This window comes from Dipodomys merriami, unplaced genomic scaffold (assembly GCF_024711535.1).
Source record: "Dipodomys merriami isolate MVZ:Mamm:240054 unplaced genomic scaffold, mDipMer1.0.p SCAF_5, whole genome shotgun sequence".
NCBI lineage: Eukaryota > Metazoa > Chordata > Mammalia > Rodentia > Heteromyidae > Dipodomys > Dipodomys merriami.
In genome coordinates this window covers 37224716-37443101 of record NW_027206068.1, presented here as the reverse complement: position 1 = coordinate 37443101, position 218386 = coordinate 37224716, and the positions used below count along the sequence as shown (strand labels likewise).

General features: G+C 37.7%; 2 protein-coding genes and 3 pseudogenes across 5 annotated transcripts; 4 read left to right on the top strand and 1 right to left on the bottom strand.

The window, feature by feature from the left end:
- Positions 1-17855: 17855 nt before the first annotated feature.
- LOC138809642 (ATP-dependent translocase ABCB1) lies at positions 17856-83585 on the top strand. 2 transcript variants are annotated; one of them, XM_069996397.1, is made up of 28 exons: positions 17856-17937; positions 18512-18576; positions 22473-22515; positions 28508-28664; positions 36905-36962; positions 39718-39909; positions 40458-40629; positions 46332-46456; positions 49956-50127; positions 54560-54673; positions 54825-54935; positions 55194-55319; positions 55421-55624; positions 55943-56113; positions 58907-59068; positions 60075-60254; positions 60785-60931; positions 62947-63054; positions 63399-63476; positions 67305-67388; positions 69908-70111; positions 71172-71272; positions 73526-73666; positions 76499-76655; positions 76965-77159; positions 78917-79123; positions 81829-81975; positions 82634-83585. In XM_069996397.1, the coding sequence occupies exons 2-28, from the start codon at positions 18518-18520 to the stop codon at positions 82838-82840; spliced, it is 3822 nt and encodes a 1273-aa protein (XP_069852498.1). In that variant the 5' UTR covers positions 17856-17937; positions 18512-18517; the 3' UTR covers positions 82841-83585. The 2 variants fall into 2 exon arrangements, with proteins under 2 accessions (XP_069852498.1, XP_069852497.1); XM_069996396.1 differs by having other exon boundaries at positions 76962-77159; positions 82634-83584.
- On the top strand, positions 66075-67056 carry LOC138809995 (CYFIP-related Rac1 interactor B pseudogene; annotated as a pseudogene).
- Positions 83586-110018: 26433 nt separating the features above from the next.
- LOC138810193 (ATP-dependent translocase ABCB1-like) lies at positions 110019-145146 on the top strand (annotated as a pseudogene).
- LOC138809647 (mitochondrial carrier homolog 2 pseudogene) lies at positions 132387-133298 on the bottom strand (annotated as a pseudogene). Its single transcript, XR_011366910.1, has one exon. The product of XR_011366910.1 is annotated as a mitochondrial carrier homolog 2 pseudogene (transcript).
- Positions 145147-163628: 18482 nt separating the features above from the next.
- On the top strand, positions 163629-218065 carry LOC138809641 (ATP-dependent translocase ABCB1-like). 2 transcript variants are annotated; one of them, XM_069996394.1, is made up of 29 exons: positions 163629-163661; positions 163924-163989; positions 164519-164583; positions 168008-168053; positions 171970-172132; positions 172699-172750; positions 175242-175433; positions 176018-176189; positions 179498-179622; positions 183282-183453; positions 186760-186873; positions 187019-187129; positions 187417-187542; positions 187644-187847; positions 188520-188690; positions 190637-190798; positions 191942-192115; positions 192853-192999; positions 193963-194070; positions 196637-196714; positions 197201-197284; positions 200910-201113; positions 202150-202250; positions 203188-203328; positions 205528-205684; positions 206555-206752; positions 213145-213351; positions 215678-215824; positions 216568-218065. In XM_069996394.1, exons 1-29 carry the CDS (start codon positions 163659-163661, stop codon positions 216772-216774), a joined length of 3897 nt encoding a protein of 1298 aa, XP_069852495.1. In that variant the 5' UTR covers positions 163629-163658; the 3' UTR covers positions 216775-218065. The 2 variants fall into 2 exon arrangements, with proteins under 2 accessions (XP_069852495.1, XP_069852496.1); XM_069996395.1 differs by lacking the exons at positions 163629-163661; positions 163924-163989; positions 164519-164583; positions 168008-168053 and adding an exon at positions 171316-171383.
- The last annotated feature ends 321 nt before the right edge of the window (positions 218066-218386 follow it).

Here is a 218386-nt window from a genome sequence, read left to right as displayed (position 1 = left end):
TATAATGAACAAAGAGTTAATTTCTTTATATATTTATTATTTTGTCATTCAATAAGCATTAAATTATTTAGTACAACAATAAAGGTGAAAACAAATTAGAAGTGAGTAAAAAAAATCAGTAGAAAGTGAAAATCGTCACTCTTAAAAAGATTATGAAAGACAAGAAAGACTAATGCTATAGTAGAATATTGCATAGAAGGCTTTTATTGCTGTTGGTTGTTGCTTTCCATGGAAGTAGCTTCTGCATATTTTAAATTCCATTGAATGAATCAACTGAGAGAGGAGGGTAAATAATGTAAAAGAAAAAGGAAAGAATGCTCAGAAACAGTGATGCTTTGTAATGAGTTCAAGGCCCACCTTTTTTAAGATCCTGTCTCAAAAAATTTTAAATAAAAAGACTGTACATATTTGACAGGTGTATGCATCATGCAATGTAAAGTCTAGAGAATTGAGAGCAGTTGACCTCAGTCTTTCTTGTTTTGCCTAGACCTTATGAATTTTATTTAAACTTTTTGTTGCTGTTGTTCTTGGCAGTACTAGAGCTTGAACTCTGGTACTCCAGCTTGCTAAGTAGGTGCTTTTCCTATGGAGCTATACCTATGTTCCTTATTTTTGTTATAGGGTCTCAATTCCTGCCTGGGAGTGATCCTTCTATATTAGGCTTCCCCATAGTTAGGATAACAGACACATAGTCAGCTCTTCATTGAGAAGGTGCATCTGGAGAACTTTTTTCTGCAGGGATTGGCATTGAACTGAAATCCCAACAATCCAGTCTTTCAAATAGCTAGGATTATCTTTTTTTGGGGGGGGGGAGTCCAGTCGTGGGGCCTGAACTCTGGGCCTGGGTGCTGTCACTCAGCTCTTCAGCTCAAGGCTAGCGCTCTACCACTTGAGCCACAGCACCACGTCCAGCTTTTTCCTTTTGGCTTATGTGGTGCTGAAGAATCGAACCCAGGGCCTCATGCATGCAAGGCAATCGCTTTACCACTGAGCCACCTTCCCTGCCCTAGGATTATGTTTTTTAAACATAAGAAGTCGTACCAGTTCCAAATTGGATGGAGCACCTATCTCTCTTATCAGGCATTCCATCTTTACAGTCATAAAAATACTTTATAATTTTTTGAAATTTATCCAATAGTGTGTTTTAAAATTATTTTTGTTACTTTTTTCATACTGCAAAAGTCTTTCAGGGTCTCACAATAAATCAATAATTGCCAGAATATGCTCACATTTAGAAGTATGATAAGTCTGGTGCCAGTGTCTCATGCCTGTAATCCTAGCTACTGGTGGTGGAGGGGGCTATGACCCAGAGGGTTGAGATTTAAAATGAGCCTGGGCAGAAAAATCTGCAGGACTAAACTCTAACTAACCAGCAAAGAGCTGATCTGGAAATACAGCTCAAATTGTAGTGTTCAAAGCACCAAGTTCAACTCTTATCATTCCAAGTAATAACAATACTTGCAGACGATATCAATAATAAACAGCTGCATTATGAGATCCATAGATGCTTATCATTCTACAGCATTACTATGATACCCAACTTAATGTTAAAAATATAATTCTTGTTGTGCTACTTTATATTATGCAAAAACCATAGTGTTCACAAACAGCTTAAATTCTTTAATTTCTAGTTTCATTTACTATGAACACACAGAAACAAAAAGCCAATATGAGAGAGCAGGGATGGTAGGGGAAAAACAAAGGAGGAGGAGGCAACCATGCTTGATAAGAAATGTACTCATTACCTTGCTCATGTAATTGTAACCCCTCTGTACAGTATTTTCACAATTTAAAAAACTTATTAATTAAAAAAAGCCAAATGTAAGTTCAAATTAGGGTCTCTCTCAGTTTTTTTTTTTTTATTATCACCATTAATCAGAAAGGATTTGTGAATCTTTACTTTCTTTTTTTTTGGTCAGTAATAGGGCTTGAACTCTGAGCTTGGGCACTGTCCTATGCTCTTCAGCTCAAGGCAAGCACTCTACCACTTGAGCCACAGTGCCACTTCCGGTTTTCTAGTGGTTTTTTTGGAGATAAGACTCTCACGGACTTTCCTGCCTGGGCTGGCTTTGAACTATGATCCTCAGATCTCAGCCTCTTGAATAGCTAGTATACAGGTATGAGCCACCGGCGCCCGGCTTTTACTTTCTATGGTTTGTATTAATTTTTTAGTTTTTCTGACACTGAATTGAAAGCCTTTTTTACAACTACTTAAAGATAATTTTAAAACGTTTCAGTCTTCCAAACCTTGTAGATGCTCATATAAACTTTGTTCTCTGCCACCCTCCTTTCACCACTTTTAGTTAATAAGACTGTTTTAACAACCTTATTACACATTTTCACAAATTATATTAAATGATTTGTCAGGCCAATTTAGCAATCACTGATAAGATTATGTTACTTCTCTGCTCAAAACCGTCCATAATTCTCTTTACTATTCAGAGTAAAAGTCAAAGTCCTCACAAGGACTTTCCAGGTCATACAGAATCTAGTTAATTATCTCTGTCCTGACATCACCTTCTATTGTGCTTCCTTCTTGGTCACTCTGCTCCAGACACACTGGCTTTCTACTGTTTCTTGGATATGGCATACATAGATGTGTCTGCTTCAGGGTCTTTGCACCGTTCTACCATAGGTATCAAACAGGCTCATTTGCTTATCTCTGTCAGGTCACCTACATATACACCCTATTTAAACTGCATATACCTTTCTTTTCCTCTGAATTATATTCCTTTTCTTCCTTCTCCTCCTTTTTTTTTTTTTCTACCAGGGATTAAACTCAGAGACTTGAGCTTGCCAGACAACTGCACTACAATTTTACAACCCCATTCCTTTTGGTTTCTTTAGCTTATTTTTCAGATAACACCCACTATTTGTTGCTCATGCTGGTCTTTAACTGAAATCCCATGTCTCTACCTGTGGAGTAGCTGGGATTACATATCTGTACTATCATATCAGCAAAATTCTTTCACTGCTTTATCTCAGTAGCACTTATCAACAACTCAATGTTATATATTTCAATTATCTATCATTTTTAATCACTCAGAACCAAGATAGAACTTTATAAGGGAAAATATGTGCTTTGTAGAATTATATTTGACATGTAATTAATAATTCAATTGTTTATTGAAAAATGAACTGAATCCCACCTTTTTTCTCTAATTTTATATTTTTTCACTTATTCATTGTTAATTAAACACACATTCTAAATATTATACTAGGGTTGCAAAAGTGTATAAACCACTTCATCCCTTGAAATGTTCAGGAAATAGTGAAAAACAAACATAGACATTAATACTTAGAACCGTTTGACAAGTATTCTTATGATGTAACCACATCTGTGGAATGTTGGAACATCCAAAGGGGCATGATTAATTTTACCTGGCACCACAGGATGAAAGAAAGCATTTGTGAGTAGGTGTTCACAGAGAAGATTTTGTAAAGAGCACCATTTCAAGCAGTGAGTGTAGCATTAACAATGTGTCAGTCATGAAACCTGGAGCACTTTGGAGCTGCAGTTGGATGGGCAATTAACGGAATCGTGGGTTAGCAATAGAGAAGACTGAAACAGGTAACAAAAAACCATTGTTGTGTAACATGAAAAAGAATTTAGATTGTACTATTTAGGTATATGGGTGTCACTGAGAGGTTTCATGCTCAGGTTTGTCTTTTGAGCATTTAGAAAAGGGATTGGCTGGCAATATGAAACTTTTAAATTTTTTCTTTATTGTTACTGTACAGATGATGTACAGAGGGGTTACAGTTACATAAGTCAGATAAAGAATACATTTTTGAACAATTTAAATGAGAGAAGATTGAGTTCAGATGCAAGAAGCCAAGCAGGTGTGTGGTTTTTAAAAAAAAAAAAAACTTGACATTTTTGCCTTCTTAATTCTTAATGCTGCTTGCTATGCCTCTCACAGTGATCTATACAAACAGGTTAAATCTCATTAATTCACTTCATTCATCCAGCTGGTATTGATGAAACCTCTTCTCTGTACATACAGTGAAAGAATACAGAAGTGGGCCAGTTCAACAGGCCTTCTTCCTCAATGAACCTAAGTAATGTAAAAGGTAAAAAATAATAATTTTTATTAGTACCTAAACTGACCGACTCTTAACACTTCTCAGTCTGCTTTGTTTTAGGTTGCAAAACTCTGCCCACTCAACAAACATTCACACTGAAAAATATCTTTATTTGATCAGTTAGTTCTGATTGAGATTATTTATGAACTTTCAAATATAATAAACTAGGAAATGTTGTAATCTATAATGCATAAATATCAGTCCAGACTTTTTCTTTTTCTTTTCCTTTCTTTTTATTATAAAGGTGATGTACAAAGAGGTTATAAATCAGGTAATGAGTAAATTCTTTTTGGACAGTGTCACCTCCTTCCTCATTTTCTCCCAATTTTGCCTTCTCGAACTCCCTCCTCCCACAACTTGTATAGTTCATTTCTAACATAGTGTCTAGGGTGTGACACTTCATAAAGTAGAAAATAATTGGAATTACTTAGTCAAAGTGAAAACAAAGCAAATAAAGAATATTAAATAGTTTCATGAACCCCAAGAATAATTTAATAGAAGCCAAAATTTTAAGACATTGTAAAAGAATAAAGCTTCTAGTTTGGGTCATTTCCTTTTTTAGATCCCATTGTGATTACAGAAAAAAAACTCAGTTTTATATTTGAAGAAAGAATTTTAATAACATTACTGTAACCTACGTATAGTTGAGGAATAAATTGCAAAAAACCAACATTAAAAATAGAAAAGAGGGGCTGGGAAGGTGGCTCAGTGGTAGAGCGCTTGCCTTGCATGCATGTGGCCCTGGGTTCTATTCCTCAGCACCACATAAGCAAAGAGAAAAAAGCCAGAAGTGGCACTGTGGCTCAAGTGGTAGAGCACTAGCTTTGAGCTGAAGAGCTGAAGGACAGCGCCCAGGCCCAGAGTTCAGGCCCCACGACGAGACCCCCCCAAAAAAATAAAAAGAAAAATAGAAAAGAAAAAAAAGATCTTGGAAATAATATTTGCCTTCTGAGAGTTATATTTTAAAGCCTACATTTAGAAATACTACAAAATATACTTGTAATAAATATAATATATAATATTATAATATATGACAACAATATACTATTAATAACTCTAGGGGGAATATTGAATTAAGTACAAGTCTAAATTGATTATGCACAAAAGCCTAGTTATTTTTCCAAGTGTATATTATTCACCGGAGACCTACTCATTTGAGGGGTACTGGGAATCAAAGTGCCTCTCTGGCCCAAATTGTAGATGATTTTTTTACTGTGTATCTAGATATGAGATATCCAACATAAATGTAATGCTTTCTACATATCTCTACTCATTGCTTCTGTAAGAATTTTCAGGATTTCTTTAAGTACAAAACGCACTCATATTGCTGCAAATTTTATTCTAAACTTAATTCAGAAAATTAAATTATATAGGGTATGCTCTTCTCAAAGACCTTAATCACCTATATTTTCCATACTACACTTCTCCTAAATTTAAGGATAGATGTGTTATTGTGCAATGAACATTTACTTATTCTAGTGGTCATTTTTGTAAAGCCAAGAATGAAGTGTCAGTCTTTATTATCTGTGACAGGACTGGTACCAAATAAAAAAGCTCCTCAACAAACTTACAATTGAATACTTAAATCAGAAAGATGACAATAAAGAATTTTAAATATATAAAATGTTTATTTTACTGATAACCCATTGTAATTAGATAAAATTTTATAAAAATCAGTAGCTAAAAACTTTGTTCAGGTACTGCTTTTGTGGTTCTTTTTAAAATAAGAAATCACAGAAGTCCTACAATGTTTTGGATAAAGATTTATTTAGGAAGGATGATTGATTAATTTTTTGTGATTTATTTTTGATGTAGCTATTAACTTACTTATTTACTCATTTATTTTCTTCCTTTTTATGATCTCCAAATAGTTATAGGAAGGATTTAATTTAGATGTCCATTTATGTGTATAATGCAACTTGATTAGTGTCTCCTCTTTCATATATATTCCTCCCATCTATTCCATTCTGTCTCCTAAATTTTCCTAGTTTCATTTAACATGCATGTACACTGAGTATTATAACTATATTTTCCTCTCCATTCATTGTTTTCCCTCCCCTAAGTACCTTCCCTTCTTCAAGCAAAACATGCTTCACCATCCTTATATTCATTTGATTAAAATGTCTGTTAATTGTTCAAAAGTGTTAAATCATGGAAAACCATCCCTGCAGTAGTGGAGTTTAAGTACATGGACCTTGCCTCTTGCTAGACTGGTGTACTACCACGTTAAATATATTTCCAAACTTGTTTTTGTTGGTTATTTGGAGATGGAGTCTAGCAAACATTTCTGCCAAGGCTAGTCTCAAATCATTATCCTCCAGACCTCAGACTCCTGAGTAGCTGGAATTACAGATGTAAAACAATCAGTTCTTGTTTGGGTATTTAATTTTTTACGTGTTTTTAATTCATATCCTCATTCAGATTCACCAGGAAGTTTTTCACTATTTTAACAGTAAAACTGAGATTCTTGGAGTAAAATATTTTTATCTTCTGATTGGTTAAAAACCTTTTCTCACTTCCTTCTGAATTTTGCCATGGGACTAGCACTAGACTGAAGGATACTAGTCATGAAACCTTGCAAAAACTGGCATTCAAATTTACCAGGTACTAACCATCAAGGATCCTGTTTTGGGCTTGTCTTTCATTCTAAATTGTAGAAGTTCATCCTGAAGCCACTGAAGTAGGATATTGATGCTCTTTCACAATTACAGAATCAACAGAAAAGATAGTCCTATGTTTACATTCCAAAAATGATAAGGAATACATGGTACTATGCGATATACTTAGAAGAAGGTATATGCCCTCATTCCCAAACTAATGGTACCTACACTCTTCCCCCATACACTTTACCCACAACAACTATGGGAATATATTTCTAAATTCCATTCATTATATATCACAAGCCTCTGGGATGTGTCATTCAGGATTTGTTTCTGAAGTCTGCTCATCAAATCATCCAAATACTCTAGCTTATTAATCTAACAACCCAATTTTACATTTTAATTTTTGTAGACAGAGGTCTCATTATGTAGCAAAGACTAGCCTGGAATTCACTTTGTGGCCCAGGCTGGTTTTTGAATTCTCAATCCTTCTTTGTCAGATTTCTAAGAACTCAAGACATGATATTGTTTATGATTTTGCTTAAGGTTATGGTCATTATTGAAAAGAAATGAATTCAAATTGGATATATAGAGTAAAAGAGAAGAGAATGACAAAGATAAGTTCTCTAAGTTTCTAAAACTAAGTTAATTATATATATATATATATATATATATATATATGTAACAAAAGGAAAGACAATTTGTGGACAGGATCAAGAATTCTGTATGGTCAGTGGTGAATGAAGATGTATCAAATCACTTTTATATTTTATTCTCTTAGACAACAACAAGATGATGAGAATGAGAAAAATGTGCCTATAGAGTAGAAGGAATGTTTGCCTTTGCCATGTCATGAAATATTAGTAAGAGTAAGTTGGCGGATGCCAGTGAGAATCATTTGGTAGTAATATAGAGTATTCAAGTAAAATAAAAGGACCGAGCTAAAAATGATAGCAGAATATTAATCCTAAAATAAAGCTAGTTCCTATATAAGAACTCTTATCTGACAGTACAAACATAATAACAACAAAGTCAAGTGTACTATGTCAAGCAATAGGAACAGTACACCAAAATATTTGGCAGGCTTATAGGATAGTCATAAAAACTGAAAATTAAGAATGAGGATTTTATATATGTCTCAAGAAGATAAGTGTAATTGTACATGATTATGGGTAGCATCATCCTCTCTGGTGTATTAATATTATTTCAGCTATATCACAATCTTGTTATTAAGTAGAATAAAAATGCCACTTATCATGAGCCATGTTTCTTTCACCTCCCCCCCACCTCCAACTATTGCACATTAAAATAAACCTCGCCTCAGTTAGCTAGTCTTGGAACCCTCCATAGTTGGTCTGAGGACACTAGTAAAACAAGTAGACAGACTACATATAAGAATCTCTACCTTGTCTACTACTAGATTCTGAAGTATAATGATTGTGTCTGGCTCACTAAGGGCAAAAGTGAAGTCGTGTAAGAGAAAGGATGTGAAGTAGGACAAGCTAGCGAACCAGATTGCCCTTGTGCCTTTAATATATATTCCCCATTAGCCAATGAAATCCCTATCATTGGAATCCTCCTCTCCATATGATAGGGAGAATAGCAAGCTACATGCAGAAATGTGTGCTATTTCTTTGGCCCTTTCTGGACTCATTGAACTGATTTGACCTTGCTCCCAAGAGAGAGTGAAAAAAGTTCATTTGAGATTAGGTAACTTTAAAATCTATGAATCATAAAGCAGTTAAAAAAAACTAAACAGGAAATTACATTTTCCTGTTTATGAGCTCTGCCAAGTCTAAGACCGATTAAGGTAATGTTTATGTTAGGAATTCCCCAGAGCTAATGACTTGAGGGTAAAAGATTGGTCTGTAAAGTAGTAAATAGATACCTATTAAGTTTGTTCCAGACCAATATTTATTGAATAGCAAAGGAATTTCCTTTCAGAAACAAATATACTAACTTCACAAGAAAATAAAAGGCTAATTACATATGTTTAGGTGGAAGAGGGTCTACACAGCCTAAGCAGTCCTTGAATCTCATATTCCTGCCTCCAATTCACAAGTACTAGGGTTACAATTGTAAGCCACAGCTTAGGGTTGATATTTCATGAGTGCAGTACTTTGTATCTCTGTTTTTCTTATCATCAACAACTAGCAAAGTACCTGCTACAGAGTGATCAATAATAATTTTAAGTACTGAAAGAATAAATGATGAAAGACTTCCTCCAAGTAAGTATCCATCTTCCCACACTTAGGCTGAATTCTTGAGGGTAAGTCCTTAGTTGATCTTTTTTTCTTTTTTCTTTTCTTTTTTTCTTTTTTTTCGGTCTGATTGTGGGGCCTGAACTCTGGGCCTGGGTGCTGTGCCTCAGCTCTTCAGCTCAAGGCTAGTGCTCTACCACTTGAGCCACAGCGCCACTTCCAGCTTTTTTCTTTTTTGCTTATATGGTGCTGAGGAATCGAACCCAGGGCCTCAGGCATGCAAGACAAGTGCTCTACCATTGAGCCACCTTCCCAGCCCTAACTGATCTTTTTTATCTTCCTCAAGTAGAAGTCAGTGGTGATTAATCAGGAAAAGCACCTCCAGGTCCTTTGATCTTCTCAGTAACTTTGAAGTTTATATGAAAGTTGCTATTAGAAAAAATATATCCATGTTACATAGGCAATAAAAACAAAATAAAAACAAAAATCCAGCTATCAGTCTACCATGCATTTTCCTAATATTTAAAAATCATCTCTATTTCTATCTTTGCTTTTCCTTTTCTTGCTGCTCACTCTTAGAAATATCATGCAGAAATTTTCAGAACTCAGAAATTTTTGAAGAAATACAGAATACTGAGAATTCTCAAATGTCATTTGTTTTATCACTAAATGTGACTAATTTGCTCTTTCACATTAGCAAATTTCAAGAGAGATAACAATAACCATGGTCCAAGACCTTCTCTCTATCCCTGTAATTAACAATTATTTTCATTTTTTCCAGTATAAAAGTACTTTCTGCTGTGTGTGCTGGTCCTGGAACTTGAACTTAGGGCCTGGGCACTGTCCCTGAACAGTTTTGCTCTAGTAGTCTACCACTTGAGCCACAACTCTACTTCCAGTTTTTTGATAGTTAACTGAGATAAGGGTCTCATGGACTTTTCTGCCTGGGCTGTCTTCAACCTACAATCCTAGGTCTCAGCCTCCTGAGTAACCTAGATTATAGATGTGATCCATTGGCACTTGGCAAAAAACACACTTTTAACATAAGGAACTTGCAAAATAGAGACATTTGACATAAGAAAACTTGTCTAATTCCCATCACGAAAAGATAACAACTCTATAAAATTTTGATGTGTTTCTAATGTTACAGCAATTAACTTGAAATTCACTATTCATTTTTTACTGCTATAAAATAAAACTTTAGTGGACGAATTTGCATCTGAAATTTTAAATGTTTACTTTTAATTATTTCTTTAAGATAGATATCTTAAAATTGATTTGATGGGTGAAAACTACTTAAGTTATATGTGGCTACATGGTTGATTTGTCTTAAATTCAAGTTCAACTTATTTTCCTTTACTCTTGGGAGCAGTTGATATTCTGAATTTCAAAGCATCTTTGCTACTTTACTTTCTATTTTTTGTAGTTATCCTAAAATCTCAGTACATTTCTTTTTGTTTATCAATGTACTATTTCTTCAATTTATACAACAGTGTAAATTGCCTATTTTCCTTTTTTATCCTGTGCTATTTGGGCTTGTAACCTTTTACTTATTCTTTTTACACAACCCCTTTGTATATTAAAAATATAAACATCTCAATATTTTCACTGAATATCTGAGTTCCTTTTGTCTTTAAATTTTAGTTTATTTAGGGTAATTTTATTCTCATTTTTATAGCCTTATTGAAAACAATTACTTGTAATTATTTTCTGAATGTCCCCCAATAGCCCTTTCCAATCATTATATTGTTCCTCTCAAGTTTTTTTTTTTCCAGAGGAGGAATTAGTTTGTGTTTTTTTGTTTTGTTTTGTCTCTTTTCTTTTTTTATAACTGGGGATCAAATCCAGGATGTTGCACTTTCTAGGCAAGCACTTGGCCACTGAGCTATATTCCAGCCTTCCTCTCAGGTATTTATTTTTTGTTCATGTCTTGATATTCCACTGACCAACTTTATTAGCACATTTGAGAAATATAATACTTTTTTTCTTACAGAATACTCTCCAAGTATTACATTATTACATCTTAGAAACATCCTAAGTAGATACTGCTAGTATTTAATAGTGCAGATCTCAAGGCTTTTGGGAGACTGAGTAACTTGTTCAAAATGGTGAGTGATAAACCTAGAGTTAATCACTACAGACACAATACTTTCCCTTGTTTTCTCTCATCATAGTTTTGTTATTCATCTAAAAACCTTTCTTGTGCTCTTAAAAATGGAGGACTTATTTAAATAAATGACAGTGTCTTACTCAGAGTGATGATTCTCTAAAAAAGGAATCTGAAAAGTGGTACTAGAAGATCTTAGCAGAGATGGTTAGTACTAACAGAAAATAACTCAAGCAATAGTCCCTTAGACCAAATTCTATAACCTGTTGCTGATGTCATACTCTCAAAATATCTTAACAATATTTACTGAATCTTTATTAGTATAATGCAAATAACATAAAAGAAATTCTAAGAGGTACAGATAATGAGGAATAGGATTTAAATGGTTAACATTACATCTGCCTAGAATAGATCAATAAGTCACTTGTTTTCAATTGTTATTGTTATCTGACCATCACTTTACCGAAGGAGTGATTGCTGTAGTATTGACTAAATGGTAACAGATAAACAACTTCTTTTAAAATTAAAAAAATCACTTGAGGAATTTGGATTTTTTTCAACAAGGGAATTTTATAGGCATTGTAATGTGATAAATCTAAAGTGAATTTGGATACACTTACTCAAAGTCCCAGTCAACCAGACAGTCATATGTCCTTTATACATAAAAATAAGTTACACATAAATGGGTGGAGATTTTATTATTGGGCATCCTTTATTATTGTCAGCACAAGTGGCTTGTCTTGCTCTTTGCACTATGATTCTTTCTCTGACTTGTGTCAGTGAAGTTCACCAAGGTGAATTTCATTCCTCTCAAATTATGTTTTTTCAGAATATATCCTAATTGGACTCAAAATAGTTAAATGAGTATGTCAGGAAAAATACAGGAAATAAAATATTATCACGATCAGGAAAAGAAACACAAGATATATATCAATATGGTCATGAGAAGAAGAGCCATCTGAAGAATTTAAACTCTTAGGAAAAGCAAGTAAGTCAATTGGCTTGGTTTTATATCTCTGTGACAAAATTACCCAAGAGAAACAATTTAAAGGCAGAGAGATTTAGTTTGACCCATAGTTTCAGTGGCTTCAGTCCATGCTCATTTGACTTCATTGTTTTCTTTGTTTTGTTTTTGTTTTATTTTGGGTCCGGTTGTGGGGCCTGAACTCTGGGTCTGGGTGCTGTCCCTCAGCTCTTCAGAGCCACAGCGCCACTTCCGGCTTTTTTTTTTCTTATGTGGTGCTGAGGAATCGAACCCAGGTCTCATGCATGCAAGGCAAGTGCTCTACCACTGAGCCACCTTCCCAGGCTGACTTCATTGTTTTTAGGCCATGGTGAAGCAGAATATTATTGCTTGGAGTGTGTAGAGAAAAGCTGTTCACCTCCTGGTGGCAAGGAACTAAATACAAGGAGAGAGAGGTGGATAGGAAAGGATCAGAACAAAACATACTCCCAAAGGGCATGTCCCCAAGGACCTATTCTCTTCAACTAAGTCCTACCTGCTGTGTTTAATCTACCTTTCAAAAGTCCATCCAGTATGACTCCATCAAAGGGTTAATTGGTTCATTAGATTAGATCCAGTAACTTTCCTAAAACCATGTTACTTACCACTGCTATATTGAGGACTAAGCCTTCAACACAAAAGTTTCTGGGGGACATTGCAAATCTAAACAATGATCCAAAGTATGATACACAAAAAATTATTTTTCTATAAATATCTTCTTAATATTTATAATAAAAGGTTGAGGAAGTATTTATGTCAACATGCAACCAAAGCCTTTATGTTCTTTACAGAATATTATTAGTCAAACCTTAATGCATAGCAACCAATGTAATAGACTTTTATTAATGACAGAATTTAAAAGTTCTGAAATGTTTACAATGATGAAATTTTTACATTAGGGAAATTTTTATTTGAAAGTTATAGAAATTAAAAATCAAAGATTTGGAATTTTTACACCAGTGATAGACATATAAAGAGGTCAAAGCAGTGAGATCATGAGTTCAAAGCCAGCATGGACAAGATAGCAAAAATAACAGATGCATTATGTGTATTGTTTGAGAGGCTATAAGATAAAGAGGAATAATGAGTACAACAAAAACACTATGGGTCTTCTGACTCTGATAACTAATATCTCAATAACAGAACTGGAAGAACTTCACTGTTGACTTACATGGAAAAAAAACCTCTTTATATTTTGGATCAAGTTGTTTGGTAGAGCTTTGCATATAGTTTTACTCAGGGTAGAGTAGGAAGTGTTTCAGTAGAGGTTAATGTTATTTTGGAAGTCAAATACTTTCAAAGAAAATAAGACAACTGGTCTGACAATATTTATGGAATCTCTACTAATGGAAAGAACTGTAAAAAATTATTATACAAAAGAAAAACAAAACATAATCCTAGCCACCATGACTGTTGGTACAGCAGAATTATTACAAGTAATCTAGAACTCCCCTATGGGCAGAATATAACATCTGAATTACATATCACTATAATTTGGTGTAGTGTACAGCATAAGGCAGGCTCCTAGCAAATGTCGGGATGTTGACTAAACCTTAAACCCAGATGTTTGGAGAGACATACTGATAAGCATAACTTCACTTAAATTAGAAAATTCCACAGCGTAAAAATAAGAAACAGGTTCTTTTAAAACTTAGGTGCCTCTTCATAATTTTACACTTAGCTCACATTTTATTGAGTTAGCCTTTTTCTTCATTTTTCCCATTGTTTTATGTAACATTCATTGAGCACAATCTATGTATAGGACACTGTTTCTAAATGCAATGAATAAGAGAGCAGGACATTTGAATAATGAAGAAATGACTCACACTATTCAGTTCACTTAGGTGGGAGAAGTTTTAATCCAAGTCAGAATAAGAGCCAATGCCTTGAGATGGGAGTACACTGGAAGCATAAAGGACTAGGATACAAAAAAAAGACTGGTGTGACTGGAACATATTAATAAAGGAAACAGTAACCTCAAGTGAGGTGAGAGGTCAGAGACACTGGATCACTCAGGGATTACACACTATGAAGAGGACTTTGGATTTTGCACTGAGTTAGGAAGGAAATCATGGGACAGAGAGTGACATGAGTTCATTTGCTTTACACTGGAGAACATCCTGACAGAAGAACCAGGAAAGCTACTAGAGAGAATAAAGCTAGAATCAGAGAAAAAGTATTGTAATACTCATGGTGACCAATGGTCAGAGAAGTGGCTGCACAAATGTGAAGTGGTACTATGAGTTGTCATTTTCTTGCGTAGTTATGGACTTTATATACTTCTATGATGTTGAAAGTAGATCAGTCTTTCTGAGTTCTATAGTAGTAATCAGAATAATGGGTCAAACATTTAGGGATCAATAAATGTAGCTATGCGAAAGAGTGCTAAAGAATGCCAAGTAAAAACATAAATAGATCTAAAAGGAAGTTTTATTCCTTTCAAAGAGCCATTGTCTCCTGTTTAGTGTGTTTGGGGTACTGAATAAGACTTTTAGATACACATTTCACAGTGTTTTGCAATATCTATATAAGGAACTATTATTATCCATTATTTACTAAAGAGATAGCTGAGGGACAAAAACGTGTTTAACCTCACCCAGAACACTCAAACAGAGCAGAGATAGTTGTCTGGAGCTCACACTGTGTAATGGAGGCTCGAAATTATTTAAAGATGTACATGGGAGGTGTGGGGGAAAAGAGTGGGGGGAAACTCAGTCATCTGAGATGTACAAAGAGTTTGGCTAAAATGAATGAACATGAATGTATTGGAGAGATGGTATAAAGAAGTTAAGCGGTTAGAGAGAAGTAACCTGCTAGAGTTCTTAAAAGCTAAGTGTAAACTCTCAAAGATGATATAGTAAGTGGCAGGAAGCCATATGAGCTTTTCTAAGGGTAGAATCATAACACAACCTCTCATGGGGCTCAAAGAGGCAGTATGGTAGTGCACTACAGTTGTGTACCATAGTGTAGTGTAAGTGGTGAAGAATATAGTTATGATTGGTGTTCTACTTTCAAGTCTGAGTGAAATGCTTACTGACCCTGTGACTTAATTCCAATGGTGTAAAACTTCAGTTTATTCCATTGTAAATTGGAATAACAATAGCAGTAAACACATCTCATAGAGTTCTTATGAGGATTGCATAAGTTGATCCCTTTTAATGATTGGGGCAGTTTCTCTGTCATTTAATAAAAGACACCATCATCATTACATGCATGTTCAAGACAGAATGTAGCAGGAACATAGTCTTTTATGTGGGGAGAGTTTACAAAATTGGTTAAATTACTTCTAAGGGTGAAAGGGAAATAGAAATAGATGTTTAAATGAAGATGTACATGATAATTTGGAAAATGGATGACTGAATTCCATTGTAAACTAAGTTCAAGTAAAAAACAAGTCCAGTTTAGTGGGGATAGAAGGCACTAGTAAAGACTGGTGTCTTTAAATATGTCAAGAACAAGAGATGATCTATTGCTTTCAATCATCAAGTGTTATATCTACATTTTCAATAAAATGAAACTCTCATAGTATCATTAAAAAATGCCTTAGCTGGTTCTTAACCTCACATTCCTCAGGGATGCTTTTCACTTGAAACTTAAGGTAATAGAAAAAATAACCATTGTACTTTTTATGTCTTGTACAATTTTAAGAGGAGTTGAGATCACTTACAAAGATATAAAAGCCTAACAAGAGTGCATACATATATATGAATATATATTCATATATTATGTATGTTATATACACAATACACATACATATATAATGTATAGTATGTACACAACATGTTAATATATATGTATATACTTACATATGTATAATTACATACATAATATATGTATATATGTATATGCATATAAATGTATATACATTTATATATACACATTTATATATATTTACAAAAATACATTTATATATACACATTTATATAAATATATATACATTTATATGTAAATACATATATATACAATATGTGAATATACATATATATTAACATATATTATATATGAACATATATTATGCACAGAATATACATAAATGTATACATAATATAAAAGTAGAAACAGAATAAAAGTAGGAAGAAAAGAGTAAAAATGCATGTGATAGAAGTGAAAGCTTCTATTTGTCCCAGGTAGACCACATAGTTGGTGTTAAACCAGTGAATCAGTGTTATATACATGCATGAATTAGAACAGAGAAAATTTAATATCTCATTAGAAAGACTAATGAACAATTAGTAGCCATCAATGACTCTCTAATCATATTGCCAAGAAAAAAAGCACCAATGTAAAGAAAATTTGTAATGAAGAAAGAAAAAAATTATAGTTTTGAAGTGTGTTATTCTTTAAAGAATAGAGAAAATGTCTTTGCAGTATGCAACAAAATAAAACATAAGGTGTTTTAAATGTTTAGGTAAGGTGAGAGTGTATGTAACTGAGAAGGCTGTGTTCCTAAGAAATGTGAAAAGCTCTGATGTTGAGTTACACAAATTAATGTTGAATCTGAATGGTGAAGATTTCATTTCCTTTTAGTCATTTGAAGACACAGGATGAAAAAAATATTGTTAGCAGTAAACATACAAAAAAGTGTAATTAATATATTATGGTAAACATGTTTAATAATCCATATTGAAATGTAAGAATTTCAGATGCCCTGGGAAAATCATGGGTATTAATTTGACAACTAAAAGTTTAAAGTACTGTAAGGTTTGAAATGGTATTTTTGAGCCAAGTGGATAATATATACCTGTAATCCCAGCACTGTGGAGACTAAGTCATGATAATGAATTTGAAGCCAACCTGGGCTACATAGTAAGTTCAAGGGGGGCTTCAGCTACAATATGAGACCTGCCTCAAAATAAAAAAAACAACAACAAGCAATTAAATAGAAATTTTATAATATAGAAAACCGCATCTACCCTGAAAAGCCCATCTATTAACACATTAACAACGGTCCTTTCTATTTCCATGAATTTATCATTTTGAGAAGGTGAACATAGATAATCTCCAGAAACTGATAAACATACCCAAGAAAGATTGTTGCAGAAACATTTCTCACAGCCTTTTTACAGATACTACAAGTGGAAATATGTTTTTAAACTAAGATGTGAAGCCAGTGAAAGTTTCAGTTAACTGCTATACTTAGGGAGTCAATTGTGTATCTACCTATGCACTATTTGTGGATTTATTTATTTTATTTTATTTTTTTCTTGTGAAAATACTGTACAGAGGGGTTACAATTACATGGGCAAGATAATGAGTACATTTCTTACCAGGCATTGTAGCCTCCTCCTTTGTTTCCCCTTCTCATCCCTTCCCATCCTCCCCTACCCCCCCATCCTCCTCGCTCCCCAGCCACCCCCCCCCCGCACCAAAGTTGTAAAGTTTGTTTTCAACATAGCGACTTGTACATCTCATTGTTGCAATGGGTCCACCTGTATCCCTACTTTAACGATCGGTTTTCCCCTTCCCCTCCACAGATTATACCAACATCAAATACTGTGAAAGCAGGGGTTATACTGTGGGGGAGGGACATACAAAACAACAAAGAAATAGACCTGGAGAGCCCCATCTCTACGAGTAAACTGGTCCCTGATGACTCAGGCAAAATTGCCTTCTTCTATTTGCCCTTTGCAGAGGGACAACGGAAAAAAGGACATTCCTCTTATATCCAACCTATTTCGCAACTTCTCCAGCAATCAGCATTCAGTTCAACAGGGCAATCCCGAATCATCAGGCTGATTGGCTGGACAAGACTTCCCCTGACGGGGGTTGAATGAGTTTCTTTTACCCCTCCCGGTACAGGAAGCTGAGGCGCAATTCAGCAGCAGCTTTCCCAGCTCACAGAAGTGCATCCACCGCTTGTGCCCGTGGGTCTTTCCCACTGAACTCCGAGCCTCTCCCCAAAATCCTCGTCCCGGCGGACATTCCAAAGAAACCCTGGAGGTACGAGCGAACATAAACCAGGGTTCGGGACCGCGCAGTTCTGAAGAAGGGTGAAGCTCTGCAGGGTCCGGGGTGTGATGCCCGTGGGAGGAGGGGTCCTGGGGGAGGGAAGGATCCCTTTTGGCCAGGCCTTGGGGACCAAGGGGCGCGAGGCCTGGTGCCACGCCCCTTGCTCCGGGAGCAGCCTCGAGCCTCCGTGTTCCGCGCTCTCCACGCGCCTGGACTCAGTGCTTGGAGCGCATCCACGGCCTGCCGGGAAGTCAGACCCCAGACAGGAGGGAGGAAACTTCCCGCGGTGAGGGGAACCCCAGCAGCGCAGAGCTGCGGTGCCGGAGACGAGGTCCTGAACTTGACCTACAACCTCCATCACCTTCCAAGCAGATGCGCCTAAGGCGCAGCGCCCAGGAAAGGAAGCCTGTGCTTCTCCCAGGCAGAGCGCATCGCAGACACGTAGCGCCCTGACTCACTCACTGCCCTGGGCGCAGGCGGCAGATGCGTGGAGATCTCTCCCCTGTGGCTGCCTGCTGCCCTGCGGGGCCGGGGATTTCGCTCATGTCTTGTGCTTTCTCCTCAGGTCCTCATGGACTCCACAAAAGACGGCGATGGAGCAGGGAAGAACTCAGAGCTCAACAAAAAGAGGTAGACACTTGTTTCACTTTCACAGTCTCCCTGGCTTGGACACGGTTTTCTGGCTCCAGCTCTGAAATAAAAGTGGGTGGTGGTTGTTATTTTCATCCTCAGAAAAGTAAGCCAGCCACTGGAAACAGTCCCCTGCCCAGAACAGTTTCATTGGCTGCGTTGGGCACAGGCTCTGCACCCTCCTCTGTCTTAATGAGGCTCTTCTGGATCCAGACTTTCTGGCACCCCCGCAGGCCATTGTGCACATCCTTTGCTGTTTTATTATCTTGTGTATTACCAACAATATCTGATTGTCCATACACCAGAGCTATTTGTTGCTAGAGTTCCACTCTGTGTTCCAGTACATACTCCTGAGAAACAGCGACATAAACATTGTACTCTTGTGAAATGGATGAATCAGAGGCTAAGACTACATTTCGGAAGTCTTTCCCCTTTCATACGATGTGGAAATGACATCGTATAAAAATTGGTAGTGTGGATGGGAAGGGGAAACAAAGGAGGAGGCTACAATGCTTGATAAGAAATGTACTCATTATCTTGCCCATGTAATGTTACCCTCTGTATAGTATTTTCACAATTAAAAAAAAAGTGGTAGTGTAACCACAGAGAGAAAAAGAAACTATTTTGTTCATGTTGAGCATAATGCCTGTCCTTTACAGGAAAATTTAAACTTCGCTCAAAATTTTAATATAAGTGTAATTGTGAAACAATATAAATGAACAGATTCATAATTATTGTTAGTAACTAAGTTCTTCGGTGTGTGTGAGAAAAAGAAACCAATGTAGAAATCAAATAAATCCTGTTAAATTTGGATTGGAAACTTCAATATCTACTCTGCTGGTAGGGGAACGTCAACTGCGGTCCTCAAGCTTTTGTCTGTCTTTTTCACTCAAGGCTAGTGCTCTACAGCTGGAACCAAACTCACACTTACAGGTTTTTAGTGGTTAATTGGAGATTAACTTGGATTTGTCTGCCAGGACTGGCTTAGAACCTGGATCTTCAGAACTCAGCCCTCTGAGTAAGCTAGGGTTACAAGTGTGAGTTACCTGTGTCCAGCTCTGGATTTTTGTTTTGTTTTATTTTGTTTTAATACTTTCTTTTCAGTCCACTAAATGGAGAAGTAGATACAAGTATTCTTAGTTGATCTTGGTTTCCAAAGACCTTTTCTCAGGGAAAGGAATAAGCACCCCATAGAAAAATGGTTAATATCAAACAGGTCTGGATCAGGGGAAATAAAAGCCAGCATAGGACATATAAACAGGCTTGAGGGGACTCTGCTGGCCTACTCAGGGACAATTTGAACGTCAGAGAAAACACTTGTAATTAATTTTGAGATACTGAATACAATGCAGTTGATGAATCCTTACTGATATCCATTAAGAAAAGAAAATCAAAGAGGATATAAAAGTTAGAGAAAATAAATATGGATTGTCAATGGACCTTAAAATATTCAGAGAAAAATTGTATTTAATAATTATCTTCAGAGTTCTTAGTGAGAGATTTTGCAGTTGGCATCCTAACCAAATGGTCTGGCTTAGTATTTCATAGATTTTATAATGTTACTCAGCCTGTGAGGGAACTTGAATATACAACATTCATAAAAAGTTTATAAAAAAATCTAGAAAAATAAATCGAATAGTATATCCCAATATAATAATTTCTACATGTAGTCAAAATTATTAAGAATGGAGTCTGCATTCCCATCTTCACACTAATCACTCCATTCTGATGTTTATTTTATATTTACTGTACATTCTATCAGATAATTGGTTTTGTCCCATCAAAAATGTCAATGTCAGAGAAAGAGGAGACTTTCTGAGAGATAGAATCACTAAATGTAATGTGTGAATTTTGACTACATCAGAGTTAAAAAAAAAAAACCCTAACAACTATATAAGGTATTCCGTGGCATACCTAGTTTGGATAATAAAAATGTTAAATAGCTAGGAAGTAATGATGTGATACATGATTTTTATGTTTACAACTTAAATATTGAGCACACAATGAACAATTACACAATGAACATCACACAATGATGAGTCAAGGCAAATTGCATGGTAATCATATTATTGTTTCAGTTTCTGAGTATTTGAAAATTCTCAAATAATAAGTTTTCATATAAACAAAAAGACCACAAAATGGAGGACACTATTTTTAGTTTTAAATTTTTAAAGTAATTTCTGAAATTACTATCTTGAAATTATTATTATATTTGTGTTGAGGCTTTGTAGAGAGAAATGATAAAGAAAATTTTTATCCTAATGATACCTTCATTTTTAAAAATTGATTTTATAATATTCTACAGACTTTTCTTCAAACTACAGATTATTTATTTTATTTATGTACTTTGTTAAAGTGTGCTCATCTTAAAACTTAACAATAAATCAGAAGGAGGCTTATTTGGTTTAGCTCAATGATAATGGGATAATAATACTACCTGGACTATCTGTATTTGTATTCTAAAATAAAATTATTTTTTCAAAGATTCATGGATATAACTTTTTTTTATCTTTATTGTGCTTGGGATTGGACCCAGAATCTCAAGAATACTAAGCAGGTGTCCTATCTCTAAATAATATTCCCAGCCCCTTAGAATTAATTAATCTAGAAATCTGAGGTACTATATTACAGATTGGAGGTTAGGGGAAAAACATTGTCGATGAAACTGTGGCTTTATTCCAGAGATAGAACTTAAGATGTTCCTCAATTTCTCTTGTTCTATTATTTTCTCTAAAAGGACAAAAATGTGCCTTCTTTCGAGCTTTTTACAAATTATTTGTAAGGAGACCTACTTAGTGCCAAGAATATCACAACTTCTCCAAAATAGTGTCATTGTAGAGTACTAGAACATAAAAAGCTCAGAGCTAAAACCAACTATTTATAGTGATTGCTCTCCTCTCTTCCTGATTTCAAGGATATTGAATGAGCCTTTACGAAGAAGAAGGTAGAACCAAACCTGAGAATTTTTAGTTGTGCCTTTTTAACATCACTCCAAAGCCAAATACTAGTCAACTCTGTTTTTTTTTCTTTAAAATCTCCTTACCTCTTTTGACCCATTAAAGTTAAACAAATATTAAATTTGCTTTTTAAATTAAAATATATTCCTATATCAAAGTAATGGTATTTTTTCTAAAGTTTTTCATTCCTTCAAAAAATAAGGCTGGTTTGTTATTGTTAGTTTGCTTTCCCTTTGTAAGTGGCACTTACACATGGAAAACACAGGATACTAAGTTAAACTCAAAATAAGGATTGACCTTTTATGAATCAAGATAGCTTATAGGCAATTTAAAGGACATTTCTTTTTGTACGTAGCTTTTCTAGATTGCATTTATTTCCACAAAGATTCTCCTAGGACAGCAGACTTCTATCCTTTCAGAATTAGATTTGCTCATAGGGTGATTTAATTACTTTGTTTCTTAGGCTACTAATGAGGACGACCTGGTTGTCACTGCTACCTCATTACTAAAGGAAATGTTTTAGAATAATATCTAGCAGTACAAAGAATATCCAATGATCTTAATTCTGGAAAGTATGAATGATTTTCTGAAAGATAAATGTGAAAAGCAATATTTATTAGTTTCTGTTTTTCTCATTTCAAGAGATATATGTGTGTCTGTGTGTATATTGTAGAGACAGAAAGAAAGAGATTTCATCTTGGAACATTAGGAAATACCCAAGTGACAAGGATGAAAATATTAATACAAAAAATCCTAACTCTGGTAAATACATCAATTTGTAAGAGGCGAAAAATCATATTTAACCTTCATAAATCATATCATAATATTGGCTTTCTTTGTCCTGAATAGTATATATATACATATATATGTTTCTTTGTTCTAGTTGTCATTAAATATAAGCTCTATAATCAATTTGGTTTTTGTTACTGTGTTTTTTAGTAAGAAGAAGGAAAAAAAACCAACTGTCAGTACATTTGCAATGGTGAGTTTGAATTCACTTGGTATTCAAAATACTTAGAAAAGCTGACCTTTTCTTCCTAGAAAAGAAAGATTTCATACAGTGTATTATTTTCATTAAGAATATGGTAACAGAGAGGGAGAATTCAGCTTATTTTCAGAGGAAGGCTGATCATAACCTGAAATGTGAATTAAGCCATAACAGCCACCCTTCCTTACCTAGTTTTCATTATTCTCCTAGTCAATTATATTGCCAGTGGTCTGTTCCCTACACAGACATTTCTCCTCATGATGCACTTAGCCATCTGGCTAGAAAGAACCTTCCTCATTGTGTACTGTCCTTAATGGCTCTGCAATCCTGGTTGGCCTGAGGTCGAAGTCCCAAGCACCCATAAAAATAAAAGGCAACAATGGATTATTTATTATTGTGAATTGGCATATGCCATTATTCCTCTTGGTGAAGGGCTGAAAAATAAAAAAAAATTGAATACCTTAACTCTTTATTTCAGTTTCTTCTACCATGGTGATTGTTTTGAATATCTTCTTTAATCCCACCTGGAATAAGACAGGAATTTTATGGGTGCATGGTAGGGACTAAGAGTGTGAAGTTAGATGAATTTAGGTACACTGTTCTAGTGACTGGAACTCAGGAGACTACTGAATCAATAAAATCTTGAGGCACACATTTTAGAATTCCTCATTGTACAATAGATGTTTTTAAAGCAGGGAGAAATGTGTAGATTGCCATTTAAAATAGTTTTATTTTTCTAAATTGAATGTGAAAATGGTTATAGGTAGGAAGACTGCAATGTGAGTTTTATACTGAGAACTCTGCATATCTTGTGCCATCTTTATCTCTTTGTGCTACAGCTTTCCTTTTATTTAATCTCTACGATCTTTTTGTAATTATTGGAGAAAAAGCATAGTAATCATTCACAGGATGACTACTTTGTGCAATGGAGGACTCTGAGCACATGCTCTACCATTTAGCTTCCCTTCCAGCCCTATATTTGTAGGTTAATTTTTTTAGATAACTTAAGGGTTTTTTTTTTTGCTTCATTTTTGGGTTTAGAGTAGAATGATAAATGTATTTTGGATCACATGCATTCATGAAGTTTGTGTGTTAAAATCAATATGCAGTTATCATAGATGCGATATATTTATTTGTTCTATCAGCTATAAGAGAATACTACTTTACTAAATAGAAGGTAGTTGAAACATGTTAACACTTAAGACTACACAGTTATTTTGCATATTATTTTTAGAATTATATTTTTATATTTTATATTTTTATTATTGTTATGTAGTTGTACAAAGGCATTACCCCTCAACAAATCAGTTTATGAGTATAATATATCTTGATGGATGTCACCTTGATCATCAGCCTCCCGGATACCTCTCAACCCAACTCCCCCCTTTCAATTTTCTTAATTTGGAGGATATCCAAATATTATGACTTCATTCTCTCTAGCTTCCTTTTTTCATTCTTCTGCCCTCCTCCCTTTTATCTCCCCCCACTTTCTTGGAATTCATTTTGTTCGACTGTGTGCTGGTTTTTCTATGGAATTACACGTTTGAATTCTTCCCTGAAAATACCATATTTTGGTGAAAAATTTTATGTATACTGCATATAACTTTTGTATACTTATAAAGTAGTTTGGACTTACACATATGAGAAAAAGCATGTATCCTTTGTTTCTTGGTGCCTGACTGATTTCACTTTACATTATTTGGTGGGAGGGCAGGGACTGTACTACTACTTGAATTCAAGACCTTGGCAGGCACTGTACTATTTGAACCATATTCTCAGCCCTTTTCTCTTCAGTTATTTTTTTTATTAGGTGTCAGGATTTTTTTCCCCTGGCCCAACTGTAGTCTTCCTATATAAGCCTCTTGCATAGCTGGTATGATAGGTGTGAGCAACCATACACAACTTTATTAGTAGAGATGGGGGGGGGGTCTTACATTTTGCTTCGGCTGGTGTTGAACCATAATCTTCCTATTCCCTGTATCCTCAGTCACTGTGATTATAACTTCTGACTCTGTCTCAGCCTCTTTAGTACTATGATTTTAGATATGAGAAGCTCCAGTTTTTAAAAATAGTCACTTACTTGAACCATAGTGCTCAACTTAGAATGCAAAATTCTTATATGTTAGGACATGTAACATTACTATTAGTATTGTGGTCAAGGAATAAATGTCTGGATTTAGAATGGACATACACATATATACAAAGACACACACATAAACACATAGTACTGTATGCCAGGCATAGTTGTAAATACTTATATTTCATCTTTAAGCATCTCTTTTAGGTAAAGCCTGCTGTTATATAGAGGCCAGAAATTAACTGGCTCAGGATACATAGCGGGACCATGATAGTAGGACTGTATTATTGGAGTTTTGATCAAGTGGGCTAGTACTCAAATGGCTTTTTCTTATGTCATGTCCATTATATCCCACAGGAAGAAACAGATTCAAAGAAGTTAAGGAACATATTCAAGACGCAGAGACACATAACTATTATGGAGGAAGGCTTAGATTTTGTTAGATATGCCTAATTGTTTTTAAAAACTGATTGTTTGCTAGTTTATAATTAAACTGTTACCAGTCTAGTATTGATAAAGTCTTTAGGTTGTTATCTTCTGGCCATCTGATCTTTGAAGACTTTCCCACCCTTATCAGAACCTGCTTCCCACTTTAAGTTGTCCGGACAAATTCTATGTATGAATGACCATAGGCTCATATATATTAGTTTTCAGCTGATTCTTCATAGCTTTGGCCTTCCTTTGGACATTGTGTGTTCATTTCCGATCAATAATTCAGAAAAATACTAACTTAATTGCTTAAGCAAGTTATATTTATTACCCAGAAAAATACTAACTTAATTGTTTAAACAAGATAAATTTATTACTCTACAGTTATGGAGCGAGTGAGAGGTCTTACTGGGCTGAAATCATCATGCCAGCAGTATTGTATTCTTTCTGGAAGTTCTGAGGGAGAATCTGTTTCCTTCCTTTAACCTGTCAGATGGGAGCTTGCATTTCTAGGCCATCACCAACTCCTTGCATCACTCCACACTTCTATTGCTTATTCTGAGCCCCCTGTTTCCCTCTTGGATACACTCTAACCCATGCGATTACATTGGGTCCACTTGAGTAATCTTTGATTTTTCTTATTCTTTTTTTTAATTGTGAAAATACCGTACAGAGGGGTTACAATTACATGAGCAAGGTAATGAGTACATTTCTTATCAAGTATTGTTGCCTCCTCCTTTATTTCCCCTTCCCATCCCTTCCCAACTCCTCCCCCTCCCTTCCCCATCCCCTCCCCCCACAAAGTTGTAAAGTTCGTTTTTCGACATGATTTTTCTTTCAATCTCTTTCAAGTCCCTTGATTTATACAGGAGAAATGGTAATTGTTTCCCAGGTATGTTGTGAGTCCATTTTAAATAGTTTTTTTTTTTTTATTATCAAGGTGATGTACAGAGGGGTTACATAAGTAAGGTAATAAGTACATTTCTTGTCAAACTTGTTACCCCTTCCCTCATTTTTCTCCTACTTTCCCTCCTTCTCCAATCGCCCCCTCCCCAAGCTGTAAAGATCATTTCCAACATATTGTCTTGTGACTATCGCTGTTGCATTGGTCTCTCCCTTGTCCTTTGTCTCGTCATTTTGTTGTTCCCCTTCCCTTCCCGAATTCAGATAAATGTATATACAATACCAGGGTACCAAAATCAAATACAGTGACAATAGGGGATATACTATAGGGGGAAGAACATACAAAAGAAATAAAAAAATCACATAGTAAATTAAAAACAACCCCAACAAAGAAAAACCTCTTGTGTCCATGTCTTAGAGTTCATTCACTTAGCATCATCTTATATCATCATATGTACATAGCTATTGGACTATTCTGTCACCTGTTAAGATCCTAGACGTATACTAATTATTGCAAATAAGGGAAACCATTGGACCTGTTTCTTTGGGTCTGGCTTGCTTCATTTAATATGGCTTTTCCCTTACAAATGGGACAGTGTCATTCTTTCCGACGGAAACATAGAATTCTACTGAGGGGCATCTGGGTTGGTTCCATATCTTAGCCATGGTGAATAATGCTGTGATAAACATCGTTGTGCTGGTAGCTTTAGTATGACCTTGTTTGTGATCCTTTAGGTAAATGCCCAGAAATGGGATTGCTGGATCATAGGGGATCTCTATGTGGAGTCTTTTGAGGAACCTCCATATTGCTTTCCAGAGTGGTTGAACAAGTTTACACTCCCACCAACAGTGCAGTAGGGTTCCCATTTGGCCAAATCCCCTCCAGCTCTGTTATTAGATTTTTTGATTATAGCCATTCTAACTGGGGTTCGATGGAATCTCAATGTTGTTCTGTATTTCTTTTATGGCCAGAGAAGTTGAGCATTTCTTCATGTGTCTATTGGCCATTCTTATTTCCTCATCAGAGAAATCCCTTTTTAAGTCTTTAGCCGACTTATTTATGGGACAGTTGTATCTTTGAAGATTTGTTTTGGCAGGATTTAATTTTTTGAGTTCTAGGTATATTTTAGATATGAGGCCCTTGTCTATTGTATGGCTAGTGAAGGTCTTCTCCCAATCCATGGGCTTTCTATTGATCTTGCTAGCTATATCCTTTGCCTTGCAGAAGCTCTGCAGTTTCATGCAATCCCATTTGTCCAACCTTTCTTTGATTTGTCGTGCTTCTTGGTCTTTTTAAAGAAAAATTTGGCTTATGCCAAGGAGCCCTAGAGTTTCTCCTATTCCTTCCTGTAATGTTTTCAGGGTGTCTGCTTTTACTTTGAGGTATTTGATCCATTTGGAGTTGATTCTGGTGCAGGGTGATATACAAGGATCTAACTTTAGTTTTCTACAGGTGTTTGACCAATTTTTCCAGTACTATTTACTCAAGCATTTGTCTTTCTTCCATCCTATTATTTTGGGTCCCTTATTGAAGATTAGGTGGCTATAGGTCTGCAGGTTTGTTTCTGGGTCTTCAGTTCTATTCCATTGGTCCTCAGGAATGAATGTTCTTGTGCTAGTACCAAGCTGTTTTGGTTACTATGGCTTTGTAATAGAGTTTGAAGTTTGGTACTGATATTCCTCCAGCACTGTTGTTAGTGCTAAGGATTCTTTTTGCTATTTGCTTTCTTTTATTGTTCCATATGAATTTTTGGATTGCTTCTCCTATTTCATTAAAGAATGAGGTTTGGACATTGATGGGTATTGCATTGAATTTGTAGATAGCCTTTGGCAGTATTGCCATTTTCACGATGTTGATCCTCCCAATCCAGGGGCATGGGAGGATTTTCCACTTATGAGTCCATTTTTCTTACTGTGTCTCCTCCTTTCATTTTTCTAGTCTAGATAAACCTTTTTATCTTCTTATGAGTTGTCTATAATAAGAGGAAATTTGCAGATCTGTGCTGGTCATTCATTAAGATCATGTTTTACTTCTCAGAAAAAAATATTCCTTGAAATGGGATTCATTCTTGTTCTCTGCCTCTTCCATTACTAAAGCTTAATTATGTTAAAAGTGATTTTACATTTATGCTTTGTGCATTTAACCTAAGTGATTTTGTTTTAAGAATGTTTCCACAGTGGTTTCCTCAGAAGAACCTTTGGCATTTCATGTTTTCTTGTGAAATGAAAACTAATCTCTATTCTTAGAAACCAGAACAAAAATACAATGTGTTTCCTGGAGTTTCAGAAAAGACCTATAATTCTCATCAGATCTCACATAATGGACAAATAGAGCCCAATTGGAAGAGTTAGGTCAGAACTCAATCTGATTATATAGTTAACGATTAACAAAGATAGAGGGGTGTTTAATCTAGAATAGTAATAGTAGTGTTGTGAAAATGTTAGGATTTACCAGTGATTTTAAAGGGAGACCAAATCATTCACACACACACACACACACACACACACACACACACACACACACACACACACACACACACACAAATGACCTCTGATGTTCCTTTTTTTCTCTCCTAGTTTCGCTATGCAGGTTGGCTCGACAGGCTGTATATGATCCTGGGAACTTTGGCTGCTGTTATCCATGGAGCTGCACTCCCAATCATGATGCTGGTATTTGGAGACATGACAGATAGCTTTGCAAATGCAGGAAGTAATTTGCCAAATGCTACTCAAAGTAAGTACTGTTTGTGATACAAATGTCCTAGAAACTTGTAGAAACCACTCATTTTAAAGGCTGGTGTAGTCCTCATGCCAATAATCCCAGCTACATAGGTGGTAGAGATTGGGAGATGCATGATTCAGGTCAGCCATTCAATCACACTGAATTATAAAGCTGATTGTCATGTCAAAAACCCCAACTAGGAATACAGGTGGACCCATTGCAACAATGAGATGTACAAGTTGTTATGTCGAAAACGAACTTTACAACTTTGGTGGGGGGGGCGAGAGGGAGGAGGATTGGGTGGCGGGGAGAGGGGAGGAGGATAGGGTGGGGGGGGTGAGGGGAGGATGGCAAGGGATGGGAAGGGGAAACAAAGGAGGAGGGTACAATGCTTGATAAGAAATGTACTCATGTAATTGTAACCCCTCCATGCAGTATTTTCACAATTTAAAAAACCCAGTTTATGGAGGTAGGATGATCACATTCTGAGGAAAAGAAAGACCTTAGCTGAAAAGTAAAAGAATAAAAATAGAGCTAGGTATATGGTTTCAGTATTATACTTCTATGCTCTAAGTTAAAAAAACCCAATATGTAAAAAATATTATAACAATGACATTTGTAAGGGCCTTCCTAAGTAAAAATATAATATTTTTGGCTGATAATAAAGGAGATGTGAACAACTCCCTAAGACAGTGGGAGAATGAATAAATCAGAAATAATTCATAACACACCACACACAGAGTAATTGTGTGGGATGTAGGTCCATATATCTCACTGTCAGTCTTCAAGTCAGCTCTGCTGACTTACAACTCCCTTTGCACTTGAGAGTGAAAATGTTTCAAATGCCTGTTTTAGAAAGCTCTTGAAAATATAGAGTTGCCACTTAGCTTATAAATTATTGGTGCTGCTGATCCATCCCAGGGCCATAGATATCAATAGCTGAAACTTGAAGTCTTGATGCTATGAATATCTCCCCAACGAAATGCACATCAATGCTCATTCAATTTGGGTTCCACCTAGAATTTTAACACTTGTTCACAGACTCTGGAAACCAATATTTTGTGATGCTGAGAATCTGTTGTTCACATTGAAGGAGGATGACTTCAGTTTCATGAAAGGAAGTAGTAAATTGGGCCCCAAAATATATAGTAGGCTTGAGCTATGTAAAAGTCTTATGCATTTGTTACCTTCTTCCAAAGCTTTCCACTAAACTACAAATGGTTTCTCTACCCTGATTTATTTTGGTGCTAGTACCAAGGATTAAACTCAAGGCCTTGCAGTTGCTTGTTGGGCTGGACCTCTACAGATTGAGCCATAACATAACTTTGCAAGTTATTTTGGAGATAGAATACTGAAGGGTTTGGAGGGGGGGGGTCTGGAGGGCTTTGGGCCTTGATGCTCTATATCTTAGCCCCTTGGGTAGCTAGGAATTTAGCCATGGCCAATAGAAACTGGCTGCTATATCACTTTTACCTTGTACCTTTCTATTACATAGTTCATCAAAAGCATGTTCCTTGGATTCACTGGTTCTTCTACACCTAAATGTTGTAACTTTCTGTTCTGTTAGCTCTCTTACTGGTTTACTTCAGAATAATCAGATATTTCAATACTGTCCAGTAGCTGAGTAGACCTACTCTGTGTCTTTTGGCCTATTCTGAACCTACTATTTTTTAATGAAGTCTAAACACAACACTGTTCTAACAGCATGAGTGGTGTTCACTCATTATTCTGTGCTTTTTTGCACAGTACATTTAGGGATGCTGCTGAACTCATCTATCAAGAAGAAATTGTAATAAAAAACCTCTTGACCCATATCTTGGAGTTTATGTTAATATGCTTCATTATATATGGTCTTATGCACAAAGCAATTGGGTTATTGAGATCTCGTTAAGAATGCCATAGACATATATAGTTTTTCTTTCTTTTTTTTCTCATTTCTCTTAGTTTTCTGTACCTCGTGTCTTTTTCTGTACCTTGTGTCTTGTATATAAGTTTATTCGACCTGTGGAAGGGAAAGGGAATCAGAAACAGCAGGATATGAACCTTACAATTGCGGGGAAGGGGAATGGGGAGGAGTAAGCTGAAGAAAATGAGTAATGGGGTAACAGTGTTTAAAAACTCATTTTGTTACTTGTGTAAATGTACCCCCCCCACTCATCACCTTTTCAATTACAAAAAAGAAGGAAATTGTAAGTTATTAATAAACTACTGAAGCTTGGCCTAGCCTTGAAAGAGAAGACCTTCTGAAGTAAACGTTGCTGATCTCTAGTGGGTCAAAATAAACTAACTTTGTGTATTTGTCATTTTTTTTTGTCACTGTGATAAATACTTGGGTGAAAGAATTTGAAAAAAGGAAAAGGGCGAGGTTCACCGGCTCATGCCTCAGATCCTAGCTACTCAGGAGACAGCAGTCAGGAGGGTCATATTTAGAGGCCAGCATGAGCAAAATGTTAGAAAGACCCTATGTTAACAAAGGTCCAACCATTGTTTTTTACTACTATAATCCTAGCTATGTTGAAGGATTAGAAGGAGGGTCATGATTCCTGAAGGCAAAGGTGAGACCAAGTTGGAGATAAAGCCCAAATGGCGGAGCAGAACAATAACAATAATACTAACAACAAAATTATGATTTATTTGTCCCACAGCTTCAGGTGTTTCAATCTAAGATCATTTGGAACCATTGCTTTGGGCTGCAGACAAGGCTGAATATTATAACAGGAACATGTTTTACAGAGGTTGCTCATATTACGGTAGCCAGGAAATAGATTGGAATAGGCCAGGGACAAAATGCCATTAAATGTGTGCCCCTACTGACCTATTTCCTCCAATTAGGTTACACTTCAGAAAATTTCCATCACTTTCCAATAGTACCATTAAATTGTGAATCCATCTGTGATTAATTTGCTGATTGAGTCAGAGCCATTATAATCCAATACTTGACTTTTACATCTGTGAGATGGAAACCTACACTTACATACTTGAGACTTTGGGGACAGACATGTCATACCGAACCTGTAACACTTATGTTTATAACACTTGGTGTTTTCTTTGATCATCATTAACATTTATATTATGTCAGTTGTGGGGCTTGAACTCTTGGCCTGGGCACTGTTCTTCAGCTCTTCAGCTCAAGGCAAGCACTCTACCACTTGAGCCACAGCTCCATTTCCAGTTTTCTGATGGTTAATTGGAGATAAGAATCTCATGGATGTTCCTGCCCAGAGTCCGGACCAGCTAGGATTACAGGTGCAAGCCACTGGTACCTGGCTATATTATGCTTTATCTCCATCTAAAAGAAAGAAACTAGCTAATAGTCTGCATTTGTTTTTAAATTAAGCTAAGTTACAGTTAGCTTTCCTACTTTGGCTACTTCTCCTATATTACCCAAAGAGTTTCTGGCTTTTTCCATTAAAGATTTATTTTAGATTAGTATTGATCTAGTATTGATCTGGTTTGGGAAGTAGCCCTATGATCTACTGCTTCACTTCTGAGTCTCATTGACTTTCCTGTGTGGGCTGGCTTTGAAGCACAATCTTCATATTTCAGCCTGCTGAGTAGCTTGGATTACAGGCATGAGCCACTAGCACCTGGCATACATTACTTTTATAACTAACTTTTTATAAGTTACTGAAATGTGTGTTCTCTAAGGTTATCTTAGCTTGGGAAGTTTGAATTTGTGAAGCCTGTCTCCACATAAACATTATTTTTGGGGGGTGGGGTCTGGTATGGGGCCTGAACTCTGGGCCTGGGCACTGTCCCTCAGCTCTTCAGCTCAAGGCTAGTGCTCTACCACTTGTGCTACAGCACCACTTCCGGCTTTTTTTCTTTTTGCTTATGTGGTGCTGAGGAATCGAACCCAGGGCCTCATGCATGCAAGGCAAGCGCTCTACCACTGAGCCACCTTCCCAGCCCTTCACATAAAGAATTTGTGAAGGCTACATAGTGGAGGGAAATACTGTATGCCTGTGAACTACCAATTAATAGAGGTTGATTGAAAAGAAGTGATGATTAAAGGAGGCCTGAAGAATAGTATATTTTCATTCTGTTTTTTTGTTAGTAGATTATGCCCAAGTTTTATTCTGACTACTGTACTTTGACCCTGCTGAAGCAAAGGAACTTGGTATCAGAGGTGTCATAGTTGTATATACAAACACAGAGGATCAGATTTTGCCCTGAAATATATAGAGATTTACTTTTTGAACCCCATGAAAATAACTCTACTTAGAGGCTCCCATTGCTAAAGACCATTTGTGTCAATCTTCTAGGTCCATTATGTATAGAATTGAGAAAATTAGTATAGGTTAAGCATTGCCAATCTGAAAACCTAAAATGTTCTGCGATCTAAAACTTTGAACATCAAACCTCATTTGGGATTTTGGTCTTGGATTAGAGATGCTCAGGTGATAAAAATCTATGTGAATATTCCAAATTCTGAAAAATCCAAAATTTGAAGTATCTAGTCATAAGAAATTTAAGTAAGTGATATTCAACCTAGCATAGCAAAGGGGAAAAAACATGTATTCTGTTAGATTTGAAAATGGATCTTGATTGGTAGTAAACCATACTTATGACAACTATTGCTATTTATAAATGTTTCCTGAGTAGATAGAGAAGATAAAAAATACAAAATGGATTTTACAAAATTTATTAAGAGAAATATCCTTAACTGGTAATTATATATTTTGTTTTATTTTTGAAAATATGTTTCAGTTGAGGTCTGAATTTATTTAAATAAAAATTTAAGCTCGTACACTTTTTTGATGGTACTCTCATAAAGTGAAGCAATTAATAATCTCCTCCATATGTTGCTAGGCCTCTGTATTTCTTTCATTGCTTTCTTACATTCTGCCTTCTCCTTTAATATCCTTTCCCTGTGGGTTCTGGCTGAGGTTGCTGTTTTCCCTGTATCTGTCACCCTGTACTCACAGGTATAAGGGAAGGTGGAATTTTTCAATCCTGAATTTAGCTCCAGCCTCTGGCCTATGACTTTTAAGTCTTTACATGTAAACTTTCTCTAGAACTGGAGGGCCACACTCTGAGTACTTACTGGAAATTTACGGTTAAAGTCTTAGGCACTATGATATAAAATGTTGAAGACTGAACTAATTAGTATCTTCTCTTGTCTTTCCACCTCTCCTTAGGTAGACATATTTTTGGCCAAGACACCTTCATTTTTCAAGTGCTTAGGCTTGAGGTCTTGATCACTTTTACCTTCTACTTTATTCTATCAGTGGCTAAGTATTGTAGCTTCTTCCTCTTTTTTTTTTTTTTTTTTTGTCAGTTGTGGGGCTTGAACTCTGGGCTTGGGCACTGTCCCTCAGCTCTTCAGCTCAATGTGAGCACTCTACCATTTGAGCCACAGCGCCACTTCCGGTTTTCTAGTCATTTATTGGAGATAAGAGTCTCACAGACTTTCCTGCCCAGGCTGGCTTTGAACCGTGATCCTCAAATCTCAGCCTCCTGAGTAGCTAGGATTACAGGTGTGAGTCACCAGCACCTGGCTTTTGCTTCTTCCTCTTTTAATCTTATATTTCCCTTCTTTTCTTTTCTCATTCAGACTTTCTGTTCCTGTATAATTAAAACAGCAAAATTTCCTTAGTTCCCATTCCTAATAATCTTATATATGGTTGAAAGCTAAATTATCCTCAACCACACTTGTAATTATATCCACTTTAACTCAAAACAAACCACTGAATATTTGCTAATCTATATGCATTTACCATATCTACCCACGTGTCCACTTCACTATATCCATACAATACACCCTATATCACATCCAAATGGGCTTCTTCATTTTCCAAATACACTATAAACCTTTTCTGATAGCATTTCTTACTCTTCTAAAAATATTTTTCTTTTTTTCCCTATCAGACTTCCTGTTAGGATAGACAAGTAGACTTCTCTGAACAAGGCCTTCAATTACTATACTCTAGGTTTTTACACTGGCTGCAAGATTTAAAATGTGCCTCCCCATTGGCCCAGCACTCTTGACTATAATAATTTAGCCTGTAAAATATGCGCCACATGTATCTCTATCTTCACAAGTGTATTATTGTAGCATTGTTTCTAACAGTAAAATGTTGGAAACAAAAATGAAATGAAAAAATTGGTATATTCAAATATTGACATGGGAAATTGGCCATTGGATGTAAAATGACATTACATGTTTTAAAAACTAAATGGAGGGGCTGGGAAGGTGGCTCAGTGGTAGAGCGCTTGCCTTGCATGCATAAGGCCCTGGGTTCGATTCCTTAGCACCACATAAGCAAAAAAAAAGCTGGAAGTGGCACTGTGGCTCAAGTGGTAGAGCGCTAGCCTTGAGCTGAAGAGCTGAGGGACAGCGCCCAGACCCACAGTTCAGGCCCCACAACCGGACCCAAACAACAACAACAACAACAACAACAACAACAACAACAAAAACTAAATGGAAACAGTTTCTGGTTGCTCATGCCTCTGATCCAAGCCACTGAGAAGGCTGAGCTCTAAGGCTGTTGGTCCAAAACCAGCCTAGGAAGAAAAATCGTGTGAAACTCAATTTATCAGCAAAAAGCCAGAAATAGAGCTGTGGCTCAAGTGGTAGGGTGCTAGCCTTTAGCTGAAAAAGCTAAGGAATAGCTCTCAGGTCCTGAGTTTAAGCCCTAGTGCATGCCCATACACACATATACACAAACAGCAAAAAAGCACACACACACACACACAACAAAATTAAGGGGTTAGTGATGTAGCTCAGTGGAAAAGGACTTGTCTGGCAAGTGCAAAGCCTTGAGTTTGGTCCTTAGCTCTGCAAAAATAGCAAAGCAAAACCTGAAACTAGCCTAAATTTGTATTGTATTTGTATTTGTAGTGGCATATACCTATATACATAAAAGAAAAATCTACAAAAATGTTAGAACACTAGTTGTACATATTTATGGGGGGGCACAAGATTATGAGAAATTTGAGTGTGTGTGTATAATTAGATTTTGAACTTCCAGCTTTGATTTTGTTAGGTGGTCTACCAATAGATCCCTTTTGCTCTGATTATTTTTCAAATATGCTGTGTTTTGTTGTGACTTTTTTTTGAGTTTTTTGTTTGTTTTCAAGGAGTGGTCTGGACCACAGTCCTTCTATTTATAGTCCTTGTCAAGGAGGAGATGGTAGAAAAACATCACATCTAGCTGTCAGCTGGGATAGGGTCTTTAGAACCTTTTGCATGAGCTCAAAGAGCCATTCTTGCATTCTCCTCCTCCTAAATAGCAATGATGACAGGCATGATCCACTGGCACCTTTTACTAGAAGGAATTTTTAACATACTTAATTCATAAATGTTAGTATTTGTTAATTTTGGATGACATTCAATTGTTTTTATCATACTATTCTTTGTATATGATAATTTTTAAATTAAAAAATGTAGAGATATAGCCAGGTGCTGGTGGTTTCTGCCTATAATCATAGCTACTCATGATTCCCAGATTGGCGGGTTGCAGTTTTGTCATATTTTAGGTAATGTCTATCTCAACAAAACTGATATCCTGGAAAAACTGGAACAAGACATGACCAAGTAATTAAACATTTTTCTTACTGTTGTTTCATTAAACTTTTCTGCATTCATCTACTGATAACATTACCTGAAATTTTGAGGAAAACAATACTATTCTTTGTTTTCAAGGATGATACAAATGCAGAATGTTTGACAAAAAATGTTCTCATTACATATGTAACTGAAATCCCTCTGTACATCATCTTAACAATAAAAAAGTTATTAAAAATGCTCAGCAATGGGGCTGGGAAGGTGGCTCAGTGGTAGAGCGCATGCCTTGCATGCCAGAGGCCCTGGGTTCGATTCCTCAGCACCACATAAGCAAAAAGAAAAAAGCCGGAAGTAGTGTTGTGGCTCAAGTGGTAGAGTGCTAGCCTTGAGCTGAAGAGCTGAGGGACAGCGCCCAGGCCCAGAGTTCAGGCCCCAAGACAGGACCCCCCAAAAAAAATGCTCAGCAAGAACATGAGGTCCTGACTCATGTATACTTCAATATTCATTTATTAATAAAATTTTCTTTTTGTAGATGAACACAATTCCATTTAATCTGTCCGTAGTTGCACACAGGCAGTTGGGGTGTATTTAAATGGATGCCATAATGCTTAAAAGCAAAGCAATTTGACCTATTTTTTAATCCAAAATATTAATGAAAATGTGTGTGATTCATTTGTATATGCTGAAATTGACTAGAGACAAAGGAGACATAATGGTATATGTTTGTTTTGTCATATTTTAGGTAATCTCTATTTCAACAAAACTGATATCCTGGAAAAATTGGAACAAGACATGACCAAGTAATTAAACATTTTTCTTACTGTTGTTTCATTAAACTCTTCTGCATTCATCTACTGATAGCATTGCCTGAAATTTTGAGGAAAACAATACTATTCTTTGTTTTCAAGGGGAATACAAATGTAGAATGTTTTTAAAGGAAAATGTTTGCTGCAAAAAATGTACTAATGTTAAAGTTTAGCTTAAATTAGGATAATGTGTGCATTCACAAATATAGAAATAAAATATACAAAGAAATTCTAGAACTTCTGTCTTTGAAAATATAGTTGAATTATGAATATCATTTTCAGTTGTTCTGCAATATTAGTTTATGTCATGTTTACTTTTACTCATGATATGATAAGATCAGCCAAGATGACTTTGCTTAACTCAGTATCTACTACTGCATAGTGAGGTAAAACATCCCAGAAGAAAGATAGTCTAAACTCAACTCAAGAAACTTTCATGAATGATTTACACATCATGAAGTTTACTCCTAAAAATAGCTTATAACAGATGTTCAAAGGTAGGTATTAGTGATTCAGATGAGAATGATCTTACGTTATCCAATAGATGATCAGACAGTTTTGAAAAAAAGTGGCGAAAGATAAGGATAAAATACCCCCAATTATTCTTGTAAAAAGGTATTGTTTCTTATGTTGGGAAAATTAGAGTATCTTAGTTGTTCAAAAACTATCATGTTAAAATAAAGTGCTGCTTCTCAAAGCATATTTTTTTCTTAAACAGGATTCCTCTTTATTCTCTCTTACTATATCATATTATAGTATATTACTATATGCTCAGATAATAATTAGTGATAGATAATTATATTAAATATAAATATATTTATTATATAATAAAGTATAAAATATAACATTATAATATGACATATTGCATATTATATAATAATATTATGTATTATAATTATATGTAATATAAGAATATATTATATAACATATAATAGTAAACATACATTTGTTATTTTATATCTGATAACATGCTTTGTATTATACAATATTTTATATTATTCAATATATTTTATATAATATATATTTTATTTTATGGTTATTTATTATATGTTTTTATTATTTTAATATATAAATATATATTAAGTTATTTCAATTTTCTAATTATAGCTCCTGTGATAATTTGTAAATTACAAAATCTAGCTGTAGAAAAGATGCTTAAAAAGTATGATCCGGAAGTGGCGCTGTAGCTCAAGTGGTAGAGCGCTAGCCTTCAGCCGAAGAGAGCTGAGGGGCAGCGCTCAGGCCCAAAGTTCAAGCCCCATGACCGACTTAAAAAAAAAAAAAAAGTATGATCCCTGATGGAATGTACAAAGAATTGTGAGCAATAATATAACAAATTTACAGCTTCTACATGATACACATGTTGTTAGAAGTCAGCAAGAAGAGAATTTGAAAATGTTTTATTATAGAATGTCTGCCTTTATCTAAACAATAACTTCTTAGTGAAACCCAAGAATGATTTCTTTCTAACTGGAACTATACAGCAAGGAAACACTAATTCAACCTTTATAAAAATCAGATTATATTTATCTAAATATCTTTTTGGTTCTGACTTGTTTATGTGTTAAATTGGTAGAGATTTAAAAGGTAAAGTTACATTTTAGTTCAGTCGGTCAGTTTGGAAAACGTACAAATAGCTCTATTTTTCAGTTGTGACAACATCTAAGTTGTACCAGCTCCAAAGACTGGGGGACCATTTGCATCTCTTGGCTCTACTTTCTGACAAATTTTGTTGCTTCTTTACATTACACAATGTGCAGAGCCTACCCCAATAGGGCTGATCTGTCAATGCAGATATAATAAAAGCAGACAAGACTACAGATCTCACCTGATGCCACCCTTCCCATTACATAATCTCTCATAATTGTTGTCGTTCTCTGCATATTTATTGTATGATAGGCACTAGCCTAAATATATTTTTCACATTACTGCCTTACTTTTTTTTTTTTTAGTGCCAGCTATGGAGCTTAAAGTCAGGGACTTAACACTGACCTTGAGCTTTAGTGTTGAGGGTTTGTGCTCTACCACTTGAGCCACAGGTTGACTTATGATATATTTTGGTAGTTAATTGGGGATAAGAGTCTTTCCTTCCTAATCTGGCTTCAAATCTCATATCTCAGCCTTCTGAGTAGCTAGAATTATAGGTGTCAATCACTTGTACCCAGTTGCCTTTTTTCAGCCTCTGTTTTACTAATTAGAAATCTGAGCCTTTAAAAAGGTTAGGCAAACTGTAATCCTAGCTACTCAGGAGGCTGAGGTTTGAGGATCGCCAATCAAAGCAACCCGTGCAGGAAAGACCATGAAACTCTTATCTCCAATAAATTACCAAAAAAAGCAAAAAATAAAAATAAAAAAGAAAAGAAAGACAGAAGCAGCATTGTGGCTCAAGGGCTAGAGTGCTCACTTTAAGCAAAAGAAGCAGAAAGGAAGGAAGGTAGGAAGGTAGGGAAGCAGGCAGGCAGGCAGGTAAGTAGGCAGGCAGGAAGGCAGGAAGGCAGGAAGGAAGGAAAGGCAGCTGTCTTAATATTACACAATAGCTGAGAATTGAGCCAAGCAAAATTCACTGCTCATCATTCCTCCAAGACTGGTGCAAACATAGTGGAATGCTGACCAGCAACTTTTGACAACCCCTTTTTATATGTTAAAGATGAATAGATATCCAGATAACTGAAAAAGAAATACTGGGTGATCTTATTGAGGGCATTAACATTGATTATGATGGAACAATGTGTGTGGTGTCCTTTTTTAGGTATGCCTATTATTACACTGGAATTGGTGCTGGCGTGCTTGTTGCTGCATACATTCAGGTGTCATTTTGGTGCTTGGCAGCTGGAAGACAAATTAATAAAATTAGGAAAGAGTTTTTTCATGCTATAATGAAACAAGAGATAGGCTGGTTTGATGTTCATGACGTGGGAGAGCTTAACACCCGGCTCACAGAGTAAGTACCTAGTTTAACGTTTAACTTCAATCTGGTTCTTGTTCTGCATGAAATGAAATAGGTATCATCAGATCTGTTAGCAATGCCAATGTTTCACACAGAAGTAATTGCAAAAATAAATTTATATGAGCAGCAACCATGTCTCATCTTCCTTCTTTCCCTTTGTACTCTTTCAGGGTATGGGAGTAGATGGTATATGACTGGCAAGCATTGCATTTGTTAAAATCAAGAAAGACTCTGAAAGTGTTAGTATGGCAATGTGCAATAGAAAACAATACAATATATTGGGAAAATTTTCCCAATGATTCAAAATGCCTGCCTTACCTGTTTATACATCAGTGCATCACGCCCAGTTTTAGAGGCTTATTGTAGATTCCTGTTATTAATGACACAACTTCTCACTAGAAACTGATACTCTGCCAGTTAAAACAAGCAACACATAGGTCCTAGCTGTAAACTGATGTATCCAACCTTAAGCAAACGAAACCAAAACTGGAAAATTATGCATTTGTATTTCTAACATGATCTCTTAACACTATCTTTTGTAGTGATGTCTCCAAAATTAATGAAGGAATTGGTGACAAGATTGGATTGTTCTTTCAAGCAATGGCAACATTTTTCACTGGTTTTATAGTAGGATTTACACGTGGCTGGAAGCTAACCCTTGTGATTTTGGCCATCAGCCCTGTTCTTGGACTGTCAGCTGCTCTATGGGCAAAGGTAGGTTGAGCTTGTGAATTCAGATTTAAACCATTACCCCATGAAAACGTGATTTAACTATAAAAAATTTAATTATGTATTCAATACTTGCCTTAAATTTTCTTTAAAAATCAGGACTTTATGTTGTCCTTGCCATTTGATTATTTAGGGATGGGATGAGAAAGAAGAAAGGAGTTCTTAACAAGTTACATTAAAAAATGATATGTGAACTCTGAAGATCTGTGTACTGTGGTAGACAATACCATAGTCATTTATCAAGAAGAGATTCAAATTCAGTGAACAATTCATATACTATTCAATCAACATTTTTTTATTTTTTTATTTTGGGGGTTATATATCTTGTTCACTTTGTAAATTGATTTTACAGTTTATCATAGTTGTAAATGTCTCTGTTGTACATATTTAGACACATCAGTATCCAAGTAATTTATGAAAATAAATTACTCTATTCTTGGACACATGTGAATTCCTACCTTCTAGTTCTTGTTCCCAATCATAATGGGGACAGGAGAAATAGTCGTCCTTCCTCTCTACACAGCTGCTACTAATTTTGTAAAACTTATTTCCCTTTCTACCTAGGCATGTAATCATTTAAAAAAATAATTTAATATATGTATGGGTATTTGATAGGGATGTTATTTATTTATATTGTTTGAGTTCTACATAACTTAGTGGAATCAGAGATTTATGCATGTAGCAAGATAATGTAAGTAAGGGAAAGCTATTCAAAGTCTATCTTAATAAGACATAAGTCAATCCATAAGTTTTAAGAAGTTTTTGAAATTGTCCCCTAAAAGGTGAATGCCAATTTCTTATTTCAAATCAAAGTTTTCCTTTATGAAGCAACTGCTATGGCCAGCAAATACATTTGAGTCTAAGATATAGGTATTGTCTCATTTTACAAAAAAATAAAATGTGTATCTGAGGATTTTGTTAAGGTATTGTTAAGATATTACTCAGAGTAACACTAGTATGAGTATGTACCTGGTGGTTATTTGTTAGCTGAAATATTTGGGGGAAAATTCTTATATTTTTGGTTAGTTGTAGGGCTTGATCTCAGGGTTTCGGTGCTGTCCCTGGGCCCTTTTGCTCAAGGCTAGTGTTCTAGTTCTTTAATTCTTGTTTTCAATTGATTTTTCTCTTTGCAAGAAAATTAATCAAGTTAGGTACAAGCTCTTCATTTTTTGAAAAACTGCATAAAATGAGTTGATACTAATTCTAATTGTTTTAAATACATTTATTTAATTCTCTGATTGCCAGTTATAATGAGAACCTATGTAGCATAATATAGAAAGACTGTTTATCCCTTGAGCTCAAGCTGTCCTGCCCAACTCAGGAACACCAAGACAAGTAGGAAAAACAGGAAGAGACCCAGTCATAGCCAGCAGTGTGCTCTGGGATGTTCCTTTAAACCATGTGACTAAGACTTTCTTCTGTCTAGGAACATAAGTTGTTGTTACTTGTATAATGAAAGGTGCTAGTAGAAGGAACCATTACTCTGCTTTTCTCCTACCAATAGATACCTGACAGTCTAACCTTCAGAAACCATATTCCTCAGGAAGCTGAACTCAGAGGCAGTGAGAACTTTGACAAATCCAGAGAAACCAAGCTAACCAAACAGAAAACACAAGGCTCTGAGTAATAAATGAACACTGGAGCCATAGCTCACCTGAATACCTTGTTAAACCTTAAGAGGTTCATCATTTACTAAAATGAAGCAACATAGTTTATCAACATAATAGATAAAATGTGTAGGATATAATAGAAAGTGATATAAACAGCCAAGAAAATCACAGTGTGAATGGAAAAACACAATCATTTAACTGACCCAAACATTGATATACATCAGATACTGGACTTACTTGATGATGATTTAAAACAGCTATTATTAAAGTGCTTTATTAATTCTTTACCGGAAATGGAAAAAAAATATCCAGGCCAAACATTGCCTTTCCATTAAGATTTAAAATAAGATAAATAGAATTTGTTTTCACTATTTGTTTTCACCAAAGCATTGATACTTATAAATGATACAATAGATGAAATAAGAATAAAGGTATATGAAGTTGAAGAAATAAAACTGTTTATACATTGTTTTATATATATATTAAACATATATCTTGGGAAAGATCTTAAATGTGACATTAAAAGCATGATCTTTAATAAGAAAATTTTTAGACTTCATTAAAATTAATCTTTCATTTTATAAAAGTCAGTGTAAAGAGAATGAAAAACAAAATAATATATAACAAAGAATTACTATTTGAAATAAATAAAGCATGCTAAAAGTCAATAATCAAGAATCAAAACGAAAACCAAGCAGTCGAATTAGAAAAAGGGCAACAGATTTTTACAGGCATTTCTAGGAAGAGGATATACAGATAGAGAGGTCCATGGAAAGTTTTTCAGCATCATTTGCCACCAGCAACATTGCAAACTAAACCACAGTAAGGTGTCATACATTCATCAGAATAGCCAAAGAAAACATACAGTTTTGCCAAATGCAGGAGGAAGTATGGAGAAACTGGATCACTCATAGATAGCTAGTGGGATAGTTTCTTATAAAATTAAACATGTAATTATCATATGACCCAGCAACCACACTTTCTTAGAATTTATCTGCCAAAAAAGACAATTACGTTTATATAAAAACCTATGCACTGACCATGTTCTGGTGGCTCACGCCTATAATCCTAGCTATTGAGGAGGCTGAGATTTGAGGATTGCAGCTTGAAACCAGACCAGGAATCGAAAGCTTGCTAGACTCTTATCTCTAATTACCCCCAAAAAGCCAGAAGTGGAATTGTGGCTCAAGTGGAAGTGTACTGGCCTTTAACAAAAGCTCAGAGACAGTGGCTAACCACCGCCACACACACACAAACACATACACACACATATGACAAATACTTGATAGCAACTTTAAATCTTAATTGCTTGATATGGGATATTATTCTGATACCATTTAGGGACATGATTAAACAAATTTGTATATTCATATTATGGAATACTACGCAATGATAGAAATGGAAACTAGATAAATGCAATAATCTGAATAGATTTCTACATTGTGTTATATATTTTAAAAAGCTTATCCCAAAAGATGCACACTGAATGTTCATTATTTTTACATACATTTGTATATATGAATATGAATACCAATCAATGTTAAATTTGTGATTAGTATTTACTTTGTAATTTTCAAGATGTTTATTATTGGAGGACACTGGATGAGGAGTAAATACCATGCAATTGTATTACTTGCTACAACTATACATAAGTCTGCAATAATATCTAAACAACAAATGAATAATAAAAATTATTAAATGATAACAAAAAACATATTGAAAATGGAATATGGCTTAAAGTTGTGGTGAAAATTCCAGTAGTATTCCAAAATATTGCTTCACAATATATTAATTAGGGCAATACAAAAGTACCTTTACTAGAAGCTTTTAACTTAAGAAATAATGATTCCATGTGTATCAAGCCTATATGATCATTAATAAGAATTATAGGCTCTAGAAAAGACTGGGTCAGTGATCATTTTTATGGGTACTAGAGGTAAATGTGATAATTGAAGTGTTACCTCCTATTCTTTTATATTGGAAGAATAATATAAAGAGTTTTTTTGTACCTAAGGAAAGATTGGAGAGTTCCTTATTTTAACAGACAGGATTGCTTGGAAAAAGAAAGACAGTGAAGAGTATGCAGCATACTCTTCTGCTTAGGATTCTAGAATGTCATGAAAGGAAAAAAGTCAGATTTGTTTAATTCAGTATATCACATGATATATTAACAGTGCATTAACATAGCACTTTGAAATCTTAAATTTAAAGTATTTCTTGGCCATCTCCTGTTCCTGGCCAGCTCTAGTGTGGACAGCTGGGGCATCTCAGCTCCAGAGGAGCAGAAAAGCATTGCTAAAGCAATTACCGTGACCTGACAGTGCTCTGCAGACATGTTTGTTCAAGGATGAAACTGACATCCTAATTCAGACCCAGTGCTGTGTGTGAAACAGAAAATAATGGAGGGGCAGCCCTAGGAAAAAGACTTTCAGAAGCCCAGAAGGTCTAGTGACTCAGTGGTATATTATTTAGTTACCAAAGAGTACAGATATATATCTATAGACCATCATTAATGAATATTCATATTCCGTTATCCACCCATTTTTTGTACTTTTTTAATTGTAAAAATGTTGTACAGAGAGGTTACTGTTACATGAGCAAGGTAATGAGTACATTTCCTAATGAGCATTGTTGCTTCCTCCTTGGTTTTCCCTCTACCATCCTTCCCTCCCACCTCCACAACTACACTCACCCCCCATGCCGAGGTTGTAAAGTTCGTTTTCAACATAGTGTTTTGTAAATCTCATTGTTACAATGGGTCAACCTGTATCCTTTGTATGATTTCTTTTGCTTTCACAGAAGAAAGAAAGAAATGTACTCTTAAAAATCAATATAACTTTGACTTATTTTCATGCCAAGCAGGAATAGTCATATAACTGAGGAGTCCCCTCATCCCTGTAAATTACCTATTGAAAAACTGTGATACTGTTTAAGCAGAATTGTATTATAAACTAGTTACGTGTAATTCTTAATAGTTGGTGGAATACCTTGGCATTCTTGGTACAAGTAATAAGTTTGCTTTGCCCATACCAATTTTGCCCACACAACAGCTTTATAAATAGTTTATCTGTCCATACCTTGTTTCCAAGAGAGATTATTTCCAGAAATTGTTGATTTGTAGCAATATATACTCCTGAAACTGATTGAAACTTAGCAAATTCCTTAACTGCTCTTCCATGTACTTATATATACTACAGTATAAATAACTATTTTACTATGTAAATGAAAAGAAAATATAAGATCTCGTGCACATAAGATAGCCGAGTGAGCGTTCAGGAACCAAGCAGAAGTCTCAAAGAGCTTCTAGGAGAGAAAGACTTCTCTGGTGGCTGAATATGTTGTGCTTATACTGGCATGTGAAAAGTCACATCTTGAAGTCACTTGGTCTCCTACATTCTTCTACACTCTGAGCATAATGCTTCTAGCTCTTCTCAATTAATACTGGTTAATGGAACCAGAATATTGAGAACACGATACATTTCCTTTACATAATATATATAATTATGTATTATGAATATACATATGTTATATACACACATGTATACATATACACAAATACATATAATTAAATATTCTATATATTATGTATATATTTCTATATTTATGATTATGCAGTAGTATATATTCTGTTTTCTAAAATTTAACATTTCCCAAAAGTTTCAGGTGTATTTTTAAAATTTTTTTTATTGTGAACATACTGTACAGAGGGGTTACAATTACATGGGCAAGATAATGAGTACATTTCTTATCAAGCATTGTAGCCTCCTCTTTTGTTTACCCTTCCCATCCCTTCCCATCCTCCCCTCGCCCTCCTACCTCAAGAATATTTATTTAGATAAGAATCCATGAAATATATTAGGTGGAAAAGTCTGAAATTAATCTAAATCATTTTGTAGTATCTCAGTACAAAAAAGAACTTTAAGTAGTTTACAGAATTAAGAGTTATACCAAAATACAGAATATCATAACAAAAGACAGCCCAAGGAAGAATTTGATTCTTTATGCTTTAACATATTAACAGCATCTGTTTTGCTATAACTTAAATTTTTTAATGATACCAATTTGTATTTTAAACAGATATTATCTTCATTTACTGACAAAGAGCTCTTGGCATATGCAAAAGCTGGGGCAGTAGCTGAAGAAGTCTTAGCAGCCATCAGAACTGTGATTGCCTTTGGTGGACAAAGCAAAGAACTTGAAAGGTTTGAGCCTCTTTCTTTAGAGAGTAGAAATGTTAAGTGTGGGTCATCTTATGTGCCCATCTGGATGGCAGAATTAATTTTTAAAATGTTCTCAGTAGCTATGGTAAATAATGCTGTGATAAACATAGTTGTGCTGATAGCTTTAGTATGGCCTTGTTTATGATCGTTCGGGTAAATGCCAAAAGTGGGATTGCTGGGTCATAGAGGAGCTCTATGTGGAGTCTTTTGAGGAACTTCCATACTGCTTTCCGAAGTTGTTGAACAAGTTTAGCCTCCCACCAACAATGCAGTAGGGTTCCCTTTTGGCCACATCCCCTCCAGCATCTGTTGTTAATTAGATTTCTTCATTATAGCCATTCTAACTGGGGTGAGGTGGAATCTCAATGTTGTCTTGATTTGCATTTCCTTTATGGCTACAGAGGTGGAGCATTTCTTCATGCATCTATTGGTCATTCTTATTTCTTCTTCAGAGAAGTTTCTCTTTAAGTCTTCAGCTAACTTATTAATCGGGCAGTTGTTTCTTTGAGGATTTGTTGTTGGGGGATTTAATTTTTTGAGTTCTAAGTATATTTTAGATATGAGACCCTTGTCCGTTGTATGTGAAGATCTTCTCCTAATCCATGGGTTTTCTATTGATCTTGCTAGCTATGTCCTTTGCCATGGAACCAACCCAGATGCCCCTCAGTAGATGAATGGATCAAGAAAATGTGATTTTATATATATATAGATATATATATATAGATATAGATAGATAGATGCATATACAATGGAATTCTATGCCTCTGTCAGAAAGAATGACAACTCCATTGGTTAGGAAATGGAAACACTTGGAAAAATTATATTAAGTCAAGTAAGCAAGGCTCAAAGAAACACAGGTCCCATGGTTTCTCTTATTTGCAAAACTATTATATGTCTAGAATAAGCAAAAAAGGTCAAAAGTTATGTACATATGACCATATATTTTTAATGTATTTATTTAATGTACTATGTGATTTTTTTTGTTTCTTTTGTATGTTCTTCCCTCATGGTATAACACCTGTTTTCACTGTATTTGATTCCAGTACCCTGCATCTTGTATATACATTTTTCTAATTTGGGGAGGGGAATGGAAATAACAAAGAATACAGGTTGACCAATTGTAACAATGAGATGTACAAGACACTATGTTGAAAACAAACTTTACAACATCTAGGGGTGAAGCGGGTGGGGAGGAAAGAGTCAGGGAGGTGGGGACGGAAGGGATGGTAGGGAAAAAACAAAGGAGGAGGTAACAATGCTGGATAGGAAATGTACTCATTACCCTTGCTCATGTAACTGTAACCCCTTGTACAGTATCTTTTCAGTAAAAAATAAATATATAAAAAAATAAAACCAGCATAAAGGAAAGCTAAATAAAAAATAGTCTGAATAGGGTCTGGGAATGTGGCATAGTGGTAGAGTGCTTGCCTAGCAGGCATGAAGCCCTGGGTTCAATTCCTCAGTACCCATAAATAGAAAAAGCCAGAAGTGATGCTATGGCTCAAGTGGTAGAGTCCTTTCTTTGAGCACAGAGAGGCTGAAGGACAGTGCCCAGGCCCTAAGTTCAAGCCCCAGGACTGGCAAAAAAAAATGTAACTAACTTAATGGATGTTTTATTACATTACTAGTATTCTGGAAAATTGCAATTCTAGACCTTATATCTGTGAGTTCAAGGATAGGAAAAAAGATAGAAGTAATAACCTTGCTTATATAGTACATTACATATATATAATTTTTCCTAGCAAGCCAATTGTTATCTAATATTGAATGAATATTTTGCATAAGATCAATGGGGACATTTTAATATGTGTTTTTAATTTTTAATTTAATTTTATTGTAAAAGTGTTGTACAGGGGCTGGGAAGGTGGCTCAGTGGTAGAGTGCTTGCCTTGCATGCATGAGGCCCTGGGTTCGATTCCTCAGCACCACATAAGCAAAAAGAAAAAGAAACTGGAAGTGGTGCTGTGGCTCAAGTGGTAGAGCACTAGCCTTGAGCTGAAGAGCTGAGAGGCAGCGCCCAGGCCCAGAGTTCAGGCCCCACAACTGAATCCCCCCCCAAAATAATAATAAAATAAAAGTGTTGTACAGAGGGGTTACATTTACATGAGTAAGGTAATGAGTACATTTCTTGTTGAACATTGTTACCCACTCCTTCGTTTTTCTACCACTATACCTTCCCCCTAAACTCCTTTCTTTATCTTCTTCAAGTAAACCCCATACTCTTATGAAGCTTAAATTCAAGCAGAATGGAAAAAGTAAATTGTAAATTAGCAAATATCTAATATACCACTTAGAGCATTACTTGGGACACTAAAGTACTTTAGTCATAGATGGAATTATTTAGAAAGGCATGAAATTATATACTTTTAAAAAGTACTTTGAAATAAAATCAGTGAGTGTGCTGATGAACATGAGGAGAAATTAAATATAGTGGATTAGTATATACATCTTTGAGATTTCATATAGGCTGAGAACTAAGATTGGATGGCTGGGAAGAAGAATCTTCCAGATTTCCCGAGTACTTATTCTAAGTACTTCCCTGTGTCCAGGAGAGCCACAAAGCTGATGTGACTAGAACTCACTTGAAAGAGAGGAGATTCAGGTGGCCAAGGACTAGAATGCAAGGGACTTGTGTACCAAAGAGAAAAGTAAGGAATTTATCCCAAGAACACAGAAAAGGGATGAAGGTGTTAAAGGAATGACAGTACATTTAACTTCCTAAGATCGTATCTTCTTAAAGAGCTTGATGAATGGGTGAGTGAAAGCAGTCAAAGGGGTGGAATCTAGGACCAAAAGGAGGATTGATGCCGTGGTCCAGGGGAGAAGGATTATGGAGGTCTGATTTCAGAGCAGGGTGGGAGAAGAATTACAAGTTTATTGAGAGGTAGAAATGATAAGATTTTTTTTTAGTATCATCATCTTCAGTTTTTCTTTTTGCTTCTCAGTTCTTCCCTCTTTTTCCACATAAGCAATCAAGTCTTACTCTGATGTTGTCTTTAATGCCTGGCTGGTCCTTCCAACAGTCCTTGAAGAAGACAGAATAGGAGTAAAACTCTACTACTTCCTAAAGATACAGAGATTTAAATAACTTTCTTGTTTAGTACTTTCTAGCATTATATCACTAGTTAATTAATCAAAGATGAATGCTGATTTTGAAAATAAGACATTTTTCCCATGGCTCCTACTTTGTCTTATGCACAAATAACATGACATATTTTATGCTTGTTGAATATTACTTCACTTATTTCATTATTGCTAGAAGAAAGAACTTTAGAAGTTTCCCTTATAAATACCTCTATAAGTCTAAGACTCAGTTTTCTCTTCTGCAAGAAGTAAATGAAATAATAATAACAATGTCAGAAAGAAGGAGAAAATACACTCACACATCAGGGTTGAGCAAATTCTAACTACTCAATAACCATCATGCAACATATTTCCATACCTTACAAGCATATGAGATAATTTCTTTTCTTTCTCCCAGGTACAACAAGAATCTAGAAGACGCAAAGAGAATTGGGATAAGGAAAGCTATCACAGCCAACATTTCCATCGGTGCTGCTTTCCTACTGATCTATGCATCGTATGCTCTGGCTTTCTGGTATGGGACCTCCTTGGTCCTCTCCAATGAATATTCTATTGGACAAGTGCTCACTGTAAGTTATATATGGGTTATAAAAAGACACCAATGAAACTGAGCAATGTTGGTTTGACTTAAAAAGAATATATTTTGAATATGTATAGAGTGCTACAAGAATCATGGCTTCATAAGTTAAAGAATAGAAGCCTCCAGCAAGTTTTGTTGTCTTCCTTTTGTAGCTCTCCTACAATCTCTCTCTCTCTCTCTCTCTCTCTCTCTCTCTCTCTCTCTCTCTCTCTCTCTCTCTCTCTCTCTCTCTCTCTCTCTCTCTCTTTTTGGGGGGGTTGGGTCATGGGGCCTGAACTCTGGGCCTGGGCACTGTCCCTCAGCTCTTCAGCTCAAGGTAGCACTCTACCACTTGAGCCACAGAGCCACTTCAGGCTTTTTTCTTTTTGCTTATGTGGTGCTGAGGAATCGAACCCAGGGCCTCATGCATGCAAGGCAATCGCTTTACCACTGAGCCACCTTCCCAGCCCCTACAATCTCTTTTGTAGCTCAAATAAAACTAACGTTACTAATCTCACAAACATGAATTTTCATTTGGTGAGATGATTTTCTTATACCAATCATGACACTAATTGTTCCATTTTCATTTTCTGATTCTCAAAGTGGCAAAATGTACATTTCAATCTACTTCCAGTTTTTTGAATGATTCTCATAAATTCATGAAAGTACACACTTTAGTTATACAAAAAGAAAATTCTGTTCCCACCTTTCAACGTTCTTACCCACTCTACCCAATCAACCCCTTCTCTCACTTTCTTTACTTTTGTAGGATATACATTGAATTTTTTTGGGGGAGTCATGGGGCTTGAACACTGGGCTTGCTCACTGTCCTTGCACTCCTCAGCTCAAGGCCAGCGTTCTACTGCTTGAGCTATAGCGCCACATCTGATTTTCTAGTGGTTTATTGGAGATAAGAGTCTCACAGACTTTGGTGCCCAGGCTGGCTTTGAACCGCGGTCCTCAGATCTCAGCCTCCTGAGCAGCTAGGATTACAGGCGGGAGCCGTGGGCGCCCGGCTTATACATTGAATTTTTACTGCATTCTTTCCCCACTACTTTATCTCTTCAACTATTCTATCCTCAGACCCCACCACACCCTTTTCTTTTTTTTTTTATTGTGAAATTACCATTCAGAGGGGTTACAATTACATGAGCAAGGTAATGAGTACATTTCTTATCAAGCATTGTTGCCTCCTCCTTTGTTTCCCTTCCCATCCTTTCCCATCTCCCCCCTCCAAAGTTGTAAAGTTCGTTTTTTGACATAACATTGTGTACATCTCATTGTTCCAATGGCTCCACCTGTATCCCTATTTAAACAGTTTGGTTTTTCCCTTCCCCTCCACAAATTATACCGACATCAAATACAGTGAAAACAAGGGTTATACCATGGGGGAGGAACATACAAAGCAATAAAGAAATACCTTATAAATATGTTAGAAACAATAGCAAGAAAGAAAAACCATTTGAGTCCCTATTTTGCCTAACATCAACTTATCTAACCATTTCTGCTTGTCTCAGACATATACTAGTTATTGCAAATAAGGGAAACCACAGGACCAATGTTTCTTTGGGCCTGGCTTACTTCACTCAATATGATTTTTTTCCAAGTTTTTCCATTTCCCAACAAATGGCGCAATGTCATTCTTTCTGATGGAGGCACAGAATTCCATTCTGCATATATAAACACCTTTTCAAGTACTCATTTCCTGGTGCTTGTTTTCTTTGATTTATTCTTTCTAAGGAGTCACATGGTTTGAGTTCTCCTCAGAATCTACCATATTTCAGTTTATACATTGGTGTACATTGCCTCCGGCCTGAAGTATTTACTTTCTTATTTATAAACTAATCTAGCTTCCAAATATGAGAGAAAACATACAACCTTTGTCTCTCTGGCTCTGACTTACTTTCTTTGCAAATATGCAATAGCATTCTTTCTAATAGATGAGTAAAATTCCAGTGTGTATATGTACTATTTATCCATTGAAGAGCATTTAGGCTACCTTGGCCCTGATGAATAGTGCTGCAATAAACATGATTGTGCTGGTGCCCACTTGCAATTTTATGTTATCATCTTTCATTGAAATAATTCACAACCAACTTAATATGTACCTTATTAGAGAATTTGCTATATTTCTTTTTCTTATGCCAAGAAAAGCATATTGTGCTAATGACTGATCATATTTCCTTGAGTCTCTTAATATGCTCCTTTTTGGTTGATATAGGATCAAATTATGTAGCACAGACAAGTCTAGAACATGTTATGTAGCCAAGGTTGGCATCAAGCTCACCATCTTCCTGCCTTATCTTCTCTAGGGCTAAGATGCAATATATACTGCCATTTGCCTACCAGAACAGCTCCTTTTCTCAGGATTTAGATTTGTAATAAGATTATAATAATTACCTCTGGTTTTTATAAGCTATTACCTCATCCAACATTTGAGGCTGTTTACTTTGCAATCTCTTTTACTAAAGAGTTTTTTTTAGAATAGTGATGTGGTGGGTTAGCCTAACTTTTAACGATATATACATGGTCAATACTGATGTAGATAAACATTTTATTTTATTTACTAGGGAAAATGAATACTTAATAAGAAAATATACCTGAGTGAAGCAAAACCTCCAAGAATTTGTCTTTCAGACCCTTAAATAGATGATATATGGGGATATGCGTGGCAGGGGGGAGTCTTAGCTTGAAAAAGAGCCATGACTTAGTATGTGCTTTATAATGCAACACACACACACACACACACACACACACACACACACACACACACACACACACACACACACACACAGTCAGCTGTGGGGCTTGAACTCTGGGCTTCAGCTCTTCAGCTTAAGGCTTGCACTCTACAACTTGAACCACAGTGCCACTTCTGGTTTTCTGGTGGTTTATTGGAGATAAGAGTCTCACAGACTTTCCTGCCTGGGCTGGCTTTGAATGGGGATCCTCAGATCTCAACCTCCTGAGTATCTAGGATTACAGGTGTGAGCCACCAGCACCTGGCTATAAAAAATATTTTATATATATTTTCCTCTGATACTACACATAGAATGAATAGTCTCTGCCTATTTTAGCACCCAACATTCAAGACCATACATTTTGAACAATCCAGTAAATATTCATCTAGAATTTGGATGTTAATCTTCTGATTTACCTTGTCCTGCTTGTTTCCATTTTATCTCTTGGTAATCTAAATAAAAATTCTTAGTATTTGAAGATAATATAAAAATATGTAGAACTGAAACTCATTTGTCCAACTACTTAAAGATACTAATTTTAAAAGATATATAAAAACATACTAGAGCTGGGTGTGGTGGCACATGTGTATAATCCCAACACTTAGGACACTGAGGTAGAAGGATTTTGTGATAGTCTGAACTATGTGTGGAATTCAAAACCAGCCTAAATGATAGGATCCTATATTGAAAGTAATCACAAAAAAGATGTGTTGTAATATGACTATCCAAGAACTTACATACTCATTTCACTGAGCAAGGAAGAATAATTCTTCATTCTAAACACACTAAATAAAAGTACTTAAACTTAGCCAAGCTTAATGGTTCACACCCTAAACAGTACTACTCAGGAGGTAGAGACTGATTAGATGGTGGTTGAAAGCCAGTCTAGGGGGGAAAATTCTCAGACCTTATCTCAACCAACAGAAATCTGGATGTGGTGGTACACGTATATCATTCCAGCTATGAGGCAAGCATTAATAGAAATGTAGGCTTTAATTGTAGAACATAAACTAAGATTGTAGACCAGCCTAGCCGTAAATGCAAAGCTCGATTAACACAATGAATGCAGAAAAAGCTGATGGTGTGGCTGACAAGGTAGATTTGGAAATCGGAAGGCCTGGTCTTCAAATTCTCTTATTGCCAAATAAAATAGTACTTAAGTCTTAATTTGTATACTCTTAATTGACCAGTCATAATTGCATTACTGTTTTTAGCACTTCAAATAGAACATATTCTGGGAGGTGGGCAGGGGTGACTTAGCCTAAACATGATGTAACCTGAAAACCTCATAACTGACATAATTTGTTGTAATATATCTGGATGTATTCTCCTCTTAACCACAAACATTGAAAACATTTAAATACCCAGTATTCTTTTTTGTATATATTATTATTGTAAAAATACTGTACAGAGAGGTTACAGTTACATGAGTAAGGTAATGAGTACATTTCCTATTAAGCATTGTTGCCCCATCCTTTGTTTTTCCCCTACTATCCCTTCCCTTCCCCTCTCCCCAGCTCCTCCCCCCACAAGTTGTAAAGCTCATTTTCAACATAGTATCTTGTACATCTTATTGTTACAATGAAACACCCAGTTTTCTTATGTTGCCTTTCTAATTTAAAATGGAATTAATAATGTTGGAAAAGAATAAGAGGATTATGGTAAACGAAAGTAAGTAAATTTATGTTTTCCCATTCTCAGGTCTTCTTTTCTGTATTAATTGGGGCATTTAGTATTGGACAGGCAACTCCAAACATTGAAGCATTTGCAAATGCCAGAGGTGCAGCTTATGAAGTCTTCAAGATCATTGATAATGTAAGTCTCACATGGCTATTTGTCCATCTACACAAAAGACTTTCCAGTTGAGAACAAACTTGGTTTTCATTTTATCCAGTTCTGCACATAATATCATTGAAAACTTGTTATTGTAATGTAGTAATCGCCTAATATTTTTTCATTGGTTTAGAAGCCAAGCATCGACAGCTTCTCAACAAGTGGACACAAACCAGATACTATCAAGGGAAATTTGGAATTCAGAAATATTCATTTCAGTTACCCATCTCGAAAGGAAGTTAAGGTACCATGATAAATGATTAAGCTATTTGATAAAGAATTTCTGATACTTTCCTTTTTTTTTTTGCCAGTCATAAGGCCTGAACTCTGGGCCTAGGTGCTGTCCCTGAGCTCTTCAGCTCAAGGCTAGCATTCTACCACTTGAGCCACAGTGCCACTTCCAGGTTTTTCTGCTTATATGGTAATGAGGAATCAACCCCAGGGTCTCATGTGTCTGTATCTCGGAGTTGTCTTAATGCTTACTTCTCACTCAACTTGATAGATCTTGAAGGGACTCAACCTGAAGGTGCAGAGTGGACAGACAGTGGCCCTGGTTGGGAACAGTGGCTGTGGGAAGAGCACGACAGTGCAGCTGATCCAGAGGCTCTATGATCCCACAGAGGGCGTGGTGAGTTAGACCCGCAGCCATCAGCAGTGACCACCGCACCTCACACCGGTGCTAATGTCTGCTAGAAATGAAGGAAAATCACCCTTGTTTTAAAATTCCAGGTCAGTATTGATGGACAGGACATTAGGACCATAAACGTGAAATATCTGCGGGAGATCATTGGTGTGGTGAGTCAGGAACCCGTGTTGTTTGCCACCACAATAGCAGAAAACATTCGCTATGGTCGTGAAAATGTCACCATGGATGAGATTGAGAAAGCTGTTAAGGAAGCCAATGCCTATGACTTCATCATGAAACTGCCCCATGTGAGTCTGCTTGTCCTTGTCCTTGTCATTCAGAGACTCACAGAACAGAGCTCTAGCCTAATGTAGTCCTCACAATTAAGAAATCCTGCAACATTGGAGGACACCCTAGACAGGAAGTCAAGATGTTTGGGGTTTCTTAAGCTCTAGCAGTAGCATCTAGTGGTGGACACATTTTTAAAACTGGGATTTGTTGTTGTAAAGAAGTAGACTGTATGACTGGTAGGACTTGAATAGTTTGAGGAATTACTTTTCAATTTAAAATACGAACTAATATAGCTTATTGTTTTACCAAATCCTCCTGTGATTTTTCTGTTGCAGAAATTTGAGACCCTGGTTGGAGAGAGAGGGGCCCAGCTGAGTGGTGGACAGAAGCAGAGAATCGCCATAGCACGTGCCCTGGTTCGCAACCCTAAGATCCTCCTGCTGGACGAGGCCACATCGGCCTTGGACACAGAAAGTGAAGCTGTGGTTCAGGTGGCTCTGGATAAGGTCTGTAAGCCCAGGTGCAACCAACTCTTTAAGAACAATAGAGGCCTTCCACTGCTCATACTTCTTTACATTAGAAAAGAAAATTTTGATAACTTTTAGGTATTCTTAACATTATAGAATCAGATGATTTATTCTAGCACCTTTGAACATTTACTTTAGAGAGAATATACAAATTATTTATGCACAAGGAAATTTATTTAATGTCATTTTTATTTTAGAAGATGGTTGTGAAATTGTGTACTTTGAATGAATGAACTTTGAAGCCTTAAAATGCTTCAGGTCTCTGAAGTTGGTTTTTTTTTCCTTCTTCTTCTCATAATTCTTCGTTTGTTCAACTTTATTCTCTGATTTTTTTTAAGAAGCAGTAGATATATTTTCATGTAAAGTCTGTAAATCTTTTCAGTTAAACAATGGGAAATATAGACTCAAATGAAACTGAATGCTCATTTTGATCTTGTAAATGTACCTAGAGGGTTAACCTTGTTGGTTAGGTTTTTAAGATTTTATATTATGAACAGAAAATATGATCTGGTCTCTTTTTTCTGTATTAATTGGGGCATTTAGTGTTGGGCAGGTAACTCCAAACGGCTATGGAAGCATTTGCTTTATTTTCCAAGATGCTAAATGACTCTTAAGGCATCTTGGAAATAGTCTCTTGTCCTCAGAACAGGGACAGAAAGCCTATGATACTGAAAACCTACTTGAGTCATGAATCTCTTTCATTTTTTGAATCTATAAAACTTATCAAATAGTACCTAAGAGCTTCCTGTGTGTGAATGCTGCATGATTAGTCTTCCATGTGTGGTGATCACTGGGTGACCTTTGTGAGAACCAAAGGTGTTTTAGACTGATCTATGACTTTAGGTATTAAAGATGAACCTTAGACTATGCTTCTTCCTTAGACTATCTTCTTCCTAATAAAACATTGTATGTTCCTGTAAATATTGTCATTGCGTTTAATAGATCTGAACATTAGAAAAGAAGCTTATTGAACATTTTATGAACTAAAATCAGGATAGATAGAATTGTGGCTGCTTTTTTAACTCTTCATTTTGGTTATGTTTTTGTATTTGCTTATCTGTATTTCCTAATTACATAATAGAACAGCATATCAAATTAGAAATAAAAACAACTTTTTAAAGTTCTCCTTAGAAACATTTTCTTTAAAGTATAAACTTTGGGAGGATATTTCACAGGTTTCCTTTATCTCCAAAATATCCAAAGAATTGGTTCGTCTTTTTCTATACTTCATAATTATTCCTACCAGGTTTTTCTCATCTACTTTTCAAAAACAATCTAAATTAAAGAGAGAGAGGAAAAAAAGAGAAGGAAAGGAAAAAAAGGAAACATGGAGGGAGAGTCAGGGGAAATGGAACGGAGGGAAGAAGGAAAGGAATAAATTTCTCTTCCATGTTAAATTAGTAGTAAGACTGATGAACGGAGTGACATGGATTATGATACATTGCATTTACAAACTGGTTTGTTGAATGGTAATTCCTATGTACAACTACTTAAAGATAATTAGAATAGGTCTGGGAAGGTGGCTCAGTGGTAGAGAGCTTGCCTTGCATGCATGAGGCCCTGGGTTCGATTCCTCAGCACCACATAAGCAGGAAAAAAAAGCCAGAAGTGGCGCTGTGGCTCAAGTGGTAAAGCACTTGCCTTGAGCTCAAGAGCTGAGGGACAGCGTCCAGGCCCAGAGTGTCAGGCCCCATGACCAGATCCCCCATCCCCCCAAAAAAAAGATAATTAAAATATAATTTAAAAATAATATGAGGCATTGAAAGCATCACAGAGCTTTTCATTTTCCCCATAATGCTTGAACTTTGGAACAAAAACATTAATCAAGCACTTTTTGTAGCTATCACAATGCTAAGTTCTTTATGTGTGTTACTTTATTATCACAACTGCCCTAAGAAATTGGTACTATTATTTTATTTTGCATATGAATAAACTGAGCCTACACATCATTTAAAATATATTGATAAAATCCTAAACACCATAGAGGAAGATTTTCTTTTCTTTTTGCCACTTCTGAGGCTTGAACTCAGGGCCTGGGTCCTGTCTCTGAGCTCCTTTTGCCCAAAGCTAGCATTCTACCACTTAAGCCACAATGAGCCATTTCCACCTTTTTCTGAGTACTTTATTGGAGATAAGAATCTCCTGTATGGGTTGGCTTTGAACAGCAATTCTCAGATCTCAGATACCTGATTAGCTAGGATTATAGACATGAGCCACCAATACCTGGCTGGAGGAAGATTTTAATTCAGGATAATATAATGCTGAAGCCTAAACTTTATTAACTCATATTCCTATGTCTTTATTACTGTGAGGCACAGGACATATGGTTCCTATGGATTACTAGATGAAATATACTTTAGGAGCTCTCTAGAGTCATGTTCATTTTGATTGGCTAGTCCTTACACTGTAGTGTTTTGTATAAGGTCATAGTCCATGGCCATATGAGTATGAGGCCATAGTCCATGATAAAAGCACTAGTTAGCTGAGCATTCCTGATGTCCTAAATATAATCGCCTCTAGTTTCACCACCTCAGGGGAAAAAAAAGTTCTATTTATTACTGTAAATTTAAGCTGATAGATATTAACATGTTTACAGGCATAAAATAATACTATGTGATGTTTGTGTTTACATTTACTATGATCAAACAGTATTTTAAAATTATTTAAACACTGTCTTCTATGACTTTGCTCAGTTTGCAAATGTAAATTATATGGGTGAGTTTTGAGATGTAATGATTAATGTCATCAAAAGCTACATCTCTGTCTCTTTAGGCCAGAGAAGGGCGGACCACCATTGTGATAGCTCATCGCTTGTCTACAGTTCGTAATGCTGATGTCATTGCTGGTTTTGATGATGGTGTCATTGTGGAGAAAGGAAATCACGATGAACTCATGAGAGAGAAAGGAGTTTACTACAAACTTGTCACAATGCAGGTATGGCTTAACTCTACAATTGTCCTAAGATATACTTTATTGAAAGCTAGTATGGCCCTTTATAATCCTGAAAGTAAAGTTACTTGACGTATTTTGAAAAGTAAGGGGAAACACTTTGGGGATATAAGGCAGTCAGTATTATTTTATTTTATTGCAAAGAGAGAAAGGAACGTAAAAAGGATATTGAAGGAAAAGTTATGTTAGAGTTCAAGCTAAGTTATTTGGTTTACAAGTTAGCTACCCCCATATAGCTACTGTATGGTACTTAATTTGGAATGTTGAATATGGTAAGAGGAAAATGAACTATAAATTATTATTACTACTACTAAAAGTAACACCTCTCAGTATTTTTATATTGATTTTATATTGAAAATATAGTATCACTGGATATCTTGGGTATATCTGAAAAAAAAATTTAAAGAAATAAAATTGATTTGGGCTGTTTTCACATTTTTTCAATTTAATCATTATAAAATTTTGAGTTTTGGTTTATAATCAGGTTTATATTGATTTTCTGTTGATAGAGCTGATCTAATACCTCAGAAACAATAACTATATTATATTCACAGAAAGAATACCATGTGAATCATCATATCTAGCAGGAATGCTAATTATTTCAGGGTTTTCATTTTTAAATACATCCAGACATCCAGGTGTTTTGTCTCACACCTAAAATCCTAGCTACTCAGGAGGCTGAAATCTGAAGGTTGATTCATATCCAGTCCAGATAAACAAGTTTTATTTACAATTTATTACTAAAATCCTATAAGTAGACGTATGATTCAAGGGTAGAGTACTAGGCAAGAGTAGAGAGTATGAGGTGTAGAGTTTGCACCAAGCACTTGCACACACTACACACACAAAGAAACAGCAGTTTAACTGAATCTCCTTTTATCATTATTTCAATTGAGGTATCATTTTTCTTCTTAATGTTGATGTCTAGTGATTAAGTTTTCATAGATTAAGTGATCCTAACTAGCCTTTCCATATTTCTTGTTTATGTTAGACAGGAGGAAATGAAATTGAATTAGAAAATGACCTTTATGGACCTAATGGTGAAACTCATAACGTTGATATGTCCTCAAAAGACTCACGATCCAGTCTATTAAGAAGAAAATCAAGTCGCAGAAGTATCCACGGTCCACAAGACGAAGAAAGAAAGCCTAGTACAAAAGAGGAGGCCCTGGTATGCATGACAATATACAACTTTATGTCCCAGTGTTTCTCCTAGTTGTGTGGGCTGGAGTTGTGGTAAGAGTAGGAGCAAAAAATATTTTCTAAAATCCTCCTGAACTATTCTCTATAGTGTTCTAGAAGCAAAAGGCCAATATTTTATCATCAGTTTAGAATTTAAGAATAAGGATTAGTGAATATATTTGTAAGATTAGAATTTATAATATATAGTAGTGGGTTGTGATATTAAAATTTCTATTCTGTATATCAGTATTTGTAAAGAGTCTTATCATCTTCTGCGTGTCAGGTCAAGAGTTGAATGTTTATAGAAACACCATGAATCTCTTAAAATGTAAAGAGGTCTGTATTATAACAGAATCTTTCAATCCTTTTTTGAAGCTAAATAACCATTAAAAAATAATGGGGATAAATAATGGGATATATTCATTTTCAAAAGTTGTAACTTGTAGAAAAATGGTATATCATAAAATCAATGAAAAATTATTCTTCAACTAGCTTCTGGTAATATTTTATGTTTTCTAGGATGAAAATGTACCTCCAGTTTCTTTCTGGAGGATTCTAAAACTGAATTTAACTGAGTGGCCATATTTTGTGGTTGGTATTTTTTGTGCTGTTATAAATGGAGGCCTACAACCAGCATTTTCAATAATATTTTCAAAGATTGTAGGGGTAAGTATTGATGTCCTTTTTTATTTTTACTTATTAACTAAAGGATCAATTAAACACAAGCCACAGAAAATATGTCATTTTATGTGAAAGCAGCTGCCTTAATGATCTAAGAGTTCAAGCCTGCTTTGTGATAGGAAAGTTCATTTTGTAAACATTCCTTGCTCCTGGTTTCTATCCAGGGCTCTGATAATTTCTATGTCCTTAGATTTTAATTCCCTGAAATAGCCAATGAAATTGGTAATATAACTTTTCCATACCTATCAAAATCGAGCTCTAAGCAAATCTCATGATCCATCATCTCACCAGAATGCAAGCTGGCTTTCTTATTTCTCTGAACTGAGAATAAGATGTTCTGGAACATAAATGCCTGCCAGGATGTAACCAAGCCTAGTTTATTAGCTATATGAGATGTAAGTTTTGTCTTACTTCCTAAGACTGAAATACAGAGTAACAGTTATGTGTTGGTGAGTGTTTTGTCTCTGTGACAAATACCTGAGTGACACTATTTAGAGGCGGGAAACTTTTTTTGGCTTTAGAGGTTTTTAATAGCTCTATTTGGTTTTAGAGGCTTCAATCCAAGGTGAGCTGGATCCTTTGTTTTAAGCTTGAGACAAGTTATAAAATCATGGCTATGGCTATGGGAGCATGTAGTGGACCCACATGTGGAAGCCTGCTCCACTCATAATAGGAAACAGAGGAGGGACAGGAAAGGGCCAGGTTCAATGCGCACTTTTCCAAGACACCTCAGTCATCATGATGTACTTCTCATTTTGCCTCATTGTTCATAATGGGCTCTGGTCAAATGGCTTAGGTTTATCTCCTTGGGTCATCCTTTGCTACCTAAGTTCCCTTGGACAGGTTAATTGATCTCTTCATGCTTTAATTCCTCTGTGTAAAATGGTGATGATGATTATAAGACAAACTTTTGGAGAAGATGCTAACTTTGTTGTGAGCATCAAATGAATAGTGCATATGAATTTGCTTAGTGTAATTCTTAACACAGAGTAAGAGTTCTGTGATCCTGTTTTTGTTGAAATAGCTAGTAAAAACTGTTTTGATAACTTCGAATGTTTCTCCCCTTAAACAGAGAACAAACTTTTCTGGGTTAAGAATGGTTGTGTATTACAAGATTGATTTTTGTCTATAGAGAGAGAATTGTGTTTTCTTTCCTTCTGGAGTAAATGTTCTCTACACTCTACAGAAGGACAATATTCTATTAGTCCTTCTAGCCATCTCTGGAAAAGTTTTCATATGTGATGTTCTCATAGTGGGCTGTGGTTCCCAGCTGGCTCTATAACTGGCCACCAAACAATGAATGCTGACTAGAGAAGCTCTTTTCTTTCTGAAAGGCCGAGTGAATGAATACATCTCCTTGGTCAGTAAGAGTGCCTTGCCAGATATTCCAGGACAGTTTGAAATGTCCACATAGTAATACAATGTGCTGTCTTGCAATGTAGTTTCTGAACAAGGGAAGAGGACAATGTTTGTTTGCATTTTTTATCCAGACACAAGGATAGTGCTCTTTACTCCAAGAAGGAACCTAAGTATAAAAGTCTTTGGATCAAGCTAGGCACTGATGGGTCATGCCTGTAATCCTAGCTACTCAGGAGGCTGAGATCTGAGGTTCATGGTTCAAAGCCAGCCTGTGAAGGAAAGTCCATAAGACTCTTATCTTCAACCAATCACCAGAAAACCAGAAGTGGCACTGTGGTTCAAAAGTGGTAGAACACTTACTTTGAGCTGAAGAGCTCAGGGACAGCACCCAGGCCCAGGTTTCAAGCCCCATGACCAACAAAAAAAATATCTTGGGATCAATTTGGAAATGACACATCTCTTGGTCTCCCAGGAAGCAGAATGCAGGTACCTTTGAGGTCATCAGTGTTCCCAAAGCCAACCTTGTTTTCCAGTGGAGCGCAGCTCTGTCAATCCCAGAATTAGGCTAGATAGGAACTAGCTCAGACAAGGGAAATTTCTTCAGTGACTGAATTAACAGCCCTTTAAATATTTTCTCAAAGGTTTTCGCAAGAGATGATGATCCTGAAACAAAACGGAACAATAGTAACCTGTTTTCACTTTTATTTCTCATCCTTGGAATTATATCATTTATTACATTTTTCCTTCAGGTAAATATCTACATTATTCCTTTGTTTTAGTGGGAATGGGATTTACAAACATTTCTATAATCTTCCTTTTAGTAGAATTGCTTGTATCACGTGACTGTTAACAGTTACATTTTTTAAGTTATCTGACTTCTTTCCTTATCAGGTCTAAAAGCATGTTGTGCTATCCTGATCACCATTGTAGTCCTGCACCTTCTGTGAGCACATGATCACAGAAATGCAGTCAACCCAACCCCAGCAATCAAGCTTTGTGACTTTGTCTTAGTAACGACATTAAACCCAGTCATTTTGTATAATCGGTGTCTTTCTCACTCAACTCTGGTGTGGCATGTTCTTGTTCCTTACAGGGCTACACATTTGGTAAAGCTGGAGAAATCCTCACCAGACGGCTACGGTACATGGTTTTCAGATCCATGCTGAGACAGGTAGGGCTGTGGAGGTGGATTCCTGGGGTGTGTAGCACTCCACATTTGGGCCTTGTGAACTCAAGCAATAGGAGCTTGGCCTTGTTTCTCATACTCAACTCACATATTGTTGGTGATCCCTCAGTCTATCTCAGAGATGCGGCTGAACCTGCCCTCATCATCATGATGAAGCTTTGTGGTTTGTTGACTCCATTGGACACAAAGAACTGGAATGCTTTGAAACAAATGAAGCTGATTATCCTCTAATCTTTTGTTTTAGATGTCTTAGACAGTGCCTGTGGAAGTAATCTTCAGTATCTGTCATGTTTCTCTTCTCTTTCTTTTTCTTTTCCCTTCATACCCAGGATATTCTGTCAGATTTCTTTCCATTAGACATGTCCTCTGTATTCATCCCACTAAGCTATATGCATTCCCATGGCCCATTCCTCATTACCCATTTCTTTCCTGGGCTTCACTGATATGCTAATTTATTCTGCAATGTTAATTGCTAATGATGACTTAAAATAGTATCTCTCACTTTGGGCATGTTCAAGACAATGACATCAAAAGGGACATGTAAAATGTAACCCAATGCAGGCCAATTTAAAGTGTGGAACTTTTAACAAACATGAAATTGTTCCATGTGAACCTACAAAGATTCATTTTTAAGTCAATATTCATTTGAATAAAATACTGCTACCAGCTGCTCTAGACATGCCAGAGAAACTTGAACCCTTAACTTGAAAGAATCTAATGTGCTGGGATTTCAACTGGGCATTCACCTCTTCAAGTTGTCTATGGTCCCACAATCTTTTTCCACTATCCCCATCTCCACGTGAAAAAAAAGACCTATTTTGGGATTACCAGATAATGATGGGTAGAGACAGGGCTGAATCTGATGAGTGACAGAGCAGTTTTTTGGGTTTTTTTGTTTGTTTGTTTTTGTTTTTGTTTTTTTGGGTCCGGTCGTGGGGACTCAACTATGGGCGCTGTCCCTCAGCTCTTCAGCTCAAGGTTAGCACTCTACCACTTGAGCCACAGCTCCACTTCTGGCTTTTTTCTTTTTTGCTTATGTGGTGCTAAGGAATCGAACCCAGAGCCTCATGCATGCAAGGCAAGTGCTCTACCACTGAGCCACCTTCCCAGCCCCAAGTTTGTTTGTTTTTTTTAAATGGGATTATTTGTCCTTGTACTCTCAAGTCAAACTGATATTTCACTTATTAGTGATCCTTGAGTCCTGGGCCAAATGTGCCTTCATTCTTCCAGCCTCTTGGCCAATTCCCAGTCCATTATACTCTCACAGCTGAGTAGAAAGTATAATATCCTCACCATAAATTATTCTATGAGGCAGCATATAATAAGCCTTCTATTTACAAGATATAATGCCAAATATTGCAAATATTTCAAATCTGCTTGGTTCCAGCCTTCAAAGAAGTTATACTCCAGCAAGGAAAAACACGCCTACGTACCTACAAATAATACAAAGCAAATTATACCATTTTTCTTAAATGTTTTTGAAAAAATTGTTTACTGTTACTTTAATGTAAATGGCCATTCCAAGTATCTTTTTTCAGGGCTATAGTTACTTGTGACAGACATCAATTCACAATTAAAATTTACCATACATATTTATTTATTTAAAAAATACATGATGTTACAATAGATACCTCTTTTCTTGGCATCAGGATTTCAGCTCAGAGGCCTTGAACTCACTCACTTACTTGCTCATGGTTGGGACCCTACCACTTGAACCACGCTCCCAGTTTAGCTTTTTGGTAGTTAATTGAAGGTACAGTCTTGATAACTTTCCTGCATTGTTTGCTGTGAACCTCACTCTTCCAGGTTTTGGCCTGCTGAGTAGCTAGGATCACAAGTCTTAAGCCACCAGTACCCAGATATTTAAAAAATTCAATATTCATGCTTCAGATGATTTCTTTTTAATCTAATTTTACCTTCTGCTCTGAACTACAGTTATTTAACTATAGCTAAATAACTACAGTTATTGTTCAACTTTCTCTTTGGATATCTAATAAATGTTTTATACTTTAGTATTTCCTAAATTTCAGCTTTCTACTCTTCTTTTCTTTCCAGGAACTCTTTGCCCCTATCAGTAGGTGACAGACAGCATCAACGAATCCTTCAGGCTAAAATCCTTGAAGGCTTCTCTCTGTGTTTAAGATTGTAAAAGCCTCCATGCTATTCACATTTCCTCCATCTTTATCCTCATCCGTGTGTTTTCCTTCTCAATAGCCAGAATGCTTCTTCCAACATGAACATCACTCTAACTAAAAACCTGCTGAGACAAAATGCATTACACTAGCCACATGTCTGACGGTAAATTCTAGAATCTTTATAAATATATAAAGGTCATATATAATGTACCCCAGACACCATCAGATATCAACTCCTGGAATGTTACATTTGCCTTATACCTACTCTACTCTCCACCCAGTGTGTATGGTGTGGGAAGAAAGGACAAGGGGTACCACATGAGGACAACTCCATTAAAAAGCAAGTTTTAAATAAAGACCTCAGGCACAGTTTTACCACTGTAGCAGATGCTTAGGGCTTCAAAACTGGGCTCCCTTTCCAGCCACCGAAGAGCCACTGTGGCCCATCATGGAGGTCAGAGGGGCTTGCTTGAGAGCACAGGGAGGATGGGAAAACAAGGATAGAATTAGCAACACTGGCTGAAGATATGTAGCCCACAGATTCTGAGAAGGAAGTTTATAATCAGGTGAATGTAGTATTAAAAGTTGCGAAAGCAATCGGAAGACTTAGAATCATACAGAGGAGCTGGCTATGAAATACACGAGGAATCCAGAATCAAGGAGGCTAGAAGTTTCAGGAGAAGGCATGAGGTGTGGACAATCCACTAGTAGCAAATTTAAGGAATGTTATGTCATTTTCCAGAAGTTAGAAGTTGCTTTATGAGGTCTTCTGGAAGACTTGACAAGTAACCGTATTCTCCAACCCAGCATCTAGAGCCAGTGCAGCTTTCTGCTAAACAGTTTGCCAACATGTTTCATTTCACACTCCAGTTTGATGAACTCAAGATGACAAATCCTGACATACAGAATCATTTCAGCTTCTGTAGAACAATGAACCATATGCAGATTAAAAACATTCACACAAAAGGAGAAAATAAATAAATAACAGAATGAGTAATCAAATGTTTTATGCTGAAACAGCTCCAATGCAGAAAACTTTAAGTGGTGCTACAAAAATATGTCTATCAGGGAATAAAAATACGAAAATGGATAATACCAAATTGGTTAAGACCTATGGCTAGTGTATGAAGAGTCATGCTGGAAACCTAGAATACAAAAACAAATGTACAAATGAAGGGATGATGTCATTCTTCTTGAAGGCAATAGTGGGTGTCATGATACTCTGAGACCCTGTATATTTAGTGGAGAGCATTTGCCAAAACTTGCAAAATTCATATGAACAATTGTATCACAGTTCTTAAGGACCAAGTTCTTAATAGCGTAGAACTGCTTTCAGGTAGACATTAAAATATTTGTCATTCTGACCCTGCTCTATTCTTTCTGTTAATTACCACTGCAGATAATAGTGTATTTTTGTTTACTTGTGGTCTTGCTAGCACTCAGACTTTATGATTTAAGAAAGCTTGCTTCTGTTGACTCTTGTATTCTCAAAAAAAATTTGACAAATGAAATTTCCTTTTTATGTCATTGTTAAATCTCTTTCTTATTTTTGATTGCTATATCCTGAGTGCTACATGCACAGGATACAAGTGACAAAACTGACCCTGTCACTTTCCTCCACAAGTAATAATCTAATAATTAGAACTTTTAAGAGAAAAAATTCCCTTCTGTTCCACAGGATGTAAGCTGGTTTGATAACCCCAAAAATACCACTGGAGCTTTGACCACCAGGCTTGCCAATGATGCTGCACAAGTAAAAGGGGTAGGTACCTCCTTGCTGTTGAGGTTTGTCTTCATTCTATTATAAACCTTAAGATGGTGAGACTCACTTTCTCATCACAGGTGTTAGTTTTCATCATCCCCATCCTCATCTTTTTGAAAATGTAAATACATATCCAACCACTAGATATATCATATACCTTATAAAGTTTATATCAACCATTAACTACTTATGCATTGTATGCCATATAGTGTTAAGATAATGTACAACATTTTTCTGTTATTGTTATATTATTCATACTATAAGGTACATGCAAAAGAATTGTTACTTGGAAAAGTGTTCTCAGCATATATATCCTCAGGACCAGTCTATTTCAGTGATAAATGTCAGTAGGAAATTGTAATTGCTGATAATAAAATTAAATGTTATTTCTGCCAGAATGTTTAGGGGCATTATAGTTTAGGAGGAACAATCAGAAGATATTTTTAAAGAACAGGCTGAAATAATTAGGAAAGCATATTAAAAATTAAAGTGTATGTAGCAGGAATAACTTTGGACTCAAAACATCTGGCTTTGATTCTTGGCTGAAGTGACTTTCTTTTACTACCACAGCTTAATTGTGATTTGTAATACGACGTGGTATTTGAACAAAACAAAAAATCACTTTCTACTGTGTCCTTCATCTTGCATCTTAACAGTATTTACCTTTCAACCTTCCTTTTAGGCAGTATTATACTGATGATTTCTCTGTGTAATAGATGAAGCTTTTAGAAGGATAAATTAGATGATGAATACAGAAGTAGAGAGAGTTGCTAAATTTTAATATAGATTTTTAATAATTACTGTCTCTTAAGAATTACAAATCTCTTTGCATTAACAAGTTAACCAAACCCAAGATTTCCATCAATTTGTAAAGCACAATGTCTGTTGCATGAGGTAACTGTAAACTCTATAGATAAGACATGGGTCTTGTCTTGATGGAGTCTATCAAGATCAGATTTCAAACTGTGCTGTTTGAAAAATGGAACTCAGAAATGGACCTAGAAGCGTTGTAATGGTCAAGGAGAATGAACCCAGTGACATGGTGATATAAGAAATGGGGCTTAAGGTAGGAAAGGTGTCATCCCAATGGGTGTCTAGAAGGAGTGTTGTGACCAGAAAAGTAGCAAGTGCAAAGTCTCTGAGGCTAAAACATTTATTGCTCAAATAACAGGGAGGGTAGGACAACTGGATGAGGGCCAGAGGAAGAAGTGCCATAATGGTGTGGTCAGCATTGTACATGGAATAAGATGAAAAGCCATTGTGGAATTCAATGTAGGATCTGAATCATTTAATAGATAATATAGCTATTGTGTAGACAAGGTGAAGGATACAAGAACAGGAAGAGAGAGTCTATTACAATAACCCAACAGAGGAATGATAGTGTGGATATGCTACAGGTGGTGATGAAATGTAAACCTATAGATTTTGCTCATTGGATTAAATAATTGAGTAATGGAAGGGAAATAGAATTTAAGGATGATTTTGAATGTTTCACTAGCACAACTGAAAAACTATGATTCACTTTTCATGAAATTAGAAGCCCACTGGAGAAGTAGGCTTGGGAGAACTGAGAGTTTTATGTGCGAATGAATGTTTGTAATGCCCTCATTAGATGCCCTGGGGAGATGTGTACAAAGTTGGGTGGTTTTATGCCCAGAGCTTAGCAGCGAAATTGATGCTTGGAATTTTTTTTTCATTTGTGAGGGGGGAATATATATATTAAGGATCAAACCAGAGGCTTCACGCTTGTTAAGAAAGGACCCTACCACTTGATATACTTGCAGCTTACACGGTGGGCTTTCAAATCTATGGATTTGTTTCAAAATCAACTCAAGTTTAATTAAACACCATAAAAATTTCAAATAATCCTGGATATATTGGAATATTTTAATAGCAAATTTCAGCTTTAAGTTTTAAGTAGAGACATACATAATGTTAATAATTTCTATCATTCCAGGTTTAATGAAATCATTATTCTTTTACTTTACTAATTGGCTTAGCATACTTTAGTGCTTACCTTTAGTGATTAAACATTTTCTTGGTGTTAGAATAGCAGAACACAGAGAAACTGAATTCTGTATTGATCTTCTTGCAGTATTCAGAAGTCATAAATATTTGCATTTTAACAACCAAACAAACATCTTAAAAGTAAAATTTTAAGGGTAAGTGAAGAAACAGTGGGAAAAGAGGTGAACTAATTCAGCAGTGATACTCAGTCTAGAAACTGTTGGAAATGAATGATACAACTTGAGGGTGAAGGAGTCAGAAGGAAAAAAAACTGGGAGAAAATGAGGGAGGAGGTGACACTGTGCAAAAAGAAATGTGCTCAATACCCAATTGATGAAACTGTAACCTCTCTGTACATCACCTTTATAATAAAATTTTAAGTAAAATTTTACTTTTATCTCATATCTGAAATGATTTTTTTCATGTTATTTAATTTTCATAATCCTTAGGAATTCATGGGGATCTTTTTTAATGATAATATAAAAATATGATTAATTTGTTTTGTTTTTCAGGCTACAGGTTCCAGACTTGCTGTAATTACTCAGAATATTGCAAATCTTGGAACAGGAATCATTATATCCTTAATCTATGGCTGGCAATTGACACTTTTGCTCCTGGCAATTGTGCCCATCATTGCAATCGCAGGAGTTGTTGAAATGAAAATGTTGTCTGGACATGCACTAAAAGATAAGAAAGAGCTAGAAGGCTCTGGGAAGGTGAATGAAACTAAATATAACTGCTTATATAAGCTGAGAAAATTATTTTTTACTATTATGTTTTGTTACACAATACACTGCAAAAATAAAAAATGAAAGCCAGGCACTGGTGGCTTATACTTGTAATCCTAGCTACTCAGGAGGCTGAAATCTGAGGATTATGGTCAAAAGCCAACCTGGGCAGAAAAATTTGTGAAACTCTTATCTCCAGTAAACTACTCAAAAAAAGCTGGAAGTGTCGCAGTGGCTCAAGTGGTAGAGCATTAGCCGTGAGCACGAAGAGGCGCAGAAACATTGCTCTGAGGTCAAGCCCCAGGTTGAGGGAAAAATAAAGAAAAAAGAAAAAGAAAGAGAGAGAAAGAAAGAGAAAGAAACATTGTTAGCAATGCTTAACTGGCTAGAATCTTAATTACTCATTGATTCCCAATGTAAATGTATATTCAATAACTTTAGAAAATACTATTAATATATATTAAGGCAAATACATACAAAATTGGACCCTTATATTGTTAAAGATGTGTGCTTAGGGGAAAAATTACACAGGCCAGTATGTATGTATGTATGCATATATGTATTTATGTATGTATATAAATCGGTATGTAACTTGATTATCTACCTTTTCAACCTTTCCAATGATTATTGGCAATTATAAAGATCAAATGTAAATATCACATTTTCAAAAATATGTAAAATGACAATAAACAAAATATGACCAGCATAGTAGAAAGAGCACTGCATAAGATATAAAAATACTGAGTTTCCAGCTTAATTTTGAGAATTTATATAGCTATGTGACTTTAGGAACGTGCCTTCCCTGATTTCATTTAAAGAAGGGATGGTTAAATTAGTTTATCTTTCTTCCAGATTTAAAAATTTATTTTGATAATTTACTTAATACACTTTTTTACAGAGAAGATGCTCACAGTAAATAGTTAATGGTAAATCAATGACATATAATCATAACTTAATTTTATCAATCTGCTTAATAGACTAATAGACTTTACATCAGTTGCCTCTGTTTGCACTTTGGCCTCTTCATAATGCATAATGTCTGTTGCAGATTGCCACTGAAGCAATAGAAAACTTCCGAACTGTGGTTTCTTTGACTCGGGAGCAGAAGTTTGAACAGATGTATTCCCAGGGTTTGCAGGTACCATACAGGTAAGAACTCCTGAAGAGTGACTGATGAGTATGAGAAATGCTTCAGTTGCCATATTTGTGCTCAGAAGGATAATTTGCAATGAGAACCATTGTAATTACCCCAGAGAAATGAGGAACCTGAAACAAAGGCAGGAGCATCTCTGAGGTAGAATCTCAGATACCAGATCGGACACAAATCTCTCTATAATAGATCTAATGTAGTTTGGATAATTGTGGGTGAGAACTCTAATTGTGGCTGAGAACTGTTTGTGGAACATGAAAGTATGAGTATTATGGCAGACTGAAGAGTAACGCTGCCTAAACCTGTGTTGTCCCTGGGATAACACATGTAGCGAAGGCTGGAAACAATGATGTGGACATGAGCAAGCCCAACCTTTCTGATTCTGTTTCTTATCTAATAAGAAACATGGACCTTATCAATAGGTTTTTAGATGTTTTTTGTATTGACCTTAGAGCCATTTGGGGGACAATAATGAAATACCAATATGTATTTTAATCATTTGATCATGCTTTTGTAGATTTATAGGCACATTCTAGTTGCCACAGATGAGGGAAACCACACAACCTACATTTCTTTGTCTCTCCCCAACTTTGCTTAATATAATTTTTCCCAAGTCTTTCCATTTCCTTACAAATGGTATAATAGATTACACTGTATATATATAGCACGTTTTCTGGATCAATTCATCCAATGAGGGACATCTGAGTTGATTCCTTATCTTGGCTATGGTAAACAGTGCTGCAATAGACATAGTTGTGCTGGTAGCTTTAGTGTGTGTTGTTTGTGTTCTATTAGATAAATGCCCAGGGATTTTTGTTTTTTATTCTTTTATTTACTTATTTTTTGTCAATCATGGGGCTTGAACTCTGGGCCTTGGTGCTGTCCATTAGCTCTTCAGCTCAAAGCTAGAGCTTTATCACTTGAGCTATAGTGCCACTACTTCTGGTTTTCTGAGTGGTTTATTGGAGATGAGAGTCTCACAGACTTTCCTGCCTGGGCTGACTTTGAACTGCAATGCTCAGATCTCAGCCTCCTGAGAAGTTAGGATGATAGGTGTGAGCCACGGGTGCTTGGCTCTTTTTCTTTTATGTTTTTGCTTTTAAGGAGCCTCCATACTGCTTTCCATAGTGGTTGCACTGAGGCTAAAGAGGATATGCATAGGAGTGATTGACAAAGGCTCACTATGTGCATATAGTCATATAAAATATTTTATGAAATGAACTCCAAGAAAAAGAAACAAGAAACATTTTTTAGTTGCTGTTATTGCTGTTTTTGTTTTCTTTTCCTTTTGTCTTGTTTGTTTATTTGAAAGGGTAAGAGGTGGGGTCACAGAAAAGGCGGAACAAAGGGTGAACAAATACAATAATGGTACTCACTAGATACTACGTGGAAAATGAATTGTACATCTTGCCAGTGGGGATGGGAGGGAAAAACTGGAAGAGAGCAAGGGAAGGCGAGACATGTTTCAAAAAGAATTGTATGCATTGCCTGATAAATGAAAGTCCAACCCTTCTGTATTTCAACTCTACAATAACAGTAAAAATAGAAATAAATTTAAAAATACCAATATATAGGAAAAATAATAGACAAACTTATACATTAAAGCAGGAATAGGAAGCCCAGAGATCTTCTGGCTCCCCAATCTGCCCTCTCACAACTCAATAGATATATCTGAGTTCCATTTCATAATGCCTAGGGCTATGAACCTGTATTCATACGTCTTAACTCCTCAAGATATTTAAGTACTACTTCTTTTTCCACAACTTATTATTCAAAGAGTACCTCTGCTGTGTAAATAATGATGCAGCAGAACTCTGAGATCCCCAAGGCCAGGGACATTGTGGCCCTGTGCCACCCACAGAGTATCTTATGTATGACTGTTGGGTGAATGTGTGCGGAATGAATGTTTATTTATAGAGGACACATGTCTGTATTCAATAGTTGGATAAAAGGAAGGAAGTCATTTGTTAATCCCTAAACTACTCTTTACAAGTTTCACAGGCTTAGATTATCTTTATACAAGCTTGTTAAAGTATAGTTAATCCTGTGTTAAAGAATGAAGACATCGAGGTTCAAAGATTAGGGAGTTCCCTAAATTTACACTACTGGGAAATAAAAGGAGATCTAACTTATTTCTTTCCACACTAAGTCTACTTTTGTCAGTTACTTTCTGTTCCCCTTTACTAACCTATTGAACTATATTTTAAGGAATAAATGAAAAGGGAGTAAGTTTTCAAATGTCCTTTTTCCAGAAATACTCTGAAGAAAGCACACATCTTTGGAATCACGTTCTCCTTCACTCAGGCAATGATGTACTTTTCCTATGCTGCCTGTTTCCGGTTTGGCGCCTACTTGGTGGCCCGTGAGCTGATGGTATTTGAAGATGTTCTATTGTAAGTACTGGGTTAATGCTTACAAGTAAAAGAAGGAATCCACATGCTTGGTGTCTTGATTGAAATTCCTATGATCCTGGTGAATGAGAGACTGACATTTTGCCTCCAAGGCTTTGTATGTCATCCTTGAGACCCTGAGTTTCCTTAGTAAACTCTCTCTTTCCCAGTGCTGACTCATTATCTGACCTCTCCCAATGTGTGTCTGGGAGGGATGCATCAATCCAGAGGTCTGCATAAGGTCTTAACATTGGGAAGAAGCCTAACTCTGAGCAAGTGGTCTGATGACCTCATGTAAAGGCTTTCCTACAGGCAGTTAAGGTATAGAGATGGTGTGCTAACTTCTACAACTTCTGGAAGATGCCAGGATAATGTATTTCTTGATTAAAAAAAAAGAAAATCACTTGCAAGATAACAGGTGGAAAAGTTAAAAAATGACAAATGAAAACTAGATTCTATGAATCTGAAATCTTACTATGAATATAGAAAATGGTACCTCAGCTGGAAAAGACAAACCTGAACTAAATTATTCTATAAAAGTAACCAAATCTATAGTTTGGTAGTAAAAAGTGTATGCAAATTTTTGCAGTTTCTCTTTTGATGACAGGTGGAATTCTGCCCTTTCATGTCAGAAGCTAAAAGTGCTGCAATTTCACAGTCAAATTAGAATCATAAATCTGACAAGATAATATGTTCAATACATACCATACTATATGCTATAGTGCATGCTAAATTGTAATATTTCCATCTTACTTATGCACAGACATTATATTTCAGTTGAGGGTATCTGTGCAGACAATTTAGTTTCTATTTCTATAATTGTCTGACAAATGTTATACAGGTGCTATTTGCAAAGATGATTCAAAGAATAAAGTCATGTACCATTGATTTGGGACTTGCTTGGATAATTATTTGATATATTCCTTTATTGCAAACCTTTCAGTCTATGAAAATTGCTCACACTTGGGCCTTAAATTTGCAAAACAATTTTCAAAGTGAGTAAAAACAAGTGGAGTGGGCTGTCTGAAAAGCAGTTCTTTTGAAAAGGATCCTCCGTTTTAAATGGGTATGACTTACTTAGAGCTATTTTGTAAAATGAAAACAATTGTTATGCTGTACAGAACTGGGAGAAAAAGAAGTGGCAGATTCTGAATATTCTGGAAAGATTCTCAAATATGATGTTTCAGCCTCACTGCTTAAAAAGATGCTTTAGTAACTGTGCCCTGGAGTGTAATAAAGCATGCATTCAGAGAAACATAAGTTGTTTTTTTATAATGTTCTAATATTCTAAGGGCTGTTATATATTAAAAAAATCCAACAGGTTTTTTTTTCAGTGGAAAAAAAACTTTTTAAGACTGGGCACCAATGGCTCATACTGTAATCCCAGCTACTCATCAGGCTGAAATCTGAGGATCGCTGTTTAAAGCCAACCTGGGCAGAAAAGTCTGTGAGGCTCTTATCTCCAGTTAACCATCTGAAAGCCACAAGTGATTCTGTGGTTCAAAGTGATAGAGCCCTACCCTTGAACAAATGAAGTTCAAGGATAGAGCCCAGGCCCTGTGTTGAAGCCCCATGACTGACAAAAAGAAAGAAAAAGAAAAGTTTTAGGGTTGGGCTATATCTCAGTAGCAAAGTGCTTGCCTAGCAAGTGCAATATCCTGGGTTTTTGATACCCAATACTAGAAAAGAAAAATATAGTTAAAACAAAATTTTAACAATTGACAATCAAATATGCTGCTCCCTACTGCTGAACACAGAAATCAATTTTGGGAAAGTGTCCAGGCAAAAACACTGCAAGTTTTAAGACCTCTCAGCTCTGTTGCCATGATTCTCATGTTATAGATCAATAATGCAGGTCTACTGTGGGAGCTGCATCATAAATAGGTCCATGAGGAACACCTTGTTGCATGGTTCATACGTTTTCCTTTTTTCATTTTCTTCACTTTTTCTCTCCTTTCCTCTTTTTCGTCTTCCCTCCTCCCTTCCTTTCTTCATTTAAAAAAATTTTTTTTAAGTCAGGACTTCACTGTTTAGCCCAGACAGACTCAGAACTGATAATCTTACTGCTTCATCCTCCCAAATGCTGGGATTATAGGTGTGTACCCTCATGCTAGGCTTGTCTCCTTAGGTTTTCTAAGAATCTGACAGCATTCTACCAGCACTGACTATATTCAATGACAATTCCACAATAATGCTGTGTAACAACCAAACAGTTACTAAACTTCAGTACCATACACGAATACCTAGGCTCAGTTCTCCTGATTTGGGAAAGACCTAGTGGATAAGAGCTAGGATCACTGTATGTCTACAGTGAGCCACAACTAACTAATAAAAGAGAGTGGGGGGAAAACACAAAGCCTACTCTGACTCATAGACATGCAACTGTCAACAGTAATGTCTACCACATCCTGTAGGACATACCAAGACACAGCCCAACAAAGATGCAACAAGCAGGATATCAGAATGCCCTTCTTGAACAGAAGTGCTAAAAGGTCATGTAAGAAGGTAAGGGTATTAACAGAGGTGGAAAAAAATCAACACTTTGCAGTCACAGTTTCAAACTGAAATGAAGTTAAATTTACAAGCAAAGTGCTAATTTCTGATGAAAGAGGTACTATTGACCAAGATGCATTAAACTTATAAACTGATTTATTGAATACTAACCGCTTTGTACAACTACATAAAGAAAATAAAAAATATCCTTGAAAATGTGTTTTGTGTAACTTTTCTAATTACTTAAGGCAATGCTGCTTGGCTGTAAACACTACCAGCTTGCTACCATTGCTGTCTTTAGGGTGTGAGAAAATGTAATAGAGCTTATTTTTAATTTTCCAGAGTCTTTTCAGCTATTGTCTTTGGCGCCATGGCAGTTGGACAGGTCAGTTCCTTTGCTCCTGACTATGCCAAAGCCAAAGTGTCAGCATCTCATGTCATCATGCTCATTGAAAAAGTCCCTGAGATTGACAGCTACAGTACAGATGGACTAAAGCCAGTGAGTGTGGTGTTTTGAAAATATGATCTATTCCTAACTCCTGACTAAAAGTATTCAAATAGGAAATTTAATAAAAGTTCCATTTTATATATGCTAACAATAATATAGGATCTAGATCACATTGTTATTTTACTAAATGTTGACAATATTATTAATATCCAGTGCTTTGATATAACAGATAAAAAATACTGCCCATGTAGAAATCTTATTAATCAGTCTCTTACCTAAATGCCTAATAATAAAAGTTGTCCATCCTAATTTGCATTTTCAGCACTGCAGCGAATTGAGTTTCTCTTCTCGTTTTAGAAGGTGTTAGAAGGAAATGTGACCTTTAATGACGTGAAGTTCAACTATCCCACCCGGCCAGACATCCCAGTGCTTCAGGGACTGAGTCTGCAGGTGAAGAAGGGCCAGACGCTGGCTCTGGTGGGCAGCAGCGGCTGTGGGAAGAGCACGGTGGTGCAGCTCCTGGAGCGCTTCTATGACCCATTGGCCGGCACAGTGGTGAGCACGCTTTCTTATTCAGTTCCTTTCAGGTTTTCCATCATCTACGTGCCTGGATGTGCTTCAATCTCCTTATCAAACCATAACTTCCAAGACTCTTAGCTCTCATCCCTGTTAGGTAAACTTGTGGAAGCTCAGGTTTGGTGTTCAGGCTGGACCAGTTGCAGCAGCCAATTTCTCCAACCACCTCCTCAACTCTGCTTCTCTGCCCTCCTCTGTAACTACACTTTACACCACTCATCTCCCTTGTTGTGGTTAGATTTCAATGGGTCACTGAATTAAAACCAGTCTGATGGAATCTAGATTCTGAAACTTTGTTTTAATCTGGAAGTCCATAGCAACTCCTAGCACATGGAACTTTTAGTCATGGCTCTTACTGACATCGCTAGTAGTTGCCCAGAGTGAAGGCAACCATCAGCAATGCTGGTGAAGTATTGAATGTTGGGTAAACTGCTGGTCTGTTTGTGCATGGGTGAGGAGATCCAATAATGTTTTCCTCTTTCATGTGAAGAAGAAATTCAGTAAAGCTTACTGGCATTATTCCGATTTCCTGTGATTTTATTAGACATTTACTGTATGCTGCCAGAGGTTTAAGCCTGGAATAATAATCTACTTAAAACTCCCTCTTAAATTATTTATTTAAAAAAGATCTACTGCTTAGTTACATCTTTATATTGCTTTTATACTGCTTCTTTCCACATTCTATTTTCTGCCTTCACTTACTAAAAATTAGAAAGCCAAAGATGTTCAGAATAGTTTCCATGAGAACTGGCTTGGTACAGAGGTCATGATTCGGAAGTGGTGCTGTGGCTCAATCGGTAGAGAGCTCGCCTTGAGCTGAAGAGTGCAGGGACAGCGCCCAAGCCCAGAGTTCAAGCCCCACAACTGACAAAAAAAAAAAGAGTCATGACTCTTTTTTCCATCCTGTACTTTACAACTTGACATGCAGAAGTGACATTCCTATAGCAAAGATCTACCTGCCCCTGGTCAGCAGTCTTTCCTAAGCCTAAGCTAGGGATAGGATATATACAGTACATGTGACATGGGATTCAGCACATGCTGTGTCCTTCAGAGATCATGAACACCTCTCTCTAGAATGAAAGCAGATGATTACACTGGCAGTGCTGAATCATTTATGACTTTTCCTCAGCAACACTATAATAAGCCACCTCCCATCTTCTAGGGTGATCTAGAAAGCCTGGCACTGGGGGGAAGGCAGCCTATCCTTCTCTATTCCTATGCCTAAGTATTGAAGATGCCAAGTATCCTTTCATACACTTGTCTCTCCATCTTCTGTAGTCCTAGGCACATCCATGGAATATAACATGAAGTATTTACAGCATCTAGGGATTAGTACTTGAATATCTTCAGTAAAAAGAGGCCTATTATTCCTACTAGTGCTTGTATCAGAAACCTGGGTTATGATGCAATGTATATTTATAGCTCAAATGATAGAGCTTTTTCCTAGCAAGCATGTAACCTTGATTTCAAGTCCCAGAAGCACCAACAAAACAAAACAAAACGAAAGTTGCAGCTATATAAAGCAGAGTTTAAAATGTAAGAAATGTGTTGGGACCTTTTCTTGATTGTATACTTATGGCATTATTGGACTAACTTTGACATTCTAAGGTAAAACAAATGAAATGTCCTCAATCTCACAATAACTTGACAATTTTGCAGTATTAAATTATGATATTAATTTTACTAAGTCAAAATTGTGCTAGCCTGAAAGTTGATCTCTGATATCTTATTTGTAGCTTCTGGATGGCAAGGAAATAAAGCAGCTGAACGTGCAGTGGCTCCGAGCACACCTGGGCATTGTGTCGCAGGAGCCCATCCTGTTTGACTGCAGCATTGCTGAGAACATCGCCTATGGAGACAACAGCCGGATTGTGTCCCAGGATGAGATCATGAGGGCGGCCAAGGAGGCCAACATACACCAGTTCATTGACTCACTGCCTGATGTATGTCATTCTGGCCTTGAATATCCTCTTTAGCAACCTTATCAATCTATCCTTTGATATTTTTTTATATTCTGGGCTTCAAACAGAATAGATAAGCACCCTATAAGCACAGTATAATAAAGCTACCATAAAAGGCTGATTTGCCAGTGGTAAAAGAAATTAGCATACTGAACACCCCCTCCCAAGTCAACAAGCATTTGGGATACCTTCTTACACCTGTAATCTCAGCCACTCAGGAAGAAGAGATTAGGAAGATCATGGGTTGAGGCCAGTTAGGGAAAAAATATTACTGAGGCTTTTGTCTCAGCAAACAGAATCTTATTGTGGTACAAGCTATGGTCATTGGCTTTCCCCATGACCAAAAGTGTGAGTTCCTACTCAAAAAAACAACTAAAGTCATAAGCACTGGAGGTTTGATTTAAGAAGTTGGGCACTAGCAGTTATAAGTGTGAGGGACGGGAGGCCCTGCAGTAGCAATTATAAGTGTGAGGGAGGGAGGCCCTGCAGGTGGCATTTAAGTCTCTACCTGTAGACCTGATGCTTTCAGTCCTGCCAATGAGGCTTGCATGACTTTCCCTCCCCATTGCTGTCCTCTCTTCTCTTCCTTCTGCTACTTTTCAGCTCTTCTCCAAACTTCAAGCCTTTCTGTGGAGTACAGCAAGGTCAGACAGCTGGACCAGGCCAGAAAGCCATCTCTATTTTAATGGGACTGTGCCATTGAGACAATTATGGTATTACATAATTTTTAATCATTGTAACCTTTGTGACTCTCAAGCCCTATTCTGAAGGGTTGTCAGAATCTTATCTGGGCTGTTTGTTTGCATCTCCTCTCAATTTCTCTGAAAATATAAATTACTCTTGAACCTGTCAGTCTCTCTTAAGAAAGGTTTTAAGACTGAAGCTCATTAGCCTAAAACTAACACAGAAGCAAGTTGCCTCAAGGTGACTCTTTCCAAAGTTTCTCTTTTCCTAAGTCTCTTCTGCAGATAACAATTATCCCACACACAGGCCCAGGGAGGAGCATATGCCCCACCTTCCCTTCTCCAACAATCTAGTTCAGCCTGACATAAATAACTCTACTTTGAACATTGAAAGTAGAAAATTCTTTCCCCTATGGCTTTGAGAGGTCAGTGATTCTCAAACTTGGATAACCTGGAAGCTTGTTAGAAATGTCCCACTAGTCCCGTTACATAAGAAACTTGGATGTTCAAATCAAGATGTCTGAAGTTTAAAAGTCCCGGTTATATCAATGTAGGCTGCACAGCAGAAACAGAGAAATCAACTATTATCTAGCTCTTTAAGGTAAAATAAATCTGTTTATGGCAAGGAGCCTGTCTTTCTGGATTTGTGATTAACCTCTGTCACTCACATTTCTTCTGCATTCATTTAGTTTCTTTTCCCTCTTAATGGGCTAGATGACACTGTAAGTTGTATTGCCTGGCTAAGAATCGTTTTTCACCTGAGTACACAGTGCCAAGATTGACTTACCATGCAGAGGCTGGATACCTGTCCCTCTTGCTCCAGGATATTGCCCTCACCTACTGCAGCACCCAGTGCTGTTTTCACATCAACCTGGAGACCTTGCACCTACCAGAACCACAGACTCATCTGCCATTTGAGGCAGCCACAGTGCGGGGGGAGCCAGGCTCACGTATCTGCGTATCTGCCAAGCCTCACCAGGGGTCCCCTCATGCCATCTATAAAGGGGAGAATTTATTCTGAGCAATTGCCAGATATAACAAAAAAAGAAAAATAAAAGAATATAGGCAGGTCCTATGTCAAACAGGAATTAACAGTCAAACATAAATAGAAGGATCAGAGCCCAAGTTTGTAATTTGAACCTGGCAAAGGCCTAAAAAGAGTAAGGTAGTACAGTTTTCTAATTATACAGGCTGCTCACTCCTATTTCCACTGTCTGGTCCCACCCTCAAACTCTTATCTGTATTCTTCTTGAGTAGAGATTATGGTTTATAGTAGGAACCTATGTGGGAGAATATAAAAAGAAGCTTAAAAATGAACCAAAGCAAACGTTTATAAGGAACTTCAGTTTTCAGTCACTTACAGATCTGGAATTTGTTAGCATCCATTAAAATTAGATATGTGTTAGAGTTTCATAAAACAAAGACAGCAAAAGCTAACATCCAAAGAGCTTCCTTTCATCCTCGCTTTAAAAATGCAGAGAGGGTGCTTACTCCTAGTTATAATAAGACAAGTTTCAGTTATCATGGATAGCTGTTCAGATCCAATACCTTTTCCTGGTCATCCTTGTTTTAAATGGATAATGCCACCATGGGATAGAAGATACTAGCATTGCAACAATATTATTACTGATAAACATTTGGGCTATTTATAGTAAGACATAAAATTCTTTTATTTTATTTTTAATGTTTTTTTATTGTAAAAATGCTGTACAGAGGGGTTACAGTTACATGAGCAAGGTAATGAGTACATTTCCTATTGAGCATTGTTGCCTCCTCCTTTGTTTTCCCTCTACCATCCCTTACATAAAATTATTTTTAAAGTCCTGGTGTCACTTTGCCAAAAGAAAGATTAAATGAAGCATTTTCATATTTTTCTTTAATTCTCCTTGAATCCACTTTTAGCTTCTGAACCTAAAATTTTCTAATCATTCTTATTTTCCTTGAGCAAATTGTATGTCTGAACTTTATTATGTTTTGTCTCATAAAAAACAATCCTGTTTGTAGAAGTACAACACCAGAGTTGGAGATAAAGGAACTCAGCTGTCTGGTGGTCAGAAACAGCGCATTGCCATAGCTCGTGCCCTGGTTAGGCAGCCTCATATTTTGCTTTTGGATGAAGCCACATCAGCTCTAGATACAGAAAGTGAAAAGGTAAGGATTTAAATGGTGTTCTTCATACTTGGATCCATTGTTCTTAAAAGCTGTAACATTATGCTTTCCTCTGTCACTGGAGAGACAAAATTTAGTTAGGGGAGTTGACACTGGCTTATGTCAGCATTCAGTGATATATATGCACATTATTCTGTAGCTTTTATTTAAGAAAGCAAAGATGATACAAGGCAAATTGGTGGTAGAACACCTGAATTTCAAAGAAACCATGTGGAAAGGGGGATGTTCAGACAAGGGCAAAGTCTGTACATAAGAGCAATGTTGACCATGCTCCTGTGTTTAAGCAAATGTTATTCATTCAGCTGTCTGAAAGACAGACGATGATAGTGAGATGTTTCACACCTTTGCTCAGATTTCCTGAATGAGCTGTGGAGTTGGGTTACACAGTCACATCACAAGGCACTTTGTGAGATGTTTTTAAGGGAATGACACTGCTGTGTCTTTAATAATGCATCTCAGAAGTGAGGCAAATCACGGTTGAGCTTTCCTCTGGCAGACAGATCACCTGGTTCCTGAAGTCTGTTAGGTTTCACTGAGACCATGGTAAGGAGGACAGTGAAGAAACTGTGGGGCTTGCTACTGTGGAAGATTTCAAGGAAGAGCAGTTTTATGAAAATTAATTTGTGTGATCATGGGACAGGTTGTGCAAGAAGCCCTGGACAAAGCCAGAGAAGGCCGCACGTGCATTGTGATCGCTCACCGCCTGTCCACCATCCAGAATGCAGACCTAATTGTGGTGATCCAGAATGGCAAAGTCAAGGAGTATGGCACCCACCAACAGCTGCTGGCACAGAAAGGCATCTATTTTTCCATGGTCAGTGTCCAGACTGGAGTGAAGCGCCAGTGAACTGTCACTATGCAAGATTAAATATTTTTTTTAAATATTGATGTTTATTATGACATTTAATCAAAGGTTAAAAACAAGCACTTATTGGATTAGGTAGTTAATCCATTTAGCATTCCCTGCCAAATTGAGGATTTCATCAAGTTTAGAATCTTCAGAGACTCCATAATTTCAGGAAAATAAATATAGACATCATTAAATTGGGTGAATAATGGTTTAAATTGCATTATACAAATTCATAAATTAATTCACAATAGATTTTTTGATAAAGTATATGATTTTGTTTATACTGTCTCATTTGTACTATAACTGTCTTGGTAAGGTGAAAGTGTAGATGTAAAATAAAAATATAGATGTGGCAAAAATATTAAAATGTTTGTTAAACTACAAAAAATAAAATTGTACTTTCCTAAGATTAGAAGTTATGTGTCTGAATGTATATACCCTTCTAATTAGAATATGGTAAATAATTTAGGCTTAAAATTTTTTCTGAGGGAGAGTTTATTGAGGCTCACAGTGAACAATTTGGGCATGGTGGTGTACTTCTGTAATCCCTCCCTTGTTAGGGAGGAAGAATCAAGGTCTAAGACTGGCCTCAGGCAAAAAGAGTACTGCCATATATGAAAAAAAATAGCTAAAGTAAAAGGGCTGAGGTCTGATTCAAGGAGTATTTGACGAGCAAGTAAAAGACCCTTAATTTAAACCTTAGTACTGCTGAAATATGAATATATATGTTATTTAAGTATATATATTTCTTAGAAACCCATTCATTTTTGAGGCAATAGCTACACACTTATATTTTGTTTGTTTATCTACTTTAATATTGTGGTTTGAACACAAGGGCTTGTCTATGGCCATACCACCCTGAACATGCCCGATCTCATCTAAGCACAAGGTCTTATGCTGGTTAAGCTGTACTGTTAAGCTGTGCTTCCAGCCCTTCATTGAACTAGTTTTGTGGGGGGTGGGAGGCATGCACATGCGCACACTTGCACTTGCAGCAGTCCTGGGACTTGAACTCAAGGCCTGAGTGTTTTCCCTGAGCTGCTTTTTGCTGAAGGTTAGTATCCTACCCCTTGAGCCACAGCTCAATTTCTGACTTTTCTTGTGTAGTTTATTGGAGATGAGTCCCACAGACTTTCCTGCTGCAGCTGGCTCTGAACTACAATCCTCAGATCTCAGCTTCCTGAGTAGCTAGAATTATAAATGTAAGCTACTGGTGCCTGGCTTTCCACTGATTATTTTAAGACTGCCTATCATTCTTCTGCCCCTGGTCCTCATAAGTAGCTGCAAGTAGAAGCATGAGGCTCGACACCCAGCCAAACAGTTAAAAACATTCATGCTTTCATCTTTTCATGTTGACTCTTACAGACTTTTTGTTTCTTTGTCTTCATCCTGCTGATTTTTAAACTTCTGTATTACCCTAGCCTCCAAATCTACCACATAGATAATAGGAGATTTGGGCATCTGAAGTGATGTACCATTATTTTTTTTTATTTTTTTATTTCTTGTCAGTCATGGGGGCTGAACTCTGGGCATGGGCACTGTCCTTCAGCTCTTCAGCTCAAGGCTAGTGCTCTACCACTTGAGCCACAGCACCACTTCCAGTTTTTTTCTGTTTATGTGGTGCTGAGGAATAGAACCCTGAACCTCATGCATGTGAGGCAAATACTCTACCACTAAGCCACCTTCCCAGCTCTATCATTATTTAGTACACATTATTCAAATGTACCTCTCATGTTTTGTATTTATTTTTACAAAGTCATTGTGATAGATGTTAATATTTTATACTTAAAAACATAAATTCTCTTTACTGACAATGATTGACTGTTTCCAGAAATCTGTCTTTTTCAACGTTGATCTTCCTCATCTATTAAAATGTCTCATGAATTTAAATAAATCACGATGCAAGCCTTATGAAAACAAAATGTCACAAAACTGAACTCTGACTATGAACGTTTAAAACTTAGCCCCAAAGCAGTGTAAGAAAGTTTGAAAATTACAACTCTGGGCCACAGACATGCGCTCTCATCTTGCTACTATTGAACACAAGTCCCTATTGACAGACAAATAAGTTATAAGACACTAAATTGTGGTGTTCAACTAGAACCAACATGGACATAGCTTACAGAAGTGATACCCCAGATACATCTTCTGAAGAAAATCAATTACCACAAAAGTCAGATTATAAAAGTGGTAGAGTTAACTGATCTGAAAGATGCATAAATCTGAACATAGAGTTGCTAGAAAAATGATGAAACAAGAAATTATGATCTCTCCAGAATAACCCAGTAGCTCTAGTAAATAAATTGTGGTTGAAAACCATGATTAAAAAAAAAAAAAAAAACAACCTGGGGCTGGGAAGGTGGCTCAGTGGTAGAGCGCTTGCCTTGCATGCCTGAGGCCCTGGGTTCGATTCCTCAGCACCACATAAGCAGAAAAAAAAGGCCGGAAGTGGCGCGGTGGCTCAAGTGGTAGAGTGCTAGCCTTGAGCTGAAGAGCTGAGGGACAGCGCCCAGGCCAAGAGTTCAGGCCCCACGACCAGACCCCAAAACAAAAACAAAACAAAAAAAAGACTCAAGGGCTGGAAAGGTGGCTCAGTGGTAGAGTGTTTGCCTTGCATGCATGAGGCCTTGGGATCCTTTCCTCAGCACCACATAAACAGAAAAAGCCAAGTGGCTCAAGTGGTAGAGCGCTAGCCTTGAGCTGAAGAGCTGAGGGACAGCGCCCAGGCCCAGAGTTCAGGCCCCATGGCCGACAAAACAAAACAAAACAAAACAAAAACCTCAAGAGAATAATTACATAGGAACAGATTCAAAGTAACACAGACACTGCCAAGAAATTAGGGAAACAATTTATGGTACAAATGAAAAATTTAGAAATAATACTCTGAAAAATAACAACAAAAGCTTAGATATGAAGTACTCATTAAGTAAAATTAAAAATATACCTGAGAACATAAGCCACTGACCAAAGTAAGTGCTAGAATATCTAAATAAGTCCTTTGACATATCACAGTCAGACATTAAAAAAAGAGGACAACAGAATAAGGATAGCATTGGAGAACAATGACAGACCACTAAATGAATAAATCTACTTTTGAAGTATCTGAAGGTGATGGATAAGGCAAAAGGTATAGTAACTTTCTTCAATAAAATGATAGGTGATGTATCTGGGTTCAGCAAACATATGGACATTTATGTCTTGGCTGCCCATAGGAGCCCATGTAGACATAACCATAAAAGGTGTTCGCCAAAGCAAAGTTAAACTGCTAAAATTTGCCAAGACAAATAGAGAGCTCTAATTAATCTGCAAGAGAACAGCATAAAGTCAAACTTAAGGATATTCCCATTAGCTTAACAGCAAGAGTAACCTACTGTATAGTCCAGGAGGGAGTGAGGTTATATTCTAAGACCTAAAAGAAAATAACTACCAATGAAGACTAATATACCCACATCTATCCTCATAAATAAGAAACTCTAAAGTCCTTCCAAGAAAAGCCAAAACTGAGGGAGTTGAAACTTCACAAAAATGAAAGTTCTGTCCTGAATCAAAAGGAAGAACCTTCTAACATGAAAATACATAAAGAGCCATCTATGGAGAGATACTCTTAAAATCTAAGCGTATCTGAGGCGAAGTAGAAGTACTATGATTTTGAGGACAGACTGAGCTACATAGCAAGTTCAATGTCAGCCTGGGCTACACATGGCAGCCCCATCTAAAAAAGGAAAACAAAAACTAAACCAAAAAGACAAAAAAAACCCAACAAACAAACTGGAACAATGTAAGAGGAAGACAAAAGGAGCAGATACACAAGAGAAAAATAGGTAACAAACTTTATTAGTACAAGACACCAAAATGAAACAAAGATGTACAACAAAAAAGCACCAAAGAAAATAAGGGATTATGCAGAAGAAGTCAATAAGATGACAGGACAAAAAGACAGTTACTACAGCCACTATGGAGAACAGCATGTAAAGTACCATATGACCCAGCTGTATGCCTCTAAAAAAGTCACCAAACAAAAAAAGTCACCAAACAAAAAGGATACCTGCATACCCATACTTATCAAAAACACTAATCACGATGGCTAAGACATGGAATTAGATTAACTGCCCATCAACAAATGAATGGATAAATTACTTTATAGATACACACAATATGAAGTATTTTCATCTGCAAAGAATAATGAAATTCTGTAATCTGCAGAAAAAGTGCACTTTGCTAAGCAAAAGGAACCAGACACAGAAAGATGCATATCATGTACCTCTATGTAGCCCTTGCTGGTCTCAAACTTGTGTTTCTTCTACCATCATCTCCCAAGGAAATGCTGGTTGAGATTATAGGTATGCACCATCATTCCTGTCTCCAGCCTCAGCTTTTTCTTTTTTCTTTTTTTTTTTTTCGTTTAGTCACTTGTTTTTTGTTAAACACATATTCTGGGTATTATAGTCTGATTACAAAAGAATGAATAAAACTGCATCATCCCTTGAGATGCTCAAAAATAAACATAAACCAGGACATCAATAATTTATAATACCTTAAGTACTCTCATCATGTAGCCACATAAATGTGACATTTAAATACCAAAGGGAGCTTCCTTGGGCACAATAGAGGGGGAAGAAGGACATCCCAAATAAATACTGACTTTGGGAAGAGCTCTGTCGTAAGCACAGAGTATAGCATGAGCAATGTTTCAGTCATGAAACATGGAACACTTTGGAGCTACATTTGGATAGATAATAATGGAAGAGTGGATAGCAAGAGAGAAGAAGGAAACAGGTAACAGAAGCCATTGTGGTGTAACATGAAAAGGAATTTAGACTGTACCATTTAGGCAGTTGGGTGTCACTAACAGGTTTCATGCTCAGAATTGTCTTTATAGCAGTTAGAAAGGGAACTTGGCTGGCAATATGGAAGTTATATGAGAGAAGATTTGAGATCAGAAGCAATGGTTTTGCCTTCTTAATTCTCAGGCCTCTTGTTAATTGTTAGTGGTTATACACACAGCCAAACCTTGGAATCAATGCAGTTTCTCCTCTATACACAGGCATTGAGGGAATATAGAAGTGCAGGAAATCATCAGGGATTTTTCCTCAATAACCAAAAGTAGTGTAGCAGAAAAGATATGAGACAAAGTAAAAACTAAAAAAGCAAAAGCAATAGTAACTATAAACACCTAAACTGACTGGCTGACATGTTCTGTTGATTTGGGTTTTGTTGTTATTTTTGTTTTGGTTGCCCTTGGGCATTGTGCTTGCCAGACAGAAAGGCTACTTTGTGAGCCTATCCATCAGCCCATTTTTTTTTGTTGATTATTTTCAAGATGGGGTCTCTATGTATTGACCAGTGTAAACTGTGATCCTACTCTTTATACTACTTAGTGCTGCTGATGCATTCCACTGCATCCAACCAAAGATTGATAGGTCTCTTGAACTTATTTGGGAGGGTTAGGGGACCTAGGCTAGCCTTGAACCATGGTCTCCTTATCTATGTACCAACTGTCTGACTTTTATACTTCTATGTGTTTTATTTTAATTGCAACACTCTTTTTACTCAACAAGTAGCCTTGCCCAGTTTTTTTGACTTGATTTATTATAATAAAAGGTCATTCATGAACTTTGAAATGCCATAAACTAGGACACATTGTAAACTGTATGCCTATAGTCCTTAAATACTAGTTACAATGTTTTTTTTTGCATGGTTCTACAGTTTACCTTTATTTATTTTGCTTTTTGAGAATAGAAACCTATATTCATCAAGGGAAAAGTTTATTTCAATGTGTTTAATGAAAATGAGGGCTAAACAAAGAGTATGTAGTCATTCTTATCAAGAACCTCAAGTACAATTTAACAAAAAGCTAAGTGTTTATATCAATTCTGATTATTTTATGATAAAGAAAACTCAGGATTTATAACTAAGGGAAAAAATTTTGAACAGTTAGCATAACAAAATCCAACTATCTCGAAGAAAATAAATTTCAGAATCTACATGTAATAACAAGTAACAATCAAAATACCTCCAAATATATTAGAGAATATGACTGTCAAGAAAGCACGATCCTTTAAATATGTTAGGAACAATAGCAAGAAAGAAAAACCATTGGAGTCCTTACTTTGGGGTTCATTTTGCGTATCATCAACTTATCTGACCTTTTCTGCTTGACTCAAACATATACTAGATAATGCAAATAAGGGAAACCATGGGACCTATGTTTCTTTGGGCCTGCCTTACTTCACTTAATATAATTTTTTCCAAGTCTTTCCATTTCCTAACAAATGGGGCAATGTCATTCTTTCTGATGGAGGCATAGAATTCCATTGTGTATATATACCACATTTTCTTGATCCATTCATCTACTGAGGGGCATCTGGGTTGGTTCCATATCTTAGCTATGGTGAATAATACTGCAATAAACATAGTCATGCTGGTAGCTTTAGTATGGTCTTGTTTGTAAACATTTGGGTAAATGCCCAAAAGGGGGATTGCTGGGTCATAGGGGAGCTCTATGTGGAGTCTTTTGAGGAACCTCCATACTACTTTCCAAAGTGGTTAAAGAAGTTTACATTCCCACCAACAATGCAGTAAGGTTCCCTTCTGTCTACATCCCCTCCAGTATCTGTTGTTATGTTGTTATTAGAGTTCTTGATTATAGCCATTCTAACTGGAGTGATGTGGTATCTCAATGTTGTTTTGATTTGCATTTCTTTTATGGCTAGGGAGGTTGAGTATTTCTTCATGTGTCTATTGGCCATCCTTCTTTCCTCTTCAGAGAAGTTTTTCTTTAAGTCTTTAGCCCACTTATTTATTGGGCAGTTGTTTCTTTGAAGATTTGTTGTTGGGGGATTTAATTTTTTGAGTTCCAGGTATATTTTAGATATGAGACCCTTGTGGGCTTTCTATTGATCTTGCTAGCTATGTCCTTTGCCAAGCAGAAGCTCTGCAGTTTCATGCAATTCCATTTGTCCAACCTTTCTTTGATTTGTTGTGTTTCTGGGTCTCTTTTACGGAAATTTCAGCCTGTGCCAAGGAGCCCTACGGTTTCTCCTGTAATGTTTTCAGGGTGTTTGCTTTGACTACGAGGTCTTTGATCCATTTGGAGTTAATTCTGGTGCAGGGTGATATATAAGGATCTAGCTTTAGTGATTAACCAATTTTTCCAGCACCATTTCCTGAAGAGGCTGTGTTTCCAACATATTTATAAGAGGATTTATTTGTTGTTTTGTATATCCCTCCCCCATGATATAACCCCTGTTTCCACTCTATTTGATATTGGTGTAATTTGGGGAGGGTAAGGGAAAAACAAATTGTTTAAATAGGGATACTGGTGGGAGGGCAGGGATGGTAAGGGGAAACAAAAGAGGAGGCAACAATGCTTGATAAGAAATGTACTCATTACCTTGCTCATGTAATTGTAACCCCTCAGTATGGTATTTTCACAATAAAAAAACTTATTAATTAAAAAAAGAAAAAAATCAAGATCCTGACTGAATACATGTTAAAGTAATACTAAATTTTAAGGGAAAAATCTGGGCTGACGATCCATATGATCTAGCCATGTAGGCTTAAATAATGGTAGTACCCAATGGGGACATTTGTGTGAAGCATAGCCTGGTCCCAGGTGCCTTTCTGCCCTTAATGCTAGGTGATTTGTACCTGTGCATCTAGATGTGAAATAGATGCATTTCCCTCACAAGAATGTCATGATTTCCAAATATCTCCACTTACTGCTTCTGTAAGATTGCAGCAAACTCTTCAGGATGCCAAGAAAACTTACCCATACTCTGCTGCAAAGTTCAATTTGAGATTCAGAAAAATTGAATAGATTTTTCCCCCTCAAAAATATTTCTTGGTTACATTTCCCACACTTTGTATAAATGTAACCATAAAAATGAAGTATCACCGAGTGCTGGTAGATCACACCTATAATTCTAGCCACTCAGGATTTCAGGGTCATGGTTTGAAGTCAGCCTCACCAGAAAATCTGTGATACTTATCTCCAGTTAACCAGTACAATGCCAGAAGAGGAGATATGGGTCCAGTGGTAGAGCACCAAGTTTGAACAAAAAGTCTAAGCAAGAGAGCAAGGCCCTGAGTTCAAACCCTGGTACTGGCATACACACACACACACACACACACACACACACACACACACACACACACACACACACACACACACACACACCACAATCTATATATTAATGCACTGTTAACATGTTCATTTTTATTGTCAGTTTCTTAAAAGCAAGAATGAAGTTTTACTCCTTGTCAAAACTGGTGCCAAAGAGCCCGTGGTGTTGAACTACATATGATCAAATACTTGTTTATATGTGCTAAAAAATGTTTTAGTGTTGTTTTCCCATTTTTCACTTCAAATGGCAATTGTATTTAGATTAAATCTTTATGAAAATCAATAACTAAAAGCTTAAGTTTTCTAGTTACTTCCTGTTGTTTTATAGGAAATCACGTATGCTCATAATCCTCTAATTGAAGATTGATTTAGAAGGATTACTTTTCTTTTTTACTATCTCAATTCAGATTCTAATTTAGACCATGTCATTGGAACAGATTAGGAAAGTTTTCACAAAGTTTAACTGTAAAATTGAGATTCTTGTTTAGTTTTTCTTTTTTAGCTATTTTTTTCTTTAAGTAGTTTTACAAAGGGGTTTCAGTATGTGGGTTTATGAGCACAATGCATCCTGATCAGTGTCACAACTTTCCATGATTTTCATCCCACTCATCTAGCCGAACCCCACCCATCTCAAGTTACTTTGTCTATTTTCACGTAAGTACTTTGGGCATCATGATGGTGTTCACTCACCGTTAGTCTTTCCATTCATCTGCCATTCATCCCCTCAAGTACCACCCTCCTCAAACTAAGATTCAAATGAGTGTGCGTGTGTGTGTGTGTATTTTTTATTGTCGAGGTGATGCACAGAGAGGTTAACAGTTATATAAGTAAGGTAATAAGTACATTTCTTGTCAAACTTGTTACCCCCTCCCTAATTTTTCTCTCACTTTTCCTCAATCTCTCCCAGTCCCTCCCTCCCATCTCCATCCATTAGTTGTATAGTTCACTTTTATCAGTGTCCAGTGAACTCCACTGCTGCACTTTTTCATGCTTTTTCTTTCACATTCTGTACCTCCCCTCCACCCTCCAAAAATATACATATGAATACACCATACATAGAAAAAAGAAGAGAGTCATCAAAAAATTTAAATTAATAAAAAAGAGATTTCTTGTTTCCATATCTTGGAGTTCATTTCAAGATATATATTATTTTATATAATAAAAAGAGACACATAGGCATTGCACCTTTGTGTTTCTCTCCTAAGAGTATTCCCTTTTGATCTCACTGTATGTGAGTCTCTAAAGTTGTGCATATTTATCATGTCCCAGTGTACTCTAGATTTGATTTCCTCATATCAGAGAGAACATGTGCTGTTTGTCTGTCTGCGCTTGGCTTGCCTGACTTAACATGATTTGTTCTAATTCCATCCATTTCCCTGCAAACGGCATAATTTTATTCTTTTCAATAGCTGTGTAAAATTCCATTGGGTATAGGAACCACCTTTTTTTGGATCCTCTCATCTATTGAACATCTGAGCTGTTTCCATATCTTGGCTCTTGTGAATAGCGCAACAATGAATATGAATGTGCAGGTGTCTTTATGGTATCCTAGCTTGTAATATTCTGGGTAGATGCCCAGTAGTTGTATGACCAGGTCATAGGGAAGATCTAAGTTTAGTTTTTTTTTTTCAACCTGAGTTTTATTTTTTTTAAAAATTAATTTTATTTATTTATTATGTGGTATGGAAGAATTGAACCCAGAGCCTCCACCACTAAGCCACACTCCCAGCCATGTGTTTAGTTTCATGAGGAACTTCCAACCTACTTTCCAGGATGGTTGTACTAGTTTACATTCTTACCAGCAGTGCAATAGGGCTCCTTTTTCCCCACATCACTGCCAACATTTGTTGTTCCAATTCACAATGGTGGCCAATCTAACTGGGGTGAGATGGAATCTCAGAGTTGTTTTGATTTGCATTTCCTTTATGGCTAGGATAATGAACATTTCCTCATGTGTTTCTTTACCATTATTACCTCTTCTTCTGAGAAGTCTCTCCTTAGCTCCCTTGCCCATTTAGTAATTGGTGTATTAAGGTTGGGAAGGGTTAGTTTCTTGACCTCCTTGTATATATTGGATGTTAGGCCTTTGTCTAATGTGTTGCTGGTACAAATCTTCTCCCAATTGGTAGGCTATCTTTCTAGTTTAGTAACTATGTCCATAGCTGTGCAGAAACTTAATTTTAATGTAGTCTCACTTGTCCAGTCTCTCTCCTGTCTGCTGTACCCCCTGGAACTCTATTCAGGAAGTTCCTGCCTGTACCTAGAAGTTGTAATGTCTTTCCTAGTGTCTTGCAGTAGTTTCAGAGTTTTGGGCCTGATGTTGAGATCTTTGATCCACTTTGAATTGATGTTGGTACATGGTGACAAGCAGGGATCCACTTTTAGTTTTCTACATATGGCTGCTCAGTTTTCCCATCAGCAATTGTTGAAGAGGCTATGTTTTGTCCACTATATGTCTTGGGCGCCTTTGTCAAATATCAGATGACTTTAAGTATGTGGTCTTATATGGACTGTAAATATGGATCTTCTTATTTGTTCTACTGGTCTTTGGATCTATTTTTGTGCCAATACCAAGCTGTTTTTCTTATTATGGCTCTGTAATAGAGTTTGAAATTTGGTACTTTGATATTACCTGTAGTTTTTTTTTTGGCCTAGAATTGCTTTGGCTGTTCTAGGTCTTTTGTTGTTCATATAAAATTTTGGACTGTTTTCTTTATCTCAGTAGAGAACATCATTGGGATTTTGATGGGGATTGCATTGGATTTGTATATCATTTTTGGCAGTATGGCTATTTTCACAATATTGATTCTACCTATCCATATCTTGGTGTCCTCTTTGAATTCTTTCTTTAGATTTTTATAGTTTCACTTTAAAGATCTTTTACAACTTTGGTTAGATTGATTCCTAGGTCTTTTTTTTTTTAGGCTCTTGCAAACTGGGTTGTTTTCACTGATTTCCCTTTCTGCTTGTGCATTGTTGGCATACAGAAGGGCAACTGATTTTTGTGGGTTAATTTTGTATCTTGCTACTTTGCTGAAGTGGTTGATTAGCTCTAGGAGTTTGGAGGTGGAGGTTTTTGGGTCCTTTAGGTATAAGATCATGTCATCTGCAAATAGAGATAGTTTAATTTCTTCTTTCCATTCGTGAATCCCTTTAATGTCCTTTTCTTGTCTTACTACTTTGGCACAACCAAATTATAATGAAATGCTATTTAAACAACATCACAGTCTTTCAATATGTCATCCACAGGTATCTTGAAACTCATTTTCCTCAGTAATACAACTATTCTCGACATGACAAGATCATAGTTGTTTTGACTTTTAATGGTGCATGTCTTCCTTTTCTGTGTGAAAATAAAAGAAGTAGGTAGATAGTGGGAAAATGAATGTTAATGATGCTCTGTAGGCAGGCACTCTACTGTATGTATCTGTCCTCTTTGGTCCTCTTTAGGCTGACAGATTCAAAATCCCATCATGTGTTAAGAGGAGGTCCTCCTCACCCCAGTCCTGAACTGGTATCTGCTTCCCACAGTGTGGGGAGCTGCATTCGAGCCCCTAGGCCAGATGTAAGACTGTGTGGTGGGAGGTTCCCCACAGTGTGTGGCCAGGAAATCATCCCCACTCAAGTCCTGGACTGGTATCTACTTCCCTTGAAATGGTTGGCTGCATTCAAGCCTCTGAGCCAGGCAGTAGACTTGGAAGGGACTGGTTCCCAAAGGGCAGTGTGAGGAAATTGTCCCCACTGACTTTAAGCAGGTCAGGTTTCTCCATGGCTGAGGCAGTGGGGAATGCAGGGTCCCAGCGCCCAACAATATTGGTTGCAGTGGCTGCTGGTAGATGCAGTTTTCTGGCTTGGAGTCAGGGTTGTGTCTCAGTGGAAGGGTGGTTAAAAAGCACTACGGTGTCTTTGCCCTCTTCAATTACTGTGTCCTTTCTTGGGTGGCAGGGAGAGAGTCTGGGCCAAGCACTCGGGGGTCACCACCAGTGCCAGTTACCCATGGGAGGGCTAGTCGCAATTCCTAGCATTGGTTTTGAGCTGACTGGCAGCATTGGGAATGTTTTCTGCATCTAGTTGTGGCGGTCTCGAGTTCCTGATCTGAACTCGGCATCTTCAGGTGCGTGGCTGTCTGTACTGGTCAGGGTCACCCTGTGGTCCCAGGGAGACAGTCTCATGGCTTAGCCATGCTGCAGGCTCGGCACGGGGGTGGAGGGAAAGCACTTCGCCGTTTTACATCATTGTGTGTGTTAGGAATAAGTTCTCCATTCTTACCTCTGTTTCTATTTTCCTTCTTGTTGTTCTCTTGAGGTGAAGTGCATGCTAGGACTCTAAATCTCCAGCAAGGGCAGTCAGGTAGCCAGTTGACATTGGCCTCGCAGTGTGAATCCAAACATGAGATGACATGCCCAGCTGCTGCCCAGCCCCCAGCATCCGGGTCCTTATGAGGCCTTCACATTTCTTAGTTTGGAGAATCTGCACACTGGGGAAAAGGACCACCTAGTCGTCAAGTGGCTTCTTGGTATCCTGTCCGGAGGTGGGGACTATTGTCTCTCCTGAACCCTGGGGTGCCATCAGGCTGCTGCTCCCAGTACTAAGTCCACAGCCCCACACTGGGCAAGAAGCCCAGGACTGACAGTAGCGGAGCCACTGCCTGCAGAAGCTGCTTCTCCATCGGCCTCCTCAGGGCCAGTCAGCCCGACCATGCCCAGTCACGGCCTGCCCTGCTGCCCCTCTCCAGGCTCCACACTACGTAAGCTTTTGTAAATTTTAAACTACGAACCTGAATGATTTTCACAGTTTATGCCACGAAGAAAAATCTAAAATAATATTTGTCTAGTATTGTTTAGTTAACTTTAAAAAAAAAATTTACAGAAAGATAAAGAAAATTCCCATGTATCAACTTTATAGCGTTGTTGCTTAACGAAAAACATCTACCTAGTGTTAAAAAAAAAAAAAAACAGATGGTAGCTAGCTACCCAGTTTTAGTCAGTGCTTCATTTTTTTTGTAAACAACTTAGGCAATTATTATTATTATTACTTTTTTGTTGTTGTTGTTGGTCATGGGGCTTGAACTCTGGGCCTAGGCACTGTCCTTCAACTTTAAGGCTATTGCTCTACCACTTGAACCACACCACTTCCTGTTTTCTGGTGGTTTATCAGAGATAAGAGTCTCACAGATCTTCCTGCCCCGGCTGGCTTTGACCTGCAATCCTCAGATCCTGAGTAGCTAGGATTACAGGTGTGAGCCACCAGCACCCGGCTAACTTAGGCAATTACGAAGAAGAGAGAAATGTAAATGGGATAAACAATAACTAAAGCCCTCAGAGCTTTAAAACTCTTTTTCTCGATGTACTTTCTTCAGATGTCAAGGTTCTTCTGAGCGAGATGAGATTGGCAGGAAGAAAGGGAACCACGCAGCAGAGACAAACCAGGAACAGGAGTGAGATGAGTTGTTTATTGTAGCACCTTCCTGTTTCTCACACATTAGGGTGCTGCACTTAGCCCACATCCTGTCTGGTACAGGAACTGACTATACCACACTTCCCAGGGTCAAAAGCTCAATTGGAGGCCTCAATTACATCTCATTATAGTTGTGGTTTTGTGTGAAGACATGAGTGAATAGCAGGTTCTTGGTCTCACTGGAGAAAATTCAAGGTGGTCATAGTGAGGAATGCTAATGGGATGAGATTTATGATCTCAGGGGACTGAGGTCCCATTGGCTTGACCAAGAAGTCAAATGCATCAAGTTCTTGCGTTGTCAACACTTTTTTTGGGTCAGTCGTGGCACCTGAGCTCTGAGCCTGGGCGCTGTCCCTCAGCTCTTCAGTTCAAAGCTAGGCTCTACCACTTGAGCCACAGTACCACTTTCCGCTTTTTCTGCTTATGCGGTGCTGAGGAATTGAACCAGGGCCTCATGTATGCGAGGCAAGTACTCTACCACTGAGCCACCTTCCCAGCCACAGTCTTCAACACTTTTATGAATAGAGTTTAGTGACTATGCTAAGGATTATGTCTGGAATTGTGGAGACCTCTAAGAAAAGGGTGGGAAATTCCAGAGGATAGGAAGTACTTTATTTAATAAGGTGTCCTCACAGGCAAGGTAACAATTTGAATCGGTATATTTGCACACAATTGCAGCTATAATGGGAGGTACACAAGGCCCCTGGCTATCTGTTAGGGGTGGGAAAGTCCCTGCTGGAGGACTGTTGGTTCTTCCACCAAGAATTAGCCTCAGTCATGGCCAACAGTAATCCCAGGGTAATGCTGGAGTAAAACATATTTGACAAAATGTACCCAGATGGATGTCAGACCTGTTCTCTGGCTCCCTTTGATACATTGTTCCCTTTCTGATGACTTATTCCTGTCTCATTCTGTTCTCAAAGAACACAGACTCTCTAAAGATCCATATGATTAAGCTTATAGGGAAGGGGAAGAGTTCTTCTTCAGAAAATAGGGCATCATAAATGCTATCTATGGGATCCATCATTCTTGCTAACTAATTCGGTTGAACATAGGCAGGCAGAGTAAAAAGTGTTTGACAGTTTGGTCTGAGACCACAACTTCTGTTCCTCTGGAGGAAATGGTTAGACCAATAGCTGCAAATAGAGCTTGTTTAGTCTGGAAGAAATAAGAGCAGTTAGGTACTTTTAAATGATAGGGCCAATAGCCTATGATGGGCTGGGTGCTGGTGGCTGTAATCTTAGCTACTCAGGAAGCTGAGTTCTGAGGATTACGTTTCAAAGCCATCCTGAGCAGTAAGGTCCATGAGACCCTTATTTCCTCTAGTTCAAGTGGTAGATCTCAAGCCTTGAGCAAAAACTGAAGAACAATGCCCAGGTACACACACACACACACACACACACACACACACACACACACACTATCTATCTATCTATCTATCTATCTATCTATCTATCTATCTATCTATCTATCTATCTATCTATCTGGAGAGAGAGAGAGAGAGAGAAAAAGAGAGAGAGTTCCTGAGCCATAGTCATTCATACTTGTCAGAATTTTTAAAAAGTATTTTTTTGGGGGTTGGGTCGTGGGGACTGAACTCTGGGCCTGGGCGCTGTCCCTCAGCTCCTCAGCTCAAGGCTAGCACTCTTCCACTTGAGCCACAGCACCACTTCTGGCTTTTTTCTTTTTGCTTATGTGGTGCTGAGGAATTGAACCCAGGGCCTCATGCATGCAAGGCAAGCTCTCTACCACTGAGCCACTTTCACAGCCCCTAAAAAGTATTTTATTTAATGCAGCATTAATATTTTATATTCAACAATTAAACAATGTATGATGAGCAATGTGTCTTTTTTCAAGTTTTCTGCAATGAATTAGACTTGGAACTCTCAATACTTGGCCTAAGACACTAGCAAGATAAGGATATGGACTGCATCTGAAAATCTCCACCTTGTCTACTACTAGACTCTGAAGAATGGTGATTAACATTATTCGGTTGGGCTCACTAAGGGGAAGAGTGAAGTCATATAAGAGAAACCTGATGTGAAGTGAGACAAGCTAGAGAACAGCATTGCCCTTGTACCTTTAACGTACATCCCATGCTAGCCATTCTGAAATTCTTATCATTGGACTCTTCTTCTCCATATGATAGGAAGAACAGCAAGCTCTGTGTCAGATAGTTGTGCTGTTACTTTGGTCCTTTCTGACTGGGCAGCTTTGGTCAAGCTCTGCAGCATTTCAGAGGCTCATTGTATGAAAGAACTACAGAATACGATATCTTCATTGTCTTACAACCAAGCATCTCTTAATGTAAAGAGAAACTGAGCATGAGAAATATCCGACAGTGAAAACCACGGTTAAGAAGAAACTTTATGAGTAGCAATATTCAAGGATTTCCAACATTTTAACTTTATGTCCCATCCTAAAGGATGTCCCTCTTGAGCATACTACTTAAATTGTAGATTTCTTCTTTCTGATACTCTCGGTATCCTTCCGCTGTTCCATTTTCTTGTAGACTTTCCACCTTTGAATATACAATACTACTTATTTATTGGTTTTGTCTATCTGCCTATCACCTCCATCAAATATACCTTAAAAATTTTTTTTATTGTGAGAATACTGTACAGAGGGGTTACAATTACATGGACAAGATAATGAGTACATTTCTTATCAAGCATTGTAGCCTCCTCCTTTGTTTCCCCTACTCATCCCTTCCCATCTTCCACCCCCCACCCAAATCTCCCCGCCCCCCCACCAAAGTTGTAAAGTTCATTTTCAACATAACGACTTGTACATCTCATTGTTGCAACAGGTCCACCTGTATCCCTATTTAAACGACTTGTTTTTCCCCTTCCCCTACACAAATTATACCTACATCAAATCCAGAGAAAGCAGGGGTTATACTGTGGGGGAGGGACATACAAAGCAACAAAGAAATTATCTTATAAATGTGTTAGAAACAATCACATGAAAGAAAAAAACATTTGAATACATATCTTAGGGTTCATTTCCCTAACATCACCTTATCTGACCTTTTCTGCTTGACTCAGACATATACTAGATATTGCAAATAAGGGAAACCATGGGACCTATGTTTCTTTGGGCCTGGCTTACTTCACTTAATATAATTTTTTCCAAGTCTTTCCATTTCCTAACAAATGGGGCAATGTCATTCTTTCTGATGGAAGCATAGAATTCCATTGTGTATATATACCACATTTTCTTGATCCATTCATCTACTGAGGGGCAGCTGGGTTGGTTCCATATCTTAGCTATAGTAAATAATGCTGCAATAAACATAGTTGTGCTAGTAGCTTTAGTGTGGTCTTGTTTGTAAACATTTGGGTAAATGCCCAAAAGTGGGATTGCTGGGTCATAGGGGAGCTCTATGTGGAGTCTTTTGAGGAACCTCCATACTACTTTCCAAAGTGGTTGAACAAGTTTACACTCCCACCAACAATGCAGTAAGGTTCCCTTCTGTCCACATCCCCTCCAGCATCTGTTGTTATTAGAGTTCTTGATTTTTGTCATTCTAGTTGGAGTGAGGTGGTATCTCAATGTTGTTTTGATTTGCATTTCTTTTATGGCTAGGGAGGTTGAGCATTTCTTCATGTGTCTATTGGCCATCCTTCTTTCTTCTTCAGAGAAGTTTCTCTTTAAGTCTTTAGCCCACTTATTTATTGGGCAGTTGTTTCTTTGAGGATTTGTTGTTGGGGGATTTAATGTTTTTGAGTTCCAAGTATATTTTAGATATGAGACCCTTGTCTGTTGTATGGCTAGTGAAGCTCTCCCAATCTGTGGGCTTTCTATTGATCTTGCTAGCTATGTCCTTTGCCATTCAGAAGCTCTGCAACTTCATGCAATCCCATTTGTCCAACCTTTCTTTGATTACTTGTGTTTCTGGGTCTCTATTCAGAAAATTTCGGCCTGAGCCAAGGAGACCCAGGGTTTCTCCTATTCCATCCTGTAATGTTTTCAGAGTGTCTGCTTTGATGCTGAGGTCTTTGATCCATTTGGAGTTGATTCTGGTGCAGGGTGATAGATAAGGATCTAGCTTTAGTTTTCTACACGTAGTTAGCCAATTTTGCCAGCACCATTTACTGAAGAGGCTGTCTTTCTTCCATTCTATTTTTTTTAGCTCCCTTATCGAAGATTAGATGGCTATAGGTCTATAGGTTCATTTCTGGGTTTTCAATTCTATTCCATTGGTCCTGAGGTCTGTTCTTGTGCCAGTATCAAGCTGTTTTGATTACTATGGCTTTATAGTAGAGTTTGAAATTTGGTATTGATATTCCTCCAACACTGTTCTTTCTGTTGAGGATTGTTTTTGCTATTCGGGGTCTTTTATTGTTCCATATGAATTTTTGGATTGCCTGTTCTATTTCCTTGAAGAATGAGGTTGGAATTTTGATAGGTATCTCATTGAATTTGTAGATAGCCTTGGGAAGTATTGCCATTTTCATGATGTTGATCTTTCCAATCTAGGAGCATGGGAGTTTTTGCCACTTTCTAAGTTCTGTTTTGATTAACTTTTTCAAGTTTTTAAAGTTTTCATCATAGAGGTCCTTCACTTCTTTGGTTAAGTTAATTCCTAGGTATTTTATTTTTACCTCCATCAAATATACTTGAGCGAAGGTGTTTACTTTGTTCAAAGAGATATGCCCTGCACTTAAAATAACAGACGCCATTCTGTATGTGATCAGTTAATATTGTTGAATCAATGAATGAATTCCTAAAAGGAAAATTAAAATATTCTCTAACTTAAGTTTCATTTGCAAAATGAAATGTAACCAGCTATGCATCGAGCTTTTAGAACAATGTTCCTTACAGATGTATATTTTAAATAGATATGTCTTTGCAAAAGTACAGAACCTTTTTAATATAATTGAGGAACTGATGGTAAGAATCAAATGATTTTGCCTCTGTCACACGATGGCTGCCTTGCACATACATGTAACATTGGAAATAGGAAACATTTAAGAATGTCATTATTGTATTTATGCAATATGAACATTTACTTTTTGTGACTTATGGACAACAGATGTACTTGAATAGATGTATGCTTTTAAAAAGTGAAATTAGCTCATTCAACTGATTTGACCTTATCCCCAAGAGAGTGCACTTTAGATGACAAAAGTTTAAACTCTGACTCATACAACTTAGATAGAAAGTTAAACAGGAAATGTTACATCAAAAAAACCTTCTAAGATAATGCTGTTTTTATATTGGGCATTCCACAGTGCTGATGTTTGAGGGTAAAGAGCGTGGCTATAAAGTAGGAGAATGATTAAACAGATAAAGCCTAAAATAATTCCAACTAAATAGTTACTGCATACCCATTCAGCTTAGTCTTCAGAATAAATTGATTGTTTGCAGGAAAATAGTTCTCATTCTTTGTAGGCCCTCCCTTGTAATTTTAATTTGAAAATGGTTTCACTATGTAGCCCAGGCTGGCCTTGAACTCTCAATCTTTCTGCTTCTTGAGTGTTAGGATTGAAAGGGTATACCCAAATGCCCAGCTTTTATTTCATCTTTAATCAAAGCTCTTAAATAAAGCAGTTACTCAATGTTAACAACAGAAACAACACAGTAAACACTGTTGATAAGACTTCTGGGTACAAAGCTGATTGCTTCCCATTCAGAGAATCATTTTACAAATGAGAATTTTCAGTTTCATGTACAAGAAATGAGTTGTTTGATATTAACTGACCAGTATTTAGCCACGCAGAAAAGTGCTAGAGACTTGATGAGAATGAGAAAGGAGGATCATCTGATTCCAAAAATTTAAATAATAAATTACAAGGAAAAGACCAACCAGAACTTGGACTCAGTTGATTTGATATTCAAGTCACTGTTCTCAATAGCCATGCTGGCTTATCTCTGATTTCTAAAACTTCAGTAAATGGCAATATTTGCTACTAGTGTAGACTTTCAACTGAATTCTGTATACTCTGAAGACAAATATAGAAGAATTTCAGGTTATTTCAGGCACCACCAAAATTGGTACACAACTTCCTTGGATATTTACTCTGAAAATAATAGTAGTCATTTAAATGTGTAAGTTCAGTTTTGTATGTAAAAAAAAAGCAGAAAACAACCTATGTACTATTATTATTATTGTAATAATTTTTGTCTTTATAAATGTCTGTGTGTGTGCATGTATGCTTATGGAACTTTATACCTATCCATTTTTTAATTTTTTATTGTAAAGATACTGTACAGAGGGATTATAGTTACATGAGTAAAGTAATGAGTATATTTCCTATTGAGCATTGTTACCCTATCCTTTGTTTTTCCCCTACTATCTCTTCCCCAACTCCTCCCTCCTCCCCCACCCCCTGAAGTTTTAGCACCACGCTCTAACCAACTAAGCTAACTGGCTTCTTCCTCCTGAAGTTTTAAAGTTCATTTTTAACATAGTGTCTTGTATGTCTTATTGTCATCAGTGTTAAAGTCCATGCCATAGTAGAGTGAATGATTCATTGAGATGGTTGAGATGATCATAACAGCAATATATGCCTATCATCTCAGCTAAGGAGGAAACACAATGGCAGGCGTTTGTTATTCCCAGTGACACAGGATACACAAGTAAGAGTTACAGCCCAGGCTAGCCTAAGCATATAGAAACCCTATCCTGAAAATAACCAATGCAAAGGGGGACCTGAAGCATGGTTCAAGCAGTAAAATATCTGCTTAGCAAGCACAAAGCCTTGTGTTCAATCTCTGTACTGCCACCTTCCCCCTCCTCTCCCCACCCCCCAACAAAAGTCAACTAGTATTGTTTATGGAAGTTATGTCAACAGGTTTTTGTCTGTTGAAGAACCAACTATCTGTGCTTGGCTTTGTAAACTATAATAAAAGGTGAGATTTGGTTGGCCCGGCACTCATGGCTCGTGCCTGCAATCCCAGCTAGTCAGGAGGCTGAGACCTGAGAATAGCAGTTGACAGCCGGCTGGGGCAGGAAAGTCAGTGAGACTTTATCTCCAATAAGCCACCAGGAAACCGGAAGTGGCGATGTGGCTCAAGTGGTGGAGCACTCACCTTGAGCTGAAGAGCTGAGGGACAGCACCTAGGCCCAGAGTTCAAGCCCCATGACCAACAACAACAACAACAAAAGTGAGATTCATTCTTGTCTTTTCCCTTATCTTCTCTCCTGCTTAGTTCTGTCAGCTATCTAAAAATTCTGCATGTGCTCTTTAAAATGGTATATTTACATTAACAAAGGAGAGTAACTCTGAGGAATGATTCTCTATGGAGTTTGAAAGATTGCACTAGAAGATCTCAAAGGAGATGTTTGGTAGAAATCACTTCAAAGCACCCAAAAGATAACCTAGGCAGTTAGCCTACTACTTTAAGTCTACAAGTTGTCACTGATGTTAGACCTTTAGCACTTAATATTTGAGGAACACTGATTGAGTTTATTTGCATAAGTCCCAAGTAATATACAAATATAGTCATCACCATATAAGATAGTAATAATTATTGTTAGAGGTACAGTTAATGAGGAGTACCAATGAAGAGCAGTAAAAATCACATATGTCTATGGTAAATCAGTAAGTCACTTAATTCTCCATGAAGTTATTATTTCATTATGGAGTTCACTAGATTGTGGTTGTTGAGATTGACCAGTACTAGATAAGTCAAAAATGGATAAATAACTCTTTAGAAACGATCAAGTCTAAGAATTTGGATTGCTTTAATCCAGATTTTTAAACAGCAATGAAATGTAACCAAGTAAATTTTTTTGCAGCCATACAATGTTTGTATCATTAAGACAGCCATGCCCTTCATGCATGAAAACCAGTTACTTATAAATGGGGAAATTATTGTTGTGGTCATATATTATTACCACAGGTGAATCATTTGTTTTGATCTTTACACTGGGCTCATGTTATATTCTTTTTTTTTTTTTTGGCTCAGGATAATACACTTTATCCAGGTAAATTTTCATTTCTTCTTTCAGAATATATTTATTTTCCTCCAAAAGTGAATACGTAGATAAAGATGATCTAGGAGTAACAAAGTAAATCATTACAGAGATTATGGAAGGAGACATAAGATTATTACAAAAGGGTTATGAGAAGAAGAACCTACTGAAGATTTACAAATCTTTCAAGAACATGACATGTGAGTCAACTTTACATCTCTAACAAAATATCTTAGCAAAACAACTTCAAAGGAGGAAAGGTTTGTTTTAGCTTATGATTCCATAGGTTTCAGTAACTTAGCAAGGACAGAAATAGAAAAGAGACTGCATAATGTTTTTCCTTAAAGTTTGATTTCTTAATACTGGGAATTTTATGTAATTTTCATACATCATAAAATATTTCTAGCCAGGTGCCAATGGCTCACACCTGTAATCCTAGCTACTCAGGAAGCTGATATCTGAGGATTGTGGTTCAAAGCCAGCCCTGGCAGGAAAGTCCATGAGACTCTTTTTTTTCTTTTCTTTTCTTTTTTTTTTTTTTGGTCGGTCATGGGGCCTGAACTCTAAGCTTGGGTGCTGTTGCTCAGCTCTTCAGTTCAAGGCTAGTGCTCTACCACTTGAGCCACAGCACCACTTCCAGCCTTTTCTGCTTATGCGGTGTTAAGGAATAGAACCCAGGGCCTCATGCATGCAAGACAAGCACTCTACTACTGAGCCACCTTCCCAGCCCCCCATGAGACTCTTATCTACAATAAACAACCAGAAAACTGGAAGTGTGTGCTCTGACTCAAGCGGTAGAATGTGTACCTTGAGCTGAAGAGCTCAGGGACAGTGCCTAGGCCCAGAGTTCAAGCCCCACAACCAACAAAAGAAGATTCTATTGATTTTTTTCAATGACTTAGTGCATAAATAAGAGGGTAACCCTTCTAAATAAAAGCAGTAATGACAAAACTATGGAAACCATTCTTACTTTACAGGCTATTCAAGAGAGAGGGAAGAGACAAATCAGCCAGTTAACCACACACTGAAGACACTCATATCCCTGACTGGCATGGCTGGAATGGAGCATTTTACTTAAAGGTATAATGAGAACTGCGTAGACCATCATTTGTTTGGAAACTCATGTGAGGTTATTAGGTAACAATGTAAGTTACTATTCATCTTATTCTACTGGGACTACTATAACAATATATCACAAATAAGTAGCTGATAAAAAACAGAAACTTATCTTTTTTACTCATAGGAGTGGAGAAGGTCAATATCAGCAGAGATTCATTATCTGGGGGGAACTATTTTCTGTTTGTAGGTTATACTTTCCAGCTGTGTCCTCCCCTAGGAGTTCCCATTCCCTCAAGTTCCCTTGCTTCATTTTCATACCTATACATTGACTAATACAGTGGCATTGTTTCCTCTGCCTTTTATGTGATCCCTTCACCTCACTCCCCTCCTTTTTTGAAAATCAGTTCATAAAGCTGGCTTGGATGTTTATCTTACTTTATGGGGTGACACTCACTTTTGCCAATAGCTATTCTGTTGTTTATTTCTACTAGTTAATTCAGAACTTATTTCCCCTGAATACAACTGTAATAGTATAAGGCCTTCATTAAGTAACTATAAGATTGTCTAGGTGTTAAATATACAGAAGTTCTAAGATTTTGCTTTCAGCAGTTGTGTCTTTTGTGTTGTCTAATCCCTGATATTTATTTGGTTTACCTTCCTTTGCTACAGGTAAAACTTGTTACCAGCTTTCCTCTCTGATTACAAGCCTGCTACCTATAGCTACCTGTGCACCTACAACCCTACAACCACTTACCTTAGGGTTTACCACCAACTCCCACAGCTGGCTTTGTCCTGTTTTGGGTTTGTTTGCTTGCTTGTTTCTAATTTACTTTTCTCTCAATTATAAACCAGTTACGTGAGAGTCATATTGTAGAACTACTAACTGCCTCTCAGGTGAGCCCTGAGCTTGTTGTTCTTACTGTGCATTTCTTCCCTTTTGGGATCATAAGTAGTCTTTCTTTTTTTTCTAGACTTTTTTTTATTGTGAAAATACTGTACAGAGGGGTTACAGTTACATGGGTAAGATCATGAGTACATTTCTTATCAAACATTGTAGCCTCCTCCTTTGTTTCCCCTTCCCATCCCATCCTCCCCCCTTCCCAGTCCCCCCCAACCCTCCTTCCCCCTTCCCTACCGAAGTTGTAAAGTTCATTTTCAACATAACGACTTGTACATCTCATTGCTGCAATGGGTCCACCTGTATCCCTAGTTAAACGATTTGTTTTTGCCCTTCCCCTCCACAAATTATAACAACATCAAATACAGTGAAAGCAGGGGTTATACTGTGGGGGAGGGACATACAAAGCAACAAAGAAATAATCTTATAAATGTGTTAGAAACAATCACATGAAAGAAAAAAAAACATTTGAATACATATCTTAGGGTTCATTTCCCTAACATCAACTTATCTGACCTTTTCTGCTTGACTCAGACATATACTAGTTATTGCAAATAAGGGAAACCATGGGACCTATGTTTCTTTGGGCCTGGCTTACTTCACTTAATATAATTTTTTCCAAGCCTTTCCATTTCCTAACAAATGGGGCAATGTCATTCTTTCTGATGGAGGCATAGAATTCCATTGTGTACGTATACCACATTTTCTTGATCCATTCATCTACTGAGGGGCATCTGGGTTGGTTCCATATCTTAGCTATGGTAAATAATGCTGCAATAAACATAGTTGTGCTGGTAGCTTTAGTATGGTCTTGTTTGTGATCATTTGGGTAAATGCCCAAAAGTGGGATTGCTGGGTCATAGGGGAGCTCTATGTGGAGGCTTTTGAGGAATCTCCATACTCGTAAGTAGTCTTTCTTTCATGTCATTTCTTCTAGTGAAGAAACTGTTCTGTTCAAAATACTAATGCCATGTTCTATTTCTTAGGAAAACTGTTCCTTGAGGAACATTCACTCAACTCATTCTTTTCCTTCTCCTCATTATTAAAGCCTACATACATTAAAATCAGTTTATATTTATGTTAATTCCTTTATTCACAAGATTCTTAACCTGAAACTGTTTCATGTGGCAAAATATTTCTACAGGGGGCTCATATCTGCAAGCTTCTTTACTCAGGAGATGAATATCTGCAAAGATTGTGGTTCCAAGCCAACCTGGGCACAAAAGGCTGAGAGATTCCATCTTCAATTATCCAGGAAAATATCAGATTGGAGGTGTGTCTTTAGTGGTAGAGTAAGAAAGCCCAGCTAGACTACAAGGTCCTGAGTTCAAGTCCTGATACCAATAAATACACACACACACACACACACACACACACACACACACACACACACACACACACACACACACAAAATGTTCCCTTAGTAGAGTAGTATCCTCAGAGATCTTTGGCATGAATTAGCATTCATCTGTAAGATGAAAGCATTTATCTTTAAGATTAAAACTGACCTCTATTTTAAGAAACTAAACCACAAATACTATGCTTCTCCTGGAGTCACAATAAAGGTTTCAACTTTTCATCAGCTTTCACATAAGAAGGCTGAGCCCAATAGGAGGAACTAGATAAGAAGATGGCAGGCAGTATCACAATACCAGATATCAGACTCCACTACAGAGCCATAATAAGAAAAACAGCTTGGTATTGGTACAATTAGACCCCAAACCAATAGAACAGATTAGAAGACCCAGAAATAAGACCGCATACTTACTGTCATCTGATATTTGACAAAGGAGTCCAAGACATATAGTGGAAAAAAACCATAGCCTTTTCAACAATTGCTGATGGGAAAACTGAGCAGCCATATGTGGAAAACTGAGTGGATCCCTGCTTGTCACCATGCACCAACATCAATTCAAAGTGGATCAAAGATCTCAACATCAGGCCCAAAACTCTGAAATTACTGCAAGACAGTAGGAGAGACAGTACAACTTCTAGGTACAGGCAGGAACTTCCTGAATAGAATCCCAGGGGGCACAGCAGACAGGAGAAAGACTGGACAAGTGAGACTACATTAAAATTAAGTTTCTGCACAGCTATGGACATAGTTACTAAACTAGAAAGATAGCCTACCAATTGGGAGAAGATTTGTACCAGCAACACATTAGACAAAGGTCTAACATCCAATATATACAAGGAGGTCAAGAAACTAACCCTTCCCAACCTTAATACACCAATTACTAAATGGACAAGGGAGCTAAGGAGAGACTTCTCAGAAGAAGAGGTAATAATGGTAAAGAAATACATGAGGAAATGTTCATTAGCCCTAGCCATAAAGGAAATGCAAATCAAAACAATACTGAGATTCCATCTCACCCCAGTAAGATTGGCCAACATTTTGAATTCTAACAACAAATGCTGATAGAGATATGGGCAAAAAGGAGCCGTACTTCACTGCTGGTGGAAATATACACCCACTCTGGCAAGCAGTCTGGAGGTGTCTCAAAAACCTAAACAAGACTTTCTCTATGACCCAGCCATATTACTCCTTAGCTTGTACCCTGAGCATCACAAACCTTGACATGATAAGAACACCTGTGCATCCATGTTCATTGCTGCACTATTCACCACAGCCTAGATATGGAAAAAACCCAGATGCCCCACAATAAATGAGTGGATCCAAAAAATGTGATATCTATATACAATGGAATTTTACACAACCATTAGAAAGAATAAAATGATGTCATGTGCAGGGAAATTGATGAAAGTGGAACAAATCTTGTTACGTGAGGTAAACTAAGATCAGAGAGACAAATGGTGCATGTTTTCCCTGATATGAGGCAATTAGATCCAAAAGGTACTAGGATTTGACAAAATACACAGAATTTTAGATACATGGGACCAAAAGAGGATAGTCTTAGGAGAGAATCACCAAGATGCAATACCCAAGTGCCTCCTCATATGTAAATAAAATAATGTACATATTGAAACCAACTCCAAAGATAGGGAAACAAAGGACGTTTTCTTAATTTGTTTTTGTTTTGTTGTTGTTGACTCTGTATTCCTTACCTTCTCTATGCTGCGGTCACATCCACATCTGTGGTTGGGTTGAGGAGGGCACAGAATCTGAGGAAAGAGCACTGGCTGCGCCGGACATTGATGAATGTGAACTGTGCAACTCGTGTGTGGAGATGGGAGAGAGAGGGAGAAAGTAAAACTAAAAAACAATAAAACTTGGTTATGTACAATACTTGTTAGACAATGGGACACTTGGCTGCAAATGGTACCCACATTGCTTTGCCCACTGATCCAGCTTCATAATAACTCATATGTCCATGACTTGTTTCAGAGAGGGATTCATTTTAAGGATTGTTGGTTCATGGTTGGAAGCAATATGAACACAAATTTGAATCTTGACAATTGACACTTAGCAAATTCCTATCTGCTCATATTTTCATTGACTTGTATGTAATCTAGGATAAACTTATTTTCACTGTGCAATTGAGAACTAATGAGATTTGTGACCAGAATGTTCTGTCTACAGAATAAATATTCAGCAACCAAGCAGAAGGATCAAAGAGCATCCAGGAAGCAAAGACCTCCCTGGCTGAACATACTGTTTCTCCCAGCAGCAACAGAGGAAACTCTGTATATAACCTGGCATTTGAGATCTTGAAGTCACTTGGTCTTCTGCATTCTTCTTCCTCTTTCCATAATGCTTCGGAACAGGAATATTGCTAACCATATCTATCCTGGGAACACAACACGTTTCCTTGACATATTGCTGGTATTGGGTGTTTGTGCATGACTATGGTGTGGCTTCTATTTTCTATTCTGAAATTTAGCCTCTCCTGAACATTGCAGATATATGTGTTTGGAAGAGAATTCATACTATTGTGGGAAAGTTTGCAATTAATCAAATATCTCAATCTAAAAAGAACTTTGAGATGGCCTGCTGAAATGCCAAAACCCAGAACATCACATCACAAAGAAGGACAACTGAAAGATTTGCATTTGTTTACTAGCAGCCTCTGTGTATGTAGAACTTAAAAAAAAGCCTGAATATCTGAAGTGACATTTTGAAACAGGTGTCTTCATTTACTGATAAAGAGCTCTTGGCATATGCAAAAGCTGGAGCAGTAGCTGAAGAAGTCTTAGCAGCCATCAGAACTGTGATTGCCTTTGGAGGACAACGCAAAGAACTTGAAAGGTTTGAGTCTTTTAAAAAATTATTAGAGATATGAAGGTCTGAGTCATCTCATGTGCTCTTCAGGTTGACAGGGTTAATTATAAGAACGTTTTCCATTGTAAATATGTTTTCTTAAAGGATTTACTTGAGCCAGAGCCTGTGGCTCACACCTATAATACTAGCTACTCAGGAGTCTGAGATCTGCTGTTCAAAACCAGCCAGGGTAGGAAAGTCTCTGAGACTCTCATCTCCAAAGAACTGCTCAGAAAAAGCTGAAAGTGGTGCTATGGCTCAAGTGGTAGAGCACTCTTATTGAGCAAAAGGAAACCAGAGTCCAAGCCCCAGGACTGACAAAAAAACACCAAAACCCAAAACAAAAAATTACTTGATACATTACAGAATTATTAACAATCTGAAGAAACTGCAGTTGTAGTTTTTACTTTGCTTATATCTACTAATTCAAAGAATACTGAGAGCTTTCTAGTTGTACATGGGCATAAAGATAGTTTATTAAAGACATATTTTGTCTTTCTAATGATTTTTATCTTATCAAACTAAATGTTGATTCTCTAAGATGAACAATTATTTTGCATAACATCAATAGGGATATTTTATTTTGTGGCTTATTACACTTCATATCCAGGCTTTTACTTGATTGACATATAGTCCATTATTTAAAAGATTAAAAAAAATCACCAAAAGAGTAACTTCAAAGTCTGTCTCATCATATATTATTAGGTATTATTCTTGTGACTCTTATTCCTGTGACTCTTTATTGAACTTCTGAAAACACAGTGATTTATTTAAATTTGCAATATTTACCAGATTCTTTGATTCCCTAGTAACAACAGAATTCCTTAAAATTTACTAATCTGACATAATATTATAATGTTGAGGAAAGAGAGAGAGAGAGAGAGGGAGGGAGAGAAAGAGAGGGAGAGAGAGAGAGGGAGGGAGAGAGAACACTGACAGTAGATTCTTTGGGTGGAGGCAGTAATACATTGTGTAATTAAACCATACAAAAATAAGCATGGAAATTTTTATCAATCATAATGGCTACACCTAAGGAGGCTATAAAGTTTTATACAAGTTGAAGTGCCTGGTTTTCTCTGATGCTGATGGTATTCTGTTTTTAGAACTTAGCTGTGCTTACATGAGTAACTACTATAGAATTATTTTTCACACTGGTGTGTGTGTTTATGGTTGAGTACTCTTTTATTGACTTGATATAGTTCACCCTCCACAAAGAAATGTGTGATAGCTAAGTATCATAGTTCAAAGGAAAGCAGTATCTATGCTCTATTTTCACTTTTGGCTGTCTAACAAAATGGAAAGTCTTGATTACAGGTAGACAAACAGCCCTTCAAATAAAGCCCAACTCCTCATGGAGCCTATATTCTGAAGTACAATTATTAATATATTAATATATTAATAGTTAATATATTAATATATTAATAAATATATAGTACACCAGGAAGAGTAATTACAATTTGGAAAAACTACTCAGTAGGGGTAATTATAATTTGGAAAAATAAAATACTTTGAAAGAATCAATGGAACAACTGTTTAGAGAGGTATGCTTATTGCCTAAAATTGTACATTTTAAAAATTAGAAGTTAGTGGATATGTATGAGAGAAACAAATTTAGCAGAGCTCTCTCTGAGCACGGTTCATCTAGGCTCAAAACTGATGGGTGAGAAACATTAGTAGTTATCCATTGAGTCTTCTGCTTATTATGAAGTAGGAGAAAGGATGGGCTGGGTGGGAAAAGCAGTCTTTCAAAGGTCCTGAGCTGGCAAAGACTTCTGTACATGCTGGAAAATACTGTAAGTGTGACTAGAACTCACTTGAGGGGAGACTACAATATGGGGGACTTGTAGGCCATGGAGAAGAGTTAGGGTTCTATTCCAAAGACCTGAGCAGGGGCTGAGATCATTAAACAGAGAATTGATTATTGATCTGATGGTTTAAGATCAATTCTTTATAAAGGACCTGATGAATGGAGGGGAGCAGAAAAGATGGGACCACGGGGACCAGGGAGGGTTGATGCCGTGGTTCAGGTAAGGATCAACTCTGGAGGCCGATTTCAGGTGGAGGCAGGAGAAGGGTGACAAGTTACTAGACTTAGAATTGAACTTGGAAGTCATATTGATATTATTCTTGGACTTTGCAATCTCTTCCATGTTTTTTCCAAGTTCTTGCTTTCTCTGCCTAAACATGTACACCATTTCTAATTTTTTTAATCTTCTGTATGTCTTGTAAATGTTAGTATTTATTTTTTATTTGCTTAGCCAAAAAGTGTTCCTTGCTATTCTAAGTAGCTACTTGTATCACAACTGACAGTTCCATAACATTTATAAATATTTCTTATATTATTTCAGTCCATGTTAAGCACTTCTACTTTAATTGCCATTTCCATACTGGAGTTTCTAATAAATGGATAGTTTTCAAATCTAGTTTTACATGAGGGACATTTTTATTGAACATGAATTGAAAAGCCTTTGTAGATGGGATATTGTTCCATAACTTCTCCTTCTTCTACTCTCTTATTTCATTTATATTTATGGTAGCTTAATAGTTTTCTTCCTGTGTCAATGTTTCCTCTTCCTGCATAGATCATTGGATCAGTAAAATGGTTTCGGCAGTAGTCTTGGTAAGCAAGACCTGGAACAAAGATGAGTCATGAACATTAAAGTTCATTGCTGCAATGATGTAAAATGTATGCCAAGAAAATCACTAAATTTCTCTCCACTTAACTTCTAAATTGTGAGACACACACACACACACACACACACACACACACACACACACACACACCACATTGTTCTTTCACCACAGGTTATAAAAGCAATTTCACCTTGTATATCTTATCACTAGAAACTTCTGTTTAAATTTAATCTTTAGTAGATATAATTCTTTTGTAAATTTCCTGTATATCAACTTTGTTGATAAGAATAGTGGTCATAGAAAATGTATCCTTTATCCTGCCCATGTAATTGTAACCCCTTTGTACAGTATGTTTACAAATAAAATAAAATATAAAAAAAAAGAAAATGTATCCTACCTAGGGTGCTGTATCTGCTAATGAAATGAATCCTCAAGTGAACTTAATATAGTATTATGTAATTTTCATAGTCACGTACTTCATGGACCAAAGACCACAAAACATGAATTTTATATGGAATTAACTTATTTCATGGTATCTATCCATTTGATCCTTTGTGCAAAACAATGAATAGTCTGAATTTTGCAGAGATAAAGAATGGAATGACAGATTTAAGGCTTAGTTAAAGACTCTGTCCTTTTCTGACAATTTTACTATATTTGCAAAAGACTCTAATTCTCAGCTCTAAAATCTTACCTAAACATCTGTCTTTGAGCAAAATAATCTTGCCTTTCTTTAAAAGGAAGATAAATTTAGAGGACTCATTTATGTTTAACATCAGGTATTTTCCACTCCTGGAAGAGTTAAATATATTTGAAATATCATTTGGGAATAAGCTTTAAGTCATTAGAACTGTTGAAATAAAATGTGAACTTTAACATCATTTTGTCGTTCTTATTTGTTTTCTTGTTTTTCCCCACTTTGTGAAATTCCTCATTTTTAGTGAAAGAAGTTTGTGTATGTTTATGTATATATGTATTTGCTTGCTTGTTAGTTTGCTTTTGATTTTGGGGATTGGGTCTCTCTATGTAACTCAGCAACTCAGCTGACATCAGATTCACTATTCCTGGGCCTAAGCCTCTTAGTATTGGAATTATAAACATGTCCCACTATGTCCTGTAAAAAAATTTTATCCGAAAAGAAATCTAATAACAACATTCTGGAGGGGATGTGGCCACAAGGGAGCCCTACTACATTGTTGGTGGGAGTGTAAACGTGTTCAACCACTTTGGAAAGCAGAATGGAGGTTCATCAAAAGACTCCACATACAGCTCCCCTATGATCCAGCAATCCCACTTTGGGGCATTTACCCAAACAGTCACAAACAAGCCCATATTAAAGCTACCAGCACAACTATGTTTATTGCAGCATTATTCTCTATAGCTAAGATATGGAACCAACCCAGATGCCCCTCAGTAGATGAATGGATCAAGAAAATGTGATACACACACACACACACACACACACACACACACACACACACACACACACAATGGAATTCTATGCCTCCATCAGAAAGAATGACATTGCCCCATTTGTTAGGAAATTGAAAGACTTGGAAAAATTGTATTAAGTGAAGTAAGCCAGACCCAAAGAAACATGGATCCCATGGTTTCCCTTATTTGCAATAACTAGTATATGTCTAAGACAAGCAGAAAAGGTCAAAAGCTATGCACATATGACTATATAAGATGATGCTAAATGAAATGAATCCCAAGATAAGGACACAAGAGGTTTTATCTTTCTTGCTGTTGTCTTTAATGTACTTATAATGTACTCTGTGATTTTATTTTGTTTTTTTGTATGTTCTTCCCCCATAGTATAACCCCTGTTGTCATTGTGTTTGATTCCAGTGCCCTGCAGCTTGTATATACATTTTTCTAATTTGAGGAGGGGAAGGGAAATAACAAAATGCTGAAACAAAGATACAGGATGACCCATTGCAACAATGAGATGTACAAGAAACTATGTTGAAAATGAACTTTACAACTTGGGGTGGGGGGTGGAGGTGGGCGGGGGAATTGGATAGGTGGGGAGGGAAGGGATGGTAGGGGAGAAACAAAGGAGGAGGTAACAATGCTCGATAGGAAATGGACTCATCACCTTCTCATGTAACTGCAGCCCCTCTGTACAGTATCTTTACAATAAAAATATGGATTAAAATTTTCTCTGACATTCTCCAAGATCTTTGTGATGTGAACAGATTACACAAGTTTAGATGTGCTGCACAAAGCCTTTACCCCAGCAGCAGGAAGCCATGGCAGACATATGGCAGGAAGACCACTAGGGAATACGTACAGAGGAAAAAAGAAGTTGCCATTGATTAGTAATAATGGACTTTTATATACTCTTATGCAAAATAAGTATGTTATATGTTTATAGTTGAGATACGTATCAAAGCATATTCAATGATATTTGAAAGTGAAAGTTATTGCATATATTACCTTGCAAAGTTCTCAACATGCTCTTACAATAGTCTCACAGCTTCACTGTGGCATGTGTTATCTTGCCATTGATCTTGTCAGTAGTTCCTAAAGTAAACAAGACAAAGGAAATCGACGTCACAAAATTTCATTAAGATTCAGAGATTTCTAATGACTTACTTTCTAGCATTATATATATATATATATATATATATATTAATTATTGAAATAGGTATACAGACTTTTTTATTGTAGTGCCGGGAATTAAACTTGGGACCTGATACTTGGTAGGCAAATGCTCAACCATGAATTTTTTTTTAAATTTGTTTTTTGGGATAGTGTGTCACTAACTTTCTGCCGACCTCAAACTTGAGATCTTCCTGCCTTTACCTCCTTAGTAGCCAGGATTATAGCTATACATCAACATTCCCAGCCAGCATGCATATTTTGAAGGAAAACAATTCTTCTCATTGCTTCTGTTTTGCTTTCTGTCTGAAACAATACGTATTTTGGAATTTGCTAAATATTGCTACGCTCATTTTGATATTTCTAAGTGCAAGGAAGAAACTTTTAGAAGTTCTTTCCACAAATAAATTACTTTCCATAAGCCTTGGTTTCCTATTCTGCAATAGGGAATAAAAGTAATAACACATAGGGTTAATGTATAGCCAAAGCAGGAAGTAGATGCAAAACATATGTCTGGACACATTCAGTCTACTCAATAACCATCATGCAACACTGACTTATTTCCATAAGTTACAAGTATATGAGATTACTGTTCTTTTTCCCAGATATAATAAAAATTTAGAAGAAGCTGAAAGAATTGGGCAAAAGAGAGATATCACAGCCAATATTTCCACTGGTGCTGCTTTTATGTTAATCTCTGCATCATATGCTCTCCTTTCTGGTATGGGACCTCTTCAGTCCTTTCCAATGAATATTCTATTGGCCAAGTGCTCACTGTAAGTTGTAAATAAGTAATCAAAGAAATGAACCAATTAAAATGACAACGAAACTGCATAAAAACAATAAAAAGCAATAAAAGAATGTATTTTGAGTAAGTATTGAATACTAGAGGATTAAAGGATACTAAAGGATATAGCAAGGTATGGTGGCACAAGCCTGTAACTCCAGTTTTCTTGGGAAGAAGAAGCAGGAAGATTGTGAGTCTGAGGCCAACCTGGGAAAACTTACCAAGACTTTATCTCAAAAAAAATTTTTAAGTAAACTGAGATGACTAGGAAATAACCGAAATGGTAGAGCAAATTTGAAGCTCTGAGCTTAATCCTCAGTAGAGAGACAGACAGTGAGAATGAAAAGATAGACAGCAGCATTGAGGAAAAAAGTAGGAAGGAAATTAAATGAATCAGGAAGGAAATTAAATCAAACAAGCAATTTTGTAGTCTTTTTTGCAGCTCCCTTGCCAAAATTTTCCTGTAGGCTAAAATGACCATTTCCAATCTCTCTAGCATGAACTTTCAAATGTCTTTGGAGGAAACCTGATACTAAATGCCTCATTTTTATTTCCCAATTTACCACTTTCAACAACAAATGACAAAACACAACTTAACTCAATTTTGAAGTTTTTTTGAATGGCAGCCAATCCACCTCACACAGTTTATAAAACAGAATTCCTTTTAGCCATTGTTAAAAAGTCTGGACTGAAGAAAACATACCACACATGTCCAGGGAAAGAAAGGTTTAATGTCAGAGAACCTGACAGGCTACTTCCATCCCACGGCAGCTGCTATTAAGCTGCTGTGAACCTGTAGGATAAGGTAGGAAAAATATAGCTATAGGAGTTGGGAAAGGGGAGTCTGCACTGTGTATGGGAAATTAATGGTACGCCGGGTGAGCAAGAAATTGATGGTAAAGGAGCTGTCTTTGCTGACCAGGCGAGGTGGCCAGCCAGGTCAGGGCCACCGAGATGCAGGCAGCCAGGCAGAACCTGAGCAGTTGGAGTGCCAGCCATCACAGGATGACTTTACCACTGCCAACAGTCATCCTAAAGGAAAATTCAGTTTCAGGGTCTTCTGCATTGTAAAACTTTGTACGAGTACACAGTCTTGCCATTGGATGTTAGCTTACTTCATTTGAAAGACAATGACATAATTGTAAACCAAGCTCATGCTGTATCTTCCTAGCAGCTGCTATGTGACTGTCCCGGGGAAGTATAACAAAAATGTCTGCATCCCTATTGGGCAGTGTCATTGGCCCACAAATAAGGCAAGTGTGCCAAGTATATGAGTTTGCTTTGAGGTTACTTACAACTGGCTTAACTGAAGCTCCTCCAATTCTTGATTTTTTTTTAACTCTATCACCAACAAGTGGTGGAAGGACTGGTGAGCAGGCAGGAAAGGAGCAGTGATTAAAGATCTTTCTGGGAAAGCAGTTGTTTACAGTACTTGCTTGGTTCCCAGGAGGAAAGTTAATAGTATTGCCTTATTACATTGGTTTGTTTCCCTACCCTGCAGCCAGGGTCTCTGATAGGTCAGTATGGCTGGCCCTGTCCCCTTTCAAATTGGAAGGATAATTTTCCCATAGAAGACTTTTTCTTTTAAGACAACATAGTAATTTTTCTTTGGGTGAGCCTAGGTTCTCAAGGCTTACTGTCGACATGGATTAGCAACTTATTTTACTTCATTATTATATTTCCTATATTGTGCTGCTGCTGCTGAGTTGAGCCTAAGGACTCATATATTACTGTCAGGCTCCTCTTTCTGTGAGCTACACCCCTAGCCCTAGCAGTTAAATCCATTGCTTTCTGAACCCAAAGTCAGCTTCACAAACTGTAGGCATTTGGAAGACTGAGTGCAGGATTTTACATCAGGCCTATTGATTCAAATTCCATTTATGATATTTACCATCTCTAAGATATGGAACAAATCCTCTAAACTCTTCAAGCCTTTGCCCCCTCTTCTGCTAAATGGGCTTGGTGTCCCCTGATCTCATTATAAGGGAGATAATTATTATTGAATAAGTTTGATACACATAGTATAGCTAGAATGACAGATGCGAACTGTACCACCATACCCAGCTATTGTTTAAGGATCTCATGAACTTTTTTACTTGAGCTGGCCTTGAATTCACATCTTTCTAATCCCACCCTCCCAAGTAGTTAGGATTATAAGTGTAAGACACCTGCACATGGCTTGAGAGAGCTTTTAATACCCTATACCTTTATTTTTACCATTAAAAAAAATAGAATTGTTTATGTTGGAAGTAACCAAGTATGGAAAGAATTGTAGTAAACATGAACACACTCATGTGTGAAGACAAACATAGGTGTTTATTTTATTTTGTTTTTGGTCTCTTTCTTCAGGTCTCACTTTCTGTATTATTTGGGGCTATTACTGTTGGATAGGAATTCCCATACATTGACGCTTTAGCAAGTGCCAGAGGAGCAGCTTATGAAGTCTTCAAGATCATTGGTAATGAAAGTCTCACATGGCTATTTGCCCATAACAGTCATTATCACGTTAACTATTGATAACATGTCATTCCAAATAAATTATTGTAAGCTATCAATTTCCTAAAATATTTTTCTCCTCAGAAGGCAAGCATTTACATCTTCTTGATGAATGGACACAAACAAGATAATATCAAGGGAGATTTGGAATTCAGAAATATTCATTTCAGTTACCCATCTTAAAACAAAGTTAATCATTTGATAAATGATTAAGCTGTTTGATGAAGAATTTCTGATACTTTCCCTCCGAGATTTTTTTTTAAAAGGAAAGAGGTATCTGTTCATACTCTGTGTCTGTATCTTACTTCTCACTCAACGTGGTAGATCTTGAAGGGACTCAACCTGAAGGTGCAGAGTGGACAGACAGTGGCCCTGGTTGGGAACAGTGGCTGTGGGAAGAGCACGACAGTGCAGCTGATCCAGAGGCTCTATGATCCCACAGAGGGTGTGGTGAGTTAGACCCGCAGCCATCAGCAGGGACCACCGCACCTCACACCGGGGCTAATATCTGCTAGAAATGAAGGAAAATCACCCTTGTTTTAAACTTCCCGGTCAGTATTGATGGACAGGACATTAGGACCATCAATGTGAGGTATCTGGTGTGGTGAGTCAGGAACCTATGTTGTTTGCCAACACAATGGCTGAAAACATTTGCTAAGTTTAAGTGGATAGAGAAGTGTAAAATAATATTAAAATATGTACTTGTAGGTTTTTGTTGTTTTGCTTTTTCCCCCCTCCTCTCTTTTGTCACTGTGTTTATTTCTGTATCTTTTGTCTTGTCTGTAAGTTTATCTGTTTTGGTGAGGGTGAGAGGGAGCAGAAGTCGTGGACAAAGACTGACAAATGCAGCAGTGGTACTCACTAGACACTATGTTGAAAATGGACTATACAACCTGGGGGAGTGATGGGCCAGGAGGGAGCAACTGGGAAAAAACGAGGGACGAGGTGACACTGTTCAAAAAGAAATATACTTATTGCCTGCAACTGCAACCCCACTGCACGGTACCTTTACAATAACCATTTTAACAGTATGGACTTGTGATATTTGTGTTTTAACTTACTACATCAAGAAATCATTATCAATGGACTATTTATCATTCAGAGAATATCTTTATTACTTTGATGTTTTACAATATCCAAAGCATCTGTGTTTGGTAATTATAAGTTGGGTTGGTGAGTTTTGAGATGTAATGGGTAATGTAATCAAAAGCCACATCTTTGTCTCTTTAGGCCAGAGAAGGGCGGACCACCATTGTGATAGCTCATCGCTTGTCTACAGTTCGCTGATGTCATTGCTGGCTTTGATGATGGAGTCATTGTGGAGAAAGGAAATCACGAGGAGCTCATGAGAGAGAAAGGCATTTACCACAAAGTTGTCACTAAGCAGGGGCTGAAGAGAAAGGAGAAGAACACAGCTGGACATGTAGTTCTGAGACAACTAGAATATTTCTATTTTATTTTTATTTAACTTATTTTGAGAATTGAGAAAGTCACCTGATAATTTGAAGATTCTTAAGATTCATAATGTAATTAAGTTCCATAATTCCCCAATGTGTCAATTTTTTCCAAATCAAATCAAGGTTAAAGTAATCATCATAAGAATTTTATATAGGCATAGATATAATTGAAAATGCTTAATAACAAATTTCATGCTGAATTGTAAGTAGTTACATACCTAATATTGGCAATTTACACCATTCCTGCTGTGGACAAGGCAGATCAAACTGTCTCTGAGGGAAGGCAGTAGGGCATTGTGGAAAAGACAAACACACACACACTCACATCACACATAATAGAGAAAGCTGGGACCAGGTGAGGTGTCAACATTCAAAGGTTAGGAGACTGAAGCAGCACCCACTTTAGTTCCGATTATTTATGTATGCATGCGCTTGCATAAAGTGAAGGCAAGTAGAGAGTATGAACTAGTTATAGGATGTTGCCAGCCCTGCAATTTATATGAAGGTGTAGGGTTTGCAAATAAAGCTATCTGAGGTCTTTGTTCTAACTTCAAAGGCTAGGATAAGAGAAGGAACTATGCCTTATGACCTTATGACTGTTGCTGTTTTAAGGTCTTCCAGCAGAGGAGAAAAATTCCTAACTGTTGCTCAAAGAAGTCAAGCCTGTGGCTCCCATCGAACACATTCCAATTATAATATAATTAATATACTCTTTTACTTTGCTAATTTGCATACCTTGCTTCAGTGACTATTCTTTGTTTAATAAAGTAAAATAAAACATCCAGGTGTTGGTGACTTACAGCCATAGTTCTAGCTACTCAGGAGGCTGGACTCTTAGGATCAAAGTTCAAAGCCAGCCAGGCAGACAAATCTAAGACTCTTATCCCCAATTAACTAGCAAAAAAGCGAGAACTGGAAGTGTGGCTAAAGTGATAGAGCACCAGCTGTGCCTCAAAAAAATGTGAGAGCACATAATCCTAAATTCAATCTCCAGTCCTGGCACAAAAAACAAACTACACCAAACCCTCTCTCCATGAAGGGAATATGTAACTGAATTCTCAATTATTAATCTTTTACTTTGAGTGTGTTAGAGGTTGTAGATATTTACATATTGGAAACTACAACTTTTTTTATTGTGAGAATACTGTACAGAGGGGTTACAATTACATGGGCAAGATAATGAGTGCATTTCTTGTGAAGCATTGTAGCCTCCTCCTTTGTTTCCCCTTCCCATCCCTTCCCATCCTTCCCCCGCCCCCCCCACCCAATCCTCCCCGCCCGCCCCCAAAGTTGTAAAGTTTGTTTTCAACATAACGACTTGGACATCTCATTGTTGCAGTGGGTCCACCTGTATCCCTATTTAAATGATTTGTTTTTCCCTTCCCCTCCACAAATTATATGGACATCAAATACAGTGAAAGCAGGGATTATACTGTGGGGGAGGGACATACAAAGCAACAAAGAAATAATCTTATAAATGTGTTAGAAACAATAGCATGAAAGAAAAAAAACATTTGAATACATTATCTTAGGATTCATTTCCCTAACATCAACTTATCTGACCTTTTCTGCTTGACTCAGACATATACTAGATATTGCAAATAAGGGAAACCATGGGACCTATGTTTCTTTGGGCCTGGCTTACTTCACTTAATATAATTTTTTCCAAGCTTTTCCATTTCCTAACAAATGGGGCAATGTCATTCTTTCTGATGGAGGCATAGAATTCCATTGTGTATATATACCACATTTTCTTGATCCATTCATCTACTGAGGGGCATCTGGGTTGGTTCCATATCTTAGCTATGGTAAATAATGCTGCAATAAACATAGTCATGCTGGTAGCTTTAGTGTGGTCTTGTTTGTAAACATTTGGGTAAATGCCCAAAAGTGGGATTGCTGGGTCATAGGGGAGCTCTATGTAGAGTCTTTTGAGGAACCTCCATACTACTTTCCAAAGTGGTTGAACAAGTTTACACTCCCACCAACAATGCAGTAAGGTTCCCTTCTGTCCACATCCCCTCCAGTATCTGTTGTTATGTTGTTATTAGAGTTCTTGATTATAGCCATTCTAACTGGAGTGATGTGGTATCTCAATGTTGTTTTGATTTGCATTTCTTTTATGGCTAGGGAGGTTGAGCATTTCTTCATGTGTCTATTGGCCATCCTTCTTTCCTCTTCAGAGAAGTTTCTCTTTAAGTCTTTAGCCCACTTATTTATTGGGCAGTTGTTTCTTTGAGGATCTATTGTTGGGGGATTTACTTTTTTGAATTCCAAGTATATTTTAGATATGAGACCCTTGTCTGTTGTATGGCTAGTGAAGATCTTCTCCCAATCCGTGGGCTTTCTATTGATCTTGCTAGCTATGTCATTTGCCATGCAGAAGCTCTGCAACTTCATGCAATCCCATTTGTCCAACCTTTATTTGATTTGTTGTGGGAAACTACAACTTTTTTTTTTAATTGTATTTTATTTTATTTGAGAACATACTGTACAGAGGGGCTACAATTACATGGGCAGGATAATGCATACATTTCTTACCAAGCATTGCAGCCTCCTCCTTTGTTTACCCTTCACTTCCCTTCCCCGCCTCCCCCCTCCCCCCACCCAATTTTACCCCCCTCCCCCCACCCAATTATACCCCCCTCCCCCCCACACACCGACATTGTAAAGCTGGATAATGTGATGTTAGGAAAATGAACCCTTAAATATGTATTTTAATGTTTTCGTTTCTTTCATGCATGTGTTTCTAACGCATTTATAAGATTATTTCTTTGTTGCTTTGTATGTCCCTCCCCCACAGTGTAACCCCCGCTTTCACTATATTTGATGTCAGTATAACATGTGGAGGAGATGGGGACAAACAAGTCATTTAAGGATTCAGGTGGACCTGTTGCAACAATGAGAAACTACAACTTTTTATAAGTAATGTTTTACTCTTATTTAATAATGAAGAAAATAATTTCATGAAAGAACAGTGTCAATCATTAAGAATAAATAAGCATAAAATTTAATGATAGTTTTAATACATGTCTCCAATTTGTTTTGTTTTCTAGGCAATGGGTTCCAAGCTTGCTTTCCTTGCCCAGAATAAGCAAATCTTGGGACAGGAATTATTATTTCCTTTATCTTGGCTGGCATCTAGCCCTTTTGCCCTTGGCAATCTTACCCATAATGGCAATAAGAGGAATTATTCGGATGAAAATGCTAACTGCACAAGCTCTGAAAAATAACCAGACGCTGGAAGGTTCAGGGAAGGTGAGCCTAAAAACAATTGCTTGTTTAAACTGAGTACAACATCAGGATTTTTTGTTATTCCTTGCTTTTTGTTGTGCTCTGAGAATGGTTTAATAACCATTCCTCAAGACAGTATTTTCTGTGCTTATTTGGCAGATTAGAAATGAAAGGAAAGTAGTAATACATCCTTCCACTCAAAGATTGAGATGGGTTTCCATACACTTTTCTGACTTGGGCCATTGTCTTTGTGATATCTGAGTTGCTATTCACTGGCAGAAAGTTCCTCCTATTTTCTGGCCTCAGTCCCTCCTGATGTTGAAAATTTACTCTCTTCCCTGAGTCCCCTTTTCCTTGGAAAAGAAGGATATCCATGAGAACAAAAATATGAAATCAGAAAGCAGAACTAAATTATGGATAAAAGGCAAAACCACTTGGTAAAGGAAAACTCCAGGCTAATGCTGGACAGCCCCCTTTCCATCCTTGCTAGAATGCAAAAGAACATCTCTCCCTCGTTCAAGTTTACCAAGCTGGCAGCTTTACAGTGTGCCACAAACTCTGCTGAAGCCACTGACAGCCTTGAGGCTTATCACCAGCTGTACTGAGCTGCTCAATTAGTCAGGAGCTTATAATAAAAAATCACTTCTGTAAAATAGACTACTCCACCTAAGGTTGTATTTTGACTTCTGTAATCCAAGGATATGCTTTGGAATCAAGTATCAATAGTGTCTGTAACATTGGTCATGCTGACCAAGGCAAGATCATGTTTTCCTGCTCTTGTGACTCAAGGCTATGTTTTGCTTCTGTAACCTTGCTTGCTTACCTCAACAACAAAGCCTTGGGCCCACAAGCGGCACCACCGTTACCCTCCAATTAAAAACTGCCACCACGGAGTGGTTCCACCGGGCAGGCAGCCTACCGCAAATCATTACACATGATAGTGACCATAAGGAACAAATGAATTTAAAGGTCACATAACCATAACCAATGAGAATGTGCCAAACCAGCCTTGCATAGGTGGTTCGTGTAACCTAACCCTACAAAAACCCATCCTACCCTGAGCTGGGGCCCTTCTCCCCCTGTCCCTAGAGGGGGAAGCGGCTGTCACCTGGCTAAAATGTAACCCTCTGTGCGGTATTTTCACAATAAATAAAAAATATAAATAAAATAAGAGTTCCTCGCTCCTTTAGCTCAGTGTCTTGGAGTCTCCTTTGAATTTGGGATCTAATCATCTTCGTATACTCTTATCTTCCTCTTGGCTACTGTCTTTCAGTTCTTTCTGTCTTCCTCTCTAACTTCTCCTTTTCTCTCTACACTATGTCTCCTTCTATTTCATTCTGTCTTTCAAGGATGTTTAAATCCCTTTACTTGAGAAAGTCCCATTTTATGGGATGGGGAAGATAAGGATAAATCCACCAGTATTCATTCTATCCCATCTTTTTATTCCTTTTCTGTTTAAACTTCCTTGGATTCTCATTTTGTTTTTGTTTTTTTTTGTTTTTTTTACAAGATTGCCTATATTCTTCACTAGTTTACAAGTGCTTCTGTGCCATCTACTAGGTTTCCTGGCAAATGTTCTGTTCCTTATAGAGACTTTTAGGTGAGCCTGAGACACAGGTAATGAATGTGCTGATGAGAAGCTAATTCTTAGAGCCAAGATATAAACTTATTTGTGTTTCTGGTAGTTGTATTCTGCCTGAAATCAAAGTGGTCTTCTGGTGGCAGAGTATTTCCATTGTCACTGTTTTAGATGACTGCAGAAATGAGAGGACAGAACAGAACTTGGCTGACCTCTTAAAAATAACCCCAGAGTCTAAAAAGAGATAAATCTACCAATGGAATTTTGCAAATGCATACAAAGCTATTTGGTTTTAGAAAAGTGATCGCCTTGATTTCATTTAAAGAAAAGATTGAATTAATTCATTTCTTTTCCAGATCTAAAATTGTGTCTGATAATTTAATTGGTATACTTTTCCATGGAGAGGGTACACACAATAAATACTAAATGGCACATAGGTGACTTGTAATCATAGTTTTATTAATCTACTTAATAGAATTCATATTTAATTTTGTCTCTATTTTCCCTTTGGCCTCTATGTCATGTATAATGTCTGTTGCAGATTACTATGCAAGTGATAGAAAACTTGCAAACTGGGAGGGAAGGGATGGTAGAGGAAAAACAAAGGAGGAGGCAACAACGCTTGATAAGAAATGTACTCATTACCTTGCTCATGTAACTGTAACCCCTCTGTATAGTATGTTCACAATAAGAAACTTATTTTAAAAAAAGATAACTTGCGAACTGTAGTTTCTTTGACTCAGGAGCAAAAGTTTGAAAAGATGTCTGAACAGTGTTTGCAGGTACCATACAGGTAAGAAGCTGTGAGGAGTGAAACAGGAATATGAGAAATGTTTCACCCACCATATTTGCTTTCAAAGGGATCATTTTGACTAGAAGGTAGAGTGAGTAGAGAGAGTACCAGGAAGCATCCAACTGAGAAGCAGTTGTAATTAACCTTGAGATAAATGGGACACTCACACTCAGGAGGAACATCTCTGAGGGGGGAACTTGTAGCATATCATTGGTGTGGTTTCTCCAATGTATAAATAATGACCCAACAGAGCCCTGAGATCCCCGAAGTCAGGGCCACGCTGGTTCCCCTGTGCTAGCCACATGGTCTGTGTACTCGTGAGTGCTGGGCAAACGTGAGGAATGATTGCTAGAGAACATGTATCTCTATTCAATAGTTGGGAGAAGAGAGGGAACATTCATTTGTTAATCTTTAACAGGCTCTGTACAAAGTTCACAGGCTTAATTTATCTTTATACCAGTACATTGAGAGGCAATTAATCCTACATTAAAGATGAGGAACACCTAGATGAGGTAGTTTCTTAAATTCCTGTGACTGGGAAGTAAAAGGAGGAGCTAACGTATTCCTTTAGACACTAAGTTCATTTTTGTGGTTGCTCTTCTGTGCCCCTCTGCCAATCTATCCAATTTCATTTTTTTATTGCCAAGGTGATGTACGGGGGGGGGAGGGGTTATAGTCACATAAGTAAAGTAATAAGTACATTTCTTGTCAAACTTGTTACCCTTTCCCTCATTTGTCTCCTACTTTCCCTCCCTTTATCTCCTCCCCAAGTTGTACAGATCATTTCCAACATATTGTCTTATGAATGTCGCTGTTGCATTGGTTTCCTCCCTTGTCCTTTGTCTCATCATTCTGTTGTTCCCCTTCCCTAATTCAAATAAATGTATATACAATACCAGGGTACCAAAATCAAATATAGTAACAACAGAGGATATACCATAGGGGGAAGAACAAAAGAAATAATCACATGGTACATTAAAAAAAAACAGCAGCAAAGAAAAAAACCTCTTGTTCTGAGTTCTTAGAATTCATTTTGCTTAGCATCATCTTATATGGTCATATATACATAGCTATTGAGCTATTCTGCTCATCTGATAAGAGTATCCTAGATGTATACTAATTATTGCAAATAAGGGAAACCATGGGACCTATGTTTCTTTGGGTCTGGCTTGCTTCACTTAATATGATTTTCTTTCTAAGTCTTTCCATTTCTTTACAAATGTGGTGGTGCCATTCTTTTGATGGAACCATAGAATTCATACACACACACACACACATACACACACACACACACACACACACACACACACACACACACACACCAAATTTTCTCAATCCATTCATTTACTCAGGGGCATCTGGTTTGGTTCCATATCTTAACTATAGAGAATAATGCTGTGATAAACCAAGTTGTGCTGGTAGCTTTAGTATGGCCTTGTTTGTGATCATTGAGGTAAATGCCCAAAAGTGGGATTGCTGGGTCACAGGGGAGCTCTTGTGGTTGAATAAGTTTACACTCTCACCAACAATGCAGTAGGGATTCGTTTTGGCCATATCCCCTCCAGCATCTGTTGTTATTAGAGTTCTTGATTATAGCCATTCTAACTTGGGTAAGGTGGAATCTCAATGTTGTTTTGATCTGCATTTCTTTTATTGCCAGAGATATTGAGCATTTCTTCATTCATGTGTCTATTGGCCATTCTTACTTCCTCTTCAGAGAAGTCTCTCTTTAAGTCTTTAGCCCATTTGTTAATGGGACAATTGTTTCTTTGAGGATTTGTTTTTGAGGAATTTAATTCTTTGAGTACTAAGTATACTTTAGATATGAGGCTCTTGTCTGTTGTAGGCTAGTGAAGATCTTCTCCCAATCTCTGTGCTTTCTATTGATCTTGCTAGCTGTCCTTTTCCATGCAGAAGCTCTACAGATTAATGCAATCCCATTTGTCTAACCTTTGGTTTGTTGTGTTCCTGGGTTGTTATTAAGAAAATTTCAGCTTGTGGCTGTAATGTTTTCAGGTGTACTTCAAGATCTTTGAATCCATTTGGATTTGATTCTGGTTCAGTGATATATAAGGATCTAACTTTAGTTTTCTACAGGTGTTTAGCCAATTTTGCCAGCACCATATACTGAAGGAGCTGTCTTTCTTCCATCACATTTTTTTTGGCTCCCTTATCGAAGATTAGATGGCTATAGGTCTATGGCTTCATTTCTGGGTCTTCAGTTCTATTCCATTGGTCCTCAGGTCTGTTCTTGTGCCAGTACCAAGCTGTTTTGATTACTGTGGCCTTGTGGTAGAGTTTGACATTTGGTACTGATATTCCTCCAGCTCTGTTCTTTCTGCTAAAGAAAGTATTGTTCTTTCTGCTATTCTGGGTCTCTTATTGTTCCATATGAATTTTTGGACTGCTTCTTCTATTTTATTGAAGAAAGAAGTTGGGATATTGATGGGTATTGCATTGAATTTGTAGATAACCTTTGGAAGCATTGCCATTTACACGATGTCAATCCTCCCAATCCACTTCCTTAGTTCTGCTTTAATTTCCTTTTCCAGGTTTTTAAGGTTTTCATCATAGAGATCCTTCACTTTTTTGGTTAATTCCTAGGTATTTTATTTGGGGAGGACTATTACAAAAGGAGTTGCTTTCCTGATTTCAGCCGTGCTCTTCTCATTATTGGCATACACAAAAGCCATTGATTTTTGAGGGTTAATTTTATACCCTGCTACTTTACCAAAGTTTTGGATCAGCCTGAGTAACTTGGGAGTGGAGTCCATGGTGGTCTTTAAATACAAAATCGTGTCATCTGCTAAGAGGGAGAGTTTTACTTCATCTTTCCTTATTTGTATCACCTTTATGTTTTTGCATCTTGCCTTATTGCTCTAGGTAGGCATTCTAATACTATGTTGAAGAGTAGTGAAGAGAGTGAATATCCTTGTCTTGTTCCTGAATTTAGAGGAAATGGCTTTAGCTTTTCACCATTAAGTAAAATGCTAGTGGTAGGTTTGTCATACACAGCCTTTATTATATTGAGGAATGTTCCCTGGATTCCTAGTTTTTCCAGAGCTTTCATCATAAAGGGATGTTAGATCTTGTCAAATGCTTTTTCTCATTTATTGAGATGATCATGTGGTTCTTATCCTTGTTCTTGTTTTTTTTTTATTGTAAAGATACTGTACAGAGGGGTTACAGTTACATGAGCTCCTTGCTCTTGTTGATGTGATGAATTACATTATTTGACTTGCATATATTGAACGAACTTTACATTCCTGAAATGAATCCTTTTTGATCATAGAATTTTTTTGGTGAATTGTTGAAGTTGATTGGCCAGAATTTTGTTGAGAAGGTTTGCATTGATGTTCACCAAAGAAATGGGTATCTAGTTTTTTTCCTTTGATGAGTTTCTGTCTGGTTTTGAAATGAGGGTTATGCTGGCTTCATAAAAAGAGTTCAGTAGTGATCATTCACCTACAATTTCATTGAAGATTTGGAGGAATATTGGTGCGAGTTCTGCTTTGAAGACCTTGTAGAATTTAGCTGTAAATCCATCTGGTCCTGGTCTTTTTTTGGAGGACTCTTACTGTTGTTTCTATTTCAATACTTTGATATGGGTCTGTTTAGTTGGTTTAAATCTTCTTGACTTAGTTTTGGCATTTCAATATTTGCCAGAAATTCTTCCATTTCTTCCAGATTCTCAAATTTGTTAGCATAAAAGTTTGAGAAGTATTTCCTTATAAGGTTCTGACTCTTGGTTGTTTCTATGGTGATATTTCCATTCTCATCTCTGATTATTTTTAATTTAATTTTATTGTTAAGATGCTGTACAAAGGGGTTGCAGTTACATGAGTAATATAATGAGTATATTTCTTGTTCATTATTATCCCCTCCTTTGTTTTTCTCCTACTATTCTCCTTCCCTTCCCCACCTCCCTTACTCCTTGCTGCCCAGCCCCCAAAGTTATGTTGGAAATGATTTTGTTTATTTGAATTGTTCTCTTCTTTTTTTTGCTAAGGGTCTGTCAATTTTGTTAATTTTTTTGAAGAATCAACTCTTGATTTTGTTGATTATTTCCATAGTTCTTTGGACTCTTAATTCATTTAATGATGATTTAATTTTAGTTATTTGTTTCTGCCTACTGGATTGGGGTTTGCCTTTTTGCTCTTTTTCAAGGAGTTTCATGTATATCATTAAATTGTTGGTCTAAGATTTCTTCAATTTGTTGATGTAGGAATTCATAGCTATAAATTTTCCTCTGAGTACTGCCTTTGCTATGTCCCTTTATGGTTGCTCTTCTGTTCCCCTCTGCTGACCTATCCAATTACCTTTTAAAAACTAAGAAATGAAAGCTAGACTCTGTGTCTCACACCTGAAATCCTAGCTAAATCAAGAGGCTAAGATCTAAGTATTGCAGTTTGAAGCCAGCTGAACAGAAAAGTCCAAGAGACTCTTACCTCCAATTCACCAGCAAAAAGCTGGAAGTGAGAGTGTGGCTAAGTGGTAGAATACCATTCTTGAGCAAAAAGAGACAAATAAAAGCACAATATACTGAGTCTAAGCCCCAGTATTGGTTAATATAAAAAGAAGGGATGTGGGGGGGAAATGACTATGAAAGTGGAATACGTTTTCAAATGTCTTTTTTACAGAAATGCTTTGAAGAAAGCACACATCTTGAAATCACGTTCTCCTTCACTCAGGTAATTATGCAGTTTTCCTATGCTGCATGTTTCCAGTTTGTCACCTACTTGTGGCATGTGAAGTGATGGGATGTGAAAATGTTCTGTTGTAAGTACTGGGTTAATGTTTGCAAAGTAAAGAAGGGATTCACATGATTTATGTCTTAATTGAACCCCTTATGATCCTGCTGATTGAGAAACTGGCATTTTTGCCTCCAAGGTTTTGTATGTCATCCTTGAGACACTGACTTTCATCAGTAAACTTCTCTTTTTCCCAGTGCTGACTCACTATCTGACCTTTTCCAATGTGTGACTGGGAGGGACGAGTCAATTCAGAGGTCTGCACAAGGCCTTGACACTGGGAAGAAGCCTAACTCAGAGCAAGAAGTCTGGTGGCTCTTTGTAAAGGCTTACCTAAAAGCAGTTAAGGTAGAGAAGTGATTTGCTCACGTGTACAAACCCTGAGAGATGGCTGGATAAACAATCTCTTCCTTGATAAAACAGTATTTGCAAAGTAACAGTGGAAAAGTTAAGAAATGACAAAGGGTTAACGTTGCCAAAAAGAAATGTTTTCTTTATCTGACTTATGTAACTGTAACCTCTATGTATATCATGTTTATAATAATAATATAAAAATTTTTAATGAGAAAGGAAAAGTGAATTTGTGCTTTTTTTCTGTTACAATGTTGTGTGTATAGAAAATGGTACTTCAGTTGGAGAAGAGGAACCTGAACTAAATATACAGAAGTACTTAAACATGTGGTAGTGAAAAGTGTATATGATCTCATGTGCTTCCTGATTTGGTCATACAACATAATTAGTAGGTGGCTCACAGATTTTCTAAGAATATGATGGCATTCCATCACCACATAGTATATTCACTGTCAATTTCCCCATAATATTGTGTAACACCCAGCCAGTAAGCCTCAGTAGCACTGAATAATGAACATTTATTTTGCCCCAAATATATGGTTCAATTCTCCCCATCTGGTTAGTATAGCGTGCATCTGAACTGTCATGAACCATTTCCTATTTTGAAAGAGACAGAGGAAGAGAGGGGTGGGAGGACAATCTGTATCATCAGCATGAAATCAAAAGTAACATTCACCACATCTTATGGACCAAACTGTGTCACAAGCCCAGCCTGGATAAGGAAGACAAATCCACTTCTTCAACAGTAGGGTTAGTCCTACTCTGTGCTTCTAGTGCTGAAGTAATCAAACTTGGGTTTGATACTGTTTCTCTTCTCATTTTAGAAGGTGTTGGAAGGAAATGTGACCTTTAACGAACTGAAGTTCAACTATCCCACCCGGCCAGACATCCCAGTGCTTCAGGGACTGAGTCTGCAGGTGAAGAAGGGCCAGACGCTGGCTCTGGTGGGCAGCAGCGGCTGTGGGAAGAGCATGGTGGTGCAGCTCCTGGAGCGCGTCTATGACCCACTGGCCGGCACAGTGGTGAGCACGCTTTCTTCTTCTTTTTTTTTCATTTTCCCAAGATTAAATGATTATTTATAAACCATGCCACACTCTGTAGAAATCAACATTCTCTCCCATAATTCTGTGCATCTGGGACTATAGAAATGTCACTGTCCCTGCCCCACAGCTTCAAATTAACATTCTCAGGTCATAACAATAAGTCTTTCCACAGGAGACCTTCTGGAAAAACAAGATATTCCCTCGGCTCATATTTCCCTCTTTTTGCAGCATGTACCAGCAATCTACCTGAAAAGTATACAGTGGAGAGTAAGGAAGGGATCCACCAGCAAGCCTGTGGTTGTTGACAGCCATAAGATTAGATACAAGCACAAAGGGATAGGTCAACACACCGGCAAAGAATCCTGAGACGTCTTGGGAATAACTTTTCATTTCATTCATGGTAGAAACCCCACTGTCCAGTGCATAGGTGTTGACGAGGTAGGCCAGGGAGTTACAGAACCACAGAGAAATGATGTCACCTAGAAGGCGAGGAATGAGACCCGCAAAAAATCCTAGTATGCCCTCTTCCTGATAGATGGTTAATATGGAGTCACACAGTCCACAATACTTGGATTCTGTGCCAATGAATTGTATCATAGATCTCAGAGTGATCACATGGAAGTGATGTGTAAATGAGGTAGCAGTAGAATGAGCGGTCATCTCTTGAGTTGTCTCTTTGATAATTTGGCCAAAAGAACATGAGCCTTCTCTATGGAAACTTCCAATTTCTGACTTCTCAGGTTTGTCCAGGTCTTGATAGTGCTGTAAAACTTGATTATGGACCACAGTTCCAAGGATTCCTGAACACAGTCTTGGAGTTAAGCCTGCGAACAAGCAACGCTTCCCATCAATACTTGCAATGTGCTGAGCATAACAAAAGAGACTAGGAAGCTGACATACTTGCCGCCCCAAAATATTTCGTCCTATTGTTGGAGGAAGCGGCTCATCTCTCACCTGGATGAGCAGTTTCACCTACATGAACAGCTGGGACAGGATGATAAGACTGGAGCTCAGGAGCACCAGACAGGCCGCATCTGCCATCATGGCACCCGCAGACAGACCTGAACATGCTTTCTTACTCCGTTCCTTCCAGGTTTTCATCATCTGTGCTTTAGTCTCCTTATTACGTCACAACTTTCAAGCCTCTTCGCTCTAGTTCCTCTTAGGTAAAGTTGTGGAAGCCCAGGTTTGGTGTCCAAGCTTTACCTATTGCAGCAGCTGATTTCTCCAACTTCTGCCTCAACACTGCCTCTCTTCCCTCCTCTGTAAGTACACTTCACACCACTCATCTCCCTTGTGGGGTTGGATTTCAGCTGCTTGAGAAGATTCAGCCAAAACTGAAGCAACTAGAAAGATACAGTGAGGATTCTAGGAGGCACAAGTGAGAAGAAAGCCAAGCAGCAGGTAAGTTAGCAGGAACAAATGCTGATTGCATAAAACGAAGACGGAGAGATATGGCAGGATCTAGCAGTTAATGGACAATCTCTGACATTTTTAATCTCTGTGGAATGATGGTGGCAGAAATCACTTTAGTGTGGTTCATGGAGGGTAGGGGGGAACATGGAGATTCAAGTAGGTATAAAACCTTGAAGAAGGTCAAAGGTGAAAGAAAGAGACAAGACAAGCAGCTCCCATGGGGAGATAGGATCTAGGAAGTATATTTAGAAAAGAGAATTTGGAGCATCTTTGTTTGAGGATGAGACACTGATGGTGTAAAGGCATTGAAACTCCTTTCAAAATAAAATAGTAAAGTAGACTAGGAAGTCAATAAGGAATACAAATGAATACTTTTTGTCTCCTGGGGTTACATGATGAGGGAAAACCCAGAATTATGTATCAGCAAAGTTTTGAGTTCTTCTTAGGGGCTGGACATGAGATAGAAGTTGGGATTAGTTAAGTTGAAGTGACTACAGGGGAGGATAGGAAAATCCAGAGTAGGAAGAAGTAGACTTAGAGTAGGACTTTCCATTGTGCAGGCATTTAGTTGTTGCTTTTATTTAGAGTTGATATTCAAAATGTCTATCACCTGTAGTGCTGTAGGCAAACTGATGCCTACAAGCTCCATAAGGATCCTAGGTGCACAGATACCAGAAATGAGAAAAATTTCAACCAACTGTCGAAGATCTTTTGTGCAGCAATGAATTTCTGTTACTCAGTTATTTTTTGCTCAGCGCCTTGCACAAGAGCTCTACCACTGAACTGCATCTCTAGTCCTAGAAAAAATGCACTGTGTTTAAAGACAGTTTATGCCTTTTATAGTAACTCAGGCTTTGTTCCTTATTTATGATTCCTTGTTTCTACACAGTCTGCAAACTCTGTGTTTATGCTTCCGTTTTGTGGTTTGAACATGGCCTTGAAATAAAGTCCTTGCTGAAATTGGAAGCAATTAGAGGAGAAAATGTTTACTCTCATACCCTGATGCAGTCCTGAATAGACTTCTTTAAACAAGAGGCATTGCAGGGCATTGCTCTCAAGACATTAACTGAGGAGATGAGGTATGTACAACCATGCATGAGAGTAAGCAAGTGAGCCTAGAGCTAGTTCTTTTTAAAAAATCTTTTTATTTTCTTTAAGTCATTGTACAAATTCAATTCAACATGTCAGTTTATGAGTACAATGCATCTCAATAAATATCACTCTTTCATTCTTCCCCCCTTCTCTCCCCAACCCTATCCATACCCTCAATGTTCCTAGTTTCGTAAGACATACACTGAAGATTAATGACTGTATTCTCTTCACATTCTTCTCTGTCTATTCCAATCCCCTTGACCTCCTCCACTGCCGCGGACCGGGTTCTGTCGGGACGACGGAGGATACCTAGGGGAGGAACCTGGAATAGGCGGGGAGATGGCAAACAGACAACTCACACACATTAGGAGTGGATGCTGAGTGCGATTTAATGCAGAGGATAGCAAACTTTTATAACAGAAGTCTCCATGAGAAAGGGCAAAAGGTTACACAATCTTGCTGCAGGGCTTCTTTCTTGGGTGGTCACCAGCTGGTTGCCTGATAGGCATTTGTCTTCGGCTTATCTCTAAGGAATACAATAGGTTTGGGTTTCGATGTTTGTCACCAATTAACCATTACCTATTTTTATAGAGGCCTTAGCTTTCCCATAAGATCTTTCCTGTCTCTTCTTTAATAGTAAACTTTAAGGAGACCTAGCAATTCTCTTAGTAAATAGCAGGAAATTCTCTCTCCTAAATAATTATCCCAGCAATTGCCATACATTCTTTCTGTTTTAGCTGAGCCTACAGCTTCTTGTAAATCCCTTACAAATAATTCCTTCTGCTGAAGTGACTTTGTGAAACCCCCAATACTTTTATATTTACTTATAACTTGTCTCCTAGCCTCCATAAGAGGGGTTTCAGGTTAGCACTTAACTCTGGTGAGTTCGTCATATTTTTAAGACACTCATCAGATATTGGAGTCGTCAACACTCTTAAGAAAGAGCTTTGAATAAGGGAATGTTGACAATGAGCAAGTACAAAGAGCAGTAGAAACAGTAAAAGATCAATAGGCACTCTTATGAGGGAAAGAAAGACAGAAACACATCTTTTCCCAGGGGTTTGCCAGCCTTTTTCCAGGAGTAGGCCTCTTAGAAGCCCTATTCTCTGAGGTAGACTTCGGTGAAGTCCCAAAACTTGGAGATAGGTTTCTGTAAAGCCCCATTCTCTGAGGTAGACTTCGGTTCCCAAAACTCAGAGATAGGTCTCTGAAGCCCCTATCTTAGGTCTGATAGATGGTTTCCCATGCTAAGCAGACTCCACTGGAGTCGGCGTGGCACTCCACATGTACCAGCTTCCTGTATTCAATGTTTTTAGACTATGAGTTCATTGTTCAAAGGAGTTATACCACTTGATTTCTCCCATGCATATACTATACTTCAGTTAATACATTTATGCACATATGTATAGATTTACATATATAGGTTTATTTATAAACTAGACCTAACTTCCACATGTGAGAGAAAACATGTGTCCTTTGTTAAAGCTAGTTCTTAAGAGATAAATAAGGTTTGTGTATGTACAAAGAGTTGAGGGTCTTTCAGAGGAAATGTGGCTGTGGCTGATAAGTCATTTGATTCCAGGAGAGCGAAGAGGCAAGTTAGGTGAAATAGAAAATTTCAAGGCTTTCTGATTATAACCCATGAAAGGTTTAAAAATCTCACAAACCGGGTTGGGAACGTGGCTCAGTGGTAGAGTGCTTGCCTTGCATGCATGAGGCCCTGGGTTCGATTCCTCAGTACCACATAAGTAGAAAAAGCTGGAAGTGGTGCTGTAGCTCAAGTGGTAGAGCGCTAGTCTTGAGCTGAAGAGCTGAGCGACAGCGCCCAGGCCCAGAGTTCAGGCCCCACGATGGACCAAAAAAAAAAAAAGTTCAGGGACACCATGAGCATAAAAAAAAAAAAAATCTCACAGACCCTTAGACATCCAGTCACTTTCCTGGAAAAAACACTGGTAATAGTAAAATGTTGGTGTTGAAAATGATGCTAAATAGTAAAATTACTATACAAGAGGAGAAGGATTTGTGCTTATTAGGAAAGAAGAACAAGACGTGGAGAGTATCACTTACATTCAGTGTCGGAAACAAGAATCATCCTGTATAATTCAAATAAGTGACTATTTAATAAAAAGAATTAAGTGCTTACTCTTTGGAACAAAACTAGGGTCTCTGTTACAAACATTGCAATCTACCATAATCCAGCTTTGCTTACCACCACTGCCAAAGAGGAATGGGCATCTGCCTCTCATATTTTGCAAGATGCATTTCACTCATGCAATACAACTTACTTAAAGGATCAAGAGGGTCCAGGAGAGTTTCAGCTTTTTAGTTCACTGACATATGGGAAGACAGATAGATAGAATATGAAAACGAATGCTGACTGAATAGGGCAGAAATAACTGAATGATGCATGAAAAGCAACATGTTCTCAATTATTCAAGAAAATGCATTATTGACTTCCGTGCATTTGCTCTACAGCTTCAAATCATGCCAAGTGGTATATGATCATTAGACTTCTTAGCAAAAACATCTACAGTAATTAGTAGATGACTACCAATTGGTTCCTGGTGCTTTGTAAAAGTAAGTCAGTGGGTTTGAACATTATTTGACCAAAAGCATGGAAGGTTTACAAAATTTTATGGATCCTATTTAAACAAAAAAATTTAGAATTTAAAATTAGGTAAAAGATAGGAATGTCTGCATGTCCATGGTAGTTATGCAATCATTTAGAATAGACAAGTCATGGAATCATGCAAGGTACTTAACAATGGATGGCAAAGGAAAATTTGATAGATAGAGAGAGAGATAGATGATAGATAGATAGATAGATAGATAGATAGATAGATAGATAGATAGATAGATAGATGTCATTATATCTATATATATATGATACTTGTCTTTGTATCCACATGATACTTACCATTATATATACATGCATAGGTATATAGATATGTTAAAAAGTATCATATGTTTTCTCTCAAATGCAGAACTTAAAATAAAAATAAAATAGAGGGGAAATATCAGAGAAGAGAAAGGAGACCACAAGGAGGAAAGTGGGGCTAACTGTACATTTAAAAGATATGAATATGTTCCAAATATCTTATAGACAGTTATAAAAATCAACATAGTTACAACTGGTATTCTGTGCAAAGTAAAACAAGTGTTTATCTCAAAAGAAAAAATCACAGTGAACTCTAAAAAGTAGAAACTTAAAGATTCTGATCTGCCTTTTATTTTCTAGCACTGCTCAAGTACCAGATTTTCCATGCACTTCAAGGTCCTTGATGCCTAACTTTTATTAGCTTGATTTTCCTCCTGACTTTGCCTTTCTCCTCTCTCTGGTCTGTCCCATGTGCGATGGTTGGAGTCCTTCATATCTTTTAAGATACAGTTAGAAAGTTTATTGTCACTATCTTGTTATAATCTTGTCAGTAGGTGGTTGGCCAAAGTGGGGACATGCTCTATTTAAGAAAGAACAGACACTATTTTTCTTGTACGAAATATTTGTATACCAGTATATGCACAAGTATAGTTCCCTTGATTACTGTGTGGCCTTTCCTTGTCTGTGGCTTTAAAATCAAAGATAACTCCTAAGAGTTTTTGAGAGAAGGTGTGAGCCATGCTTGCTTATAACAGAGCCTGCAATATTATCCATGTCTGGTATTTCTATTTTATTGTATTTCACAATACATACACAGAATAATATGGCCCCAGCATTAGTTATTTCTGCTGATAGAAACAAGCAGAAGCTTTAAAACCTGCAATACAGACGATTCACTTTGCTTCACCTTTACATTGTTCCTTACCACAGTTCACCTTCCGAGTTATGAGTTTATTTAGTCGAGGATCTGTTGAGCAGTTTTCACAGCACATGCTACGCATCAGCCAACATGGCTATGGTGTGATCTCTCCTACATTTGGAGCTTCTGAACATAGTTTTCTTAAAAAGGAGATTTAGCCAGGCATCGGTGGCTCATGCCTGTAATTCTAGCTACTCTGGAGGCTGAGATCTGAGGATCACTGTTCAAAGCCAGCCCAGGAAAGACATGAGACTCTTATCTCCAGTAAACAACTCAGAAAACTGGAAGTGGTGCAGTGGCTCAAGTGGTAGAGGACTAGCCTTGAGCTGAAGAGCTGAGGGACAGCACCCAGGCCCAGAGTTCAAGCCCCATGACCGAGAGAGAGAGAGAGAGAGAGAGAGAGAGAGAGAGAGAGAGAGAGAGAGAGAGAGAGAGAGAGAGAGAGAGAGAGAGAGAGAGAGAGAGAGAGAGAGAGAGAGAGGAGAGAGAGAGAGAGAGATTTAAATAATTTGACAGTCTAGTGTAGTATGTAAAGATGAAAAGTCTCCAAAGTGTCATTGTATTCAGTACAATGAAGAAATTCATTAAAACATATAGAATCCTTCAGTTCTCCTTATTGTTGTATTAGAAATGAAATAAGTCCAGAAAATCTGATAGGGATTTTTGTTTGTTTGATTTTGTTTTATTTTTTTGAGACAGAATCTTATTGCGTATACCAGCCTGGCCTTGATCTTATGAGCCAGCCTCCCAAATTCTGGGATCACATGTGTGTGTCACCACTTAACTCTACTAACTTTGACTTTTTTTCTTTTTAAAGTATAATTCTCCATCTAACGAGGTCTGCTGTTTATCCATATCCATAAATAGTTTTGTCATTGCTGGTTCATTGACATAGGGACTTTAGGTAGCCCAGGATGGCTTAGAACTTACTATGTAGCTGAGGCTAGCATCAAACTGCAGATCTGCTGACTGAGCCTTGCAAATGCTGGAATTATAAGCCTGCACTGCCACCTTTGGCATGACCTTGGTACAGCTTTGCTGCTTCTATCCATCTTCTGTTTTCCACCCTCATCCATTTAACACTGTTAGAAAGCTTAGATCATAGATCCTCAGAGTAATTTCCATGGAAACTTGACTTGATACAAGTCAAGTTTCATCCCAGCATCTGCCAGCTTCACACACAGGAGAGCAGTATTTGTGCATCAGAGATCAACCTCACTGTAGCCCAGAGCTCCCAGCCAAATACAGGTGACAAGAGTGTATGTGGATAGGCACACACTTATCCCCACTATTAGAAAAGCTGAATCCAGTCACTGGGGTTTGCTTCAGAGGGCGTGATCACCTCTCTTACTGAAATGATAGAAGATTCTCCTCCTGCAGGAACAAAGACTCTCCTGCAGAGAGTAAGGCTTTTCATCAGCAAGGAGATAATAAGCTCTTCTGTCTATCTTCTGCAGGCTGATCTAGAAAGCCTGTCACTAGAGAAGGGCAGGCTCTCCTTCCCTATCCTTGTACCTCACTATTGGAGATGAAAAGCATCCTTTCTTTTTTTTGAGGGGGGTCCTGTGGTGGCGGCCTGAACTCTGGGCCTGGGCACTGTCCCTCAGCTCTTCAGCTCAAGGCTAGCGCTCTACCACTTGAGCCACAGCGCTACTTCCGGCTTTTTTCTTTTTGCTTATGTGGTGCTAAGGAATTGAACCCAGGGCCTCATACATGCAAGGCAAACGCTCTACCACTGAGCCACCTTCCCAGACCCATGTATCCTTTCATACATTTGTCTCCATCTTCTGTAGTCCCAAGTACATCACACACACACACACACACACACACACACACACACACACACACACACACACACACACACACACACACACACACACACACATTAGAAATTGCTGTCCGCCCTTGTGTACTTCAGCTGTATCTGGCACAGGCCATGAGAGAATTCTGTCATCTCATCTTGTTCTCAATTCTGTGAGTTTAGGAATTGCTGTTCTCTTGTTCAGCCCAAGGAAAGTAAGTTGTAGAAATTAATTCTCTTTCCCAAAATTACCTACAGGGGGATACAGCACCCACCCTCCCATGATCACTGTTTCCCACTTAGCTATTACATCTGATTCTCAAATACAAGTCAGATCAGAACCTTGACCTCAAAACTATGGTGTGCTCATGGTTATTTTTTACTTCCACTTCCATCCTGCACACTTTTTGTGTGAAATGTGGTGAAGAGAATGAGACATTGCATTAGTTTTCCTGTGATTGCTATAACAGTGTAGCATACATTTAGACACAACAACCCAAATTTATTATAGCTATGTAGATTAGAAGTCCAAAGGAAGTCTCTCCAGGTTATTATCAAGGTGCCTGAACTGATCTACCTCAGAACTCCAAAGTATAATCCATTTTCCTGCCTTTTCCTTTCCTCTATCTTCAAAGCCAACACCAGCTGGACAAGTCTTCTCATAGTGCACAGTATTGCGCTGTTTCCTGCCTTCCCCTTCCACAGTTAAAATCTCATAGGACTGCTCTGGCCTCAGCAAGATAATCTAGGAAAAATTTCTTATTTTAAGGTTAGCTGTTTAGTAACCTTAATTCCACTTCCTCCTTTCCTTAACATATAGCATGAAATATTCACAATTTTCTGAGATCAGGCCATGATTACTTTTAGGGAAGAGAAGATTTATTCTGTCTCCTAGAGCATGGATCTTAAACCTGTATTGATATCTGGGAAACATGGTGTACAATTGTTCTATTGTTAGATGAACCTTGGAAATCCAGAGTAAAATGAACAAAACATTTTGAATCTCATGGTAACTCAGCAGTTTTGATGTATGAATTTGTGACATTGATTTTTAGAATTCAAAAGTATTCTGGTCCTGAAGTTGATCTCCAAATTCTTATTTGTAGCTTCTGGATGGCAAGGAAATAAATAAACTGAATGTGCAGTGGCTCTGAGCAGGAGCCTGTCCTATTTGACTGCAGCATTGCTGAGAACATTGCCTATGGAGACAACAGCCAGCATATGTCCCAGGACGAGATCATGAGGGCAGCCAAGGAGGCCAATGTATACAAGTTCATTGACTCACTGCTTGATGGAAATTAACAGCCTCTGCAAATTAAGAGTCCAGAGCATGTAGGCAGTCCCAGCTTATCATTAGATGGACTACAGTACCTCATACATCCTAGCAGGCACTCTGCCAACTGAGCTGTTTTGCCAAGCCTATCAAATGATTTCTAAAAATTAGTTTTCACAAATGTGAAGAGAAAAATAATAACTAAAACCTATTCTACCTGCAAGAAAGCATCTACCTATCTTCTTATTTACTGTCAGTGGTTATGATAACCTGATAATGTGATAGTCTTGTAAGGAAGCAATGAAAATATTAGATCTATTCAAGGGTAAACTTTCCAGGAAAGGAGAATCCGAGCAATTTTTCAGCTCCAACTACTTCTGGTCTAGGGATTAGTGCAACATGTGGAAGCCCCTTTTACCAAGCTGAAATACAAGCATTGTAGACCTTCACCTGACCACCCGCTGATTCTGGTCCTGCCAAGGAGGCAGGCATGACCTTCCTTCCATATGTCTCTTTCTCAGTTCTCTTCCTTCTGCCACTCTTCAGCTCTCTTGCAGACTTCAAAGCTCACTGGAGAATATGGACTGGCTAGGCAGCTAGACGGATCCATGTCAAAAAGACAGCTCTGTCCTAATGGGGCTGTGCCTTTGGAACAACTATGATATTGTGTAATTTTTAATCGTTGTACCTTTTGTAAACTTTGAGCTCCATTTGTTTGTTTGAGCTCCATTTGATTGTTGAAATCTTATCTATGCTATTTCCTGTGTGCATTCTCTTAGTTACTCTAGAAAATTACATTAGTGAAAGCTCTCTTAGGCCCTGTGTTAGAATGCGTGTCTACCTAGCGTGTCTACCTAGCTAATCTACACTTCCCATTGTCAACTGCTTATCTATCCCTGTAGAACAAAGCTTTGCTATCTCAGACCAGCAAGTGTGGCAGGATCAGGTGGCCTACCTCTTTCCAAGATTTCCCTTTCATTTAGGCTCTTGTTCAAGAAAACTACTCTCAAGCACAGGCTGCAAGGAAGAGGCCTTTCCCCAATCCTGTTCTTCAACAGTCCGTGGATAATTGATTTTTCTTGATATTGAACATTTCATGCTCAAAACACTGATCCCCATTCCTAGTGAGACACAAAGAAATCTGTTACAAATGTGGATTTTCTAAGACCCATTCTGTTTCACTAAAGCCTAGTAATCCTATACTATAAGTAAGCACAGGAGCCATACTTCAATAGCTGCCTTCCAGTGTGCAGAGTGGAGCCAGGCCAATGCATCTGCCAAACTACCTAAGGTTCTTCTCACTCTATCTGCAAAGGGGTGCCTTGTTCTGAGCTTCATAGATTTAGGGTGACAGATAGAGTGATTAAATATGACAACCTTATACAGAATATAAATTTTGCAACTGAAATCGAATTCAGTTAGACAAGGGTCTCAAAATATTAAAGGAATACTGTTTTCTGGTTACACATGTCATATTCCACGTCTTCTTTGGTATACTCTCCAACTCCTGTTCCTATCATACTGTCACTGAAAGTGACAATTGTCTGCCATGGGAAATAATTGAGAAGATTTTGGAAGAATACTAAAGCCAATAAAATTAAATTAAATTAAAAAAAAGAATATTATGCATAATATTTTTAGGCAAATATATGTATAAATCTTAAGCATATATATATTTATATACTTTTAAAGTACATATATATTTCCCTTTTTTAAAGCTCAATGCATATGTATGTGTGTGATTTTAAAGTTCTTTAATACTAACTACTTTTGGGAGAGAGTGAGGGAATGGAAGACACTGTATGAAAGGAAATGTACTCATTACCTGACTCATGTAATTGTAATCCCTCTGTAAATCACGTTTATAATAACAACAAAGTAAATTGAAAAAAAAAGACAAAAAAAATTTTTGAAAAGATACATTAGTTTAAAAGTTAGTTATGAAACTAGAATTCCTTGGTATCCATTAAAATGTGATGATCAGAGACCAGACCTCAAAAAGCTATGTGCAAAGAATTTTTCTTTCCTCACCTTAAGATTATGCAGTGGGCTCCTCCTGCTGGTTAGAAATAAGATTAACTTCAATGATTTCATATCGAATTTCCTTTCCTTTCCCCCTCTTAGTCCCAAATAAAATGAAAGCAAAATTGGAATGTAATGGTATCACAACAATATCCTTATTTGCAAACGTTCTAGGTATTTACACTAAAACAGATTAAAACAAACCATGTAGAGCTTTTGTGGTTGTTTAGTTCCCTACGAAGACATTCTTAGCTTCTGAACCTAAATTTTTCTATCATTCTTAATCTCCACAAGAAAATTGCATGCCTGGACTTTATTATCAGTTTTATTTCAGGAAAATACAATCCTGTTTACAGAAATACAACACCAGAGTTAGAGACAAAAGAACTCAGCTGTCTGGTGGTCAGAAACAGCGTATCGCTATAGCTCATGCCCTGATTAGACAGTCTCATATTTTGCTGTTGGATAAAGCTACATCAGTTCTCGATACAGAGAGTGAAAAAGTAAATATTTTAATAGAGTTTTGGTGTATTTGAACCAGTTGTTCTTAAAAGCTTGAACTTTATTCTTTTCTCTGCCGTTGCAGAACCCAAAATTTAGCAAGGGGTGTTGATGGTGGCTTATGTCATCTTCCAGTGCTATTTAAACACTTATTTAGGAGAACAAAGATGATATAAGACAAATCACTGTTAGAGCTCCTGATCTCCAAACCAGCTCAGCATCAATAAGAAGATGGCTTTAGGAGGTAATTTCCCACTTCCACTGAAGCATCTTTTGGCAACCATATGGAAAGGGGGACTTTCAGACAAGGGCAAAATCTGGCTGTGCCTAAGAGCAGTGCTGGCCAAGCTCCTGTGCTTGGGCAAAGGTTATGCATTCAGCTTTCTGAAAGACAGACAGACGATAATAAGATGTTTCGCAGCTGGGTTTGGTTTTGCTCAGACTTCCTGAATGACCTGTGGAGTTGGGTCTCACATTAACATCACAAGGAACTTTGTGGGATGTTTTAAGGGATTGATGGACTGCATTCACTTCTGTGTCTTTAATAATGCATCTCAGAAGTGAGGCAAACCATGGTTGAGCTTTCCTCGGGCAGACAGATCACCTGGTTCCTGAAGTCTGTTAGGTTTCACTGAGACCATAGTAAAGAGGACAGTGAGGAAACTGTGGGGCTTGCTACTGTGGAAGATTTCAAGGAAGAGCAGTTTTTTCAGTTAATTTGTGTGATCATGAAAGAGGTTGTGCAGGAAGCCCTGGACAAAGCCAGAGAAGGCCACACGTGCATTGTGATCGCTCACCGCCTGTCCACCATCCAGAACGCAGATCTAATTGTGGTGATCCAGAATGGCAAAGTCAAGGAGTATGGCACCCACCACAGAAATGCATCTATTTTCCATGGTCAGTGTCCAGGCTGGAGCAAACAGTAGAGAACTGTCACCATGCAATATTAAATATTTTTTAAATGTTGATATTTATTATGACATGTAACCCATGTTTAAGAGCAACCACTTGTTGGATTTGATGTTTAATCCACTTAATATTTCCTGACTCAAAGATAATTCCATCAAACTTAGAATCTTAAAAAAAGTTAAACAGAAATTAAAGCATCATCATTAAAAGGGAATATGAGAATAGAAAATTAGAAAGTGAACAGTCATATGATTGGAACTGTCCACAATATATAAAACTACTTTCTTCAAGTGGGAATATTGTAAATAATTTGGTTTTTAAAATTGAATTTGGAGAAAAAGAAGAAAAAAATGGCAGACTAATGTTACTCAATGATTATTAGCACCTCAACGGATAAAGAAGGAAAGCAAGATCTTAGCTGCCCTAAAAGGTGATTGATTGTGGACATGAATAGGCTTTCAGTAGCAAACAGAACCTTGTAAGAGAATATGAGAATTATGGAGTGATCATCAGTGTGGGGAGTACATCAGCTTGGGGAGCACACATTGTAAGAAGATGGGGACGCTAGCAAAGGAGAGACAGATCAAGAGGATCAGAAAACAATGATTTCAATACAAAAATGGAGTTTCAGTCTAATCAGAAGAAGCCATTGAACCTGTTAGATTATTAGACTCTTGCCAGAAAACCATGCAGACATCCAGGTACAGAGAACAAAGGTTTATTGCCAGGAAAGGGACCTGCAAGATCCCTTCTCATAAGCAAGAAGTGAGAAGAAGCACTGGCTATCGTCAGAAGTGACCTATATAACCTACTGAAGCTAGGAGGGGCTAGAAGGGACTAGGAGTGTAGAAGTGAGGACCAGGGGCCTCATCATGGTGGACTAGGATTTATGGCTGCTGCCCAAGTAGAAGCTAAGGGGCCCTGCAGTGCCCAGACCTGAAGGTCACTCCAAGGGGCTCTTGCTGCCCCAGAGGAGTGCCATCCCAAGGTAAAGGGGGGTTGGAGCTGATTATTTACTGCCTTTACTAGAAGGGCCTAGTGTTGCCTAGGAAGGGAGCATGCCAAGCAGTGGAGAGGGGAAGGAGCGTGTTAAGCTATGGGAGGGGAGCTCATTGGGCTAACATTCCCAACTCTATGGTTTAATAATTGAAAATGAGGGCACCGGGTTGGGAGCATGGGCAAAGGTCATTTTTTTCTAGAGCTGCTTCCTGCTGAGAAGGGGGTGAAATGTCAAGGGAGATAATTGACCAGATACCCGCCTAGGAGTATCTGATGGACTGATTGGTGATGTCTTCTTTTTTATGAGGATGTTCTGCATGTGCCTGAGCAGGCAAGGCACAATTAGAATAAGGCAAAAAGTTGTAGTTAGGGAACACAAGTTAGGCATGTGCCAGGGAGTAAGCTGCCCGAATAGGTTCCCGCCTCTTTCATTGTGCTGGATTTTTTTTTTTTTTAAGTTTTTTGAGATGTTTGACTTGTTTTTTTTTTTGATGAAATAGCTGCTATTAGTTAAGTCAGAGCAGTCCATGTTTTTTTTAATTTCCTCGCACCCTTGGTAGTGGAGTAAAAGAAATCAAGGTAGTGACTGTCAAGGCTAACCGTGCAATGGCAGAGGAGATGTAGCTAATGGTTCTTGCCACTATGCATGCCAAATGTATAACACCCTTATGGGCTCCTACCACCAGCCCTGGTATCTCAAGCAAGGAAAAAGTGAGGGCAATGTGTAGTTTTTTCCCCATTGTTCTGGAAAATTTTATTGGCTCAACTTCTAGTCATTAAACTTATAACTTCTACTCACTTCTTTTTTTGTATATTTAAAATTTTTTCAGGGTTACAATTTTTTTATTGTGAAAATACTGTACAGAGTGGTTATAATTACATGGGCAAGATAATGAGTACATTTCTCATCAAGCATTGTAGCCTCCTCCTTTGTTTCCCCTTCCCACCCTTCCCATCCTTCCCCCGCCCTCCCAACCCACCTCCCCTCCCTCCCACTCATTCCTCCCTCCCTCCCCTCCACCAAAGTTGTAAAGTTCGTTTTTCCGACATAACGACTTGTACATCTCATTGTTGCAATGGGTCCACCTGTATCCCTATTTAAAAGATTTGTTTTTTCCCTTCCCCTCCACAAATTATACCAACATCAAATACAGTGGGGTTGCATGAAATTGCAGAGCTTCTGCATGGCAAAGGACATAGCTAGCAAGATCAATAGAAAGCCCACGGATTGGGAGAAGATCTTCACTAGCCATGCAATGCTAAAATATACCTGGAACTAACTCAAAAAATTAAATCCCCGGAGTTCCGGGAAGATGGCGGAGGAGAAGCTGTAATCTGAACAAGCTCTCGCATAGAAAGCAGTTTTAGAGTTCCAGTGAACAGTCCTAAGCCAGAGAATCACACCAAGTGTGCCATCACAGGACAGAGAGTTAGACAAGAGAGGGAAGCCAAGGCAAAAAGAAACACCTGAGTGCTCGCCAGCAGCCGCCGCGGCGGCGGCGGCGGCAGGGTCGCAAGCGGCGGAGACCGCAGCCGGGGGCCATACCTGAGCGCTCACACAGAGAGTCCGGGACGAAGGAGCCAGACGCAGCGGGCGAGCGGATTCTACTCAACACCAGCAAGAACCAACAAAGAGCGGACATCTTCATCCTGCAGCTTGCAGACCAGAGACGACCCAGGATCCAAGACTCGGTGTGAGTAGAAGCCCGACGTCCTCACTCCTTCTCAGGGAGCAGAGGAGGGAAGGCCACCCCTCCCCCCCCAGCACTGGTGATCTCCATCTTGGATACCGACAAAGCCCGGAGGAGCTGCCAGCTCTAACCCAGGCCTTGGAATAAAACGAGTCATTTAGCAGGTCACAAGAACTTAACGGCAAAGTGACCTGCCAGACTCGGCTCCATCCAGGGAAAAGTCACCCAGCTCAGGCGCCAGCCATTGGAGTGGCTTCCCTCACTGGGTAACCAGAGCCAGAGGCTGCCCCTCCCTCTAGCAGCCTCAACAATCAATTGAAAAACAGAATCCCTGAGAACAGCTCCAGGCTGGGCTCTGGGAGATTTTTTTTTTGCACAAAACAGCCCCAGGAAAAAGCTACTGATTGTTGAAAGGCCTCAACTCTACCCAGAACCTAGCCTCACCACTGCATCCCCCTCTTTTGTGATTCTCAAAGCAGATCACCCTCCTAGAAAACTAACCTGGGAGGGGAATCTCAAAATCTTGGGTAAAGCAGAGCATTTTTCTGCCTCTTCCAACAAACCGACTTAAGAAACCAATCAAGCCACAGGACCTCAAGCTGACCAGAGACTCCAACAAAAGGCTGGTTACAGACAAAAGGGAGATACAGGATTCTTCCCACCCATCCCCCCCCCCAAAAAAAATCAAAGGACTTTTTTTTCTTTTTTTTCTTCTTCTTTTCTTTTTTTGTTTGTTTTTTGTTTTTTGTTACCTTATATATATATAAATTTTTTTCTCTTTTAAAACTTTTATTAATCTTTAATTTTTGCCTCTTCTGAAAAAATAATTGATTTCCAGTAACTTTTTTTTCTCCTCTTATAATTTTTATTTTAAGAATATGTAAATGAGCATTTTCCTTTCTTTTCTTATCTTCTTTCTCTTTTTCTTTCTTTCATAATTATCTTTTTGTTTTTTTGTCTAGCTCTACTGAACTTCTGATCTTTTCTTCTCCCTTTCCCATCCTTAAAGTTTTTCACATCTCCTCTATGTCCCTCCCTTTCTCACAACATATTCACATTCCTCTCTAAATAGATGGTCTTTTAATCTCTACAATAACATTAATTTTTACGTTTCTATTTTTTTTCTGGTCTCTTTTCATTCCCCTATCCCTCTCTTCTTTTTCTCTCTCTCTCTACTTGCATCCTACCCAACCCATTTCCTGCATTGTGATTAGGACATAGTTAACTCTCCCTGTGCCTCCCCACACCAATCTATTCCTATTTTTCACCCACATCTCTCCCTAATCCTAATAATTTCTGGTTTTCCAAATTCTTTTCTGTGGTTCGAAGTCCTTTAAAATATAGTTGTTTGATGTTGAATAGATGTATCTGTTGAACTAGATTGTATGTGTAGACTATTGACTGTACAAATGCAAACTTTGGTTGATGGTTGCCTTAAGATAGTGTTCTAGCACAAAACTGGTACTATCTTCATCTCAAATGGGCAGAGTAAGCCAGAAAAACACAAGAAAAATGGCAAATTAGGGTATCTCAATTCCCAATCTTGATAATCAGGGGTCAGATCAGATAATGAACAATCCAGAGGAGAGTTCCCAAATAGCTCTACAAACACTGGTGGCAAACATGATAAATGAGAAGTTGGACAACTTACAAAGGACTCTCTATGAGCGTGATAGGGAGAGAGAGGAGGCATCCCAGAAGTTTATACAGGAATATCATAAGCGTGAGGAAGCTACTCAAAAACTGATACAGGATTTGCGTGAACAACTTGAGAATACTCAAAGAGAAAGGGAGGAATGGCGTGAGCAGGCTGAGAACACTCAAAGAGAACTGCAGGAATCCCACGAACGTGAGGAAGCTAAACAAAGAGTAATACAGGAATTGAGAGACCAGGTAGAGAACACACAAAGATCACTAAAGGCATCCATAGAATCCATTAACAAAGAGCTGAAGGAAGTCAGGGAGACCACAAAGGGAATGCTGAATGGAACCCAACAGAAGGAATGGGAGTCCAAAGAAACCATATCCAATCAACTAAGTGATTTGAGGACAAACACTGAACACCAAATTAAGGAAGTAAAGAGATTCATACAAGACCTAAAACAGAGCTTCAACAAAGAACTTGAAGCCATCAAAGCTGACCAATTAGAAGGAAAAGAGATTAAAAACAAAGTAGAGAGTCTTGACAGCAGGTTAGACCATGCAGAAGATCGAATCTCAGGGATTGAAGACAGCCTAGATATTATAGAGAAAGAACATACAACCATCCAAGACAAGTCCAAGAAATATGATAGATCTATCCAACACCTGGAAGACACCATCAGAAGGCCTAACTTAAGGATAATGGGTGTAGAGGAGCACCTAGAAACAGAAGTTAATGGTCTAGGAAATTTGTTTAACAGGATCCTAGCAGAGAACTTCCCAAACATGCAAAAAGATAGGCCTATTCAGATACAAGAAGCCTTTAGAACCCCAAATAGACCAGACCTGAATAGGACATCCCACCGTCACATTATAATCCACACAGGATCAACTCAGAACAAGGAAAAGATCCTTAAAGCTGTCAGGGAGAAAAGGGTAATCACCTATAAAGGGAAACCAATTAGAATCACCTCAGATTTCTCAGCAGAGACAATCAAAGCAAGGAGAGCCTGGAATGATGTATGCCATGCCCTAAAAACAAACAACTATCAACCAAGAATACTGTACCCAGCTAAACTCTCCTTCATAACTGAAGGCCAAATAAAAACCTTCCACAGCAAAGAAAAATTGAAACAATACATCTCCACCAAACCAGCCCTACAAAAGATTCTTAAAGATGTCCTACACATAGAAAACCAACAAGAACCCAACAAAGGCCAACAAACTGCACCCAAACTGAGAATCCAAGAACCATAGGAAGAACCCAGTTTTCGCAGCCCCCAAGAAGGTTGATAACATGGCAGGAACTCCCAAATACCTCTCAGTCCTATCTCTTAACGTTAACGGACTGAACTCTCCAATTAAGCGACATAGACTGTCTAGTTGGATTAAAAAACAAGACCCTTCTATCTGCTGCCTGCAGGAGTCACATCTTGCCCGTAAAAACAAACACATTTTCAATGTTAAAGGCTGGAACAAAATCTACCAAGCAAACGGCCCTCATAAACAGGCGGGAGTTGCAATCCTAATATCAGATAAAATAGACTTCAAATTAAAAATCATGAGAAGAGATAAAGAAGGTCGCTACATACTAATTAAAGGATCTCTCCTTCAGGAGGATATTACAATTCTAAATATCTATTCGCCAAACAATGGAGCACCCAAATTTATCAAAGAAACACAACTTTCCCTCAAATCCCATATAGATCCAAAGACATTAATTGTTGGGGATTTTAACACACCACTCTCCCCACTAGACAGATCAACTCGGCAAAAACTCAACAGAGAAACCGCAGATCTAAACAGCTGCATAGATCAACTAGACTTAACAGACATTTACCGAACATTTCACCCAGCAGCATCAGAATACATGTTCTTCTCAGCAGCACATGGAACGTTTTCTAAAATAGACCACATTCTAGGCCACAAAGCAAACTTGTCTAAATTCAGAAACATTGAAGTTATACCCTGCATTCTCTCTGACCACAAGGGAATAAAATTAGAACTCAACACCAAAAGCCACCAAAGAAAGTCCGGTATCACATGGAGGCTAAACAACATACTGCTGAATCAAGAGTGGGTCATGGAAGAGATTAGAAAGGAAATTCAAATGTTCATGCTATTCAACAAAAATGAACACACAAATTACCAGCTCCTCTGGGACACAGCAAAGGCAGTACTCAGAGGCAAGTTTATAGCTCCTACATCAACAAATTGGAGAGATCTGAAACTAGCAATTTAATGACATATCTAAACCTCCTTGAAAAAAGAACAGCAAGATAAACCCCAATCCAGTAGACGGAAAGAAATAATCAAAATTAAATCAGAATTAAATGAATTAGAATCCAAAAAAACTATAGAAAGAATCAACAAAACAAAGAGTTGGTTCTTTGAAAAACTTAACAAAATTGACAGACCCTTAGCAAATCTTATCAGAAAAAGAAGAGAACACACCCAAATTAATAAACTCAGAGATGAGAATGGAAACATCACCACGGAAACAACCAAGATTCAGAACATTATAAGGGAATACTTCTCAAAACTTTATGCTAATAAGTTCGACAACTTGACAGAAATGGACCTCTTCCTAGCAAATACTGACATGCCAAAACTAAACCAAGATGAGTTAAACTATCTTAACAGGCCCATATCAAGCATTGAAATAGAAACAGCAATAAGAGACCTCCCAGCTAAGAAAAGTCCAGGACCAGATGGTTTTACAGCGGAATTTTACAGGGCCTTCAAAGCAGAGCTCACACCAATTCTCCTCCAACTCTTCAATGAAATTGAAAGAGAAAGCTCACTACCGAACACATTCTATGAAGCTATCATAACCCTCATCCCAAAACCAGGCAGGGACTCATCAAAGAAAGAGAACTATAGACCCATTTCTTTGATGAACATTGATGCAAAACTTCTCAACCAAATTTTGGCCAATCGACTTCAACAATTCATCCAAAAAATCATACACCATGTTCAAACAGGATTCATTTCAGGTATGCAAAGCTGGTTCAATATACGCAAATCTATTAATATTATTCATCACATCAACAGGAGCAAGAACAAGAACCACATGGTTATCTCAATAGACGCAGAAAAAGCATTCGACAAGATCCAACACCCCTTTATGATGAAGGTTTTGGAAAAATTAGGAATCCATGGAACATTCCTCAATACAATAAAGGCTGTATATGACAAACCTACAGCCAGCATTATACTCAATGGTGAAAAAATTAAGCCATTTCCTCTTAACTCAGGAACAAGACAAGGATGCCCACTCTCTCCACTTCTCTTCAATCTAGTATTAGAATGCCTAGCTACAGCAATAAGACAAGATGCAGACATAAAGGGGATCCAAATAGGGAAAGAAGAAATAAAACTCTCCCTCTTTGCAGATGACATGATCTTGTATTTAAAGAATCCCATAGACTCCACTCCCAAATTACTCAAGCTGATTCAAAACTTTGGCAAAGTAGCAGGTTATAAAATTAACCCCCAAAAATCAATGGCTTTTCTGTATGCCAACAATGAGAAAAGTGTGGCTGAAATTAGGAAAGCAACTCCATTTGTAATAGCCCCACAAAAAATAAAATACCTAGGAATTAACTTAACTAAAGAAGTGAAGGACCTCTATGATAAAAACTTTAAAATCTTGAAAAAGGAAATCAACACAGAACTTAAAAAATGGCAAAACCTCCCATGCTCCTGGATTGGCAAGATTAACATCGTGAAAATGGCAATACTTCCCAAGACTATCTACAAATTCAACACAATACCTATCAAAATTCCACCCTCATTCTTCAAGGAAATAGAAGAGGCAATCCAAAAATTCATATGGAACAATAAAAGACCCCAAATAGCAAAAACACTTCTCAACGGAAACAACACTGCTGGAGGAATATCAATACCAAATTTCAAACTCTACTATAAAGCCATAGTAATCAAAACAGCTTGGTATTGGCATAAGAACAGACCTCAGGACCAATGGAATAGAATTGAAAACCCAGAAATGAACCTACAGACCTATAGCCATCTAATCTTCGATAAGGAAGCTAAAACAATAGAATGGAAGAAAGACAGCCTCTTCAGTAAATGGTGCTGGCAAAATTGGTTAACCACATGTAGAAAACTAAAGCTAGATCCTTATATATCACCCTGCACCAGAATCAACTCCAAATGGATCAAAGACCTTGAACTCAAAGCAGACACTCTGAAAACATTACAGGATGGAATAGGAGAAACCCTAGGTCTCCTTGGCTCAGGCCAAAATTTTCTGAATAGAGACCCGGAAACACAACAAATCAAAGAAAGGTTGGACAAATGGGATTGCATAAGGTTGCAGAGCTTCTGCAGGGCAAATGACATAGCTAGCAAGATCAATAGAACCCACGGATTGGGAGAAGATCTTTACTAGCCATACAACGGACAAGGGTCTCATATCTAAAATATACTTGGAACTCAAAAAATTAAACCACCCAACAACAAATCCTCAAAGAAACAACTGCCCAATAAATAAGTGGGCGAAAGACTTAAAGAGAAGCTTCTCTGAAGAAGAAAGAAGGATGGCCAATAGACACATGAAGAAATGCTCAACCTCCCTAGCCATAAAAGAAATGCAAATCAAAACAACATTGAGATACCACCTCACTCCAATTAGAATGACAAAAATCAAGAACTCTAATAACAACAGATGCTGGAGGGGATGTGGACAGAAGGGAACCTTACTGCATTGTTGGTGGAGTGTAAACTTGTTCAACCACTTTGGAAAGTAGTATGGAGGTTCCTCAAAAGACTCCACATAGAGCTCCCCTATGACCCAGCAATCCCACTTTTGGGCATTTACCCAAATGTATACAAACAAGACCACACTAAAGCTACCAGCACAACTATGTTTATTGCAGCATTATTTACCATAGCTAAGATATGGAACCAACCCAGAAGCCCCTCAGTAGATGAATGGATCAAGAAAATGTGGTATATATACACAATGGAATTCTATGCCTCCATCAGAAAGAATGACATTTCCTCATTTGTTAGGAAATGGAAAGGCTTGGAAAAAATTATATTAAGTGAAGTAAGCCAGGCCCAAAGAAACATAGGTCCCATGGTTTCCCTTATTTGCAATATCTAGTATAGGTATGAGTCAAGCAGAAAAGGTCTGATAATGTGATGTTAGGAAAACAAACCCTTAAATATGTTTTTTAATGTTTTCGTTTCTTTCATGCATGTGTTTCTAACGCATTTATAAGATTATTTCTTTGTTGCTTTGTATGTCCCTCCCCCACAGTGTAACCCCCGCTTTCACTTTATTTGATGTCAGTATAACATGTGGAGGAGATGGGGACAAACAAGTCGTTTAAAGATTCAGGTGGACCTGTTGCAACAAGGAGAATTACAAAATGTCATGTCAAAGCAAGCTTTACAATGTCGGTGTGTGTGGGGGAGGGGGGTATGATTGGGTGGGGGGGGGAGGGGGGAGGCTGGGAAGGGAGGTGAAGGGTAAACAAAGGAGGAGGCTGCAATGCTTGGTAAGAAATGTATGCATTATCCTGCCAATGTAATTGTAACCCCTCTGTACAGTATGCTCTCAAATAAAATAAAATAAAAAATTTAAATTAAAAAAAATTAAATCCCCCAACAACAAATCTTCAAAGAAACAATTGCCCAATAAATAAGTGGGCTAAAGACTTAAAGAGAAACTTCTCTGAAGGGGAAAGAAGGATGGCCAATAGACACATGAAGAAATGCTCAACCTCCCTAGCCATAAAAGAAATGCAAATCAAAACAACATTGAGATACCACCTCACTCCAGTTAGAATGGCTATAATCAAGAACTCTAATAACAACAGATGCTGGAGGGATGTGGACAGAAGGGAACCTTACTGCATTGTTGGTGGGAATGTAAACATGTTCAACCACTTTGGAAAGCAGTATGGAGGTTCCTCAAAAGACTTCACATAGACCTCCCCTATGACCCAGCAATCCCACTTTTGGGCATTTACCCAAATGTTTACAAACAAGACCACACTAAAGCTACCAGCATGACTATGTTTATTGCAGCATTATTTACTATAGCTAAGATCTGGAACCAACCCAGATGCCCCTCAGTAGATGAATGGATCAAGAAAATGTGGTATATATACACAATGGAATTCTATGCCTCCATCAGAAAGAATGACATTGCCCCATTTGTTAGGAAATGGAAAAACTTGGAAAAAATTCTATTAAGTGAAGTAAGCCAGGCCCAAAGAAACATAGGTCCCATGGTTTTCCTTATTTGCAATATCTAGTGTATGTCTGAGTCAAGCAGAAAAGGTCAGATAAGGTGATATTAGGGAAATGAACCCTAAGGAATGTATTCAAATGTTATTTTCTTTCATGCATTTGTTTCTAACACATTTATAAGATTATTTCTTTGTTGCTTTGTATGTCCCTCCCCCACAGTATAACCCCTGCTTTCACTGTATTTCATGTCAGTATAATTTGTGGAGGGCAAGGGGAAAAACAAATCATTTAAATAGGGATACAGGTGGACCTATTACAACAATGAGATGTCCAAGTCGTTATGTTGAAAACGAACTTTACAACTTTGGTGGGGGCGGGGGTGAGAGGGGTGGGGAAAGGATTGGGTGGGGGGGGTGAGGGGAGGATGGGAAGGGTTGGGAAGGGGAAACAAAGGAGGAGGCTACAATGCTTGATAAGAAATGTATTCATTATCTTGCCCATGTAATTGTAACCCCTCTGTACAGTATTTTCATAATAAAAAATTTTTTTTTAAAAATCCCCAATGACTTTTTGCTAAACCAGATAATTACAGTGTCAACAACCTTATGCATTTTAAAATACCAGATTTTCTAATATTCTAATTAAAGTCCTTAAAAAATCTTTTACTTAAAGTTCCTCTTTAAAACTATGCAATAATTCTTCCAAACATTTGGTAACATTCAAACCTCATAACCCTTTTGAATTTTAAACTTAGACTCACTCAAATCTTTTACAGCATGCTGACAGTTTTCAAACTTAAAAATGTTTACCCACACATTCAAACACACACAGATATTAAAGTACGCAAGAATGAAAATCAGTCATATGAACATCTTAAATTTTCAGTGGCAAGAGACCTTTTTTCAATCTCTTGCGATGACAAAAATTTAAGAAAAGACCTTTTAACAAAGCACCTTTTCTGGACCAAAATTTTTTCCAGGGCTTGCTTGTTTTGCCAGGCACCTTACAAATTGACCTTTTGAATATCTTCAGTTGAAGGAAGGCTGAGTGAGGGTTATCTGATACTAAACTGGCCTGACTTTGTCTTATATCCAATCTTAGACAAGATGTACAACCTTTTACAGGTTGGCTGTAAAGACCAGACAAACAACCAAACCAAGCTCACCCTCCCCTTCAGCAACCTCCACAGGGAGAAATGCAGCCTGAGGCTTGTAGTCAGGCAATCTGACTACACAATTCTCAAGGCAAATCAGATTAAATCACAGCTTCCATTGACAAAGATCTTTTAGCAGTCAGAATACTTAAAAACCTCAAAACTATGACCATTTTACAATTCTACGTATAGACAGACAGACATGTTTGTGCATAAATCATAGAGCGAGCTTAGATTTTAATATCAGCCATGTAAGATTTTTTTTGAATCTTAGCAGTGATATTTTGCCTAATTGTGATTGAATCAAATGGTCAGTTATATAAACAAAACTGTACCAACAACAGAAAACTTTTCAGTAGACAGGAAACAGGACATGAACATAGAGACGTGTGGCATGCCAAACAAGAACAGAAATCCTTTTAGCTATGTTTTCTTTTTAAAATGATGCAATTATCTTTTTACACTTTGTTTCTGATCTACAATCTCTTTTTCATCTTTCAATACTTTGTGACAGCATGAATGAAAGACCATCTCACCCAAAACTGAGGGCTGAAATGTTCTCCTTGCTACGAGCTCTTCTTGTATTATTTTTAACTCTCTGCCATATTTTTTCGTGTAAAGTTCCCTAGTGGGGTAGCCCTGGGTTATACTCCAGGAGTTGTCTCTTGAACAACTTCACCCCACTTTTCTTAAGAAAATGGTTTACTAAACCAACAATAGGCTGAGTTCAACTTCCTAACTGTCCCATAATGAAATGTTTCCCACTTACTTCTTTTTGTAGGACAATGTGTCCTCCTGCTTATGATTATTTTTGGTTGTTGGACCTGAACTCTGGGCCTGGGCACTGTGCCTCAGCTCTTCAGTTCAAGGCTAGTGCTCTACCACTTGAGCCACAGCACCACTTCCAGCTTTTTCTGCTTATGTGGTGCTGAGGAATCGAACCCAGGCCCTCATGCATGTGAGGTACACACTTACCATTGTGCCACCTTCCCAGCTCCCACCATGCCCTTCTATTAGATCTCCTCCAGGTCCCTGTTCGGGCACTACTTGTTGCTGTTCACACAGCAAGACCTGGGAACACAGTGTCTGGTAGAGAGTGGACTACACCTTAGCCTGTATAGACGAAGTTTATTAGAAGAACTACCTACTTATATATGGCAAACACACAAAGAAAGTAGATCTTAGTTAATGAGCATGTGGCAGCTTCACAATGCCAAAAGTTTACAGGAGATATATGGGCCAAAAGGTAGCAAGAGATATACCAGGCACTGATGTTTTTATACATGAGACATGTCAAGGGGTTGTTTATGTGTTTATGGTGGCATTAGGAGGGGCATGAAGAGCACATCCCACATACCTTCCCCAAAGGTTGTGGCCAGGGCATCCAGACCGTCACCCAGACTTGGAAGTTTTCTCCTTCCCCCGACGCTGCAACTAAGTGCCCCAACCATTGCCAGGACTATAGAGGAGCTTTCTCCTACTTTGCCAGCACACATAAACCTCACAGGGCACATAAATCCTCAGGCAGGGTCCCACGAGTCTGCATCTCTGACAAATATAAAGCTTATATGGAAGAGAGGAAGAGTTCTCCTTCAGAAAATAGAGCATAGTAAAAGCTATCTATGGGATCCATCATTCTTGCTGACTACTTTGGTTGGACAGAGGCAGGCAAAGAGTAAAAAGTGTTGACAGTTTGGTATGGAGGACCACAACCTTTGTCCCTCTGGAGGAAGTAATTAGAAATTTTACAAACCAATAAGTGCAAGTAGAGCTTGTTTGCATGTTTAGCCTGGCAGAAATAAATGCAGTTAGGCACTTTTAAATTATACGGCCAAAAGCCAATGCTTTTGGGTGCTGGTGGCTCACATTTGTAGTCTTAGCTACACAGGAGGCTCAGTTCTGAGGATTGTGATTCAAAGCCAGACTGGGCAGTAAAATCCATGAGAGACTTATTATCTCTTGTAGTTCAAGTGGTAGAGCTTGACCCTTGAGAAAATAACCTAAGGAATGGTGCCCAGGGCCTGAGTTTAAGACCCATTACTGGAAAATACACACACACACACACACACACACACACACACACACACACACACACACACACATACACACACACACACTACATATATATATATATATATAATTTATATATACATAATTATATATCACTTTTGCCTGTAAAACACTATAAGAAGACACCTAAAATCTATTAAAAATAGTAGGCATTTAAAAAGTTTCCTTGCTTTACTGTAGCCTTTCTACCTGATGCACCCAACATTGGAATTAATAAATTATGTTTTATGAGTTTGTTTTATTCAGTAACTATAAAAGTCCATGTAACCACTTTCCCAGTGGAACATCATTCAGGATTGTTTCTGTCCATATTCCTGAACCATAGTCATTCATATTTGAATCAGAACTTTAAAAACATATTTTACCTAAAGGAGCATTTATATTTTAGATTTGACGATTACATAACTTGTGGTGAATAATACATCTGATCTGTTTTCAAATTTTCCACAACAACTTGGACTTGGAACACTCCATACTTGGTCCGAGGACACTAGCAAGGGAGCTTCCAGCATGTTTACTAGTAGATTCTGAAGATTGGTGATCAAACTGATGCTGTCTGACTCACTATGGTAAAAGTAAAAGCACAGAAAAGAAACTTGATGTGAATTGAGACAAGGATTGCCCTTGTGCCTTTAACATATATCCCATGTCAACCACTCTCAATTCTTATCATTGGAATCCTCTCCAGCAAGCTCCATATCAGATACATATGCTGTTACTTTGGGCCTTTCTGACTGGGCAGTTTTGGTCAAGCTCTGCAGCATTTCAGAGGTTTGTTGTAAAGGAGCTACAGAACATAATTTCTGTATTCTCTTACAAGCCTGAGCAGCTATTAATGTAGAGAGAAGCTCACATGAGAATTATCCTACAGTGAAACTCTCCTCAGCTCAGTCATGTCTTGGTACAATTATCCCCTCCTAAATGATGCCCCTTTTGACTATACTCTTAAATTGTTGTCTTTCTCGGTCTGATACTCTCAGTATCCTTCCCCTGTTCTATTTTCTTTTAGAGTTTCCACATTTGAATATACTATACCACTTAGTTGTTAGGTTTTGTATATCAAATACTTGAGCAGAGGTTTTTACTTCATTCAAAGATATATGCTCTGCATTTAGAATAGCACATGTCACTTAGCAGGTGCTCAGTTAATATTGTTGAATCAATGAATGAATTGCTGAAAGGAAATTAAAATATTCCCTAACTTAAGTTACACTTGCAAAATGAGATGTAACCAACTGTGCATTGGTCTTTTAGAACAATGCTATTTAAAGACATTTATTTTAAATAGATATGTCTTTTGCAAAAGTATAGACTTTAAAAAAAATAATTGAGGAGCTGATGACTCTGCCTTTCTCACACTGTGGCTGCTTTACCACATAGATATAACATTTGAGATGGAAACATTTTAGAATGCCACAATTGTATTTATGCAGTATGTCTGAATATTTATTTTCTTGCCATTTATTGACAATAGGTGTGTTTGAACAGATGTTTTATCTCAAAAAAGAAAGAGTGAAATCAGTTCATTGAACTGATTTAACCTTGTCCCCAAGAGAGTACACTTCAGATCACCAAGGTTCAATCTGAATCAGGAAACAACTTAGAAAATTAAATAGGAAATGGCACATCAAAAAAGACTTCTAAGGTAATGCTATTTTTATGTCAGGCATTCCACAGTGCTGATGTCTGAGGGTAAAGGACTATAAAGAAAGAGAATGATTAAATAGATACGGACTAAGATGACTCCAACTAAGTACTTAATGCATACCCAGTGTGCAGTGACCTAGGCTGGTCGTGAACCCTCAGTCCTCCTGCTTCTTGAGTGTTATCATCGTCAGCTTATATTTCATTTTTAATCAAAGCTCTTATGTAAAGCACTCACTCAAGAACAACACAAGAAAACATTGCTGATTAAAGCTTTTGGGTTCTATGCCAACTGCTTTCCAGTTGGGATGCCATTTTACAAATGAGAGTTTTCATTTTCATGAAGAAGAAATGAGTTGTCTGATTTTAAATGACCAGAAGTTAGCCACACAGGCAAGTTCCAGAAATCACTTGATCCTGGGAGTTCAAGACCTGATCTCAAAATTTTTAATAATAATTTTTTTTTTAAAAAGGACAACCAAATCTTGACCTCCCTTGGTTTGATGCTCAGGTCTCTGTCTCAGCAGCAATGCTGGGTTCTCTCTGTTTCTAAAACTAGTAAAAGGCAAAATTTGACACTGTTGTAGACATTCAACTGAAGACATATTTCTGTACACGTTGAAGACAAATTCAAAAGAATTTCAAGTTATTTCAGGCATTACCAGAATTGGTGCATTGCTTCCTTGGATATTTTCTCTAAGAACAGTAGTAGTCACTTAAATGTGTAAGCTCCATTTTGTGTATAAAAAAATAAAAAGAAAACAACCGATGAGATAATATTATTTTGATAAAGTTTTGCCTTTAAAAATATCTTTGTTCAGTGCTACTTATGGATACTGTGTTGACAATGAACTATACAAATTGTCAGTGGGATCAGAGGGAAGAGTGGGAGAGACTGAGGGAAGAGGTGACATTGTCCAAAAACGTAAGTACTCATTACCTGACTTAGGTAACTATAACCCCTCTGAACATCACCATTAAAATAACAATAAAATTTTAAAAAGTCTCTGTGTGTGCACATGCACAGCTTGTGGAACTTTATGTCTGTCCATTTTTATATCATCTGGGTTAAAGTGCCTGCCACAGTGAGATGAATGATTCCTTGAGATGGTTGAGATGATCTTAACCAAAGGCACAGCAATATTTGCCTATCATCTCAGTTAAGGAAACAACACAATGGCAGGCATTTGTTATCCCCAGTGACACAGGAAGCACTAGTAGGAGGTTACAACCAAGGCTGGCCTAAGTAAAAGGATTATGAGAAGAACCTACTGAAGATTTACAAATCTTTCAAGATGACATTTCAGTCAACTTTACATCTGTGAAAAAATACCTTCTCAAAATTAATTTAAATGAGGAAAGATTTGTTTTAGCTCATGTTTTCCTGGGTTTCATTTGGCAATGACAGAAACATAAAAGAGACTGAAAAGTTTTCCCTTAAAGCTTGATTTATTGACACTGGGAATTTTATGTATTTTCATATATCACAAAGTATTTCTATTGATTTTTTTCAATGACAATGCATGAATAGGGGAGGAAACTCTTCTAAATAAAAGTAATAATGAAAAATGCTGTAAACTGTTTTTAACTTACAGGTTATACAAGGAAGAGTTAAATTAGGCTGTGGGCCACAAGTTGAGGACACCTACACCTATACCTACCCTGAGGAGGCATGGCAGGCATGCAGCATTTACTTAAAAGCATGATTTACTTCCAAAATAAAGCCTTGTCACTTGGAGTATGTTCCAAGGTACAATGAGTAGACCATCATCAGTTTGAAAACTCATGTGAGGTTATAAGGTAACACATAAGTTACTAATTGTCTCATTCTACTTGGGCTATTATAACAAAATGGCATAAATAAGTAACTGATAAACAATAGAAACTTATCTTTTATACGTGTAGAGTGGGGAAACTGAAGATCATCAGAGATTCAGTGTCTGGGGAGGACCTGCTTTCTCTTCATAGTATTTTCCATCTGTGTCCTTCATTCATGACCCAAACATCTAAAGGCAGCACCTCCAATCATCATTTCTGGAGTTAGGATTTCAACATATATATTTTGGAAGATTTGATATTTTCTCCCATGTCACTGTCTAACCTCATATGTAGGTAATAAAGGTAGCATTTAAAAATATTGTTAAGTAGCTATACATAGGGGTTTTAATTCCAGACAGGTATAGTACAATGCATCTTTCTTTGCCATCCCATACCTCAGGATAGAGTTTTTCTAACCAAAGAGATCTCTGATTTCCTTATATGCATCCAAGTAATAAATGGATAATAGAAATATAATATCGTACATGTTAGTGGTGTTTAAAAGACCACTGTGTATAAAACAAATACTATGTCTTGTATATGGTATGATCATGCAATGGATTGGTCTAAGCATCAATAAATACCCTATAGCTACTCAGAAGCCTGAGATTTGAAGATCATGGCTCAAAACTAGTCTAAGCAAAAATGTCTGTGAGATTCTTACTCCATTTACCACCGAAGAGGCAGGGTTTTAGCTTTGAGAAAAATTATATTAGTCTAATAAATTTCTTCCCTCTTTTTCAAAAAAAACAGAGAAGGAAGGAAGGGAAAGAAAAAAGAGTTCTTCTGTTAATTGTGCTCTATGAATCTATACTGTGAAAACTGCATTTACTTATGGTCAATCCGAAAAAAAAATGAACAGGGAAAATATTATGTGTTAGCAGTAAATATAGAAAAGAACTGCAACAAAATTTATGCTAAAATATGCCTAATAACCCAATTTGAAATGTAAGAGTTTCAAATATGCTGGGGAAATCAGTCATTGATTTGACAGCTAAAAGCATGATCAAATGAACTTTAAAATAACAATTTTAACCTCAAATCCTCATCATTTTTATTTCCCTGCATTTATTGTGTTAAAAAAGATAAACCAATACATATACCTCAGAAAAGGTCAAACATTCTGAAAAGACTTGCAGGAAAATAAATCTCTTTGTTGAGGTGTTGTAGAGAGAGAATTTGATGACACAAGTGCCAAAGTGTGAGCTTGTTTTTACAAACTCTATTAGATGTGATGCCAGAGATCTTTAACTATGCTACACCCAGAGTGAATTGTGCATATGTACAGACACTATTTGAAGACGGATGGGCAGGAGACACACGTCTCCTGTGAATATGTGCCTTGCCTGATGGTACGCCTTTCTCTATCTGCTTTTTGCAGTGGGGCGACAGAAGACAGGGCATCCTTTCTGGTTATTCAGTCTGCTTGGCAACTTATCCATCAACTCTGTCAACTGAGGCCAGGAGCATCCCAAGGGATCAGGCTGGGCTGCTGGGCTGGACTTCCCCTGGGGGTGGATGGAGGGCTCCTCCTTTACTCTGCTGTCTGCAGGAAACTTAGCTGCATTCCAGTTCTGCATCACAAAGAAAGCTGTCCACTATTTTTAACCGCAGATCTTTCCCAGTGAACTCCAAGTCAATTCCGAAGATCTTGGCGGACAGTCCAAAGGAAAGGCCCAGGTAGGGCATGAGAAATCAGGGAGCGGGATGGGGCAGTTCCCAAGATAGAATGGTCTCCCCACTTTTCAGAGTGTGGATCTCATGGGAGAAGGAGTCCTGGGGTGATGTGAAGGGTCCCTTTTGGCCAGTCCTTAGGCGTGATCATGGAGTCACACCAGTTGTTCATAGAGCAGTCTCCACCGCATAGTTTCCGGTGCTTGCCCTATGGAGGGGATCCGGGAAGTCGTCTCCCAGACGCCAGACAGGAGGGAGGAAACTTCCCGCGGTGAGGGGAACCCCAGCAGGGCAGAGCTGAGAGGTCCTGAACTTGACCTCCAACCTCCATCTCCTTCCAAGCAGATGCTCTGAAGGCGCAGCGCCCAGGAAAGGAAGCCTGTGCTTCTCCCAGGCAGAGCGCATCGCAGACACTTAGAGCCCTGACTCACTCACTGCCTGGGCGCCGGCTGCAGATGCGTGGAGATCTCTCCCCTGTGGCTGCCTGCTGCCCTGCGGGACCAGATTTCACTCATGGCTTGTGCTTTCTCCTCAGGTCCTCATGGACTCCACAAAAGACGGCGATGGAGCAGGGAAGAACTCAGAGCTCAACAAAAAGAGGTAGGCACTGGTTTCACATGAGAGCTTTGGCAAGGTTTTCCAGCTCCAGTTCTGACATAAAAGGGGGTGGTTTCCGGGTCTCTATTAAGAAAATTTCGGCCTGCACCAAGGTTGGACAAATGGGATTGCATGAAGTTGCAGAGCTTCTGCATGGCAAAGGACATAGCTAGCAAGATCAATAGAAAGCCCACAGATTGGGTGAAGATCTTCACTAGCCATACAAAGGACAAGGGTCTCATATCTAAAATATACTTGGAACTCAAAAAATTAAATCCCCCAACAACAAATCCTCAAAGAAACAACTGCCCAATAAATAAGTGGGCTAATGACTTAAAGAGAAACTTCTCTGAAGAAGAAAGAAGGATGGCCAATAGACACATGAAGAAATGCTCAACCTCCCTAGCCATAAAAGAAATGCAAATCAAAACAACATTGAGATACCACCTCACCCCAGTTAGAATGGCAAAAATCAAGAACTCTAATAACAACAGATACTGGAGGGGATGTGGACAGAAGGGAACCTTACTGCATTGTTGGTGGGAGTGTAAACTTGTTCAACCACTTTGGAAAGTAGTATGGAGGTTCCTCAAAAGACTCCACATAGAGCTCCCCTATGACCCAGCAATCCCCCTTTTGGGCACTTACCCAAATGTTTACAAACAAGACCACACTACAGCTACCAGCACAACTATGTTTATTGCAGCATTATTTACTATAGCTAAGATCTGGAACCAACCCAGATGCCCCTCAGTAGATGAATGGATCAAGAAAATGTGGTATATATACACAATGGAATTCTATGCCTCCATCAGAAAGAATGACATTGCCCCATTTGTTAGGACATGGAAAGACTTGGAAAAAATTATATTAAGTGAAGTAAGCCAAGCCCAAAGAAACATAGGTCCCATGGTTTCCCTTATTTGCAATATCTAGTATATGTATGAGTCAAGCAGAAAAGGTCAGATAAGGTGATGTTAGGAAAATGAACCCTAAGATATATATTTTAAATGTTTTTTTCTTTTATGCATTTGTTTCTAACACATTTATAAGATAATTTCTTTGTTGCTCTGTATGTCCCTCCCCCACAGTATAACCCCTGTTTTCACTGTATTTGATGTCAGTATAATTTGTGTAGGGGAAGGGGAAAAACAAGTCGTTTAAATAAGGATACAGGTGGACCTGTTGCAACAATGAGAAGTACAAGTGGTCATGTTGAAAACGAACTTTACAACTTGGGGCGGGGAGGCTTGGGTGGGGGGGAAAGGGAGGATGGGAAGGGATAGGAAGGGTAAACAAAGGAGGAGGCTACAATGCTTGATAAGAAATGTACTCATTATCTTGCCCAGTTAATTGTAACCCTCTGTACAGTATTTTCACAATAAAAAAATAAAAATTATTTTAAAAAAGGGGGGTGGTGGTTGTTATTTTCATCCTCCAAAAAGTAAGGCAGCCACGGGAAACAGTCTCTCGCCTAGAGCAGTGTTGAGTGGGGTACAGGCTCTAAACCTTCCTCTGTCTTGAGGAAGCTCTTCTGCACTTTTCTGGTCCCCTGGGCAGGCCACAGCACACATCCTTTTCTGTTTTATTACCTTCTGCTTTTTAAACCATGTCGGATCATCCACATACCAGAGCTAGTTGTGGTTAGGGCTGTACTCTGAGGTCCAGGGCATGCTTAGGAGCAACAGCGATGTAAGCATTGCATGCTTGCAACATGTATGGTCGAAGGGCAGAACTACATTTTGGTTTTATCTTCCCCTCTTGTTTTAACTGGCACTGACACTGTATATAAAGAAATGATACTGTAAACAGAGAGAGACAGAGAGACAGAAAGGGGGGGAGATGTGTAAAGATACTGTAGATTTGAAAGTACTAGGGTTTGAACTCAGGGCCTTGGGCTTACTGGGCAGGCAATGGACCACCCGAGCTATCTAGTTCCAGATAAAATGCTCAGAGCTAAAATCCATTTATAGCTATTGCTCTCCTCTCTTCCTGGTTTTGAAGATATTGAATGACCTTTATTGAGAAGAAAGTAGAACCAAACCTGAAAGATTTGTATTTGTGCCCTTCTGCTGTCACTCAAAAGCCAGATACAAGTTGACTTTTGGTTTTTCTTTGGACATCTCTTCATCTCTTCTGGCCTCAGTAAAGATGAAAGACAAAGGTTAACTTTTGTTTTTTTACTTTTTAAGCTTAAAAATCTGTACCAAAGGAATGGAAAATAGTCTTTTCTTCACACACACACACACACACACACACACACACACACACACACACACACACACACACACACACACACACACACACACACACACACACACACACACACACACACACACACACACACACACACACACACACACACACACACACACACACCAAAAGTAAGTCTGGTTTGTTATGGTTAGTTTGCTTCCCCTTCCCAGAGGGCAGTTGCATACAGTGGCAAACACAGGTCATTGAGTTAGATTCATTTGACTCGCAGCTCAAAATAAGGATTGATCTTTTTGTGATTAAGAATGGCTTATGAACGTTCTATAGAACATCTCTTTTTGCATCCAGCTATTCTAGATTGCATTCATTTCCATAATAGTCTACTTAGGAAAGCAGCCATCCCTTTTGTCAGAATTAGATTTGCTCATAGTGTGATCTAATTACTTTGTTTCTCAGGCTATTTTGTCCAGCATCTGATTATCAATGCTGTGTCTTCACTAAAGGAAATGTTTTAGAATAAAATCTAGTTGTACAAAGATAGAAGACTGCTAGAATTACTCAGATGAAAATCAAGGACAAAGCATGCTTTTTCAGTGTGTATTTTCCAAATTTCAAGATTTTTTTTAATTGTGCAAATACCATACAGAGGGGGTTACAATCACATGAGCAAGATAATGAGTATATTTCTTATCAAGCATTGTTGCCTCCTCCTTTGTTTCCCCTTCCCATCCCTTCCCATCTCCACCCCCCCTTCAAAATCCCTCTTCCCCCACGCCAAAGTTTGTTTTTTGACATAGTGTCTTGTACATCTCATTGTTGCAATGGGTCCACCTGTATCCCTATTTAAACAATTTGTTTTTTCCCCTTCCCCTCCCCAAATTATATCTGTGTTTGTATGTGTGTAAATATGTTTGTATGTATGTGTCATCATTGAAAACAGAAATTATACAGTGTACAAGATAAAATTATTGAAAGACATCCTAATCCCCATTAATAAATGACTACATATATTGATTTATAAGACTTATGTAACCTTAATTATATTAAAACTTTATAAATGATATTACACTACCAACCTGCTTCTTCTTGAACAGTATATGCATGTTTCTTTTCCTAGTTATCATTAAATATGAGCTTTATAAATTTATTTGGTAATTTTAAATTTTTATGCAATTTAAAATGTTCTGTTTACTTTTTTTGCTGTGTATTTCAGTAAAAAGGAGAAGGAAAGAAAACCAACTGTCAGTACATTTGCAATGGTGAGTTTTGAACCCATTCACAACTCAAAACTGAGAAATTTGACCTCTCTTCCCCTGGAAAAGAAATATTTCATCTGGCATATTATTTTCTTCTAAGAATATGGCAATAGAATGAATGCAGCAATAGAATGAATTAGCTGGATTCAGTTTACTTTCAGAGAAAGGCTGATCATAACTTGCAATGTGAATCAAGCCATAACAGCCACTCTTCCTTGCCTAGATTTCATTATTCTATTCAGTTATATTGCCAGTGGTCTGTTTCCTACACAGACATTTCTTGTAGTGCTAAGTTTAGCCACTTGGCTAGAAAGAACTTTTACATTTTCCGCTGTCCTTAATTTAGACTCTGTAATCCTGGTAGGCTGAAGGCCAAAGTCCCAAGCACCTATTAAAAAATGGATTATTTATTACTAAGAATTAGCATATACTATAGTGGTTGTTTTGAAGCTTTAATTTAATCCCATTTGGAATAAAACAAGGATTTTTTTTAATGGGTATGGTAGTTATTCAGAATTCAAACTTAGATGAATTTAGGAGCTCAAAAGACTCCGGAATCAACTAAGAATTAAATCTTAGCAGTGCACACTCTTCAATCCATCATTCTATGCTAGATGGTTTTTTTTTTTTTGACGTGGAGAGGATCAGTTATAAACTGTCCTGTAAAATGGGTCTTACTAAATTGAAAATTAAAATGGCTGTAGATAGGAAAACAGCCAGATGAGTTTTACACTGAGAACTCTGCTCATCTTCCACCATCTTGTCTCTCTGGGCTATCACCCTCTTTCCATGGTTCCTTCTGTTCCTTCCCTATTCCCTCTGGACAATTTCCTTCTCAGTCATTCACAAGATGGCATGCTGTGTAACCAATTGAGGTTTCATTTGTGTTTCATTTCATCCTTTCTTGTGTGAAAGGTGATCTTATATAAAAGTTGGAATTTATTCTCAAAATTTAATTTCAGTTTATTTATATGAGAACACACCATTTCTCTTTTGAACAGTTTAGATGTATCTTTTGTTTCATTTTCACGCTAAGGAAACTGAGCACTTCATGAATGGTAAGCACACGCTCTACTAATGCTTCACTGCCAGCATTAGCATTTAGTGCTTATAATTTGTTTTTAGAATTTCTCAAAAACTAGTATATTATTAGGTGTTGATAATAATCACACATTTAGCAGGGCGCTGGTGGCTCACCCCTGTAATCCTAGCTACTCAGGAGGCTGAGATCTGAGGATCGCGGTTCAAAGCCAGCCGGGCAGAAGAGACCATGAGACTCCTATCTCCAATAAACGACCAGAAAATCGGAAGTGGCGCTGTAGCTCAAGTGGTAGAACGCTCGCCTTGAGCTGAAGAGCTGAGGGACAGCACCCAGGCCCAGAGTTCAAGTCCTACGACCCACCAAAAAAAAAAAATCATACATTTACCTTGTAATGTATGCCAAGAGTTATTTTAAATATATTATGTATATATTTATTTAATCTTTAACATGCCTTTTAGGATAGAGAATATTAATATTACAATCTTACAAAAGAAACTTTGCCAGGACACACATCAGGGCCAGGGTGGAAAGAATATATTCTAAGACTTGATGAAATTCAATATTACTTAAGTGGCTTTTTTCCCATGGTATTTCAGTATATAGTTGACATATAGAAACTGTGGAACTAAGTTGTATATAAAATCTATAAACACAAGGTCAGAATCACCAAGTTTCATAGTAAAATGCCAAAGTTATTACAAACGCCCATGAATAGGATATTCCAGCTAAAACTAAGACCCATGTGTATCAGGGGTTTTCAAGATGGCTTACTAGGACTCATGTCTTTGTGCTTACATCTCAGATTGGGGAAAGTTTCCAATTAGCAATCATTGTACTTTGGGTAAACATAATTGCCTATGATACAGATGCTTTGCAAACCAAGTCTTATTATAGAAAAAGGATTCAAAGCAAAGTCCACCATGACAAGTCACATGGAGACATATCCAGGAGAAACAAGGTGCAACCGCAGAGGCCTTTCCCAGGGGTCTCAGAGGACATAGCAGCTTTATAGTAGCATCACCTCTCTTCTTCCCTTCAACTGTTACAATGTTTCTCCTTTCTACATATTAAGAAATTCAGATTAATAGCTAAATTCTTGCCTATAGTTATAACATTACCCTACCTAATCTTTCCCTTCTTTTTTATATATTTTTAGTTTTTGAATTTTGTACGAAGGGGTTTCAGTTCATTGTGTCAGCTGGTGCATACAATGGGTCTTGATCAGTGTCACCCATTTCATCATTCTACCCCATCTCCCCCAGCTCCACCATTCCTTCAGTTTACCTAGTTGCATGTTTACATATACATCAGTAATATAACTGCAGCTGCCCACCTTTCCTTTGTCTTTGGTTTGCTCCCTCCCTTGACCTCACTCTCCTCCTCGTTTACTAATCATTTCCTAAAGCTAGTTTGGCTATTTTTCCCACTTCATGAAGTGCCAATAGCTATTCTGTTGTTTATTTCTACTGGTTAATTCAGTACTTATTTCCCTTTAATACAACTGTAGTTCTGTAAGTTCCTCATTAGGTAACTATGGGATTGTCTATGTGTGAAATGTAAAAAGTTCTAAGATCTTGCTTTCAGAAGCTGTGTCTTTTGTGTTGCCTGAGCCTTGATCTTTATTTGGTGTACATTCCTTTGCTACAAGTAAGACTTGTTACCAGCTTTTCTCTCTGATTATAAGCCTGCTACCTATAGCTACCTGTATGCCTACAACCTCCTACTTTAGGGTTTACCACTAACTCCCACAGTTGGCTTTGTCCTGTTTTTGTATTTATTTTTTGTTTTTAATTTGCTTTTCTTTCACTTCTAAACAAGGTACTTGAGTCATATTGTGAAACTACTAACTACCTCTCAGGTGAGCCCTGAGCTTGTTCTTCTTACTGTATGTTCCTTCACTTTTTGTATCTCAAGAAGTCTTTCTTTCCTTTCCGTGATTTCTAATGCAGAAATTGTGCGTATCTGTTCTGGCCATTTTCTAAAGCCATGTTCTATCTCTTTGGAAACTGTTCCTTAAAGAACATATATATCCATCTCCCTCTTTTCCTCTCCTCCTCATTATTAAAGCCTAATTATGTTAAAATTATTTTTCATTTATGCTAATTCCATTGTATACTAGATCCTTAACCCAGGAGACTTTTTTAAATGATAAAATGTTTCTACTAGTGGCTCATGTCTTGCTTATTTACCCAGGAAGCTAAGACCTGGAAAGATTGTGGTCCAAAGCCAACCTGGACAGAAAAGTCTGAGAGATTCTATCTTCAATTAACCAGCAAAATACCAGATTGGAGGTGTGTCTCAAATAGCAGAGTAAGAAAGCTCAGCCAGACTACAAATTCAAATCCAGATATCAGTACACACAGACACAGACTACAGACATAGACACAGACATAGACAGACACAGACACACAGACACAGACACAGACACACAGACACAGACACAGACACAGACACAGACACAGACACAGACACACACACACACACACACACACACACACACACACACACACACACACACACACACACACACACACACACACACTGTTCCCTTAGTGGTACCCTGAGAGATCTTTGGCATTCATGTTTTTCTGTGAGATAAAACTGACCTTTATTCTTAGATACTAAACCACAAGTACTATGTTTCTTCCGTAGTTTCAATAAAGACTTCAGTTTTACATCATCTTTAACATAAGAAGACAGAGCCCATTAGGAATAATAGGTCAGAAATTGGTCAAATACACATTTCTAATCAGATAGCAGTTGTAGCATAGCAAAGGTAGAGGACAGCTTAACAGCAGGAGTATGTAAATATTTGAAGACAGAGCAAACTGTCCACAAAACTGCTCATCCTGCCTATGTTGTTCTTTCTTTTGGTAGTTTCGCTATGCAGATTGGTTTGACAGGCTGTACATGGTGCTAGGAACTTTGGCCGCTGTGGTCCATGGAGCTGCAATGCCGCTCATGATATTGGTGTTTGGAGAAATGACAGATAGCTTTGCAAATGCTGGAAGTAGTTTACCACCAAACATTACTAATTATAGTAAGTATTATTTATGGCACTGATTTTCTTGGAAGCTTGTGAAAAACATTCCCTTGAAGTGACATTTGTGTGGTCCATATTAAATATACCCTATTTATTTAAGGATTTGAATTCAAGCTAATGTTTATAATAAGCTTAAGAAGATAATAGTCACCAACATTAGAAGGGACAATGGAAATGCTGCCAGGGATATGTCCACATAAAGAGAAGACTCTTTGAGGTCAGAACTGTTCCAGAGAGAGTCAAAAGAAGGATAGAAACATAAGTAACATCATGAATAATAAGCTAGAACCAGTTATGAGGAAAGGAGGGAGTACATACTCAAGCATTGGTATTCATGAACATGGATTTCTTCTTGCAAATATGCATCATTGGATTTAGCTGTGTGTGTTTGTATACAGCAGGAAATATTTAGGTGAATCTTCATAATACATACAATTATACTTGAGTCAATTTGACCTATTGGTATAATTAATTAATTGAAATGTATTTGATCAATTAGTATATATTTTTTAATGGGAACAAAAATGATATAACTGATATATGTTTGTTTTGACATGATCTAGGTGAAATCAACAGAAGTCAGATCTTCAACAAACTGGAGGAAGATATGACCATGTAATGAGACATTTTCCTTATTGTTGTTTATAAACCTTTTCTGTATCAATCCATTTACAGACATATTTTAACACATTATTAGATTTCAAGGAGGACACAATGTATATTTTATGTTTGTCCAGGTACAGGTGAATTATGTCTGTAATATTAGCTATCAGGAGGATGAGATCTGGGGATCATGGTTAGAAGCCAATCAAGGCAGGAAATTCCATCAGACTCTTATCTTCAATTAACCACAAAAAGCCAGAGATGGACCAATTGGTAGAGTGCTAGCCTTGAGCAAAAAACCCAGGAACAATGCCAAGGTCTGGAAGTCAATTTCCAGTATTGGCATACACACACACACACACACACACAATCTATCTATCTATCTATCTATCTATCTATCTATCTATCTATCTATCTATCTATCTATCTATCTATCTATCTATCTACCTACCTACCTACCTACCTACCTACCTACCTACCTACCTACAGAATTTGTTACATAAAATGCACTGAAGATTAACCCTAAATTAGACTTACATGTGACTGATATATACAGAGAAAGTAGAGAGTTCAATTATTTTTTAAAAAAAAATTCATCAAATTGCTGTCAATTGCTTTGTAATTAGCTTCCTGATACTTCCTGATACATAATTATAACATTAGGCAACATTAATTTTTAAAAACTTAATTCTAAACAATGAAATAAGACATCACATTACTAAGATAATCACTCAGACCTTAACTTACCTCAGGAATTTTTGTTTTGATTTACATATCATTAATGTTACTCCCCAGAATAGCTTATAGCAAATGTCCAAAGGTATGTGTTAGTGAATCAGATGATGATAATTCTACAGTATGCTATAGGCAATTACATAATCTGTTTTGGAGGAGATACTTGATTATATTTTAAAAGGTGACACTCAAATACCAAATTCATTCTGTGAAAATTTACTGTATTTGAATTTGAAAGCAAGTGTCTTTATTGTTTAAAAATGTCACATTAAAATAGAGTATTGATTTCCAAAGCATAAATTTTGCTCCTTAATGGGATTTTATTTCATCTTCTTCTTGCTACATCATAAGCACATGCATAAAAATTAATTTTAGGGCTGGAAAGTTAGTTCAGTGGTAGAGGGTTTGCCTTGCATGTATGAGGCCTTGGGTTCGATTCCTCAGCACCACATATGCAGAAAAAAAGTCGGAAGTGGCACTGTGACTCAAGTGGTAGGGTGCTAGCCTTGAGCTGAAGAGCTGAGAGATAGTGCCCAGAACCAGAGTTCAGCCCCCATGACCCGAAAAAAATTGATTTTAGAGCTATATATTAGTTAAATTATAAGATCTAGCTTAAGGAAAGATTTTTTTTTGGCTGGGCCTGGAACTTGAACTCAGGGCCTAGGCACTGCCCTTGAACCTCTCTGTGCTCAAGGCTAGAGCTAGAGCTCTACCACTTGAGCCTCAGTGCCACTTGCAGCTTTTTCTGTTTATGTGGTACTCTGGAATTGAACCCAGGGCTTCATGCATGCTAGGCAAGCACTCTACCACTAAGCCACATTCTCAGTCCCTTAAGGAATGATATTTAAAGCAAGATTCCATATGGAATGTACACTGAATTATGAGTGACAACATCAGAGATTATCTGCTTCTAAGATAGCCATTTTTATTTGCCCTACATGTTTAAAATATAATTAGAAGATAACATGTAAATGGATTTTAAAATGGAGAAATTTATATTCTGTGTCTGTTTAAATATTTGTCTTTAAACATTCATTTTTAGTGAAGCTAAAGTATCATTTATTTTTTTCAAAATATCCAAAGTGTGTTTTCAGATTGCTTATCATTTTTATTGTCAAAGAGTTAAAATAGGAAGGCCATGCGATTCACTGCACATTTTAGGGCAGCTTATGATGAGCACTTGCACAGAAGTGGATACTCTTTGTTTTCAGCTGTCACTTAACATACCATCTCTCCTAGATTAATGATCGGCCAAAAAACCATTTTGGGGTTCCACTTTCTGACAAGCCCATTACTTCTTCCATGTCCAATGTGCAGAGAATACCCCCATAGGGCTCACTAGGCAATGCTGACGTAATAAAAGCATATAAGGACTTGATGGTGAATCTCACCTGATGCTCTTATGAATTCTGCAGGTCTAGCACAATTGCTGGCATTCTCTGGGTACTTACTATGTGCCAGACACTTCTACAGGTACATCTTTCACATTATTGAGTTAATGTTCTTATATTTATTTTGCCAATTAGAAGTCTGCAAAGGTTAAGCAGCTTCCTTAACAGCTGAACATTGTGCTGAAACAAGCCACCACTAACCATTCCTCAAAATCAGTGCAGACATAGTTGATGTTGAGCATCAATTTGTTCCAATCCTTTGCACACACTAAGGATGACCCAATACCCACATGGCTGAAAAAGAAACACTGGGTGATCTTTTTGAGGGTATTGACATTGATTATGACTGGAACAGTGTCTGTGGTGTTCTTTTTTAGGTATGCCTATTATTACACTGGAATTGGTGCTGGCGTGCTTGTTGCTGCATACATTCAGGTGTCATTTTGGTGCTTGGCAGCTGGAAGACAAATTAACAGAATTAGGAAGGAGTTTTTTCATGCTATAATGAAGCAAGAGATTGGCTGGTTTGATGTTCATGACGTGGGAGAGCTTAACACCCGGCTCACAGAGTAAGTACCTAGTTTAACGTTTAACTTCAATCTGGTTCTTATTCTGCATGAAATGAAATCGATGTCATCAGAACTATTTAGAAATGTCAGTGTTACATACAGAAGTAATTAATTGCAAGTTTCAATTCCTTGTGAACAGCAACCATGTCTCACGTACCCCCCTCCCACCTCCACACACACTCATACTCTTGTAGAGGACGAGAAGATGTAAGACTAGCACTGAATGAGGAGTTGCACTTGACAAAAGCAAGAAAGACTAGGAGTGCTAGTACAGCAATGTGCAGAAAGAGCTACAATGAGATACTTTCTGGGGAAATTTCCTAGCAACTTGAAATGTCTACCTTGACTGTTTCTTGAGTACATCATGTCCATGACCTTGGGCCCTAAGTTTGCAGATTCCTGTTGTTAATGACAAAATTTCCTACTAAATACTGACAATGTGCCAAATAAAATAAACATACACACATAGAACTGAGATACACACAAATGTACCCAAGCTCCCAGTAAATGAAAGCAAAACTAGATCCAGGAGAAAAATACTGTTTGTACTTTGACATGACTCTAACATTCTCTATCTTTTTTAGTGATGTCTCTAAAATTAATGAAGGAATTGGAGAGAAAATTGGAATGTTCTTTCAGTTAATGACGACCTTTTGCAGTGGTTTTATAGTAGGATTTACACATGGTTGGAAGCTAACCCTTGTCATTCTGGCCATCAGCCCAGTTCTTGGACTATCGGCCGGTATCTGGACAAAGGTAAGTAAGGCCAATGAATCTAGACATCAAAGTCTTCCCATGACCTTATGAGAGAGGTTTTTAGTCATAGTAACACAAACTCTGAATTTGATATTTGTTCTACATCTTCTTTAAAAAAATTATCTGGATAAGCTGATCCAGTCTTAGTATTACCCAGGATTCCTGCCTATGTGATTATTTGGGGAAGAGGGAAGGAGCTCATAAATCTCATACAACTGTCATAAAAATAGGATCTGTGAATGCTTAAGATCTGTAGACAATGCAGTGAGCAATGCCATGTTCACTCAACAAGTAGAGATTCAAGACCAGTGAACAATTCATGCATCATTCATTGAATATTTTTGCATTTTAATAGGTTTGCTTATAGCTTTATTTTTACTTCATAAATTGATTTTATAGTTTGTCATATGTGTAAATGCCTGTTTGTACATACTCAAACCCATCATAACATGAACACTATGAAAATATTCTCTACTCCTAGACACATGTAAACCCATATTTTCCAATTCTCTCTTCCAGAGATGAATCAAGGACAGTAAAACTGGCCTCCCCTCCTCAAAACAACCTTCTCAGATATTTTAAAACTTATTTTCCTTTCTGTGTGGGCATGTAATTCACATTATTAAAGATTTAATCTAAATGTAAGAATTGGATGGAGAGATTTACATAGTATATAGCTTTTGTTGGGTTCCGTATAATATAGCAAAGTCATAGAAATTTATGTAGAAAAAGTTTTAAGTAATAGAAGGTCAACCAAAGTTTAACTTGACACAACATTATCACCCAAAGCAGAGTCCAGAAGTAGACTTATACATTTATGTATAACAGTTCGATAGAGGAAGACCAGATATTTCAACAATGGTACTGAAGGAACTGGACATACATGGGCCAAAAATTAAGAACAGAAACAACCAAAATTCAGCATTTGATATAAAAAGTAACTTAAAATGAGAGTCAAATTCAAATATAAAATATAAAGCTGTAAAACTTTTAGGAAAAAAAAAAAACTAGATCTCCTTAAGTAGAAGAATGGTTCAACCAACCATATAAGTGGTAGAGTGCCTAGCCTTGAGCAAAAGAGCTCAAGTGCAGCATCCAGGCCCAGAATTCAAGCCCTGGGATAAGAAAGAACAAGATAGCAAGAGGGTCGGTTGTGATGGCGCTGCTCTCCCTCACGGCTGTGGTGGTGCTCACACATATCACTGTGGAGGATAAGGGAGCTGAGAAGTACATGTGGACACATTCATGAGCGCATGTGAGTTAGCCAGGGTGACCAGTGTTGGAGTCTGCCTTGTGATATGTTCTCTAGCTTGAAGATGTAAGTGGAAGACAATGGGTGTCACACTATTGTAATGTTTTCTACAACTACAGGAGAGTCTACAATTAACTAAAATTACAAGATAAAACATAAAATTATAACAAAAACGTATGTTGAGAAATGGAAAAATTGATTAACACTGTATTAAAAGTTTCCATAGAAATCTAAAATAATGCTTCTGAATATATTGAACAATACATCAGTCCCTATATTAGATGCTTTTATAGCAATAACAGCTCCACATCTCAAGCTAATACCACTTAATCTTTGATGAGAATCACAAGGTGTAGAAAGAGGATGGGTTAGTGATAATTTTAATAGCTATTATGGGTAAATATCATCATGGAAATGCCACACCTTTCTATTCCTTCATATTAGAGTAATATTAAAAGTTTATTTTTCTTATACCTGAAAAAAAAACCTTTGAGAAGTTTTGTTGCTGTTTTTTTTTTTTTTTAAGCAGACATAGTTTCTTTAAAAAGTAGCCACTCAGATTCTACCATAGTCTCCTCATCTTAGAACTATGGAAGGTAAATTGTTAAATTTAGTATGGCCCTTGGAACATCAACAAAAATAAAATAACACTTCGAACTCCCATGTTTAAATTACTTCCTGGTAATGATTCTGTTACTGGCCGCCTCCCGTGTGGACAGCTGGGGCATCCCAAGGTTTCCATAGGAGCAGAGAAGCATTTGGAAAGCAAGTCCTGTGAGCTTCCAATACTCTGCAGACCCATTTGCTCAGGGATGGAGCTGACAATGTAATTCAGACCCAGTGCTGTGTATAAATCAGAAGATAATTGAGGGGCAGCCCTAGGAAGAAGACTTTAAGAAGTCAGGAAGGTCTGGAGAATCAGTGGGATATTGTTTAGTAAGCAAAGAGGACAGTGTCTGCCTATAGAACATCATTAATACATAGTCATTTCTCCATTATTAACTTATCCATCTTCATTGATTCTTTTATTTTCACACAAGAAAGGAAGTAATGTATGCTTAAAAATCAAAACAACTAAGATCTTTTCATACTAAGAAGGAAAAGTCATATTACTAAGAGAAGTGTTTCAAGACACATGTGAATGACATATTGAAAGACTATAATTGTTTAACTAGGATTTCATTATAAACTGGCAGTGTTCAATACTTATTAGATAGTGAGACACTTTGCTACAGGTGGTAACCACATTGATCCAGTTTCATAATAGTTCATATGTCCATGACTTGTTTCAGAGAGATTAATTTTAAGGATTATTGGTTCACACTTGGAAGCAATATGGACTCAAATTCAAATCCTGAATATTGACACTTAGCCAATTCCTTATCTGTTCATATTTCCATTAACTCATTAACTAGGAGCAATAAACCTATTTTCACCATGCAATTGAGAACTAATGAGATCTTCTGCATATAAAGTGACCAGAATGTTCTGTCTACAGAATAAATATTCAGCAACCAAGCTGAAGGATCAAAGAGCATTCAGGAAACAAAGACCTCCCTGGTGGCTGAACATATTGTTTCTTCCAGTAGCACCCGCAGAGGAAACGCTGTATTTATCCTGGCATGGGAGTCCTTCTTGAAGTCACTTGATCTCCTGAATTCTTCTTCCTCCCACCCTAAACTTCGGAACAGGAGTATTGTTAATACTACCTATCCTGGGAACACAACACGTTTTCTTCACATACTGTTGGCATTTTGTATTTGTTCATAATTGTGGTGTGGCATATATTTTCTATTCTGAAGTTTCCATATATATATATATATTTGGGAGTGATTTTATGATGTTATTGTGGGAAAGTTTGCAATTAATCTAACATCTCTATGTAAAAAGAACTTGAGGTGGCTTACTGATACGAAGATACATGCCAAAATACAGAACATCACAAGGAAAGACAGCAAAAAGACACATTTGGTCTTCGCATGCATTAATTTACTAGCTGCATCTGTGTATCTATAACTTAAAAAAATTAAATATGTTAAGTTTCATTTTGAAATAGGTGTTGTCATCATTTACTGACAAAGAGCTCTTGGCATATGCAAAAGCTGGAGCAGTAGCTGAAGAAGTCTTAGCAGCCATCAGAACTGTGATTGCCTTTGGTGGACAAAGCAAAGAACTTGAAAGGTTTGAGTCTTTTAAAAAATTATTAGAGGGGTTGGGAAGGTGGCTCAGTGGTAGAGCGCTTGCCTTGCATGCCTGAGGCCCTGGGTTCGATTCCTCAGCACCACATAAGCAAAAAAAATAAAAATAAAATAAAAATAAAAAATTATTAGAAATGTGAAGGTCTGGGTCATCTCATGTGCTCTTCAGGTTGACAGGGTTAATTATAAGAATGTTTTCTGGGCTGGGAATATGGATTAGTGGTAGAGTGCTTGCCTTGCAGGCATGAAACCCTGTGTTCGATTCTTCAGTATCACATAAACAGAAAAAGCCAGAAGTGGCATTGTGGCTCAAGTGGTAGAGTGCTATCCTTGAGCAAAAGAAGCTCAGGGACAGTGCTCAGGTCCTGAGTTCAAGTCCCAGAATTGGCAAAAAAAAAAAAAGAGAATGTTTTCCAATATAAATATGTTTCTTCCTAAAACTTCAGAATTATTAACAGTCTGAAGAAGTTGTAGTTGTGGTGGTACTTGGTTTATATTTGCTAATTCAAAGGGTTTTTAGAAATTTCCAGATATACATGGGCATAAAGATGACTTACTAACAACATATTTTCTCTCTGATGATTTTTGTCTTATCAAGCTAAATATTGATTCTTTAAGATTAATAATTATTTTGCATGAGACTAATTTTATTCTGTAATTTATTTGCTTTCATGTCCAGGCTCTTACTTGCTTGTGATACACTCCACGATTTGCAAGATAAAAATATAACCAAGAGTAACTTCTAAGTCTGTTTTATTGTGTGTTTTTAGTATTATTTTTGTGACTCTTGCCTTTATTGAGCTTCTAGTAACATGGTGCCTTGTTGAATTTTCCAATATTCATTGGATCCTTTGATTCCCTAGCAGCAACAAACTTCTTTAAAATTTAGTAATCTGAAATAATATTTTAATATGAATGTAGAGAGAAAGATAAAAAGAAAAGCCTAAATGGCAGTGGTTCTTTGGGTGGGGAGAGTGGTAAACCATACCAAAAAAAGGAATTTTTTTCAGTAAGAATAATGTCTATGTGTATGGAAGCTGCAAAGTTTTATAAGAGTTGAAGTAGGCTGGTTTTCTCTGGTACTGTGCTTATATGAATTAACACTGTAGAATAATTTTTCACAGTAGAGTGTATATATATTTGGAGTACTCTTTTATTCACTTGATAGAGTTCTCCCCAGAAAGAACTCTGTGATAGTTAAGTGTCATAGTTCAGAGGAAAGTAATATCTATGCTCTATTTTCACTTTTGACTGACAAACAAAATGGAAAGCATTGCTTAAACAAACAGCCCTTCAAATAAATTCTACCTCCTCACAGAGCTTATATTCTAAGGTACAAACAACTATAATTCACCAGTAGGAGTAACTACATGAAACACTCTGAGAGAATCACTGAAGCAACTGTTTAGAGAGACAGGCTAGGTGCCTAAAATTCTAACTTTTAAAGATTAAGAATGAGCAGATATGCATGAGGGAAACAAATTAGTGAAGTTCTCTCTGAGCAAGGTTCACCTAGGCTGAGAACTGAGGGGTGAGGAAAAGTAGTAGTCATCTATCGTATCTTCTGCTTATTATAAAGTAGGGAAAGGGATGGGATGAGTGGGAAGAACAGGCTTCCAAAGGTCCTGAGCTGGCAAAGACTTCTGTATATGCTGGAAAATACTGTGTGAATAGAACTCATTTGAGGGAGGACTAGAGTATGAGGTACTTATAGGCCATGGAGAAGAGTTAGGATTTTATTCCAAGGGCTTGAGCAAGGGCTGAGATTGTTAAACAGAGAAATGATTATTGATATGATGCTTTAAGATCAATTCTTTATAAAGGGCCTGATGAATTGAGGGGAGCAGTCAAGACATGGGACCAGGGAGACCCTTGTGATGGTTGATGCAGTGGTCCAGGTGAGAGCCACTAAGAGTCCTGATTTCAGGTGGAGGCAGGAGAAAGATGACAAGTTACTAGACTTGGAACTTAACTTGAAAATAGAATTGACATTATCCTTAGCCTGCATGGTTTTTTTTCTTCCCAGTCCTTGTTTTCTCTGCTTCTACATAAAGAAGGAAACCATGTCCAATTTTCCACTCTCTGTTCAAAATAGCAGGTACACAAGAAAGCTGGATCTCTTGAAAGGGAAATTTAATTAAAATTATAAAAACATTTGCTTCAATAAGTATAAAAATTTTGTTCTCCTGGGCTGGGAAGGTGGCTCAGTGGTAGAGTGCTTGCCTTGCATGCAAGAGGCCCTGGGTTCAATTCCTCAGCACCACATAAGCAGAAAAAGCCAGAAGTGGCACTGTGGCTCAAGTGGTAGAGTGCTAGCCTTGAGCTGAAGAGCTGAGGGACAGCACCCAGGCCCAGAGCTCAGGCCCCATGACTGGCAAAAAAAAAAAAAATTTTGTTCTCCTTAATTTAGTCTTATGTATATCATGTAGCTACTTATCTATTAGTACTTTTTTTGCTTAACCAAAAAATGTTCCTTGCTGTTCTAAGTAGCTAGTTGGATTATTGACCAACATTTCCATAATATTTAAGAATATTTTGTAGACACCTTTGTTACATCACTTCAGTCCATGTTAAACACTTCTACTTTATCATATACATTAACTGGTTTTCTCCAAGATCTCTGTGATGTTAACAGGTTACAAAACTTTAGGTGTGCTGCAAAAGGCTTCAGGATGCCCTAGTTACTAAGTCAGCAAGGCTTTACTCCAGCTAGACTGCCATGGCAGCTGTATGTTGGGAAGATGACTAGAGAATATGTATAGAGGGAAAAAGATGATGGAGTATTACATTTCTTACACCAAATATGTGTTATATGTTTATATTTAAGATAGATGTGTATCCCAATATGATCACTTATATTTGAATGTGAAAGGTATGGTATATATTACCTTGCGAAGTTCTCAACATGCTTTCATAGTCGTCTCTGTGTTTAGGGTATATTAATTACATAAAAGGGGCTTCACTGTGGCATGTGTAATCTTGCCATTGATCTTGTCAACAGTTCCTAAAGTCAACAGGACAGAAAGCAAATCAACATCAAATTTCCTTACAGTTCAGAGATTTTTAAATGACTTACTTCAGGTTTAGTAATTTTAGCATTATATCTCTATTAATTATTGAAATAGATATGCAGATTATTTTGTTGTATTGGGAATTGAACTCAGGACTTTATACTTGGTAAGCAAATGCTCAACCAGCAATTTATTTTTTGTTTATTGAGATTGGGTGTCAATAACTTTATGCTGACCTCAAACTGGAGATCTTTCTGCCTTTACCTCTGAGTAGTCAGGATTATAGGTATATACCAACATTCCCAGCTAGCATGCATAGTTTGAAGGGAAAACAATTTTTTTCATTGCTTCTATTTTGTTTTCTGTCTGAGACAATATGTATTATGGAATTTGCTATGTATTGCTATACTCATTTCAGTACATCTAAGTGCAAAGAAGAAACTTTGAGAGACTCTTCCCACAAATAAATTACTCCTCATAAGCCTTGGTTTCCTCTTCTACAAAAAGGAATAAAATAGTAAAGGAGGAGGTACATGCACGTCACATCATGGCTGGGCACATTTTGTCATGCAACACTGACTTGTTTCCTTAAATTATGAGTATATGAGATAATTTCTGTTCTTTCTCTCAGGTACAATAAAAATTTAGAAGAAGCTGAACGAATGGGGATAAAGAAAGCTATCACAGCCAACATTTCCATCGGTGTTGCTTTCATGCTGATCTATGCATCGTATGCTCTGGCTTTCTGGTATGGGACATCTTTGGTACTCTCCAATGAATATTCTATTGGACAAGTGCTCACTGTAAGTTGTAAGTAAATAATGCAAGAAATGAATCATCATTAAAATGACATGAAACTGAGTGGCAATAAAAGAATAAGTATTTTGAATAAATATTGAATACTACAAAGAAAGAAGGGTAAAGCCAAGTATAGTGGCACAGACTTATTATTCCAGCTTTTTTGGAGGCAGAGGTAGGAAGATTGTAAACCTGAGGCCAATCTGGGCAAATTTACCAAGACTGTATCTCAAAAGAAATTAAGTAAATGGAAAGGACTAGGGAATCATTCAAAAGGTAGAGTACTTGGCTATTAAGTGTGAGACTCTGACTTCAATATTCAATACAGAGAGAGACAGGCAGGCTGCACTAGAAAAAAAAATGAAGAAAATCCAATACATCTAATAAGCTACTTTGTAGTCTTTCTTGCAGTTCTCTTGCCAAAATAATCCTGTAACCTAAAACTAATACTAACAATCTCTCTAGCATGAACTTTTATTTAATGAAATAATGTCTTTGTAGGAAACCTGATACTAAATGCCTCATTTTTATTTTCCAATTTACCACTTCCAACAACAAATGACAAAACACACAAGTTAACTCAATTTTGAAATTTTTTGAATGACAGCCAATCAATCCTCCTCATAAAATGTATTTAAAAAAATTAGTTTTAGTCATCCTAAAAGAAAATTCAGTTTGAAAGTCTTTTGCATTGTAGACCACTGTATGGGTGCACAAGTCTTGCCACTAGATGGTTCCTTCTTTTTTATGTTTTTTAAAGATAATGACATAACTGTAACCTAAGCTCACTCTGTATCTTCCTAGAAACTGCCATGTGAACGTTCCTGGAAAGTGTAACAAAAACATCTGCATCCCTTTTGGGACAGTGTCATTGGTCCAAAACATCACAAATAAGTCAAGTGTGCCAACTATATGAGTTTGTTTTGAGGTTACCTACAATTAGCTCAACTGAAGCTCCTCCAATTCTTGATTTCTTTTTAACTCTATCACCAACAAGTGGTGGAAGGACTGGTGAGCAGGCAGGAAAGGAGCAGTGATTAAAGTTCTTTCTGGGCGAGCAGTTGTTACAGTACTTGCTAGGTTACCAGGAGGAAATGCTAACAGTTCTGACAGTATCGCATTGTTACATTAGTTTGTAATGAAGACTCTGGCCTTTGGCCAGCCTGGCTGTTCTTGCTGCCAAGATGGTGATCTGCCTTTCAAATTGGAAGGACTGGTTTTCCCATAGAAGGACTGGTTTTCCCATAGAAGAGTCATTCTTTTATGGTAACGTAGTAATTTTTCTTTGAGTCTCTTAAAACAATTTCCTTTCTTGGATTCAGATTTGTAATGTGAAGAGATAAAAACTACATGACAATCATTAGTACAGTATTAATTAATATTACAAGAGGCAATGATTACTTGATGTTTTAGTTCAGATTTCTTTAAACTGTTGCCATGGCGAACATTTGTGAGGCTGTTCATTTAGCTTTTACCAGAAAAATGCTTTCTAGGGTAGTGATGCTGTGGGTGAGCCTAGCTTCTCATTACCATGAGAATGTGCATTGCTTAATGTTGACCTGGATTAGCAACTTATTTACTTCATTATTTTATTTTACATATTACTTGTGCTGCTGCTAAGTTGAACCTAAGGACTCATACATCATTAGCAAGCTCCTCTTACATTGTGTTACACCCCTAGCTCTAGCAGTTAAGTCCACTGCTTTCTGAGCACAAAGTCTGCTTCACAATCTGGAGGCATTTGAAAAACTGAGTGCAGGATCTTACATCATGCCCATTTGATTCAAATTCCACCTAGGATATTTCTCCAAAATTTGGAACAAACCCCCAAAACTCTTCAAGCCTTTGCTCCCTCTTAGGCTTAACAGGAATGGTGTGGCCAGACTCCATGTTATCAGGGAGATAATGACTTTTGAATCAGTTAGGTACATGTAGCTAGAATAAGTGATATGCACCACCATACCCACTTACTGGTTTAGGATTTTATGAATTTTTCTGCCTGAGTTGGCCTTGTATTGCAATCCTGCTAATCTCAGCCTTCCAAGTAGTTAGGGTTACAGATGTGAGCCACCAGTGTCTGGCTTTAGAGTATTATTATATTTTATATTTTTAGTTCTTTTTTAAATTTTATTGTATTGTAAAGATGCTGTGCAGAGGGGTTACAGTTACATGAGCGAGGCGATGAGTGCATTTCTTTTTTTTTTTTTTTAACTGTATTTTTTTTGTCTTTTCTTTTTTGGTACTGGGGATCGAACCCAGGACGTTGCACTTGCTAGGCAAGCGCTTTGCCACTGAGCTACATCCCAGCCCATGAGTGCATTTCTTGTCAAGCATTTTTACCCCCCCTTCTTGTTCTCTCACTATCCCTTCCCTCCTCCACCTCCTTACTCCTTGCCCCACCGAAGTTGTAAAGCTCATTTCCAACATAGTGTCTTGTGGATATCGTTGTTGCAGTGGGTCATCCTGTGTCCTTGTTTCAGCATCTTGTTATTTCCCTTTCCCTTCCAAACTAGAAAAATGTATATACAAGATGCAGGGTACCAAAATCAAGTACAGTGACAATAGGGGATATACCATGGGAAAAGAACATACAAAGGAAACAAAAAAATCACATACTACATTTAAAGCAACAACAACAAAGAAAGACCTCTTGTGTCCATATCTTGGGGTTCATTTCACATAGAACCATTTTATATGGTGATATACACATAGCTTTTGAGCTTTTCTGCTCATCTAATAAAATTATCCTAGACATAAACTCATTATTGCAAATGAGGAAAACCATGGGACCTATATTTCTTTGGATCTGGCTTACTTCACTTAATATGATTTTTCCAAGTCTTTACATTTCTTAACAAGTGGGGCGGTGTCATTCTTGCTGATGGAAGCATAGAATTCCATTGTGTGTGTGTGTGTGTGTGTGTGTGTGTGTGTGTTTGTGTGTGTGTGTGTGTGTGTGTGTGTGTGTATCACATTTTCTTGATCCATTTGTCTACTGAGGGGCATCTGGGTTGGTTCCATATCTTAGTTATGGTGAATAATGCTGCAATAAATATAGTTGTGCTGGTAGCATTAGTATTGCCTTATTTGTGATTGTTTGGGTAAATGCCCAGAAGTGGGATTGCTGGGTCATAGGGGAGCTCTATGTGTTGTGGGATGTAAACTTGTTCATCCACTTTACAGTATTTTTAATATCCTGTATCTTTATTTTGCCATTAAAAATAGAATTGGTTAAGTTGGAAGCAAGGAAGTATGGAAAGAATCATCATCATCAAGAGGACATTTAATGGATTTTTGGTTTCTTTCTTTAGGTCTTCTTTTCTGTACTATTTGGAGCTATTACTGTGGGACAGGCAACTCCAAACATTGAAGCATTTGCAAATGCCAGAGGTGCAGCTTATGAAGTCTTCAAGATCATTGATAATGTAAGTCTCACATAGCTATTTACCCATCTACATAAAAGACTTTGCAGTTGAGAACCAAACTAGTTTTCATTTTATCTAGTTCTGCACAAATTATCATTGAAAACTTGTTACTGTAGTAATCTTCTAATATTTTTCATCTGTTTAGAAGCCAAGCATCGACAGCTTCTCAACGAGTGGACACAGACCAGACAATATCAAGGGAAATTTGGAATTCAGAAATATTCATTTCAGTTACCCATCTCGAAAGGAAGTTAAGGTACCATGACAAATAATTAAGCTATTTGATGAAGAATTTCTGATACTTTTCCTTAGAGATTATTATTATTATTTCTTGTCGGTTGTGGGGCCTGAACTCTGGGCCTGGGCGCTGTCCCTCAGCTCTTCAGCTCAAGGCTAACACTCTACCACTTGAGCTACAGTGCCGCTTCCTAGAGATTATTTTTAAAAGGAAAAGATGTATTTGAATGGACAGAGGTGTCAGTTCACATTCTGTGTCTGTATCTCGGAGTTGTCTTAATGCTTACTTCTCACTCAACTTGGTAGATCTTGAAGGGACTCAACCTGAAGGTGCAGAGTGGACAGACAGTGGCCCTGGTTGGGAACAGTGGCTGTGGGAAGAGCACGACAGTGCAGCTGATCCAGAGGCTCTATGATCCCACAGAGGGCGTGGTGAGTTAGACCAGCAGCCATCAGCAGGGACCACCGCACCTCACTCCGGGGATAATGTCTGCTAGAAATGAAGGAAAATCACCCTTGTTTTAAAATTCCAGGTCAGTATTGATGGACAGGACATTAGGACCATCAATGTGAGGTATCTGCGGGAGATCCTTGGTGTGGTGAGTCAGGAACCCGTGTTGTTTGCCACCACAATAGCAGAAAACATTCGCTATGGTCGTGAAAATGTCACCATGGATGAGATTGAGAAAGCTGTTAAGGAAGCCAATGCCTATGACTTCATCATGAAACTGCCCCATGTGAGTCTGCTTGCCCTTGTCTTTGTCCTAGTCATTCAGAGATGCACAGAACAGAGCTCTGACCTATTGCAATCATCACAGTTAAGAAACTCTGCTACATTGGAAGACACCCTAAAGGGGAAATCAATATGTCTTTGGGTTCTGCATCTAGTGGTGAACATACTTGTTTTTAAATTGAGATTGTTGTTGCTAGACTGTATTGCTGGTAGGACTGAAATGGTCTAGGGAATTTCTTTCCAATTTAAAATATAGACTGAGCTGGGTGCCAGTAGCTCACACCTATAATCCTAACTACTCAGGAAGCTGAGATCTGAGGATGGTGGTTCAAAGCCAGCCTAGGAAGGCTCTTGTGAGACTCTAACCTCTAATTAACCACTCAAAAATTGGAAGGGATGTGTGGCTTAAAGTAGTAGTGTGCAAAAGAGCTGAAGTACAGCACCCAGGCCATGAGTTCAAGCCCTGTGACAGATAAAAATTTAAAAGTAATATATTTGTTACAAAGACCTGAGATAACTTATTGCTTTGCCAAAATTCCCCTGTTGCCTTCTCTTTCTCTTTCTTTAAAATTTCTTTTAGTTTTATTATCCCTAAGTAGTTGTACAAAGCAAAAGGGTTTCAATTCAACACAACATTTTGTGAATACAATGTACTCCTGTCCTTTTGCTGTTGTAGAAATTTGACACCCTGGTTGGAGAGAGAGGGGCCCAGCTGAGTGGTGGACAGAAGCAGAGAATCGCCATAGCACGTGCCCTGGTTCGCAACCCTAAGATCCTCCTGCTGGACGAGGCCACATCAGCCTTGGACACAGAAAGTGAAGCTGTGGTTCAGGTGGCTCTGGATAAGGTCTGTAAGCCCAGGTGCAACCAACTCTTTAAGAACAATAGAGGCCTTCCACTGCTCATTCTTCTTTACTTGGAAATAAATTTCTTTACTTTCCTGATGGTTCCTTTCAATCTATGTTTATTTTTTCTGATCTTTCTAAATAGCAATAAATACGTTTCCATTTCAAGACACTCTTTAGTCGTTTAAAGAATAAGAAATAATGGCTTAAATGAAAATCAGCCTTAGTAATGATATTGAAAACGTGTAACTATTGGGATAATCTGGTTACCCAACTTTCAACAGCTTTTAGCTTTTGTCAACAAGAGGAAAATACCATCTGCAGGTTCATATTTAATGAAATAAGAAATTTGTTCCTCCCAGGAGAGGAGCAGAGAACGTGAGATGTTGGAAACTAGGTACAAACTCCTAGCCTGTAAACAGGATTTTCACTTTGAATAGCACTGACCCATAAGACTTACCCAAGAAGTAGCATCTGAAAGCCTGCGCTATTCAGACACTGTAAGCTTAGTCCAGTATATAATGGTCAGCAGACCAGCTCTGAGAAGGCCCAGAATGTACAAGCCTTCTTACTAAAGGTGTTTTGGGTTGAGCTGTGGCTGTTGGTCTCAGAGACCAATCTTATTTGTTCTGACCCTTTGCTGCCTACTAAGACAATGCAGTATGTTCCTGTCCATATTGTATCATGTGCTTCATAAACCATTAAGTAAGGAACAGAATGCAGAACTAAAATAAAGGCCAATGGAACTCTAGCTGCTTTGGTCCCCTTCATTGTTCCCAGCTGTAATTCCACATCTGCTTCCTCATCCTTTGCTCATCTGCGTTTTCTTACTGTAACATATTGGAACTATGTATCAAGTTATAAATAAAAACAACTTTCAAAGGTTCTACTCAATTTTTTTAAATTTAACATATAAATTTGGGACCATAAGCCCCTTTTGTTAGAAACAGGCACCATTTGCCTATTAAATAATCCACTTTCTTATTACTCCCACCAAAATTTTCTCAAATATGTTTTTCCTCTTCAGGGGTTTTCACTTGCTTTCCCCCCCCCCACCAACCCTCACATACATTTATGTGTGCTTATTTTAAATTTTCTTGCTTGGTGAGAAATACAGAATAAAGGAAATTATTCACATTGAGAGTTATACAGGCTAAAGAAATTTTGCATAAGTTCCTGTTCTATGTCAAGTTTAAAAACAAGATGGGGCATTTGAAAACTTTTACATAGATCTGTATTTTTTCCTTAATATGTTATATGTAGGAACAAGTATCACATCATAAGCAGCACTTCTGTGTACAAGTATAGTACTATGTTCCTATGATTACCACATAAGAACATAGCCACCCTAGCAGAAGTCACCTTGTCTCCATTTTACACATGAGTAAACAGCCGCACACAGATAGGATGTCAGTTATAGGCCAACCTGTATCTGTACCTCTGAATTGTCTTAAAGCTTTGATAAATATCTGGAGTTCATAGTGGTAAACCTAGATTTAAATCAAAGGCAATATGATGCTGGTATCTAAACTTTGTTGCCTTATATTTGTGAGATAGAGGATGTTATTATTATTAGGACTGATGCTAGCTGATATACATCAATATACTTCCTTGACCTGTTGGTTTTGATTGATCAATGCCTTGACTATTCAGTTTTGTATAAAACACTAATTACTACAAGTTTAAGTGGATAAATATTCAGTAAAACACAAGAAGTATAAAATAATCTTAAAATATGCACATGTGATATTTGTCTTTAAATTTACTATAGTGAGAACATTTTAAACCATTAGCAATTGACTATACTTTTACCATTTGGAGACGATCTCCTTATTCCTTTGATGTTTGTACAACATCCAAAATGTCCATGTTTAGTAAATGTTAGTTGGGTAGGTGAGTTTTGAGATGTAATGAGTGATGTCATCAAAAGCCACATCTCTCTCTTTAGGCCAGAGAAGGGCGGACCACCATTGTGATAGCTCATCGCTTGTCTACAGTTCGTAATGCTGATGTCATTGCTGGTTTTGATGATGGAGTCATTGTGGAGAAAGGAAATCACGAGCAGCTCATGAGAGAGAAAGGCATTTACCATAAACTTGTCACGATGCAGGTGCACTTTAACTCTGAATTTTTTTTTTTGCAGTAAGCTGATATTGCTATATTTAATGCTAAAGGTAAATGTTGCTTGGTTTGATTATCTTCAAAAGTAGGAAAAAGTAATTATAATACTGAGGAACAGGCTGGTATTTTAGATTCTTTCTCCCCCCTCCATTTGTTTTTTGGTCTGTCATGGGGCTTGAACCCTGGGCTTGGGTGCTGTCCCTGCGCTCTTCAGCTCAAAGCAAGCACTCTACCACTTGAGCCACAGCACCACTTCCGGTTTCCTAGTGGTTTATTGGAGATAAGAGTCTCACGGACTTTCCTGCCTGGGCTGGCTTTGAACCACAATTCTCAGATCTCAGCCTCCTGAGTAGCTAAGATTACAGGCGTGAGCCACCCGCGCCTGGCTTTAGATTCTTTTCTTAAAAACAGAAATATCCTAAATAAGGATAATTAAGGAAAAGTTTTAAAATTGACCTAAATCAGCTAGCAGTCACATGGGGCTGCTGAACATTTGGGTTTGAGCTGTTGTTCAAGAGTGGGGTAAGGTGAAAAGGGAAAAAGAGAGCAGTAGAGAAGGTCAATATGACTAACATACAAATATACATGCATGTGAAATCTAAAAAGAGAAAATGCACATCAAATCCTGAAAGCTTAGTAGACAAAAGCACAAAGTATCTCAGTCTTTCATGTTGATCACATGTGACAGAACAATGTCATTACATATCAATAATAACTTGGATATGTTAAATTACATTATATATGATTAAAATTTATTTCCATATTTCTTTTCACATTTTTAAATATACCTTCTAAAGAATTTCAAATGCGATTCACCCTGGTATATATCATATTTGTGTTGCCAGCTTTGATTCAAAACAAACTTGATTAAGTCCAATAGCAATAGAAAGTGGATAACTATAAAGATACTTGGAAAGGATATTCTGTCATTTCAGTATATTCAGTGGAAATCATTCTTATTTATTGGTTTTCCTTTTTGATACAGCACACATAAAGAAATACCAGTTTAATGTTATCTTGTCTTGTTATTATTGAAACCAATTACCATTTCTTTAGTTTCTGAAGTTCATTGAGAAAATTTCACTGGTTAATTAGGTCTCATCAGCTTATGCATATTTCTTGTTCTTTTTAGACAGAGGGATATAAAAGTGAATTAGAAAAGGATGTTTGTGAATCCAGAAGTGATTCTGATGCCTTGGAAATGTCCTCAAAAGATCCAGAATCTAGCCTACGAAGAAGATCAACCTGCCGGAGTATTCAAGGGCCACAAGGCCTTGACAGAAAACTTAGTATGAAAGACACCCTGGTATGAATGAGGGTGTAGAGCTATATGTCCCAGTGTCTCTCCTAGCAGTATTGGCTGGGACTGGGGTAGGAATAAGAATAAGAATTTGTTTTCTAGAGTCTTCCAGTTATTTCTGGAAATCAAATGTCAATATTTCTACAGTTTAGAACTTAAGAATAAGAATTAATTTAAAATTTTTAGAATTTAAAATTTTAATTTACAGAGATTATACTGTGCTTTCAAATATAAAATTAAAATTCTGTTTAGAAGTTCAAGATTTCTCATAAATGTTCTTGTCATCTTCTGAATGTCAAGCCAATAGTAAATGTTTGTAGGAGCATTATTTAATTGTAGGCTGGACACAGTGGATTCTGCTTGTAATTCTTGGGAGAGACTAATGGTAGGAGGATCATAGTCTGAAGGGAGCTGAATAGAAAAAAAAAGTGAAATGCAGTCTGGAAAACAACTAAAGCAATAAGGGCTCAAGTGATAGAAGGCCTGCCTCCCAAGTAGGAAGGGCTGAGTTCAAATTCCATTATTGCAAAAAAAAATGTATCCCTGATTTGTCAAATAATAAAAAGTTACTGTAACAGACTCTGTCAATGTTGTTTTTGTAACTAAATAGCCATCCACTGCTGAGGGATAATGATGGGATATATTAATCCTTAAAAAATTGCCTATGGAAGAACCACACATCATAAAATCCATGATACATTCTTTTTAAACTGTAATTGCTAATAATATTCCATGTTTTCTAGGATGAAGATGTTCCTCCTGTTTCCTTTTGGAGGATTCTAAAGTTTAATTTAACTGAATGGCCTTATTTAGTAGTTGGTGTATTGTGTGCCATTATAAATGGAAGTATGCAACCAGCATTTGCAGTTATATTTTCAAAGATTATTGCGGTAAGAGTTTATACCCATTTTCTGTATCTACCAGTGAGTCTTGACTAAACAATGAGTAACTATTTGCATCCCTATGCATATGTAACACAAAACTCTTAATGTGAAATCATCAGGCTTACAAATGTAAGAATAGAAATCTGGTTTGTGAAAGGAACATTAGTTTTGTAAACATTCCTTTGTCCTGGGTTCTGTCTAGGCCCCTGATGGTTTCTTAAGTCTTTAGATTTCAGTTCCCTGAAAAAGTCAATGAAGCTGGTCAGTAGACTGTTTCATAACCGTCAGCACTGAGTTCAAAGCATCATTTCACCAGTGTGCAAAAGGGTTTCCTCTTTGTTTCTGAGTTAAGAATGAGCTCTTCTGTAATGAGAGAGCGGATCGGGGTGGGGAATGTTTTCTTCCCTTCTGGAGTAAATATTCTCTGTGTTCACTCTTCCTAAATCCAAAATGTTCTGTTAGTCCTATAACCATCTCTGAAAAAGTTCCAACAAGTGGTGCTCTCTCAATGGCTGTGGTTCCCAGATAGCTTTCTAACTGTCCACCCAACAAAGAATGCTGGCTGGAGAAGCTCCTTTCTTTCTGAAAGGCTGCGTGAATGAATACATCTCCCTGTCAGTAAAAGCTCCTTGCCAGAGTCTCTCCATATTCCTCAGGACAGTTTGAAATGTCCACAAAGCAATTCAGTGCACTGCCGTACAATGTAGTTACCCATCAAGGAAGAGGAAAGTGTTGGCATCAGTTTGGATCACAAATTGGGTCAATTTGTGACAGACACCTTGGTCTGTCTTAGTCTCTAAGGAGGAAGAATGTAGGTACCTTTAAGGGCATCCATGTTCCACAGCCAACACTGTTTTCTAGTATATTACAACTCCGTTGAACCCCAAAACTTGTGACCAAAGGAATGGAGTTAGATCTAGAACAATTCCCTCAGTGATTGAACTAACAACTCTTTAAATATTTTCTCAGGTTTTTGCAACAAATGATGATCCTGAAAGGAAAAGACAGAATAGTAACCTATATTCACTAATGTTTCTATTCATTGGAATTGTTTCTTTTATTACATTTTTCCTTCAGGTAAATATCTTCCTTAATTTCCTTAATGGGTGAATTTATAAATGCACATGTCATTTTCCTTTGAAAACTTTCTCATTCAGCTTCAGCTAAATGATGGAAAGAATATCAACATTCAAAAAATACCTGTAAGAAATATTTGTACAGTCAACTTATATACTTATGTATACCATTTGGATAAAATATTCAGAAAAGTTTGGAATGGTAGCCAGGTGCTAGTGGCTCATGTCTGTAATTTTATCCACTTAAGAAAGAGCATTAGGCCCCAAGTTCAATTTTAAGTACTGGTGCTAAATATATACACATGTACTTGCACATATATGTATATATATGTTTGGAATGGATAGACAGTACAGTGTAGGTTTGGTGTTAGACTTGAGTTTGGCTATTACTTGTACATGCACTCAATTATGTGTCACTGAAAAAAATAAGTTGTTTAAACTGTCTTATCTTCAGTTTCTTTATGTGTTAAGTAAGATTACTGTTGTCTCTTGATGATTAAGATAATATGACAAGTGCCCAGGCCCTTGTAAAGCAGTAGTAAAGAATTACTTGTCAGTGAATCAAGAGATTATCAGTTACAAAACTGTAACCCCTTTGTACAGCACCTTTATAATAACAATAAAAAAGAGATTAGCGGGCTGGGAAGGTGGCTTAGTGGTAGAGTTCTTGCCTTGCATGCATGAGGCCCTGGATTCAATTACTCGGCACCACATAAGCAAAAAAAGCCAGAAGTGGTGCTGTGGCTCAAGTTGTAGAGCACTAGCCTTGAGCCAAAGAGCTGAGGGACAGTGCCCAGGCCCAGAGTTCAGGTCCCATGAAAGGCAGAGAGAGAGAGAAAGAGAGAGAGAGAGAGGGAGGGAGAGAGAGAGAGAGAGAGAGAGAGAGAGAGAGAGAGAGAGAGAGAGAGAGAGAGAGAGAGAGAGAGAGAGAGAGATTAGCTACATATGATTTTTTTACCTGACTCTGAATAGGTTTCTTATTTCACACATTTAAAATAGGATATTATTATAGACTGTGTAGGAGGCATAGGAGAAAATGAGCCTTTTTGTTTATTAAATAAGTAAAGTTCCATGGAAGAGTTGAACCATGCTAGAATACATGGGACATTTAACTACACACAGAAGTGTCACACCAATTGTTAATATCTCAGGAGTCTGGAGAAGGTAAAGCTTCCTCTGTGCGAAGTTAGATGGTAAGGAATTTGGAGCTAGGCCTTGAGTTGGTCACTTCAGCATTGACAGTTGGGAAGAGCTAAGCCTGGCATGCCTGTCAAATGGAGCAAGGAGCTAAGTAGGATAAGAACTCAGAGTCTGGGGTCTGATCCTCATTACAATTCTCAGAAGGCCTAGATTCAGATTCTAGCTCTACAACCTTCTGTAATCACCCCTTGGCAACCTGTCATCCTCACTAATGCTGTTTTTTTCTGAAGCATGGTGATTATAGGGTTGCCTTAAGGATTTAACAAGCTAATGTGCACAAAGTACAGTGTTAGAGTAAGGTAGCATTCAGAAAAATAATAGTAGTCATTTTCCTGAGGCAAGGAAGAAACTTCATGTTCCATTTGTTCCGACAGTAGAAGCCTTTCTGTGATCATTTCCAGGTGAATATAATAAACAGTAAGAGTCTTTGGCACACATCATTTAATCTAGGACATTATCTTTCTCCTCTGCTTTCATGCATGGCCACTGTGCCTCTGCTCAGGTGGTGTAGCATTACAGTACAGCGTGCAAAGCCATGGGACGCACTTTTTGTAGCAATGTGATGGGTCCAAGGCACCACCTGGCCTTCAGTTCCACGGTGCCCTTAGCCGGGACCACTTGGAGGAGCTGGCTTTTACTCACTTGTGCTCTCTGCAGTGTTGTTTCCCTCTCTCTCAGGAATGCCTACTACAAAGTAGGTATGGCTGCCTCCTCCATTTCTCTGTTTAGCATAGCAGCATGCTCTCAGGCTACATTTCATCAAAGTCACTCTTCCCTCCTCCCAGGCTTGGAGTGGGAGGGGATTGAGTGCAGACAGTTTTCTGGAGGCCAGGCTTCTTCCTCAACATTTTTTTCTCCAAAGTTGTGGAGTTCTCCTCTTAAATCCCAAACCTTTGATACCTTTGTCATCTACAACATTGATGGCTGGGGTGACTACTAATTCCTCTTCTCTCATATTATACTTCAAGCCGCAGTCTCAGTATACAAACCGTAGACCCCTGTCTTGAGTACTACCTGCTTTGGGAACAATACCAGCGTCCTCACTTGTAGACACAGACCTTGTTCACTGCAGAAGGAAGTTAGGCTGGATGGGGGGAGGGGTGGACAAAGGAACACACTGTAATAAATCCCTGGTCAACCCATCAAGTGGTTGGGAGGAGCAGAGTCGGGTCCAAAGGCAAGCTTTGCTGTCCTTATCACCAGTGAAGTCTGCACGTTGCACCGTGGCGCATGCTCACAGAAATGCAGCAACCCAACCCCGGAAATCATGACTTTGTCTCAGCAATGAACTCAAATCCAGTCTTCTCGTACAAAAAGTGTTCATGTTTCTGACTTCTTTTGTGTTGGCATGTTTTTACTCCTCGTAGGGCTTCACATTTGGCAAAGCTGGAGAAATCCTCACCAGGCGGCTGCGGTACATGGTTTTCAGATCCATGCTGAGACAGGTAGGGCTGTGGAGGTGGATTCCTGGAGTGTGACAAAACTGAGCATGTCACTTTCCTCCACAAGTTTAGAGCGGACAATTAGAGCTTTAAGAGAATAAAAACCGACAGGGCGCCAGTGGCTCACGCTTGAAATCCTAGCTGCTCAGGAGGATGAGATCTGAGGATCACAGTTCAAAGCCAGCCCAGACAGGAAAGTCCGTGAGACTCTTATCTACAAGCCACTCAGAAAACCGGAAGTGGTGATGTGGCTCAAGTGTAGCGCACTAGCCTTGAGCTGAAGGGCCTAGGGACAGCACCCAGGTCCAGAGTTCAAGCCCCATGACAGGAAGGAAGGAAGGAAGGAAGGAAGGAAGGAAGGAAGGAAGGAAGGAAGGAAGGAAGGAAGGAAGGAAGGAAGGGAGGGAGGGAGGGAGGGAGGGAGGGAGGGAGGGAGGGAGGAAGGAAGGAAGGAAGGAAAGAAAGAATAAAAACTCTTGTGTTCCACAGGATGTGAGCTGGTTCGATGACCCCAGAAACACCACTGGAGCATTGACTACAAGACTTGCAAATGATGCTGCTCAAGTGAAAGGGGTAAGTGCTTCCTTGCTGTTAGAATTTGTCTTTATTCCCTCAGGGCACGACTCACTTTCTCATTGTACTTGTCATTATTATTATTATCATCATCATCATTATCGTCATTGTCATCATCATCATCATCATCATCATCCTGGTGATGGTCATTGTTATCATAAAAAACATACAAACCACTGTCTATCTTCCTAATTTTATCACCTGTTTGATAGAAAAGTACAAACTCCTTAGGGATTATACCCCATGTAGGGCTTAAATAATGTGTAAGTTTTCTTTTTATAGCTATAATATTCATAATATTGTTATGATGCACATAAAAGAATAATTCAGAAAAAAACATTATTAAGCCCATCATTCAGGATCATCAGACTGTGTTTCAGTCTTTCCAGAAGGCAAAATCACTCTGACAGTTTTACTGTTTATAGATTAGGCTTCCAGAAGAGTGAATTAAAATATGAATGTGGAAACACATAGAAATTGCAAAATATTTTTTTTGCTTGAAGCAAGTAACTAAAAAAAAATCAAGATTAAATAAGGTTGTGTAGAACATAAAAGAACACAATATGCGCAGACTTAAATAACTTTGAACTTCCTGAACTAAACACTAGTCTTGCCATAATGGAGTCTTCACTGTATTTCAGATTGTCAATGTAATAATTGTGAACTCCATGGAATGGACCCAAATTGTGCTCTAATAGACTCTATCTTGTATATCAGATTGTCAAATTGTGCTGTTTGAAAAGTAGAAGCAGGATATGGGGGAAGGAGCTTCATGGTTATCAAGAAGAACTCAGTGGTTTGGAATGTAAGCAAGAGGCCTAAGAAAAAGAAAGGCATGATCCCCACAGGTGTCTAAGAGTGCTGTGACCAGAAGAGCAGCAAGTGAAAAGTCTCTGAAGCTGGAACATTTATTCCTTAAATAGCAAGGAGGGTGGGGTTGTGGTCAGCATTGTTTTGTTAATTAGGTGGAAAATGATTGTGGATTTCAATATAGGACTGGCATGATCTGAATTGTTGAATGGATCTTTATGGCTGGTGTGTCACCAGGATCTAGGAATACACAAAAAGGAAGAGAGAGTCCATTACAATAATGCAACAGAGGAAAGATAAGTGTTGATATGCCACAAGTAACAATAAAATGTAAATTTGCTGACTGGATTAGATAAGAGAAGATAAGAGAAAGAAAATTGAGGATGGTTTTAAATGTTTCACCTGCACAACTGAGAAATTATGATTCACTTTTCATGAAATTAGAAGCCCATTGGAGAAGTAGGCTTGGAGAGAACTGAGAGTTTTATGTGGGTCTCAGTAAGTCTATGAAGCTCACGTTAGATATTCTGATAGACATGTAGCTTTGTATGCCTGTATCTTCCAGAGAAGTCCAGTCTAGAAGTAGACCAGAGTTCTGGTCTGAAGAAAAGACATTTGGGAAATTTTCAGTTTAATGGTAACATATTGGGGGTTTGGTAGACATGAAGATTTAACCCAGGTCCTCCCAATGGCTTGGCAAGCATTCTAGCATGTGAACTATGCACATAACCATAAGTAGCTTTGAAAGCCGTGGGATTGGATGAGGTAGTCAACAATGAACAAGTTCCAAATGTTGAGGTTAATGCTATGAGGCGGGGACAGTACAGAACAGTGAGGGGTAGCTAAGGAGGGAGAGACGCAATCAAGACAGAGTGGGTTTTTTGTTGTTTGTTTTTTGCCAGTCCTAGGGCTTGAACTCAGGGCCTTGGAACTGTCCTGAAGCCTCTTTTGTTCAATGCTAGCACTCTGCCACTTGAGCCACAGCGCCACTTCCAGTGTTTTTTGTGTATGTGGTACTGAGGAATCAAACCCAGGGCTTCATGCATGCTAGGCAAGCACTCTACCCCTAAGCCACATGCTCAGCCTCTCAAGACAGAGTTTTAGGGAGTCAGCAACACAGCTCAACAAATGACCTTTGGTTGTAAGTTTGTAAGAGGCTAAACATTTCACATGGGTAATGATGTGAAGGTGCTTATACCACTTTATGAGCATGGGGGGAACCAAACCATGATAGGAAGGGGCAGAAGAGAAAGGAGAAGACACAGCTGGACATGTGGTTCTGAGACCACTAAAATATTTCTATTCTATTTTCAATGGAAAATCTAGAAAGTCCCTGATTGTTTGGAAGATTCTTATATGTGCCTACTGTAATTAAGTTCCGTAACTTCCTAATGCATGAATTATTTTCCAAATGGAATCCAGGTCAAATTAATCATCATAAGGACTTTATATAGGCCCAGATATATTTGAATATGTTTAAAAACAAATTTCAGGCTAAATTACAATTAGTTACATACCTAATATTGGGAATTTATACCATTCTTTCCACAACCCACCCAGAAGGAAGACTGGGAAGATGGTAGGAAGTTTAGGAAAAGACACACCATCATACATAATAGAGAAAGCTGGAACCAGGTGTGCTGTCAGCATTCTAAGGTCTTGGAGACTGAAGCAGCACACACCTTAATTTAGCACATTATTATATGCAGTCACTTGCACAAAGTAAAGGTAAGCAGCAAGCAAGCACTAGCTACAGAATGATGCCAACGCACCAATTTACATGAAGATGTATGATTTGCAAATGAAGTTACCTGAGGTCTTTGTTCTAGCTTCAAAGGCTATAGGAACCAACTATGCCTTCCTTACCACCTAATGACACTTGTGTCTTAAGGTCTTGAGGCAGAGGAAACCGGTTCCAAACTGTTGCTCAGGGAACAGAAGTCCCTGGCTCCCAACACATTCCCCTTATAACGTAACTATCAAACTCCTTTACTTTGCTAATTTGTATACCTTGCTTCAGTGACTATTCTTCAGATAATAAAGTAAAATTAAGATCCTGCTGCCAGTTGCTCACAGCCATAATTCTCACTACTCTAGTGGCTAGATTCTGAAGATTCAAAGTTCAAAGCCAGATCAGGCAAATTAAGTGACTCTAGTCCCCTATTAAGTAGCAAAAAGCTGGAAATGGAAGGGTGGTTCAATGGTAGAGTACCAGCCTTTAACAAAAAAAAAAAAAGTTAAATGAGAGTGTGAGGTCTTAAATTCAATTCCCAGTACTGGCACAAAAACTAAACCAAACCAAACAAGAACAACAAAAAGAAGAAGAGGAGGAATATGTTACTGAATTCTGAATTATTAATCTTCTATTTTGAGTTTTTCAGATCGTCAAAATTTACATTTTAGAAACTCAAACTTTTTTTTAATGTTTTCTTTTTTTACTTTATTATTATTATTATGAAAATACCGTACAGAGGGGTTAAAAATTACATGGGCAAGGTAATAAGAAACTCAAACTTTTTAAAGTAATGTTTCACTTGTATTTAATAATTAAGAAAATGTTTTTCATAGCAGTACATTGTCAATCATTAAGAATACATTTCAAGGATGAGTTAATCAAATTTTCTAAACTACTTTGGAAAATAAAACTCTGGATTATATTATATATTTTATATATTTTTATATATATTATATATATATATTTTATATATAATATATATTATATATTATATATTTTCTATAAATAGAAAAGAAGTATATAAGCATAAATGTTAAAGATAGTGTAAAAAATATGGCTCCAATTTGTTTTGTTTTCCAGGCAATGGGTTCCAGGCTTGCTTTACTTGCCCAGAATATAGCAAATCTTGGGACAGGAATTGTAATATCCTTAATCTATGGCTGGCAATTATCCCTTTTGCTGTTAGCAATTGTACCCATCATGGCAATAGGAGGAGTTATTCAGATGAAAATGTTGTCTGGACAAGCCCTGAAAGATAACCAGATACTGGAAGTTTCAGGGAAGGTGAGTCTAAATAAAATTGCTTACTTAAATGAAAAAAAGATATTATCATTTTTTTGTTATTCCCTGCTATTTGTTATGCTCTGAGAATGGTTTCATAATCATTACTCAAGACAGTATTTTCTGTGCTTGTTTGGCAGATTAGAAATGAAAGTAGTAACATATCCTTAGGCCCAAGGACTGACATGGGTTTCCATACACGTTTCTGTTCTTGGATCATGGTGTTCCCGCTGTATTCTCTTCCTCTCTGCTGCTCTCCTGCCTTCTCCACCAGCAATTTTCTCTCCAAATCATGTCTTTTTCTCCTTCCTTCTTTCAAGGATGTTTCAATCTCTTTTATTGAGAAAGTAGGCCCATTTTATATGATGGAGAAGATTAGAATAAATCCTACTAGTATTTATTCTATCCCTTCTATCATACCATCTTTTATGGGCTTTCTGTTTAAACTTCTTTGGATTATTTCTGCATGATTGTTTATATTCTGTCAGTAGTTTTCAAATGCTTCTGTGCTATCTCCTGGGTTTCCTGACAAATGTTCTATTCCTTACAGAGACCTATCAAGAAATTTCTGAACTTTCACATAAGGCTAAGAGATAGGCAATCAACATGCTGATGAATTCTTAGAGCCAAGATATAAACTGGTAACTACCAGAAATCAAAGTGGTCTTCTGGTTGCAGAGTAGTTCTGCTGTCACCTGTTTTAGATGACTGCAGAAATGAGAGGATAGAATGTAACTGACCCCTTAAAAATAACCCTAGAGTCTAAAAAGAGATAAATCTAACAATGGAATTTTGCAAATGTATAGAAGACGATTTGGCTTTAAGAAAGTGTCCTTGGTGATTTCATTTCAAGAAGGTTCATCTCTTTTCCAGATGTATAATTCAGTCTAATAATTTACTGAATACACTTTTCCATAGAGAAGATGCTCACAATAAATACTAAGTGGTACATAGATGACTTGAAATCATAATTTTTTATTAATCTATTAATTTGTCTCTATTTTCCCATTGGCCCCTTTTTCATGGATGTCTGTTGCAGATTGCTACTGAAGCAATAGAAAACTTCCGAACTGTGGTTTCTTTGACTCAGGAGCATAAGTTTGAACAGATGTATACACAGAGTTTGCAGGTACCATACAGGTAAGAAGCCCTGAAGAGTGAGACAAGAATATGAGAAATATTTCACCCACCATATTTGCTTTCAAAGGGATAATTTTGACTAGAAAGTAGAGTGCAGTAGAGAGAGTACCAGGAAGCATCCAACTGAGAAGCAGTTGTAATTAACCTTGAGATAAATGGGACACTCACACTCAGGCAGGCACCTGAGGGGGCCTGAGGGGGCACCTGTTACATGCACATCATTGGTGTAGTTCCTCCAGTATATAAATAATGACCCAACAGAACCCTGAAATCCCCAAAGTCAGAGCCATGACCCTCCCCCTGTGCTAGCCACATGGTCTGTGTACTTGAGAGTGCTGGGTAAGTAATGATTGCTTAGAGGACATGTGTCTATATTTAATAGTTGGATAAAAGGGAGGGAATGTTGATCTGTTAATCTTTAACAGGCTCTGTACGAAGTTCACAGGTTTAATTTATCTTTACACCAGTACATTCAGGTGTAATCAATCCTACATTAAAGATGAGGAACATCAAGATGAGGCAGTTTCCTAAATTCCCATGACTGGGAAGTAAAAGGAGGATATAACTTATTCCTTTAGACACTAAGACCATTTTTGTGGTTGTTTTTCTGTGCCAACCTATCCAACTACATTTTAAAGACTAAGAAATGAGAGCCAAGCTCTGATGTCTCATGCCTGCTAGTTAATCAAGAGACTGAGATCTGAGGATTGTAGTTTGAAGCCAGCTGGGCAGAAAAGACCAGGAGACTCTTACCTCTAATTAACCAGCAAAAATCCAGAAGTGAGAGTATGGCTCAAGCAGTAGAGTGACATCCTGAGCAAAAAAGCTAAGTAAAAGCACAAAACACTGAGTTTAAGCCCAGTACTGGAAAAAAAGAGAAGGGTAGACAGGAGAAGACTACGCAAGTGGAATAAGTTTTCAAACATTTTCTTTTCAGAAATGCTCTGAAGAAAGCACACATCTTTGGAATCACGTTCTCCTTCACCCAGGCAATGATGTACTTCTCCTGTGCTGCCTGTTTCCGGTTTGGCGCCTACTTGATAGCATGTGAAGTGATGGAATTTGAAGATGTTCTGTTGTGAGTGCTGGGTTAATGCTTGCAAACGTAAAGACGGTATTCACATGCACCATGTCCTGATTGAAATCTCTATGGTGAGGGTTTATGAAGCAAGCCTGCTGATCGAGAGAAGGGCATTTTTTTTTTATTGTGAAAATACTGTACAGAGGGGTTACAGTTACATGAGCAAGGTAATGAGTACATTTCTTATCCAGCATTGTAGCCTCCTCCTTTGATTTCCCCTACCATCCCTTCTCTCCCACCTCCTCAACTATACTCCCCCCACCCCTGGCCTAAATTGTAAAGTTCGTTTTTCAACATAGCATCTTGTACATCTCATTGTTGCAATGGGTTAACCTGTATCCCTATTTAAGTGATTTGTTTTTTTCCCTTCCCCTCCACAAATTATACCAACATCAAATACGGTGAAAACAGGGGTTATACCATGGGGGAAGGAAATACAAAGCAACAAAAAAAATCACATGGTACCTTATAAATACATTAGAAACAATAGCAACAAAGAAAAAATCTATCTTGGGGTTCATTTCGCTTAACATCTTCTTATCTGAACTTTTCTGCTTGTCCCAGACATATACTAGTTATTGCAAATAAGGGAAAACATGGGACCTATGTTTCTATGGGCCTGGCTTACTTCACATATTATAATCTTTTCCAAGTCTTTCTATTTCCTACCAAATGGGGCAATGTCATTCTTTCTCATGGAGGCATAGAATTCCATTGTGTATATATACCACATTTTCTTGATCCATTCATCTACTGAGGGACAGCTGGGTTGGTTCCATATCTTAGCTATAGTAAATAATGCTGCAATAAACATAGTCGTGCTGGTAGCTTTAGTGTGGTCTTGTTTGTAAACATTTGGGAAAATTCCCAAAAGTGGGATTGCTGGGTCTTAGGGGAGCTCTATGTGGTCTTTTGAGGAAACTCCATACTATTTTACAAAGTGGTTGAACAAGTTTACGTTCCCACCAACAATGCAATAGGGTTCCAAGAAGGGCATTTTGGCCTCCAAGGCTTTGTATGTCATCCTGGAGACATTGAGTTGCATCAGTAAACTTCTCTCTTTTTATATTTAAATTTTATTGTAAAGGTGATGAACAGAGCGGTTACAGTTATATAAGTCAGGTAATGAGTACATTTCTTTTTAAACAGTGTCACCTCCTCCCTCATTTTCTCTTGTTTTTCCCTTCCCAGCTTCTCTCCCCCTCCCCCAAGTTGCATACTTCATTTCCAAAACTTCCCTTTTTCCTGGTGCTGACTCACTTATCTGATCTTTCCCAATCTGTGGCTAGGAGGGATGAGTCAATTCAGAGGTCTCCACACAGCCTTGGTGGCTCCTTGTAAAGGCTCACCTACTGACAGTTAAGGTGTAAAGCTGTGTGCTGACTTCTACAAATTCTGGGAGAGAGCAGGATAAATAATCTACTCCTTGATTTACAAAAAAAGCACTTGAAATATAACAAGTGGAAAAGTTAAAAAATGACAAATGAAAACTGGATTCTATGAATCTGAACTGTTGCTATGAATAGAATGAGAGAAGAGGAATTTGAACTGAATTAAACCACAAAGTCCTTAAACATGCAATTTGGTAGTGAAATATGTGTGTGATCTTCCCGATTTGGTGACACAACATAATTAATAGATGGCACACGGATTTTCTAAGAATATAATGTCATTCTACCACAGAGTATATTCATTGTCAATTTTCCTATAATATTGTGTAACCCCCAGCCAATAGACCTCAGTAGCACAGAGTGATAATTATTCATTTTGCCCCAAATCTATGGGTCAGTACTCCCCATCTGGTTAGTATAGCATGGATCTGAACTGCCATGAACCATTACCTATTTTGAAAGAAAGAGAGGATAATCTGTATCATCAGCATGAAATCAACAATAGCATTCACCACAGTGTACAAACCAAACTTTGTCACAAGCCCAGTACAGATCAGGAAGACAAAATCACTTCTTCAACAGAAGTGCTACAAAATTCAAGACTAGACTATCAAGAGATATGAAAATAATGAACCACTTTGCAATCCATATCTCATGAACTTTTAGACAAAAGTCTATGTCTTTTACTTCATCTGCTTTCTAATTACTTAAGGCAATGTTTCCTGAGTACAAAAGTACTAGCTTAGTACCATTGCAGCCTTTAGAATATTGACACGTTGTGTTTGTTTGTTTTTGAATTCCCCAGGGTCTTTTCAGCTATTGTCTTTGGTGCCATGGCAGTAGGGCCGGCCAGTTCCTTTGCTCCTGACTATGTTAAAGCTCAAGTATCAGCATCCCAAGTCATCATGCTCATTGAAAAAATCCCTGAGATTGACAGCTACAGCACAAAAGGCCTAAAGCCAGTGAGTGTGATGCTTTGAGAATATTATTTACGCCTAACTCCTAAAGTCTGTGAAGAGGAAATTTAATAAAATTTAATAAAATTTATATGTGCTGATGGTAATATAAGATCTAGATCACAGTGTTATTTTAATAAATGCGGATGATATGTATTAATATCCAGTACTTTATCTCACACACAGGGAAATCAGAATACTGTCTTCTCTATATGCACATTCATATAATCCGACTTCCTTTTCTAGGTAACTATTCTAGAACAGATTTATCACAGTTACATTGTAGGTTCTTGTGTTAACAATCCATATCATAAAAATATTGACTGGCCCGGGAACCAATGGCTCACAACTATAATCCTAGCTACTTAGGAGGCTGAGATCTGAGGATCATAATTCAAAGCAAGCTGGGGCAGAAAAGTCCATGAGACTCTTATCTCCAATAAACTACTCAGAAAAAGCTGGAAGTGATGCTGTGGCTCAATTGGTAGACCACTAGCCTTGAGCACAAAGAGTCTTAGGAACAGGTCCCAGGCCCTGAGTTAAAGCCCCAGGACTGGCAAAAACAAAACAAACAAATGTATATATGTACATGCATATACAACTATATATATATATATATATATATAACAACTATTTGTATATATATAACAACTATATGTATATATATGCATATATATGTATATATATATGTAGAGAGAGAGAGAGAGGAGAGAGACAGACAGAGACTGTTGTCTACCTGATTTATTTCCTACAGTTTGAAATAATAGAGTATAATAGAGTTCAACTCTTTCTTAAACCCAGAATTAACTGGGTTAGCCCTACTCAGTGCTTTTGGCATTGCAGCAATCTGATTCATTGTTTCTCTTCTCAATGTAGAATGTGTTGGAAGGAAACGTGACCTTTAATGAAGTGAAGTTCAACTATCCCACCCGGCCAGACATCCCAGTGCTTCAGGGACTGAGTCTGCAGGTGAAGAAGGGCCAGACGCTGGCTCTGGTGGGCAGCAGCGGCTGTGGGAAGAGCACGGTGGTGCAGCTCCTGGAGCGCTTCTATGACCCATTGGCCGGCACAGTGGTGAGCACGCTTCTTTCCCTCTTTTTTTTTCCTCTTTCCCTCTTTCTTTCTTTCTTTCTTGAATAAAAATTACGTATAATGTATTTACTATGGCTGCTACATTATACAGATTGAAGTTGAATACATATATGTTGAATGGATAAATTACTAAATTTATATTGTCCTTATCGTCTATAAAGTCTTGCCACATACTCTTTTTTAAATCACATTATCATGATATACAATGCTAAGATTGATTGGGTACAAGATGTTATTGTTATTTTTACTATACAGTGAGATTTATTAAACTTCTTCAGCATCCTCTCCCTCAGTTTGGAAAGCTTTAAAAATACACAAAATCAAGTACCCATGTTTTTTAGAAAAAAAAGGCTTAAGTGAGCACATGGTTCATATTTTGAGAACAATGTAATTATATAGACCACAATAATTACCCGGGACGTGCTTTCTTATTTGGCTCCTTTCTATCATCCACATGCCTGGATGTGCTTCACTCTCCTTATCAAGCCTCTTAGCTCTGTCCCTGTTAGGTAAAGCCCAGGTTTGGTGTCCAAGCCATGCCAGTTGCAGCAGCCGATTTCTCCAACTCCTGCCTCAACTCTGCCTCTCTGCCCTCCTCTGTAACTACTTTACATCACTCATCTCCATTGCTATGGGGCTGGATTTCAGCGGCTGAGAAGTTTCAGCCAAAACTGAAGCAACTAGAAAGATACAGGGGGTTCTAGGAGAGACAAGTGAGAGGAAAGCCAACCAGGGGGTGAGTTTCAGGATGGAGAACAAAAGTAAGAACAAATGCTGAGGAGATTGTGTCAGATGAAGACTGAGAGACATGTAGTCTCTGTGAAGTTGTGATGTCAGAAAACAGTTTAGTGTGGTTCATGGAGGGTAGAGGGGGATATGGAGAAGTTGAAGAAGGGCAAAGGTGAAAGAGACAAGTAAGACAAACAGCCGGAATGGGGAGACAGAGTCTAGGAAGCATATTCAGAAAAGAGAATTTGGAGCGTTTTTGTCTGAGGATGAGACACTGATGTGGTAAGGACATCGAAACATCTTTCAAAAATAAAATAATAAAACTAGGGATTTATAAAGAATATACATGAATACTTTTTTGTTTCCTGAGGTTAAAATCAGGAAGTGAGGGAAAATCCAGAATACATATGTAGCAAAGCTTTGAGTCCTTCTTAGTGACTGGGCATGAGATAGAAGTTGGGAGTAGTAAGTTGAAGTGACTACAGGGGTATAGGAAATGCCAGAGTTTGAAGGGGTGGAATTTAGAGTAGGACTTTCCACTGTGCAGACATTTAGTTATTGTTTATATTCAGGGTTGATATTCAAAACGTCTATCATCTGTAGTGCTGTGGACACTGGCAAACTGGTGAGCTCCAGCTCCATAAGGATCCTAGGTGCACAGATAACTAAAAGGAGGAGAACATTTTTAACCTATTGTCCAAAGCTTTTTGCAGCAATATTTCTGTTACTCAGTTATTTTTGCAGTGGTTTGAAATGAACTCAAAGCCTTGCACAAGAGCTCTACCACTGAGTTACATCTGCAGCCATACAAAAAATCCACTGTCTTTAAAGACAGTTTTTTATTTTAATAGTAACTCAAGCTTTGCTCTTTATTTATAATTTCTTGTTCATACACTGTTGAAAATTGTTTTTATGCTTCAGTTTTGTGGTTTGAACATGTCTCTAAATAAAATCCTTGCTGACATTGGAAGTAATTAGAGGAGAAAATGTTTGCTCTCAGACTCTGATGAAGGTCCTGAACAGACTTTTTTTTTACAGTGTATTATAAAGAGTTGCAGGACATGGTGTCTCTCCTTAAGGTATTAAGTGAGGAGATAGGGTATGTACTACCATGCATTAGAAGAAACAAGTGGCTTAAAACAATTATCTTTTAATTATCTTTAACTAGTTGTACAAATTCAGTTCAACGTGTCAGTTTATGAGTACAGTGTATCTTGATCAATATCAGCCTTTCATTCTTCTCCCCATCTCTCCCCAACCCTACTCATACCCTCAATTTTCCTAGTTTCATAGGACATACACTGAAGATTAACTACTGCATTCTCTTAAGATTCCTCTCTTAGTCTACCCCATCCCCCTTGACCTTCTCCACAAACACCTCAAGTACCAGCTTCTTGGCATTCATATTATTTAGACCATGACTTCTTTGCTCAAAGGAGTTACACCACTTTATTTCTCCCATGCATATACCATACTTCAGTTAATACATTTACATATATATGCATAGGACCCTATATAGACATTTATTTATTTATTTATTTATTTATTTATTTATAAACTAGACCTAACTTCCACCTGTGAGAGAAAACTTATGTCCTTTGTTAGAGCTAGTTCTCAAGACAAACAGTTGAGGTGTCTTTAAGAGGAAATGTGGCTGTGGTTGATAAGGTATTTGATCCCAGGAGAGCACAGAGGCAAATTAGATGAAATGGAAAATTTATAAAGAGGAGTGGTTCTCAGAGTTTTCTGATTAAAACCCATGGAAGCTTTAAGAATCTTACAGTCCCTTAGGCATTCAATCCCTTTACAGTGGAAAAAATGCTTGGTAAAAACAAAATGTTGGCATTGAAAACAATGCTAAGCAGTAAAATTACTATACAAAAAGAGAAGGATTCACTATACTCCAAGTGCATAAACACAAGCAGACCATAACTTAAGATGTGGAGAGTATCATTTACGTGCAGTGTTGGAAACAAGAATCGCCCTGTATAATTCAAATAGGTAACTATTTAATAAAAAGAATTAGAGACTTACTCTTTGGAAGGGCTGGAATAGAGGAAGTAAAGGAAACTACTCCCAAGTTTCAAGATCATAGCCTTGCAGTTGTGGTCCTGTGGTCTGGAGGTTGAAGAAAATTATGCCCATGTCATGGTTGTTGCAAACCTAAAGACACAAGACTAGGGTCTCTGTTACAAAAACTCCAATCTTCCATAACCCAGCTAGGCTTACCACTGCTGCCAACGAGGAATGGGCATCTGCCTCCCAGATTTGGCACAATGCATTTTACTCCTGCAACATAACTTACTTCCAGGAGCAAGAGGGTCTGGGAGAGTTTTCAGCTTTTTAGTTCCTTGAAATATGGAAAGACAGACAGAAAGAATATGAAAATGAATGCTGACTGAATAGGATAGAAACCTTTTTAAGATAACATGTTGATGGTGCACAAATCAATATATTTTCAATTATTTCATGCATTTGCTCTACAGCTTCAAATCCTGCCAAGTGGTACATAGTCATTAGACTTCTTATCAAAAATGCCTGCAATAATTAGTAGAGTACTACCAATTAGTTCCTAATGCATTATAAAAGTAAGTCAGTGGGTTTGAACATCAAAAGAATTGAAGAAAAGATCTAAACAGAGGACTACTTTGAAATGGAGAAAAAAATCTCACTGTGATCAGAAGACTTTGAATCTTGACCTGGACTTTGGTATGAATTAGAATGTTCTAGAGAGCTAGTAAATAACACAGCCACTTGGGTCATTCAGGTGAGCTAAAGGTTAGTCTTTTTATTTCTACAAATGTCCTTTATTATTCTAATACTAACCATAGTTTGGGAATCAAAGACTTGAATACTTTGAAGGAGTGTTTAAATTGTGGAGGATATTGAAATATAAAGCTTCAGGATTGTGAAGAGGAAAGAATCAAAGTTTGTAGGAATCGTGGTTATAAAAGTTTTATGGATTCTGGCTAAAGAAAACTTTGAATGTAAAATTAGGTAAAGGAAAGTATAGAAATGTCTGCATGTCCATGTTTGTTGTGGAATAATTCAGAATAGCCAAGTCATGGAATCATGTCTGGTACTTAACAATGGATTGATGGAGAGGGAAAGTTTGCTATATTTTTTTCAATTATGAGATATTTGTGTACCAGTCCAATCTATAATGTTTATAACCAACTATACTTCCCTAGATCACTTTGTGGCATTTTGAATTAACTTGGCTCATTTTCTCATCTGTTAACATGGCTTTATAATCAAAGATAAATCCTGTGAGTTTTTGTGAGGATTTACCATGGAACCTTGTATGGTTTTTGTTGGTGGTGGTCTATTGAGACAAAGTCCTTATGTAGCCTGGGATGGCTTAGAAGTTACTATGTAACTGAGGCTGGCATCAAACTTGAGATCCTCTGAGCCTTCCAAATGCTGGAATTACAGACATGCACTACCACATTTGACATATTCTTATTCAGTCTTGCTGCTTCTATCCACCTTCTATTTTCCACCCTCACACAATGGATGGAGACATGGAAAGTATCATTTGAGTAGTTTCCATGAAGCTGGGCTTGGTACAAGTCAAGGGTATTCATCCCGGAAGCTCCCAGCTTCCCATACAGGAGAGGAGTATTCCTGTATCAAAGACCAACTTGACTGTAGCCCAGGGCTCCCAGTCAAATACAGGTGACAAGAATAAGCACATGCTTTTCCTCACTATTAGAGAAGTAGAATCCAGTCACTGGGGTTTGCTTCAAAGGGCATGATCACCTCTCTCACTGAAATGATAGGAGATTTTCTTCCTGCAGTAGCAACAACAATGACAATGAAAGGCTCTCCTGCATCAGAGAGTAAGGCTTTTCATCAGCAAGGCTATCATAAGCCTGTCACTAGGAAGGGCAGCCTCTCCTTCCCTATCCTGTATCTCAGCATTGAAGATGCCAAATATCTTTTCATACATTTGTCCATCTTCTGTAGTCCTAAGCACATCACACACACATCACACACACACACACACACACACACACACACACACACACACACACACACACACACAATTACAAATTGCTGTCAGCCCTTGGGCACTTCAGCTGTATCTGGTCCTGTGCCATGTGACAATTTTGTCATTTCATCTTGTCCTCAATTCTGTGAGTTTAGGAATTGCCATTCTCATGTTATTTCCAAGGAAAGTAAGTCATAAAGATTAATTCTCTTTCCCAAGATCATCTAGGGAGATATAGCAGTCACCCTCCCATGAGCACTGTTGTCCATTTAGACACTGCATTTGAATCTCAAACTCAAGTCAGATCATAACCTTGACCACAAACTGATATGTTTATGGTTAATGAGAGAGAGAGAGAGAGAGAGAGAGAGAGAGAGAGAGAGAGAGAGAGAGAGAGAGAGAGAGAGAGAGAGAGAGAGAGAGAGAGAGAGAGAGAGAGAGAGAGAGAGAGAGAGAGAGAGAGAGAGAGAGAGAGGGAGGGAGGAAAGAGATTGAGTCCTGAGGCTGAACTCAGGACCTGGTGCTGTCCCTAAGCTTCTTCTGCAGAAGGCACTCTACTACTTGAGCCACAGCTCTGCTTTTGCTGGCTTTTTTTGACAGTTTATTGGAGATAGGAGTCTCACAGGCTTTCCTGCCTGGGATGACTTTGAAGTGGAATCCTTAGATCTCAGGCTCCTTAGTAGCTAGGATGACAGGAATAGGTAACTAGGGCCCAGTTGGTTATTTTTTTTATTTCCATGTTAATCCATGACACATTTTCTGTAAAGTATGATAAAGAGAGTAAGGCATTGCATTAGTTTTCCTGTGGCTGCTATAACAGAGTAGCATAAATGTAGACACTTAACAACAACACAAAGTTACTGTAGTTCTAGAGAATAGAAGTCTGAAAGAAGTCTATCCAGACTATACTCAAGGTGACTGAGCTATGTTCCTTCTCAGAACTCCAAAGGACAATCCATTCTCCTGCTTTTTTCCTTTCTCTGTCTTCAAAGCCAGCACCAGCTAGGTAAGTCTTCTTATAGTGCACGGTCTTGTATTCAGTCTCCTGCCTCCGTCTTCCACAGTTAGAATCTCATAGGACTGCACTGGCCTCACCAAGATAATCCAGGATCCTTGTCTTATATTAAGCTTAGCTGGTTAGTAACCTTAATTCCATCTTCTTTCCTTAACATATAACATGAGAAATTCACAATTTCATGGGGAAGAGGAGTCTTATTCTGCCTACTTGAGCATGTCTTAAAATATGGGAAACATGGTATACAATTGTTTCATTGTTAGATGAACCTTGGTAATCCACAGTAAAACAAATCAAACTTCTTGAATCTCACGGTAATACAGCAGTTTTGATGTATGAAATAATGACATTAATTATTTTGGCTGTCAGTTGTATGGATTGAATTCAGGGCCTGGGCACTGTCCCTGGGCTACTCAAAGCTAGCACCCTATCAGTTTGACCCACAGCACCACTTCTGGGTTTCTGGCGGTGAATTGGAGGTAAGAATCTCATGGACCTTCCTGCCCATTCTCAGATCTCAGCCTCCTGAGTAGGTAGGATTACCAGCATGAGCCACTGGCACCCAGCTTGACATTAAACTTTCTAATTCAAAATTATTCGGGTCCTTGAAGTTGACCTCTGATATCTTATTTGTAGCTTCTGGATGGCAAGGAAATAAAGCAGCTGAACGTGCAGTGGCTTCGAGCACACCTGGGCATTGTGTCGCAGGAGCCCATCCTGTTTGACTGCAGCATTGCTGAGAACATCGCCTATGGAGACAACAGCCGGATTGTGTCCCAGGATGAGATCATGAGGGCGGCCAAGGAGGCCAACATACACCAGTTCATTGACTCGCTGCCTGATGTAAGTCTGTCTAAATTAAGAGTCCAGGAGCATGTAGGCAGCCCCAGCTTGTCATCTGATGGGCTGCAGCACCTCATATATCTAGCAAGACTCTACCAACTGAGCTGTTTTGCCAAGCCTAGAAACTGACTTCTAAAAATCAGTAAAAATTAAAACCTGTTCCACCTTCAAGTAAGCATCTAGCCTAACTTCCCATTACTATCAGTGGTTACAGTAACATGAAAATCTGACAGTCTTGTATGGAAGCAATGAAAATATCAGACCTACTCTAGAGTAAACTTTCCAGGAGAAGAGAGTCAGAATACTTTTTAAGCTCCAACTGCTTCTGGCCTAGGGATTAGTGCAACATGTGGAAGCCTCTTTTACCAAGCAGAAGTAAAGGTATTCTAGACCTTCACCTGACCACCCGCTGATTCTGGTCCTGCCAAGGAGGCAGGCATGACCTTCCTTCCACACTTCTCTTCTCTGTTCTCTTCCTTCTGCCACTTTTCAGCTCTCTTGCAAACTTCAAAGCTCATTTGAGAGTGTGGTCTGGCCAGGCACACGGAGCCATGTGAGAAAGACAGCTCTGTCTTAATGGGGCTGTGCCTTTGGAACAACTATGACATGGTGTAATTTCTCGTCATTGTACCTTTTATGGGCCTTGAGTCCATTTGTGGGGTTGATTGTTGAAATCTTACCTACCCTATTTCCTGTGCACATTCTCTCAGTTACTTTAGGATGTTACATTAGGGAAACTTTTCACCTTGTTTTAAAAAGCTCTTGTAGGTCCTGTGTTAGAATGCATGTCTACCTAGATAATCTACTCTTCCCATTATCACTATTATAGCTTTGCTATCTCAAACTAGCAAGAATGGCAATCATCTTATGGAGAAGTCTGGCAAGATGGGGTGGCTTACCTCTTTCCAAGTTTTTCCTCTCATTTAGGCTCTTGTTCAAGAAAAGCACTCTCAAGCACAGACTATATGGAAGAGGCTTTTCTCCACTTCCGTTCTTTAACAGTCTGTGTTTAATTGATTTTTCTTGATATGTGACCATTTCATGCTTAAAACACTTTTCCCCATCACTCTTGAGAATTCTGTATCCCCATCACAAAGTAATTTTTTATAAATGCAGGTTTTCTGGGATCATTTCTGTGTCACAAAATTGGTAATCCTGTACTATAAGTAAATACAGGAGTCTTACTGCAATACCTGCTTTCCATAGTGCAGGATAGAGTCAGGCCAAAGCATCTACCAAACTCCCTAAGGTACTTCTTATACCATCTGCAAAGGGGCACCTTGTTCTGAGTATAATAGAATTAGGGTGGTCATATTAAGTGATTAAAAATAGCAACCCTATACAGAACATGAATTTCACAATCAAACTTTCATTATAAGTATCATAATCCTCCATTTGAAAATCAGTTCAGCCAGACAAGGGCCTGAGAATAATAAGACAGTACTGTTTTCTGGTTACACATGATGCCACATCTCCCACCATCACCACTAATTCACCTTCTCCTCTGTTTCTTTCTCCTCCTCCTTCTCCTTCTTGAATTCACACTAGTGAGAGTGACAATTGTCTGCCATAGGAAATAATTGAGAAGATTTTGAAAGAATGCTAAAGCCAAAACAATTTGAAAAGATACTTTAATTATTAAAGTTAGATATGAAAATAGAGGTCCTTAACATCCATGAAAATTAGTGAAGTATTAAGAGTCAGACCTCAAAAGGCTATGGTCAAAAGAAATTTTCTTTCCTTATGTAAAGGGCACCACCTGCTGGCTAGAAATACCATTAATTTCAATCATCTTGTATCAAATTTTCTTTCCTTTACCCCTCTTTGTTCCAAATAAAATGATGGCAAATTTGAATGGTAATGGTATCCCAACAATGCCCTTAGTCACAAACTTTCTAGGTACTTACACTAAAACAGATTAAACAAACCATGTAGAGCCTTTTCTGGTTGTTTATTTAGTTCTCTTTGAAGCCATTTTTAGCTTCTGAACACAAATTTTTCTAATCATTCTTACCTTCCATCAGAAAAAATGTATGTCTGAACTTCATTATCAGTTTTGTCTCATAAAAACACAATCTTGGGGCTGGGAAGGTGGCTCAGTGGTAGAGCACTTGCCTTGCATGCCTGAGACCCTGGGTTCGATTCCTCAGCACCACATAAGCAAAAAGAAAAAAGCCGGAAGTGGCGCTGTGGCTCAAGTGGTAGAGCACTAGACTTGAGCTGAAGAGCTGAGGGACAGCGCCCAGGCCCAGAGTTCAGGCCCCACGACCGGATCCAAAAAAAATAAAAAATAAAATAAAAAAACAAAACACAATCTTGTTTACAGAAATACAACACCAGAGTTGGAGATAAAGGAGCTCAGCTGTCTGGTGGTCAGAAACAGCGCATTGCCATTGCTCGTGCCCTTGTTAGACAGCCTCATATTTTGCTTTTGGATGAAGCTACATCAGCTCTAGATACAGAGAGTGAAAAGGTAAGGCTTTAAATGATATTCCTTCATACTTGGATCCCTTGTCCTTAAAAACTTCAACTTTATGCTTTTCTCTGCCATTGTAGAGAGCAAAATTTAGCCAGGAGTGTTGACAGTGACCTTTGTCAGCTTCCAGTGGTAGCTAAACACTTATTTAGGAGAGCAAAGATGATCCAAGGCAAATTAGTGTTAGAGCACGTAAGCTCCAAACCAACTAAGCATCATTAAGAAGCTTCCTTCAGGAGACAATTGCCCACTTCCACTGAAGCATCTTTTGGCAACCATATGGAAAGGGGGACTTTCAGACAAGGGCAAAATCTGGCTGTGCCTAAGAGCAACGTTGGCCAAGCTCCTGTGTTTGGGCAAAGGTTATTCATTCAGCTTTCTGAAAGACAGACGATGAGAGTAACATGTTTCACACATTCAAGAGCTTGTGTTTGGCTTTGCCAGACTTCCTGAATAAGCTGTGGAGTTGGATTACATATTTACATCACAAGACACCTTGTGGGATGTTTTAAGGGACTGATGGACTCTATTCACTACTGTGTCTTTAATAATGCATCTCAGAAGTAAGGCAAACCATGGTTGAGCTTTCCTCTGGCAGACAGGCCACCTGGTACCTAAAGTCTGTTAGTTTCATTGACACCTTGGTAAAGAGGACAGAGGGGAAAATATGGGGCTTGCTACTGAGGAAGATTTCAAGAAGAGTGCTTTTATCTGAATTAATTTGTGTGATCATGGAACAGGTTGTGCAAGAAGCCCTGGACAAAGCCAGAGAAGGCCGCACGTGCATTGTGATCGCTCACCGCCTGTCCACCATCCAGAACGCTGATCTAATTGTGGTGATCCAGAATGGCAAAGTCAAGGAGTATGGCACCCACCAACAGCTGCTGGCACAGAAAGGCATCTATTTTTCCATGGTCAGTGTCCAGGCTGGAGCAAAGCACCAGTGAGCTGTCACCATGCAAGATTATATTTTTTAATATTTATGTTAATGACATTTAATCCATGTTCAAGAGCAAGCACTTACTAGGTTTGGTAGTTAATCCACTTAGCATTTTCTGCATCAATTTAAGATCATGTCATTAATCTCAGACTCTTCAAAAATAGTTGAAATAACAGAAATTGAAGTATCGTCATCCAAAGGGGACATAAGAGTGGAAAGTGGAATACAATTTGTGAGGGAATTTAAAGACCATCTTTCTATAGAATATGAAATTTTACTTATGCCTTTTCATTTTAACTATCTGCCTTACTAAAATATTTTAGAAATAGCAACATTTGTTGAAATATTTGCAGAAAAACACAATAAAAGGGAACTGTCATATGATTGGAATTGTTCACACTGTATAAAAACACTTTCCTCAAATTGGAATATTATAAATAATTTTGTCTTCTAAACATGAATTTGGAGGGAGAAAAAGAAAAAAACAGACTAATGATATGCAATGATCATTAGCATCTCAAGGGATAAAAGCAGGACAGCATTTGCAGCTGCCATAAAAGGTGGATGATAGTGAGTAGGAACAGGTATTTCAGTAGCAAACACAACTTATAAGAGAATATGAGAAGCACAAAGGGAGGGAAAGACTACATCAGTGTGAGGAGCACACATTGTGAGAGGATGGGGACTGGAACAAAGGAGAGAAAGATCAAGAGGATCAGAAAACACTGGTTTCAATACAGAATAGAGTTCCAGTCTAATCAGACAAGGTCATTGAAGCTCACAGCATGTTGACACAGAACATTGTCTCATTTTCCCAGCACTCAGGAGTGATACGTTGCTGGAAAGCCATTTTAGACGTTATTGTCTGAATTTTCAGCCCTAAGAGTCAAATGTCCCTACATTGCCCTGTTTCCAGTAACTCCCAGAAAGCATTTGATGTTGATTCTGTTGAGTGTTAGGCCAGAAAGCTGGTTTAGCTCTAGAGAAAAGACTGATTCGTAGATACTGGGAACTCCATGAAGTAAGAATGAGGGAGTACAAGTCAATTCTTTGGGTCCTCAATTAGGGCAGCAAGGTAGAGAGAGCAGGGGAAATGAACAAATTGCTACACATACTTGTGTGCTGGAGCTAAGCTGACAAAAGTCAGAGACCCCAAGTGTTCTATTACAGCCAGGAGTGCTGCATCCCTTCGGGACTTCCCCACCCCACAGCCAGGTGGTTGTGGGCATAGCAGTAGTTGTAGATGATGGCTTAGATGTGGTGACATTGTTGAAAGCATTTTCAGGTGTGATCTTCAAGATAAGGAATAAATGCTGATAATTCCAACGTGTCATTTGTTGAGTTTAATCTTCTTCTGGCCCAAGAATTCTAGATTTTCCTCACACTACTACGAAGGTTATTCAGTAATACCCATCTCTAAACAATGAGGGTTCTCTTTTGGTTCGGTGGAAGCAAACTCTCAATTGAAGCTAAAAGGTACTTCAATCTATTTCCTGCTACAGAAAGTAGCCACTTCGTCCATGAATTTCAATAAGAAACCTTTGAGTGGTTTTTTCTTGTTTTGAAAAATCCATTTCTGCTTACTTATATTTCAACTTCAAAATTTTTCCTGCTGCCAG

What these genes read in the sequence shown, in the direction of transcription:
- LOC138809642 (XM_069996396.1), top strand. Translation starts at nt 18,518, where the DNA reads ATGGACTCCACAAAAGACGGCGATGGAGCAGGGAAGAACTCAGAGCTC. An exon ending in CATCTCGAAAGGAAGTTAAG is followed by an intron (nt 54,936 to 55,193) that starts GTACCATGATAA and finishes TCAACTTGATAG; the next exon opens with ATCTTGAAGGGACTCAACCT. An exon ending in ACAAACTTGTCACAATGCAG is followed by an intron (nt 59,069 to 60,074) that starts GTATGGCTTAAC and finishes TGTTTATGTTAG; the next exon opens with ACAGGAGGAAATGAAATTGA.
- LOC138809641 (XM_069996394.1), top strand. An exon ending in CTGGAGGAAGATATGACCAT is followed by an intron (nt 172,751 to 175,241) that starts GTAATGAGACAT and finishes GTTCTTTTTTAG; the next exon opens with GTATGCCTATTATTACACTG. An exon ending in CATCTCGAAAGGAAGTTAAG is followed by an intron (nt 187,130 to 187,416) that starts GTACCATGACAA and finishes TCAACTTGGTAG; the next exon opens with ATCTTGAAGGGACTCAACCT.